The sequence below is a fragment of the Mauremys reevesii genome, linkage group 18 (genome assembly GCF_016161935.1).
Source record: "Mauremys reevesii isolate NIE-2019 linkage group 18, ASM1616193v1, whole genome shotgun sequence".
In the NCBI taxonomy this organism is placed as follows: Eukaryota; Metazoa; Chordata; order Testudines; family Geoemydidae; genus Mauremys; species Mauremys reevesii.
Genome location: NC_052640.1, coordinates 17,048,503 through 17,312,838, shown reverse-complemented (window position 1 = coordinate 17,312,838; position 264,336 = coordinate 17,048,503). Strand labels below are relative to the sequence as shown.

Genomic DNA, 264,336 nt, shown 5'->3' with positions numbered 1-264,336 from the left:
AGCAACTCTGGGAGCTCTCCAGCAATGGCCTGGAGAGTAGAGGTCTGGGACAAGGGCAGAAAGAATCTGGGGACAGCTGGGTTAATAACTCTCCAAATATGAGCTGGAAATAACATTGCAGGTGGGAGAATGGAAAAGGATCCATTTGGAGCCTTTTTTACTCGGAATTTTGGGAGAATGGTTTTATCACGAGGGTTCTGTGGATTAATGAGCAGGCAGAGGAATAAATAAATCATGCCTAGAGGCAAGCTTTAGAATTGGATATGGAGCGAGACTGCTCCTTTTATGGCTGGACCAAGGGGAAACTAAGGCAGGTGCACCTGTCATGGCAAGGTCAGACATGGGAGCGTGCAAGGCAGGGCTGCCCTATTGCAGAGCCCTACCTACAGTCAGTAAAAAAAAAAAATCTCTGAAAATTCCTTTAATCAACCAGTTGATTAAACTAGTTAAATTTTCAAAAATGCTTCAACTGATTTGAACACTTGTCCTTTCTTTTGTGTATTCTAAATGGGTACTTCCTTCATGTATTGACTGAGTCTTATCTCTACAAGGTATTAACGGAATTGGAAAATATGCTTCCTAGAACATAAGTGTGGATGGTTCAAGAAAGTGTGACTGGTTCAAGAAAGCTACCAGTTCTTCAAGGCTTATGAACCATGGGCTTTGTTGTGGTTTTGTTTTGGTGTGGGGTGTTTTTTGATTTGCATTACTAGGGGAGATGCACACCAATGGTGCTAGATACAGATATTTTGAGTGTGAAAGATTTAAAATATCATCCTTTCTGGAAAACTGCCTACATATGAAATAGGCTAAAATATACAGCTGAACCCACTTGTTCCAGTTCCTTAGCATTGTAAATTGTTGCTGGCTACTTGTGATATACAGGAGGTCAGATTAGATGATCGGATGGTCCCTTCTGGCTTTAAACTCCATGACTCTATGTAACCTGTAGTGTCATTGTGCATAGTGCATATTACTGAATACAAAGCTATCGGCCACCCTTCAATTGTTCCAGTTTGTGCATTTTCCTTTGGGTGGAGGAAAGGAAGTGACATTGTGTCCTTGCTGAGGCTAGAGGCCAGGACCTCTTACATAGATGTTTTTTCTCCTTATGTAGCTTTGCCAACTTTGAGAGTACTGTGATAGCTGAATGCTACAACATTAGATCAGGACATAACCTCTTTTGAACTGCACAAGAATGGGTATTATCTACTTGCCTTGAATTCAGCTCGGGTTCACTCTGCGCCTCCAATAATCTCTCATTCTGTCTCACAAAAGGGTGTGGAATTCTTTACATCTGAGTAAAATTCTGTTTGATCTCATAATGGAAAAACTATTTCACTGCTGCATATATAATTTAGAGTAATTCAAACAGCTTCTTTATACTTTTCCTGGATTCAGTCCCCAATGAGAAAAAGTACCTTTGATACATTTTGAGAAACTGGTTTAGAAATGCCATTAATGTTTGAAACTTAGATACTTTCACTGTTTGTACGGATGCAACAGAATTTTATGATAAAAGTTGATAGAATGTATACTAATTTTGGCAAAAGAGAGAGAATCTGAGCTACCTACATTTTACCAAATGATGGAAGGGTCCATTTGGAACAGAATTTGGAGCTAATATAGTACTTTTCATACTCCAGGCACCTCACAGTAATAACACATTAGGTATTGATAATGCAATGACTATATATAGGCAGCTACATCAGCCATTATATGCTCAGCAATGTGCAATAGTACACTTTGGCAATCAGATCAATATCACCAAGGGAACTGGAATGTTATCTATTCTCTTTGAAAAGTGCACCCTAGGATATTTGACTTCCATCTGGACAGCCATTAGGGGGTAGGGAACTCAATCACCTTTTAGTAACTTTTATGAGAATGCAAACTGTTCATCTTAAGAATTGAACCCCTGCATTTGTCACTTGGTGGAAAGCCCTTGTCTTTACACCTTAAAAATATCTCAGCCATGAGGCTAGCCTATGGTAAAATATGACAACATCTCTATTTACAGATGTCTGATTATTCTAAATGGAGCGTCAGTAGTGACTACAGCTTAAGCAGTTAACCCACTTAGAGCCCTTCTCAAAGGCTAATCTTGTCCAAGTGTGTTGTTTACCATTTTTCACCTTCATCTGTTGATTTCCCAGTCTTGCACAGCCTGTGGAACAGCTGAGTAACTGTGTCTGCAACTGGTGAGCAAGACAGCTATAGATTCATTGGCTGAGCAGTGCAATTCTTTGGCTCTGGAGCGTCTCTTGAACAATCTGATAATATTAACTACTACTTCTCTTGTAAAGACTGGCCCATTGAAGGTTATTTGCTCATTCATTTTTGGCAATGTCACTGGTTGGGACTTGGAGGCTGAGCACAGCAAAGGCAGACTTTAGGCTCTGGGATGCTTCTACAGACATAGAAGCAGGTTAGTCTGTGGTTAAGTTAAGTTACAAGCCAGAGTATTCAAAACATTTGACTTAAGTACAGCCTAATAATTATGGGAAATAGGTAATATATGCTTATTAATCTTTTCATGTCACGATTGCATGAAATAATGTGCTGTTGCTGTGGACATTCTGGCTTCGAACGTTAAATCTGAATTTTCCATAGATAAATGTTACTTCTTAACTTCAGTCCTGGGCCAGATGGCATCTAGGTTAGAGTTTTCTAGAGCTCTGCCTTGAAGGGTATGTATAAATAATAATACATAGCATGTATATCACTTGGCCTTAAAACTTGACAATCTTCAGAATGTCCTTTATAAGACAGCGACAAAGAGTCCTGTGGCACCTTATAGACTAACAGAAGTATTGGAGCATAAGCTTTCGTGGGTGAATACCCACTTCATCAGATGCGTGGGTATTCACCCACAAAAGCTTATGCTCCAATACTTCTGTTAGTCTATAAGGTGCCACAGGACTCTGTTGCTTTTTACAGATCCAGACTAACACGGCTACCCCTCTGATACTTTATAAGATAGAAATGAATGATTACCATCTCCATTTTCCACATGGGGAAACTTAGGCAGATAAGTGGCTTTCCCATGATCACTAGGGAATTGATGTCAGAGCCAGGCTTAAACATGAGTTCTTCTTCGAGTGATTGCTCCAATGCATTCCAGTTAGGTGTGCGCGCCGCGCGTGCACGGCATCTCGGAACTTTTTTCCCTAGCAACCCCGGCGGGCCGGCTGTCGCCCCCTGGAGTGGCGCCGCCATGGCGCTAAATATATACCCCAGCCGGCCCGTCCGCTCCTCAGTTCCTTCTTACCGCCCGTGACGGCCAGTTGGAACTGTGGAGTGCTCTCTGTCCTCCACAACCCTAGCTCTCGCTACTTTTCCTTGTACATAGTTCGTTTAGTGTTAGTATAGTTAGTTCAATAGTTAGTTAGTTAGTGATTTAGGTAAGGATAAGGGGGGTAGTTCCTCCCTTTCCTTCCCCGGTGCGGGCTCATGCCCAAGGCACCGGGCTTTAAGCCCTGCGCAGCGTGCCAGAGGCCTATGCCGGTTGGTGATCCCCACGGCTCTTGCCTCCGTTGCCTGGGCGAAGGACACCGCACGGACAAGTGCGCTATCTGCTCGGCTTTCAAGCCGCGGACCCGTAAGGAGCGAGACATTCGCCTCAAACAGCTCCTTATGGAGGCGTCCCTCCAACCCCCGGCACCGCCCGCGCCGGCACCGAGGGCTTCATCGGTGCAGAGGGCACCCGCGGCGCCGAGCAGTTCCGCGAACGCGTCCCCGGTGCCTACGCCGGCGACCAAGAAGACCCGGCGCCGCTCGCTTTCGCCTTCAGACAGTCAGCAGCTGGCGAAAGCAGTGGCAAAAGCCCGCACGGAGGATGCCGCGAGTGGCTGCGCCGCGGCGTAAGGCGTGCCCTGGGCCCTCGACTCCGGCACCGCAAGCGCCGTCGAGTCCGGCATCGCCGCGCTCCCCGGCACCGACCGTGGTGGAGCCAAGGCTGCCGTCAACGCCGGAGACGTTCTCCTCCGCGCGTGAGCTAATCCGGCTCATAGAGGCACCGAGCCTCCAGCCCCCGGCACCGCCGGTGCGGACTGTCACATCAGTGGGGAAACCGGCCAGGATGACACGGCCGCCCTCTCTGGACGAACGGCACGGAAGGCGCTCCCGGTCCCGATCCCGGTCCCGCCGCAGGTCGCCGTCCCGTCGCTCGGGATCTCGACGCCGCTCCTCATCTCGGCACCGAGCACCATCCCGACGCCGTTCCTCATCCCGCCACCGGGCACCATCCCGTCGCCGGTCTGAGTCCCGGTACCGTTCTCAATCTCGGTACCGGTCGTACTCCCGGCACCGGTCCAGATCCAGGTCGCCGTACCGCCGGTACCGCCGGAGATCTCCATCCCGGCACCGCTCGCGGCACCGCGACTCGCGAAGTCCTTCCCGGCACCGCAGATCCCGGTCCCGGTCGAGCTCCCGGCGCCGGTCGAGCTCCCGGCACCGTGGTGGCCGACGGTCGCGATCGCCGTCCAGCCGTCGCTACTCTTATCGACCTTCGGCTCCGTCGGCGGAGGGTCTCCCGTCCTCAGCGGGTCATTCCCTCGGCGCCTCGGCACCGCCTTGGCCATCCCGCCCAGCGTCGGTGGCCTCCGGTGCAGACGATGCCGCCCAGCAGTTGCCGACCCCGCAAGGACTCCATCACGAGCAGTGGGGCTACTGGGTCCCCTGGGCACACCATGAGGCACAGGGCACCCCCTTTCCTTTGCGGGATGGGACCGCCGGGACCAGACTCCCCGAGGCGACAGTTAGCCGACCGCCTCCCTCTCCTCCGCACGAGGCCCCCGCTCCTACGGACCGCCAATCCGCCACTCCGCACGAGAAAGCGGAGGTCCAGCCACCAGCCCCGGTGCCAGAACCAATCGGACAGGGCGTCTCTTCATCGTCCTCGCCGGACGAGGCGGTGGCAGGGGCTGTGGCCAACGAGCCTCCGCCCATTGACCTTCGGGCCTTTCAGGAACTGCTTCGCCGCGTGGCGGCGGCCATGGGCCTTCCCGTGGCGGAGGTCCAAGAGGATGAGGACCCGATCACCAATGTGGTCGGCGCGGACACTCCCGTCCGAGTGGCATTGCCCTTTGTGCGGACAATTCAAAAAAATGCAACTACGCTCTGGCAAACCCCCGCTTCTCTTCAGCCTACAGCACGCGGGGTCGAGCGTAAGTACTTAGCCCCCCCGACTGGCTATGAGTACCTCTACTCCCACCCTACTCCGGACTCCCTGGTCGTTCAATCCGTTAACGACCGTGAGAGACACGGCCAACCTGCCCCAGCGCCCAAATCCAAGGACGCCCGCCGCATGGACCTGCTCGGCCGTAAGGTCTACTCCGCAGGGGGCTTACAAATGCGGATTGCCAACATTATGGTCCTTCTCGCCAGGTACGTCTTTGACATCCTGACGTCCCTGGCGAAATTCACGGAGCTCCTGCCATCAACATCTCGTCAGGAGTTCTCGGCCTTGTTGGAGGAGGGAAAGAGGTCCTCCAGATCCTCTATCACGGCTGCCCTCGACGCCGCGGACTCCGGGGCTCGGACCTTGGCATCGGGCGTGACGATGAGGCGCATCTCCTGGCTGCAATCTTCTACCCTGCCGCCGGAGGTGCAGTATACTCTCCAGGACCTCCCGTTCGACACCCAGGGTCTGTTTTCCGAGAAGACGGATTCTCGGATCCAGACCCTGAAGGACGGTCGCATCGCCATCCGTACGCTCGGAATGCACACGCCGGCGACACAACGCAGACCCTTCCGGCCGCAACCAGCCCACTACCAACAGCGCTATCGGCCGTATTCTAGCCGGCGACCGGCCCAGAACCGCCGTCGCCCGTCGGGCAATCGGCGGAACCAGGGGCAGGCCTCGTCCAAGGCTCCCCAGGGGGCCAAGTCCGCTTTTTGATGGGACGCTCGAGGACGGCCCATCTCTCTCCCTACCGGATCCTTCCCCGTTATTTTACAACCGCCTTTCCCATTTCTTTTCGGCGTGGTCCCATTTGACATCGGACAGCTGGGTGTTGCAAACAGTCCAGTCGGGATACCGCCTTCAATTTGTTTCGCCCCCGCCTTCCCACCCACCCTCCCTGTCCCTCTTCAGGGACCCTCTCACGAGCAAGTCCTCTTGCAAGAGGTCCAGACTCTGTTGAGCGTGGGTGCCATAGAAGCAGTGCCTCAAGACAGGCGAGGCGGGCAGGGGATTCTACTCCCGTTATTTCCTTATCCCCAAAGCGAAAGGCGGGCTACGTCCTATCCTGGACCTTCGCGAGCTGAACAAGTTCCTGCTCAAGCCCAAGTTTCGCATGGTCACCTTGGGGACCATCATTCCCTCCCTGGATCCGGGAGATTGGTTTGCCGCCCTCGACATGAAGGACGCTTACTTCCATGTCGCCATCTATCCTCCTCATCGACGTTACCTCCGATTTGTGCTCGGCAACGCCCACTACCAGTTTGCGGTGTTGCCATTCGGTCTCTCCACCGCACCGAGGGTCTTTACCAAATGCATGGCGGTGGTCGCCGCAGCCCTCCGCCGTCGACAGATCCACGTGTATCCGCATCCTGGACGACTGGCTGGTTCGCGGACAATCTCGACAACTAGTGCTGGGCCAGGTGGCAGAGATCCGGTCCCTCTTCCGGCGGCTCGGCCTCCTCATCAACGTCGAGAAGTCCACTTTCATCCCTTCTCAGCGCGTGGAGTTCATCGGAGCGGTCCTCGACTCCACCATAGCCCGGGCCTGTCTCCCTCGCGCCCGCCATCAAACGATGGTCACCCTCATCATGGACCTAGTCACCTTCCCGACCACGACGGTGCGCTCCTGCCTCCGCCTCCTGGGCCACATGGCGGCTTGCACGTATGTGACCGCGTACGCGCGGCTCCACCTCCGCCTGCCCAGTCCTGGCTGGCGCGGTGTACCGCCACATCGGGACCCGCCGAGATGGTGGTGACGGTCTCCAGAGTGGCCTCGAGTCCTCCGATGGTGGCTCGACCCGAGACCGTGTGTGCCGGGATCCCGTTCCACCCTCCGCGCCCGTCCGCCACGCTCACCACGGACGCCTCGGCACTCGGTTGGGGGGCCCACCTGGGCGATCTCCACACCCAAGGCCTCTGGTCGACCCAGGAGCTCGCCCTGCATATCAATGTCCGCGAGCTGCGTGCGATCCGTCTAGCCTGCCAAACTTTCTGCCCCCATCTGCAAGGCCGATGTGTGACAGTATGCACGGACAATACGACAGCAATGTTCTACGTGAACAAGCAGGGCGGAGCGCGCTCTTCCCCCCTCTGCAGGGAGGCGATGCTTCTGTGGGACTTCTGTGTGACCCACTCCATTCACCTTCAAGCGTCCTTTCTTCCGGGAGTGCAGAACACGCTGGCCGACCGGCTCAGCAGGTCGCTCTCACACGAGTGGTCCCTCCGTCCAGACGTCGCCCACACAATCTTCCGGAGGTGGGGGTTTCCCCAGATAGACCTATTCGCCTCCAGGGAGAACAGGAAGTGCCACCGGTTTTGTTCATTCCAGGGTCGCTCGCCAGGCTCCCTGTCCGACGCCTTTCTCTACCCCTGGACGGATCGCCTCCTCTATGCCTTCCCTCCAGTTCCGCTCGTGCACCGAGTGCTCCTGAAGCTTCGGAGAGACAGAGCCCACGTCATTCTCATAGCGCCGGCCTGGCCGAGGCAGCACTGGTACACCCTGCTGCTCGAGCTCTCCGTTCGGGAACCCATCCCCCTCCCGCTGTGGCCGGACCTCATCACCCAGGACTTCGGCAGACTCCGCCATCCGAACCTGCAGTCCCTCCATCTTACAGCTTGGTACCTGAGTGGTTGACCCACGCAGAGAGGGGCTGCTCCGCGGCAGTTCAGCAGGTCCTCCTGGAAAGCCGCAAGCCTTCCACGCGCTCCACTTACCTCGCGAAGTGGAAGAGGTTCGCGCTTTGGTGCGATCAGCGTTCTCTGAATCCATTCGTCGTTCCGGTACCTACCATCCTCGACTACCTGTGGTACCTTAAGGAGCAAGGTCTTGCAGTCTCCTCATTGAAGGTTCACCTCGCGGCAGTGTCCGCCTTTCGTCCATCGCTGGAAGGTCGGTCCATCTTCTCCAACCAGATGGTTTCCCGCTTCCTTAAAGGCTTGGACCGCTTGTACCCGCCGGTGCGGCGTCCGGCCCCGACCTGGGATTTGAACCTCGTCCTGGCCAAACTGATGGGTCCCCCCTTCGAGCCCTTGGCCACGTGTTCGCTACTCTACCTCTCCTGGAAGACAGCTTTCCTCGTCGCCATCACATCCGCGAGACGAGTTTCGGAGCTTCGAGCGCTAACGGTGGGCCCACCTTACACCGTCTTCCATGCAGACAAGGTACAGCCGCCACATCCGGCCTTCCTCCCTAAGGTGGTATCGCCTTCCACCTCAACCAGGAGATCTTCCTCCCGGTCTTCTTCCCGGCCGCATGCCTCGCCTCGGGAACAACAGCTTCACACCCTGGACGCCCGCAGGGCGCTTGCCTTTACATCGAGCTTAACGGCCTTTCCGGCGTTCGACCCAGTTGTTTGTCGCCGTCGCCGACCGCATGAAGGGCGAGCCGGTCTCCTCCCAGACAATTTCGTCCTGGGTGACTGCATGCATTCGGACCTGTTACGAGCTTGCTCGCGTGCCGCCATGCCGCCTCACCGCCCACTCGACAAGGGCGCACGCCTCATCGGTTGCCTTCCTGGCCAACGTTCCGATCCAGGACATCTGTCGAGCGGCCACCTGGTCTTCAGTCCACACCTTCGCCTCTCACTACGCGTTGGTGCAGCAGTCTAGAGACGATGCAGCCTTCGGCTCTGCGGTATTACACTCCGCCACGTCTCACTCCGACCCCACCGCCTAAGGTAAGGCTTGGGAATCACCTAACTGGAATGCATTGGAGCAATCACTCGAAGAAGAAAAGACGGTTACTCACCTGTAGTAACTGGTGTTCTTCGAGATGTGTTGCTCCAATCCATTCCAGACCCGCCTCCTTCCCCACTGTCGGAGTAGCCGCAAGAAGGAACTGAGGAGCGGACGGCCGGCTGGGGTATATTTAGCGCCATGGCGGCGCCACTCCACATGGGGAAACTGCTAGGCAGATAAGTTCCGATGCTTTCCCATGATCACCTAACTGGAATGGATTGGAGCAACACATCTCGAAGAACACCAGTTACTACAGGTGAGTAACCGTCTTTTTCTTGTTCCCTGTCCTTTTCTTCCAACTCAACCTCTTTCCTTGCAGTGCATTACTAGTTTTCAGAATTATGAAATGTTTAAATAGCAAAAAATGTACACGTTCTTAGGGTCTTCTGCTAGTCATGATATTTTAAGCAATATTCTTTTTATACATTTGACCTGTCTCTTATTATTTGGATTTATATTTGCTCATTTATGCTGTTATTGTCTCTTGGTTCTGAAGTATTTTGTATGGTTTAGTAGACTGGAGAGGATGCGGACTCTAAAGTTCTCCACCATTCTCACTCTGAATATAAACCATATGCCAGAGCCAGCAGGGTTGCAAAAGATACATTCCTGGGTTCAAGGAAGTCTCCTAAATTGTAATCTGAGTCACAGAATAGAAACTCAAGTTCACCTTTAGCTCTTGCTGACAATCCCATCCTTCACTGTGTATTAGCTATTCCTGTGGTATTGGAAAAGCTGATTCATCTGCTTACCCTTGGGATCTTCCCTTAAATAACTCTGCTTTCAAACAAGCCTGGAAAAAATCAGAATCCTTTAGTGCTTGGGTTCTCACAGGTTTCCATAACGAGGATCACCCTTTGTTAAAGACTGGCTTGTGCATTGCTTTCCTTCACTGAGACTGAACAAGCTTGTCTCCCACTCATGACTGAGCAGACCACCTCCTTTTCCACTGGCAATCAAGTAACATCCCTATGACAACTAAAGCAATTGCTTAGACAGTAATAATAAATATATGTTTAGCAACTTTTAATGCAATTCAATGGCTGGACTCAGAAAGAACCAGAACAATGTGACTGGCCAGGACTCTGCTGATCACCAGCAAGTGCTGTGTGGAGCACAGGAGCTTCAGATCACAGTTTGGGAACCAGTGTGCTAGTGGCACTTCACCGTCATCCGGCATAGGAAAATACAGTGATCTGATCTGATCTCCTAACTGGAGAAATATCTCGAACAAGACCCAAGTAAATGTCCTCACTCCCTCCACCCATCTGTCACTCTCTCACTGAGCATTCTTGATATTCAACCAAGATGGAGAAATTAGCTATTTTTCAAAAGAATTACCACCCTTTCGGCAGCATGCCCAGCTTATGTTGATATTCCCTTTTCTGTGCTGTGTTGCATGTAAACATGCTGATTCTATCCATAATATGACTTGCTCCTCAGAATCTGACAACCTTTTGTTCAGGATTTTTGTACTTCCCTCTGATAAACAGGGTTTTCCTGCTCTTAAAGTTTCAAGTGTGCTGTATACATAAGATCTCAATCAGCTAAGTAGTAGTAGTATTTAGTTAGTGATTTTATTCTGGTCTGTACTTCTCTTGGTGTGTGAACATATACAACTGATCGCCTGTCCCCTGGATTCTATTATGGAAGGTGGGCTGTGATCAAAATTGTAATAGAGGTTTGTTGAACATACAACATACATTTAGATTGGAAACAGACATAGCCAGAATCAGAATAGTCCCTTTGAGTCCATTCCCAGAGGGTGGGCAGAAGAATGACTTCAACTGACTGTATGCACAATCTAGCATCTGGTTAAAGAATTCAACTTTGAATTGTTGTTTGCAGTCTCTATTGGGATCAGTTCACCTCATGGTAAGGCCAGCCCTGTCCATGGCAGGAACACCTGTGCCAGAGCACTCACAAACCGTTATTCACTCTCACACATCTTTTCTTTTCTTGAGATAAAGTCTGGAGACAGCTCCTTATTCACGATTTGAGTGGATGGCCTTATCTGTAGAATGGACCACAGATAGATGTGCACAAAACCATTCTGCTTTGTAAACAAAAATTAACTTCTTTCCCTCTCATAAAAATCTCTTATATGCTTAAGACATGCACTGTACTTTCCCCAGCTGAAATGAGTATTTATTGTAGCAATAGCCATTGAATTGTTTCCATTCATTGCAAAAGAATTAACTCTGTCCTTTTTTCTTTAATCTATGGAATCATAGAATATAGGACTGGAAGGGACCTTGATAAGTCATCTAGTCTGGTCCCCTGCACTGAGGCAGGACTAAGTATTATGTAGATCAGCCCTGACAGGTGTTTGTCTAATCTGTTGTTTAAAACCTCCAATGATGGAGATTCCTCTCCCTAGGTAATTTGTTCCAGTGCTAAACTATCCTTACAGTTCGGAAGTTTTTCCTAATGTCTAACCTAAATCTCCCTTGCTGCAATTTAAACCCATTGCTTCTTGTTCTATCCTCGGTGGTTAAAGAGAACAATTTATCACACTCCTCTTTATAACAACCTTTTACATACTTGAAAACTGTTACCATGCCCCCCCTCAGTCTTCTCTTCTCCAGACTAAAGAAACCCATTTTTTTTCAATCTTTCCTGATAGGTCATGTTTTCCAGACCTTTTTTTCATTTTTGTTGCTCATATTATGTGATAGGTAATATTTTCAGAAGCTCTTAGGTGACATAGGGTCAGACTTTCAAAAATATTTAAGCACCTAGAGGGGCAGATAGAGAGCAAACCTTCCTAAATGCACTGGAGGGTAGGGGTGGTGGAGCTGACACCTGGCAGAAGTCCTGGTCAAAGAGATGCATTTACAGCACCCTGTGCATTTACAGCACCTTCTGCATATGGACAGGCTGGGGATTAGATGTAATTCTGGTGGGAGCAAATTCCAGAAGTCAGGACCGGCTATTGAATGTTACCATATATAGACGTTCAATGCTGTGGGGTGTTTTGCAAGACCAAATCCACAACTGTCTAAAAAAAAGCTTACGTCAATTTTAAATACACACACAAAGCCAGACAGTGATATATCACAGTTGTTTTAAACTCAAGACAAAGCCCTGTGTGTGTTTTGTGTACACCCTGCACAGAAGGATGTAGGCCACTGCTCACATATCCCGGTAATTATGCTGACACAGGCTCACACTGGAAAATTAGGCAATGTTTGCTTCAGATCAGCTTGACTGTTATTACAGGGACTGAACCCGGCGTGCCTGATAAAGTCACAACTCTCCGAACATCTGCCTTTTGGGGCTGAGGACATTTCTACATGTACACAACTTAATCTCCTTATAGTCCTGAATTAATCATCTGTTTTTCACTGGCAGGCAAATATGTATTAGTGGTTTTGTGTTTTGATTGGATGAGACAGTCTGCTTAACTAGGCAGTATAATTGGTATGACTAGAAATCTGCTTGTGTTTCTATCTGCTTCAGCTAGCTTTCTCCTCATAGATTTTGACATTGTCTCCAATAATCCAAGGTCTGCAACATTCCACTTCCTTGCTGTTCCTGGATCATCCTTCTTCTTCGCGCCATTGTCATAACAAGGACAGAATTCATGGATATTTGTGAGACCAGAATTTAATAGTGGTCCATTACCTGGATGATGGTAGGTGATAGAGAGTGATGCGCTTTCTGCACTCTGCCCCCATTGGATAAGAAACACTTCACATCCATGCCAGAGTTGAGCACAGCCAGCCCCAAGCACTGGGAGGCCCAATGTTGTCTTTATCACCAGAATTCCCGCCTCGTATGTAGCAATGTGCTCGCACAACTACAAGAGATCTGCGGCTGATGTGCGTCATTAAAATCTTACTGCAAAATTTCAAGCCCATCATTTATATAGTGAGTGTTGTCCTGTCATGCCATAATCAAAGTGAGATCCTACTGTTGTGTCAAAACAACGGCCCCCCATCCTCTGGAAGTGGCATATATCTCTGGTGTGCTCTGTTCCTATTTTCCCATCCCATTAGTCCAAAGGCAGCCCTTTTTTCTCAATCTAAGATGAGAGAGAGATTTCAAAGTTGTGGTGCCCTGAAGCACAGTTGAGACAAAGTGCCCCAGATGGGGTCACCAATGAGAAATTGTCACATGATTTTCACTCCTTCCCTAAGAAGTCATTTTTCTCAGGTGCCCTCTGAGCCTGGCTCTGCCAAACCCCCAGAGTTTGCTACATCCAGGTGCTGAGCACAAGTTAGCTCACTTAGGAACTGGATTTCTTTTCATCTCTCTCCTCCCCCAATCTCTCATGGTGGTAAATCTTCCTCTCGCGCCCCACCCCCCAAAATATAGTGGTTCATTAGGCAAGTCACTTCCATTTAATAACCTGCCTCCTGGGTTTCTCAAATCCAGGCATGATCACACTGATGGTCTTTAAAATCCATGTTCTATCACTTTTCCATGTGGTTGTTCCTCACTCACTGGGGCAAGCCATTACACCTGTGTTCCAGATGTTGCATTGGCTTCCTATTTACTTCAATGTGTAAGATTAGCCAAGGCACTTCTGCTATAACAGCTGTAAGATCTGAACTCTGGAGGAAGGATGGCTTTGATGGAGTATCCTTGACTCTGGCACTTGTTCGCTGTGTCAGCTGGCCAGCCCTGGAACTTGGTGTGATGTAAGACCCTTTTCTGTGATCAGGCTTTTTGCAGCACTCTGGATCAACGAGAGGAGAGGGCATGTTTCTTTAGTTAGTGGTTGCCATTGGGATTCTGGGAATTATCCAACTGTTGGCACTGCAGTATGCTGCAACTAGGTATGTCAAAGCCTCAGGTGATGAGAGTGGAGGGGTTGGGGTTTTATTTTTTACAGTTCTAACAGTAAATACATATTTTAAAGGTCTGTTTATTGATATGGTCCGTAATGTTCAATAGTCCAGAAGTGTAAGTATTAGCTTTGCTAGAGTTGCTTGTTTAGCTAACAATTGATAGGGAAAATGATGTATTGTGCTCTTTGTCAACACTACTAATGTGCTGTCTCTGGGACCCCCATGAGTGGTGTCAGCTGCTTGAGTCCCAGCCAGGGTGAGGATGTAGAATGACCTGCAACTTCTAAACTAAATAACTGAGCTGGGTTAATGCTACAAACATTTCTTCTGCAAATATTTCCTCCTGTTTTCAATGTAGTTGTTTCAAGTCTCACTAGTATCTCTTTTTGTGTGCTCTTACTTTCCACCAATAATCAAGCTTTATTGGCAGGAGCACTGTCCCAAAGTGAATTTCAAAGTGACCTACGTGGAAAGTGAATTTTACATTCATATACATATCAGACCAGTTGCAACTAAACAATACAGATGGAACAGCCACTACCATCAAGAGAGAACTTTTGCAACTCATCCACAAAGTTCTAAAGAAATTGGGAGTTTCCTGGCTGATAGCCCACAAATAGAAAATGAAGCTAAATCTGTTTCATATTATTCCTTAGAAATTATTTGTTCCTCTCTAGTAAACAGAACCAGCACTACCCCAGCACTCTTCCAATGGCCACTAAAAAATAGACTTTGATCTGATACCTCTTACTAGCCAAAATTTACACAGTTGTTAATACCTAACTTTTATGACTATCTTCCTTGTGTTCACCTACATTAATCCTGAAACACTGAGCAAGCAGATGCCCGCTTCTACTTGCTGCAACTATCCAGCTACAGGGTCCACATAAAATATAAACAAATACCTTTCAGTAGAGCAAAACTCTCTACTGCCTTGTCTGGCCTCTGTGAGATCAGGGAACCTATAGCTATCTGAGTATCAGACAGTAACCAACAAACAGTTAAATCCATCCTTCTTAGGCTGGAGATTACAAGGTATATACGATGGGGGAAAAAACCTCAAAATAGTAGTTTCTAATCCTTCCTGAGGCCTTTAATCTTGGGTCTAATCCACCAAAGCTGTCCATACTGTAACATACAATGATTCCTGTGGCTTTCTGAAAGAGTCCACGTACACTACAACATTTACTGTGTCAGAAGATTATAGTATAACACTGGTGAATTCTATCCAGTGTAGAAGTGACCAAAATGTTAGTGCACCAGGATCCAGGGCTTCAACCTAATCCAAGGTTTCAGTGTCGCAGCCGGGTTAGTCTGTATCCACAAAAATAACAGGAGTACTTGTGGCACCTTAGGGACTAACAAATTTATTTGAGCATAAGCTTTCGTAGGCTACAGCCCACTTCATCGGATGCCATCTCACAAGAACACCCAAACTTAATTGTAACCCCCTCTGTGCAGGATTGTGTTGTAACACAATCTCCTAACTTAATGTAGACCAGCTCTTAATTCTATATTTCTAAAGACAAATGAAATGGTAGTTGCTGATCTATTTCAAATGAGATTTACAACAGATGCCCTGAAGACTTATGACCATTAAAGATCTTGTGACTCTTTTCATAAGAGTAGCCTCTCTGTCCTGGCCAAATTCCAACTCAGATAATTATCTCCACCTCCCCAAATTTCTCTGTACAGTTTCAACAGGACGTGGTATTCCTTGACTGCTAAGTTATTTTGCTGTGCTCTATTTGACCTCCAAGAGGACTGCTTTTCAGTGCTGGGGTACATGGCCTGTGTGTATAGATTGCTTATCGGTGTGTTATATATATGTAAAAGTAATGGGATCCCTGAGGTAAGAAGCATTAGATAAATGTTAAACTCCTAGATTAATGATGTTGCAATGTCAAATGTCGTATATAAGCAAGTGAGTCAATGATCTGTTAAATCTTCTCCTGCTATGGACTCTCTGGAGGGCTCCCCATGTCTCTGGATTATTTTTAGACTGGCTCTGGGCTCTGGTTGAAGAGAGACTGTATTATTTCCCAAGCTCCCCTGACTCATGGATGGTCCAAACCCTTAACTTGCTGCATAGCAGGAAGTGAAAGATGACAGCACAATTATAAGTAGCTACCATGCTGTGGGGCTGTATGATTTCAGCACAACAGCACAGAGAGGAAGAAAATCCTGCTGCCTGAACTCCACTGTGAGCCTTGCTGCTGTCAATTATCTCAGTAGCTCCCTATATGTAACTATAATATGCAGGGCAGATCTCAGACTGAGCTACATAATTGTCAGGCAAGAGGCACATTTTGAATAGATACTGGCAAGGTTGGGATTGCTCAGATTTGACCTTCCCTTTCCAGGGCTGCCCGGGAGAGGGGGGGGGAGCAAGTGGAGCAATTGGCCCTGGGCCCCGCAGGGGCCCTGCGAGCCGCTCCAGGTTTTCGGTGGCACTTCGGTGGTGGGCCCTTCACTCGCTCCGGGTCTTCGGCAGCGGGTCCTTCAGTGCAGTGGAAGACTCGGAGCAAGTGAAGGACCCGCTGCTGAAGTGCTGCCGAAGACCCAGCCCTGCCCCAGGCCCCCTGAATCCTCTGGGCAGCCCTGTCCCTTTCTTTCTACTTGTATGTGTTTACAAAATCCATATAATTCCTTATATAGTGAGTATTTCTTCAACTCTCCAAACATATGCTTCAATACAAAGATAAACTAAGGTGAAATGTTCACCAGAAGTTTAGAGTTCTGGACAGATGTTTCGTTCCATCCTAGCCACCTCACAAACTTGTGGTTCTCTGCCCTTCCCCACTGACCTCTTGCTCCTACTTCTGACACCTTGATCTGCCACCACCACCCTCAGCCTGGCTCACCACTGCAGCCAGCCAGCTCTAATCAGCTGTGTGCTGTACTGCAGTCAGTGGCTGAACTCTGATTCACTGCTGCGACTGGGTTTCCTCTGCCGTCTGGATCCCAACAATCCTGTCCTTGTTTCAGTACCCTCTGTTCTCAGATAAAAGCAGTGATAAAAACCCTGCACTTCAGCAACCCTAGCATAACAACTAGTGCATGCATTGGAGGCAGTACATCAATAAGGAAAGCCACTTCTGTTGCAAGGTTCTGAGGGCTCATTACAAACAGAACTGCCACCTTTCCAGTTTTTGAGGGGACCATCTTACAGGCTTGAAGACTTGGTAAAGTGGGCTTGAGGTGAGGGGCTGTTGAGGGCATGTTTCATTGAGGCACTTTTGTAACAATGAGATATGTCAGCTGGGGGTGAGGGGTAATAAAACTGGGACCCAGATGAAATAGACATGATCCAAATTTAGGTGGAGTTTGGAAAGAATGCTGAGCAGCTACTTGAGGCTGACAGGGAGCCAGGCTAATTGTGGCAGTGTAGGCTGAGTTAATCCAGGAGATTTACAGTAGTTCTTTCCAACCAAAATTCAAAGGGTGACCGTCACACCAACCAGTTGTGCATGGGTTGGGGGGTTGGTATCAGTTTGTGCACAGAAACATACACATGGTTGTAACATTACTGACATAACCTGTAACTGTATAGATCATTGTGCAACCACTGTTATATATTTGCAGCAAATATTGTACAAAGGTTGTCATGTAAGGGGTCTATGAAAAGGTTATGATTTGCTGGGTATGATTATGCTATCTGTATGTGTGTATCATTTTTGTAGTCGAAGTTATGCATATTGGCTCTGTACTTGTATCTCAATGTGTTTTGATTCTAAGTAGCCTCAGTGAAGCATTTGGTCAGCTTCTTGAGAAGGGACTATTCTCAGTAAGTGCCCAATCAAGAAACACTTAACTGACAATGGACTTTGGGAGACGTCAGTCCACATCTGAGCTTTCCTGGGAACGTTCTAACTAACACGGAAATAATGGCATCGGCCTGCAAACTGAGTCATGCATGGACATGTGACTTGCCCATGTGACTCCAAGCTCCATCTTGCTGCTGCAATTTTCCACAGTCAGAACGAAGAGGTGTCCTTCCACGGGCAGAAAATATAAAAGGCCCTGAAAGGTCAGTCCTGCTTCTGACTTATGGAGGGACTTTGCTACAAACTGAAGCTCTGAACAAAGGACTGAATGACCCATCCCAGCTGTGGATGTACTCCGGAGACTTGATTTGTGCCTGCAGTTTATTCCATCTCTGCTACAAGCCTGAACCAAGAACTTTGCCATTACTGTATGTAATTGATTCCATTTAACCAATTCTAGCTCTCATCTATGTCTTTTTCCTTTTATGACTAAACCTTTAGATTTTAGATGCTAAAGGATTGGCAACAGTGTGATTTGTGGGGGGTTTGACTTCATGGGAGGCTACAGGCCAGGCAGTGTTAGTTGAGTCATACAAAGGGAGAAGTCTGGTGCCTTGCCTACAGCTGATGTTCCAGTAAACCTTAAGGAACAAACCCTACCTTCCCGCTTCCGCCCCTTGCAGCAGCATTCTTTGCTGGGGGGCAGAGGGAGTATTCCAGGAACTGTGGTGGTAGGGGTACAATCCCACATGCCATGGAGGCTAAAGTCCATAGGTGATCCTTGTGCACTTGTGGCTGTGCAAATACCCTTTGGGGGCAGGACAGGAAGGGGTGAATCCTCTCTACACAGTTGGACCAGTTATAGCCATCACCTCCGTATGCACACCTAGCCAAGCAGAGCTGGGACACGTGGGCCTTAGAGGCTACTCCATCTATGGTGCTGGAGTATAGCTGGAGAGCAAAGCTATTGCTGCTTTTTAGCTAGAGCAGAAGGATTCCACAGTGATTATCAACTTCCAGCCCAGTGACTCAAACCGAGCCCTGGGAATATAGTCTGGAGCTACCCAGAGTGGACTCTCATTTCATTGATGCACGGTGCAGTGGAGTTCAATGGGTGTTATGTACATAAATCTCCTGCGGAGAAAGAGGCTAGGTCCCTAAGGGCTGGCAACTTCTCGTTCATACCTCCTGTGTGTTGCAATGTAACTAAGCCCCCATGCTTCTCCCCCTGGATCTCAGCTAAGGTTAGAATCCGGCAGCAGGACACTTGGTGATCCATGGGGTTCTGGGCTGTAGCAGGTGCGCTGCACAACATCTGCCTGCAGCTACAGCCCCAGCCTTGTTGCAGACAGGGCCAGTTTTCACAGTACACTTGTGAGGAAGATGATAAACACAGAATGTTTTGGTTTTTTAGAATGTTCTTCGCAAGAGATTCCAAGGTCTTGAGCGTAGCGTCTGATTGGGTTTTGGAGAGTTTTTTGGTAGTGGGGTTCCCCCCCCCACACACACACACACTGCAGTGCAAGTAAGTTCATTAGCAGCAGCAGATGTTCTGCAATTCCAGCTGAATTGGCATCATCAGATGTCGATGTATGGAAGCAAAGTGTTCTCTCTGCTCCCTCTGGAGGACTGGGGGCCGTTATGTTAATCACATGATGCAATAGACCGTGTGAGAACAGGACATTTGCAGCCTGGAGTGGATGATAGCGTGTTAGTAAATATTGCAACACCCTCTGGTCCATGTAAATGTTAAATCATCTTTAGAATGAGCTCACATCTTGAACAGATCAGCTGGACTCCTCTGGGCTTTTAGTTTGGCATTTTTGAAAGTTACCGTTTGTCCATTTTTTTTCCCCCTCCTTGTTGCTCTTTTTTATCTACTCCTTCCTCCTTTTATTCACACTGCATCCTATGGCTGGGAAAGCCTTTCCATTTCCAGGGCACCCTCCCATCCCTCTTTGCCTCCTTCAGATCCCCCCCTTTATCATTCAGACTTCCAACACTGAACTCCTAGATGGCGCTCCCCACTCCCACTGTGCCCCCTAAGCCATTTTGTTTGTCTCTGGTTAGCTTTGGGTTATAATTTATTCATAATTGGCACCTTGTGCTCTCATTACTCGCTAGGAGAATGGTGTTCTCTCCCCCTCCCCGCCCCCTCTTTTTGACTAGAGCGGCTAGCCAAAAACTTAAGGTCTAGTAGGTTTGTTCCCATGAGGAGCAGAAATTGGTGATAGATACTATTTTGATGTGTTTTTTGCTTATTTACAAATAATGTACAAAGTCCTGTGTCTCTGAACACAGAAGCAATAAAATTTCATGAAAGAGCTTCTTTTGCTTGTAGCACCAATGGCACTCTTTTCAGCCTGCCCCTTGACACAAAATCCTCTCCCCGGGCTTCTTCCAGTGTCAGACACTGTGCTTTCAGCTGCTCTTTCAGGCTGTCTGTGGCTTGCTGGTCCTCTGCCTTTTTTTCACACACCCACTCTTATCCAAAACAATATTCAGCAAAGTCCCTCTGCCCACATAGCCCACAAAACTCCTGTGCGGGTTCACATTACACTTTTGCCGTAGGCGGGGGCTTACAATTAACGTATCCTTACAGTTCTGTTAATTGCTGGGTGTGAATGTATGCTTCAGTCTCAGTGAGGTTCTGAGCCATGCAGTCACCAGTACCTTTCAGCATACCAATGGAGTTTCTAGGTTTGGGATTTTTAAGAGGGCGCTGACCAGCTGATCCAAAGTATTAAATGAGTGGTCCAAAGGTATAGTGGCTTGGGGGCAGGCCTGGATTTAGGAGACATGGGTTTAATTCCCTGTTCTTCTACAAGCTTCCTTCTGTGACTTAGGGAAATCACTTAACCTGTCTGTGACTCAGTTCCTCATCTGTAAAATGGGGATAATAGCACTGTCCTACCTCCCAGAGGTTTTATGATGATGCATATGCTAAAGATAGTGAGGTACTCAGATACTACAGTATGGAGGCCATATAAATACCTGAGATAGGAATGCCTCTCCTCTTCTGCTATGAGTTAAAGCAGTGCTGAGCTGCTCAGATCTTGAATTTGGAGGATAGTTGAGGATGGAGGTAGGATGAGGTTCCCTCAGTAGCTTTAAGGGAATTAAAACAATAGAGAGAGATAAGAAAAAGGCAACTGCTAGTTAATGGAGAGAATTTCCATGTAGTGAATTTCCCCAAAGTGTGTCTCCCACGTGTAGAACACTGTCGTGTTTCCTCTCTGTCTGTCTTGCTGTTCACACCTGTCGCTTTCTGCCTTGGTGTCTCAGGAAAAAAACAGACACAGAAAACAACAAGAAAAATGAGGAAATAAACTGTACCGAAGTGCTGCTTTGAGGTTTGTTCTTAATAACATAAAACAGGAGGCGACTCCAAACCAGACTGCAGAGCTGGAATCCCACATGAGCTGGGCATCCATTTATGCGGTTGCTATTTCTGAGTCCTGGAACAATGAAGCGCTGGTCTCAAAAGGGAATGAAAAAAGTTCATCAGCAGTTTGTGTTGATTAATCCTGGATACTTTGTTATAAATGGCCAGCAAGAATGCTTTCGGTCCAGGGTAACGATACCACTTCTGTCCTGTGATGCCTCATTTGTCACAGCTCTGGCCGTGCAGCATGACAGAGTTTTAGAGAAGTCACATAAAAGACGGGAAGGATAGTCTGGGGGTTCTAGCTCTGAATTGCATTGGGACTCAGCAGATTTTGGTTCAATTCCTAGCTCTACTGCAGATTCTGTGTGTGACTTCGACTGAAAAAGACCAGGCGGGTGACGTAATATCTTTTATTGGACCAACTTCTGTTGGTGAGAGAGACAAGCTCTCAAGCCACACAGAGCTCTTCCTCAGGTCTGGGAAAGGTACTTGCAGCGCCATAGCAAAATGCAGTTTGCAAGTTGATCGAATAAAAGATATGACCTCACCCACCTTGTCTCTCTAATATCCTGGGACCGACACAGCTACAACTACATTGACTTTGATTAAATCACTTTAGCTAGATCCTTAAAGGAATTTAGGTAGTCAGTCACCTAAATACCCTCAAAGATCCTCCAAAGGCCCATACTTGTGAGTAGGGTGACCAGATGTCCCGATTTTATAGGGACAGTCCCAATTTTTGGGTCTTTTTCTTATATAGGCTCCTGTTACCCCCCCACCCCCACCCCCATCCCGATTTTTCACATTTGCTGTCTGGTCACCCTATTTATGAATAACCTTATGCCTGTGAGCAACTCCATTCAGTCCAATATGAGTGAGGAGGCCTGAGTGCAGGTGCATTCGCTCAAGCAATCATTTATGTAACTGGAGTGGTAGCACCTCTGTCCTTTCAGCTGCACTCCAGCCACTTCTGTTGGAGGAGGAGGAGGAGAAATCTAACCAGCTAAGTAAGCTTCAGGCTGATTCCTTGCAAAACTGTGCTTAAGTGACCTGGGTTAGATTTTAAAACTTGGCAGGTCAAGGAACACACTGGCTTACCCATAACTGCTGCTCAGGAAAGGCTTGAGCTGGGCAAAGTGTTTGCAACTTTATTTGTAATGCTTGTCTTTAAGATTGGAAAATAGAAGCAATTTGACTAAATTACGTCGGATATTCACCCATGTAAGCTCATGCTCCAAAACGTCCGTTAGTCTATAAGGTGCCACAAGACTCTTTGCTGCTTTTACAGATCCAGACTAACACGGCTCCCCCTCTGATACAAGGCCCCATACGAAGACATAAGCAGGTAGGGTTGGAGGACTGAAGGCTGTGTAGCCTGGGAGGCCGCTCCATGGATGGCTCTGTAACTTGGGTGCGAGGAGCCCGTAGATGCAGGCTGAATTACTGCATGCTCTCTCGTAGTTTGTGGGTGCTGGCTTTGCATTTCTTTCCACCCTTGTAGCCACAGTGTACAGAACTAGTAAAGCTCTGAATTTCTGGTGAGAACTAGACTGGTTTATGTGCGGATGTGCCGTGCAATAATATCAGCAATAACAGTTATGCCCCTCGCCTCTGACTAGAATTTTGGGCAGCAAATCTGAGTCTCACCATTCCTTGACTGGCACATGCAGGACCCAGGAAAGTTCCCCACGGCGCTTTGGAGGTGGAACTGCAGGTGATGTACCCCAGGCTGCTATTGTCCCCTTGTGGCCTGGGCAGTGTGTGCATTTGTCCCTGTACAGAACTTACGGTACCTCGAATGTTTGTGTGACTCTCTCCCTCCCTCCCTGCCTTCTCTAAGGCGATCTGCTTATCTGCATCTGGTCTAGCCAAACTACACAGAGGCAGCATAAAGTTCTTCGACAAACAGAGTGTGTGGGGGGGAGAGCGGGGGTGGGGGTGGATGCCCTTTATGTTTCCATTGCTCTACCTGACTCTTTAAATTGGAAGAATTATGAAAGCTCAGCGATGTTCACTGTGTGTGTAAATGGCACTTGGAGGCTGGAAGGGACTTCCCCCTCCACTGCGGTAGGACCAAGTACCCCTAGACCATCCCTGACTAGTATTTGTCCAACCTGTTCTTAAAAACCACCAATGTCAGGGATTCCCCAACCTGCCTTGGTAACCTATTCCAGAGCTTAACTGTCTTTTTATAGCTAGAAAGCGTTTCCTGTTGTCCAACCTCAATCTCCCTTGCTGCAATTTATGCCCATTACTACTTGTCCTCCCTTCAGTGGGCATGGAGAACACTTGATCACCACCCTTTTTATAACAGCCCTTCACATATCTGAAGACTGTTTTCAGGTCCCCCCCCCCACCCCCCAGTCTTCTTTTCTAAAGACTAAACATACCCAGTTTTTTAACCTTTTATCGTTTTTGTTGCTCTCCTCTGGACTCTTTCCACGTTGTTCACATCTTTCATAAACCATGGTGACCAGAACTGGACACAGTGCTCCAGCTCTGGCCTCACTAGTGCCAAGTAGAGTGGGGCAATTGCCTCCTGTGCTTGCTTATGACACTCCAGTGAATACACCCTAAACTATTCGCCTTTTATGAAACTGCATCACCTCTTTGACTCGTTCACTTTGTGAGCCTGTACACTTTTAATTCTAATCCTGTCCTCCAACGTTCTTGCAATATGTTGGTGTCATCTGCAAATTTTATAAGCACATGCTCCACTTCATTATCCAAGTCATTAATTACAATATTGAGTAGTTCCAGGCCCAAGACTGACCCCTGAGAGACCCCACTCTCCCAGTTTGAACCATTGATAACTACTCTCTGTATATGTTTTTTCAACCAGTTTTGCATCCACTTTATAGTAATTTAATCTAGACCACATTTCCCTAATTTGTTTATGAGAATGTCATGTGGGGCTGTGCCAAAAGCCTTAGTAAAATCAAGATATATCACGTCTACTTCTTCTTCTCCCTCCAATCCACTAGGCTAGTAACCCTGTCAAAGAAGGTTTGTGTCTAGTCTGTTTGGGTACATCCAGACTACCCGCCATATCGGCGGGTAGCGATCGATTTATCGGGGATCGATATATCCTGTCTTGTCTAGACACGATATATCGATCCCCGAACACGCTCCCTGTCAAGTCCAGAACTCCACCAGAGCGAACTGCGGTAGCGGAGTCAACGGGGGAGCCGCTGCGGTCGATCCCAGGCCATGAGGATGGGAGGTAAGTCGGAATAAGATACGTCGACTTCAGCTACGGGAATACCGTAGCTGAAGTTGCGTATCTTACATCGACACCTCCCGACCCCGGTGTAGACCAGGCCTTAGACTGAAGTAGGTTCGGTGGTAAATAATCTCCAGCTGGAGACTACGTGTGTAGTGTTGGAGATCTGAATAGCGTGGCATGGCTGATGCTCTCACCGGCAAAGGCAAAGAACTTATAATAGCAGGGATGGTGCGGGTGGGAGACTGTGCTACACTGGTAGGGTTGTCTGAAGGCAGCTTGTCCTGCACCTACCCAGCACTATTAGTAATGATCCCTAACGTACACACAGCCTCCTTCAAAATATTTCCCCCCAGCAATGACACAGTACTGCAGCCACCTAGTGATTTGTCAATTTTTTCACTGTGAACCTTGGGCTTCGCTCTCAGAGGCCCTGAGCACCCATAACTCCAGCTGAAGTCAAGGGGAGCTCTGAATGCTCAGCCCCCCTGAAAACCAGGCCTCATCAGATGCCTGGCCTCTGCTCTTAGGCTGTTTAAAGCTCAGGCTAAGAGCATAGGAGGAAAAAATCTTTCATTCGGTTAATTTAAATAACTAGAAAAGTAGCTGAAGAAATGGGAAGCAAACTCCCCTTGTGACTGGGAAGAGTAAGTGAAGCCTCTGAAAGAACTGCATGTTAATTCCTGGCCTAGCCTGACCTGAAAGAGCTGCTGGAATACTGCTCTCCAGGTCTGACTTCATAAAATCCCTTTGATTTCCCATTTTCTCTCTCTCTCCCTCCTTTTTCTCTCAGGAATCAATCAGAGCCTCCGTGACAGCTCACAACAGAGATAGGAAATTGTGTTTGCTGTGCTCCTGGCCTGTCTCCAGAGAGTGAAATGATGGGTTCACAGAGGTTAATCGGAGTTCTGCCCCTCCACTGGATTCTTACCTCTCTTCCAGGGGACGGAGCCAAGGAGCTGCAACATTTTCCGATTAATCTTTGTCTACTGTAGAGAAGGGAAATGGAGTAACCAGCTTAATAACAAAAGCCTGTCCAAAGGCAGAGCTCAGGGAAAGGTCCCCCCAGGTCCAGGCACTGTCGTTTTAAATGGTGCTGCTAGAACAGGAAAGAAGGAAAGGAGTGGAGGGGTGAGGGAAAGGATGCTGTGGGAAGAAGTGGCTCTTGTCTTGAAGCACCCTAGTGACTCCGGTGCTGTGCACAGAGCACAGTCCTTGGGTTGAGGAGGGAATGATTCCCCCACCCGCGTGCATTTGATTCATTTCTCTTTGAAGCCTTGAGTGAGGCTGCGCTGACGGTTGCGAGTGAATTTGGCCGGCATGTCTGTCAGTGTAATTGTTTGCTGTGGGGCTGCAGCTGTGTTGGTCCAAAGATACAAGAGACAAGGTGGGTGAAGTAATATCCTGTACTGGCCCGACTTCTCTGGGTGGAAGGGACAAGGTTTTGTCGCTGTTGTTAATGAGAGCTGGCCCTTCAACCAAAACTCCAGTCTGTTTCCAGTGTGACTTTTCTACAGGGAAGGGGGCGTGAAGGCCAAAGCAGGCAAAGGCGTCCCCGGGGCAGCTGAAAGGGAGTGACAAGAATGCAGAGATGTCAAGGCTCAACTCTGAGAATCAGATGTTAAATGCAGGGTTTTCTTAAGATAAGCTACTCCCCCACCCCTTCCTTTTTCTTACAGCTTCGGGTTAGCTGCCTGCCTGTCTTAGCTAGGCCTCCAGTACTGTGGTGTCCAAGCCCCTCACAATCTTTGATGTATTTAGCCTCAGAACCCCGCTGTGAGGTTGGGCCGTTCTAGTATCCTCATTGTGCAGATGGGGAGCTGGGGCATGGAGAGATGAAGACTTGCCCAAGAAAGCTGTGACAGAGCAGGGCCTTGAGCCCAGGCCTCAAAGATCCTAGGTTAGTGCCCTAACCACTCTACCTTCCTTCCTCTCGCTAGTTAGTGCAAGGGACACGTAATAGTGCAAAAACTTTGCACTGGAGTGCATATCGTAACCTCCTGGTAGCGTGGTGATGAGTGAGAGAATCTTTATGTATCAATGTCCTTAAGCTCTTCCTAGACTAATGGCAGGCATGGAACCAACTTTGGTTTCTAGTATGTAGCCAGTATTGGTGAAAAATAAGCTTGGCTCTTGTTTGACACGAAATATGCTCATAATTGAATTATTTATCAGAAGTGTGGTGATGGCAGATGTAGGCTGTTGGTTCAAAGGGTTTCAAACTTCCCTCTGGTGCTGTGTGGAGTTTCCAATCTGGCCCCGATGGCCCTGCTGGGTTTCCCAGAGTTGGAGATTCAGCTGGAATTTAATCACTTTACTACACTTCCAATTCTTCTCCGTTTTGTTAACCTGGGGACAGCCTGGAAGGGGTTGTAGAACTCATTAGCTTCTTGTCTGAGTGCTGGAAATGCGCACAGCATTTCAAGTGCCCTGAAATAATAATTGTGTCTACAGTAGGCTAGAAATGCGTGTTCCTTTGGCGACTGCCATTCTTAGTCTGAAATGCTCAGTACTGCCCTCACCTATGTTTAAAAAGCCCTGCACCATGGGAGCAGAAGCATGTATGGTGCAGATGTCTATAGTGCTATGCAGAGTACTGGCATCAGACTTCAGAGCTGAGGATCCTACAATACAATTAACTTCCTGTTCCTTGGTCTCGCTGGAAATGCATCTGTTCAGCCACTGAGGAAATATCCTGGATATCCTCTTTGAAGCTATTATAGCAATACATAGCAGCTGGTTGGGTTTTATTTTATTTTCCTCCCCAAGGCCTCGTTGCACTATAAAGACTTGATTTTAATGGAAGCTGAATGCATGTCAAAGTCGAGATGAGCAAGCAAAGTCAGCCCAGTGCCTAGTGCAGTTCAGACTCTCACGGACAGAGCAAGCAGGCGCTGCACTCCCACTAGTTTTGCTTGACTCCTGTGAATATTCATCCTTTAGAAAAACACATGCAGCTGTATAAATCCTGAGGTCTAGGCTCCTTTTACTGTTTTTATGTCACAGAGGTGCTAAAGCAAACCACAGGCAATCTCTCGCTCTAGAATGTAAAGATGTATTTTAAACCTCCCCCCAGTGAATGTTTTTTAAAGGCAGGCGAATTATGAATCATTCTTTATGTGCCATTATAATTCTGATTAGATGAGAGAGAGATGCCTGTCTCCAAATAACTTTTATCCTCCTCTTAGAATTTTGAGAGGGATAAAAACCTGCACCAGCCCAGGACTCAGTCTTCCAAGTTTCAACCTGTTCTAACTTCTAGAAACTGAGTCCTCCAAAGGCATTCTAAACTCGGAGAAGGTGTTTTTACCTTCTCAAGCCTTCATTACCTTGAGGAGCAATGGACTGAGATGGATGCCATGAGGGTTAGCAAGTGCCACATGCCAAGCCCCACCATGGCAAAGGCATAGATTGCATATCAAATTAAAATGCAATACTGAAACCCTTAAAAGGCAAGCTGAGCGGAGATAGTCATCAGGCTGAGGTCTTGGATATACTCAGTGCCTGCACCCTTGTGGGCTTCAAAAACAGTGGCCTCTCAAAGACAACCCCCCACTGTATAGACAGCCAGGGTGAAAATGGCAGGGTGAGCATAGTGTGATCAGTCACACCACGAAGTGAGTGCATGGGCTGTTCTGATCAAGCTGCAAGGGATGGAAAAGCCCTGCTGAAAACTCACATTGAGGGAAAATGCAGTAATCTAGGGCACGTGGTGATGAGGTGAGGTCATCCTGGGATAAATGAGGGCGCAACTCCTGAAAGATCCACACCCATGAGGTGACCATCTTTGTAACATGCTTTAAAAACAGAGGCTCTCCATGGATTAGACATGCTTGGAAGCAACCCGGGGATCTCTGCTCCTCTGAATGACATTTCCTGTCGAATTCTGGGATGTAAATAGAGTAGAAACACCGCAGATTTTGTGTGTGGAGGCGAGGGGGTGTGTAGATTGAAGTGCATAGACGAAACCTCTGCAGACTTTGCCAACATTCATCATTGCAGACATTCATCTTGTGTCCTTACATGTTGGCTTGCAGGGCTGGCCAGGTCTTGTCACCTCCCCTCCCTGCAGAATTACTTACAGGGGTTCCTACCGTTTAACTTCTTGCATTGAGTTGACTGCTTCACGCTTCTCCTTACAAAGCATCTCTCTTATTACCCTTAAATTCTAGCCTCTTCCCTGCTTTCAGCTCTGATTTCCTCCCCTTTTTGGACTGGGTGGGGCAGTTCCCCTTTTCCTAGATCCTCAAATAGAAGAGATGCATTGGGAGAGACCAAGTTATTTCCTTTGTAGTCGCTTCAGATGAAAGCTAGAGAATGACACGAATACTATAAACTACTGTAGCCTATAATCTTATTAGCATATTTAATACAGCCCCTCGGCTTTGCTTCTGTACATGAAGTGATTCCCTGCAGTGATTCATTCTTCTCTTCATACTTTGGGATATTCTGTAATCTGTCTTTGGCTGGCTAACGCCAATACAAACTCGAGCGGCTTCCAGCAGATTTTCCCTTCTTGCCGAGGTTTCTAAAAGAATGATTTATTCCTGGAAGATCTACTAGATGAGAAGCAAATACATCATTTTCCAGGGCCCTTTTTAAAAAAATGTATATAAAGGTTGCCAGTAATAATAAAGCAGGGATGACTCCCGTCACCTCAACCATCAATTTTACTCTGCTATGCTTTAACAAGTGTCGTCCTGGTCCCTTGCCAATCTCCTGCCAAGCTGTCAATCAGAAATATACCCTAGAATTAGCCAGCTGGCTAGAGCAGCTGAAAGCAGATTCCCTGCTGAATGCCTGAATTTCAGCCAATGGTGTCATAGACAAGCAATGTCCCTAAACAAAGGGTCCTTGTAGCCCAGCCACTGTGGCTTTGTGCATTGGGTTGTTAGGATTAATCTGAAATGGGCCTTTCTCCTCTTTAATGTGTGCGTGTGGCATTTGCTAGGCTCCTCCCGCCGTGTCAGGGAGCACGAGCCGCGTCTGGTGGGGAAGGGCTGTGCCCTTAATTTGTGGTGATCATGGGCAATCGCCCGAGCACAATAATTTTCATAGCAACGATCCCCTTCTGCCTTCATGTAGCAATGGCAGCGGCTTGCAGAAATGGCCCCTGGGGCTATTCCATAGCAAAGCGTTTCCACAGCGCTTGGAAACTGTGCTGCCACCACAGCTTGTAACATAGCTTGGATCGCAGATGATGCTCACGCCATTATCCTTCCATGTTAATGCGTTCCAGCCCCGTAGCTCAGCTGGCAGCTCAGGTCAGTGCAAGTGAACCAGTTTCCAGACATTGTGCTTTGGGACATGGAGTACCCCCGACTGTGTTACATCCAGCAGCTCATTAGGGAGGCATGAAGTCTGGGTGAAGCAGAGAGAGAGCTGGATCCCATAGTCGCTAAAGGCAGGGAGCAAGTCATAACCGATGTGAAGAGCCAGAAGACAGGATGGGGGTGGGGGGGCTTGAATAGTGTCACACCCCATTGCAATGACAAGCGCTCCCAACCTGACCTCTGCTCCCAGCTGCCAACACCATCCTCTGGGATAGCATTAAAGAAAAGTGACCAGATTTGCTATTTAAAATGATAATTGGGCCCCTTAAGGCAGTATCCTTCAGAGAAAGTGCATTCTTTGGACATCACCCTGCAAAGGCAGTCACGGCCATTTCAAGACCATCTCTTGTATTTCAGTCACTATTAGGGAAGGGCGGGGAGAGATAAGCTGCAGTAAGTTGATTGAGGTTCAGGATAGCACAGGGATTTGCCTACGTAGCATACACCACCTCCACTCCTCAAAGCCCCCTGCACATAGGCGTTACAGAATATTGGCCTACACAATTAAAGCCTGATCCAGTGCCCAGTGACATCAATGGGAGCTTTTCCATCGGCTTCAATGGATGCTGGCTCAGGCCCTAAATGAATGGAAAGGCCCTGTGGAAAGTGGCACAGCGGTGCCACTCCAACCAAGTCCTGGCTGAACATAGATGTCTTGCAGCATATCCTGAGGCTCACCAAATTTGTACTGATGAACCATGAGTGACTTCCCTGAAGGAATCAGCAGTGAGAACTGCCCTGTCCCAAATGTCCACCTTTAAGGGAGAGGCTGGTGGTGCACAAAACAGGCACGAAAACTAAGGAGCCATCTTAGATTGTAGGGCCTGGGAACCTCGAGGCTGAGAAGCAAACCTGTGTCTGCCGCTCAGAAAAGGACAAACTTGAAAGGGAAAAGAAAGCTGTTCTCAAGCTTCTGCAAAGGCATCGCTATTGATACGGGGTTAAAGAACCCAGCAACAGACAGGCTGTGTGCCATGTGCATGAGAAAAGCTGACTGTTTTGCTGTTTGCTTGAGAGCGCAATACAGATCTTTGCAGGCTGTGTATGGGGACTGGCCCTTGTCACTCTGAACTCAGGAACTCTTCTACCATGGTGCAGAGCATCTCTGAGCAGAGAGGTGGTGCAGAAATGCCCGCTGTGCTCTCCTTGCAGAAGCAAATCGGCTCAGAGCCCAAGTTTTCCTTTTCTTCTCCAGGCAGAAGCAGCTTGGGCTTCTCACTCCAGCAACTTCTGGGGCTGGATTTTGCTGCGAAGACTCTGGACGTACCATCTTGGTCACTCCTCTCATGTGACTGTGGCTTGGAGAGGGAAAGTCCCCCATGGCAGGACTGGGAAAAGAAGCCAAGGTCTAAGATGACTTGCTGGGGCTATCAATGTTTGTGATGTCGTCAATCCAGTGTAATCCCTCCTTCTGGGGGCACTTCATGGGGGTTCCAACAGAAACGTAAAATAATTCCATTCTTCTGTAAGCAGGGACTGGTTGAAATAAACATCCAACCACCCCACCTCCCAACCCCCATACCTGGCAGCACCATCCACTAGGAACTTGGATATTAGTCTGTGCTGAATGCCTCAAGGTCAGCCACAAGTTGGCAACAGCTAGCAAGGAACAGGGCAAAGGGTGAAGAATAAAAGCGAGTTGGAAAAATGAACTGAACCGAAGGCAGAGAAGGAGCCACACGAAGCAGGGAAAGTTGGACTCCCCATGTACTAAGGTTTTAAATCAATTGCCTCTTTCATACTGTTGTGTGGTGCTGTCTGGATCTTGACTAATGCTCTGTGTCTGCCAACCTCCACTAGGGCCCAATGGCTTCTAAAACCCCTGGTAATTCTTAGTGAATAAGCATGCGATTTGCCTTAATGGGGCAGGGGTGGGGGCATCTGTGCCTTAAAATGTGACCCTCCAGCTCCCTTCACTGCAGAAATGTTCCCTCTTAAACAACCAGAGCCATAAAAGTTAATTAACTTTTTTCTTGAGCCTCTGCATGGCTCTGATTGTCATTCAGGCCTCACTCTCCCTGACAAAGGTGGCCATAAAAGCCCAGAAAAATGCAGATTAAGCTCCACGAATGCAGATGACCAGGAAGCCCAGCAGAGCAGGAGACGACAGGGAGGAGTGCCTGTAAGCCCTTTAGCCAGCATAGGGTTGGTGCCACTAAAAATCCCAGCAGTTAATTGTATCAGACCCACCTCTCCCCTGGTACCCATGTTGTCTGCAATAGTTGCAGCCCTCGGGAATGACAGAGCTCTCTCAGGCAAGCAGTAGCTGGAGGCAGGCACAACCTGTGGTTAGCCCCCAGGCCTAACAGAGACTGCAGGCTGTAGTGCATTCAGGAGAAAACAAAAGGCCTATCTCTTTGCCATAGGGCATGTCTGAGCTGCACTCAGATGTGGGACTGCACCGTGTGTAGCCAGGTCCCAGCTAGCAGCAGTGAAATCACAGCAGCAGCACCCTCTGTATGCACTCAAGCAGCTGGGTCTGTGCTGCTATCCGGGCTCCCAGGCCTGGACTGCGACTGCCCTTGGCGCTAACTCCATCAACGCTCGCTCAGCACAGTTGCCAACGTTCACGCGGTAAATAAGCACCCGACTTTCAGAATAAGCCAGAAATCAAGCTCACCTCATTTCCAAACAAGCCAATCCCTAAGAACCCCAACACTGTGTGACTAAATCCCCGCCCCTCCTGGCGTGCAGTCTGGGACTGTGGTGGGCCCGCTGTGCACCCCGACTCTCTTCTCCCCCCCACCTCCTTGCCCCTGCTTGCCGGGAGCCAATCAAAAAAAAGATGCTACAAGCCAAAAACTAGCCAACAAGCAACTCAAGCCAATTAAGCCAAAACCAAGCCCAATTTCTGCGGTTTTTCCCATGGGTTTGGCATGTCTGTCACTCGGGTATGGCTATGCATGCTGCAGGCACCACTCTCATTGCAATGTAGACATACCCATAGTGTTGCTATAAACCCCATTCTCCTTGTCAGAGACTCCAGGGTGACGTATGCTTGTGAACAATGTTACCAGATCAGAAAGGTAACATTTTCCATTCGCCTTGCACAAGTGAAAATGACTCCAATGGGTGTCAGGCAGTAGAGGATGAGGTGTTAGGTCTGGATTTACACTGGCTCACTAAACTGCTGATACCTGCAGCGATGGGTATGGTAGATTGTGTACAGACAGGAAAATCTGCTTTCCGCTCTGCTGCTAAAGTGCAGGAGAAACCCACCTGGTTGTAGCCTTTACGTGGCTTTCGTCCTTGTTTCCCCTAATGAGTTAGTCAGCATAGCACAGACGACAGCTACTCAGCCTCTGTATGAAGCCCAGCCTGGCTCCCTTATCACTGGGAGCCCAGCTGACCTGTCCCCCCCATCCTGATTTCAGGTAGTGCAAACTACAATGATGAGGATTCTCTGACCCCCTCGCCTCCTAAAACTGGAACGTACCAAGTCTTTCTCAGCTGTGTAATTCATGTTTCCTGCCCCACACCCACCTCTCGGAGGACACATTTGCAACCCCTGTTTGGGCTCAAACTGAGGATATGTCTACACTGCAACATAAGACCATGCACTAGGGAGGGGGCGCTAGGCACTCTGGGATCTGCTTACTTTGACTCAGGTCTGTGCGCTACAGTGTGGATGCCAGAGCCCTAGGTTCAAGCCTGGGTTAGAAAAGGCTTAACCGAGGGTTAAAACAAAGTGTAGACGCTCCAGACCAGGGTTCTCTAACACGGGCCAGCTGCCAAGAACTGCTTGGTCCCAGGTCATTTAAATAAAAACTCCTCCCCAGCCTGACCGCTTTGGAACAATTGCAGTAAGCGTCCAAGGCTGATTGTTTAAAGCAGCTCCACACAGTAATGGCTACATCTCGCAGCTGCACCGCAGTGGCTCTCAACCTATTTACTGTTGTGGGCTGCATCCAATACTACCTGTATAACCCTGAGGGTGTCACGTGGGCCGCAGCTGTGTGCTGATTGGCCTGCAAGTGGCCCAGGGGCTGCAGGTTGAGCACCACTGAGCTAGCGGATATGTCACAACCCGTCCCTTCTGGGGCCTTGCAGATCTCTTCAAACCCCCAACCATGTCCCCTCCAGCAAAACACTAAACCCCCCCCATTGGATTCAAGGAAACATGTCACGAGCCAAACACTTGTACTCAGTAACCTGCCTCCTTCTTACCCCTAATCGGGGCAGCCTCTGCTCCTAAGAGCTCAGCAGTGCTTCCTCTCCTCACAGGACGCAACCCACAAACTTTCTGCCCCTCACTCTAGGAGCCAACTGCAGATCGTTCAAATTCAAGCCCCCCACCCCCATCCCGCCTCCAGTTCTGAACGAGCTGTCTGGGTGTAGCGTCTGTCTAGGACTCCAACCCTCTGCCTCCATGCACAGAGCAACCCATGTCCTTTTTGGTCTTTGTCCCATAACATGCCCCCTCGTTCAATTTCCATTAACATTTATTCCATGACCGCATCTCGTACGAGTTTTCAAATCAACATAATTTCTTCTCCAGCCGCTGTTTGCCGCACAGTGGCCGAACCAGTTTTGGCCTGGAATCCCCAAGAGAAACCCACTGCACCTCAGATACTGCCCTGCTTGCCGCCTCCGAAAGTACAGTGCGGTCCAACCACGTGCATGTTGCATGAAGTATTTCGGGGCTGAATTTTTAACCTATGCCAAGCAAAGTTGCGCTGTGGCCCCCCTGTCCCCAGTACGTAAGCATATGCACACTCCAAAGCTAGCCTCAGCTCAGTAAACTGGAATTTCCACACTGGGACATATAAAAAGAGCGGGCATGCACATTGCAAGTGGCTTTTTCTTTTCTAGCAATGAAGCTGCAGAGACTGTTGGTAAATCAAACTCCAGCCAAGGAAATGTTCTTGCTACCTTAAGAGTATCCTCAGAGTCCTGTCACATTTTGCCATGTGTTTTTCTGACCTAGGTCCTTCCCTCCCACACTTGCTTTACTTCCTTCTAGGGGGCAGCCAGCGTAAGTAGGAGCTGTGGTATTTAAACATGACACAGTTACTTACTGACACACACAGACGGTCTTCTTGTGGGGCTGTCCTGCATGAACGCACCTTGCTTAATGCAGTTGAAGCGGGTAGGGAGCTGGAGAGAGCCAGACGCTGCATGAATCAGCTCAGCGTTCTACTGCCGCCTGCTTCTCTGACAGCCTGTGAAGCCGGGGTTGGGCACAGCTTGTCTAGCATGTGTGACATTGTGCAAATCTCCCATGGAACCTCTGCCCAGCCCCAGCTTACGGGGCAGACTTCACCATTTTAAAACGCATTCGCTTCTTAGTTGATAGCACATGAATATTTACCTAGCTCCCGATCAGCCTATTGTATTACCGTAGTGCCTGGGAATCCTAGCCATGGGCCTGGGCCACAGTGTGCTAGGTGCTGTACAAACATACTGTCCCATTCAGCTAGCCTCTTTTTTTTTTTTTAAACTTGGGGGTTGTGGTGAATAAATTCCACAAAGGTAGATATCAAATGTTAAAAATGCAGAAGAGCTTTTAGTACCTGTTCATATTGCAGCTGTGAGAGTCCCATTGAGTTTGGAAAGAACCACAAAGTTCCAAAGTCTTCCCCACTTCTCAAGTTTCAGGGCAAGGGGGGATTTAAAGTGACCTCATGGCTGTGCCTACAGAGTTTTGCTTCTGGGGGATGGCACGACCGCATGCTGTCCACAGCTACCGTAGCTCCATATGGTTGGTAATGTGGGATATTGTTGAATTAATGCGCTTCAGAGACTTCCTCAATACAGAGTGTGTCAGGGTCTGGTCTCCTTTATAGTGGTGCCACTCTGGAGTAACACGGTTTAAATCAACAATGTTCCCCCAGGTGCATGTGGAATAGGAATCTGGCTCAATATGTTTCCTGTGTGGTGTCTATCAGAGACTGACTAACAGTTTACATTCCAGTCCAAGCTATTTGTGCTCACAGGCTAACGGAGTCGGTTTGGATAAATATACAGACTCGGTAATTTTATTTAGTGTTTCCCTTCCAACCATATCAACTTTGGGTCAGATCCCAGGATCACGCTGCCTCGGCAGGGCTCTCCAGCCAAACCTCTTGCCAACGAACTCCTAGTTCCTTAGGCAGCTCACAGGCCCAGAGACTTAAACAAATGACACAACCATTTGGCCTAGAATTCCCTGCAGAGCTGAACGCTCAACGCCTTCTCCAGAGAAGTGACTTTCCCTACGTCTCACAGAAAAACAGTTTTAAGGCGAAACCCAGATTTGAAATACTGTGAGCAGCAGAGACAATGCACCAGAAATAGCCTGTGCAGTTTCCTCTGTGGATTCTCCCTGTAGGCAGCCGGCACTATATTTGTCTTCACTTGCCATTTCGGCTGCAATCAATTTGCAACTGCCTTTGGCCAGGAACCCATCTATTAAAAGCTTAACTGAGATCTCTGGTTAAAAATGTATTAAATAAAAAGCTGGATGTTCACAAAAAGCTACAGAGACCTCCCCTCCCCCCTGTACCCCCCACAAATAATCCATCTGAAAATTGTTCTCAACCACAGTAGCTGAACTTGGGCTGAGTTGAAGGAACTTTGAGTGCTGTTCAGTGGCAGATAGGGTCCTGGATACAGAGCTAAGATTAAAGCAGCTGTTGTATGGGGTATGCAAGTGACTGTATGCAAGTCATCCTTTTAGGGTGAAACTGACCCTACTGCATTGGGCCAGTACTGTCTCTATGCACCACTTATGCTATCAGCGCAGAGGCGAATGGCCTTGTGCTGGTTCTCTAGAGGGGTGAATTTCACCCCAATGCGCCGCTATTGTGGCTCACTTCATTTAACAGCAACCAGGCTTCTGCTATTGGATAAATCCTGTTTAACAGAGTCCTGGACAAGCAGCATGTGAGCTAGGTCAGACAGCTCCTGAGAAGCTTAGGGGAGAAGCAGCTTGGGTATAGAAGCTCCCAATACAGCTGATCTTAGAGCTAAGAGCTTGTAGTATCCTCCCCAACAAATGTTTAATGAGCTGATGCTGGCAGGCTAATGGATTTTAACCCAAAAGGAGCGATTCTGTTTTGTAGCTGCTGGAATAATGCACAGTGTCTGGCGTTATCTGTTCAGCCATGATTTCTAGTACTGGCATTTGTCAGGTTCTAACCTACCTTGGGGAGCTGGAGTCCTCTGGTGGCAATGGCTTCTTTCTGATCATTTCCATGGCCTGTTTCATGCAAGGATCTGAAAGCACTTCACAAACCCTACCAGAAGGATCCCAGCCGTTTCGGAGGTGAGCTGTGGTGGATAGGGGTGACCTTGCCCATCAGTGGGGTGTGCCACACTGGCTGTTTAATAGCACTGGGAGCAATAGCCCACAGTACTAGGAGAAGGAAGACTTGGGAACCCAATCAATGTTCTGGGCTGGACTTGGGGCTAGTAGAAAAACTAGAAGTTCCATTTTTGCCAAGAATGTCAAAAGGACAATGAGCGGTTTGTTGTTTGAAATTGTTCATAATTCTTTTCTCTCCCTCATTTCTTTCAAAGAAAAAAAATGGAAAGAGCAAACTTTCTTTGTTGGAAAGTGTATGTGTCTGTGTATGTGTGTGTGTTCTGGAGTGTCCATCCCACTCCTACTTAATGTACAAGCTTTCTCTTACCCTTTTCCAGTCCGAGAGAGAGAGAGAGACTTGCCCAAGAAAGCTGTGACAGAGCAGGGCCTTGAGCCCAGGCCTCAAAGATCCTAGGTTAGTGCCTTCCGGTTCCGCTCCCATTGCGCCGCCGAAGAAGGACCTTCTGCTGACGTGCCGCGGAAAACAGTGGCAGGCAATTGAGCAGCTCAATGACTGCTGCTGTCACCTGCGGCATTTCGCTGGAGGGTCCTTTTTCGGTGGCGTGATGGGAGTGGAAACGGAAGCTCCCGTGTGCCCCGTGGGGAGCGCACAAAATGCCGCCCCCCCCCCGAATTCTGCCTAGGGCGCCAGAAACCCTGGCGCTGCTCCTGCCTGGGGGAGAATTCCTTCCTGACCCCAAATATGGCGATCAATCAGTTAGACTCTGAGCATGTGGGCAAGACCCACCAGCCAGACACCTGGAGAAAGAATTCTTTGTCCTAACTCGGTGCCCCATTTCCAGCCATTGGAGGTATTTGCTACTAGCAGTTGCAAATGGGCCGTGTGCCATTGTAGGCAACCTCATCATACGCTCTCCTCCATGCACGTATCACCTCAGTCTTGACACAAGTTAGGTTTTTTGTTCCCGCTAATCCCCAACTTTCCCCGGTGCTCGTGGGTGCTCACGCCCCCTGGTCCTGCCTCAACCCCACCCCCATTCCAACCCCTTTCCCCAAAGACTCCGCCCCCTCCCTGCCCCTATTGGCCCCCTTCCTCAAATCCCCGCGCCGACCCCGCCTCGTCCCCGAGCGTGCCGCCTTCCCCCGTCTCCCCCACACCTCCCAGCACTTGCCGTGCGAATCAGCTGTTTTATGGTGCAAGCGCTGGGAGCCGGGGGGAGAAAGCGGCCACATGGTGTGCCCAGGGGAGGAGGTGGAGGCAGAGGTGAGCTGGGGGGGAGCAATATTTCCCCATGGGTGCTACAGACCTGGAGCACCCACGGCGTCGGCACCTATGCCGTTGGAGACTGGCAGCAGGGGCCGACGGTGATATGTGGTGTTTTGTTTTAATATTGATAGATTCCAGGGCTAGAAGCGACCATTGTGATCATCTAGTCTGACCTCCTGTATAAACACAGGCCAGAGACCTTCCCTATGTAATTCCCAGAGCAGAGCTTTTAGAAAAATGTCCAATCTTGAGCTAAAAATGGTCAGTGATGGAGACTCCCCCATGACCCTCAGTAAAGTGTTCCCATGGCTAATATGGACATTTGCTCCCAGGATGCAACCCGACATCACTAACTTTGTTCGGTGGCCTGTGTGAACTGCTGTCTGATCATGACACAGCTGCCCTGGGCCAGGTCACAGCAGTGATCTAGAGATGAGAGGTTCCCCAGCCGGTCATTGTAGATGGCGCTGCCAGGCAAGGGCCATGGAGGAAAAGGCAGCGCCCACCCCAGGACGGGCAGGGGAGGGGTGACCGTGGGAAAGAGAGCAGCGTGTCGTGTGGGATTTTTTTTTGGTGGGTTGAAGGTTTTTGTTTGTAAACTGCTCCAATAAATAAATAAAAGCAGGGAGAAAAATGTGGCCAAACCAGTAAAGTAGCTACCAGCAAGCCCACCCACACCACTGGCTTTGCCCATCGCGGCTGACCTTCACACAGCAGCCAGCAAGCTCCAGGAGGGAACAAAGTCGCCTGTCAGCACTAGTAGCGTTCCACCAACCCCCAGTGCTGAGACGCTGCTGCTGCTCCCGAGACGGCTCACAAAACTCCCACTCCTCGCCCCAAGCAACAAACCGCCTCGCACGAGCTCGTGGCCGGCTTTGTCCTTTTGCAGCCCCCATGGCCTTCCCTCGGCCTCAAAGCCGAGGAGCTAGCGAAACACACAGCAAACCTGCTTGAGCCCCTGTTGATCCAAGCTGCAAGGCAGGCAGGTGTTTGCCGGCTTTTACAGGAACCAGCTGCAGTGGAACCTTCGAAGAGATGCTGAGAAAGGAACATGTGGCATCTGCAACAAGTTCCCTGCTATGAAAACTGTTCTCCCCTCAGCCAGCCTGGTCTCGCCCGCCCCTTTGGTGTGTCTGGTTTGATTTTTTTTTCTTCCCGGCTCTATCTGTGAAACAGAGTCAGACGGACTCATTCCCGTGCTGCCATGTCTCTATGGGCTGTGCACCGTGGCCTGTAGGTTTGAAGTCAGGGTCCCAGTGCCCACAGGTCAGCCTGGCAGAGTGGGCTGGCTCGGAGGCTGCTCAGGATGTGCCATGGCTCTAGGACAGAAGTTCCCAAAGTGAGGAGCACACACTCCTGGGTGACCAGGTTAGTGGGGGCGTAAGGCCCTGTCTGCCCATCTCGGCCCCTTACGGCTGCAGCTGCCAGCCAGCAGGCCCCATCTGCTGGCATGGGCTCTGCGTCTGCGAGCGGAGAAGCAGAAGGCTGCAGCTTGTGAGTACTGACCCCTCTGTTGGACAGCGCATCCCCCTGGCCCTTCATTGCAGCCCCAGGGCACAGAGCCCCGTCCACATCCCCTGCTGGACAGAGCCTGTGCGGGGCATGTGGATGGAGCCATGCTGAAGGGCTGGGGTCAGGGGCTGTGTCCAGCAGGGGGCCAATACTCCTGGGTGTGCAGCCTTCCACTCCCCTCCTGACCTGCCCACCAGCAAAAGAAGTGTGGGAACCTCTGTTCTAGGCGGAAGAAGTCACATGGACAGAAGAGTCCCTCTCTTCTCCTCCTTCCCCCCATGCTTTCCCCAGAACGTGGGCTGCAGAAGGAGGTTGGCTGGACAGACCACAAGTGCATTCTGGGAGCCTGTCCCCCCAAGCTGGATGCCTTAGTTCAAGGAGCCCTTCCCCAAACCGCCAGTGTTCAGAAAGCCCTTTCCCACAGCGCAGGCTGCCCAAAGACACGTTCCCTGCGCTAGTGAAAAGAGACAGCAGCGAAATGAGGAGGCTGGAGGATGGGAACGTGTCCCAGCACCCATGTGAGATTAGCCCCAGGATGAAGTTTATACCCGAGGAATGCTGGGGGGAAGAGGGACACCGTTGGAGAATTGATCAGCGCGCTCGCATTCGCTTCAGTGGAAAGGGCTTGTCCGTTGATCAGTGACATAGTCTTCAGCCTTGGGGGGTCCTTCTGACACCCAAATGGCAGCAGACATGGGCCTAGTCCAGAGGTGGGCAAACTATGGCCCGCGGGCCACATCTGGCTGGTGGGACTGTCCTGCCTGGCCCCTCCCCTGCTGTCCCCCCTTCCCCTGCAGCTACGCCGCTGCATGGCAGCGCTCTGGGCAGCGGGGCTGCACGCTCATGCCGGGCAGTGCGACAATGTGTCTGGCTCCGGCCGGGAGGCGCGGCGCCAGACATGCTGCTCTGAGTGGCATGGTAAGGGGGTTGGGGAGTTAGATATGGGGGCAGGTGGTCCTGGGGGGCAGTCAGGGAGCAGGGGGCGGTTGGATGGGACAGAAGTTCGTGGGGAGGCAGGGGATGGGGAACAGGGGGGATTGGATGGGGGGGTGGGGTCGGGGGTTAGGGTAAGGGGTCCTGGGAGGGGTGGTCAGGGGACAAGGAGTGTGGGGGGATTGGATGGGTTGGGGGTTTTGAGGGGAGCAGGAAGTGGGAGGGGGTGGATAGAGGGCGGGGGCCAGGCTGTTTGGGGGGCACAGCCTTCCCTACCCAGCCCTCCATACAGTTTTGCATCTCGATGTGGCCCTCGGGCCAAAAAGTTTGCTCTCCCCTGGCCTAGTCCCTGTGGTTGATGCAGTGCAAAAGAACATTGTTGTCCTCCTGGTATCCTCAGGGCTTTTCCATATAACCAGTGGCTTTAGGGGGCTCTGGTGACTTTTTTGCACTCCACACCACCTCAGCTGGTAGGACCTCTTTCTGAGCGAGGTGAGGTTGGCCATGATTTCAGCTATTCTACTCTTTCCTCAACAGCCCATGCAAAGCGTCTTTCATAGCTCTGTGGCTAGCCAGCTCAGGTGCCTAGATAGCCCATGGGTTTCAAAGGAAAGGGCTGTTAAAGGCTTTGATAACCTTAGCTGCAAAGAGAAGATGGAAAGGCAGAATATCCCCTGTCCATTCCCGTGCTGAAGTGGTTGCCCTCTTTAATCTCCACCCCTCGAAGTTGCTCTTCAAGGCCCAGATTTGTAGCAGTGTGACTCTTCCGTTAGCTCAACCCTCCCTCAGCCAGGCCAATACCCTTTTGATCTTCAACTACTGGAGCCAGAAAAGATCATTTCCTCCTTTCTGATATATGCGTCGTCTTTGCTAACTAACTTAGTTCCATGCTGTTCTGGCTTATACAAGCTAGGCTTAGTAATTACCTTCCTCATTCAAGCGGGGGTGAAAACCTGCCCTTCCTGTCAGGAGCAGCCATTGGAAAAGGAGCGTGTGCTCTGTTACCCTGCCAAGGTAGGAAAGGGGAGTTCTGGGTGAGGAGCCATAACGCACAGCAGAGAACAGACAGCACGCACCCCTAGCTAACATATGCACCCTAGTGGCTTAGGGCCCAGCTGAAACCCACAGCCAGCAGCCCATGACCCATTTGGGGTTGGGGTGAGCTGGCCAACCTGGTAGCCAGGCCCCCCTTTTTATGGTGGTTTGGAACTATGCCGACTGCTACCCACAGAGGAAGAGGCACCATAAACCTACACCCTGCACTAATGCACCTACCTATGGGTGACTGAGCCTGTGTTGTATGTAGTGAGAGACCTGTCAGCAGCCATTTTGTGAGGCAGAGCTGGTGCAGCATGTCAAAAGAGAAATACTCACTGTGCTCTCTCACAACCTAAAAAATAAGTCATGCAGGCTGGAAGGATCTGTTTGCTCTTCCGCTGCAGAAAAACACATTGGTGATGCCTCCAGTCACAGGCTCCCTAGGTTCCTAAGCGTAAAGACACTCTGAATGTCTGCTCTGGTTAAGGCACATAATGCCCCTGCACATTTTTCAATTAACTCTCTTTGTGTGGCTAGAGATTGCAGGCAACCAGGGCCTGCTCCAGACCCCAGCGTGCCAAGCGCGCGCTTGGGGCGGCATTTTGCCGGGAGGGCGGCAGGCGGCTCCGGCAGACCTCCCACAGGCATGACTGCGGAGGGTTCACTGGTCCCACAGCTCCGGTGGACCTCCCGCAGAAATGCCTGCGGAGGGTCTGCTGGTCCCGCGGCCACAGGCACGTCTGCAAGAGGTCCCCCAGAGCCGCGGGACCGGCGACCGCCAGAGCACGCCCTGTGGCACGCCGCCCTGCTTGGGGCGGCGGGATTCCTAGAGCCGCCCCTGCAGGCAACACTTACTTAGTTTCCTCCCAGGTAAATTAATATTTGAGGGAGAGATTTTGAAAGGCACAAAGGAAAGTTAGGCACCCAACTCCCATTGACTTTGTCCTTTAAAAACTTCCCCCAAAACCTTAATGGGAAAGTCACTAGCCTCTTACTCAAAACCACAACCGAGCCAAACAACGTCAATCCATGATACGATACCTTCCAAATACGATAATCCAAAGGCTGATGTATGTCCTTGGTTATTCTCAGCCCCAACTCCCATTTAAAGGAACGAACCGGAATAAGGGAGGGTGCTGGCTGAAGCACTATCTCTGCAGAAACTGAAGGACAACTTGGCTAAAACACTGATAAGAATGAGAAGACCTGGAAAAACACAGGTTCAACCGGGCTACTCAAATGGAGGCACCTTCTGGTCTGCCTGTCAGGTAGTGTAGAATAATTGGTTCCGTTTACTGGAAGTTCTGTCCCAAGGGAAGGGTGAATTCTCTGTCTCTTAACGGCTTCATATCTAGACTGGATGCCTTTCTGAAAGACTGCTTCAGTCCCACACAAGTTATTGCGCTCAATACAAGGGGAACTGGAGGAATTCAACTGGCCGGTGACATACAGAAAGTCGGCCTAGATGATGTAATGGTCTCTACTGGTCTTCAAATCTATTGAATATTCTGATGTCTCTTACAACAGTGTAATTCCAGGGACTTCCGTGGAATGACTCTGGATTTCCACTGGGGTAACAAAGGTCACAATGTGTCCCATGGTAGTAAGAGATGGAAAACACCTATTAGATACGGCATCTGTCCCTTTGTCAACGCTGGAGCTAGTCCCCGGCTAGCAGACGGATTACATCCTAAATGAACACTTCACTTGCGCATAGTCCTTGTCACACCTTGCCTCCCAAATGCAGGAAGCTTTGTATAAATAATAGTTAAGCTAATTCTATTTGTTACCCTCTTGTTTTATTTGTCACCAGCTATTCTATTCGGCAGTCACCATCTTGGTAGTTTAATGGGAACTGAAGGTTTTTTGTTACTCAGGTGAATACGCAGCAGATGGCACATGGTATGCTGCCATCAGCTGTTTTCTGTGATGTGCTGTAGCTGTTAGTAATTCATCAGCACGGTCAGATAGGTGGTGTCTTGTTGATACCTGTTTGCTTGAGAGTGGAGGCTTTTATCCTGTCCGCTCTTTCTCCAAGGTGTTAAAATGTTGACACTGTAAGTCCATGACACCCGCTTCAGAGGAGCTCTGGTTAGCAGCTTACGCAGGGGAAAGCCGTGCCATTGACTCCCAGAGTCGTTACTCTAGCCCGGCAGGAGGCGTGTCTGGGACTCAGTTACCATTCTAGGCCCACAGGAGTCTGTGGCACATTGGGGATTTTGTTAGCAGAATTTGATCTTTTTCTGTGCTGGTCTGAACAGCCCCGCCCCCGATGGAACCAGCCCTAAACTCCAGAATCAAATTTGGGAGCCTGTGGGAATCGCTGTTACTGATGGAACCCAGGGCAAGAGCCAGGCAGGGACAGGCGAGAATGGGAAAAGGGGGTGAGTGAGATCCCCCCACCACACACACGTACTTTGGAGGGCACATAGAAGCGCTGGGATATGTCAGTTGCAGAATTTCCCCCGCTTTTCTTCAGGCTGGGCAGCGTGAGTGTTTGGGAGTTTTTTCAACTTTTAAGTGTGGGCTGCCATCCCCCGGGTCGCTCTGGGGCGAGCAAGACCAACGCTCAGTTACCGGCTTTAGGGTCTGACAGTCCCCTGGCAACAGGGGCTGGGATCTGGGAGTGTGTGTTTATATGGGTATAAAGTAGAGGGGGAGACTGTTCCCTTCCCAGCTTTCTATTTCAAGAGGATGAAGTCACCAAGGCAGCAGCGTCTGAGCTCAGCGGAGGGTGAGTCAGAGCTGGGATTGATTAAGAGCCGCATACAGCACTGAACAGGAATCTGAGTCCAAACCAGACGACGACAATAGCTCATATTATGAGGCCTTTAATATGACAACGTGGAGGGGCAGGGAAGCTAATTAACCCTTTGCAGTGAGCCCTGCATTAGGCAGCATGGTAGGGTGACCAGATGTCCCAATTTTATAGGGACAGTCCCGATTTTTGGGTCTTTTTCTTATATAGGCTCCTATTACCTCCCACACCCTGTTCCGATTTGTCACATTTGCTGACTGGTCACCCTACAGCCCGGGGATGGTCAGGGCTGCACTTAGAAGGACATCGAGAGGCGGCAGGGGAGGCCAAGCCAGTCAGATAGTTTTGGAACGAACTGACATTTTAAGAAGACAGCCTGGTCCAGGGGGGGCTGGTAATGGGATAAGGAGTCTTGCATGCCAAGATCATTGGCTCAGATGGGGTCCCTGGTTTCATGAGCAGATTTCCACTAGGGCTCCGCATGGCTGAATAGGAGGTGGTCCAACGTGGTGGCTCATCTTTGGTGGCTTTGTTTTTAAATGAGCCTGGGGATGGGGTGGAGCCAAAGTTGTAACGGCAGCATTGCCTCCACGTGCAGACTAGGGCGTCCTACACCCCGTCGGTGTAGCTGGGACCACTAGGCGGTACCCTGGGCTGGCTGCCACCCCAGCATGGCTCTCTGGGCCACCTGCGGTGAGGATGCTACGGAGCCGACTCACCATGGTAGAGACGCATGGCCCATGCCTGGGCAGCCCATCTACAAACCATATAAACTTCCACTGGCCCTGTCTCAGCTGCCTGCAGCAGCACAGGAAGGCAGCTGCTCGGCCTTGAAGTGCCTGACTTGGCCTCACAGGAGGAATTATATAAGAGGCCAGACTGGCCGGGGAATGTCAAAGGAAAATCGCGCCATGGGGCGGCCTTGTACCTTTAAGGAGCTTTTTCTCTCTCTCTCTGTTCTGTTGTTGTAACAGGCGCCTTGCTGGAGGAGCCGAGCTGAACAGGTGGTTTCCAGCCTGTGGGCAAGCCGGCTGCTGGCATCAGTGTTACAATAAGAGTTAAAAATAAAAGGCCACAATCTGTGGGGATTAATAAGAAGCTAAGAGCGGGGGTGACGCCGATATGTAAGGCAAAGGTGGGGGAGAATATTCAACTCTAGTCCTCCTTCGCTCCCTCCTTCCAGCTCTCCCCTCCACGCCTGGGCTCGTCTGGATCAGAGCGGTTTGGCCAAACTAGCAACCATCACTCATTGCTCTCCTGCAATTAGCCCCGGAGCCCCGTATGAAATGGTGGTGGGGCAAAGGAGCAGGACACAGGCAGCCTTTGTAGCTTTGTTAGGACTGAAATCACTTTTCAGGGGGGCAGGAAATGGTTTTGATCCTTCGGTGCTTTCAAAGTCAGCGCCCACAGCCCCGACCCGTTACAGGTGCTGATTACAGGGGGGCAGACTAGGGAGCTCAGACAAAAAAACTCTGGTGTTTGGAATAGACGCTTTTCAACCAGCATTGCAATATTTTCAGTCTGATTTCTCCTTCTCCTGTTGAGCTGTTCTAGGCTGGATGGTCCCCGCTATCATCCTGTGGGATTAGCAGGTATACGATCCCTGCCCCTAGCCAGGTGTGGGATCCTTCATAGACAAAACCCCAGCTAGGTTAATGCTACAGCAGTTGTGGTGAAAGTAGAATCTGCCTATGAGGGGGTTTTGCCCCTGTCTCCAGTGAAAACCTGACGTCTAGATGGTGGCCTGGGCCCAGTGAGGAAAGCCAGCTCCCAGCAGGGTGGCTCATGCATGGTGGGCCTATTTCCATCCCAGAATTCTTTGCACCAGAGCTCCGCCTGGGAAGAGCTGGTGCAACTATGGCAAAAGATAATACGATGTATGTAGTCAATGGGTGGAGCCATCCATGCCCAGCGGGGTGGCACTGCCTGCTCATTCACAGGGACAACCTGTTGTTTAGAGGATCCCCTCAGGGTGGGATTTCTGCACCAGTAACGAGCTCCAGCGCATACAGAAGGGTGCTACTGTCCTTGTCCATTTGCATAGCCTGGGGTACCATTGTTCATGCAGCCCCTTTTCCCCCCAGTGCAGGCTCAGGGCCCGTCCCAACACGCAGCAAGATTCAGGGGGCCCGGGAGAGCTCTGGGGGTCAGGAGGCCTGGGTTCTCGCCCTGACTCTGCCACAGACTTGCCATGTGATCTTGAGCAAATCACTGGGGTGCAAATGGGGACAGAGATACTTGTTCTAAAGCCCTGAGATCACTGGGTGGACAGTACGAGGTAGGCGCACACTGCTACTTACTATCACTGCAGATGCAGCCAGTGTGGTGGAGCCTGCAAAACAGGTTCCAACCCAATTGCCTGTCTTCACATGCTTCTGCCTTGCAGAAAGTTTCACCTTCCTGGCTTGAACTTTCCATATGCTTTGATTCTGGAGGGTTTGAGCAACAACCCTTCAGCCACTGGGGTGAGACATGGGGACATGCCCTAAGGCTGTGTGTGATGTGGTGCCCATGTACAGATGGGAGGGACTGCGCCGCCAAGTTCCAATGGCTTGTTAACTCCAAAGCCAGGACAAATGCTGGAGCTGCTTAGAGTGCAGGTGGGATAGGGAACTACACTCTGCTAGGCGTAGCTCTGGAGACGGTAAGGGAGGTTGCTACATGTAGAAACCAAGGCTTACAACATGCAGACTTAGTTGCACCTTGACTAGCAATTGTAGCCAGCACTCATTGACTTGTGGCCAACAGGCAGACCTGGGACCTCTTATTTTTATCTTATTTTCTTCCTGTTTAAAAAACAAAATACGGAAATTAAATGCAAAAAACTTAATCACACTATTAAGGTTGCACATAAGTAGGCTTGGCAAAATTTGATTTGTATTGATATTTTATAATGTTGGCAGGTAAGATCAGTGTTTTATTTGTAAGCATTTTTTTTAGATTTGTATCTATTTAAATGTTCAGTTGCAAAAAATAATAGGAGGGAGTTACAATTAATGAAAGTGGCTATTGAGAGTCAAACAGTGAAAGCCTTATAACCATTAAAACACACATTGTCAACAGCACATGTCAAAATATATACCAGCCCTCCCAGCCTCGAGGGAGAAGGAAATGGCAGCTGTAAGTCACCTCAGTGTCACTCTGATTCTGGGTGGTTCCAGGGGCTAAAACAGTCCCTAGTTTAACCGAGTTGCCTATGGCCGGCACTGCTGCTTAGAACCATTTTCAGGGTCTGTTATGGCCCCACCCTTCCCTTGCTGGTGTTCCTCAGGAAAACATCGGCATCTGCCCAAGTGATAACGGCAAACGAACAGCAGCATCACCACTACTCCCCGCACCAGGCATCACCCTCACCCCGGATCATACCACCTAGACCCAGCACATACCCCAACACCCCTCCCTTTGGGGTAGCACGTGGGGCAAGTTCTCCCCCCTGCACAGGTGGGAAGAGAGAGAGAGAGCCAAGAGGCCAAGCCCCCCCTGGATGGACCCAGCACATGGCCCATGCTAACAGCCTTCTCCTGTTGCCAGCTATTAGTTAGTCCTATAGCTCGGTTGATAGGAGTCTTTGCTGAAGGTCAGGCTTCTAACTCTGTTGATGGGTCATGAGTGGCAAGGAGGGAGGCGGATACTGCATGCGAACGTTTTTATATATTTTTTCATTTAAAAAAAATAATTGTAGGCACTTACGTACAGTCTTACGGTAAGAGAGTTATTTAGGACCCAGTCACGCACTGGAAAGTGAAGAATTGCTAGACTGACAGCTGACCACCGCTGTAATTTGGCCCCCTTGTGCCTGTGCATTATGATACAATCTTTAATTCTCTGACTCTCCCATCCTACTTTTCCACAGGCCCCCACCTCACTCCGTGCACTGGCTGGATGCACAGGGAAGCAGGATTAAAGTTCCACAAGCTGCCATATACCTGGCATTTCCTAGTGCTCAGCGCTTGGCTTTGTAACCTAAACTTTTGTATACAAGATTGTATAGTTTGAACTTGAGCAGCGAATGCGATAGACTGTCCTGTGATGTAGTTGCACCGTGAGAAGAGAGCTAACACAGCCCCCCCGCTTCAGTCTTCCTTTGCATTTTCTGACTAGTGAATACTTAACCATGGAACTGCAATACTGCATAGAACAGGCCTTTTTGGCATTTAAAGATAGCGGCTTTCCCTAGTTCAACCCTGAACTTCTCTAGCTGCAACAATTAGCTACAGCTGGATGTCCATGCTGCTGCCACAACCCCAGGAGTGTGGGCCGCTGAAAAGCTGCAGACTTCTTGCTCTGCTCACAGGATGTTGCTTAAACTCCCGTCTGATGAAACACTCAGCTGGAGACAGACTGAACTTTCTAGCCTTTTCCTATGCAGACTGCAGTGGGCTCCCCCCACATCCCCATAAATCAACCCCCCACCTCCATGCACTGGTTGAAAAGTGCCTGCAGCCGCTTCTCGGCCAGCAAGAACAATACAATAGCAGCAGCAAAGGGTAAACCTGGCTGCAAACCTGACCAGAAGCTGAGCTGTGCTTCCTGAAGCACTTCCTCTGTCTGCTTTGACTAAATCCAGTCTGGCCAGGCCAAGGGACAAACAGGGGACTGGACGTACTGGGGTTTTCTTTCTGAACAAGGGGGACCTTCAAGCCTTGGGTGCCACTCACATGCCTAGTCAAAATAAGGCATTTGCCCAGCTATAGCTTGTAGTTCTCATAGCACTTAAATACTAATGCATCAGTGCTGCTTTCAACACCCCTTGCACAGAGGGAACGTATCCTTGTCCCCATCTGACAGCTGGGCCTCAGAAATGAGCCCGAGGCCCCATACTATGTCAACGGCAGAGCCAGAAATGGAGTGTGGCCCTCGTGACTGCCAGCCCAGTGCCTTAACCACAAGCATTGCCTCAATTGCAGTAAGTACCCATTGGGCGAGTTTGCTGTACAGTGGGTGCTCTAGCTCTGGCAGGGCTGTATAAACCTCTACATTTCAGGGGCCCTCACTGACCCGGAGAGCTGCATGGGCAGCTTGCACCTAAGTGATGCACATCTGTGTACAATTCTGCTCTTCGTTTATGGTTGTACCATTTGCTGAGCAAGAATGGCTTGTTAATTTCACCAGCAATACAAGGCTGCAGCTGACCAGCTTTGTTCTCACACTGCAGCTACAGTGGGTAGTTATGACACTAGTGGCTTCGGTACCCCTGTCCCCGGTGCTGCACTTGGATCGTCCCAGATCTACAACAAACTCAAAAAGGTCTCGCTACCTTGGGTTTCCTTTGCTAAAATAAGTGGCTTCCGCCTCCCCAGCCCCATTTCGACTGCAGTCGCACTCCTCTGATGACATGGACTTCAGCGTAGGAGCAAAAAGGAACAGGGCTTGGAGAATTGTTATAAAGAGGGTGATTTACAGGGGCAGAACGATCCAAAATGGTTTGGGTCAAGAGATCCCAACTTCAGAAGCAAGGTATAGCACCATCCAGCCTGTGGGGCTGGCCTGCAGTAACTACAGAGCAGAAGGCGGCCTGTTATCACTGGGGTGGTGTGCAGGGCCCACCTGGTTGTTTAAGGGCTAGTGAGAGCTTTCTTTTGGGAGGGGAGGTCAAAGCTGCTGCAGGTACAAATCTTGGCTTCCAGGCTCCGCTTTGCAGTCGCAGCACAGGGTGGTTAAATCCCCAGACAGTCATGATAAGAAATTAACTTTCTGAAGAAAGAGAAAGGAAGTGAGAAATTCCCCTGGCTTCTGGCCCAACCCCGTAACCCAGTGTTGCCCAGTGAAGGTGGTGGACTCGCTTTCCTGCTGCTGGCAGTAGTTACAGTTTATTCATCTCCCCAAAGGAAAAATGTTGAACCTCAGTGTTTTGTAAATTTTTTTTTTTTAAAACCTGCTTCCTGAAATGAGGTTTCCTGTTAGTGTCTCTTCCATTCCAGACAGCCTGGGGGATTTCCCAGCAAGGGTGTTTCGTAATAGACTTCCCAGCGGTGGGTGACTTCAGCTGGGGCCCACCTGCTTAGGCTGGCTGTGAATAAGGCCTTATCAGCTGGACTTTCAATGGTGCTGCGTGCCTGCTGCTCCCACTGGCTTCACAGGAAGCCGAGGTTGCTCAGCACCCCTGCACATCGGGTGATAGGTATTAACAGTCCTCCCAGCTGATAGCGCCTACCTGGCAGGACCACCGGCTACTCCCATGTGGGCCAAACAGCTGATACATCAAGCGATTCATTTTACTAGTTTCACCTTTTTCTTTCCTGTGTGTGAGCTGTATTTGAACAAATTGTGACTCAGCGTCTCTCAGCCACTGTGTAAGGCAACAAGAGCTGGAAGATACCAGGGGCTGGAAAGGCAATACGGACGCAGCTTTGCGCTCTCCGGTAGCTCGGCCACAGGTTGGAACCTTAGAGCCTGTCTTGATTACAAGTTAAGTAAGGAAGGTAGTGGGGCGTTTAGGCAGCTTTCACCTTCTGACAGATGGAGCTGGACAAATATTTTGGGGGTAGTGGTTTCAGAATGGCGGGTAAAGTGTTTGGTACCAAAAGACCCGATTCAATTGTTGTATTAGTTCCTTCATTTAGGCTGTAGAAGAGAGAGACTTGGATCAAAGATTGAACTTGAGGAAGGTTTTGGATCCAGTTCCAAACTTCCCTGCTCCTGCTCTGAGCTGCACCCAAGCTCTGCTTTGCTGTCCCTGAGTGAGGTGCTTTGGCTCCGGCTTCATACACAGTTCTAGCCTGTAGGCGGTTTCTGTTTATCTCAATCCCATGCTGCTGTTGTGTGGCTGAATGAGCAGGACTGAGAGAGCCCCAGTTTGAAAAACATCATGACAATTCATTTGACACGCATTCACTTAGGAATCTTGGCTGCTCTTAACTTTGCAAGTATTGGGGATAAGAGTGGAGATAAGAAATCTACAGTACAAAGTTTTAGACTCGTCTCAGACATAAAGCAGAGTTGGCTGGACTGAGATGATTCTGCTGCAATTGTCACTTCTAACCTGCACAAGGAAAATGAGACGTAAATGGCTCCTGAGCTGCAGTTTGCTAAACAGCAGGGAACTGAATGATATGTAAATTACATGCAAACTATGACTCCACGGCATACAGTGCTCTGTCCAATAGGATTTTATATCTATAGAAACAGGACTGGTTCAGCTGTGAGGTTTTGGTGTTTTGTTTGGAAGCAGAGGGTAGTTCTGGCCTCCTGTTCAGTTCAACAGACTAGAGATGACGGCCACGGAGTGCAGGGAGAGCAGAGCGCTCTACCTGCAGAATTAGCAAGGGAGGGGGCTGTATCAGTGGCTACAGAATGTTAATAGAACTAGGTAATCAGCAGCAGGTGGCTTAGGCAGCCGAGCGCTGGTGATTCTGGTTTTCACAGGAGCTAGAGCAAAGGTCCCTATATAATGTAGGTGGGTGGGACACACACAGTTTGCTCAGGTTGCAGCTTCAATCAAGGTCTGACAGTGAACCAGCTTCTCTGCCCTTCGGCCTGCAGGTGCCTGAGGGGCCAGCAGCACACAGAGGCAAACAGCCCCCTCTGCTAAACATGCACAGCTCCTCTGGCAGGGCGGGCTGGGGGGCTGGAACAGTTTGTGTAGGGCGGGTGCTGAGAGCTATTCAACCAAACTGTAAACCCTGTATATGATGGACCCCATTACAAGCCAGGGGGTGCAGCAGCACCCATGTACCGTGAATTACCACTGAGCAAGGGCACAGGGCTCTGTCCTATTCCAATGCCATGGGGCTAGTAGATCCTAAACTGAAATGCTGCCACCTTAAACCAAAGGCCGTTCTTTCCTCCAAGTAAATCTGTACAGAACCAAGCCAGCTGCAGCTGCCATAAACCTTTCTAGCTACAGCCGCTACCTTGCTGTCCTTAAGTGTACAATGCTGAAGGCAGAAAAACTGCATTCATTCACACCAGCTCCTCCAAGCCATCTTGCTCCTGCAGCCAGCCCAGGGGAGTGGGCACTGCCTGCTGAGGGGAACCGCGTGTGCAAGTAGAAGCCGCTCTTTCCCCACTGACAAAGGGCAAAAAGCTTAACATGGTCTCCTGGGTGAAGTGACACTGCCTCCTTCCTGCCTCTGCCTCCAGCCAGCCTTCCACGCAAACAGGTGAGTCACTGCAGTGGGAATTGTGCCTCACTTAAAACCCAAATTATGTAGAGAGAGCTTTGGGGGAGTGGATTTTATAGCTGCTGAAGGGCTGCTGACCATTGTTTTTCCAAGAAAATCCACATCAAAGCACAGGGCAGATCATCATTATGTAGGTGCCTGCAACCACTAACCTCAGCGCTGTTACAAGCTCTTGCCTGCGAGTTGTTCCCGGCCACTAACGGTAGAAGAGTGGCATGCAGCGTTCTGACAGGAGTTTCTCACGACCACCGCTCCGCCCTCTCCGGGGAGAGTAGGGTCACAAGTGAAATGAGTTTAGCGTGCTCAGCCCAGTCCCTACCATCCGCAACACCAAAGACACACAGGATTTGCAGGCATGGCAAGCTGGCTCCACTCACAAAGGGACCATCACAGAGACTGAGGGGTGTGTGTGTTGGCGGGGGAGTGGCAGAGCTAATGGGAAGGGGGGCCACCCCAGTAGGTTTGTGTGTGGCATCTCTTAAAGCCATTAGATATAACTGAAGGTGGCATCGCCCATGCCCCTGCCTGCCACCCCAGCTCTGCTACAGGGCGATGCTGCAGGTCAGGCTCGAGGTGCGCTGGCAGGGCCCACAGAACCTAACACGGGCTGAGGCTTTTCACAAGCACTAGAAAGGGGTTTAGAAATGTCCTGGCTGCCTCCCTGCAGGGAGTGGGTTGGGCTGCCTGTCAGATGATTCAAGCAGAGGCTGGCAGGTGCTGCGGGAGGTTTCTTTTCTTAAGGTAATTGTGAGCGCAAAGTGCTTCTCCTGCCCCACGCAGGCAGCCTGGCTCCCAGGCTGTGTCTGGAAGAAGTAGGGAGCCGGAGGCGCAGGCTGGGGGAGGGCCACGCCCCACTAAGGAAAGGGAGAGAAGCAGGTGAAAGCTGCTGCAACAGGACAGGTGGACGTGCCTGGCTAGCCCAGCCACTCCTGTGTGGGCCCGGCTAATCCACTCACATGGCAACTTGGCTTTGCACAAAGCTGCTCTGGGCCACGGGTAAGGTGCTGTGGAGCATCGACTAGACAAAGGAATAGGCGGGGGGAGTGGGGGGTGAGAGAAGAGCCCAACTTTTCACACTTCTGGCCTGACTGAGCTGCCTGTCGGCCCAAGTCAAGGGACTCCACAAAGAACGCAAGGGGAAAGGCTGGCAGGGAGTCGGGAAGGAAGGATGCGGAGAAGAATAAACCCATCACACCTGAAAGACACACGCTTTGACCACCGTAGTTCCGTGTTTGAGAGCATCAGAGAAATAAGCATCCAAAGATACCGAGGTGCTCAGAATTGCTCCTACTGATTTGTGCCACACGGGCTCCGGGGACATCAAAACATTGTTTCTTTGTGGCACATCTTGGGCCCTTCCCCCTCTCTACCACTTGCTAGATTCAGTGATTTCTGGTCTTGATCCGCAGCAAAGGCCACCCCATTGACTTGTGAGTGCGCCGTACCTGCAGGATTGCACCCCCACCAGAGACAGGATATACAGATGCTTAACTCTCTCCTTTGTCAAAGGTTCAGTAGGAACACAGTGTTAGTGCAGTCAGTGCCTAGAGCTGTGTCAGGTGGAAGGGAAGGGACGGCCATTGTGCTCTGAATTGTCTTAGGTTTGTGTGTGTTTAACTCAGACATTTTTACAGCGAATTTCGCACTGGCAAAAGATGTGGGCCTGCCCGTGCTGGAGCGTGACTCCCTCTGTTTAACCACAAAGCAAGGGCCGTCCCGGCAGTGGCAATGCAAGGTTCTTCTCATCCTAACCTCGACCTGGGGTGCATGTGTCACCTGTACGGGAGGGGGGAGAATCGCTTGGTGCCAGGGGCCCAATTCATTATTTGGCCTGATTGCCAAGGGAGCAGCTCAGTGTTCATTTCTCTTAACTGGGATGGTGGCTTTTGTTCAGGGAGATCCTGGAATTCATTTTAGGCCACAGAACAGCTATTGGCTAGGAATGCCACTCGGGCCAGTGTGAATCTGAACCCGCTTTGTTCACACAGCGGTTTGACAGTGCCTTGCAGCAGTTTAGCTTAAGTCAACTGGGAACAGGTTTAAAGCAGAGGAAGCTACTTGCCCACCCAAGTAAGTGGCTTGCACCTATTTACATGTTCTTAGAGCTGGTTTAAGTTACACCAGGGCACCTTTCTCCTACAGATAAGACCTCAGTAATGACTGCACTGGGCTGATTTCAAGCCACACACACAGGTGGAGAGCTCCAACTCCCCAATAATCCCCAGCCCCCCTTAATGTTGTTTGCATGCAATATGACAGAGTGGTCTATGCCTGCCCATCCTATTGCTTCATACCTCTGATTTGTAAGCGGCCTCCTCACTGAACGATTGTTCATTGTATTGGTCAGGTACTTCATTGTGCCACTCGATGGAGGCTATTTCGGCAAGTTGCTCAATGAACTGTTACTACAGTGCTGCTGTGAAATCATACCCGAAGCACAGAACTTTCTCTCTAGGATTGCAAGTGCCACCACAAAGCAGCAGAGAGGTACAGTATTATCTCTCACACTCGCTTAGGCATGTCTTACACCTAGTCTATTTAAATAACCCCACTCATTTCCCTCCTCCTCCCCCCCTCCCCCGTGTATTTAGTACAAAGGTAAAGAACAACAGAGGTGGTCACCGCATAACAGTACCCGGGCCAGTGAAAGCACCCAGAGGGAGAATAGAGAGAACAGACATAATGGGGCTGTACAATCAGAGTAGCAGACAGTCCCCACGTCACAGAGCTTACAGTCTAAACCAGTGGGTCTTAACCTTCACTGCAGCCTGCACCCCTTTGGCTCTCAGAATATGTTCTCGCCCCCTTACCAAAAATCCTTGAAGTAGGTCAGTGCTTTAAACCTAGATATATTTTTTTGTTTGTATATTACAGTAATCACTAAAAAATGGTTCATGTTAATAAATACGTAGTTTGATGAAACAAAAGAGCTGTACTTATGTGCCTGTGCTTAATTTGTGTTTTCGATGATTTACCTTCTAAAAAAATCTGGCATGTCTCGCATCCCCCCAAAGAGCATTGTGCACCCCAGGTTAAAAGCCACTGGTCTAAACAGACAAAGGACATAAATCCTGCAATGTTTTACTCTTATCTAAAACGAAACCCAGCCTTTGCTTTGAACCCAATTTCCAGTCTGAGGATCCGTCCACCATCTCCAATGTTGGTTTACTTGTAGTTGTTACCTGAAGTTCAGGCTCTGTATTTGCTATAATTTGAACTAACAGCACATATCCAGCCAGCCACTGAGCAAACTGCCCGTGTCACTGTGTTGCAAACTGAAGTTTTTTAACTCTAATGCATAAGTGGTGCTTGCTGTGACTGAAGTGTCGTGGGTGAAGACTGCCTGCCAACAGCCAATCTAATTCTCAAACTTTTATCCTTCTATTTTTGCATTTGTGTTGAGGAGTTTAAAAAGACACAGCTACGGTGAACTCTTGCAAAATGTATAAAAATGCCAGCCTGTAATGGAACTGAAAGATACGCAGGGAAACCAGGTATGACAAGATTTGTGAGCTTTGCAACCACATGTATATTACAACGGTTATTAAACAGGAGAGCTCAGCAAAGATTTGCCAGGAAAAAGAGCTAGAAATTTCAGTAATACACAAAGAAAGTCAGTTTCAGGGAAATGCCACAATGTTTCCTGTGCCAAGATTTGGACACAAGTTTATTCTGTTCAAACTTACACACTGCAAACTATTTTAAAACAAAAAAAAAATCCCCATTCTTTTCAAGCTAGTTTGAACTTCCTATAATTTACAGAAAGTCATAATCATATCCGAAAGAGTCCAAAGTCTTTATAGTCAGATCTGCTAAAGTATGGATGAATCATTTCCTTGTACTTTGTAATGCCATAGTCCTAGAAAATATTTGAATAAGAGCAGTCACAACGGCAAGTGTTCAAAAGGAAATAAAAGCTTTTAATGAAAATATTTCACCAAAAGTTCCTAGCTGGAATTCTGTATAAATGCAGAGTTCTTTTAAAACAAGACACTGTTACTAGAAATGCATTATTTACAAATCTGATTGCAAAAGCATGACTCAGCTCCTGAGATGGAGTAAGGAAGGGATTCCTGCTGATTCAAAATGTCGAAGGAGCAGTGGAAAAGAACTGTTCTGTAGGACCAGTACCTCGCTGGGCCACGAGGATGGGAACAAACGGAGGGTGTAGAATATTAGGATGTTAAGAAGGTTAAATGCGATGGGCTGATACAAGTCTCTTCTTCCTAAAATCTTTAGTTTGGAAACACCTTAGTGTGTGTGTGCCCGGCTCCTCTCAGTAATTAATATATGTGGGGCTGATTCTGGAAGGGATTTAAGCAGCTGAGGTGAACAGGTGCGGGATGTGCATGCCCCTGGATATCACAGTATCCTAATGAGGGGTCTCTAGTTGGACACCGTAACCAGGAGGTATCAGATGGACGTGATTTCTGGGACTGTTGAAAGCAGGGCTCTCTCTCGCCTAGGAGAGCAGAACTCAGTCCTGTTACTCTGCGATGACAAGGACAGGTTTAAAAACTAAATCTACGTTGCTGCTTCTTACTAGTCACTTGCCCCAACTGGAGGCTACCCATCAGCACTGGTGATAAGGACGGGCTTCTGAACTGGTCCCATCAGTGCCCCGCTGCCGAAGGGCCAGAAGGGGACACAGGTGTTTCAGTGGCTACCAAGAGAGAGCAATAAATGGGCCAACATGGTGGCTTAACTGCTCTGCAGTGCCAAGTGGAGGCTCTGGATCAGGCTGCCAGTCCTGAACAGCTGCTTCCCAGGCTGTGGCAGGGTTTGGTTAGCTGCAGACACAGCTGGTTCAGGCCCATGGGTTTATGCTGATTGCATTAGCGAGCAGTACGTCTAGGCTCCAGAGGCAGTCCTTGGGCGGAATAAGGGTGGCTGCACAGGGGCTCAAAAGGGAACGGAGGTGGCGAGAGGACAAGAAGTGGCACCCTGGGGTTCCAGCAAAGAGCTGGGGGGGGGAAGAGAAGACTAAAGCAAGGGGTACAGCATCATCACTGATTTCCACCAACTCACTCAGCTGGCAGGGACCTGTCTCATCTGGAAGCGACTCTCTGAAAAAGGAGCTCGCTCACCACGCCTGTTCCTGAGCTCCTGTCCCGACAGGAGATGATTCTGCTTAATCTGCCGAGCAGCGAAGCAGACAAAGAGGCCCTAGATAATCAACAGTCTGAAAGAGTAGTGGGGGTGCCCACTTCACGGCTGTAAAACCCACCCTAACCCAGGGCTTCGAGGAAGATGCAGTTGGAGGAATGTAGCTCGCTAGAGAACAAAGCCGCATTAAGGAGCTTTAACAAAGCAGTGATTTTCTTCCCCACTAGAAGGGTGGGCCAGTGCTTTGCCTCCCCAGGACAGCCTGCCTTTTAGGCCCCTTGGGGTTGGTGGAAGGCTCTTTTTTGCTGTTCTGCTCCAGTGACAGGCTCTCCACTCTGCTACCAGGAACTGAAGTCCCCAAAGCCTGTGCTCCTTTTCTCTTTCTTCACAGCTGCACTGGTTGAAGGCCCCTCATCATCTGCTGTTCGTTTTCTGCAGCCAAAATGAAAACAAATATCAGTGACTGCTAATGTTAGCTGGATTCCTTTCCCTTCCAAGTGTGATTTAGAATGGAGCTAGCCTGTCACATACAAATTAGAGAGACGCTTTGGCTGCAGCACTGAGATGTGGTTTGCCGGGGGTTGAAGATGCAGGGGTTTGGTCCAGCTCATTAAAGAGAGAGGGGCCACTTAAAATGTTGGGAATGGTTCCAGGTTTGGATTTTGAACACTCCCGAAATGTGGAAGGGATGGCGGGGGTTTGAAGCTATGGCTTTGGTTCGGGCCCAGCACATAGGAACACGGGCAAATCGGAAAGCACGAGCCTGTTTGCTCACCTTCCTATGGAGTGCTTAATGCTTTTAAAAGCAAAAGGGTTTTGCAGTTAGCTGGGCACAGTGCAAGAAGTGGGGGGCTGTGTGACATTTCCCACCCCTCCCAGTGCTGCCAAATGCATGATCCAGACCAACAGCAGCCCGTGCTGCTATTCCTGGCATCTCTCGAGCAGAGCCTATGAATCATGCAGAATTTTACTTGATTGCCAAGTCCCATGAGGTGGCCAATAGGGATCAGACGGAAACCACCAAAGGTGTCATTGGAGACCAGTGTCACACATCTTACAGAGAAAACTGCAGGGATGAAAGCCATTGGGAAAAAACCTCAGGGAACCGGTTGGCCCACTCAGCATAGACTATTAATCTTGCAAAATTTCCTACATGTTTCTATAGTAACCACAGCGGAGCAGGAAAGCAATTTTAAGTTCAACCAAATTTCAACACAATTTTAAAACAGAGGTGAACAGCAGCATGTTCTAGCTAAACTTCTAAAAGACCCAAACGATTAACAATGTACATGTGCTGGCTAAACTTACAGGACACATTTTCAACTGAATGGGCACCAAAATCTCCCAACTGCACAGGCATACAGGCCTGTCAGCAGCCGAGGTCTGTACATACAAACACATGCTTTTGTGTACACTACGATGTGAGAGCCACATTTGTGGGAGGATTTGGTAGAAGGCTGTTCAAAACTTGGCAGTACAAATTCTTTTTAATTTTCCAAAATAGTTGAAAAGCTGGGCCAGGGTTTGGCGCTCGCCTCTGGAAAGCTAAACTACCAACAGTACAAGGTGTGTGCAGGGAAATGGTGCTTTAGGAGTTCTGAGTTTCCCCTTCTGCACTTTTACTGAGGAGACTGAATTCAGGTCCTGTCCAGGAAGTGATGGACAGGCTCCTCCACAGAGATGATAAAAGTGTTTGTAACTATACACACACACACGCTGTTAATGATCAGCTGTGGCTTTTACACTGAGCCTTTAAAAGAAATGTTTGCTGTTTTTATCCTTAAAACAATAGGGCCAGACACTGACTGCTGTGATTGGTACACGAATGTTCCTAGCAAGGTCCATCGGCATCAAACAAACAGCTGGTAAGTGACAGTGTCTCCCATACAACACGGAGCCGTAGCGCTAGTGCCAGAGAGGAAAGGGGAGTTCCCCAAGCAAGACAGCACAAACACTGAACAAAGCACAGTTGTGCAAGGGACTTACGCTGCAGCCATATTAATATACTTCCCAATGCCTGGCCGGTAAGTTTTGGGAGCCTGGCTCTCTTTCTTTGGCAGGACAGCCTTAGTCTTGGTTTTGGATGCTTCCTCCTCTTGTCGGGCCTTTTCTCTCTCTGCAGAGATCTGAGAGAAATGAGTATTAGAAGAATATGTTACAAGAGATTAGTTCAAAGAAAAGGCGACTGTGTCCAAGCGCTGTGTAGTGGCAAAGCACTATGCAATACCTCGCTGCCATGACTTACAGTGCATGCTTGGCTAACAGTGCCTCAAGGAATGAATGGTCGATGACCATCACTCCACTGCAAGTGATAGGCAACTGCCATCAGGAAGGCAGAGGTAACACTGGGGGACATGGGGGAACCTTTATAAGTCTGGTGTATTACTCTCCAAACTACTATCCACTCCAACACTAGCATGTTTCTAGCAAACGAGACAGCCTCAGATTGCAGCTGTTCAATCTTTGCTTGTAAACACAGGTGAAATCACCCCAGGGGAAGACAAGAGAGGCACGCGACATGGGACGAGTACCAATTCCCAGAGAAGCAGACGGGGCTACAGATTAAAGTTAAATATTTCTTTGCAAACCTATCAAACAGATGATTTCCTCCTCACCTGAGCATCTGCCTCTTCATACGGATCAACAAAAACAGTTATTGATTTAATTCGTATTTCCTCCTGGAAACAAAAAATTAAAATTAAAAAGGTACCAGAAGCTGCTAATTGGGTTGGTTTCATTTTCCTGAAGGTAACTTTTAAAAATAAGCAATAACAGGCTGCATTGCATTCAGAGGACACACACACTCTCCCTTTGTTTGGTAACCCTTTTGGTTTACGTTTATGTAGTACCTTGGGACGATCTGTTTTTGGATCGCTGTCCACATTCTCCATAGCTGTCAGAGCCTCAAAACCACCAACCACTCTAAAACAGAAGAAAGGACTTAATTTCCAGCTGTACCAATGGAACATTAACCACTCGTTCTGGATGGTGATGCAGCAGGAGTTTCCCCTCAGCTTGAAAAGAGACAAATCCACACTACATGCTCTTAGCAGTCCGAACGGCTGACAGATGTATAGAAACCCAGGCAATGAGTGTCCCAACATGGCCATGTGGGCCAAAGCAAAGGTTTTAAAAACAAGAACATTCTTAAAGGAAGGAGATAAAATCAACACACTGGCAAGTCATTTGAGGTCTGTTAATATTGTGACAAACCCCCTAAAATAGTAGTTGGGAACAAAGGACTTAATACTGGTTTGTCACAAATTATAACCTACCGCAGCAAACTGGTTTTGCTAGAAGCAAGATAATTTCTTCTAGCATTATTAGGCACTTTCACTCTAACAACCACCCCTGAATCTTTATAAATCACGAATAATAAAGGCCCCATCCAGCAAGGGACATAACTACACACTTGGCTTTAAACACTTGAGTATTCCTGTTGAATTCACTGGAACTGCTCATGTGCTAGACGTTAAACATGTGCTTAAGTGTTTTTCTGGATTGGGGCCAAAGTGCAAGAGGTAAAATAATTCAATAGAAGGGTCCGAATTCAGTCATCAGGAGGTTTTGATGGAAGAGGAGGAGTTAGTTGCCCTGTGCACCCAGAAGCCTCCTGCTGAGGAATTTTAGCAGTGTCAAATCACCTGTTCCAATTCTTCACTCAGTGCCGGAAAGGGGACAGACACTGCAAGGATGAAATAAAACTCCAGGTGTAGCGATATTTTCTCAGTACCCAATTTATGGCTGTCTGATTTAAGTGCTGATCTTTCACTATGGTGAAGTACACGACGTGCACACATTTAACAAGTCAGACTTGATGATATCTGATCAGAATAAAAAGACTTCAATTTGTGAAGGCCAAATGCTGGATCAGTATGAATTAAAACGAGGGTCACTGTGAAAATGATGTGACTTTGGATTCTACCATAAAAGTCCTCTAGAATCAGCAATGTTGTTGTTAAAACTGATATTCAGAAGTGTGATAACACAGGACTTGAATACAATGGAGGTAATTCTAAGTCTAAATGGAGGGAGATATCTGCAGTGAGGAATAGCTGGGAGACCTGCAGAGAATTAATCTCAACTCTTTCACTTGGGGGAAATCTGACCAAAAAAAGCACTTAGTACAGACAATAGACCCAAATTAAGTCTGTCTCAAAAGCAAGTAATAAAGTAACAGACCAATATAGGTACAAATACTTTTGCAGAAAGAAAAAGGTGTTTAAGAAAGAAACATTTCACTGTTATTCTAAAATCTGAAAAGCTCTATAAAAAAATGGCATAATGACTCCATTAAAGAGATGCTCTTATGGAGTTATACCCTATAGGCACAAGAACACCTTAGCAATGTACTAGGAGCAGTGTTATAATGAAAACCAGAACGTTTCACACTGATTGGAGTGTTCCCTCCAAATCTAATGCTCTATTGTGTTCCCTTAAATTACAGTTCCTGCATGGAAACACAGCCAGATCAGGCAGGGTCACACTGAAGCTTTTACAATGTCAAGCTGAGCTGGAGAGCAGAGGTTTACCAGGGTCTCTTTTTCAGTCCATATATAAAAATCTGGGGCCCATTTCAGTACTGGTGTTCTCTGCTCGGATAACTGGGCGTACTTGCTAACTTTACAGGTGCAATTTTGGAGGTCACTTTAAATCTCACAAGCTGTTAGAAAATAACATCACACGAGTATTCTTTGTACTGTGCTTAGCTAAGAATCCTTCCTCTGACTTCAGTGGGCATTGGATCAGTATGCCATATGTACAAGGGTTTGTTAATGCTGCCTATAGCTGCTTCACTCAGAACTCTTATGGCTGTTTAGCTTTAAATGTTACAGACTTCCCTTTGTGCTGATGTGTTTTCTCTTCGGAAGGAAAAAGTTAGTCTAGCTACCTCTCCATGTGGACAGAGGGAACATTTTTGGTAACAAGGCATTTGGGGACGGACGGACGGACACACAGACACACACATAAATTTGTCATCCATGTGAAAACAGCAACAATAAATAAGGAACAAAACTGCTTCGGTAAAAAATAATTTACTTGGTTTTGTTCTTTGCTTTGGGCTAATTAAAAAAGTTTCTGAATCAAAAATATGGGAGGGCTTCTGTAAAAAATATCTGATAGGAATTCTGGTTTTCGCAGGGATGGAACTTTTTAAGTAACTGTCACTCAGAAAACTGAACCATGTTATAGATTTAAGGCAGCTTTATGACAATTATTGGGATTTTAAAAAACACTTAAGAATTAAGTCCAAATTCCTGTATAGCTTGCATTAATTCTGTGCTCGGGCAGGCAAAATGAGAGTTCAGTTCACTAACGAAAATCACCATGTAACACAGGCAAAACCACGTCTCCTTATATAATTCTCTTTTTTCCATATCATGGATTCTCGATTAAAACCTCTAACACACCAGGCATTAGCCTAACCCCTTCAGATGAGAATGCCTCAATCAATAAGCAAGTAGTATTAAAAAGTACTTTGGTGTATTACTATTCATTACATATTGGTGACATATTACATGCTATAATTTCCGCGTCCTTGCAGACCTTTGACAGATATTCAGCTCTAACCAGTTCTAACAAGACTGGAAATTATTTGGGACAGCAACAGGCCTTTCTTCATGCTGATATTATCACACTGTTTTTCAAAGAAGTCACTACCTCTTAGGGCAATTAAAATGGTTGAAATACTGTTTGGTGATGAAAGAACTGTATAGCAAGCTGACAGCCTAGTATTTACATTGTTCACACACTTCTTGTAAGGGTTACATGAATAAAATGCAATTGACCAAAACCAACTTTGTTTGTACTATGGGGATTCTGAGGAGCAAATGTTTTTTCCCCTATCTAAGGCCTTGTCTACACACAAACACTGTACCACTTTGGCTATACCAGTGGAGGTAAAGCAGGACAGCCCCCCTAGTGTGGACCCAGTTATATCACTATAAATGTGCTTATAGCACCATAGCTTAGTCCCATATAGAAAGAGAAATAAGTTATACTGGTATAAAGTACCTTTATACTGTTATAACTGCATCCACACTACTATTGGTACAACTATCCAAAAATAATCACATCCCTAACTTACAGTTTAACTGATACAAAAACTGTGGGTAGACCAGGTACAAAGGGACAAACAAGACAGACCCAGCCAGACAGAAAATGACAAAATTATCCAAGCCAAAATAATTTCTAAATATTTGCAGCACAATCTTGCTACAATTATTAATTTTGTTGCTGCTGCACCGCTTCACAAAATCTCTCAGTTTCAATCCTCAAGGGTCTTATCTATATTTTACAGTTAGATCCCAGCTTCACATGGATGTTAAACAAGAAAGAAATATTTATGCAGGCTGGAGAAGTCTCAGGTTGTTTTTTTTAAACTCTAGGTAGCACCCAGGGGAAATCTTCCCAGAGTTCCACAGAGTTTCCAAAACCCTGCACACACTTTTGAGAGTTTATAGCAGAAACCCAATTTTCATCTCCTCCTCCAGGCTGATATCACAGATTCACTTATTATGCTGAAAATTAAACCAAACTCTAAAGATATGTGCTCTGTATTCTTAATTGCCCCTGAAGCAAACTTATGATTTGATACAGGAAGATTTTCTAACCAGTAGTTCCATCCATTATCTTCTAGTGTTTTCATGGTAGTTCAGAAGCAGCCAGATAGCTGAGCACTGGAAATCTCAATGAAATAGTCCCTTACCCCAAGGCTAGACCTCCTACAATATTAATATATTTTGCTGGTATTTATGGATCTTCATCTTTTGACAAGATGAATGAAAAGTGATTAGAAATTTTCTGTTGCCAGTCCTTTTTCAAAGTCTGAGGGCCATTTCTAATGCAACTAGTTTAGACCCCATACATGATCTACTTTTACATATTTATCACGGTGGGGGGGCGGAGGAGGGGGGATGAGAGATTGTACTCCAGAATCCAAATAGCCTCAAGGGTTTTGTTCTTTTTCAGAGATCCATCACCCTGTTGCCCCAAAATTATCCTTATGTAGAACCTATAATATTTTGAAATCTGCTACCATTTTTGTTATTAACTAGTGTTGTTAAAGTCTGACGTGAAATAACAATGTCTACCTGGCCTGGGACAGATTTCCAGACTTCAGACACAAGTAGAGCTCAATACTGCCTACACTTACTAAAGAAGGGTGGTTGTGTAGTAAAGATGCTAGATTGGGATGCAGGAGATCTCGGCTCAGTTCCCTGCCACAGACTTCCTGTTTGACCTCAGGCATGTCACTTACTCTCACTCTGCCTCAGCTCTCTGTCTGTAAAATGGGGGTGACCCATCCTCTCTCACCCCCCCACCCCACCCCGCTCTATCTTGTCTACTTCCATTGTAAACTCTAGGGCAGGGACAGTCTATTACTTTGTGTTTGTACGTTGTCAAGAACAATGAGGCCCTGATTTTGGTTTGGGTCTCTGGCTGTTACCATAATAGCAATAATAAAAATACTCATTACTGTGAGTACTCATAATACTAAGCACTACATTCAGTAGTAAGAATTTACCTGACTGGACCCTTGAACTGTATCCTTTGTCTCATATGATTGTGTAGCTAGAAAACAACATGCAAGAATGTTACCACAGAGGCAGTGGAGGGACCACTAATTAACTAGGTGCTCCAGGACTGATGGTGCTGGTGCAGGAGAGAGATGAAAGCTGAAAGACTAAACAGTGGAGCATAAAGGGAAAAATTGTGAAATGGACAAGGAGGACTGGATCAATGAACCTTCTGAAGCCTCCTTTGGGTTGGGGAACACTGAAAAAAGCTTGCTTTGATCCTAGCAGCAAAAAAGAATCTACATGTTACCATTGGGTCAGGAGAAGAGAGGCCTGACTGCTGAAATCTGAAAGGCCCCAGCAATTATTTGTAGTGTGTAGCAGCTAGAGGCTTAGTCGGGAACCAGGCCCCATTGTGCCGGGTGCTGTACACAGACAGTGCCCGCCAGACCTTGCAGTTTAACAGATCAGGCTCTAGGTTTATAAAAATGTCTTTCTGGGTCAGTCATAGGAGGCGTATGATCCAGGCCTTAGTTTACCATTATCAGTACATTTTTGTTTAAAATGCTCACAAAGACTTTTGCTTCGTCAACCTAGTGCCTATGTTAGGGGGTTTTCCTATTGCTTTTACTATTGCTGACACCGTTTGTTTCATACTGAGTGGCATTCCAGTGCTTTGGCAGAACTTTCATTGGATTTGCATTCAGTAATGAGGACACTAGTCTCTATTTGCTGTTTCTAAAATCATTAGCGAAATTAACAATTTGCAGCTAGTTCCTAGTGACAGTTAATGTGGCTGACCAAGGGAGAGGTGGTGGTGGATGAATTTTTCCTTATGAACCAAGTTGCAGATCCTTAGCTGGTGTAAACTGCCATCTAAGGGAGCTTCCCAGCCTTTTTGCATATGTGGCTATGGAGTTACACTGTTATCTGCTAGGCTACTGGGTTCAGCACTGTGGCTCTTCATTTCTGCAGATATCCATGGACCACTTCTGTGGATAGCAGCATGGATGTGGATACAAATTTTGTATTCGCGCAGGGCTGACAGTAAGAGTGGGTGGGCAGCTGGGAGGAACCACGGCACAGATCCTCCACCTGCCCTGGGAGAGGGGCTTGGAGGGCAGGGACACTGGGCGGGGGGCTGCTTGGGCCCCACACCCAGGGCAGGTGGAGGGTCCCCTGTGGCTCCCCACAGCTGCCCAGCTGGCTCTTACCGTGGCCAGGCTGTGGCAGGGGGGTGGGGGGAGAAGGGCCAGGGGCTGCTAGGGTACCCAGCCCAGGACAGGTGGAGGGTCCACCACAGCTCCCCATAGCTGCCAGTGCATCTCTTCCCGACCCAGCTTCAGCCAGGGAGGGGGGCAGCTCGGAGCTGCAGCCCGGCCATAGTAAGAGCCAGGTGGGCAGCCACGGCAGACCCTCCACCCGCCCTGCGTGGGGGCTGGAGCAGCCCCCGGGCAGCTCCACAGGTCTCCTCCTTCCCCCGTAGCCAGCCCAACATGGAGCCCAACAGGGGAGCCATGGCAAATCCTCCACCTACCTGCGGGGCGGGGGGGAGGCTGAGAGCAGCCCCCAGCAGTGTCCCTGCCCGGCCAAGGGCAGGTGAAGGGTCTGCAACTCCACGCGGGCTCCCTATGCAGTTCTCCCCAATTGGACTCTGGCGTTCCGCAGATAATTTTTGAGGATCGCGGATTGGATGCGAATACACCTTTGTGCATCCACGCAGGGCTCTAGACATCAGCTTTGTGCATCCACGCAGGGCTCTAGACATCAGCTTTGTCCTAGAGGCAAGACTTTGAATTTTTGGGGTGGGGAGAAGGGGGCCATTCAATCCCAGCTTCTTCAAACACTGCCTTGCTAATCAACTAGCTCCCAATGCCTGAAACGTTCAGCTTTTCCCTCTCCCTAGCAGCCCTACGGAGAATGGGGCAGGGTTCCACACTCCACATGTAAGAGGCAGGGAAACGGGCAGAACAGATAGGCAGACTAAGAGACACAATGTGCCTGGTCTCCACCCCCCCCCCATGGATGCGCTGGTAAGGAGGGCACCCCCCAGGCAGAAAGCATTAATGGGTTTGGGAAAAAATGTGCAGGTAATTCTGCATTTTTCTCAGTAAAAGGTATTACAATCCCAAGGGGAGATCTAAAAGCCTGGGTCATGCCATACTGGGTAGAAATGGTGAATTTCACGTGAATCAGAACTCTGCGGGTCTGTCTACACTGCGATAAAAAACCCACCGCACCAAGTTCCAGAGCCTGGGTCAGCTGACCCAAGCTTTCAGGGCTCAGACTGTGGGACTAAAAATAGCAGTGTAGATGTTCAGGCCCAGGCTGGAGCACCTTTCCTCCTTGAGAGAGCTCAGAGCCCGGGGTCAAGCCTGAGCCCAAACGTCTACACTGCAATTTTACAGCCCAGCAGTCCAAACCCAAGTCAGCTGACCCGGGCTAGCCACGGCTGTGCCATGGGTCTTTTATTGCAGTGTAGCCAGACCCCAATGGCTCGACAGCTGGTTGCAGAGGGTTAAATATTCCAACTGAACTTCAAAAGATGATATTTAAAGGGATTTTGCTGACTCTCCCCTTATCTGCCTAACCGAATAAATGAATGCCTGAAAGAAACAAGGATACAGAATAGGCACTGCTTGTGCAATACAGCCTTCATTATATATAGGTTCATTGACTCAAACTTTAAGGCTTGAATGGATTAGATCTTTATTAGTAAATGATGGTAAACATCGATTTCACCGAACACACAAACCCATGAAAAAAATATTTCCTTTGATGATCTAAATTTACAGACAGGCAAAGAAAGAAAAACTGTGCTTAAGAACTTATCTTGATTTACTTTACGTATTTTGATGTGTGATGTTCACAACTGTGTGTTTTAATGGTTATAAAGGTTTAACTCTGAATCTCAATGTCTACTGTCATAAAATAATTATTATTGTCTGACCACTCCATAATTTCCCGCAACTGTGAACATTTAAATCAATAATGGGAAAAAATGCTTAAAAATGAACACTGATATCAGCCAAAATTATAACAATATAAAAATGTGGCTCCCCCCCCCGTTCTACTACACAAATCCTGTGCATAAATTGCATCACTTGCAAAGGAACAAACTCATTGAACCTATATATGGAAAATCTCACAAGAATGCCAGGATAGGTTGCAACCCTCCAACAGAGGGAGATTGGATATTAAATTAATACTCTACTTATTTCACCCACCAGGGTAAAATCTGTTTCAAGAATAAATCCCTGAAACTCTGTACAGGAATCTTTGTACAACAGTTACATTACAATAAAAAAACAAATGCCACAAATTCAGACCAACATCCTGTCTTACCCTTTAATGTCATAAGTACACTATACAAATGCAACTGATCATTCCGCATTCAATATCGGTTATGCTAAATTTAGAAGGTGGCAGAGCAGTGGAAGTGGTGAAGGTGAAAATAGGTTTAATGTTTTCCACCCAGACTGGCCCTTAAAGGTATCTCTTACTTAAATTATAGGGTGTTATTCATGATTTGTCCTGAATTGACCTAGTCAGCTTCTGTGACACCCATGAAAACAGATCTGTTCAAAGGATACCCTATAACAGAAATGAAGGTGCCTTCTAGTCATTGTACAAATTTATATTAGGACAACTGAGATAACTGAAAAATTCTCTCTATATTTCCAACACACACATGAAGATGCTCATTTCTCAGGGTAACTACCTATTTACCTCAGCAAAAAGAAAAAAGTCAACAACAGTTTGTTTTATTTTCCGTGGAGAATGATAAATACTATGTTGCATTTGAGTATAGAAAACAGACAGGAATGTTTAGGTTTGCTTCAGTTACCATAGTATAACATCAGAAATGCACCCGTACCTCCTTCAAGATGGACATTTCTATTTTCTTGAAAACTAGACTGACTCTGGCACTGGACATTTCTACATCTCTGAGAGCTCTAGGTTTTATTTAAAAATCCACCTTTTTTGGGTTGGTTCTAAATGGCATCCTAAATTCAGTCATCTTTGCATGACACTTTGTAGTACCCAACTCAGTCAAAACTTTTGCTGTAACCAAAATTAATCACCATGAGCCAAATCATTACTACATGAACCAAAGTGAAGCACATAGACTGGGGTAGGCAACCTATGGCAAAGGCAGCTGATTTTCAGTGGCACTCACACTGCCCGGGTCCTGGCCAGCAGTCCGGGGGGCTCTGTATTTTAATTTAATTTTAAATGAAGCTTCTTAAACATTTTCAAAACCTTATTTACTTTACATACAACAATAGTTTAGTTATATATTATAGACTTGTAGAAAGAGACCCTCTAAAACATTAAAATGTATTACTGGCACGTGAAACCTTCAATGAGAGTGACTAAATGAAGACTCGGCACAGCACTTCTGAAAGGTTGCCGACCCCTGACATAGACCAAGATTTGCTAATTTACATATGCCAACCTACCAGATAAGCAGATTTCATTTAGCAAGCCTCAAACTACCAGCTTCACTGCTACATTATTTAGTGCTGTCCCTAAAAGAAAACCCCATAAGCTTCAAAAACCCTAAGAACTGGGCTTCCAAATATCACATGCAAGTCCTCTGTTTAAAAACAAAACCAAACCAGCAAGTTAATTTATTTCTCTTTTCTAATATGACTTAGCACCTTCACTGGCATTCACACATCTTTGTGTACTGTATAGTTTTCTCACTTTTGTTTTGCTGAATTATATGAATTAAACCTCATGCAGTGCTGTGGATGGCACAGGTCCAAAATGATACAGTTTGCTGCTCAGAAGACAATGCTGGAATGTGTCTGGAATTTGTAATGAGAAACAAAAACACATACCAGGATGAAACATTTTTATTTGGGGAAAATAATTTTACCCTCAAGTTCATGTTTATAAAAACAAAGTGCACCTATTTTTATATATCTGTGCTGTGCGTGCATGTTAGATAGCTCAGGTGTGTTTGTGTACAGGCGTATATATTAGATGGTTCTCGTGTGGGTGTGTCTGCTGACACTGAGTAGACTTTTGAGGCTGTTAACACGAGTGAGACCGAAACAACTCAACCCATCCAAGGACTTAATCTAGAAGCCCAGACAGTGAAGCCCTGATGGTGCTGTAGCCCCTGACCTATACAAACTGCCAGTGGAGTGACAGATGCTAATTCACTGGACCCACTTCTCTGGTTTCCTCTGCCCCCAGGCCTGCTGCATGCGCACCTGTAGTGCACAATGGTTTGGGCCCCCTACATAGATTCACTACATCCTGCTCCCTTCCTCACTCCTGCAAAAATGTCTCTGTTCCTGGAGCCCTCCCAAGCTGAAATGGGGCAGGATTTGCTGCTTAGAAACTTGGCCGTGAAGAGCTTTGTTCCTTAATGGGCTTTGATTTCAACTATAGATGATGTGATTAGTTACAGAACGGTAACAAACAGGATACATTATTATACAGCAATATACCCTAATGTTTAGATAGAGTGGCACAGTTCAGGGCAACTGCACCTGTACTCCCCCTCTGTGATCCACCAAGGGCACCCACTCGCACTCCCAGCAGTTCCCTCTCTTGGGCAGAGACATGCATCTCTCTCCCTCCAGACTGGGGCAGAGGTGTTTCATGTTGCCCGGTTTCCTGCCTACCCTGAGTCCCCCAGCAAATCAGACTGCCTAAGCAGGCCGGCTTTGCCTTTCTTCTCAGAGACTATACACAGTTTTAAGGTCCCACACAGCTTTGCCTAAGCAAGCACATTCATTCTTAAAGTGAACGTATTCCATAGAAAACATTAAGACAACAAAAGAAACTACACGCATGCTAATAAGCTTACCAGAGATCACCCCAACTCCAGTGTGGTCTCTGGTAGGAATCAACCCTGCAAACCTGATCCGCCCCGGCTCTGCCGATAAAACCCGCCTGGCCCCATGCAGAGCTTCTCCGGACGCCGCTGAGCCCCGAGCAAGATGCAGCCGGCCGAGGAGACTCCACGCCCAGCCATGATCCCCATCCGGGGAGACCCGATGATCAAATACTTCGCTGAGAACCTGGGGGGAGGTGGAGGGATTCCAGGCACAGCTGGGTGATCTCCTGATCTCCACCTACCCCAAATCCGGTGAGTGCCTCCAGCCTGCCCCATAGCCCCTCCGGGCAGGGCCGGGGCAAGGATATTTTGTGCCCTGGGCGAAACTTCCCCCTTGCGCCACCTCCCCTTGAGCATCGTTTATAATAAACTTTCACAAATGAAAAAACAAACAAAAAAAAAAAAACCAACCCCTGATCAGAGGGTTTTGCTGTGGTCACAGGTTCGTAACAGTTGTTTGTTCAGAACAAGCACCATGAAGCTGTGAGCCACTCCTTTATACAGTCTAGATCTTTGATCTGCAGACCACGAATAGGTCATCAGCCAGGCAATGATCCCCTACTCCTTAGGGAGGAGCTTCAAAAGGCTGGGTCTTTGCATAACTAGGGGTGGTAATTTGCATTCTCCTCCCCCAAGTATTTCCTAGGAACTTCACTTAACTTTGTCTGTCACGTTGTTTAAAATAATCCTTTGCAGTTCACAACACTCCCCAAGGCCAACATTGGCCATGTCTCCCCGCAAGAGCAGTGACACATAACCCCACCATAACACATAAACTTTGCATTTATAATGCAATGGACTCCAAATATACTTACACTTAATTCAGTAAGGTCTGTCCAGGGTATCCCAAGACATTGCCATAGCTATCACACAACAGCCTATCGCTCTGAAATAATACAATTACTTCTGATTGCTCCAGCCCAGGATTTTAGCAAACTGCCCTCTGCAGAAGAAAAGATACTATAATACAGCATGGCACTTACACTCAGAGATGGGAAATGTGATTGGGGAAAAAACAGAGGAGCAAGTCTACCAAGGCCCTGATCATATTTCCTTTGTCGGGAGCGCTCAGTGTGCATCCAAACACATGGTCTGACCTTCAGTAAGCAAGGTCAAGGTCTCCGATGCTGTCCTGTCCATGAATTCTGAAATCAAGTATGAGCTTGGGGGGAGGGATAGCTCAGTGGTGGGAGCATTGGCCTGCTAAACCCAGGGTTGTGAGTTCAATCCTTGAGGGGGCCACTTAGGGATCTGGGGCAAAAAACTGGTCCTGCTAGTGAAGGCAGGGAGCTGGACTTGATGACCTTTCAAGGTCCCTTCCAGTTCTAGGAGATTGGTATATCTCCAATTATTACCTTTTATTACCTTTAGCTGAAGAAACCTCCAAACTCAGAGGCAGAACCATCATAACGATTCAAAGGTTGCTGGCTCCTGACTAGCTGCTCACAAAACACTGCAACTTGACCCATGCATAAAAATTATCAGTACAGATTGCACAGTGAGCCTAAGCTGTTCTTCTGGAAGTAACGTCACTGCTGCTCATGCAATTCTGTGAATGCAAGAAGAGGGAGGCATCTTTGCATGCCAGCTAGGGAGAGTTTCTCAAATGCGGCCTGGGCTTTTCTTGCAGCCACAGACTCCTGGGCTGTGATTGGGGAGACAGGGGGTGTTGGCAAAGCAGCAGCTCCTCCTCTGGGGCTGCCTGAAGGGGTTGGTCCCTAGCCCCTTCTGGAGCCACAAACACTATAGGAGCAGGCAACCAGTGTGATTTCCCCACTTCCCCAGGGGTGTTGTGGCTCAGGCTTCAGGCTTCCGCCCTGGGGTGGTGAGCAGAAGGCTCTGGTCATGAGGCGCTGGGCTCTGTCCCCCAGCCGCAGGGTTTTGGGCGCCATCCCTGGACTCACCCCCTGCCATCACCTCGACCCCCGCTGCCTCCTCCAGATCCCCATTGGCCCTGGCCCCCCGCCTCCTTACCCACCTCCTCAGCCAGGGCATAATTTGTCCCCCAACATGCCAGGGCTGAGTAAGTCTGCTGTGAAAAGTGATATTAACAAATATACAAATATCACTTTCCACAGTGGCAGACTTACTAACTAGCAACCTAAAAAAAAAAAAATAAATAAAAAAAATAAAAACATGCAAAGCATCTTATTTTTGTTTCTATTCTGTTTAGGTCCAGTAAAGAGTAGAGATAACTGTACGTTATTGTTATTATTGAGTCTGCAAAAAACCCTATATAAATAAATGACAATGATATGGACATGTATATATGTGCATATTTATTTGTTTTTCCTAAAGTTAATTAAGTATTTTAGGAAAAATTCTCAGAGCAGCCACCAGCAAGAGTTGGCGGCCGCCTGCTGAGGCCACCAAAAATGATGTTGCGAGAACCTCTGAGCTAGGGTAATGATATAAAAAGGGCCTCAGAGGAATGTCCCCAGGCAGTGGGCCTTCCTAAAATGCTTCTCACCCAGAGGAAAACTCCTGCCCAACACTTGGCAGAGATGGTAAATACCAAATGGTTTTCACCAATTTGGGTTTTTCAATTAAATGCTCACCAAGCAGTTAGAAGTCAGCAAAAGCCATTAGCTAATTTTCAAGTTAATTACAGCTTTTTTAATGTCAGGCCGTTCATTGCCAGTTATCACTGGAGAGGGTAATTACTGAATTAATCTAGGCAACTCCACTGCGGCAGGAAATCCACACAGCCCATAATACTCCTTCATTTGAAGGCACTGTCTCCTCGTCACCTCTCTTTATTTGTGCTCCCTTTCCATACCCAGCTTACGTGCTCCTTTAGCTAACAGGCCTTCGTGACATTTATTGTCACTACCGTTGCTGGTGAGTGAGAAACACTGTCACTACAGGATTCCCCAGCAGTCTGACAACCCTAACATTCTCCCTTGACTTCAAAGACGCCACATTGCGCAAAGTCACATGTACCATCCCTTCAGATCCTCACTGCTCTGGGCCAAAGTATTTTACAAAACATCCTCACAGTCTAAAGCAGTGGTGGGCTTCCCGCAGCTCCCACTGGCCAGGAACAGCAAACCATGGCCACTGGGAGCTGTGGAGGGCCGTGCCTGTGGACGGTCAACGTTAGCAAAACGTCTTGTGGCCTGCAATCAGATTACCCCGATTGGCTGCATGCGGCCCGCAGGTTGCTCACCACTAAAGCCTCAAGCTCTTAATACCTGCTACTAGGCACGGCTTTGATTTCCAACCTGTAGTAACGTGAATTAAACCAGTTTCTGAAGAGAAGAGAAAGTAACTTCCCAATGTTACTTTCCTCCTTTGCTAGTAGAATAATGCTTTTTTCCTTTTCCTGTTCTTCTTAGGAGTGCGATAAGCTTACTTAGAAATTCTTACAACAATTACGTATATGAGGCAAAATTCTATCCTTAAGTACATACATGCAACCCTACTGGCAAAACCGGAAGTTGCATGAAGTAGGGAACAGCTGAGTGCAAAATTTGGCTCTCAGCATATAGTGATGTTCTTATATTGTCCAAAAGAAATAACCCTCAAATTCATGTTGAAGCCAGAAATCTAAATAGTACGATCTGATTTAGAATCCACAAAAAAAAGGGACAATTCAGATTTCAGGGACAATACTTGAGTTACAACAGAAGTTAACTTTGCAGCGAAGACAAGCTCTTAGGTACAGGCAGTGCAGTTACTATAGGAATATGTTCACTCACAGCTTTTAATATTAGAACTTGCGTAGGTGAGATAGAATGTTGGCCAGGGCACTGAAGTTATCCACTTTTCTTTCACAAAGTGATATGGGAGCTTTAACTTCTACCTGGAGGAGCCACTAGCAAGGCAAATGGGACACCTTGGCAGAAGGAGGGTAATTCAGAGAGTGCAGCTATTGCAGTGTCAGTATTGGGAACATAAACAGTCAGAAATTACTATTGTGCTAAGTACCAACAATATATGTTTGGCTCTTCAGAACACACAAAATGAAACCAATCCCTGCCTGAAAACTTACAATGGGATACACTGGGAAGCCCAGTGAAAAATAATATCTCATAGATACTAAACAGCTCTACTGTATAACATCTAATCACACTGAGTACTACATACATTTATTTTAAGCAGTTCTTCAAATTGAGTAAAAATCAAGAGTCAATAAAAGAAGTTGCAATGGAAAGAAAAAAAAGAAAAAGCATAGGATTCTAAGGAACTATCAACGAAATAGTCTGATAAAACTGTACGTATCTACCACCACCACGACATGTTCATTATAACAGCTTTACATAATTTAGCACCATCTATTATTAGTGCCTGCTCCTGCAGCGATGGAAACAGCTACGTACTATACCTTCTTTACAGATCTGCATTATATTCCTTGGCCTTTGCAATATTTCGGGGTTGAGTGGAGTAGAACCATGGGAACACCATTCCACTCACAACAGGGAATGGTCCTTGGAGTTCCCCCACATTGATACTCACTGGGTTGATATTTTACCATTGTACCCAGCGGCGGCTCCATGCACCAGCGCTCCAAGCGCATGCCTGGGGTGGCAAGCCGCGGGGGGCGCCCTGCCAGTCCCTGAGAGGGTGGCAGTCAGGCTGCCTTCGGCGACTTGCCTGCGGAAGGTCTGCCGATCCCGCGGATTCAGTGGCAGGTACGCTGAAGCTGCGGGACTGGCGGACCCTCCACAGGCATGCTGCCGAAGGCAGCCTGCTTGTCGTGTGTGGGGCAGCAAAAAAGCTAGAGCCACCCCTGATTGTACCACAACAGTAATTGTTGCACTTAAGGGCAACTGCACCTGTATTCTCCCTTGGAACTCCCTCGAGGGCACTCTCCCTAGGCTCCCAGCTCCTCAGCCATCACCTCTCTTGGGTAGATACCTACGTCTCTCTCCTTCGTGACTGGGGTTTTTCCAGGAAGCACAATTCCCTGCCTTCCAAGACAGTGTGTGTACTTTGGTCTCTTCCTAGAGGTTATGCACAGTGTAATGGCTCAAAATTATAAGTTAGCACACAGCTCTTCATAAACAAGCACATTTATTCTTATGGTGAAAGTATTAAAAAACGTTAAAACAATAAAAGAACCTACACACATGCTAATAAGCTTACCAGAGATCACTCCAGCTCCAACTTTGGGCTCTGGTAAGTGTCAGTCCTTGAAAATCCACAATTGGGTTTTCCCCATAGTTACAAGTTCATAACTGTCGCAGATTCAGAACCAGAATAACCATGCAATCTTTCCTTCATACCACTTCCGTCTTTGACCTTGGCCTCATGTAACAGGTGACAAGCAGACAAAGGTCCACTCCTTTGGGCATAGCTTCGAAAGGCTGGGTTTTTGCATAACCGGAGGTGGGGAATTTGCAGCCAGGAAAAACTCGCCCTACATAGTTCCCAGGAAAACCACTTAACACTTTTTGTTCCCAAAGTCCATTCTTGTCTGGCACATTGTTCTCTAAAGACCTTGAAACCCCAGGTCTCACATCTGTCACATCTCCTCCCTTGAGAGGTTACAAACAATCCCAACCCACAATGATAGATAAATCATTCACTTAATACAATGGATCCCAAAGATACTTAAACTTAATTCTAGAAGGTCTCCCAAGGATGTTACAGGAAATTGCTGTATCTGTCACAGTAATGACACGCGGGTGCAAAATAAAAGGCGCTCAGAAGAGCTGGCCCTATGCAATAGCTCAGTGTTCTATGCCGCCGCACAGGAAGCACCGGGTCATGACTGACCAATTGGCTGGCAGTACCTGAAGTGATGAAGGCAGAGTGTTGAACAGGTAATAATCTCCTGTGTCACAGTGGTGAGTGTGTAAGTATTTTTAAAAAGATAGAGAGCGTGCTGACTGTTCCGTTCTGGACCATTCCTGGAGGCCCATTAACAGAAAAATCTCACAATAATTGGGTTACTGCTGCTGCCGCTGATGATGAAAGAGTGGACGGGGAGAAAAATGATGGCAAAGGGAATGCCTGACTAGTGGTGGTGCTGGAATACCCACTACCTACTCAGGGCCACGAGGAGTGTGCTCTGTCACAAAATAAGTGAAAGGAGAAAAGAGACGTGAACAAAATTAGACATTAAAAGGCTATTTCCAGGTGTCAGACCCAGAGAAATGTGCGGGAAATCAGCTAATGAGCATGGAAAGAAAGAGGAATACTTGTCAATTGAGGACCGCAGAGATGAGGCCAGAATTTTGGATTTTGCTTCAAATCAAAGTCAAAAGTTACCAGACTCATCTCCACGCCTTGAACGTACACAGTACATGCTATATGCATAATGTAGTTCTATTCCTTCTCTTACCTTCCAAAAATTGTGTGCTTCTTGTCCAGGTATGTGCAGGAGCGAAAAGTGATAAAACTGAAGGGAGACACAAACATGACACTCAGAATATGACCCTCAAGATTTAACAGTATTTTAAAAGCTAACTATGTTTAAAAAAATGTACATGGCAACCCACTATGATGACACTTTAACCATCTCCTTTCTGTGGGGAGTACAATGAATGACTCTTATCATATTTTACTTTTTTGCGGACTGTATCTGACAACAGTCAGTTCTTTACCCCTCATTTTTTTATACTTTTATTCCAGTTTCTCACACACTGCCCTATTTACCATTTTAACGAGTAACTTACACAAACGCCTTTGACTACGCTGAATATCCCTTTCTGTGAACGTGTAGATTTTAAGAACGCCAATGTAGGTTAGCAAAGCGTTATGGCTCCTGAATTACATTACATTTATACGGATCAGGATTCTGCATCTGGCAAAGACCTTTAACACAGTGTTCCACTACGTCAGTACCAATTTTCAAAATAGATTTAATTTTCACCGTTTACGATATTTATTTTTTACAGTTAAAGTGAAGGTAGATTGGCCTATTTATAATCCACCTCTCTGATTGGCTCACTAATGCCATGTTCAGGTTGCAAACACAGCAGAAGAATATTTAAATTAAACAGTCTTTCATTGAAATAATAAAACTCAGAAAACTTTTGTTGCTATTATGTTTTGTTTAAAGTTTTGCAAAACTTAAATGTGAGGTCTAAGATATCTTTGCAAAGTAAGCTCAACCACTCAAACATTTCTGAATAGCTTAACATTTCTTTGGAAGCTCCGACCGCAATTGTATATAATGCAGAGGTTCCAACAGCGTGGTCTTGGACACGGATGGTCCCTGGAGAGTTGGCTAGCACATAGTGCTGGCTCTCCTCCTTGTTTCCATCTGTTATATAGCATTATAGACAACTACAAATAAAACATTTTCCTAATAGCACTTTTCCATGTACCCAAGTGCTGTAGTTGCCACAGGGAAATTGTGCGATTGTAAATGGGAGAGGATGCCATCTGCCAGGTAATCTCTCTATTAAGATGTAGTTAACCCCAAGAAAAGGTTTAGAAATCCCTGGGTTAATGCATGAGTCTCTCCAGGGGTGCACATTAAATTTAATCTTCTTTATGCATCCTCTGTATCATCTTATTCTCAGTTGTATAATAATTAGACCAGCAGAAGTCAATCAGATAACCGTATACCAAAAATACCTGAGAGCTTACATGGGCCCTATAAAATATTGAAAGCTAATAATTCATGAGGACAGCCAAAACAAAACAAACAGGAAATTAATCTAATTCCTGAGGATTCCTGAGGTGAAGTCTGAGTTTTACTCAAGTCCTTGTCAGTACCAGGTGCTTATAAAAATGATCTATTGTAACTTTGTACGCTGAACCTACCTACCTACCTACTTTGTTCTACATCAGTGTGACTATCACCTGTATAGGTGAGCCATTCATACAGCTTCTAAGTTAGCAACAGTTCTCAGAAAATTCTAAACCTTGTCTATGAAATCTTATAAAAGCAAAGAGCAGGAGAGTCTCAAGGACTTCATGCTGTAAAAGGAAGTTCATGTAAATTTACAGTAACAAGGAAAAATATAGGCACAGATGAAAGTACATGTTGTGACACAATAGCAGTAAATCACACAGAGTATGAACAGTAGCTCTTCCGAGTTGTTCCAAATTATTTCCTATAATCTGTTTCCTGGGTACTTGAAATATCTTATTTAAAGAAACCGCCACTATACACTAGTTGACTTAGCATCAGTGATCTAGCAATAATGCTCAGCTTCAAGATAGGCTCTAAGGGCTTGATCCTACAAGGTGCTCAGCACTTTGGTCCCAGTGCAGCAAACTACTTAAGCAAGTACTTAACTTTAAGCATGTGAGTAATCTTATTAAAGACAACGGAACTATTACTCATGTACTTAAAGTTAATCACATGCCTAAGTGAAGGTACTATAGTGCTCAGCACCTTGCCGGACTGAGCCATAAGAGAATGTCTTTTAAAAAGTTCCATAGTAGGAACAACTTCTTTTCTCTGAAGAGCCAGAGAAAATGAACAAAAACTACTAATTATATGAAACAGGGAACTCTACTGATGATACCAAAAACACAAGGGAACTACAGATCTTCATGACATGCTTCAAGTAGCTCTGATCTTAGTGTTTAAAATGGGTCTTACACTTTGGTGGTATCAATACAAAGTACTTGGGAGAGCATTTCATTCAGGTGTATCATAAGTAGTTCATAGAATTCCATTTATTTTCTTAACTCTATAAGACAACCCCTTATAGAATAGCAAGCGACCACTTACAATTGTGATTTGTTGCTGTTGGGTCCTGAATTGGCCATGCTAAGAATACCACGTCCAGTGTGGGACAGATTTGGCTTAAACTCATCTTTAAAAGGTTTTCCCCAATAGGACTCTCCTCCTAAAAACAAAAACAAAACAAACAACCCTGATGTTTGCTTTTCATTAGATTCCCATTACCCTTGAAATCGCTCCCAGCACTCATACTTATTTGGTAGTGCTGCCATTGTGCTCAGGTTTATGGGGCTCCTGACTCCTTTGTATACATTTTCATTCCCTTTCCCACTCCCACTCTGACGCCTGAGTGTCCCCATGAAATCAAATTTTGGAATTATCAACACAGCACACTGCCTCCCTACTACTCTCATCAAGTGTGACTGATAAGATTGTTTATTGGCTGCATTATATATTCTGTGCACCAAGAGTTCTCAGGGATTTAATATTTTACTGCTGGCCCATCAAACCACAACCTTCTTTGTGCGATATTAAATCCTGAAAGGTGTTTTTCCTGACAAAAATAAAGGCAACGAGCAGAAAATTACCAGTTTAATTGCACTCTGGATACTCTGTTGCTGCTGTGAGTTTTGGAAATTATTTACTACTGTATTAAATACACTTCTATAGGATCAATAAAGTATATGGCATAGAGCCCAATACTGAACTAAAAACTCAGCAGTTCAACTCCTAACTAAGCAATCTGGCTCAGTGTAAGGGGATATACTTCATCCAAATTGACACAGAAATTTAGACATTCTGGACCAGATCCTTGGCTGCTGTAAACAGATGTAGCTCCACTGAAGTCAAGGGAACTGTGTAGATTTGCATCAGCTGGGGATCTGGCCATCTAAGACTTATTTCTTTTCAATAGCAGCAGATAGAAAAAGGGTCTGCGAGACTGCAGCTCTCTCTGCCGGGCTGTCATTTCTACATTATTTATGACAGATCTGACATTTTCACTTTCATCCCGGATCACTCCTAATACGAAAAAAAATGCTGAGATGAGTCATTTCCATAGTTTTACAGTCAACTCCATAATCTTGTTTGACAAACCGTGAAGAATATTTCACCTTAGCACAGGATTAGAAAGCATGCAAACACAAAAATATCAGAATAGGGAAGCAGGCTGGCTCATCTGCAGAACAGGCTTGAGAACTCTCTGGAGTAACCATATCGCTAGCAAAGCAGCAGTTCACTAACGGATCTGCAATACTCAGTGGCTATTTGCACATGTACACAGGAAAGAAATTTTATGATACAATTGGACAGAAGAGCAGAGAGAGTACCCACTGAGGAGGAGGGAAATAGGCTGCTATCTAAAGCCCAGTAAAGAAAATTGCAAATATGTATCAAGAAAGAGACACTGGGGAAACCTATTCATATTGACTTCACAATATTGTCTAATAATCAAGCATTGCAGGTAGACAGCTGTAAATGCAGATGCATGTGGCTCTAAACAAATGTGAAATCTCAGGAGAAGCTGAACCTCTTAAGGACCCAATTAATCTTGTTCAAAAGACCTGTTAATAAAGTTGAATATTGCCAGCTCTGCAATTTGACAAGAGGAGGCAAAGAGAGACTCTTCTAACACCATGGGGAGTTCCTGTAATCAGAAGTAAAGAGTTACTGATTACATCCTTGATATTTGGCTACTGAATGTTTTAAGGTTAGCTACACCTCAGTGTGAGTTTGTCTGGCAATCTCTCACTGTGTTATATGAGGTAACAGCTTTTCCTCATGCTCAACAGTGGTCAGCCTTGATACATTGAAGAGAATTCCTTTGAGAAACAATTACTCTAGATAGGTTTCAGAGTAGCAGCCATATTAGTCTGTATCCGCAAAAAGAACAGGAATACTTGTGGCACCTTAGAGACTAACATTTATTTCAGCATGAGCTTTTGTGAGCTACAGCTCACTTCTTCGGATGCATAGAATGGAACACACAGACATGAGATATTTATACATACAGAGAACATGAAAAGGTGGAAGTATGCATACCAACAGGAAGAGTCTAATCAATTGAGATGAGCTATCATCAGGAGGAGAAAAAAAAACTTTTGAAGTGATAATTAAGATGACCCATAGAAGGTGTGAGGAGAACTTAACATAGGGAAATAGATTCTATTAGTGTAATGACCCAACCATTCCCAGTCTCTGTTTAGGCCTGAGTTAATTGTATCTAATTTGCATATTAATTCGAGTTCAGCAGTCTCTCTTTGGAGTCTGTTTTTGAAAAGTTTTTTTGTTGCAAAACTGCCACCTTCAAGTCTGTCACTGAGTGATTAGAGAGGTTGACGTGTTCTCCCACTGGTTTTTGAATGTTATGATTCCTGATGTCAGATTTGTGTCCATTAATTCTTTTGCGTAGAGACTGTGCGGTTTGGCCAATGTACATGGCAGAGTAAATCAGATGTAGTCAACTTAATAATTGCAACATATCCTGCTTAGAAGCCAGTACTGTACTTTGCTAGTAATTCTCCTTTTCCATTCCATGCTCTATTTTGGGACGGAGATGTGCAGAAGGAAGGAACGGTGAGAATGGTTTGGCAGCTGAAATATAACGAGGTATAGACAATCCGTAAGTGTGTATAGTGTTTACCTCGTGTTTTTGAAAAATGGGAGTAATCTTTTCTAAAAGGAGTTGTATACTTATATATTGTACTTGCCTGTCATTAAGGATGTCTGAGGCGGGGTGGGGGAACACTATAGAAAGAATGGATACAAGCAGGATACCTCAAGGGGGTACTGTGAGGCTAATTGCTCATGCTCTCCCAGCCAGTCATTCCACAGCAAGGGCTAGTGGCTGCTTATGTGTATGTTGAAGCAGTTGGAATGAGTCAGAAGAAGCTGGAGAGAGGCTGTGTATTAAGCTACAAGCAGACAGTTTTGGCTGGTGGGTCTGTTTGTGTCCCTGGAAGAGACAACTGGGCAGAGGTGCTGGGCCCAAGATTTCCACCAAAGGGGGTTACATTTGTGCCATTCGTTACCATCCCTGCCTCAGAAAACAGTGCTACTGTATTTGTAAATAAACAAATTACATGAAGAAAATAGTCTGTCTCCGGATCATCAGTTTCTGATCCAAACACGAACCAGACCTGCAAGGCCCTGAAAATCCACAACTGCTGGCAAAAGCACAATACACTGTCAGTATGCCCTGGCTACTGCTAGCTTGTTGGGCTAAGGAGATAAGTCTCCCCGCTCATCATAATCGTCCCATCTTTCCTTGATGCTGCTTCTTTGATTGGCCAACTAAACTTGCAGTCCCCAGGTCTGATTCTGTAACACTGTTGTCAAGCTGGCATAACTCACTCCACTGCCTTACAACAGCATCAAACTGGTGTAAACGGAGTCAGGAAGCAAGTCCTCCATTTTTATGCTCCACCCAAATTGGATCCATTTGTACAGAAGTAACAAGTTTTATTTCAATTTCCCTTAGGAAACTACATTTCACTTCAAAGAGTCTCTTTGAAGAAACTCCTAATTAACTGCCAAACACATGTATATTGGCCCACATCTCAAAACAGAGGGGCAGCTGTTGCCTAGACATTTTCAGAAACATGTATCCAAATGGATCCCACTGGGACAGAGCATATAAGCGGAGCGGCCAGTTCCTGACTGTTGCACCATTCTGACGCGGTCGTATGGCATTGGAGTTACACCACTGTCAAGCTGGTGTCACAGAGTGGAGAATAAAGCCTGAGGACTTACTGACCAGAGGAGCAACTCAAAGGAAAGAGGAAAATTGTACATGACAGATTGTTCTCCCTGGCCCAACAAGCACACAGTATGACCAGCATGCTGACAGGAGCAATGAGCCATGATCTTTATGTTTCATGATATTTATTCTCTTAGTATTTCATTCAAGTTCATAAGCACAGGGCTAGAAATCTTATGTACACAATAGCTAATTTCAATTTATTTTAACTATCTGAAAAGCTAATATTTTAGCAAATCGTTTCAATATTCAGTTCGGTGCCTCCCTGCATCTGTCCATGACAGAGCTGTTTCGAAAGCTCATTTTGTCTGCCTAGGAGCTTTGGGCAAGGGCAGAGTTTACACAGCACTAAAACTCTTGAGGCTGGAAATTCTAACCAGAACATATACTCTGAGTGTCTGCGAAGCCTTGCAGTATAGGCCAGTGTGTGGAGGTGGGGATGCCGAGGAGACCTAGGCAGCAATATGTTACAGGAAACAAATTAAAAAGAAACAAAAGCTATTCTGCTTAATTTAAAAACAGCAAGGATGCACTCCATGGCAAACTCTCGTTAACCTCTGGAACCATTCCAAGTGCCTGCCTGAAGCAACGGCAGAGACAGGCAGCTAAAATGATGAAAAATTAAAAAATTCTTACTGAAAACCAGTCTCTCTCTCTCTGAAGACTATTTAAGATCATTTTCAGGTACTCCCATATCAATCCTATGTACGTACATGGATTGGAAGCATGTATCTAATGGTTAGAGGAAATGGACTGAACTGAGATTCTGTTTCTCTGCCTAACTCTGTCATTGGCTCACTGTATGACCTTGGGAAAGTCATTCAAACTCTTTGCACCCATCTATCTAAGGTACTCATATAACCCCCATTACCACTGGGTCTGAGCATCTCACAATCTTTAATACATTTATTCTCTGAGCCCTTGGGAGGTAGGGCAGTGCTATTCCCTCCCACCACACCATTTTACAGTTGGAAATGTAAGGTACAGAGAGGCTAAGTGACTTGACCAGGGTCATGCAGCAAGTCTAGGCTCCGCTCCGGGGCTCCAGCCAGGGTGGGGCACCATGCAGCTCCCAGACGCTGTAGTGTGGTCCCACTCCGGCCAGGGAGCAGGGTCGGGGGCCACACCAGGCATGGCCCCGCTCCGGCTCCTACGCACCTCTGCATAGGAGCTGGAGAAGGGACATGCTGCTGCTTCCGGGAGCCGCTTGAGGTAAGCGCCACTGGGAGTCTCTCCCTATGCCCCAACCCCCTGCCCCAGCCCTGAGCCCCTCTCGCCGTCCAAACCACTCAATTCCAGCCCAAAGCACCCTTCTGCACCCCAAAGGTCACATCCCCAGCCCCACTCCAAAGCCCATACCCCTGCCCAGAGCCCTCCCCTTGTACCCCCCTCCCACACCCTGAACTCATTTCTGGCCCCACCCCAGAGCCCTCACCCCCTCCCACACCCCAACCCCAATTTTGTGAGCATTCATGGCCTGCCGTGCAATTTTTATTCCCAGATGTGGCCCCTGGGCTAAAAAGTTTGCCCACCCCTGCACTAGACCATACTTCCTCTCAGTTTACTCATATGTAAAAAATGATGCTAACAAACACCTGCTCCCCCACAGGGGAACTATGGTGTGTAAGTGTTTGCAAAGAGTCTTGAGAGCCTTATATGAAAAGTGCTACAGAAGCAGTCTCAGGGCAAGCCCACACTACAAAATTAAGTTATGTTGACATACAGCCACTGCGATAATTAAATTGCTTTTGCGAGACCACATTATGCTCCTTGTGTCAGCAGTGCGTGTCCTTACCAGTAGCACTTGTATCGATGCAGAGAGCAGTGCACCACAGGTAGCTATCCCACTGTGCAACTTGCCACAGGGTGTTTTGGGAAAGGTTTGCAATGCCTCCTGGGGGCAAACGAGTTGTGCAGGGGTGACTGGGAACATGATTTCTCCATCTCGTAATTTTATCTGCATCCCATAATATTTCACACCCCTTTTCAAAAGCCCCGCAAACAGAGTTCCGTCTAATTTTTTCCACGCACATGCGGAATGGATTTTGTTATGTGCACCAATATGGAATTGATGTGTGACACATCACCTCCATATTGGTGCACATAACAAAATTCATGTGGCGGGGGTGAGGCCGAGGGGTTCAGAGTGTAGGAGGGGGCTCAGGGCTGGGGCAGAGGGTTGGGGTAGCGGGGGTGAGGACTCCAGCTGGGGGTGCTGGCTCTGGGGTGGGGGCTTGGGGCGCAGGCTGCCCCAGGGCTACAGCAGGGAGAGAGAACTCCCCACAGGTCTCTCTCCACAGGAGCACCTGGGCTGGACGGGAGAGGCGCCGCTCCCGCACCGCAGCAGCTCTGGGGCCGGGGCCGTGGGATAGGCATCTCTCCCCCAGTTGCGACAGGTCCGGGCCGGGGCTAGGTTGGGGCGCCTCTCCTCCAGCCATGGCAAGTCCGGGGCTGGGTTGTGGCCGGGGTGCCTCTCCCCTGGCTGCAGCAGGTCCATGCTGGGGCTGGGTTGGGGCCGGGGGAAGGGCGCCTCTCCACACTGTGGCAGGTCAAGGGAAGAGGCATCTCTCCCCACTGCAGCCCTGAGTGGCACTTAATAGGTTACCGCACAGCTTAGAGGATACTTAGACTGCAAACCGGCGTGGCTGCCATCTGTGTGAGATGCATGGATCCTGCACAGCTCTCCGCTATTGTTATGAATGTGGCAAGCACTGGGTGCCTGATCCTGCAGTATTTGCAGAGCTGCCAGAGGAGCTATGGGAACATGACAATTCCTTAGAGGCTAGATTGCCATGGGACATAGAAAGAAACAATTCAAGGTTGTTGGCGGCATTCACGGAGCAGGTGTAGATGGTGGAGTGCTGGTTCTGGGCCCAACAAACCACTGACTGGCGGGATTGCATTGTCGTGCAGGTTTGGGAGGATGAGCAGGGGGCTGCAGAACTTCAGATGGGCAAGACCACATTCCTCCTGGATGTGTGTGTGTGGTGCTCGCCCCAGCCCTCCAGCACAGTAACACCAAAACGTGAGCTGCACTGACAGTGGAGAAGTGAGTGGTGATAGCTGCGTGGAAACTTGCATGAGCATATGCAGATAGGGCAACTGAACTGACCACTGGCATCGTTTTCCACAGGCAGTAGTGACTGTAGCTGGTATCTCAGTCCTGAGGATAATGGAAGCTGAAAGAGAAGAGCTCCTGAGGGTGCCCAGCTGCAGACCAGGGCTGCATGCTGCTAGTAACTGCTGAGTGGCGTGGGAAAGTGTCCTACCGCAGCTGGAGAAATAAGGTAGCCCCGCCCAGAAAACTTCAGTGGAGGACTGCAGACTACCCAGGAAAGTTTCCTCAAGATCTCTATGGAGGATTCACGGGACATCTCGGTGCACATAAACTTTTCCGCAGGGCCCCTCTGCCTAACTGTATGGGGGAATGCAAAGCAAATAGTAACTCTACCGGTAGTTTCACTACCTCTTAACATAAGTACATGCATCCCTGCAATATCAAAGCAAACTACGTACTTATCAGAGGTTCTTTCCCCTGCATCAGTCTTGCCTGTGCTGGACTGACTAAGGACTGGCTGGACTGTGCAGGAGTCAAAAACAAGTCCTGGCTTGCTGCGCCACTGGATCCACTGTCTGTCCCTCATAGTTCTCCTCCTCGTCACTGTTCGTGGCAGGGGCCTATGACTCAGGCTCCCCCGAAGTATCCACAGGGCTCTTAGGGGTGGTGGTGGGGTCTCCACCGAGGATGGCCTATGGCTCTTTGTAAAAGCAGCATGTCTGCGGCTCCACATCATAGCAACTGTTAGCCTCCCTGGCCTTCTGCTATGCCTGTCGCAGCTCCTTGGCTTTCACGCGGCACCACTGCGGGTGCTTCTTGTAGCCCTTCTCCTTCACGTCCAAAAGATCTGGTTGTAGATATTGATGTTTCTAGGCTGGACCGGAGCTCTGCCTGCACAGCCCCTTCTCCCGCATAGACTCAAGACATCCACCACCTCCTGGAGCATGTCTGCAGTGCGAAGGTGGCCTGGTTAGCTGGGTAGTTGCTGGGTGACCTCTCCACGCTGAGCAAACAGGAAATGGAATTTCAAAATTTGCAGGGCTTTAATGGGGAGGGGCATATACCTGTGTGCCCAGCTGCTGGGCAGCGGAGTTCAAAACGGTAACCAGAATTGTTGCGATAGGGCATTGTGGGACACCTCCTGGAGGCCACTAAAGTTGAGGTAACAGAGTGTCTATATTGACAGTGTGTCGACTTATCTACGTCAGTCTAAGCGCTGTCTCTCTCATGGAGATGGAGCTATTAAGTTGGCGTAGCAGGCAAGTTACATCGGCGGGAGCAACATTTTAGTGTCGATGTTTACAGAGTTAGGTCGATGTAAGCTGCCTTGCATCAACCCAACGCTGTAGTATAGACCAGGCCTCAGAGACAGCTGCACTAAAGTTAATTGGACTCCATGTGGGAGCAGACAGAACTCCACATGGATATGACTACTTGGAGGATCAGGTGTTAAGAGAATGGCAGATGGGGAGCTAATTTACATAACCTGACCCTGACCAGCTCTGTCACTTATAGCCACAAAGCTGGAGATTTTACTGGGGATGGGCTTTTACAATAGGCTGATCTTCCTCTGATGATTGCAGCTATCTTCTGTGAGGTCAAAGCCTTCGGGAGCCACAGATAATTTTTGCACAACTTTATGAAAATCAGCAGATACTGGTAACCCATCTAGAAGGTTGAAACTTTCCCTAAAATTCAAAATTAATGGTAGGTGAGATCCACATGCCCAAGATTTTAATAAAAATCATGCAGTCAAACGGTGAAAAGAAATGGCCTCTTCTATTTTTTAAGATTGAAAAGGGCTTATACAACTGGTTGATAAGATTAAATTTACAAAGCATTTGTATTTTTTTAATAGAAGAGGCAATTTATTTTCACCTTTTCAATTGCATGATTTTTACCTACTCCTGACAGAAAGAAAGAGATGAAACTGTAAACTACACAGCTCAGATGGGTAAATTCAACTGCTTTCATCATTTCAATATTTGTTCAGAGCAGCAGCTGTAGCATTGGTTAGGTATTCAAGACCACGGCCACAACTCGTGACACTGGTGAAAAAGTGAAGAGATGCAAATTGACATCTAGAGAGACAATGCACATGGGGGGGATAAAGACAAAACACACTCCTGTGCAAACTGAAATAGCTCATTCTCTGTTGGACGGGAAGGTTTTGCTTCCTCCCAAAGAAATTATTTTTCAAAATGTACAAATGCTTTGTAAATTAATCTTATGTTGTTGTATAAGCCCTTTGCAACAAACTGAAGAGATGCATCTCAAGTACATGCAATGTTTCAGAAACTATAATGCTCAAAAAAAGAGGTGTGGGCTGGGAATCACTCATGACAGCTGTGATTTTAAAATAAATAAGTCAAGGGAGGGGCACAAAAATTGAAAAGCACTGAAAAAGTAGTGGGAGGGCTCCAATTCATAAAAATGATGGCTTGCTTTCTATAGCTTTCTTCTTGTCACTCAGAAGAACAAGGCACATGGTAATAACATGACACTTGTATAGAGCTTTCCATCCAAGACACTTGACTCTCAAAGCATTTTGCAAAGATTAAATCCTCCCTTCACCCCATGAGGAGAGGTAAAGTTCTGCCTCCTTTCATACACGGGGACAACAAGGCACAGAGGTTAGAACCTGCATTTTTACGAGTGCCCGTTCATTTTGGGTTCTCAACTTAAAATGCTATAGGCCCGATTTTCAGAGATGTTGATGTCAGAGATAAATATATTACTGGGGCTTCATTCTCCCCTATGCCAAGCTCTATGCACTGCAGGACCAGAGGCCACTGCAGAGCTAGTCCCTAGGGGACCTTATGTCAAAGCAGAGCTGAGCTCTATTCTGACCCTGGTCCCTACTTTGGGGGTGGTGATGGCTGGAGCAGGAGTTGGATCTGCTGGCTTTATACCATTGCAGAATTCCCATCTACCAGGTGGATTCTCTGTTGGGCATTTGCAGCCAGCAGCAGGAAGGGGCTGGAGCACAAGAGAATCTAGCGAATTAAATTTCCTGATCAGGTACAAGTAGCACCAGCTGTAATATTCCAGCTCTGCTTTAAGAACGTGTATAGTCTCTTCCCTTTTCCTCCGTCAAAGTGGATGGAATATTAAACCTGTTCTAGTCCATGCACACTTTCTCCTTTTGTATCCAGAACATTGGGAATACACAACAGCTGTTCCATTTGCACAGGAACTGGCAACATTCTAAATACTGAGAGAACTATTCACAACGCCTAACCAGTTTGTTATTATGAACAGCAGGAATAGATAGATCATGAATGTGAAATTCATTTTCAAATAATTAATCATAAGAAAGAATGGCCATGACTCAGCTAATTGTTTTGAATATTGCTTTTCTGGGTGCTTATTTTGTTAAAGAAAAAATATTCTATTGCAGCTTTGGGAAAGGAAATAAAATATTTCCCAACTGTGTTCCTGAAACATTAAGTGCAAGGCTTATGGAAATTAGCTTGGCTTGCTAAACAGGTATTAAACCTTCAAGTAAATGTATATCTAACTATCTTGGCTGCACACAGATGAGCCACTGAGAACCCTTCATTCCATGTTATATTTAATCTTTCTTGCTCCTCAATGCTGAGGTTTCCCGTGAGGTGAACTGTTTCCCAGCACAGATCACTGGCCATTTAAATTTATTACTAAAATCACAGCAGCTTCATTAATGAAGTGTTAACAAGAGACCCAACAGCAACAGAGAGAGACATCAGTGGTAAATTCAAAAACGGTCAGCCTGCCTGCCAGAGGGAACTGGTCTAATCTTAAAGATCTATGAAAATTTACAGAGAGTAACATTGCTATTAGCTTTGCTTATAGATTTCATTTTTTACATTTATGAAACAAATGTTTCTTTAGCTATATAACTATGTATAATTATAACTATGTATAGATTATTTATATTACACATAGGTTTAATGTCTCTTGCACTGAAGAATTTAGAGGGTAGGATTCTAGTTAAAACAGAAATCTCTTCTGAGGTTTTTTTAGTCTGAAGTCCTCGTATTAAGGGCTGTACACAGAAACAGCACAGATTGTTTAAAGAGACAAACTCACAAGGTCTGGAGTTTCCCTATAGTCCAAGATCAAACCCTTTCCATTAGTAATGGAGAAAAAATACTTCCATAATCTCATATGTGATTTATTTTTATAGAACAACTGATATCATGTGAGCCAAGCAAATTACTTTCAAATATACCTTGCAAAGAGCATTAAGTTTCTATGGAAATTGATGTTTTTCCAATCCCTGTTCCTTTTCTAGTGATGAAATCATTAGGAAATATTGTCATTTTAGCTGTAGGAGATGCATCTGTTTTTTATTTTAACCATCAAGAGTCAAAGAAATATCAATATTCGTTATAGATAACAGCTGAAATCCTAAAGGGAGTTAAATTTATAAATATACTCCATTCACCCATAGCTTGACTGTGTTCAAGAACTGCAACCTTGAATGTGCTAAACTGCCTGGGCCTGATTGTACAATCCTTCCTCGTGCTAATGTGCACTTATATCACTGACTCCAACAGAACTACTTTCATGAAGAAGGCTTGCACAAACATATCCTACATGAACATCAATAGTCAGAATTTCAGCAAAGCCCTTCACATGCACAAGTGATCACAGCCCTACCCTGGATTGTCAGTCTACAACAAGGCTGGGCAAACTATGGCCCAGGGGCCACATCCGGCCCTTGAGCTCCTGCCAGGGAGTGGGGTCCAGGACTAGCCTTGTTCCAGCCAGGAAGTGGGGTTGGGGGTTTGCCCTACCCCGTGCCGCTCCCCAGAAGCAGTGGCATGTCCCCCATGTGGCTCTGCATGCTGCCCCCGCCCTAAGCGCCATCCCCGCAGCTCCCATTGGCCAGGAACCACAACAAATGGGAGCTGCAGGGGCGGTGCCTGCGGACAGGGCAGCGCACAGAGCCGCCTGGCTGCACCTCTGCATAGGAGCCAGAGGGGGGACATGCTGCTGCTTCTGGGAGCTGCTTGAGGTAAGCGCTGCCCAGAGCCTGGACCCCGACCCCATCCTGCACTCCAACCCCCTGCACCAACCCTGATCCCCCTCCTGCCCTCTGAACCCCTCAGTCCCAGCCTGGAGCACCCTCCTGCACCCCCAATCCCTCATCCCCAGCCCAGAGCCCTTACCCCCTGCTGGAGCCCTCAACCCCCCCCCCCCATGCACACCAACCCCCTGCCCCAGCCCAGAGCCCCCTCCCACACTCAGAACTCATTTCTGGCCCCACCCCAGAGCCTGCACCCCCATCCAGAGCCCTCACCCTCTCCCACACCCCAGCCCCTGATTTTGTGAGCATTCATGGCCCGCCATACAATTTCCATACCAAGATATTGCCCTTGGGCCAAAAAGTTTGCCCACCCCTGATCTAGATTATAAAGAAGATTCCTGGTCTAGATGCAACGTACAGCAGATTTACCTACACTGACTTTGGTTATGCTGTGGAGAACTATTACGTCCGCTCCTATACACATGTGCATTTTACTAGTTCTGGGAAGCAGGATTTAGTGTAAAGTAAACAATGTCTGGGACTCAAGTGCAGCTGGGCGTGCTAGTAACCTTATTCCCAGGGAACATTGTGCAGTTTCTACTAGACATAAGGGAAAAGTACAGGACAGCACTACTTCTATTCTAATTCCTCTAGGATTAACCAACCATGCATCACACAGCCACAGAGGAAAAAATAAACCACCCAAACGGCTACTGTGATTTGGGGGACAGGGATGGGGAATAAAAGAACGAGTTACTCCAAGTTTCATATCATAAATTATTTTTGGTCAAGGTAAAACTACTATCAGATTTCAGCCTGCTATTTAATGCTGCAAAATAAATGTCTGGGTTCAATATTTCCTTGTTTTAAGGCATTTGATCCACATTGCTTTCATGCTGAAAGATAAATTTAACTGTGATGAAAGCTCAAAGCAGGGGTGTCAAAAATATGCCCCACTGCTCAGATCCAGCTTGCTTGACAGACTAGGTTTTATGCTGCACCTTTTCAAAGCCATTGCCCAGGAGAAGCAGGGGCATCTGTTGTTTTTAAGATGGTCCCACACATCTTCTGTACTATGCAGGTAGTTCCTCTAGACACTGGAGTAACAGGGGGAAAACAGCCCAACAGAAACAGGACAAAGAAACCTGGAGTTTAAGCACAACACGTTCTTTTCTGATGTATTTCATTCAAGAAATTGCATCCAATACATCTTGAGAGATTTGAATAAATGTAACTACTCTGTCACTGCTATTGGTTAATAAATTGGCTGTGCCCTTTTTTTATTTTTATTTTTTTAAAGAATCTAAAAACTAAAATTTACTTAGCTTAAATGACTGAAATCCATCTAATTAGATGAAACAAAAACTCTAGCCATTGCACAGTTCATGACCTACGAACCTCCAAGATTTGCTTAAAAGGTCAGTTGAGGACAGAAACCAAAACCAAATGTTGCCATAGCTAGTGAGTGGTGCCTGAAGGTCAGAAGTGAGAGTCAGAGGAGAACAGGGGTGGTGTTTGAATGCAATCCATGTCAAACCTGGGCCCCAGGACTCAGCTTTCTCTGGGAACCCCTAACATTGCATTAACACTGAATTCAAAAGTTTTAGGTAAGAAACCTGGTTCTTTCAGAAGCAGCAGCCTGGGTAAAGATTTGGTTGGTTTGGGTTTTGTTTTTTTTAAACTTTGTTTTTAAACAATACATCAAGTAAATTACAGAAAAGATGACAATCATCATACACCATGAAAAAAAAGAAATGAATAGACTGCAATAAACATGTTGCCTATTAAATAGCAGAAAGAGTAACTTAGGTCAGCTTTAGTCATTTCAATTATCTAATATTCATGGCTACTTATTCTGTATCTTAGTTCCTGATAAAATACCACACTACGAACCCAGATTTCTAGTGTACAAGATAAAACAAGTTTTTCCATTTCTGTCTGGTAAATTAGTGATCATCCACCATTTCTGGTGGTGGGGAGGGAAAAGCACTGGAGTTATTGTAATCCCCACTAACAAGGAGAGAGAAAGTTTACTGTACAGCATATTTTACAGTCAGGTTCCCAAAGATTAATTGGTCATCAAGTTCCAAAGTAATGCATAACATCCTGTCCCATAACAGATTAGAGGCAAACCACTAAACTCCTCATTCCACTTCTTACAGTGACAAAGTGCAAGTCTCGTCTCGGTTTTCATCCAGCAGATATAAAGCAGAGTTTGCATCCCAAAGAGTATAACTCTTATTGATGAGGGTCAGGTGTGGAGCAGTCGAAAATGGCCACCTCTCATGCCCTACTGTTCAAAAGTCAGGAGATGTAAAGTCCTTCCTTCTTGCCTCTACCATGAAACAGAATTATCAACCAATGTAAATTCTCCTTTGGTATTAATGGCATTTAGAAATCTCTCCCTCTGACCAACAGTAGAGAGGGTGCCTATGACAGAGATGCCTCTATTGTCTTCTCTATGGATTGGATTTTCCATCATGTTCAATTTAAGTGCCTTTGAAATAAAGTCTCTCTCTCTCATGAATTCTTTGAAAATAGAGGGCACGAAATATCAAACATGCTTTTAATAAACTTGTTTATTTCACTGATTTTTCCCTTGGCTAGTCTCTCAGTGGTATTCAGACAGATTTCTGATTTTTACCAGTTAAGTGTCTTGCAACCAAATGCTCAAGAAAAAGTGCTGACAATATTAAACACAATCAGAACAATTTCAGAGATTCATTTGATCAATGGTTCAGAGACTTTCAAAAGGATGAAAACAGTTCAAGTTCTTTGCAGACCCATCTTCAGACAAACTCAAAAGACAGAGGCAAAGTAAGCTAAAATGCTCCAATCTAAGTTTTGGGAGGGAAACAACAAATTTCCACAAAGTAATTTTAAATTTTTGGGGCCCTGATTTAGCAGCGGAGGTCAGCTGGAGTGCATGAGCTAACAGTACAGACGTTTAAAAGACACTAGGGGCCCAACGTTCTCAGCGGAAGGTGTTTGCATTCCGTCCACACTTCAAGCTGGGGAGTAAACCCCAGCTTGAGGAGACAAACCCAAGCTAACTCTTATTGAGCTAGTGCTCTAAAACCAGAGTGCAGCCCTGGCAGTGTGAACAGTGGAAGGAACTCGTCAGCCCGAGTACATGCCTACCATCTCAGACAGGTAAGTGCACTTTGGGTGGCTAGTGCCTCCTGTTACTTTGCCACAACCCTATCTTTGGCATGCTAGCTTGATCACAGCTAGCATGGATATGGCTCCTCGAGAAGGGAATTACACCCCCAGCTCAAAGGGTACACATACCCTTAGCGTGACTCTGATCTGAGACCAAGTTCATTAACCTGTAGGTCAGGTCACAATGACAGGAAGGGAAGGACGGAGGCAGGAGGGATGCTGTTTTGAAGAAATTAATGTCTCCTTTTGCTTTATGCGAACACACACTCACACAGAAGTGCATAACTCGCGACACTTTTGAAATGCAGGAGTACATGTGCAAAGGCTGGCAGTTAGGCACCTAACTCCCACTGATTTTTCATATGGTCAGTACTGGAAAATTTAACCAGCTACTCATACTGACTAAATTCCGCCTTTTTTTATCCCTAGAGGAAGCAGTCTCCTTTGGTCTCAGTGCTGATCAATTGTATTCCTAAAGTCATATGCCTCGTTCATTTTGGGAAGAACTGTAAAGTGGAGTACAATTTAAAGCTTTTTGTGAAATCCCAGTTAATCATGTCCAGTTGCTCCCACTCAAGTTGGGACATTTTATTGTGCAACCTTTGCAATTCACATTTAAAGGCATTAAAATCATATACTTTTTTTTTTTAAATTAAAGTCCACAGTAATCTTCATAGGCTGAACGCTTCCTCTGAACACGAGCTCCAAGTTGACACCACTGTGTTACATACTCTACAAAGCATGGATGAGATTTACAAGTTGAGGCCAATCCTAACAGAGGTCTGAAAAGTCACTTAGAGAAAATGTATGATCCTAAATAAGAACTGAAACAAACTGCTCCTACTTTCTGAGATTTCTCTAATGCAGATATACAGCCTGTTGGCAGGGCTGCCCAGAGGATTCAGGGGGCCTGGGGCAAAGCAATTTTGGGGGCCCCTTCCATAGAAAAAGTTGCAAAACTATAGAATATTATATTCTTGTGGGGGCCCCTGCGTGGCCCGGGGCAAATTGCCCCATCCCCCGGTGGCCCTGCCTGTTGGGAAAGTTTCAGAATTGACAGAATGACTCAAGGAAACCCCCGTGAACACCTACCTTGAACAAACAAGCTCTTGGGACAATGAAACTAGTCTATCATATGGAATTCCTCAAGCTACAATGAGCATGGATTTACACACACGCTTTCACCAGTATTCTCATGGAACACTTCAGTTTTCTCACCAAAGAGATATGGTGCCAACTAAGATGATGTACTTGTTTTTCCTATTTGCAGCCTTTGTGATTTCCCCATCATCTGGTTGCTTTCTGATAAAGGAATAATTGACAAAAGCCAACAGGTTTCCTTAGTAGGGGATTTTTGATAAATTCATTTAATAAAAAGTTCTAAGATACAGATTAATTCTATTTGTAAAATATTATAGGTTCACTCCCGTGAAATGAAATATATAAAAGCTCTGATTTATCGATTAGAACCTTGTCTAGGTTTTTTAAAACAGACAAATGATTACAATGGTCCTTTCTGGCCTTGGAAATCTGCGAGTCTGACGTCCAGTATAACACAGACCACAGAACTTCCTCAAAACAGTTCTGCTGTCCTAGCAATGTTGGCCATCTCTTACCCTTTTATTCCTACTTAAATTCTAGTATTTTAGCACTATTCAAACTGTACTTCTCTTCGAAACAAGAGCTATATCCATGATTCTTACAGAAAAAACAGAATGCAGTAGTACAACAGTGCTACAGGAGACTGTGCCGTGTCAGGATTGTACCCTTCTATGTTGATACCAACAGGTCCTGCCCATAGACCCAAAAGTTCAACTTCAAACTTAACTTTCTAACAAATACTTCTTTAGTCATTCTGTGGTATATGACTTATACCAGGACTCTGAAATCAGAACATTATTTATTCTGAACCTTTAAATGAGGCTTTGGTTTGAAACATAATCCTGGCCTTTTTCAGAGCTACTCAGAGAACAGAATTAAGCCATTTTGTGAGCAGAATAGAGCTGTATTTCATGTTAAATCTGTTATTTTTAAGCAACAACACAGTAGCTAACAAAACAACGGAAGCTCAGGACTGCAGCTGTGTTCAACAACCCAGGCCCTCCGCATACAATGACTCCACATTTGAAAGCAACAGAAAAAACAACCCTGCGGTTTCCCAATTTAATCAATTGCAAATGAGAAGGAGTTTAGAATATTTTGATTATAGCATTTAAACTCGCTGCTCTCAGAGTATCAAAACAGTTATTTTATACTTCTTGTTCATTTACTTTATGATGTGCCGAAATAATGACAGAGAGGGAGGAAGCCTGGAGAGTTTCTGCCCCTCACCCTCTTTTTTTTTTTTTTTTTAATAAATGTCTTTTTCTGCATAACTCAATATACCCATCTCAGAAACAAAGGCAAAATATTCAGCAAGACGATCTCAATCTTGTTTTTTTGAAAGGCTGCATGAACATGCACTGTCAGTAACAGAAAAATAATAGTTGTAACTGTTTGCTCACCCTATGTGCATCAAAAATAGTAAGTATGATCAGAGATGATTAGAGCTTAATGAAGTATAAAAAGATCAAATATAATAATTAGATGACAATAAAAAATACTGACTGAATTAAGCAGACAAAAAGTTGCTTTGTGAAACTAAAACCTGCTGCAGTTGCATCACTCAGCTGTGCAGAAGTTGTTAGGTAATCAAGAACAAATCTTGAAGATTTCCCCCACAGTTGTTTTAATTGTATAATTTTAATGACTATACACACACAAAACAGGGTTGAGAGTCCTGTAGGAGCCTAGCACATCTAACAGCTCTTGTCACATCAAGTATTTCAAATATGTTTTATTTCTGATTGGAACCAAGTTAAGGTCTTTAAAAAATGTAGGCCTGAGGAAAGCGAGTCTTGTTGCTTCTTTATTTGAAAAGTTGATTTCTGCAACGTCTGGATTCTCCTGAACTAGAGCAACTTTTTGAAGAGCTGCTGGCATTGTCAGAGCCACTTGGGTATAAACTGACAGTTTTAGGAGAACAGCTACAGGCTTTATAAACTCAGGCAGGACCCCAGGTCTATAGTAGATTCAGAACCAATTAAAATGAAGTAAATAGAAGAAAACAAGATGAAAAAAATCAGAGAGACTCTTCTTTCTGGTTTGGGATTCCATCCTTCTATCAAACTCTTTCCTAAAATGAAAGGACACACATTACCGATTCCCTGCCCCCGGCTTTATTTGCATTAAATTTTTAATTTTCATTCAAAATTGCAACTCATTCCTAACCTTCAGTGTAACTGCTTTGCCAGCTTTGGACCGCTCTTCTACAGATTGTTAATTGTGCTGCATTTCATAGTTTTATGATTTGCACAAATGGAGCTTAGAATGACATCACCAAGTCCATTTTCATTCCACAACAAGATTTAAACTCCTGCCTATAGAAGTGAAAGGCTACTGGGGCACAGCACTACCCCATTTAAGTACCTCTATAGTCCCCTAGCACTTCTTTCATTTCTCTTTTTTAAAGATGTTCCTAATTATGCCTTTAGGTACCTTTAAACCAATAGTCATCTTCTAATGGCATCAGAACATATTTCACCGGACAGTCCAAGAGTAACAAAACATATAATAAGTAACCGATCTTTTCAATGGGCTTCAGCACTCAAAACACAGAATCTCTAACCACTCTGATCCAGCAGTTGCATAATCCTTCATTAATTTAAGCCCTTTATGCTCATTGGGGTAGAGTCTTGGCCAGTCCAAATATATCTGAATTGATAAATAAATAATACATACTATAGTATTTAACAATTACATAGACATCCCTTTGGATGAATAGATTGTGTGAGCACAGGAATACACTGTGTGTGTACAGGTAAGCAGCACATGTGTAACTTAGCCGTAGAACAGAATGTGGGGGAACTCCTGGGGCCTGCCTGACGAGCAGCTGTGAAGGCTAGATGACATTTGGTAGTGAACAGGCAAAACTGACTTGCACAGGTGTGCCGAGAGCCAGTTTACAGCAGCAGGTAAGCTCATAATGTATCTTATACAGAACAGGATGGTCAATGCCCTGAGGAGCCTTCACTGCAGTAGTAGGAGCAACTCTCATATATGTCTGTTCTAATCTATTTGCATTTCTATGGCGGCTGTCACCATTGTATCTAGATCACAGAGGCTAGGAAAGAAGAACAAGCAGGAAAAAGTAGCAACAAAGAGATCCCTAGAAGTTAGGAACAAAAAGGGAAGAGGCAGAGCCTAATAAGGGGATTAATTCTGGGGGAATGAACAGTATTTGGCCACTTACTAGCCTCAAAGGGTTTCTAACATTTCATTGATATGGAATAAAGAGAGAACCTTCCTTTTGTGCATAATATTTTTTCCTTCTTATAACACCATCTCAGCACACTGAATTGTGAACAAGACTCATGGAAATTCTCTCTCTTAATACAAACCAGCCAGTAACACGTCTTTATACAGCACTTTGTATTTACACACACACTTACCCATTCCTGTTCCGGTAGGATCACCTCCTTGAATCTGCAGAATTAAAAACAAAATACTATAGCCTATAGTATACTACAGTAAAATATGCCTAATATTTAGATACGAGAAATAAAATATTTTCACAAGAGAGAAATTCTGCTCAACTTTTCTTACTTCTAAACGGTGTGTTGGGCAAGCTAGTAAACAGAAAATTATTACAACTAGTTTGGGGCTTCTTTTATCAGTTGGTTGTCATATGCTCCTGGAAAATCATTTAGCAGAGTGACAGGTTTATAACAACAACAGGACTCCTGTGGACAAACAAGGAAAAAATAAATGAACTGTGTCTTGTACAGGTTAATGGAAAAATATCTTTTCCATCGCCTGCTGTGCCCTAAGTTACCCAGTCGATGATGCACTGCATTTAAAGTCTGACAAGTGTTTAGTTTTACAGTCAAAGCTCCAGCAAGAAAAAAAAAAGCTTTCTGCACTTGCTTCCATCTTTCTGGCACAATATTCATTTTATGAGTTGTAAGAAAAATCCCAAAATAAAGCCAATCAACCAAGATATCCATTGTTTATGTAGGACCTATACAAAAACAATATTTTGGATTTTATTGCTCCAAAGTCAGCAGAGGGAGCGTGCAAGTTAGCTGAAATCACCGTGAAAGCACCATTTTAATTTTGATATCAACCTAAGAACACAGTGCTGCGAAATGGAGAAGTCACTTTCTTTTTTTAGGATCACAGGACCCAATCTAAAGGTCACTGAAGTCACTGGAAAGACTCTCATTGACTTCATTGGGCTTCTGAAAGTAGCCCTACCTTATCTACACTACTGGCCGGGGTCGATCTAAGATATGCAACTTCAGCTACATGAATTGCGGAGCTGAAGTCGACGTACTAAGATCTACTTACTGCAGTGTCTTCACTGCGATAAGTCGACAGCTGACACTCTCCCGTCGACTCCGCTTGTGCTTCTCGTTCTGGTGGAGTACCGGAGTCAATGAAAGAGCACTCAGCAGTTGATTTATCGCGTCTATACTAGACACGATAAATCGACCCCCACTGGATCGATCGCTGCCCGTCGATCCGGCGGGTAGCATAGACAAGCCCTGTGTTGCAAAAATTAGTTACAATATTTTGTTCCATTTAAGGGAACGTCTGCAGTGCCCTAGGCCAGTGGTTCTCAACAAAGGGTACGTATACATGTTGGGATACGCAGTGGTCTTCCAGGGGGTATATCAACTCATCTAGATAGTCGCCTAGTTTCACAACAGGCTAAATAAAAAGCCCTAGTGAAATCAGTACAGAATACAATTTCACAGAGACAATGACTTCTTTATACTGCTCTCTACATATTATATATGGAAATGTAAGTACAATATTTATATTGACATTTATTTATTTATAAATATATGGTAAAAATGAGAATAAGCATTTTTTCAGTAATCGTGTGCTGTAAGCAAGTAGTTTTTAAGTGAGATGAAACTTGGGGATATGCAAGACAAATCAGACTCCTGTAAGGGGGACAGTCTGGAAAGGTTGAAAGAAACTGCCCTAAGATGTATGAGCATGAGTAGCATCATTATAATGGCTTGATTTTAAGACCTATGCAAATCAATGCTAGCATCTTTCCATGCATTTTAAGGAGCTGGCATACTAATGAGGTGTCCCAAGGGTGACATTTGAAACAATTATTCATTCAAAACTAAAAATGCAGCAGGTGAACTATTTACTTGGCATGACTAGTAACCAAAATTAATTTTTTGTTTTAATTTTCAAAATTAAATCTCACATTGTAAAACATGTTTTGTTCAGAATATCAGAATGGGTCACTAAACGAGTCTCTTTAACAAACAGGTTCCGAAAACCTTTGCTGTGAGATTAAACCTGACCCGTGCTTACAGAAGTTCACAAACACAGGCTGAGGTTATTCACTTGGGTTTGACCCTACACAATGCTAAGCGCTCTGGGCCCCAATCCAAAGTACTTAAGCACGTGCTTTACTTTAATCATGAGAGCAGTTACACAGAAGTTAATGGGACTACTCACAAGCTTAACTGTAAGCATGTAATTCAGTGATTTGATGGATTGGAGCAGAGTGCTCAGCACCTTATAGGACTGAGTCTTCGGTTGGGAAACCTTCTCTCCCCAAGCCAGCATACCTTACTTCCGCTCCAACAGCTGTCCTCAACCAAAGAGGTAAGAAAGGATGTAGATTTCCATGACTTGTATGGAGAGAGGGCACACCTTGGGGCAGGTTGCCCCGGGAGGTTCGACTTCAATGAACACCCAAACAAACCTTTAAGAGTTAGCTGGTTTTCTCTAACCCCTGTATACCAAACCACAGAGATCAGTCCCAGAAGTCCCATAGAAACTGACTTCCTGATTGTTTCAGCTAGGGCTGTGAACCTCACTAAATGAAGTTCAGATACTTTGGATGTAAAAATATGTATCTTGTAAAGCAAATGTCAGCTGCATGGGATTTAAATGGGCTGAGATATTACCCACTCAGATCAGGGTTTTGAGCTCTATTCACTAATGGCCAGATCCAAAGCTTGCTGAAGACAATGGGAGTCTGGCCAATCAGGCATTTCAATGCACTTGGAATCAGGCTCTGAGTGACAGTACTCTTCATGACAGCTGCTAGGTGATCAAATTTCTACATCTTGCCCTCACTACGCGAGGATAATCCTTGTTTCCAAGATACATTTTTCATGACCATCTCTAGTGTACACCTACTTGCTCCAAGGAAGTAACTAGAATTTTAAATTAACACATCTAATATAGTCAACTCCTATTTCGGGGGAATGAGGGTGACAAAACCTATTGTGCATTCTATAGCATTTGTTCAATACTCACCACAAAATTACGAATTGATCTGTGAAAAATAGTTCCATCATAATAGTTCTTCTTGCATAGCTTGATGAAGTTTTCACACGCTCTGGGTGTCTGAAAAAGATTAGGTATTTAATGAAGCAATGTCTTTAGACAGTAAAATCAATGATTACATTGTTTAAAATGATCGCATTTTGTCTGTGTCTGTTACAAAGGACTAATTAGTCAGGACTCTGATTAAGAGTTCCTACTAGTTTACAGCAACCACGACAAAAATCCAATAGAAGAGCATATTGTATATCAGAGAGAGACACCCTGTACAGCAATATGTGAAACGTAGTTCTCCCAAGTGGCACGGAAAGATGCTGAACATCAGTCTCATTATGTATTGCTTTATTTTTAGAATATTTTCCAGTGAAGTCAATGACAATAAAGGGGACAATGCTGGAGACCAAATTCATCTATTTATCCCTATCAGTCCCAGCAACATACCTCAATCCTGTTCTGATGGGACTACTTCCAGATTTGAAAGAGTGGTTCATTCTTCAAGCTCATTTAGGCCTTGACATCCTTGCTTAACAATTACACAAGGGAACACAATCATGCCACTTAGGATACTGTTGTGCTGTGATAAGAGGCACCTGACCACTAAGAACTGGACTGGCATCACAAAAGTCACTATATTTTATATTAATCAGTACAAAGAAACTGATGACTTATTTTCACAATCTAAAACTAAATCTTAGCCAGTTATGTTAGAGACATTGCATATTTCTCCTTTGCTTTTACAGTGTGAATGAAAGATATTTATCCTCAATCATGGCATTCAAACACCACTTAGTAAAAGACTACAGCACAGATGACCTCTGATATTCCAAATACTTGTCTTTCCTTTATCAGCATAGTTTCTCTTTTCTGCAGTGCCAAGATGGAATCCCTCATAAGTAGAGAAACAGCCTGTCTTAGTTTGGACATGCTTTCCCCCACCCAGTTGTAAATTATGGAAATAATATGAATCCAATTTCATAGAAGAATGTCTTAAACACGCTGAGCTGGAATAGGCTTTAGAGATATTCTTATTGCGCTCTGCGTGTGATAATAAGCCCCCAGCATGAGCGGAAGACTCTGTAAATTAGTAGAGATAAGCTTTCAAGAGTTGGAACCTCTTTCTGAATAAAACTGATGCATTTAGCATTGACATGACACCAGTATGGCTCATCTGTAATGTTGCTCTGAGATCTCCAGCAGTGACAGAGGCAAGACTCAGGGCAAGTCTACACTACAGTGCTACATTGGTGCAGCCACACAGACGCAGCTGCGTCTTTGTAGCACATCTGGTGAAGACGTGCTATGCTAATGGGAGAAAGTTCTCCAGTCAGCATAATTACTCCACCTCGGCGAGAAGCAGAAGCTATGTTGGTAGGAGGGAGGACTTTTTCACACCCTGAGCAACATAAGTTATATCAACTTAGGCTGTAATGTAGGCCTGCCCTCAGTCATGAACATAAAACGTCTAAAACATTATTACAAAAGTAAGGCACGCTCACATTCTACAAAAAAATAAAAATAAATGAACCATATATATATATAAAAACGTTTAAAGATTAAATGATCTCTCTGATCCCTTTCCCAAAGGGAAACTGTGCTACAGTACAGCCTCAGTTATCTAAATCTCAATCACCTGAAACTCCCTGTTACCTGGAAACAGGGTCATGTCCCACATTGTCTATTAATTACACTGAAATTTCCTTTGATTAGCCACACATTCTTTGTCCTTCATGACATGTGGATAACCAAGGCTGTACTATATTTCCTCTTAAATCTACCCAACATAAAATGAAGCAGACAGCTACAGTGGAAGACAAACTAGCTAGACTCAATTCAATCTAATGCTAACTCTGATCTTAGCTTTGCAGTGTAGCTTATTATTAGATTAAACTATCTGTTTTATGACAGAATGATTCTTAATCATATATTTGTGCAACATCCTGAGGGCAGCTTATGTCATACATAACCAATAATTTCAAACAGGAAGGTCTATATATGTTTTGATGTTTATAGTACATCTAAAACCTTTTTTGAAGTTATATACACACTTTAAAATAATATGCTCGTAAAATCTGACAAGGGAAGAATCATTTGTGTGTAACAGAAAATACCATAATAGAGAAAGTGCTGTATTAGAATCAAGAATGGAAAAGCTACGGATCATGAAAAATGCCTGTAAGGACATTACGAGCACAGAGGTTTTTGCATTTTTAAAAAGAATTTTTTCCTTTCTGAATCAGAAATGGAATTGGCAGCTTTTAGCCTAAGGCAGTACTCCTCATGAGAATCAAAAAACTCTTTGGAGAGAGACAGTTAATTAGTTCTCTTGGGGGGAATAAGGCAACCTGTAATTAATTTTTTAAGAAAATGAAATTAGCTGAAAGTTGAAGCCCCAGAGGGAATATGGAATTTAGTGCCAAACTGTTTTAAACCAATAATCAATCCACAGAATGTTGATAATACACTTGCCACATAAATTAGGTATTTACGTTGAAAAACATGCTCTGTAAAATATAGAAGAAAAGTACTTTTTCTGCTAATGAATTTTTTATTCACAGCAGGACCTGTGCTGAATGGGTTTCCAGTTATTATATTGGTTCTCAGAAACTAGGTTTGTGTGTGCAGCTGTTGAAAAGCAGTCTAGCAACTATATAAGAATCATTTACTGCAAGGTTTTCTTTAAATAATTGCTACCAAACTGGTTCCCATGGCACCTCATGCATCATACAACAGACATACACTTCCGCAGGTAAGCAGTATCTTAGCAACATTACTGTTACCATTTATGGTGGGCATTTTTGTACAGGAACCAATGAAAGGTTTTCATTAGCAGACACTAATTTTAATCATGTGGCAGACCATAACAGTTACGTTGTTTCTTCAAAAACTACTGATAATCACAGCTTGAAGCCTGTGGTGATAACTGGGCCACAAACTTACCCTAGTTGTGAGTTTAATTGTAAGGAGTGAGTGAATGTTCATAAAGTGTCACTAATAACTGTCTTATAACAACAAACATTGATGGGAAAAAGTACAAAAAGGAGATGGAAAGCCTGAATCAGTCCAAATAAAAGTCTTACTGATATAACTCAAGGACTGTTTTAAGATCACGTCTGGTATATAAGAAAAACATAGAACCAGAAATCAGTGAACCCAAATTGACGTGTCAGACACTAGGCTTACCTGATGGACAAAAAGAATGAGTGGATGATTTATTCCCTCCATCACTCCATCTTGGAACCCTTAAAGTATTTTTGAGGATGGGGCAAATTGGCTAGTGGAGCAATCATGACTGCCACCCCAGGCCTTCATCATCCTGATCCTTTCCTAACAGACCAGGCCAGAGAGAGGGACCAAAAGACATTGCCACCTCTGCTGGTTCCAGCTGAATCCCACCTGTGATGAAATGGGATCAGACTTTAAACAGCAACAACAGTTCCAGCCCATCTCAACTAACTTCTTCTCTCTTCCCCAACAGGACAGTTATTACCATCTTTGATGCCATATAAGACAATGGTTCTCGACCACGGGTACACATACCTCTGAGGGTACACAGAGGTCTTCCCGAGGGTACATCAGCTCATCTAGATAGTTGCCTAGTTTTACAACAGGCTACATAAAAAGCACTAGCGAAGTCAGTACAAACTAAAATTTCATACACACAATTATTTGTTTATACTGTTCTATATACTATACACTGAAATGTAAGCAAAATATTTATATTTCAATTGATTTTATAATTATATGGTAAAAATGAGAAAGTGAGCAATTTTCCAGTAATAATATACCATGACACTTTTGGATTTTTATGTCTGATTTTGTAAGCAAATTGTTTTTAAGTGAGGTGAAATTTGGGGTATGCAAGACAGGTCAGACTCCTGAAAGGAGTTCAGTAGCCTGGAAAGGTTGAGAGCCAGTGATATAAAAGACTGTCGAAACAAGGGGGATTTCCTTTTAAAATCTTCTCCAACTAAAGGGAAAGGGAAAGGGAACAAGGGATGTTGTTAAAATGAAAGCCTTACTTAATACTTTACATTTCAAATACTTTAACTGTTTTTTTCCTTTCCTTTATCTTTAATAAAATGTTAAAAGGATTTTTAATGTGTTCACTATGGTACTAAGCAGGCAGAGGTCTCTGTATATCAAACCCCGAACCTTATTTAATACTGTTTAATGCTGGACAGTAACTGGGTTATGTTAAAGCCTTTGACCTATATACTGAATCTAAATTAATACAACATGCCTAGAATCAGCAGCCTGGTTTGTCTTGAAGAGCCACTGTACTCGTGAGATCTCAAATTTCCAAGCAAAAACAAAGCACATTTTTTTAGTCTCATCCTTCTCTTAGGGACAAAGGATGGGGATAGGAATGGGTGGGCAGTGTTATGGCTGCAATCATGGCCACTCTTTGAATGTCTATAGGGCTGCTTTTGCTCCCTTATCAAGGACATAAAGTAAATACTTTTTATTTTCATTAGTGAATTTAGTGCTTGTGAAAGATGCCAGACTGACAGTCCTGGAATGCAAATCCCTCTGCTTATTCACAGAACAGGCACAAGCTTCCTACATACTGCTTCCTTCCAGCGTGACAGGATTGGTTAGCTTCAATGCCCATTCAATCCTTGGTCTTTCTGCAAAGACTATCAACAAGAAAGCCAACTGGGATAGTCCTTTTTGTGGGCCTGTCCACTAACAACTAGACTGGAACCATCACATACATTTTTAACTAGGCCATCAAACAGTTCCATAGTTAGTATCTACTACTGGTCATTGCTACACTGACTTAAATTTGCAGTGGTAAGATGAACACCAAAGCTACAGCCCTAAGACCTGATGTGGCTTTCAGAGATATACTTTGCTTCACCTAATCTCTTTGCATGATCAGCTACTGTGCTGGCATTCACAGCATTTGATTTTTCAAGGTACATGCTAATGTATAAAGTGCATTGGAAGATTATTTATTATTGCCAGAGCCTCCACAGTGGACAATGAGTTCTTTAGTATTTCTGTTTGCAGTTGTTCCAAGTAGGCACCATTATCTATTGACAATTCCTCTTTGCCCTTTTTTGTAATAGATGGAAGGTCAGAAATACTTAAAATAATTCCAATTTGTCCATTACAACTTTTGCATTCACTCATCTCCAGAAGCTGGATGTAATATTGCCCTCTCACTGTGTAATTATGCAGATTTGAAAGACAGCAACAAGGGAAAAAAAGTTAAATTTTACATTTTCTCAAGTATTCAGACCAACTGCTTTCTTTAATCAGATACAATGACACTTCTAGAGGACGAATGTAAAACTGATCCAGAGTTTTTCTCCCCAGAAGTGTGGTCATTAAAGATAGCCTAAAAAAGTAGGATTTCCCAGGGCTAACTACTCAGATTGTGTTAGGACCACAAAAATGAGTCAACATGCGTGCTGTCCTTGACCCTAGGGAAGGGTATACTCTTCTTTTCCAAACTCTGACCAGCATCTTTGGCAACTTCCTGCTTACAGTAAAATGAGTCTCATCCCTAGAGACTAACCTCTCTCTGTATATTTTGTAGGTACGTTGTCAGATATCTGCATTTATCAATTGGTTGAAAATTCCTTTCCAAAACAAGCATTGATCTCTTATCAAGAGTCCCATTCCAAAGGATTTGAAGGCTGACTGCCCTAGAAACTGACCCGATTGCTTCCCTTGCTAGCTGGCAGGGAACACGTGTGCCTGATGTGGAAATGGAGATTTCATTTCTTTCAAAACATGTTTAGTCTTAGCTTACCTAAATGTCTGCAAACTAGATGCTGTAGTGGCACATACTGACTGCTGTCATTGCACCACCTACAGGGCATGGATGGATTTCAGAATGAGAAAAACTGGTTGTTCCTAAGAAAGACCATGTAAAAATGGAACAGAGACAAAAGATGGACAGTGACATTACAAGCAAGGGGAAAATACTAGAAAAAAAAGAAACCATTTTTTAAAATCTAAAGTCCTAGTAAAAGAGCTAGCTGAATAATGTAATACCTTATAAATACTGACTGATCACATTTTACATTTCTCATTGCCAAAAGCATAGATGTAAACCAGGCAAAACCCATCTGTCTTATTGTACCCAGAGACTTGAGGGATAAGTAACCAAACCAGGTTATTTTCTCAGTTTACAGCTTTCCTTTCTCATCCACAAAAATGGGTGGCTATCTGTTTAAAAGTCATTCTTATTGGACAGTTAAGTAGCCAATTAGAAATAGATTAGAAACATGCTGTGCCCCTGTTGCCAAGATACAGTAGAAGGGAAAGGAACTGGGGCTTCTAAGTTGTTGCTATGACTGCAAGCAAGAAGGCTTTACTATGTGAAGAGCTAATCATTTCAAAATGTTCCATCCCTTCAGGATCTACATGTGTCTTAAAGAGAAATTCCACACTAAGGAGTCACAAGCCATCATTCACACAACTGTATAATTACTTTTACTGCTAATTCCACCACTCCAGTTATTTGTTTTTGTCTTCTTAAAGCTGTGGCTGTACTGTAGCAGCTGCATTGAACTACACAACCACAAAATGTGCTCATTAATGCTCTGGGTCCAGGCAGTAATAATTTGAAATAATGAGAAGCTGGTTCTGTGAATTAAAATTCTATTATGTACATTACAGCTTTCATCTTATCACTCCAATGCCAGAATCCCTCTACTAAGAAGCATGAACTGGTGAAATACATTTTTCAGACTTCAAACTGAGCTTGCAATTTTTCAGTTTTTTTTTTTTTTAAATGCAAGGCAGATTTTGTTTTGCTTTTGAAGGTTTTATTTAATTAAGGCATTTCTGTCCACGCAGTATTTCTTCAAGGCTATTCTCCTGCATCACTTCGTTCCAAGAAATATAATGGGGTGACTGGGAATCTGAGCTCTTCCTCCCACAGTCCCCACCGCGCTCTGAAGATCAGACATGTTTACTGTAGCTGCTCCTCTGCGTAGCCCTTGAATCTTAATGCTCTCTCTCTGCTGCAGGGAGTACTGTCTCTGACAGGAACTCAGTGGAACTCACTATGGGATGTCCTACAGGACAGGCAGGTTTTTAAATACATCTATTCACCACTAGCACCACAGCCTCTGCTAGCCTTCTCATCCGATTCAGTGCCGTGATAAACAGATGGGCTATGGCGACAGAGAAGAATGACAGATCTATGTTTTGTTTTTTAAATAGGAATGAGGCAGGGCTTCTAGTTCACATAAATTACATGGTGATCTCACCAAAACCTTATCAATCCAATCATGCAGTGGGCAGATGCCTTGAGGTCAATACACTGACTAAAATGATGAGAGAACAGTGACGTTCCAATGAGGTGAGATGACATGTGCAATGGATAAGCATCAGACAGGGCATCCTGAAGTAGAGCATTTCACCAGGCTCACAGTGATGCATGGAGATTCAAACAAACAAAAAGCATCTTAGGTAATGAAACTATATCAGGCAATTACCTAATCTGGCTACTTAAAGCTACAGTAGCTCTTTAAAAACAACAGCAGAAGAACTAAGATTCTCTCATGACACAAAAAACCTGTCATTTTAAAGAGCTATTTAGTACTTGCTGAAAGCATTTTTTTTTAATAAATCAGAATTTCAGTTGACAGCTAAATTTCACTTTTCAAAAACATTCTTCAGAGTGCTACCATTAAGGAATATGATCTAAAATGATGGTAGCAAGCACAGTTTACAGTAGGCATCTGTAGAACATAGCCCAGTTTTGCTTGTCACTTGAGAGTACAACAGCAATTGCCCTGTTTACCTTAGACTGTGTTTAGATAAACTGATCATCTAATTTGCTAACCTAATTTGTCAATTTTACTCACTAGCTCTCCAGAATCAGAGAATCTGTTCCTACTACAGTCAGTGTTTCCTTCTGTTCTAACTTTTATTTGCTGTGTTAAAGAAACAAATGCACAAGTTGTGATCATTAGGGACTTGAATAGCTCTAAGATACTATGCCACTGTGCTGTGTGCTCTGTAAAATGTTACTGATATGGACAGAGACATTTGGTATGGTTTAAATGTCAGCCACAACTTTAACTATTGGAGCAAGCATCAGTAAGTGAAAAGACTTGGCATAACAGCTCTTCAGGCAGTTTCCTGGCGATACTGCAGTCCAATCACTGGCCATTCAGACTCCACCTTAGAAGGGAAGCTACCTTAGCCTTCACTTCCAATTGAAGCCATAAGGCTCTGATAAATAGCCAGTTACCCCAAATCACGTGTCCTCATCAGAGGACTCAAGACCCAAGCAAAGGATGCCTCAAGCAGAACACAACATTGAAGGGGAACAATTTTGTCATGCTTACCATTGCAGGTCTCAGCCCTGTCCTCTGGACTGGGGATCACTGAGTGACCCCTTCTACCTTAGCACACCTGCCCCACAAAACTGAAGCACTGAAAATACACAAACAAACAGTGATCGACCCAACACAAGCCTGCCATGTGCTTTGGGGAAGGCAAAAAATCCTATCTCACAGTACTGGAAGGAACCCCGAAAGGTCATCGAGTCCAGCCCCCTGCCTTCACTAGCAGGACCAAGTACTGATTTTGTCCCAGATCCCTAAGTGGCCCCCTCAAGGATTGAACTCACAACCCTGGGTTTAGCAGGCCAATGCTCAAACCACTGAGCTATCCCTCCCCCAGACTGCACATGCATATCTGCAGGATGGGAAAGTTCTTTTGCAATCCCACCAGGTGACCATTGAGAACCAAAGCACACCAGGAGACCCGAAACAGACATCCAGAGCTCAAACAGACCATCCCACCAGGATGCGTACATGGGGAAAAAGGATTGGGCTGAGTGCCTCCCTCTGCCCCAGCGTAGAATTAAATACCTGCTTTAAAAAAAAAAAAAAAAGAGCAGGACAATGCCTTTGAAGCAATGGGAGATCAGCCCATACAGGGGACAGTTATGGCCACCAGAGATGGGAAGAACCCTTCCACTATTCCTGTCAGCCCCAGATTTAGGAGGAGCAAAACAAAGCAGCACAAACAACATGCAACAGCAACACTATTGTGACACACAGAACAAGTTACAGCAGCTAAATGAACAGTTTGCCATTAATATTTGTTGAGAAGATCATGCTCCTCCTCCAACCCCAATCATGGATACTATATTCATAAACAAAGTTCAAAGCATTTTACACATTAGCTTCCAACTTACTTCAAAAGGAGGAAGAAACCATCTGGGAAATACAGTTTATCAAAGAACTATGGAAAATTACTAGATTCCCCCATCACAAAGAAGGGCTGGTTGATTTATCTGCCAACATAGCATTCTGAGGGACCATTCTACTTCTGAAATCAACACAGCCTACCAACAAATGATTCCTCTAACTGCTTTTACACCTGAGGCTGACAGGAATTTTTTTTTTAAAAAAAGCTTAGAAACTGCAAGCTACAGTTGCTTTTACACTAAGGGTATGTTTTTACTACCCGCCGGATTGGCAGGTAGTGTTTGATGTATCGGGGATCGATTTATCGCATCTCGTCTGGACACGATAAATCGATCCGCTAATTGATGCCCGTACTACACCTCGGCAGGAGGCGTAAGCGGAGTCGACGGGGGAGCCGCGGCATTCGACTTGCTGCAATGAGGACAGCCAGGTAAGTTGAACTAAGATACCTGGACTTCAGCTATGCTCAGATGAAATAAAACACTATACTAAATAAAAACAGAAGAATAAAACTGAAATCCACTGCAGTTCATCTTCATATTTCTTCATATTATCTTTGTTTAGCAACTTTTTACATTTAAAGACCAAAGCTAAGAATTTAACACCTGATTAAACACTAGCAAATCCCGTGCAGTAGCCAAATGCATCTCCACTAAGTAGAATTAATGTTCCAATTAAGCAACATTTATTGGAAATACACTATCCCTAGACTAATTCAGCTCCCTGGCACATGTCCCAGTAAAAGTGACCATCTGATTAAAGTATGTCTCCACAAAGTGGAACATACTGTATCTGAATGAAAAAGACAGGGAGGAAAACAGTGACAAAATAAGAGACAGGAATGCCCTTATGTTGTAAAGAGAACAGTATTGCATCTTTGCATCTCTCCTCATTTAAGGCATTTAAAATCAACAGAAAAGTCAGCTTATCTCCAGAAATTTTTTTAACTGCTTTTCTTCAGTTCAGTAAGTTATACATCAAACAACATCTTTGCCATTCTGGAACCCACGTAAAGTTTCACAGAGATCTTGACAAGCGATCTCAGATGCACACCCAGGAAATTTTGGATTCCAATCCTATTGATGCTCTGTTTCTGTAGCCCATCACAGCATAAGTGATGATTTCAATTGCAATGCAATATTGATTTCCTGCACTTGGATCAATACAAAACATTTCTTGCTTAGTTTTATATGCTGCCAGGCAGAATCTCATCACCATCAATCTTACTGATTAGCAGCTTGCACACTACTTTGGTATATGTGGGTTACTGTATTGTTTTAAGACACAAAAATAACTAAGTAAAAAACTTAACATCTGTCAGAAGAACCCCAACACCAGCTAATCTTATGATCTCAGAGATAAGAGAACAGCAGATGGGCTGTTTCAGCAAGAGGCCTTTACCTTGAAATGTTCAACTCTAGCCCACTGGATTATTTTAAAATGAAATTTCAGTGTTGCGGTATTACCTACAGAGAGATAATAAATATGTATTTTATAGCAACTTTGATCCTGTGTGCTAAGTGGGGCACGCACTGAAGGAGGACACTGTGGATGCCAGACCTAAGTGTAGGGCAGGGACTCTCAACCTTTTTCTTTCTGAGGTCCCCCCAATATGCTATAAAAACTTCATGGCCCACCTATGCCACCACAACTGGTTTTCTGCATATAAAAGCCAGGGTTGGCGTTAGGGATTGCAAGTAGGACAATTGCCTGGGGCCCCACAAAGCTAAGTTGCTCCAGCTTCAACTTCAGCCCCAGGTGGCAGAGCTCAAGGCCCCGGGCTTCAGTTCTGCACAACAGGGTTTTGGCTTTCTGTCCTGGGCTCCAGTGAGTCTAACATTGGCCCTGTTCCATGGACCCCCTGAAACCTGCTCACAGCCTCCCAGGGGGCCCCGACCCCTGGTCTTCAGAAAAGCTGGTCTCTTAGAGTCCCTCACTTGATCTGGACAGGCTCAGGGAGGAAACGCACTTCCTATGGACAGTCCTTGAAGAGAGTTCTGTCCTTGCTTCCATGAGAGTCCACTCTACTCTCATGGGAAGCCCTAGAAGAAGAGTGCTTGGGCTTAGATGTTGCAGGCTCCACTCCAAGGCACATGCTTGAAGGGACACTGCTAGTGAATTGTGGTTCAGGTTCAGGGGCCTCTCTCCAGTCCAGATAAGAGAGTGGCCTCATAGTCTTCTCCACCAGGTGCTTTTGGTGAAGTTCACAGGCTTCAAGCTCTGGGTGGGAAGAAGCAACACATATTGCACTTTGCCGATATGTGCTCCTCACCCAAACAATACAGGCATCGCTGATGTTCATCACTGATAGAAAAGGAGCAAGTGCAGGAGACACAATCCATGAATCCCGGGACTCTGGACATAGCCCCAGAACCAGGGAGGGGCTCCCCAGTTGTGGGGAAAGAAATACTCTATGCTAACTATAAGCTTTAACTACTAAGCTAAGATATATAACTATTTACAAATATTTTCTTCTGCACGTTATGCAACAGAGTGAAGGTGGACACTATTCCAACTCAGGCCAAGCAGCGATAAGAAGGAACTGGAGAGGCGTCAACCCATACCACCCCTTATGCCCTGAGTTGGGAGCACAAGGAAAGCTACTGTGCACGTGTGGCCAACAGACACTGTTTTGAAGAATTTCTGGACTTGGGCGCATGGTTTGCATGAGTACCCCACGTGTGGAATATGCACAGGGACCAGCACTCAAAGAAGAATTAAAGAATATCATGATGCATATGAATTAAGGCAGCACAGGAAACCTTAATTTTGGTAATTCCCAACTTCTGAATGCTTGACTTTGCAATCTTAAATAGTTTTTACCTTGTATTTTAGTGTGTAATATATACATATTTTATGTTCTCAGAGAAGTAATTGGTCTCCTATTTAGCTCACTACTATTTTACTAATACATGCATAGCTTTACTTAGTTACTCTCTGCTGCCAAAAGGCTGCTTAATCTGCACAGATTTAATCAACACAAAGAAATAAAAGAAACAGATGGTCATAGGCCAGTGTTTGCTCAGGCTTGGCTGTGCATAACAGTACACGTTTGCAATATGCATATAAGAAAACACTGACTTGAAAGGGACATGTATGGAAAAATAAAGAAACATGATGGGCACCATATTGGGAATGCTATAAAGGGAACTAGACACAGACTCTTGAGGACTGAGACACAGTAGTTGCTCAAGTGTTCTAGGGAACCATATTGATCAAGATGGGAATGGTTTCACTCAGCATGGATTAGATAGGAATCAGTTTCATAACACATGACAAAATAAATGATTCAACACAGTCTGCTCACTCTGTTTCTGCCCCTAAATGTTGCTGTACTGACATCATCTGCTTTTTGTCTCACTACATAGTGCTATTCAATGTTTAGGAGCAAGAAAGTCACCTTTGTCATTGAACAGGGTGATGGAGAGCCATAGATTAATCATGGCATGACATGCCGCTGTGATGCTCCTCACATCATGGTGATGCATCTCTCACTCATCACCACTATTGTTTGGCAGAAAGGAGGATAAATAGAGCTTGGTGTATTTGTTCCATTCTCATCTCCCACACCTCCAGCCCTACGCACTGCCTGCTAGGCAATGAAATAGAAGATTTATCATATTTTTGGACTCCACAATAGCTGCCTGAAACTTCTGAGTCACTGGCTAAACTATTCTAAAGTTAGAGTGGTCACCAAAAGCAACCTCTAGAGTAAGCCTGAAACATATTTCCCATTATAATCTCCTATTTCACATACTTAGAACTTTCCAAAATACCATTTGGGCTGAAATTTTCCAAGTTTGGTGTCTAAAAAAAAAAAAAAAAAGTTAATGTTTAGGCAAAGTTTGAGTATAATCCCTTCAGCTGCTGGAGTTCTGGAAAAGGGAGACAATCCTGTTTGTGTTTGTTTTTAAAAACAGAGCTAAGGGGGGAGGGAAGGTACTTTTTGAAACTTGGTACAGAAAATATTCAGTGATGTCACACACTGACAATTTTATTATAAGACTTGCTATTTTTGTGAATCTGATAACCCTGGGTCCTGGAATCAGATAAATATAGGGTTGTCTCAGCTTTCATTTTTTAAAACACTGAATTTCTACCCTTTTGGTTGTAGGTTAAAAAAAGTCTGAAAACGTGAACTCTAAAGACTTAGACACCAGCAGGTAAACAAAACCCCAAAGTTATTTTATAAAATCACATGACATTTTGGAATCTGACTCAAAATTTTGAATGCTTGGGGTTGGCAAATCTGTATTGTCTCTATTGAGGATTAGAGCATCCACTTGGTATAAAGGAAGCTGGCAGAACAGACCACTGAATAAGGCATTGGTCTAGGAAACCAACGTTCAGTTCCTGGTTCTGCCATTGACCTGCGGGTGACCTTGAGCAAGTCACGCTCTCCCCTCTGCACCTCTCTTTCCCATCCCTGCTTTGTCTGTCCTGTCTGTTTAGATTATATAAGCTCTTTGGAGCAGAGTCTCTCTCATGTTATGGTCATGGTCCTGCAACGTGCGGAACTCTACACTCGCAGTGGTCCCACTGATGGTACTCCCACAGTGTGTAAAGTTAAGAACGTGAGCAAGTCTTTGCATAACTGGGGCTTATATATTTGCAATGCCTAGCACATGGTGCCAAGCTCTCAGTTAGGGCCTGTAAGGACTACTGTAATACACAAATATTAATTTAAAATTGACATTAAAGCATTTGAAAGTTATGCACTGACGATATAGTGCAGGACATTTCCTTAATGTTCCTGATTCACATGTACACATATATACACTATGAATTCATAACTAGCTACAGGCTAGTTTTTGCCAACTCGTTCATGTGGAGTAGAGCCTTATATTGAGTGCAGACCTATTGATTCCAGTGGGACTATTTGTGATATAAGATATTACTTAACAAAAGGCTGGCAAAATTTGGCCCCCGTTTACTCTTCTCATTGGCTCCAAGAACTCAAGCTCTGGTGGTGAAACTTGAAAGCTCCACAAGCCAAACAGCTGCTTCGCAAGAAGCCTGCAAGCACAGCTGGTGAAGCTGGAGATAAGATATACAGCTATTAGCTTATAAAATTCACACTCTGAACAGCTCTGGAATTTTTCCTTTTGCTTTTCTCTCCTTTTTTCTCTTGAAAAGGAAAAGAAATTTTAGAAAAGCTATTCATACATAGACATTGCACAATTAAAATCACAGTTTGGAAATGCACTGCAATGTTACCTAGTCCATTTTGCACATACATACTATTTATCTGATTAAATGTACAGCATAATATATTACTATTTCCAAACTCTATTTTCTATAAAGACAGGATGTATAACACAGCTGAGTTACCAGTGCTATTGGAACCTTCGCTTTTGTATTTCTTGGTTTTATCATTTCAGCCATGCAACTTCCATGTTTCGTTAGTGTAGCTTATCACATTTAATAAAAGAAACAATACTTTGGACTAATGTGGCATTTTAATGTGATAATCTCAAAGTGCTTTACATAAATGGGCAATAATTATGATGACCATTTTTCAAACAGGTAGTGCTAACGCCCAAAGAAGTTAAGTGTCTTGCCCAAAGCACGCACACAAAGTCAGCAACAGAGTAAAGAATATAAGCAAGATCTCTTGATTCCCCTCCCTTCTTACAGTTGGGATGGTGTGTTCAACTGCAAATAGGAAGGGAGATATCCATAAGATAATTTCTCTATTAGGATGTGGTCCATGCTATGAAAGCGTTTGAGAACCTCTGTTCTACCGTTTGGTTTTTAATTTTACTTTCATTATTTTCTAATTTCTCCATAGACTTGCATTAGCTGACTTCAAAGACCTTGACTATCTCTACTCCCATGTTTCTCTGCAGGGCCACTAATGATGCAAGAGCCATCTCCTCCTCAGCTCATGCCATCAGGAACTGCTTTTCCTTTCACCTCTCACCCTCTTGAGTCTCAGAATCTCTTAGAATTTCTCATTTTAAAAGTTAAAAACCTCACTGAATAGATACTGCTTGCATTGTTTCACTATTCTGACCGCCAACCCTTGTTCTATTCATAATCTAGAGTTACATTACAGGATTAAATCTAGGTGGCATACTGTACCATATCACAGTGCAACTCCAAGTTCAGGTCTCCTTTATTAGTGTGCAGTCGTACATAACCTTTTTTCTTCACATACTGGTATCGCACAACGTCCTCCTCAATGGCAGCTGCCTCAAAGCAAAGGTAAAAATTAGCACTTTTGAAATTTCTTCATTAATCTTTAGAAGTTATCTGCAAACAAATCACTAGATTCTTATTAGATGATATCCTCCCCATAGACTTAGAGATATGGTAATGTAGAAATCATCAGATGGAAATCTCACATTAATCATCCTATGTCATACAATTTTCATTCTAGAAAGCCACAACTTGTCTCGAGCCAACAACGTGGCCTGTATTTTAAGCGTCAGGTAACCCTGAATATTACACACTGTAATTTTCCAGTAATATCTACTAATTATGGGTATTATTTTGAAACCAAATTGCTTCTTGCCAAACTTAGAAACCATGCAGGTAGTCATCAGCCAACCACAAATTGTTGACATATGAGGACCTGAACTGATGGAACCATGTCACTACTGGAAAATCAAACCTAAGGCTTACTCCAAGAGACTTATTTCATTTGTGTCAAAGAAACTCCATTTCTATCAATATTTCTAGATACCCAAAATCTGTCTCCAAAGCATAGAAAAATAAAAGCAGGGATTCAAGCTAAGTAAAGAAAATTACTTTGGTAAATATGCAGTTGGAGTACTGGCTTCAGGCTTTCACTAAGTGTACTTGATAGTCCGAAATCTTTAGTCCCAAGAGTAAGAGCTCTACCTTGCATTTGAAACACTAATTGCCAAGTCACTTAATCAACACTGAAATTAAAACATTCAATTCATTTTTGTTTAAGCTCGAGGACAAAAGGAAAGAATTACTGTTTAAAATGCATCTTTGGCAAGAAATATAACCTTGAATAGCAGTAAGTCAAAAGCTGCTAGACAGCACACAATTTAAGATATAATTTTAACCAATACCAAGAGGTCTTTAAGCCAAAAGACAGTAAACATTTTACATGAGAGGAGATCAAGTTTCATTGCTAACTTGCATACATGTGCATTCCATTTTGTGGTCCATAGGCATATGAAATACCTCATTAATTTTAGCTCAATATCTACATACTTGCCATTCAGAGCTAAAACTAAATTCACAATTGCTACATTATTTTAGAATGAACTCACTGGAAAAAAGTTATCTACCTTTTTGTAACTGTTGTTCTTCAAGAGGTGTTGCTCATGTCCATTCCATTCTAGGTGTGTGCGAGCCCATGTGCACAGTCACCGGAGATTTTTGCCTCAGGGTACCCATAGGGTCAGCTGTGGCACCCTCTTGAGCGCTATGCACTTTGTGAACACTGTTGGGGATTACGGGAGTCCAAAGAGCGGCGCTGTGAACTGGAAATGGCACTGACCCGACACAAAATGGAGGAATCATCTGTGTCCGGAGAAAAATGGAGATATGGAAATGAGTGTCCTTCAAGTCAAGGGGGTGTACCAGTCTCCCGGATCCAGGGATGAGATGATGGAGGCCAGGGAAACCATGCAGAACTTCAACATTTTGAGATGCTTGTTGAGGCATTGCAGGTCCAAGATGGGTCTTCAAGATTAGGAAATAACGGGAGTAGAATCCTTTCCCCCTCATCTCCCATGGGACCTCTACTGCTCCCATTCCAAGGTTGTCTACATCCTGGGCAAGGAGTTGCTCGAGAGACAGGTCCCTGAAGAGGAACAGGGAAGGGGGGTGGGAAAGAGAATCAGCCAAGAACTGCAGAATGTAGCCCGAAGATATGTCAAGCACCCAATGGTTCGAAGTCAGCCGCAACCAGGCCGACCGGAAGGTTGAGAACAGAGTAGGAAGCTGGATCCTGGGATGTGACTGGGGCACCGTCCTCGTGCGCATCCTCAAAATCCCTGTTTCTGGCTTCCTTGGTTCCTGGAATGGTTGAGCTGAGCAGACAAATGGGAAGACAAAGGGTATCATTGTTTAAACCCCTTGCCTCTATCCTTCTTCCTATAGGTGCTTAGCCAGGGATGGAGGTGGTGGAGGACGACGACGGAATGGCTTCCTAGCCTGCTGAAGACTATGAAGGCCCAGGGAGTGGAGGGTGGCACAGGAGTCTTTAAGGCTGTGCAGCCTTGTGTCTGTGAGCTCGGAGAAGAGCCCTACTACTCCTTCAAACAGGAGGTCCTGTAGAGTGGTCTGCATATCCTGGGATAACCCAGAGGACTGTAACCAAGAGCTGCGCCTCATTACCACTGCAGAGGAGACAACCCTGGCCACCAAGTCCGTAGCATCCCAGGGCACCTTTTGCCATTGCTTTGCCTTTCTCCACTGAACAGGCGAACTCCTGGGCTTGGTCCTGTGGAAGAGCCTCCTTGAATTTACTAAGGGAGTCCCACAGATTAAAATGGTACCTGACTAATAGGGCCTGGTGGTCAGACACCTGAAATTGCAGGCTGGCTGTAGAATAAATCTTTCTGCCAAACAAGTTCAGTCTCAGTGTCTGTTTTTCGCCATGCCACTCACCTGTCCCTCTCATTAACAGCGCACACGACCAATGACCCAGCTGGAGGGTGTGTATTTAGCTGTTCAAATCCCTTTGCAGGGACATACTACTACTTTTCCACCTTCTTAGAAGTGGGCGGAATGGCAGAGAGGGTCTGCCACAGTGATTTTTGCGATCATAAGAACCCCTGGTGGACAGGCAGCATGATCTGGGCCGGGGCGGCGGAGGATACGACATTAAAAAGATCATCTGACTCTTTCACCAACTCCTCAATCTCCAGGTTTAAATTGGTAGCCACCCTTTTAAGGAGGGCTTGGTGCTCCTTAAAGTATGGGTGGGACTGCCAATTTGGGAAGGGCCCACCACCACTTCCTCCGGAGATGACGACAACGACAACTGCACCGCAGGGGGGAGGGGCAGGTTCCCCTTCCCTCTCTAGGGATGGCTCCTTAGGCATAGGAGCCTGCTGTGCTGTCCCTGCATTGGATTCCACACCCTGCTCTGACTCCGGTGCCGGAGGTGGTTTGTCTGAGGCAGCCAGGGAGGAATGGTGGGAGTACGGGACCGGTATCATCAGCATGCCCCAAAAATTCCAGAACGGCAATTGAGCAGGCCACTGTCCCTGCTGCCACGCCGCTGCGGCAGATGCCATGCTAGTCTTGTGGGTTAGTGGTGATGCACCCTTTCTTGGCAAGGGGCTGAACTCCTGCTCTGACTCGGACCATTGCCCGCCTTGTGACCAGGGCGGAGCAGTAGAAGCCCAAGTCTGTCGAATGACCCTCATTGGTGACCGGTAAGAAGAGGGCGAGGATCGGTGCCTGCCTGACAAGCGGTACCAGTGAGATGGGGACCGGTGCCACGATGGGGAGCAATCCCACACCAGTGGGGGTTCGACGCCTGAGAGATCGTCTAGGCGATAGCGACCTGCGCCATGACGATCTCTGGTTGGGGCTTGCCGGTACCAAGGGTACGAGGATCAGTGCCTTGACTCTGGTGTCCCGTACCTTGTGGGAGAGAGCGCGGCATCAGGGATCTTCTGGCCAGAGACCGAGGTTGTGGGAATGGGGTCCTTGGCAGTGGTGACGGGGACTTATGCCTGTGGTCCAAGGATGCTCCACTGTCCTATGGGGCGGTCCCAAGGCTGGACTGCCCTGGACGGTGGGGCCTTAGCTGAGTCCAGTGCTTGGTGCAGCGGCAGCTGGCTTACTGGGTCTTTAACCACCGAGGCCGCTTCAAGCAACGAAGGCCCTAGGAGGAGCCAGGGTGCCCTGCTGCTCCCAAGAGTCAGAGGCAGATCCCTGGCTGGGCTAGGGGGTCCGAGCATACCAGTACCCCCATGAAGCTCCAGGGCAGGCATGTGGCCTGACACGTCCTTTGTTCAAAGCCCTCTTCCTCTCTGGTGCTGGGGAGCTGCTTCTTCTTACGCTGCTTCTTAGGCATCGGCAGTGAACTCCGCACCAACACCGATGTGCTAGGAGTGGAGTCCGAATGGGAGGGCTCCGATGCAGGACGAAGCACAGCCTCCATGAGGAGGGCCCTCAAGTGGATATCCCGCTGCTTCTGGGTTCTAGGGCAAAAGTTCTTACAGATCCTGCCTTTGTCCTTTCTATGGGACTCCCCAAAGCACTTTAAACAACTGTCATGGGGGCCACTAATAGGCATCGGCCTGTTGCATGACGACCATGGTTTGAAGCCTGGGGAAAGGGGAATGCCCTGGAGCAGGGAAAAGTCCCAGTTGGGAATCTAACATTTAAACTAATGGCTAACTAAGTACCTAAGAACTATATATACAAAGGAGATAACAATAGCTGTTAAGAACAGCGAACACTCTTGCAATGCAAGACAAGGTGCTCCAACCAACCGTCAGGAGCAGTCAGAAGTAGCTGAGAGGCCAAAGGCCAGCGGTGCCTGATATACCAGCGCATGAGCGCCACACTCAAGAGGGCACCACAACCGACCCTATGGATATCGCTAAGACAAAAATCTCTGACGACTGTGCGTGTGGGCATGCACACACCTAGAATGGAATCGACATGAGCAAGCACTCAAAAAAGAAACCAGGGCTATAGCTGCATGGACAATATTATTATAAGATATCAGATCCCTGGACTGGATAAATTCATGGTGGCTAAGTCCATAAAAGGCTATTAGCTAGGATGGGTAAGAATGGTGTCCCTAGCCTCTGTTCGTCAGAGGATAGAGATGGATGGCAGGAGAGAGATCACTTGATCATTGCCTGTTAGGTTCACTCCCTCTGGGGCACCTGGCATTGGCCACTGTCGGTAGACAGATACTGGGCTAGATGGACCTTTGGTCTGACCCGGTACGGCCATTCTTATGTTCAGATACTGACTAGACAATAATGCATTCTTGCAGTCCTCTCAAAAGTATGTCTACAGGACAGCATACTTTATACCAGTATATCTGATTACAATACACTTTGTTAATGATAGGTATCGACAGTACCTGCTTCATGTGTTGTTTCTGGGGCCATGGCAGTGGATGTGAAGGAAGCACTTACTGTCCCTGTAGAATAGTGAGCCTGTACAAAAGATTAAAAATTCAGAGTTAACACTACAAAAACTGGAGGAAAGAGATGTAGCATTATAACATCTCCAGCACTCTTCCCTCAAATCCATCTAATTAATTTTGATGTACATACACACACAGTCAAATAATAAACTACCTATATAATAGCAGTAGTAATAGTAATAAATACATAAATAAATAAATAAATAAATACGGCTGTATGGAATAATGGAAGCAATTAGTCAGCTATTGTCAAAGCAACTCCAGTTCTATTAATTGTTAAAAGGAGATCAGAAGTTCATCTACACATAGGGTAAATTCCAGGCCTCATGGATAAAACGGATGATTTCTTTTATTGTCTTCAACGGAGTCAATATTTTACCCATATGATCTCCAATGGGTTTAATATCAACACTTTTCCAAGTGCCCTAGTAGAATGAATTAGCTGTCAGTTTTAGCTTCTCATTCCCACCAAGAATTCAGATACACTATGGTGAAGATTGTCATATAATTAACATTTCTTTAAATGTTACCAGAGGAATGTTTCCTAAAGTATCTGCCACATTCCCAATGTCCTTGTAGTATTACAAAGGCTTTGGCTACACTTGCATTTCAAAGCGCTGCCGCGGCAGCGCTTTGAAGCGCTAAGTGTAGTCAAAGCGCCAGCGCTGGGAGAAAACTCTCCCAGCGCTGTCCGTACTCCACCTCCCTGTGGGGAATAACGGACAGCGCTGGGAGCGCGGCTCCCAGCGCTGGGGCTTTGACTACACTGGCGCTTTGTAGCGCCGCAATTTGCAGCGCTGCAGAGGGTGTGTTTTCACACCCTGCTGCAGCGCTGCAAATTTGTAAGTGTAGCCAAGCCCAAAGCTGGGCTCTAAAGATCTTGAAAAAGAAGCTATCCTGTTGGACAATACATATACTGGCTATTTCAATTAACAATCCCCTTCCTCATTCCAGAGGAAGGATGGGGTTTCCAAAATATGTTAGCATGTCAAAGTATTCACCAGAAGCACTGCATGAACTGCCCAAATATTTACCAACGCAATATGCTGTGTATTTTTTCAAATCAGGCAAAACATCTGTACTTAAAAATAAAAAGTTTCAGGCGTAAGTATTCAGTCTTCAACAGTTTCTGAAAAATACAGTTGTAAATTGAAGCTGTCAAAGCAAGGAGATGTGCATTAATATTTTTTAGTCAAGACTTGTTTGGTAAAAAGCAAATGAAGCCACTAACTACTACAGCTTGATTTTACAGTACATCTGTTATGCTGTGTTTCTCATAGGTTTCCTATTTCACATTGACTTTTTCAGTTGTAAAGAGCTAAACTTGTTCATCTCATTTATCAGATGAGCGAGAGTGTGGTTTAGCCCCCATGACTCATAATCCTCTCTCCTGAGACTGCCAACACGAGCACCAGATTTGGTGATGTGGACACATGGTCTCTTAGAATTGGACTGACACCTGTCAACAAATTTCATATAGATCATTAAATAGTCAGCATATGGTTACAACTTTTGGTCATTGCCAGAAGTGAAAGGAGCTATTATCCCATAACCAGTCCCCTGACCCTTTCAGCCCTTTCTAAAAAATGGAAGCTTCTGTACCAAACACATACGGGTCTCCACAACTAAGAGCCAGAGGGAAGGGGGAAGAAGTGGGAAATTAAAAATGTTTTAACCAGGGGTTACAAGTCTTGAGAAGCACATGCCAAACATAGCACAAATCACACAAATAGCCATGCTGATCACAATTCACTAATTCTGCTGTGTTGCCAATATAATCAGCAAACAACAGCATTTAATCTTTCACCTCAGAAGGATGCACCGTCATAAAAAGAGTAGAATGAGGGATTTAAGATAAGCAGTGTCACTCTACATTAAACGCATTTTTAAACAACACTAAAAACTGGTTGCAAAACTAGAAGTGTCCTTTTGTTGTAGGTCTCTTGATTTTGTTTAAAAAGGTACCCTTACAAACAGATTTTTTTTTCCCTGTAATTTAAAGTGGGAATTCTTTTCCTAACGAACAGTTGCTAAAGTAAATAACAAGACCTGGCAGGTTGCTATACTACATGGCACAGCCTACATTCTCCACTCCCAGAAGGGACAGCAGGGTTTAATAATGCTTTGGAAAACATACATCGGCTTTCTTGGTTCCTCTTCTGCAGGTGCACAACTGCTGCAGTTTTAAGCATGTCCGATACTGTTGCGATAAAATTTCATATTGACTTTCAGTTTTAGCTTGTGTAATATTGACCATGATAAAAAGAATCAAGGTTAAATTCTATAATTCCTTACTTAAAATATTACCACTTAATTACTAGAAGCATGCAAATGTCTTCTATATTTCCTATCTAAAGTAGACTTTCCGCTCCAGTTCTTATAAAACGAAAGAAGCACAATGCGATGGTATTTCTCCATCTGTCACCTATAACATTTGCTCTGATGAATTTCTACTTAAGTCTTTCCAGACACTGAGCTCAAGGGACTTATTGCTTCCACATTATCAGGCAAGGATTTTATTATTACAAATTATTTTTATATCCACAGCTGGAGATATGAAAGGAGCACTGCTGGCAAGATTTCTGTAAAACATCTTTGTTAAGTGAATTTAAAGCCTACTAAACATATGGAGGGGCTTTGGGAACACTCAGGGTGGCATTTGAGTGGACACTGTCACATGGCTTCTAATATCTATAGCCTTGTTCACAATTTTCTTTTCTGAAAAAAACGGAATCCCACTCATGGATCTTAAGTGGAGTTAAAAAACACAAATATAAGACCAAATAAGTAACATCATCTAGCTTGTTTATATATTTATACACACATCTGGAGATCTCAAAGCATTTTATTGAGGTAAATAATATCCTCATTTTACGAAGGGGAAAACAGAGGCAGGGAAACGAAGCAACATGCCCAAGATGACCCAGTGAAATCAGTGGCAGTGCGGGGTATAGAATCCAGGTTTCTGTGTGCTCTGCCCAATAGGTTCTACTGCCTCCCACAGAAGCCAGTGGAGCTTTGCCAATTATACCAGCTGCCGATCTGGTCCTTATTACATGTAGACAGTTCACATTCCATCTCATTTCATCTTTTTCTCTAAATACATTTTCTTTTAACTGTATAATTGCCTGAAAAGGAACAAACAAGACAAGCCAAATCTAAGCCTTGCAGCTTCTCATATATCTAGGCTCATAAACAGTCTAAATTGCCTCTGTTTTGTTTTTAAATCATGTGGCACACTCCTGCTAACTGATGTTCATACAAGGGTAATCTAAGCACAGTGACTGTTTAGGGAGAGGATAACACTCAGCAATCTTGGATTCAATATGCAGACGGATTATTTCTTGACAACCACGAACACATAGTAATATGCCCCTGATAAGGGCACCTTTTACATTAGTCCATTAAAAATACTGTGAAGAGGAAATGTTGAAGCTGCTTCTGGTGATTTATATATATGCCAACACCAGGAATGATTCACTTGCATTGCCCTTAAGCTGTGTTCCTTCTGCCAAAGATAAATTAATTCAAAGCAAGAAATTACAAGCTGGAAGGAAAAATCTTTATCACCTAACTCACACCATGGTAATCACATCCTAAATTTAAAGAGCTCTACCTCTTATCGCACCAAATTTCAAAAATATTTTAGGCTCGTTTACAAATATTTTACAAAAACAAATCCATTGACATACACACATCACTGCATTTCTAAAGAATTGCAGTATAATTTAGCTACGCCACTCTCATTGCCTCTGATGTATGGTAAGTTCCCATGCATCAGAAAACAGCCCTGTCTGTTCAGGTGGTGATATGGCTACTATATTGAAAAATGCCTTTTACCATTCTTCAGAAATGTAATCAGTGTCGACCTATAAATCAACTTACTGCATTCAGCTTATCCACTTTTCTCTTTTCTGGGGCCTTCATTGTAGCTGCTAGAATATCATCTCCTTTGAATTCTTTATACAGCTCCAGTAAAGTCTCTCGGGTCTCTAAATTTGTATTTTTCAGATAGTAAGATGGATCCAATTTTGCTTTCTCTTCATCTATAAGACAGTATTAAACCACATTTTCAGTTAAAAAGCAAGTTCTATATCTCAAAATCATTTTGTTCCCCTTCAACTTAACAGGGCCATACATCTCTCTCTCACCAACAGAAGTTGCTCCAATAAAAGATATTACCTCATCCTTCTTGTTTCTCTATAGAAGAAGAAATCTTTTTCATGGAAACTGTCACATATTTTTGCTCTTCTAGAAGTGATTATGATGAATGAGTGAGTAGTAAGACACCATATGAAAAAAGTGATATCCAAGTATGGTGAGACAAATACTTTACTGGCCATGTACTATAAAAGGACTTGACTTTATATCCTTTACCATTGAAAGACTCTTCAGAACAACTGGAAGCTACCTAAACTCTTATAAATCAATTTAAGCCACTTGTACAGAATACTAAAGACAGACACTACTTTTGGATACATAATGCAAAAAAAAAAAAATCTTCCCTTTGTCCCCTCAGGGAATGAAACAGATCTATGGCTCATAATTCCCAAGATACATGCTGTCATAGTACAGAAGTATTTTTTTAAAGTGACATAAGTCACACCTGAGTTCTGCCCTGGCATGCCTAATTTTTGCTGAGTTATGGTTCGGGGTGGGGGTAGGGGGGAGCAGAGCCAAGGCTGGAGCCTCAGGTGTGGGGCCAGAAGTAGGGGCCAGGAGTGGAGCTGGGTGCCGCTCCCTCCCTGTTCCCCCAGGGGGGTTGGCCCGGGCCTCAGCCACCCTCCCCAACCCCAGGGGAGCATGCCCCACAGTTTGGGGACCTCCGGTCTATTTAAGGAGAAACACAGTGGGGACTGTCTCTTACTGTGTGTTTATACAATGTTTAGAACTACAGGTCCCAATCTCAGCCGGGGCCTCTAGGCACCATTGCATAACATTTCATAATCCCACCATCCAGTGTTTTCTTTTAGAAAAATCACTCAACATTCCACAAATTATTCTCCGGGTTTGCATATTAAGATTAGAATTTCTTCAGCCAAGCTTTAGTTCATCCTTACCTGGGTCTGTCACCTTTAAGTTGTTTTTAACATGGAAGAAGTTGGAGACATTAAATTTGTCCAGATTGGTTGGATCCTGGGGGAAAAAAAAAAAAAAAAGTATAAATCTTCCCAATGGAAACGTAACAGCAGGTAATAGTGAGTGTACGTTAATCGAGTAGTAAACGAGGGGCTGAAAAAGCCTGAACTAACCATGATACAGACAAAATTTCAGCTAAACTATATATGGAAAACAGCTACTAACATAGCAATATCTGAAAGGGTAAAAATTCCTGGCTATATTTGTTATATGATTGAAATTTAGTGTTGTGTTCATTAGTAAGTACAGAACCAGTTACTAGCATCGTGTCATTCAATAGCCTGGGTTCAGGTAACTGGTCACAGCTTGCAAACGCTCAGATTCTAATTCTGAACTGGGATTAGATTTCCAGAGAATTGGCCAAATGAGATGTCCAGCACCTAAGGGCCAGATTATTGAAGTTATCTAGACACCTATAGATCCAGATAGGTGCATACTGGAATTTCCAAAAATACCTCGGCATTTATCTGGTTCTTTAGGCAACTAAATGCCTTTAAACAATTTGACCCAAGGAGGATAACACTGCAGACAAATACAATACAATACAATAAAAATGATTCCTTCATTTTTAAATAAGAAATTTAACATTTTAAACAGGAAATATAATTGAACGTCCATATGGTGCAATACGTGTTATTCATTTGCATTCTGAGATTCATTTAAAGTGCACTAGTACATCAGGCCTTCAGAGCCACATGAGTCCTATTGATCATGCAACACATTTTTTCCAGTGTGAGAAAAAATTCACTTTAGTGCAACACTTTTCATACCCAAGATAACAGAGCCTTCTTTTAAAATAGCAGGGAGTCTGATCATAGCAGTACCGTGATTATGTCGGCCAAGTAAACAGCAGCTATTTGCTCTACAAAACATACAGCATCGGATATCAGAAGCCGTCTACTGAGAGCATACAACAGGATTGCTGTTGTTCAGCAAATCCATGACTGGAAACAAGAGGCCACATCTAGAGAGTATTATTAGTGTCCCCCCCCCCCCCCATTTTTGGAAAGTGCGATCTGACCTTTTATTTCCACCAGGACAACTACCACCAAACATTGGAGGAGACTCCCTCCATGTAATGCCTCATTTGAAGAGCAATATATCTAATAGCCCAAAATCTCTTAATACTCAAATCTTCCTGTAGGACTTGAACTCATGACCTAAGAGTACTACCAACTGAGCTGTGAAGGTAGTTCAGTAGAAGTACTAAGCTAGTACATAGTCCATGAAATAAAAGATAAGGGAACTGAAAGAACAAAGATCTTTTATCATGGAATACTCTGGTTCAAAGGTAGCCAAGGTATTAAACGACTGGTTGGGGGGAGGGGAGCGGGAGAGTCACCACTTTCACAAAACATTTTTTAAACAGCTTCCCAAGCACAGAAAAGTGGTAAATGATTAAAAAGACATTAACGTTTAAAACAATTAACTCTAATTTCTGTACTAACAACATTTTAAAAACAAATTATAGTTATTTCTCAGGGGTATATCAGTAAGCCAGTTTAGTGATATCTCTATATATTGCTAAACAAAAAACCTTGAAGCACTAATCTCATTTTCAAGCAATTTAATACTAGTAGGGAGCAAATGCTCACTCTGAGGGACATTAGGAGCTGAATCTGAGGTCCTGACTCAGTCAAAACTCCCACTGACTTCATAGATGTGTTAGGTCACAAGCCTATAATTCGCTGCACTCTGGCAGAAGATGCAGTGAATTGCGGGATTGGGGTCTTCCTCTGGGATTTGATCCTAAAAGTCACCTTGCACCTGTTTTTGCCAGCACATCTTGCTAGGGTCAAGTAGCCAATCCAAGAGAAGGATAGTCGCGCGAGTGGATAGAAAAGGGGACCAGGAGTCATGAGAGCTAGCCTTATTTCTGCCACTTGCTGTAAGACCTGAGGCAAATCCTTTCAGCTCTTTCCCTACCAATAAAAACACACCTTACACACAGAAAGGCTGTGAGCATTAATCAACTTTTGTGGAGCATTTCGAAACCTAAATATTCTCAGACCAAGTATGCTCTATTAGACCGTAAGCTTTTTGGGGCAAGGCCAATTTCTTAACCGATGATTCATATGGTGCAATCCTCACTTACAAGATTATGTTAAATAAGCAACAAATAAGTATCACACTGAAAACTCTATTAAGTGACCCACTCAAAGAACCAGCAAAAAAACTAATGACCTACTAAATGTGAACCTTTAAACTGTGTGCCTATGTAGCTTCCTGTCCAATTTTGTTTGACCTTTAGTTAAAGTGGTTAAGACAGGGGGATGCCTACTGGAGAGGCAGATTTCACACTAGTATCATTCAATAATCCTTAATCTTTCCTCAATCATTATTTCTCCCCTAAGGCTTGGTCCTTGTAAGCTCATCTATAGAGCAAAGAGGTCACAACATCACATCAGGATATCTAATTATTCCAGGAAATTGTATCTTACAGAAAATAAAAAGAGTTGTAAAGTGGTAAAGGTTGTTTGGGGATACAAAATCTAAAATACCTTAATAAAAATACAATAGTCAAACGTTCAAAAATAATATTGCAGAATACTAGGTTAGTGATTAATACACTGACATGAATGTGAATAGTATAATAATTCAAGAAAACATAACAAAATACTCAAGTTGTTACTTTCAATTAGAAAGTTCTCAAGATTCCATCTCTACTAAGTCAATGGTTAATACTGCAAAGCTGTGGCTTCATCTCTCATTAAATGATACAATTATGCCTTTCATTCATCCCTGAAATTGTATGCCTCCACTGGTGAATAAATCTTTAGTTTTATTGCTGGCAGTAAAACCAAAAGACATTTATGAAATCAGCCTGCATGAGTCTGCACCCTAATGACGACCCACTGGCTTGCCTGCTTGCTTCTTCCCCCTCCCTCCCCCAAATCATTTCCCATTATTTTTCAGTTCCACAACAGCAACTAGGATGCAGCCTCACCAAGGTATTTGACGTTGAAAAGCTAGATATTGTTTCTCTTCTTGGAGCTCTTGTGTAAGACAATGTTGCTTTTAATTTCCAGGAATAGGAAATCTGGGCGTATTTCGTAACTATCCTGGTATGCTCCTGCACTTTTGTATATATACTAACTGTTCCACCACAAAAAAAATAAGTATAACATGCCAAAAAAAATCCAGGGGTAATTTCTGATCTCTAAATTGACATCATAGAGGGAAGTGAGGCATAAATGGAAAAAAAAACAAAAAAAAAACCCCAAAACCCCTGGCAAAAGGCCTGTGGGGGTGGCACAACTTTCAATTGCCAACAGAAAATACAGACTGCCTGTTTTCAAGCATTCCTCTAGCTACTCTCAGGCTACAATGTTTACTTACAGAAAGTTATAGGTCTGCCTATAAGCATGCCAAGAAGAGAATAAGACAATTTACCCCTTCCAGGCATCCAAAACTACATTACAATATTAATTAAGGATTTTACAGAAAGTCCCATGTCTGCCACTCCTGGTCAAGCTTAGGGGTTGCTCCTGGAAGAGACTCTCTTTGTAGCAGGGAGATGGGAGGGAGAAAAAGTGGCCTGCAATAAAGATTAATCTGGTAACATACATTGTATTCTCCTTTACAAAGCCTCATGATTAAATTTATTTCTAATTTACATATAACAAAGTCAGTTGCTTACTGGCTTAATCAGTGTGACCGCTGACACTAAGCAACTAAGGAAAAAGCCTTTATAGGCCTCCTCCTACCATCAACATACTTCCCCTGGCTCTTCAAAACCTCATTTAACTACCTCCTCATAGTCAACTCAAGAATCACAGTATGGAATACAGTAAATAGCAAACTGCAACCTCATCTCCTTAGAGATCACAGCTGTTCTGTCTCTCTGCCCTTTGGAGTTCTAAGCACAAATGACACAAATGAAAAACCCCAAGACCTTGTGTGCTATTCTTCATTATACTCGGATAGGCTATTTTATTCAAATAGAAACCTTTAAAGATTTGATTTATACTATTTCCCTTCTATTCCCATTTCTGCAACTCAGGAATTTCACTGTACATTGACTAGGCAAGCCAATTAAGCAGCATACTACAACTGTATTTTTCTTCTGTCACTGAAGAAATGTTCTGTAACTTGAAATCTGTGAGTGGCATCTCAGTCGGATTATCTAGGGCAATAAGTCAATAAACTCCTCCCTCTAAAATTAAGCATTGTGATTCACTAGGAAGAGTTCAATTTAGAACTAGAAGTGTGTTGACTGCAAGAGCACAGCAACAGATAACTTATGTACAGAATACTGCAGGGTTCTACTCAGCAAACCTCTCCCCGAAAACTTCACAAAATAGGTCTGACCAATCCTAACTTGTGCTGCAGATAATGTGGACAAGTTATTTTTTACTAAAGAAAAGGATGCCCAGAACACAAGACAGATATTTTTGATGTGTGCTTATTTAAATCCAAATAAAAACATTAACACACATTCTTTGGACATATCCCTTTCAGGAAGAAACTGTCCAAATATTAATAAAATATTTAACATGCCAGGTTCATCTCATTACACCGATGACTGTTATTGTGCAGAGAATCAGATGAGAGAGGGAGTCAAATCAAGACATGAGTGTTGAGAATACTGAGATGTAGAGATTAAGACACTTGTTTCAAGGCACCATAGTTGTATTAATGGTGTCTCCTTTGTAGAAAATGACTGGAGTCAATAGGGAGTGCCCCTGCTCCAATTAAGGTGAAGGACCAAGAGCTAAAGATTCCTCGATAATTGCTGTACATACCTGCCTCTTTGTACAAACTTGTCTTTTGTTACTAGCTACAAAAATATGGAATTGCTTTTTGTAGCTAGCAATAAAGGGCAATGCTGGGTTAAGAGAAAGAGGCCTAACTTGTTTCTGTTCACTTTTTTGAACTACACAAGGTTAATGAAATTGGAACTTATGGTTCATTAAATAGTTTCAGCATGATATTTTTTTATTTTTAAATCCCATTCTGAATGGAGTATTTAATTTTATCATTTTTAATTAACTTTTTTTCTTTTCTATTTAAACATTCTTCTCAACTGTTGTGACCATAAATACCCTTTGTGTTAATGCAGGAGAGCCTGGAAGGTTAACTAACGATAAAGAAAAACCAAAACATTACTATTCAAGAAATGTTAAAAAAACAAGCAAAAAAACAGTAAATTAAAATTCGGAGGTTCGTTCTGAATTAAACTTTAACAGGTAAGAATTTCACAGTGTTGTCAGCTGTCACAATTTTGCCCCAAGTCACATGATATTTAATGTTTTTCTTAAAGCTCTGGCTCTTGAAGACCTTTCATTAAGTAAGAGTCAGTTTTTTGTTTTGGTTTTTAAAGTTTCTAGCCCTCGTGATTGTGGAATACAAGCTTAAAAACATGACCCAAGTACATCCTAGAGACTCAAAACCAGAAGGCAAAAAACCTCAACTATTTTTAAAAAATATCATGATTTGGGGGGCCTGTCATGATTTTTTAATACTTGGTGCTGGCAATGCTATATATGTCCTTTTAGACAGTGATAGAATCACGGAATTTAGAGATTAAAAAAAACAAACACCATACAGAGGGCCTAATTCAAGACATCGAGTTAATGGGGAGTTTTGCTAATGACTTTAATGGGATGATAAGATCAGTCTCCCAAGAATTCTCACTTGTTACATACACTTTGAAAACTGCCCTTGGGGTGAATGCACCCAGCCTGGTTAGGAACCCTCCTGCACAAGCTGTGAAGTGGCTTCAGAGCTGCTTCATAGAGGTTATTCCAGTATAGTGGCTGGAATAACCTCCATGGGCACTTACACTGCCTTCCACAATGCTGATTAATGGTGAGAGGATTCATCTGGACCCAACCATACCTTACCCCCCTACCACAGGAAGCTCACACAGAGTGGTGTGTGCCTACCACGTCATCCCTGTATCAGCTCCTTCCGATTTTATGCAATGACTGTGCACCCCCTTTCATTGCCAAGGAGCACTCTGTCTCCATAGAAAGTGTTTGCTTTGCCCTTTCGACAAATAGAACAGCAAATGGGAAACAGCTCAAGAGTGCAATATCAATTAGCACACAGCTCAGCTACCTCCAACTTTGTTCATTAGTTATGTTTCATCTCACAAACACCAATGGTGTTCAACAGCTTGTCAGGATGCATGTCTTGTCTACAGCTGATTAGGCCGTACAGCAACACTTAATAAAACACACAGTAATACATACATATTTTATTTTTAAATGGCTGCAAATGTATCTGCCACTGTATGTTTTATGCCCTGATTTTTCTTTTCTAGTCACTTCTCCTGAGAAAACACCATTCCATCTTTTTTGTGGTTCAAAGCACTGGGGATTAAATCCATTCATCTTTCTAATGCTCTGTTATGTACGGGGACTAAGCCCGTTACAGCTCTGGAATCATTTGACTTGCACAACCGCATTTTATAATAATCTTTTTTGGCAGGCCCATGTGACAAGCAGCACCCTCCTGGCCGAGGAGAAATAGACAAGATTGTCAACTCAGCTTCTTCATCACCCACAAGCATTGAATAAAACCCAGAGAGGCAGCACAGTTCCTCTCACAGAACGCCCATCCCCTGCAGGCTTGGACGCCAACAGTAACTTGTATATGGTTTTACAGTGCATAGAAGGAATAATTTTTTATGCATCTCAGCAAACTTTAGGGCTTGGGTGTGCATGGCTCCTGCACAGATGCACAGGGGTGGTGAAGGGCTGAGAGTCCCTGAGCACTAAAGAGCAAACTCCTCTTTGCTTACCACCCCTGAATAGACAATACACCATCCACCTTAAAGGGGGGAGTGGGGTTGTTGTAGCAAGTACATTGCTGCTGCACATTAGGAAGCTCTTACATACACTATGCCTCATATAGCCCCTTCAGGAGGCCCACCCAGCTCAGCACTGTTCACAGCGTGAGTGTAGGCTTATCCTCTCAAGGCAAAAAGTCAGATCCTTTGGGTTTCTGGTCATCTGCTCCTGAGGTAGGAGCCTCTGATTTCCCAGGCCCATATAACACATGCTGGTAGAAACATGTACACTGTTTTCTATATCAGATCTTCACAACTACTCAAAAAGAAAGAGGCAGGATGTTATATTTGGGTTTAACTTATAATTAATATAGAATAATCAGCATGGGTTCATAAAGAATCAATGTTGCAAGCCGAACTTGATTGCTTTGACAGAATCTCAAAAACAATGCCTGAAGGGAATGCAGTACAGGGCATATGTTAGGATTTAGTATCAACTCAAAAAATCTTACTTGAAAAATTAATTCAAATTGCCTTGTGCAGGTGACATACACATTGAAAACTAGCTAAGAGAGTATAAAGCAAAAGTGTAACAGCAATTTATCAAACAAGGGGGTGAGTGAGAAATCTCTTATGGGGTATCAAAAATATCACCAATACCTTAGTTCTTACGTAGCGCTTTTCATCCAAAGATATCAAAGCGATTTACAAAGAGGATCTGTATCATTAGTATCAGTGATCAGTATTAAGTCCTGGAGTATTTAAGATCTTTGTTAGTTATCTGGAAGCATGCTAGTGAAATCTGTAGACAATGTTAAATTGGGAAGAGTTGACTTCCAATCAAGACAGAGAAAATGCAAAGACTTAGAAAGATTAGAAACATGTGCAAAATAACAGAATTCAGTTTGAAAGAAATGCAAACTAATACAGCTGGGGAAAAACAATCTGAACTATAATCTATAGAAGAGATAAACTTGGATGAAGTAGTCCTCAGGTGAGAGAGGACAGCAAATTAGATGCGTGTTTGCAACGATATATGGCAGCCAAGAAAAGGACAATGTAATTTTGGGAGTATAAAGACTGAGGTCAGGTTTATTTAGAGCAAGGACCTATAGTCCCTCTCTCTATGGTTCTGGTGCGACTGTACCTGGAACACTGTACATTTCCGAGCATCACGTTATCAGAAAGATACTAACAAAGTGGAGGGAATTCACAAAAGAGGTACAATGGTGATCTGAGTTACTTACTGATGAGGAGAGAGCGCTCGAGAGAGATGTTTGGCTAAGAGATGACAGAGTACCAAATTTCTGAAGAGAGTGTAAACCCCCAACAGTTAAGGGGAAATAGTTAATTATTTATGGAGAAACAAGAGATCTACATTTGGAAAAGAAACATTTAGGCTGAATATCAGGAGAAGCTTCCCCAGCCTAATACACTTTGCTCTCAAGAATGGTCTCTCAACAGCAGGGGTGAACTTTTAAAATTCTACTGAACAAGCCATTAGGAAATGGATAACATAAGATGAGCATTCCAACTCTAGCTTCTATTATCCTCTGAATTTCGTCAGCTATACTGATAGCTGTTTGCAGCCAATACCATTCTCCTACTGTGATCTCATGAGATATCACAAGCTATCCAGGATCGGGCCAGGTATTTGAATGGAAGACCCACTCCAAAGGAAAGTCTTCATTGGTTTAGGAAGCGGTGCTGAGAGATCTAGTAGGGTACTCCTCCATCTGAATCAGTAACAAACCATTGCCCTAGAACTGCATTATGGCAAATAGTACACTTGCTGCCTTCTGTGATGGTACGTAAAACTCAGGGCCTTGATCACTTACAGAGAGAAAAGAACCCACGACACCTTTTGCAGAAATGGAGACACTAGACCTAGTGTCCTAGCCAAATGCCAGTTTTGGTAGCTGCATTCTGCCTACCTACATTCCCCTGACAATTTTAATCAGAGATGATCTTATTCTTTGCTGCTTCCCCTGAGGGGTGGTGTAATGCTGCTGTGTTATGTTAAACAGTTGCCATGTTCCACACCAGGCCAGTGGTGGCTTAAGCAATTTATGTATATGCAAGTACATAAAGTTCTTTACATAGAGAAGTACACCTCTACCTCGATATAACGTGACCCGATATAACACGAATTCAGATATAACGCAGTAAAGCAGCGCTCCGGAGGGGCGGGGCTACACGATCCAGCAGATCAAAGCAAGTTTGATATAACGCGGTAAGATTTTTTGGCTCCCGAGGACAGCATTATATCAGGGGCAGAGGTGTACAATATAAATATAAGATATGGTTATTAACAATTAGAATTTTGAGTTTGCTTTTTGTTCCAGATCAGAAGTGTACTTTTGTTTTGCCTTTTTTAAATAAAAGTAATCCATGCATGACTGTATAAAGCAGGGATCAGCAACCTTTCAGAAGGGTGTGCCGAGTCTTTATTTATTCACTCTAATTTAAGGTTTCGCGTGTCAGTAATACATTTGAACGTTTTTAGAAGGTTTCTTTCTATAAGTCTATAATATGTAAACTATTGTTGTATGTAAAGAAAATAAGGTTTTTAAAATGTTTAGGAAGCGTCATTTAAAATTAAATTAAAATGCAGAGCCCCCCGGACCGGTGGCCAGGACCCAGGCAGTGCGAGTGCCACTGAAAATCAGCTCGTGTGCCGCCTTCGGCATACATGCCATAGGTTGCCTACCCCCGGTTTAAAGCAATAAATGTATCCAGTCAGTTGAGGTGATGCTCATCAGCAAAGCTGTACAAAAAAGTCTGATCAGTATTTGTACAACTTGTTAGTTGGTAGATGGTAGTTGGGACTAAATAACATTTTTCTGTTATACCTCTAAGTAATTCTATTCTAGAAAGAACAAGTATTAAAAACACCACACCTCCACCTTCTTCAAAAGAGGTAAACACCTTTAAAGACAGGTTAATTTGGGGGTCATTTGCTATTTTAACAAATATATCCTCAGCAGCTGTAGGATACTGCTGTATGTAACAGCAAAGAAAAATGTGGTCATACATCTGGAAAATACCTGATAAACACACAATAATCTAGCTTTCCACTTTAACTCTATTTATATTTCACTACAAAATCAGTTAGAGTAACACATGTGCCCCCATCTGCTTCCTAGGACATTTAGATGAAGCATTTCCAGAGTCTGTTTTCTGTTGATAAACTGAGCTACTAAAAATACAGTTCCATTCAGTTGCTATTTGCAAAGTAAAGAATGCTTTTTATAGAAACCTCTCCTCCATGCCTGATACTTTGCCAGCAAGCACGGTCAGAACTACCAATACAGCTCTCAGCTCTTGCTGTCTCAGACACAAGGACATTCAATTCATGTCGGGAAAGCGAGGAAACCTGTGACAATTAAAGATTTAAATATATAGTTGAAAGTTTTCCAAAGAGACAACGTAGATAAGCCAGAGTTCCAGCTGCAAACTCTTCATGACAAAATTCAGTGATGGTCTTTGGCTAAGAAACAAAGCAAACTAGTGACAGGGCTTGCAAGGGTGAAGTCACTCACTGCCCAGGGTCATCTTGACACAGAGAATTTATAAGGAAGAAAGCCAAAGACCTTGGGCTTTTTTATAAAATGATTTACCAAAAGGAAACAGGTTTCAGAGTGGTAGCCCTGTTAGTCTGTATCAGCAAAAGCAATGAGAAGTCCTTGTGGCACCTTAGAGTTAGTCTCTAAGGCCTGGTCTACACTAGGGGGGGTGCGGTCAAACTAAGGTACGCAAGTTCAGCTACGCTAATAGCGTAGCTGAACTCGAACTACCTTAGTTCGAACTACTCACCCGTCCAGACGCCGCGGGATCGAAGTCCGCAGCTCCCCCGTCGACTCCGCCACCACCGTTCGCAGTGGTGGAGTTCCGGAGTCGACGGGAGCGCGTTCGGAGTTCGATATATCGCGTCTAGATGAGACACGATATATCGAACTCCAAGAAGTCGAACGCTACCCGCTGACCCGGGCGGGTAGTATAGACATAGCCTCAGGTGCCAAAAGGAAACAGTACATGGGAAATAATAATGAATTCACACATTTAAAAATAAAAACATGAGGATCATGACAAAACTCCCTGGAAATTCCTGCCTAAGAATGAAAAGTAACACACGGTATAGTTTCAAAACAGCATACAGGGATTCAGTTGCATGACTTCCATTGACCTGAATGAGAGTTACACAGCCAAGTCTCTGTGCACTGCTTTGATGATTGACCCCTTTGACACACTTCTGTATCCTCCAACACCTATACACAGTAGGTGTCCCTATGCTATTTCCCCAGTGCACCCCATTATGCTGGTATGTTGGAGGACACAAATGCTTCATTTCCTCATTGAATGTGAATCTCCAAGCTTTTCTTGTTTCCTGTCACAGCCTTTAATTCCTTTTCTTTGTTCACTTTTAAAATACCTTTTATATTTTGAGGCTGCAGAACCAAATGTGGTGAGACAGAGACAAATTTAGCCAGTGGTCTGCTGCATGCCTGAGCAGATAAACGTAGTTCATGGTGCATAGTCCAACAGGGAGATGTGAATTTACTGCATAGACTAAAATAGGGCTGGCATGTGCACCGATTTTGTGTTAAAAACCAACTCCTTTAGCCACTGAAAGCTGCTATACATAAACTGACTTTCATCCCAGTGACAATTCCCCCCCCGCCCCCCCCAATAGGAACATTTTGGGATGATGGCCTACACAATTTAGTTTTTAAAATAGAACAAATGTTGAGTGAGAAAAGCAAAACGTGTTTAAAATGATTGCATGCTGGTTTCTCAAAATGTGTTCAGCATTCCACTGACCCAAATTTCTCTTCTGTATTTCAGTGGTTTCGAGATAGATTTGAGGAAATAAAATAGATTACACCACACAATGGTGTAGTAGAAAGCATGAATTTGGGATGAGCGCATTTCTTAAGAGTAGCAATCCACACACATACTATGCAGGTCATCCTAGATGAGTTCATGGGTGGTGTCAAAAGTGCAATTTAACAACATGGCTATTATCTCCACATAGGAGGAGGTGGTGGTGGTGTAAATACGGCTGACTGGTCATTGGTACACAGCCTAATTCATTTAGGTTAATATATAAACTGCTGGAGATTGAGTGAGAAATACAACAACTTCTCAGAAGAGGCAGAAGTAAGATGCAAGTAAGTTCATATAATCCCCCTTGCAGGAACACAAAACTGTCATGCTAGTTTTTGGAAGATTTATGGATCTAAGGGAGCTTAGAAAGGAACATTTAAATACAGTAAATTTAGCTGAGTAGCAGAAAGCTGTTTTTATTAATATATTTAAGATATGAACCTATGGAACATGTTAAAATCCTAACATTTATTTAAATGACTGCAGATTTTAATCACTCTTTCAAAACTGTTTGGTTTTCTATAATGATGCTGCAAATACAATAGTCACTTACTGTCTTCTTACTATAGCAAAACCATTAGCATCTTGGCAGTTAGATTCAAATATCATCCTGTCAGAAGCTTTCAAACTTGAATCTGAGGAAAGTTGTGGGCCTTGCATTCACTGGGCTGAAATGTTTAATTTTGTAGTAGCCTGAACTGTCATAGAGCCAGAAGGATTGGGGGGCGGGGGAGAACAACTGTACACATGCTTTTCAGCACAGCAATACAAGAAGAAACAGCACACTTCTTCCCATGAACAAATAAATTTGAGGAAATTTTTCAGCTTAAATTTGCATTTATCAGCCTACCATTGGTGACAATTCTCTCATTCATAAGAGATATGCACTAATCTGTGACTCCAGTGGCATGATCCACCAATATAAAACAAATTTCTATCTTGCTGTAATGCAAGCTTAACAATCAAATAATTTTAAGGTTTAATATTTAAACTCATTTTATAGTAAATGTCTTTGTAAGTTAAGTGTCTATTACAGCAGATTAGAAAATAGTTTTACAGTCTCTTATTATGGGTTCCAGTACTAGTAAACTCATTAAAAAAACATAACCTTAGTCACACTTCACATTCAGAGAAAATAAAGACCTCGACTTCCTTTGTAAATGTACTAATTCTTTTTGAAGTTTTACATTTTATTTCTACCTAGAACATAGTTACATCTTTCTAGCTTTATAACTTTCTTTTAAAAAACAAAACAAAACCACATTCCCCTCACCCCCAGATTTTACAGGTAACAGACATAAGCAAAGCACATTCAGATGAAGATTTCTGCATTGCTGCCAGTTTTCCTCTAGATGCTGATACATTTTGAAAAACCTACTTTGCTGAGATTTGCATTTTTAAAAATCACCCCTAAAATAAAACAGTATTAATATAATTATTTTTTTCTTTTAAATAGCTGAAAATGTATATGTGGATTATTTTAATTTCTTATGACAACATGGTTCATGTATTATTGGCCATCTGACCAGCTAGTTAGACAAAGAAGTCTCTGGCCATCTATGCCTCCTTCTAGTTAACAAACAATTACAGTAGAGGCTGGCTAACTCCTACTGCAAATCTGATCATTCTTACAATAACCCAATGGTTTCATGCCACTTTTAAGCAAAGATTTAATAGCAAGGTCTCATAACTAACATTTCATTATGATTACACCACAGTACAATACATTTACTTGTAGAGTATAATGTGTTACATAATCACGTACACTTGTCAACACACAAAAACAGTGTATGTTTCTGATGCAGATTCATTGATTTTTTTTACCCAATGTGTACACTTACGCCACAAAATTACTAATCCACAAAATTCAGCAACCCACAATGGGCTTCCCTGCTAAATTAATTAATCATGATCTACTATGCCCTTGTCTACACTACCGCTTAAGTCAATGTAAGTTACATTGCTCAGGGGCGAAACCTCCTCCTGAGCGATGTAATTTACATCAACTTAACCTGGTGTCTACACCACCTTATGTTAGAGGGAGATGCTCTCCCATAGACATATCTTCTTCCTCTCATTGAAGTGGATTAATTACGTAGACAGGAGAGCGCTCTCCTATCTACTTATCGAGGCTTCATCAGACCCGCTAAATCGACACCACTGAGCCGATTGATCGCTGAAGTGCCAAATTAGCACCGTAATGAAGACAAACCCTATATGAAATGAAAAATAATCTGATTAAAGTTTCACTTCAACTCTGGTGAAAATTATATGGAATATCTAAAGCTTGCCATCTGGAGAACAAATGAAAGTGATGCGATTGTTACTCACTACAAAACACTGTTTCTCTAATCAGTTGTCATTTTACATTAGCAATGCAACAGAGAGTGGCCAGACTGCCTAATACTCTCCAACCCACTCCAAAAGAGGGTTTATTAAGAGGCATGAGACATAGAATAGAATAGAAAACAAGAGGAGGTTTACCTGCAGTGTCAGGATGTCCTGCCGAGTAAAGGGTTCATCTGTCAGGAGATCCTTGTAGCTTTTTGTTTTTATGTTCAGCTGCTCAACTGCCTAACAGCCAGGTGGAAAACAAGAAATTAAAATTAGAAATTATCTGCCAGGCAAACGGAAGACATCTCACACCCCTTATAAGTATACAGGATGACGTAAATAAATTAGAGACATTCACCTCCAATAGGTGATCACATTGTTTCACTGGGCTCCTTTACTGATTCTGGAAAACATATGTATTTCTTTCCTAACCATTTGACTCAACAATGTCTAATAAAAAAAAATCTTTTATTTAGGACTCTGTAGCTACATAGTTTGTTGCTACATGTTTTTCAGCCAAATTCCACATAAGAATTGAAAGAAAAGCACAAAAAGAAAATCCTGTCATCTGTTTTCTAGATTACAGTTAAAATGCACAGAACCACATTTTTATGTGTGGAGCAATATTAATCTCTGATTTAACAGGTGCAATGAAAGTGATTTACAAAATGGGCAGCAGTTTACAGTATGGTAGGAATCAACTCCAAAGAAACGCATTGTACTCCTCAACAAATAAAATGATCAAATCAGAATCATCACTACATGAAAGACACAGCTTTACTTACAAGGAAAGAAACAGGAGTGAGTATATAAGTGCCTTCTCCTACCCAGAACCAAAATTGGTAATATTTTTTCTGCTACTTTAAAAGTCTAGAAATGAATGTATGGCTTATATAACCTAGGGATAAATTACACTGGACAGAGTGATGTATAATGTGAGTAAATGCTGTGCAAGTTTCCCCACACATCTGCTCAGCTGAGCGTCTCTTTAACAGGGTATGCAAATTGTAGCAAAATGGGTAGCAGTTTTACTATATGCGCAAGCATCTATTAAGGATTAGGCTGCCAAGTCATTTTTACTTGTAATCGAAATAAAGCTAGTATCCATGTTTCCAGAAGAGAATAGCAAGTATTTTAACCCAGTCTCATCTGTTCACCTAATTGTTCACCTAAATCTGCAGATTTAAAAACGTACAATGCCATTTAGAACTGGGAGAACATATTGGAGTGGTTCTCTTGGGGGTGTGTGGGGGGGGGGAAGGGTTGGTGAATTTAGCCCCTTTTCTTGTTTGCAATTGTACAAACTGTTGTGTTTTTTTTGTTTGTTTTTTGAAATTTCAGTATTTTAAACAGTTGGATGTCTGTTTTGTGTGAACGAATTCCCACCTGTGGACTGTTCACAAATGTTCACTGCATGTATTTCTTACAACAATGGTTCTCAATCAGGGGTACACAGAGGTCTTCCAGAGGGTATATCAACTCATCTAGATATTTGCCTAGTTTTATAACAGGCTACATAAAAAGCCTAGCAAAGTCAATACAAACTAAAATTTAATACAGATAAAATGAAAAAGTAAGGAATTTTCCAGTACTAGTGTACTGTGACACTTTTGCATTTTTATGTCTGATTTTGTAAGCAAGTAGTTTTTAAGTTAGGTGAAAGTTAGGGTACGCAAGACAAATCAAACTCCTGAAAGGGGTACAGTAGTCTGGAAACGTTGAGACCCACTGTATTATAATACTGGATAGTCAAGCTGTGCACATGATCACACAAAGGTTTGAAACTGATTGTATGGCAAGGTCTGTATAAACAAACCTTTGCTCACACAAATGTTCACAAAACGTGAATAAAAAGTTGAGAAATGCAGTTCAAGTGAAGTTCTCAAATGTCCACTAATAAGTTATCTATTTTTTTCCAACTCCAGTTAAAATATTCTTGCTTACTGAAGAAGATTAGAAGCAGGCAATCTGCCCTTTGTGCATGGATATGTACTAGAAAGAACTCTTGTTGGGTTCACAGAAGATTTTTGTTCATTCAACTGAAAAATGTGTGACAGTGAATCAGGAGTTAAACATTCTGGCCTACAAATCTCTCTTGGGCTCAGCTACGTGCAGCTTACTCAAATGACAGGCTTTAAAAGTAATATGCATCTTAAATCATTCAGTCTGTCCATAAGGGGTGAAATCCATCCCTGTGAAAAGGCCAAAGGCCTCTGCTCCAATTCTGACCTATTTTGAAGACTTAAGTTGGACTTCAGTGGTGTATAGGCCTCTTGCTGGTTCCACCCTAATGGAGACAGCGTGGCTTAGGGCTGGGAACTAGGATTACCTGGGTTCTATTCCCCCTGCTGCTCCTAGTTTGCTGCATGACCTTAGGAAAGCCTCTTCACTTCTATGTGCCTCAGCTTCCCTGTCTGTAACACAGGGACAACACCTACCCACCTCTGTAAAGCTCTTTGAGAGCCTTGAACAAAAGATGCTACAAGTGTAAAACATTAACAGTGAAATGCAATGGAGGGCCTACCTCATAAGCAAATACATTTCCAGTCGTCTTGATAGCCACTATATGGGAGTTATTGGTGAAGACAGTGAAGAGCACTGGACAGTGGTATTTACCTGTGGGGGAGGAGAAAAACAAAAAAAACAAATTCTGCATGAGTTTCTTATGGTTGTTTAGACAAATGGAATGGTTGCTTTAGTTGTCTTTGCGAAGAATATTTACATTCTTTTTCATGTTCAGTGTACAATTAGCGGTCTTTTTAATTCATGCTTTGTTTCTCTAGTATTTGTGGGTGGATGAAGTAGAATGACACCTACAAGAATTATAAATCAAGAGAGAAAAATGGGACTTTGAAGTCTACCATCCAGTAGCCACCAACACAGTACATCACATAATGGGGTTGGTGTCTACTCAGTATCACAATATGAATATCGTAATAACCAAGACACTCTTGTTGAGTGTACCTTCTCACTACCCCCACCACCCTGTTTTCAGCATCCTTCTCAGGAACATATCTTGGTTTATATCCAGCAAAGGTGCAGATGAGATGGTGCCCTTTGCAGGTTCTGCTGGTAAGAAAAGGAAACACTTTGTATTCAATCTCAGTAAACAGAATTCCATTAAACTTAAGCACACACTTTTCAATAAAGAACCTGGCTTCAGCTCAAATTGAGCTGTAAATTTTCCTAAGAAGGTCAGCATAAATATTAAACACGTCTTACATAAAGAAAGTGATGAAAGCCAACAGATCAAGAAAATGTATGGATAAACTTAACAGAAAGCAATTAGAAGATGATTATTAATTCTTGATCAGTTTGCTAGATTGGGAATTCGGAAACAGTTTTGGCTCATTTGATTCTTTTCCTACTAATTACAATCTTATAAATCAAAAACAGCAGGGAGAACTGAATAAAGATAGCTCAAAGCACCACCAAGACAGGACAGAGAAGGTCCTACAGATATTCACCCACTAGTCACCAAGAGACAGTGCTCCAATCTCAGACTTGTAAAAGCAAGGATAAGAAATCTGGGGGATTTTTTTATTTATTAATCTACCCAAAACTCAAGGAAAGTTGTCCCCTTTGAGAATGTGTAAGCTTCAGAGGCAAATTTAGAAGGTGTTTTATGGCAGGGGCGTCAGTACTTTGTCCCATTGAGGGACACACAAGCAAGCTACCCAGAGCCTGAGGCCTGCCCCCAAGTTGCCTAAAATAAAGGAAACTACAGCTGCTTTAATCTTTAATACCGAGGAACACTCCATGAAGATAGTGCTCCATCTTGATCTGAATGGAAGGTGCTCAGATAAAGACAGAGCATTACATGGCTTTTCCTGTAATCGCGTCTCACCCCACTTTCTATATGAAAGAGGAGAACCGACACCTGGACATGTGTTAAAATCCCATGAGCCATGTTTTAAGAAATGCCTACTGTTAGGCAGAAATAAAGATCAATTCTCTTCCTTTCATATTGTAGCTAGCACCACCCAATGGGCTCTTCTTAAAAAAAGACTGTTTTGACAGTTCACTGCTACCGTAAGCTTGCCTTTGTTACTATTTGTACTGTATTAGTGCCTGTGCATCCCAGCTGTGGAGCAGGACCCCACTATGCTAGCACTGTACTAACACAGAACAAGAACATGATCCTTGCCTCACAGTGCTTCAGCCTGCTAGCACGGACTCTGGCACTTGCGCACCCATGATACAGCTAGCTACATATATCCCACAGTAGTGGTAAGTGCTTCCCCGTCCCCCCACCTCCATTCCACCAGTCTTGGCTAGCAGCCTGCACTTCAGTATACATTTGCCAGTTCACCCACAACCTCAGGAGAGAAGGGTTAACTGAAAGCGACTAGTCTTTCCCTTGCAGATGGCAAGGGCTCTCTCACCCATGGCAGCTCATGTAGTTCATGTACAATGAGTTGCTCTGACGAGAGAGCATTTCACAGACGCTGAGACTCTTTTCCTTTGAGTGTAACTGGTTCTGAGGAGCAACCCCATCGTATTTATTAGTGTCAGTTCCTGCTACCGTAAACAAAATCTGCATCCTGACCAGCAATGCCAGGAGTGAAATTGCAATCAGTGCACAGCAATAGGGCCCATGCACTAAGCATTGGTTACTGACTCTCCAAGCCACATGTAAACTCTTAGCAATATTCCCCAAAGCCATTACATGGTTAAAGCTGAGAATTTATTCCTCCTCCAAAAGAAGTGGCATTACTTTAGTTACAAATTTACACTCTAAAAAGTGAGGAAATTCTACTATACGGCTCCAACTCCAGCCTTAATGCCCCATAACCTCATGTTGTCCCTTCCGTACGCAGATCAGAGACCTCGCTTTGCTCTTACCACTTTCTCATTCAGAATGAAACACCTCCCATATTACCAGCCTCTCCAGCAACCATCCCCTACCTAAAAGCTTTAGTTGTCAATAGCCACAGCACACAAAATTTTCAAGAGATACTAGTGATTTACCTGAGACACCATATAAAGGGACCTGGTTGTCACGAAGTGCACTCTCTGAAAATCAGGCCCCTCTAGGGTATCTCAGGTTGGGCACCCAAACACTGAAGCACCCAAAATCATCAGTCATTTTTGAAAATCTGGGTACCTCTCTCCAACCTCTCTTTTTGGGGAAAATCAGAGGGTGGAGTCAAACAGGCTCCAGTATCCGACCTATTCCAGCATGCTGGACTTCTTACAGTCAGGCTGGGACATGGCATGGAAACGATTGTGGTGACAGTGATGGAGCACCTCAGATAGCCAGGGACAGAGACACATATACCTACTAGAAGGGGAGCTCTTCTTCATTACTTATTCTAAGGATGAAGAGCCTAACCCTATATCATATGCCTTTCTAGTTATACCCCTACTTCTGATGTATGATGCACATTATTATATACCCTGGACCCCTGAGAATGTTCTAATCTTTGCCTGTACAAGTGAATTCATCTGAAAAAGGTTAAAGAATTACAATATTCATAACAAGGTTTAGAAACAACCTAAGCATGTCTCATGTACATTGCCCATGGAGGAATGCATTCATTTCAAGGATGACTTTTTGAAAGCAATTCTACTGAACTATGGGAGAGCAAAAAATGGTGAGAATGCCTCTAAAAACACACTTTTTTCCCCACACTACTTTTCGGCCTGCAATTCTTGTAATATTTAAATTAAAAATTCACCTTTGGGTTGAGATTAAACATAAAATATTGCAGCCCAAAGGACACTGTTTTGCAAAAAGTTGTAAGTGGAGAAAAATAAGAGTTCATAATGAAATGGCTCCTTTATACTTAAGAGTCTCTATTATGACTCCTTAATAGTCTAAACTTGTCATTTTAGTTGAGCTAGTCCCACTCGAGTTAACGGCAGCTGTATAGCAAAATGCCCAGAATTGTGAGCTGAAAATATAATGGCCAAAACGTGACCTCCATTTTAGGGTGTCCAACTTGAGATCCCCAAACGCTGCCTGATTTTCAGAAAGTACTGAGCTGGAGCTATAGTAAGTTGTGCACCCAAAAATTGCTATTAGTTTTTTAAAACCTTTATCAATTTGCTGATGTTTTACCGATTATGACAATGTTTTAAAGGCATTAAGATTTGTCATTTGAATGCAAAACTCTGAAGAAATCTGTTATCAATCATAGAACTCTTATGACAGACGGTGTGGTCTCGTGGATTTAGCGAAAGACTTAGGAGCTAGAAACTTTTAAATTCTAATCCCATCTCCAACACCTAGAGCCCTTGTTGCCTACATTTTCCCCTCAGTAAAGAGATGATGATCATTGTCTGCTTCACAGAGGTTTCATAAATTAATGGCTGTAAAGTTATCAGAACGTATAACATTCAAAGTATTTTATATAAAACTATAATTTTCTCCCTTATATTATTGGTGGTCCTGGATTGATCCTTACTTTTACATCTTTAAGCCAGCAGAAGCATAACCACAGGCTCTTCTCTAACAGGTTGTTATTCAGAAAATGCCATGAACAGGTTCCTCAGAAAACAATTATCTTGAGTTGCCAAATGAGTTACTGAGCATTTTGCCCCCAATTTTACCAGTGTCTTCAAAATGGAGTTCAAATCATGGAGGATTGATAAGGAGGATCAGTGAAGTCTGCTGAGTCACAACACCCCATGGACTTACAATGAGCTCCATCAACTTCTATACGAGAGTCTCCCTTTCCCACAATGTTAGTATATCTTAGCAAAGGCAGCATCTCCCTTTCCCTTGGTCTTTTAAAAACCAGACACAATTCCACTGAATTGATTGGGAAGCTGGGGAATAACTAGCATGAGAAAATTAACATTTTCCAGGCTAATGTGCTTCTAATTCTGCTGTGACGTAACACTGCAACATTAAAGACGACTTTATTCTTTTATATTCTGTTGCACATTATCTCAGGATAATGAAGTAAGCCAGAGTGAAGGGTTAAGGTACAGGCTCAGTTTCCTGTAGTAAATTGGCTATAGTAGTTGCGGGTATCAGCTAAAGATAACACACCATGTAATTTCACCCTTCCAGAAACTCTAACTCTCATCATGTAGTACCTTACTCGGTAAGCAGTCACAGAACAAAATGGGATTACTTTCAGAAACAGAAACTACTCAATGTAAGGGTGGCAGAAATGGGGCCTTAATGAAGAACATATTGATTCCAACGATCAGTGACAGAGCTCAAAAATAAAATTATGATCCTACATGGAAGGTAACAAGTTACTGTAGTACATGAACCTACAGCTGTAAGAGAATCCTAGTTTGTAAAAGTGTTCAGAAAAAATAAAGACTGCACCAACTCACCTTCATTGTTTTTAGCGAAGTTTAGCTTGACAAGAGATTTGGCATCTAGTTTCTAAGGGATACAATAAAATATGGAAAAATTAATCACTGCTAACACTGACCTCAGAAATAAAATAACACCCTGGCATTAATTAAGCCTGTTATTACACTGATTGCATCATCATCAATAATAAACCACCTGTTATTTTATCACAGTAACTCTGGAAATGAAAGGGGACAGAGCCAACCCCAAAAATCATATTTATGGAATTTGAGAACAGGGAAACACATTACAGTATTGTAGCTTGATACAGTATTGTCATAATACCAATGTAATAAACCTGAGATTAAATAGTTCAACTTATACTTTGCCTCAGCACAAATTAAAAAGGGGGTTAGCATGAAAAGATGAGAGGCAATAACTTGCAGCAAATACATTATATTGAAAGCTATTCTTGATGATTAAAAGTGACAATTCTGAAAGGCATTTCTGCCAGAGTGCGTAAAGGAAGCAAACTATTTTTGCAATTACATTTATTGTCATCGTTTATCTTTTGCTTTAACAGACTATACGTCAGCCCACATACTAACTAGCAAAACATCAGAAGTAATGAAGAATGGTGATGTGAACTCTCAGGAAAAACTTACATTTTTGGTCATTAAGAATTTTTAATACCGCTGATACCGTAGCAAGGGTTCCATGGATTTTATGGCTGAGAATTAGAGTTAAGGGAAAGATTAAGTTGGCCTGCTAGAACTGATTACATTACTTTTACTTTTTTTTAACATCACCTGCCAGGGAGTCCCTCAGGCCCTGATCCTGCAATTTGATCTGTGAAGGCAGCAAAGTCCTACTGAAATCAACAGGACTCTGCATGGGCATAGGGATCCTCCGGCGCAGAGAACCATTTATTTCAATAGGGCAGAAGTGAGTGTTTGATCATCAGACCTTAGTACCCAATCCTGTAGCTGAGTGCCTTCCTCTTTCAGGTGCAGTGCACCCTCAACTACCATTGAATGGCCTGAGGGCACCTCGTAGGATCAGGCCCTTACAACCCTAAGAATTTGGGTAAGAATGGCTATTGGTAATGCAAGTAAAACTAAAACGGCCACCTCCCGAAACTTGCAGAGTGTCAAGCCTACCAATACAATGCATCATGATGGACCACAGGTTTGTAAGCTAAGTCAGGACCTCAGAAATAATAATAAATAATAAATGCCTAGTTTGAGAAACATACAGGCTGTCAGAAAAATTGAGTCACTGCCAGATTTCCTGCTAGGAGCTGCTACAACAAAGGCCTTTTAAAAGACAACTAGTCCTGCTTTCAGACAATCAATTAATCAACAAATAAAGGAGGCAGGGAGCTATATTCCTCCTTGTATCCCTAGACAGGTCTCTACTCGTTACTGTTTGTACATCTTTATAAGCTTTGTGCAGAGACTTGTTGGCTCAATTTTGATGGCGTATAGTGGTTACATAAAAAGTCACATGACCATTCCCCCCCCCCCAAACTCAAGACTTATGTTCCTTGATCAGAAAACTACAAGATATGACAGCTGGCTCATTCTTCTATAACAGCTGGGCTCTTTTTTTTTTATTTAATACTAGGCTGCCTCTCAAATTGTTTTGTCAAGTCACAGCATTAATTAGCTGCCACAAAAAGATAACCATCTGCCTAGTTTCCTAGCAAGACCAACAAGGGAAAAGATGGGAGAGGGAATGAACATGCTAGTTTGTTAGCGTTGTCTCCGGCCCAGTAATTGGAGGATGCAAATCCAATATGGTGGTTCACATGCTGTGGTTCGCAGGCAAGACAGACATCATCTGCAGGAAGGCATAGTAATGGCAATGGCAAAGACTGCACGTCCAATCTAAAGTAGGATTTCTTACTAGGAAAAAAAAATATTGAGGAAATGGAGGGGGCTTTACAGAGCGGACAATGTAAACTGACGTGTTTGGATGGCTTTGTCCTGCCTAGAGATATTACTGCAAAACAGATCCACAAATACATGCTCAACAAAACAGCCCAAATATTAAATCCACGGATGCACTCCTTTTTAGAGACACCACCTCTTGAAATACTGAAAAAATCTCAGTTACAAACAGTTTAAAGAAGACCTAGAACGAGATGCCGTCTCCCTCTGCTCTCAAAAGAGGAGAGCAGGCCATCTGTGAACAAAGCAAGGAGCTGCTGCAGCTCAAAGAGAGACAGTCCTCAGACAGAGACACTAGCCATGATTTAGGATCCAAACTGTTGTACTCAACTGCATTTTCTGCAGTATTTTAGTCTGCTTCCAGCTAGAGTCGATCAGCACTAGCACAAGTTGTAGCACATTATTTTATTAGTCAAGATGTATTATGTCCTTAGAAGCACTATCATGGCCTCAGGCTCCTATCCAGTATCCTAGGAGACAGTACAGTGCCACAGGTCCCATCTTTTGGATGAGAGCGAGTAAACAATTTATTTCTTGATAAAGGTTGCTCATGTTGCAAGGCCTAATGTCAGCATGCAAAAATAATATGGGACAACACCTCACTACTGATTGCATTCCCAGGTAATGGCTCCATTTGTAATATGAAGACAAAAAGATGTGACTGATTGAATGCAGCCAACTGATCAGTTTGTGCTACATTACAAAGAAATCTCAGAATCAGGAAGAGGCTAATTCACACTCATGTTATACATTAACCACACAAAGAGTACATTAAGAGAATACTGTTACAGTAGGCAAGTCAAGCTCTCAAGACAATGCCAAAATTAAGCTTGCTCATTAACTGGTTCTCAGTTCCAGTCTCCTCCCTACAAGATTCCTCATCCGATTTCAGTTCCCCACTCCACCTACTGGCTTCTACTCCTAGTTTCTTTGCCCAATCATTCCCAGTTTCCCTGCAGACCGACTCCCAGTCTTGGTTTCCCCTACCTACTCCCGCCAGACTTCAGTCCCAGTGACTGCCCCTCATACTCCTTGTCCCAGTCTGCTCTAACCACAGGACCAGATCTTGTCTCTTCTACATTCAAATCAGGTAGCTTCCTCCTCCACACTGCCCGGGGCGCAGCAGGGGAGGCACTGGAAGCACAGAAGAGAGTCCCCCTGCTCTCAGTTGAGATGCCAGCACCCGATGCAGCCTACAGCAACCGAGACCAGAAATTTCAGAGGAAGTCTGGCTCAGCTCTGTGCTGGAGCACGTGCAGCACAGACAGAATCTTCAGGAAATTCAGCCCCTAAAATCTACGGAGTCTCTGGCCTGGTCTACACTAAGCGTTTAAACCGGTTTTAGGAGCGTAAAACCGATTTAACGCCACACCCGTCCACACTGAGAGGCCCTTTATATTGATATAAAGGGCTCTTTAAATCGATTTCTGTACTCCTCCCTAACGAGAGGAGTAGCGCTAGTATCGGAATTACCATATCGGATTAGGGTTAGTGTGGCCGCAGATCGACGGTATTGGCCTCCGGGCGGTATCCCACAGTGCACCACTGACCGCTCTGGACAGCAATCTGAACTTGGATGCAGTGGCCAGGTAGACAGGAAAAGCCCCGCGAACTTTTGAATATTTCCTGTTTGCCCAGCGTGGAGCTCCGATCAGCACGTCTGGTGATGCAGTTAAAAATCAAAATAAAGAAAGAGCTCCAGCATGGACCATGCGGATGTGATTGCTGTAAGGGCAGGCAAATCTGTTCTATCAGCGCTCCGTTACAGAAGACGAAATTCAAAATTATTTTAAAAAAATCTCCAGACAGACGCCATAGCAGGGACTCAGCGCACTGCTGCGTGACAAGCGTAACGGAAAGCCAAAGAATCAAATGGACGCTCATGGACTGGAGGACTCAAGCTATCCCACAGTTCCTGTAGTCTCCGAAAAGCATTTGCATTCTTGGCTGAGCTCCATTATCTTCTAGGGTCAAACACAGTGTCCGCGGTGGGTCAGGGCATAGCTCGGCAATTTACGCACCCCCCCACCCACCCCCAGAAGTGAAAGGGAAAACAATCCTCTCTTGACTCTTTTACATGTCACCCTATCTTTACTGAATGCTGCAGATAGACACGATGCTGCAGCACTCAACACCAACATTCTTGCTCCCCCCCACCATGGGTGGCTGATGGTACAATAAGGCTGATATCCATCGTTATCATCAGCCTATTGGCACATGGGGCAGTGCAAAAAGACTAGTAATCATGCTGACTAGCATCAGTTAGGTCGATCAAGGGCGCCTGCTCCTAATTTTTCCTGGTAGATAGTGCAGTATGGCTGGTAACCATCTTCATCATAGCAACAGGGGGCTGAGCTCCATCAGCCCCCACCCTTCATGTGTAAAGAAAAGATTCAATTGCCCCTGGACTAGCAGCGGGATGCTGGGCTCCTCTCCTCCACACTGCTTAATGTCCTGTCTGGACTATCATAGCAGCTGGAGGCTGCCTTCCACTCATTTCTCACTAACAAGTCACTGTGTCTTATTCCTGCATTCTTTATTACTTCATCACACAAGTGGGGGGACAATGCTATGGTAGCCCAGGAAGGCTGGGGGAAGAACGGAATCAACAGGTGGGGTTGTTGCAGGAGCACCCCCTGTGAATAGCATACAGCTCATAATTTCTGCAGGATCTGACACAGAGCAGCTGTGCTCTCTGGTTCTATGATACAGTGGTTCTCTAGTACACTTGCCCATATTCTAGGCAGGACTGATTCTATTTTTAGATACCAAAAAGGAGGGATTGACTCAGGGAGTCATTCCCAATTTTGGCTTTTGTGTCCCTGGCTGATCTCAGCCAGGGGCACTTATGACAGCAGCAAATGGTGCAGTGCAAAAGGACTGGTAACCATGGTCATCTTATTACCAATTTATGGTATGGTAGATGGTACAGTATGGCTGGTAACCATCTCTGCTGTCATGCAAAAGCAAAAGCATGCTGCTGTGTAGCGCTGCTGAATCGCCTCTGTCAGCGGCATCTAGTACACATACGGTGACAGTCACAAAAGGCAAAACAGGCTCCATGGTTGCCAGGCTATGGCATCTGCCAGGGCAATCCAGGGAAAAAAGGCGCGAAATGCTTGTCTGCCATTGCTTTCCCAGAGGAAGGAGTGACTGACGGCATTTACCCAGAACCACCCACGACAATGATTTTTGCCCCATCAGGCACTGGGATCTCAACCCGGAAATTCCAAGGGGCGGGGGAGGCTGCGGGAACTATGGGATAGCTACGGAATAGCTACCCACAGTGCAACGCTCCAGAAATCGACGCTAGCCTCGGACCGTGGACGCAGACCACCGATTTAATGTGTTTAGTGTGGCCGCGCGCACTCGATTAAATACAATCTGTTTTGCTAAACCGGTTTATGTAAATTCGGAATAATCCCGTAGTGTAGACGTACCCTCTATGGAGCACGCTCAAACTGCAATTTTGCAAAGGCTTACAATTTGGCCAAATTTGGGTGGCTTTTCATCGGGAAGGCAAAAGGCACATCCTTGATACAAAGGCCACCCTCTGGCAAATGTCAAGTCCCTGCTCCAAAGCCTAGGGGCAGTGCAGTTGTCCAAAGAAAAAGTCACCAGAATTTTTTTTATTTTATTTTAAACAAACAAAAAAAAACACACTCAGGATCAAAACAACATTTTCTCCTAATTTCTTGGAATCAGTGAGCCCATTTTGGCTGAAGCACTCACAAAATAAAATTCAGCCTGAGGCAAATACCTGGCAGGGAAAATTTCAACCCAAATTATTAAAGTTTGGTAAAGTTATAAACAATTGTAAAAAAGGGTCTTGTAATGGGGTCAGTATTGGGGCTGCTGGCCAGCCCCAGGGGGTCAGGGTCTGGGCTGCTGCCCAACCAGGTCCAGGGTCGAGGCTGCCACCTGGCCCCCCACCCAGGGCTCCACTCCTGACCCCTCTCTGTGGAGGGGTCTCCGGGTGGGAGGCGCTGGGCACAGGGGTCTGTGTGGGGGCACTGTGGTTCTCAACCGGTGGCCCAGGTAACACATTCTGGGCTGCATAAGGCAGCCCATAACGATAAACAGGTTAAGAACCACTGATCTAGCACCAGTGGAAGAACTCTTCCCCTCCACACACACACACACCTCTCACTCTGTCTCAAATAAAGCAATACAAGAGTTCAGACAGGTGCGTCTGAGTATAGAGGAACCAACTGGGATTACCATCTAGGGTCTGTTAATCATTGTTAGCACAGATAGTGTTTCACCTTTCTCAAAACTATAGAAATCAGCTTTTTTTTAAAATGCCTAAAGTGTACATTGTGCTTGGCCGCTCCTTATACCTGTACAAGTGGTATATGATCCCTTAAAATGTGGGGCCAGTGCAATGCAGCAGTATGAGAAATCCAGAACAAAGAAGTGTGCTTGGCATTCCACTGACCAGTCTAGTGGAGTTCAGGCATTTCAGAGGTTATGTCTACACAGCATTTTGGACTGAGCAGGAGCAAGCCTCCCAGCCCAGTTGACAGATTCAGCCTAGCAGGGCTTATGCTAGTGCTCTAAAAATAGCTGAATAGAGAGTGCTTTGAAGTTGCTGCTTGGGCTGGAGCTCGGGCTCTGAATCCTACCCGCATCCTTAGGCTTCAGAACCCAAGCACCAGTTCAAACTACAACTTCAAAGTGCTGCCTACACAGCGATTGATTGTTAGAATGCTAGTGCAAGCCCCACTAGCCTGAGTCTGTCAACCCAGGCTCAGAGGCTCACGCCACAATGCTGTGTAGACATATCTTAAGGGTGCACCTACCCTTCAATAAAAGACCTGCTGCACGGCAGGTGGCCCGGTGGCAGCTGGCCCGGGCTCGCAGGGCTTGGGCTGCAGGGTGAAACTTTGCAGTGTAGATGTTCGGGGTTGGGCTGGAGCCCAAGCCTGAACCCTCCCCGTGAGGGTCTCAGAACTGGGGGGTGCAGCCTGAGCACCTACACTGCAATTCTCAGCCCCACAGCACAAGCCATGCGAGGATGAGTTAATTGCCTCGGGCTCTGAAACTCAGTAGGGGGGGGGTGTCTGTTATTGCAATGTAGATATACCCTAAGAGGTGTGTCACAGAGGCTCAGGTGACAATGGCTTTGCACGCAAGTGTTGCCTGCTGTCTGAGCCATGAAGCAACTTCCTGTTACTCGCAGGAGGTATTTGTACTCACTGTTTAGATTTAGAAGGTGGGGAGAAGACAAGGCTGTAAACAGACATATACAGGAGGGCTGGGGTTATGTTGTGGGCAAAACAGCAGGTTTTTGTTTTCAAAAGTCTATTAACAAATCTTTCCTTTTCCCTCTAAATGTAGCAAAGGCCTAGCTCGTTACACAAAGCAGGCTTTTCAAACCTCAAAGCTTGAAAGCTCTGGATCCTTAAGGCAGGCAAATGGTCCCCACTGCCTAAAATGGGGTTTCTTGCCTGAGAAAGCGTTTGTGGGATCTGGTCCTCTGTTTATAAACTGTGAGCAAGGAAAAGTTATGGAGGGAAGTCCTGCCAGCAAGGCAGTATTTCCAGTGTGTTGGCTTTTTTAAGTTCTGCATGTGTCACACTGAAAAGTATGAAAGAACATTCTATTTGGACCCCATAGCATATTTTCTGAATTTTTAGTTCTCATAATTTTTATTTTATTTGAAAACAGGATAGTCTTTCATAAGGGTTAAATGTGCTCCTGTTATACTTATTCAGCACCAAAAGTCAAAGCCTTCTATTTTCGATAGGACAATTTTTTGCTGTGGAAATGATCATTATGCCACAAGCAGAGAACTTAGACTTCAGATGGAGAAGCTGAAGCAAGAACAGATGAGTTCTCAAAGGGGGAAAAATACTTGTTTTTCATGCATATCTTATCAGTAATAAAGCACACGAGAGAACCAAAGTGCAAAATATAAGGTGGAAAAGCAAAATTGTTTCTAAAACTAATAGTCTTCAAAAATTACTGTCAAGTCTCAAAAAGAACAGGAGTACTTGTGGCACCATAAAGACTAACAAATTTATTGTAGCATGAGCAAGTCTCAGTAACTCTTCAATGAAAATAGAATTCAGGAAAGAAAAAGCAAAGTTTAATAAAAAGGCACAGGTTTGAAATTTTAAATTTATCACCAAATCTCACAACCAAGATTACATTTATGCCATAAACATTTTCCCAGGCAGAAATAAAAGCTAGTATTCTTTTAAAGATACAATTATATATTAGTACTGGAAAGCAGGGTTAAGACACCATGTCAGCTGTTAAACAATGAGGATTGGAAAAACTATCTGAGCTTTCCCCTCAGCAGATTCTCTCCCTTTTTGAGACACGCTTCCAACAAAAAGCAACAGAGTCCTGTGGCACCTTATAGACTAACAAATGTATTGGAGCATAATCTTTCGTGGGTGAATACCCACTTCGTCAGATTCATTGCTTCCAACAAAGCCAGTCAGGCTACTTTTGGCCATGACCTACTTTCTAGCAAGCATTAACAAGCCCCACCACAGAGTTTTCTCTAGTCTGTCAGCTGACACAATCCATTCCTCCCGGGAAGTGGAAGGGCAGCTTTTGGATGAAGCATGCTGATTGTTTAAAATTAAATCACCCTTTGTCACTGATGCATGTGAATCGTGAAGATATGACCTATAATCCCTGCACATCAATTAGTTACACACTCTGAATCCCTTTGGTCCGTGTCAACATGTTCATCATTCCCCTGTTAAAGACTTGTTGCTAATGAGATTTTGACTCTGCTGGGTATATACCAGTCTGAAAAACAATCAAAACAGACTCACTTTGTTCTTCAGCCTCTCATGGATAGTGATGGTGGGGAGCAGCAAGAGTTTTATTTACTAAATGCAGAGCTTTCCAGATTCCTTAACTGAGTTAATGTTAAAAAATGTTAGTCACCTATTAATCTACCTAATAGCCTATGGCAGTAAGGGACAAAAACAGAGAGTGATGCCATCAAGGATAAAAATCTCTGCAAATTCAACTCTGATGGCAAGGTCACTAAGGAGTCAGAAGCATCAGACCCTGAACTGGCCAGCCACAGAAATCCTGTAGCATAATGGACAAGGTGCAGTAGTGAAGAGACTTGGGCACTACTGTAGGCTGAGAATCACCAGAATGGGATACTGGAGATGGGGTGGGAGGAGAGAAACAGGTACAAAAGATAAAAATGGATTTGTGTCTTACGTACCCGTTGCTGAATTTCTGCCTGCATCTTTATACACACTTCAGGTTCTTTTAGAGATCACAAACCTATTGTTCTTAGTTTCCCATCTTTGAACTTCGAGAAGCAACCACACCACTTTTCCAGTCACTGGACATTCAAGAAAAATGCAGATGATGTTTTGCTTGGCTGTTTCAGTTTTAATTGCAGAGCAGCAGGCATACTGAGTACTACTTAACATTTTAAAGTGAATTTAATGCTGGTGAAAGGTGCCACATTGACAGCCTTGGAGACAAAGTCTTTAGTGAGCACACACAACAGATATGCTGTGGGAAACAGAAGTGCACGCCTAACCCCAGTTAAGATTGACCAGTATGCCTCAATGCTGCCTTGTAGGCACCTGGTCTAGAAGTAAGAAGATAATTCAGTCTCCAGACCCATTCAAGCTACAGCTACTCAGCAGAGACTCCTGGTGTGACTGCCAGCTATGACAGTATTTTAATCACATGGACAATTGTCCACTCAGAGCTAGACCAATACCATCAATTCATTTCCACAGGTCAAACAACAGCCTTTAGTTGATAACGACTTTCATTCACTACAAAGTAGTTCCAGATTTGGGCTGGCGGCTCGGAAGTGAAAAGGGGCATCTCTCATTAGCCACTTCCAGGTCATCAAGTCCCAACAGTAAATATTTAATTAAACTGACACTCCACCTTAATCAGAGACCTGCCTTTAGGATTGCAGAGATTTGCTTGACTCGCAGAATCTGGCAACAGCACTGCCATAACAAAGGGAATGTTAATAAAAGATGTATGGAAAGAGAATGAACAGGACAATAGAACCTCAGAGTTACAAACACCTTGGGAATGGAGGTTGTTCGTAACTCTGAAACGTTCATAATTCTCAACAAAATGTTACAGTTCTTCTTTCATAAGTTTACAACTGACATTGACTTCCGACAGCTTTGAAACTTTACTATGCAGAAGAAAAATGCTACTTTTCCTTTATTTTTTTTTTAGTAATTTACATTTAACACAGTAATGTACTGTATTTGCTTTTTTTTTTGGTCTCTGCTGCTGCCTGATTGCATACTTCAGGTTCCAATGAGGTGTGTGGTTGACTGGTCAGTTCGTAACTCTGGTGTTCATAACTATGAGGTTCTACTGTACAATATTAGACCTGCAATTTTAATGCAGTCTGAGATCTTCTATCAACCCAGACACAAAGTATCCACAGCCAAATCTAACAGTTTATGGAAAATACAGAGAAAGAGAAGTACTGAAAAGCCTGAAGTCTCAAATTTTAGTGAAGTCTGGACAAGAGAAGATCCGTAGGGAGCCTCATACTGAATCTCATCTAAGACTACAACGTTTCACGACTTCCAAGTGTCACAAACACAAAAATGCATCTAATGTACCCCATCTTCCACCAAAATAAGAAGTGGAGGGGAAAAAAGACCATCTGTTCAGTCTGTAAAATCTAAATTCAAATACTTATTTGCTCTAGGAGAATAATGGAGTAGGAGTGTGAGTGTGTCCAGAGCCATCTACTGAATACCAAAACTACCTGTCATTCCCCAGATCCAGAGGACCAGGAAGGTACAGCAGCTTAATCAGCACCTTGCTGTGGTTTTTTAAATTAGCCTCCCTGTTCATTGTAAATTTAAATAATAAAGTGTTTTTCAGAGTTTTACCTTTTGGCTGCATCACAAGGAACCAAATATGACTCTTTAAAATAGATACACTCAGGCAAGCTACAGGTGTGCCACCACCTGTAATATGCATACCTAGAGAAAGGAAAAACAACCTACAGGTAACTGATCTATGTCCATTATGAGAAGTGAGAGTGGGGAGGAAAGATGGGGGAGGGGGAGAAAAACTATATATATTTAATAAAAAAAGAAGACAACAATTTTCCAGATAAGGACCTAGCCTACTAAGCCTGGTAACCAAGTGATCTTATCACTGTCACCTTCATTCCCTCTATCCTCCTGCTCCTTATATTAATTTTCTTTATGACCATAACTATTTATGACATGTCAAATGTAGATTGTTCTTTGGGTACGATCCATGTCTGAACATGTTTCTGTGGGTGCTTGGCAAACTTGTGAGCATTAGCCAAATAAAATATTAATAGTTTTACTGTACACAAAAAGGTGATCTTTTGGCACAAATTTAAGAAGAGTAAATAACGGGAAGCTAAAAGGAATGATCAAACCTTTCATCTTAATACCTACAAATCTTTTAAACAATGCCTTCAACTGCAGCAGTGAAGTCCCCAGAAGCCAAGGTAAGGGGCTGACAGGGAATTCAACACATCCATTCAAAGTGTGCAGGTCACATCTTTTTTGTTTATTTAAAGTACAGAGAATGATACATGGAGCAAGATTAACAGGGATTCAGTGCAAAAAAGTTGTTATAGTTTTTAATACCTTTGCTCAACCATGAAAAGTTGCAAATCACTATTTTTAACACTATCACAAATAGTGATAAACTATCTTTCCCAAACGTGAAGAGCAGTTCTGTGTAGCTCAAAAGCCTGTCTCTTTCACCAAAAGAAGTTGGTCCAATAGAAGATATTACTTCTCCATCTTCTCAGCTACAGTTTATTTTGTGTTTGTACAGCACCTAGCGTAATGCTGGTCCCCCAGACACTGACAGTTAAATATTTATTTGTATTGTGGTAATCTTGCAGTACCTTTCCCTTAGGGAATTTTTTTTCCCCCCAGAAATGTTCAATTTGGTATAAATTTTGAAGCAATTTCTATTAGCTCTGTTTTAACACTAAAATCTCAAGGCATTTTGTGGCAGTTCAGTTAAGTCTCTTACTGGTATCTTATATGGCACAAACATCAGATATTCGGGGATCAAGACAACCAGAGGCAGGGTTAATTCATCCAAAATAATTCCTTAACAGTTGAAGATTTCCTTGTACATTATGATCCTTGTTGATGCTTTTCTAGAGCCACATTTCAGCTCAGTTTCCCCTGAAGTTGTGATACATGGCATGCGTTACAAAAGGACTAAGAATAAAGTGGGAGAGCGTGCTTTATGGGGACCGCCTGCTGTTCCAATGAACATAGCAGGGGTCCCGACACTACTCCGAGATGATGTGCATGGACATGCTAGCAAAATTAAAGCTGGACCTTTTGCCACAAAATTCATGTAATTGCATTTAGATTGTTCACTGAGATTTACTAATTTCTGAAGCAAATGAGGCAATAAGAAAAATGTGGTCCAAGCACTACATATTAAATAGTTTATCTTGCTGAAAAGGGCTTCATGTGAAACTTGGCACACAGAATAGCCACAAGTTCCTGCAGGTTCATCCTCAAGATATTTGAGCCAGAGGCCTCTTACCCCCTCCAATTGTAAACACATCTGGAGAGATCTATTCACAGCTCAGTACAGGGAGGGAAAAAAAACAAAAAACTCCCTCCTGAAACACTGCTGAAAACACAGGCCATGGGAAGACAGTCACCAGTGTTATCAGAAGGCATTCTTCCTGGCTTATTCTTATCTACGAAAGTGTCTCCGCTTCTGGAAATACCCAAAGGGCGAGTTACTAAGTGAAATCAGATCGTTTGGCAATCATGTCTCAACAGGCACTGGCAATATCTTTAAGCAGTCCCAGTACATAATTTTGAACCTTTTTTCCTATCCTACACAGAACATATAGCCGAACAGATATGCTTATAATCATTCTCCTTTTCTCCCTTTTACTGAAGTATGTGAAAGCCACAGTGTGGCCACATCATACCTAAACCAAGTCTCTTTAGGGAAGCTTCCACTAACACAGCTTCCTCATGAAAGGTAACTGTTCTCTACTTTGTAATAAGCTATTCTACACGCAGAGAACCTATGTATTTTTCATCACAGTCTTTTATTAGAACTAAAACAGTCCAAGAAATGTCTTTGCTCCAAGTTTCCAAAGACCCTCCTTGGCAAGTTTACCAAAAAAGTAAAAAGGTACACCTGGTGTGACATTTACACCTGCAAAATATTTGAAGACTCAATTGAAAGTTGCACAAGTCACAAACAAAGCCATCCATTTTGGATTCTAGGGCCACAAATGCCCCATCCTCTTCATCAGCATGGATCCTTGAAAAGCATCCTCCAGAGGAGACCTGAATTTCTGATTATCCCTTTGGCTGGGCTCCAGACAGATGAAACCTGAAGCTACTACACTACTGAAAAGCGATCATCCATTTTCAGGTACCCAGGGAGAAAGTATTCCATTGCCAGTGGAAGTTCCTGCTTTCCCACATGCTGTCAGGGGACATGTTTGATCATTTGGATTTCAAGCCCTATGCTTCAGGTCTTGAGCAGAAGAGAGATCCATACTGGGAGGAATGGGCAGCCTACGTGCAAGAGGTTCCACAGGCTCTCCATCTGATAATATTTTCCTTTAATACTGACAGATTGACAATGCTTATTGGACTTCATAGAAAGAGAGTGTTCTGTATGGATATGAGAACAACTTAGGAAAAATCTCCAAGGCCACATGAAAACAGAATTAACAATGCTCCATGCCTTGTTTGGCAGGCCTTAAAAATCCTACAGTATGTCTGAACACGATTACTGTGTTGTAGTAGCGTCCGGAGGTCCAGTCAGGGAATGGAGTACTCCAATGTACTAGACACTACACACAACAAAAAGATTGTCCCTGCCTGCCCTAAAGAGCGCTAAATGCTTGGGCATCTCGCCTTCCTAAACTACTTGTACTCCCACCAAATGTATCACTCTAGCTTCAGTAAAGAGGGATCTCCTTTAACCCCAAATCCTTGTCTAATCGTAGCCATTACACACCCTAAGACCACTCACAAAGACTGAATTGGTTGGATTTCAGCACCTTCCAGGACAACAATTTTTCTTTTACCATGGACTCAAAATTAGTTGTAATAGCTGTTCTAGACTTTCTTCCTAAAGGTAATTAAAGGCTGTTGCTGCCCATTATCTGAACACACATCCGGAGCAATGTAATTAAAATGTAAATTGTAGCAAGTTATTACACCACGCACACAGACTAAGATGAAAAAGAAAAATCATCTTTCATTTAACCAGCAAGGGTACTTGTCATCTTCACAGACTCAGGCAAGACATCCATACCATCCAACCTATTAAAAAAGGTTGAGTGTCCCTTTAATTTTGGTTATTATCCTGGTCTTATTGTCTAACACCGAGTTCAAAGAGATATGAACTTGGCCCATGCAACTCATCTATCATAGCCCATTTCTGAAAGATTCAGTCCAATGTTGATTTGAAAGGCAAATGTGGAATCTAATGTCTAGTGAGTTGTAAAAACTTTGTCACAAATTCACTGAAGATTTGGCAGCCATTCCTTCAATACACCCTCCTCACAGTTTTTACACCATGTGGTTTCTTTTACCATAATACTGTAAAACAAGAAGGCAAGATTCCAGCCCTATGATATGAGTCAATGCCTAAATCATTTATGATCTAATTTCTTGACTTGGTCTTGTCAATTCTTTCCATTTTTTTCCTCTGTCTCAAAATAAACAGATTTTAAAAACACAGATGTTTAAGGAAGTTTCACCTTTGCCCTAACTTTTGCATCTTTTTCCAGCAGGATTTCCCCTATTTCAACAGCCAAAGAGGTTGTTTTTTAAAAGCAGTAAGAATTTTTTTTAAAATATTTTTTTATATAGTGTGCAATGAATATATCCGCAGACAGCGAAGTCAAATTTTTTTCATATCGCTTCCATTAACCTGACAAACCAGCCTCTCACATTTAGTGAGACAGTTAATTTCTCTGGGATGGACTGAATTTTAATTACTTGAGCAAAAAAAAACCGAAATATGTTTCCATAATAGCCAGAACTAAGGCTTTGTCTACTTTTGTCAGTCAGGGGTGTGTGTGAGGGGGGAAACAAAAACAAAAAAACCCACCCGTGACCGACATAAGTTTCACTCACAACAGTGCCAGTGTGGACAGTGCTACATCAGCGGGAGACATGCTACCGCTGCTCGCTGGAGGTGGTTTAATTATGCCGACAGGAGAGGTCTCTCCCGCCAGCACAGAGCAGCTACACAAGAAACCTTACATGTGGCACAGTGGCTCAGCTGTGCCGCTGTAGAGTCTGTAGCGTAGACATAGCCTAACAAGGCACACAGCAATATCCATTAGCATTTGGAAGAACTATTAAGCCCTTGATAAAGGGCAAAGATCTAATCTGTAAAGGGCCTGAGAAGCCAGGGACGGATTAGGATTTTGTGAGGTCCCTGGACCAGAGCAAGTGGGGACACCTCCCCATCCCTTCCACCTGCAGTGTGTCACTCCCCCCCGGCCCACGCTCCTGCAAGGGAAATGGGGTCAGGGCATGGGGGCTTGCCCCGCTCCACCCACCAGGCAGGTGGAGTGAGGCAAACCTCCGTGCCTCGATTCCACTCCCTAGCTGGAGCACCGGGCAGAGTGGGGCAAGCCCCCGCACTTTGACCCCACTTCCTGGCTGGAGCGCCGGGTGGGTGGGCAGGCAGAGCAGGGCAGGCCATTGCGCCCTGATCCTGCTCCCTAGCGTGAGCAGGCGTCATGCAGAGCAGGTCAGAGTGCAGGGGTGCCCATTTTTTCCAGGGCTCCCCGGTTGGCCGGGGCCCCAGGCACAGGCCCCGTTGACCCAGTGCCTAATCCGCCACTGTAGGAAGCAAACATGAATGAGGGTTTTTTAAAATATATAAATGAATTAATTCAGCTGCAACACTCACACTTTTTAATTAGAGGCTAAAAGGTACTTTGAAACCTTCGTGTTAGTTTCCCCAGAAATTCATGCTGCTTTGAAAACAATCGATTATCACCAGGAAATGAACAGAGATGGTTCTGCTGGGAACAATTTTCATCCCATTCAGGCCCACGGTACAAGTTTCAAAGAAATTAAAGTGCTGAATGTAACAAAGCCAAGGGACCCCCCACCAACTCCAAGACTGCACACCACCTGCTCAGCCAGGCATCACATTACTATATGCACGTTGTTCAACATTTCTTTCAAACAATGGATTAAAAAGGTACATTGTCAAGGCTCAGACTTAAAATTGGACCCACCAGCAGCGTTATGATTGAGGAGGCACTAATTGCACTCTCTCTGCAGCCCCATTCTTCTGAGACAGGGCACTGAAGTGTACCACAATCACCTTCTCGATACACTTTTAGGAGAGCAGAGCTGACAGGCCCAGTGGGAGGAAGCATGAGTCTGTCTTCCTAGAGAACCCCTATGCCCAGGATTTTTTGTTTGTTGATGCTGAGTCTCTCAGATTAATATTAGCCACATACTGGAGACGTTTCAATCCCTCACCCCACCTATTTATTTTATGTAAAATATTCTCAAGGGTCAAGAGAGAGAGAGAGTTAAAAACATTAATCCTTTTAAGCTACGCGAGACTTTGGGCAGACAGAACTAAGACGTTTATTTTGAATGAGAAAGGTGATTTTCCTACAAGGCCGGGGGGATTCTCAGCCTTTACCCCTCAGTAACCCCGAGCCAACCACCCTTTTCCCCTCCAGTGACTCGACCTTTGGCTTCCTGCAACTGTTCCTCTTTAGTTGTATGCCCCAGAATCCTTTGTGTTGCTTCACGGAGCTCTTAAGAGGCAGGGCAATAATTGAGGGGCCAGGACTTGTCTAAAGTAGGGAAACAAGGGTGGTATTTCAATTGAGTTAGCTCAATCAAACTAGCTTAACTCGACTAAAACTCCACTTAATGCAGTGGTCCCCAAAGTGGGGTCCGCAGAGGAACATTTGAGGGTTGTAGCCAGACCCCAAGACAGCAGGCTCCAGGCCAGGCCCACTCTGCTCCGGCCCACCCACAGGCTCACAGCCTGGCCGTTGCCATTCCTGGCCCTATCCCCATCCCCAGGCTCCCGGCCCAGCCATGGCTCCAGCCTCAGCCCTCTTACCCCTGTCTGCATCCCCTTGGAGCTGCAGCCCTGCTCTCAACCGTGGCTCCTGGACCGTGTGGAAAGGGGGAGGGGCAGCATGACGTTAAAATTTTGGGGACCACTGACTTCATGCCTACACAGTTTAACATCTTTAGCTGCATTTTAGCAAGTCAAGTTACAGTTTGGCTATAGGCACTCTGATCAGAGTACAACGCAGCCAGCTAACTCGCCTTCAGATGTGCTTGTCTGTATCTTAACAAGTCATCTTTCCTGAAATGTGCCGCCCAGAACTGGGCACAATACTCCAGTTGAGGCCTAATCAGCGCGGAGTAGAACGGAAGAATTACTTCTCGTGTCTTGCTTACAACACTCCTGCTAATACATCCCAGAATGATGTGGGACTGTCTCAAAAGTCTTGCTATAATCAAGATCTATACAGAATGGAGAGAACTAAATAGTGGTGTCCCCTGGGAGTCTGTACTGGGACCAGTCCTGTTCAACATATTCATAAATAATCTGGAAAAAGGGGTAAACTGAGGTGGCAAAATTTGCAGATGATACGAAACTACTCAAGATAGTTAAGTCCAAAGCAGACTGCGAAAAGCTACAAAGGAATCTCATAAAACTCGGTCACTGAGCAATTAAATGGCAGATTAAATTCAATGTTGATAAATGCAAAGTGATGCACATTGGAAAACATAATCCTAACTATACATATAAAATGATGGAGTCTAAATTAGCTGTTACCACTCAAGAGAAAAATCTGGAGTCATTGTGGATTAGTCTCTGAAAACATCCACTCAATGTGCAGCAACAGCATCATCATTAAGAAAAGGATCGATAAGACAGAAAATATCATATTGCCGCTATATAAACCCATGGTACACCCACATCTTGAATACTGCGTGCAGATGTGGTCACTTCATCTCAAAAAAAAGATATATTGGAATTGGAAAAGGTTCAGAAAAAAGCAACAACAATGATTAGGGGTACGGAACAGCTTCCCTATGAGGAGTAATTAATAAAATTGGGACTTTTCAGCTTGGAAAAGAGACGACACAGAGGGCATATGACAGAGGTCTATAAAATCATGATTAGTATGGAGAAAGTAAATAAAGTGTTATTTACTCCTTCTCATAACACAAGAACAAGGGGTCACCTAATATGCAGCAGGCTTAACACAAACAAAAGCAAGTATTTCTTCACACAACACACAGTCAACCTGTAGAACTCTTTGACAGAGGATGTTGTGAAAGCCAAGACTAGAACAGGGTTAAAAAAAGAATTAGATAAATTCATTGAGGACAGGTCCATCAATGGCTATTAGCCAGGATAGGCAGGGATGGTGTCCCTAACCTCTGTTTGCTAGAAGTTGGGAATGGGCAACAGGGGTTGGATCACTTGATGATTATCTGTTCTGTTCATTCCTTCTGGGACACCTGGCATTGGCCACTGTCGGAAGACAGGATAGTGGGCTAGATGGACCTTTGGTCTGACCCAATATGGCTGTTCTTATGTTCACTGCTATCCCTCTCCCCTCCATCTACTAGACCAGTGACACACTCAAAGAAGGAAATTAGGTTGGTTTGGCATGATTTGTTCTTAAATCCACATTGGCTATTACTTAGAACCCTATTATCCTCTAGTCAGTGGTTTTCAACCTGTGGTCTGCAGACCCCTGGGGGTCCACAGACATTGTCTAAAGGATCTGTTAAAGGCTGTCATTACCATAGAACAGCAAGGATCCACAAATTATGTTTAGGATTTCCAATGGGGTCCACACCTCCTTTTGAAATTTTTTAGGGGTCCACAAATATAGGGAGGTTGGAAAACCACTGCTTTAGGTACTTGCAAACTGATTAATAATTTGTTCCAGTTTCTTTCCGGGTGTCAAAGTTAGTCTGACTGGTCTATAATTCCCGGGGTCCTCTTTGTTCCCCTTTTTACTTACAGGTATTATGTTTGCCCTTCTCCAGTCCCCTGGGACGTCACTCAAACTCCATGAGTCCTTAAAGATAATTGCTAATGTTCCAAAATTGCTCCAGTTAAATAAGTACCCTATGGTGCACCTCATCAGGCCCTGATGACTTGAATACTTCTAAGTTATCTAAATATTCTTTAACCTGTTCGCTCTGTTTTGGCAGCTCTCCTTCCCCACAAAGTAGAGGACCTACACTTTCCTTCAACTTTCTCTTGCTCCTAATGCATTTATAGCACCTCTTCTTATGCCTTAATGTCCCTTGTGCCTTAGCCTTTCTGATTTTTGTTTTTACATGCTCATGCTATTCTTTTGTAATCATCCTTCGTTACTATGGATTTCATTTGGATTTTGGCTTCCTCAGACAAAGGGGTGCCTCTATGCAATTTTTGTATTCACGTATCTATATTGGTTTAGAACTGTCATTACCATAGAACAGCAAGGATCCACAAATTATGTTTAGGATTTCCAATGGGGTCCACACCTCCTTTTGAAATTTTGGCTCTCAAAATTGTGGCTCTCAAACTTTTTTACTGGTGACACCTTTCACATAGCAAGCCCCTCAGTGCGACCCCCCCCCCTTATAAATTAAAAACACCTTTTAATATATTTAAACACCTCTATAAATGATGGAGGCTAATAATAATAATAATAATAATTGGAGATATACCAATCCCCTAGAACTGGAAGGGACCTTGAAAGGTCACTGAGTCCAGCCCCTGCCTTCACTAGTAGGACCAATTTTTTTTTGCCCCAGATCCCTAAGTGTCCCTCTCAAGGACTGAACTCACAACCCTGGGTTTAGCAGGCCAATGCGCAAACCACTGAGCTACCCCTCCCCCCAAAGCAGGATTTGGGGTGGAGATTGACAGCTCGCGACCTCCCATGTGATAACCTTGCAACCCTCTGAGGGGTCCCTACCCCCACTTTGAGAATCCCTGGTTTAGAAGCAGACAGATAAAGGAGTAGCAAAAAAACCAAACTGTGCTTAGATCAGCCGCAGGAAACAGATACCAGAGATTAAAATATTTCCATTGTTTAAAAAGAAATTAGATGCTTTACTGTGCCCTAGCAGAACACCTCTTAATTCACTTCTGTGAAGTGTGCTAAGGCTTACAACACCCCCGCATTGGTAAGTATTAGTTTTCCCATAATTAAAGTGGAGATAATGAAGCACAGAGCTCTCAGAAACTTGTGAGATGGGGGAGGCATGTGACTTGCCCAAGGTCACAGAGCAAGTCTTTAGTAGAGATGCAGGAACCCAACGTCCAGGTCACAGTAGCGCACTCTCCTCACAAAAGGCAGATTATTAGTGAACCGGAGTGTAACAGAGACTAATATTGGAAAAGCTCCCCCGTTTTTCTTCTTTGTACTACTTAATTGTGTTTAATTAATTCATCCCATTTTTAAGATATTCCTCAACTCAGAATTGTCTCCCTTGAAACTCCTTTGCCACAATATACACATTTCTAGCTGAATCCAGTTCTATTATCTGTTCATATCTGACAGTCCATCAGACCAGATATAATCTGAACAACTTCATTCCTTAGAAACACGTACATCTGATCCCAGCTGGCTGACTTGTGTGGGCACGCTGGGCAGTGCTGTCATATGCCAGTTACGTAAAACATCCTGTCAAGCACACAACTCTTTGTGAGCCCAAGATGTCAAAGTGCTGATCTCAGTACAAGGAATGAGATTACTACAGCTTTTCTACTTATTCTGTGTTGGATGGAACTTCAGAGACATTGCTTGGGGAAGGAGGCAAGCCAGCCAGAAACACCCAACAGGTTGTGGCTCAGCTGCAGGAGATGCTTAGTCTGGTTTCAAAATTATAACCATAGTAACATCAGTGTTTTAGATCACAACACACCAAGTAAGGAATTATGAGATTACCCTTTTGAGCAGCTCATGGACAATCAAAGAGGAAGTCAGAAAGGTCAATACAGATTTGTTTCTTGGACACTGGCATCCACACTGTACCTCCTGGGGATGTTCAAAAACAAAGAGGAATTAAAGTATGAGGAAGCAGAGGGAGGGGGGTGGGTATAAAGAAAAATGCTTTTTTAAACTATACATAAAAATAACTGTGACCATGGCACATTTGTAAGTTCCTTTAGAAGAGGAAGGAAGTGGGTGGTATGCTGGCCTGGGACTTGGGAGACCCAGGTTCAATTCCCTAATCCCCACATATTCCCTGCATGACTTTGGGAAAGTCACTTAGGGTACTGAGCCAGAGAAAGACTATGTGTAAAATGGGAATAGCAGCCCTGCGCTGTCTTGCTTTACAGGGCTGTGGTGGGGATAAATACAATCAAGACTTTGAGGCGCTCAGATACTACATTGATGGGGATGGGGGGGTGGTGTCATAAGTACCTAAGAGTTTGATAGCTAGATAGAAGTCAGTGCCTATAGTTAACACTACGAAAAGTGGCTGTCCAGCACCTCTAAAATGCCTAGCTAGTAGTAAACCATAACAACTTGAGGGTAAACTATACAAAATTCCAGCACTGTTTTTAATCTTCACTACAGAAAGGGAAAATGATTTATTCAGAGCCATGTCCCCACCTTCTCATTGGACCAGATTTTCTTCCAGCAAATCCACACAAGGTAACTTTGTTGTCTAGATTATGAAACTACTGTCAGTTAACCTTGCCTAAATTTCTTTCCTTAAATAAGCCTGGAGACGCAAATATCAGCATAAATCACCAACTCATCACAGAAAAATTTCTTTCTGCTTTCAGCTCCAAGCAAATAGTATGAGGAACAGAACATGGCAAAACAATGATGGATTAAGAAGATGGCACTAAAATTATGATCTGGCTGCACAAACTCAAGGCTTTAAATCCTCTTCCCACCCGGTCTCTCCCCAGCACAGGTTTCCTCCTCCTCCTACCTCCCAAAACTATCCACCTCCACATAGTATAGGAGATGCCCTTCCAGGAAACCCAAACTCAATGTCTCCCAATTCTCTTCAGTCTCAATCTTCACCCCATTGATCCTAGGCTGGGCTCACCACAGATGCAATGATAAGGAATTACATTTTTCGTTCTTTCTCCTGTCTATGGATTCAGCAATAAGGCAACAAGAGTGTCTTCATTTTTTTCTGCAGCAGTGTATGTAACTTCTTCCTTCAGAGGATACAGCCCTCTAGATGGGGTTTCTCTCTTCCCCACCAACCTTCAGAGGTTGGGTTCTCCAAAGAGAGGAATTACGGGAGGAAGAGGATTACTATTGAGGAGAGGTAGGAGGGCAGTCAGGTTGTCATAGCTGAGCCTCAGAAGTTTGGAAACCTGAGTCATGGCTCACAGACAGACTGAGTGCTCTCAGAGATCACCATGAATATTTTGCACTGGCCTCGCTAGTTCTTTAAAGTACAGTCTCCATCAGCTGAAATTATAACACAGGCCTGTTCCTGAGACAAGAGCCAGCATGTCAGAACACCATGTTCATTATGGCCAGTGATGGCAATGGTCCGCCATGGAACAGGGCTTATTGAATTAACATAGTAAGATGGAACAACCCTGCTACAGGACCACTTCATGTTCTACTGAAAGGGAGGGAAACTGCTCTGGGTCTGGCTTGCACACCACGCGTCAAAAGAAAAGGGGCTTCTCTGAGACTATACTACCATACATAAAAGAGACTACTAGCACGATTACTCCCTCTTTTTGTGTTTGCACAAAGCACTTTTAAACACAATACTCTGCATGGTTTTAAATACAAATAGGTGTTTTAAAGGTAATCTGACTATCTGGGAACAATAGATCTAGCCGGCTTTGAACAAGGTTCCAAAAGCCTTTAGCTGATCCGTGGAGCAGTAAGTGCTTGCAGGCTGGGCAGAGTGGATGAAAAGGCCATCATTCCCCCTTTCCCTCCCTACCAAAAGAAGAGCTTTGATCATTTCCCCAACACACTTAACACCCTTGCAGGTTTGCTACCAGCTGCATAATACTGAAGAGAATATTCGCTCTAAAAGAGCCTGCTCATGTTTAGAGTTTGGAAAGCTGTATCCAACTTAAGCATCTCCTCTCATCTGCCTGCTGGGGAAGTCTGGAATCCAAGAGGACACAGGAGACACTTCAAAAAGCAATCTCTTCCCACAGCACACTCTGAAATCAAAGCAGTCTAGTGACAATTCTGTGTAATTACTGCCACCTTGTGCTCAAAGAAGAAACTGCAATTACTCCAGGGAGCATATTGCAAGGAAAGACTCCTTCACAGACCATAATTAAAAGGAACAGTTATGATCAGTAGGCCTGAAATCTGATCTGTTTTGTTTTGCTCAGATCTGTTTGCAAAGTTTTTAACTATTTGTCTTTTATCCCCCAAAATAAATACTTTAATGTTTTTTAAAATGAGCAGCAAAAGAAAAATCAATGGCAGCAGCATAACACTGACAATAATGCTTCACACTTATCATAGAATCATAGATTATTAGGGTTGGAAGGGACCTCAGGAGGTCATCTAGTCCAACCCCCTGCTCAAAGCAGGACCAATCCCCAAATGGCCCCCTCAAGGATTGAGCTCACAACCCTGGGTTTAGCAGGCCAATGCTCAAACCACTGAGCTATCTTATATGGTGCTTCACGTGTTCAAAGTGCTGTACAAACTAACCATTCATACACAAACCTATGACAACAAACTAGCAAACATTTAGAATGAAGGGAAGAACAACAAAGCAGATTGCAGTTTTAAGATTTAATCTTCCATGGGGTTATTATAAACAGAAAAGATTTGAAATTTACAGACGATATCGTAACACTGTCATTTTAAAAACATCATCTAACAGCATTATGAGCAGCAAAACCTCTGCAGTTATTAGCACAGGTTAAGATCAGTCATTTTTGACTGAAACGAGCCGTTAACCAAAGTTCTGTTCTGCTTCCCTCTTATAAGCAGACCTTCTAATCCAATCAGAGCCTTTTCTGGACCCCTAATTATTGCTCTGACTAATCAGGCTTGAGAGCATCACACAATCTCACTGAAATTTCTAGGTGCAATGCAGGAATAAGACAAGCAGGATTCAAGTTCCAGGGAAACCGAAACATCCCATTGTCAGCCTCCGCCACTACAAATTGTGGGGAATTTTTCAGGCTTGCTTCTCCCTTCCTACCTTCCAAGCATGTACCAGACACAGACTACATTCCACAGGGAAAACAATTAGGACCATGAGAGCATTGTGGATATTAGCATTCAGTCAGAAAGATTTCCCATTTTTTGGTTAAAACAAACATGGCCTGGTAAATCTGTATTTTAGTTTCAACATTTGCCCCTATAAATAGCAATTTAAAAGCCCACAGAACCCATTTATGGAACTAAGAAACACAAGTTTCTCTCTTCACAAATCAAGTAAGAGCTATAAGCAAGTAAAACAACATGTATTTTAATAAAACCATTACTACCTACCTCCCCTGTGATTGGGTTGGTCCCATACTTCTTTATCCAAGGAACAATACTCCTGAAAAGAGAGGAGACAAGACAGGAAGTCGTACACAGACTTAGGAACCCACGTTCACTGTAAAGACCTGTTTTATCATCTCCAACTGGTTATGAAAGCCCAGCTACAGAAGTATTTGAAAGAGGCAAGCAGCACCAAGTGACCTTTTATCATTGACACTGTACTGCAGCTTTGCAAAAGGTTATGAGCACACCAACTCCTCCCATGATAAAGTGATATTTTACATACCCTTCAAAAATGTTATTTGCCCTAGATGAGTGGGCAAAGCTGATGCACACTCCACAGCAGAATTTTCCCCCACAGTATTTATGGATGGCTCATCTCATTACATAAACAAAACAATGTCCCCTTCTGACTTTTAAAAATGAAAGACAAAGGCATTTTTTAATCTGCAGGTCTTGGCTTTTGCTGACTGCTTGCTGCAATTTAACAGTGGTGAGTACATCTCCACAGAAGAAATGAAACCAAATGACCGAATAGTCCCAAAAACCTCTAAGTGAGCTGAGAGAGAAACAAAGGCACTTTTAGTGTTTATATGACTCCTCTTCCCAATGCACATAGTAGGCAAAGTTACCCCCAAGTGCTGCTGCATGATGAATTTTTCATGTATTGTAAATCTCTGAGTCCCTCCACACCTAAGTTCCCCTGCCATGCTATCAAACTGGTAGGAACACAAAAGGCTATGGACCATCATAAAATAGCCGGTGCCAAGAGGCACAGTTAAAAGCACACTGCTCCACCACAGAAACACTGTGCATTTACAGCAACAGCTGTAGCCTTCTACATATAGCTATGATTTTGAGAAACAGAACCATTTGAGAAGCGAGACAGGCTTGGACTAGAAATCTAAGCACCAGAGGGAGAGACAGGAACTCGTGAGTTCTAATTCCAGTTCTGACACAGATTCCAATCATGACCTCGAGCAAGTCACTTAGCCTATACAAAAACCAAAACAAAACAAAATAAAAATGGAAGTGAATGACTTACAGCAAATCAAAGACTGTTCCATCTGGTGTGCAAACTGGATACTCGAATGGTTGCAGAGATAAACTAGGGAAAGGTACACATTTATTTCAGATTTATCAACGTCACCTGGAAAGTCACAATACTAACCTAGCAAATATCATTAGCTTCTCTTTGAGCCCTAAACCCAGGTCTACATGGGTGAACATAAAGTGAGCCTTGCAACTTACATCTGACTATGTGGGACTTACTGATACTGCATCTTCATTTCTTTCATTCTAGCATCTGCGTTTCATCAGCAAGAAGTAAATTCTAAGCACAAAGAACTAAGATGTGAAAGGCCCTTGCAACTTAATCATTGGCTCTAAGTGATGCAGGACAGATCAAGGATATAAAACACAGTGAAGGGGGACAATATGAGCATCAAGTCTAGAATTTTAGAAGTATGAACTTATTTGAACTTTGCATGTTAATTCTTTGCAAATTTTACAGTTTATATATTCCTTCCGAACTTTACAGTTATTACATACAACCTCTCAGACACTGGGCTTCATGGAGTCAAAACAAATTTCAATCCTTGCTGAAATTTTGTTGGTGTCACATTAAGGAACGATAGTTACTTTCCCTGATGTCTGTCTGCTCTACCTACCACTTCAGGAAACATGATCTGGTTAAGGACTCAAGACAAAAAAGATTTTTTTTTTATATCTTACCTGCAGTGATCAAAAGATAAACGTCTAAAATTTGCTTGTGGAATATCTGTTTACAAAAACAAAAAGCAAAATAACTTTCATAAATCCAGAGTATTTGGGGCAGTAAAAGTGTTTCTGATACTTATTATTAATCCTACGTGATCTATATTTGGAAATTACTGTTTTTGATATGTCAAGTAGTAATTTGCTCCTGACAAAGACAAATAGTCTAAATCTTGTGAAACAGTAACAAAAATCAAAACTTCACAAACCAGTGCAGTGCAAACCTCAAGTCTGCGCCACAAGTGAAACCGGAAGAGTTAGAAAAAGGCAAGCTTTTAAAGTAGTTGAGATACTCCTTGGCCCGTTTCCCCCTCTCCCCCAATTTTTGTGGTTTTACAATCACATTATCCTTTTTTTTTTTTTAAACTCTTCCTTCTCTCTTTTTAAAATCCACACTGACAACAATGGAATTTAATCAACTATAAAGGGGAAAAAGTGAAACTGACAATACACAAAGAGCTGTCAAATGTACCATGTACAGTAACTCCTCACTTAAAGTTGTCCCAGTTAAGTTGTTTTGTTGCTGATCAATTAGAGAATATGCTCGTTTAAAGTTGCGCAATGCTCCCTTAAAACGTTGTTTGGCAGTTGCCTGCTTTGTCAACTGCTTGCAGGAAGAGTAGCCCGTTGCAGCTAGCTGGGGAGGAGGCTTGGAACCAGGGTGGACTGGCAGCCCCAAATCAGCTCCCCGCTCCCTTAAGTTCCCTGTGCAGCAGCTGCCCAGCAGGCTATCAATTCCTGGCAGTTCAGCTGTCCCTCCCCCGACTGCCTTGGAACTGCTCCCGGAGCCTCCTGCTTGCTGTGCAGGGGGCGGGGAGAGGGGGACTAATGTCAGGGAGTCCCCCTCTTCCCTAGCCTCCCCCTCCCAGCTTACCCCATCCATAGAGCAGGGATGGGGACAGGACAGGGCTCTGATGGAGAGTCAACTTGCTGATCTATTTAAAAAGGCAGTGTACTGAGAGTGGGGTTAGTGTACTTAAAGGGGAAATGCGCATCTCTCTCTCTCACACACACACGGTGTGTGTCTCTGTCTACCATGCTGTCTTCCCTCCCTCCATTCGTGCTGCCTTGTAGAGTGTGAGGCTACATTAACAACGTGTTAACCCTTGAGGACTCAGCCGAATGCTAGTTCATCATTTAGCAGTAAGGCATTCCCTGGGAAATATCCCACCCTCTAACTTCACCACCTCAGCCAAGCTTCACAATCATCATTGCTGTGTATAGTATTAAATTGTTTGTTTAAAACTTATACTCTGTGTGTGCGTGTGTATAAATTCCCTTGAACCTACCCGCAGCCCCCATTTACATTAATTCTTATGGGGAAATTGGATTCACTTAACATCGTTTCACTTAAAGTCGCATTTTTCAGGAACATAACTACAATGTTAAGTGAGGAGTTACTGTAAATAAGTTTGGGGAGGGCACTCCGAGCATGAAGGGCAGGCTGAAAGAAGGGGTGGAGATGCCTATGGGAAAAAGAAACAAATGAGGTCTATATTGACATCAGAGGCTTTGACGCTCGGAAGGGGTGGGGGAAAGAATGGATGAGACCAGGTAAGAGATGTGATGCACAGCCGTGAAAGCAAAGACAGGGAGTTTAGGTTTGATGGACAATATAATGCAATACTACTAAAGACACTCAAAGGAGAAGCTGGGGATGACATGGTTGAAACGACAGCATTTTGGATTTGTGGACAAGGTTAGCATTAGAGACCTGAAAGGAGATGACAAGTGTAGGTGGAAGATGCTCAGGATGTGGACAAGTGATTTCATTATAGGAGAGAAACAGGTGAGATTTTCATATTCTGTGGAAGAAAAGGTGACAGGGTTTGGCCAAAGCCTGACTGTGAGGGAAGAAAGAGGGTGGAGTCAAATATAACACCCAGGCTACAGGTATCAGGACCCCACTGCGACTACACGGATGGTGGAGTTGCTAACCCCAACTGAGAAGGCAGGAACTGGACTGGGTTTGGGAGGCGCTCCAATGTGGTGATGCTGAGATTGAGATGGCAGTGAACTATCCAGGATGGTACTTCACAACAACAGAGGGAAGTGCAAGACTGAGGAAAAGGATACAAGCCCAGAGTGGAGAAGGATATCTGAAAGTCATTGATGTAGAAATGATAAATAAACTCATGTACAACACACACATGGGGTAACCAGGGGACAGGGCGTAGAGGGAGAAGAAAAGACGGCTAGAATGGCATCTTGAAAGATTCCAGCAAAAGAAGAGGGTAAACGGAGAAAAAGAGGCACTGCATGCATGGTTGGAAAGAGAGAGCAAGATCCAAGAGAGGATACAACCAAGGAAGGCAAGGACGATAGGACATGATGAAGGAGAGAGCAGCCAACAAGATCAAAGGCAGCAGAAAGGAGAAGGGGGTAGCATGGCAAGTAGGCCTTGAGACCTAGCCAAGAGAAGGTCATTCACAACTTCGATGAGAGCAGAATAAGGAAGTAAGGGGAAGGAGACATCAACACTAAAGTGCAAACATACACATAAAATATAGAAACAGTCACAGGAATTAATATAGAAAGAAAACACAGCAACTTTAAACCATTTACCTGATTTCTTTCCTCCATAAAAGTGTGTGTATTCTGCACATGTTATGTACCTAAAAAGTAAAGGGGGGGGAGTGTTAATGCTTAAAACATCGCACTACAACACTAACTATATTTAGCAGAAATTGATGACTTTTCCAACTTAAAAAGTTCTATTAATAAGAGATGTTAAACATTCTTAGTTACCTGACTTTTTCACACCTTCACCCAGTATTAACCAACTCTGATACTAGGTGTCACACCTTGGTCTTCCTAATATCCAGAACAGGGCCTTTGGGCAATACCACAATAATAAGAAAACAATAGTGTGCTGTCACCATATCCTAACAGAGGTAGTGACATTCATGTTATAACAATTTTATTTTATTGTCACCATGGATAGGAAAGCTTAATTCCACAACCACGTCAGGGAACTGTGCTTTAAGCTTGGGAGCTAAAGGACCAAGGCTGACCCACAGCTCCCTAATACAGCAGCTGTTCCATATTTTCCCAGCCAAACTTTTTTTTTTTAATTGTGTAATACAGATATCCCAACCCATGCCCAAGCTGTGAGCTTGCACACAGTACTTGTAAAGCAGACAAGCTCTTAATTCTATCTAGCCGCTTCTGAACCTGGGAGAGTAAAGGCCAGTAATGCAAATTAAGGCCACTCTAATTCTGACTAAATGAGGGTGTTCTGTTGACATGCAGATTTAAGTGGTGTAACTTCAAATTCACACCTTTAGTTAATTCGTAGTAACTTTCCCAGATGTCCTCTAAGGCTGTGCCTACACTACACAGCTTTTAGTGACATAACTATGCCGCTACAGCCGTGCCACTAAAAGGCTTGCAGTGTAGCCACGGTTTGTCCGCAGGAGAGCTCTCTCCTGCAGACAAAAAACTTCCACCCACAACAAGCAGGGGGAGGGTTTCTTTAAACACCTCTGAACAACAAAAGTTTTGTTTTTCGCTTGCCAGTGTCGACAAAGCCTGAGTGTCTTTTAAACCTGAAGATTATTTCACTGAGCCATCGTCATTCATTGGATTGTGCCCAGACCAGGGGTTCTCAAACTGGGAGTCAGGACCCCTCAGGGGGGTCACAAGGTTATTACATGGAGGTTTGTGAGTTGTCAGCCTCCAACCCAAACCCTGCTTTGCCTCCAGCATTTATAATGGTGTTAAACATATAAAAATGATTTTAATTTAAAGGAGATCACACTCCGAGGCTTGCTATGTGAGAGGGGTCGCCGGTACAAAAGTTTGAGAACCCCTGGCCTAGACCCTGGTCCTGCCTGCTCTACCCATGCAGCACCTACGTGGGAGAGGAAGGGGTCGGCGCTGCCGGCCACTGGCTCAGAGGACCCGCCCGCGGCCTATCGGGCTGCCCCAGAGGCAGCTGCGTTCGGGCGGCGCCGCACGCACGGGCTCTCCCGGGCCGAGGGGCGCCGGCTCGGACACCCAGCGCCTGTAACGCAGGGCGGGAAGCGCCGGGGTGCAGCAGCTTGGGCGGGGCGGTTGGGGAAACCAGGCCCGGCCACCTTCCCCGAGCGGCTTCCACGGGGGCGGCCACGGCCGAGGGCCCGCGGGCCGAGCCCCGCCAGGACAGTCCCCCCCCCGGGGCCCCCTCAGACACTCACATCTTATCCTTCTGGTGCTGCCTCTTCCCCATGGCGGCGGCTCCAGCTCTCCCCCGGCACAGGAGACGCGCCCCTACCAACGGGGGGACCCCAAGCTAGGGCGGACCACCTAGCTCCGGCCGGCGGCTCCTCACGGGCCAAGCCGGCTCTCCCGAGCACCACAGCGACTTCCGGTAGATCGGCGCGCGCCGCTAAACTGCCCCCCCGGAGAACCAGGGCGCCTCACGTACCGTTCCGGCCGCTCCTTCTACCCCCTCCCCTGGCTGTTGGGGAGAGTTCCGTGTCCTGGCACCGCGAGTCTGCGGTGCTGGGAGAAGGGGCACCTGGGCTGCGGTGCGCAAGGGACCGGAGCTAGGAGCCAGGCAGTGCAGATACTCACCGCTGAGCATCACCCGCTGTGACCTAGGTCTGAAATCTCTCCTGCAGGCTGGAGAAGCAGCCCCGCTCCGCGAGACAGACAGTAACCGGGGAGAGGAAAGAGCCTGGTGTAGTTTCCAAACCGCTGGGCAATGGAGTGAAGGAAGGGGGGGCGGGGGGGGATGTTTCTAGAAAACACAAACCTCTTCTGTCCAGCTGTCGATCCTATTAATATAGCAACTGTTAAACCAAGTATCAGAGGGGGAGCCGTGTTTGCCTGGATCTGTAAAAGCAGCAAAGAGTCTTGTGGCACCTTATAGACTAACAGACGTTTGGGAGCATGAGCTTTGTCGGATGCATGTTAAACCGTTGCTGTTATGAAAGGTAGAGAGAGCTCCCTACAGTAACTGTAATAACGAACCAAGGACAGCATAACAAACAGGAGAGAACAATGAATGTGTTGGCAGAACGCAAAACCGTGTGTGGAGATTGAAGAGAAAATGCTAAGAGGAGAGAGAATTTACTCTCTCCATGTTTTAAAGCTGAATCTAATTTCCCACCGTAAGCCACACCCACCTCGCGCACCAGCTATACACCACTCCCCCGAAGCTAAAACCACCGTCCGGCATTAAGCTCCGCCTACAGGAGCTTAGTGCTGGATGGCGTTTTCTTTGAAAGTTAGGCAATAAGTAGAAATAGCCAAACTGGGGTCAACTCTACAGCTGGAGGTTGGCCTAGCCTTCCCCTCCCCCCGGGTGTCATACTCTTTAGCAGCTTGTCCTAAAATGAGGTTTGCTTTATGGGTCTTCGGGGTAGGGGATAAGGAGATTAGTGGAACATTAAAACCTGCTTTCACAAACAAAACAACGCTTATGTTGGCCAACAGACACCTCACTCAGATCATAACCCCGTCTCCTGTTTTCTTTGTTTGCCTTCATCGTAGCAAAGCTTTCCCATTGCAGCTCAAACTCTGGTCAGTTTTTCACTATTCCACAATCATTACTTCAAAAGTGAAGGATACTTTTAAAATATGCTAATTATAGAATCCATAACAGCTATTCCAAGCCCAGCCTGACTCAAAGTAATGTAGACTAGAATCCAGTTTTCAGTATTTATCTTCAGAGTCAAGCAGACGCTCCTCCTCTCACTCCCAAAAGTTAGTCTATAAACTGCTTTCCATTTTGATTTTGCAGTTATGTGATTTGCATTTCTAACATGGCTGTCACCCTAGTATGTAGGTGCTGTAGGGTTGTGAACCCTCCTGGTTGCACAGGGAGTCTCCCAGAATTGGGCTCTATCTCCCCGAGGCTACTGAAGCCAACCCCGGGAGATTTTAGACTGCTAAAAGTCTGGCTGAGCAGCGGGGCTAAGGCAGGCTCCCTGCCACTCCTGGAAGCAACTGGCACACCCTTTGGCCCCTCCTGGGGACAGGGGTCTCTGTGCACTGCCTATGCACTGAGCACCAATCCGCAGCTCCCGTTGGCCAGGAACTGCGGCCAATCATGGGAGCTGTGGGGGCAGTGCCTGTGCCTGCAGGCGGGGTAACAGTGCAGAGGCCCCTGGCCCCCTCTCCAGGAGCTGCAGGATGGCACCAGCCGCTTCTAGATGCAGCACAGAGCCCCCCCTGGTCCCACTTACTTTGGGTGCCCTGCTGTACAGCCAACCGGGGCCACCCAAGGTAAGTACCGCCCAGCCAGAGCCCACACCCCAACCCTGAGCCCCGTCCCAAAGCCTGCACTCTGCACCCCAACCCCTGCCCCCAGCCCCCTCCTGCACCCAAACTCCCTCCCAGAGCTTGCACTCTGCACCCCTTCCTGTGGCTCAGCCCCTACCCCAGGCTCAGCCCAGACCCCCCTGCCACACTCCAAACCTCTGCCCCAGCCTGGTGAAAGTGAGTGAAGGTGGGGGAAAGCGAACGCTGGGGAGCGGGGGGAATGGAGTGAGTAGGGCACTGCCTCGGAGAAGGGCAGGGGGCCAGGCAAGGGTTTTGCATTTATGTGATTAGACCAGGGGTAGGCAAGCTGCGGCACACGAGCTGATTTTCAGTGGCACTCACACTGCCTGGGTCCTGGCCACCGGTCTGGGGGGGCTCTGCATATTAATTTCATTTTAAATGAAGCTTCTTAAACATTTAAAAACCCTTATTTACTTTATATACAACAATAGTTTAGTTATATATTATAGAAAGAGACCTTCTAAAAACATTAAAATGTGTTACTGGCACGCAAAACCTTCACTGAGTGTGAATAAATGAAGACTCGTCACACCAGTTCTGAAAGGTTGCCGACCCCTGGATTAGACAGTTAGCAAGCCTAAAGTGCTGACATATATTCCACCAAATCCCACATAACATACTGAAGTTTGTGCTGTGCCTTAGGTCCTCCAGCTGCAGCATGTACTTATAATAGTTGGACAGATTCACTTATAGGGTGAGTTTTCTAAAGAATTTTGTGTCATCTCTTATAGCTGGTTTGTGATACAGGAAATCTCTCTCTCTAATAGTTTTTTACATTCATAGGACTGATTTAAAATGCTAGTTAGTTGTGATCAAGTTACTTCCTTGCATCCAAATCTACATATTCTAAAGGAAATGCAATAAATTAATTACTAAATATGCACTAATGAGGAAAGACTTGAATGCCAGATTAACATCTTTCAATAAAATATTGAGTTTCACAATTCCTCATCATTTTCTTAGTAGCTATTTAATTATTGGGTAAGTATCATGTGGTGAAAGCCTAACTTGTACATGTTAGTCTATATGTACAACCCACTGCAACTCACAACAACATACAATTAAACATACTTACAGGATATTTACCCACCAAAATCCACATCATTGCTATAATACTTTGCCTTCTTGCCAAGATTAAATAGGCATTTAGATACCAACCTGTGTTGCCTTAGAAATACCTAAAATTAGAGGAGAGCATCTCCAATGTATTTCAAAAACATTCATACATTTATTTTATCTGGACACCTGTGAAGAAGATCATGTAAGTATTGTTCTTTTTACCCATGAGGAAATGAGGCCCAGAGGCTAGTGACCTAACTAAAACCTCACAGGAAGTTTGTTGAGGAGCCAGGAACAGATCTCTGGTCTCCTTAATCCAGTTCTGTGGTTTTCCTCTATCTAATCAATCCATTCTTGCATAATTATGGTAGCTTGTTACTGAATTAAATATTAAAGTGTTTGTGCTCTGTAATTTAGTGATTTACCATGAATTGAATGTGTGATCTTTGATTGTTTTCAGACAAGTTTTCTTACATTTTAGTATTAAGAAATGCTCAGAACTTTGTCACAAATTTCCTTATATTACAGCAGTATTGAAAGATAGGAGACTTCTACTTGTTTAAAGGAAACATCATTGTTTCCAGCTCAGCTCCTATAGTCTAGTTCAGAATGAAGTCAATCTGTACTTTTTACAAGTTGGCCGCAGTCATTTGCCAGCCCACTTCTACAGCATATAGATTACTAGTGCTCATATCACCTTTATCACATTTATTGTACTTCTGTAGTTACATTCAGGGTTAAAAACAATTTCTTGATTTCCAAAAAAATCTTTTGAATCTAAAAATGAAAATGTTTGAAATTTTTGTACATAAACAATTTGTAGTTTGAGAATTAAAATTTAACAAAAATGACAGCAAATTTCAGACAATCCCTGATCAGTGGTTGACTAACAATACAAAATTATGATCTAGTAAATTAAAAGGACACAGAGGCACTCTTAAAAATTAGTTTAATTTTTACTCTGCATTATCTGACACCCTCTTAGAACTCTTAACATTGAATTACTTCCTCTAATTTTCTTCTCCCGCGGATCCAATTCAGTTATTTCCTCATTGGTAGCCAGGGTGAGCATAGCTCTCGGGATTGTTTTCAATTAACATATGCTCAGTGTATTGAATACATTAGGTCCTACATAGCTGTGCGGGTATTTTTTCCCCCATTTTCAACCAAATAATGGATTCATAAAAGCTATTTATGTATTGAAGATGATAAACCCCAGAAAACAGGCCTTAAAACATATAAAAACTTGATTAGTTTTGGTCCCAAACTACTTGACAGTCTCTCAAGCTATGTCTCAAGAATTTATAAAGACCGCAGATGCTGGGCTCAGCAGTAAACGTGCCCTACATGGGAGGTTCACCTTCAGTACTGAGTAAGACCTTTAGCATAGACAGGCCTAAGCTAACAGATAAAGTTCTGGATCTTAAACACCTCAAAATTCTAAAGCTGTATAGATCCAGGTTTGGTTTTGACAAACATATAGCCTTTAAATTTCCTGTTTCCAGATTGTTTCATATGCTGCCACAACATTGACCCTGTTCAGATTTTTCCACTTTGAAGACCATTGTCTTGATTCCTACACTAAATTCCCATGAATGAGCATTAGGCACAGACAGAATCACAGAATATCAGGGTTGGAAGGGACCTCAGGAGGTCATCTAGTCCAACCCCCTGCTCAAAGCAGGACCAACCCCAACTAAATCATCTCAGCCAGGGCTTTGTCAAGCCTGACCTTAAAAACCTCTAAGGAAGGAAATTCCACCACCTCCCTAGGTAACCCATTCCAGTGCTTCACCTCTCTCCTAGTGAAATAGTTTTTCCTAATATCCAACCTAGACCCCCGCCACTGCATACCTTAAGGTAGATTAATTTTCTCCTATCTGCTCATGTGTTAGCAGGGGCGGCTCTAGGCACCAGCAAAACAAGCTGGTGCCTAGCGCAAACATCAGGGCGCGCCCCCTGCTGCCGGGCAGGCTGCAGGCGGCAGGCATGCATGCGCGGGCGGGGGCGCTGGCTCTGCGGGCTGGACCTCCCAGGCGCAGGCGCGGCAGGCGCAGCCGCGGCGGAGCGCGCGCGAGCCGCCCGCGCGCTGCCGAGCGGGCCAGCGAGCCCAGCGACCAGCGGTCTCCTGCTGCAGTCATGGAGGTCGCTGCCCCCTGCCTCTGCGCGCGCGCGCCTCGCGCGCGCGCGCTGAGCGCAAAAAAAAAAAAAGCTAGCTGTGTGTTAGCCATTTAATTTTTCGGGTTAGTTCTATTAAGACATTTATTACTTTCTTTACTGATTTCCACACAAATCCAAGTTGTTATTTTGCACAAAAAGCTACTCTCATGGCTGCTGGGCTAATAGCCAGTAGCCACAACTACTAAGGCAAAAGAATGCCTGCAGAGATCAGAGAGATTTCCAAAAGGTGCAAAAACAGACAGAAGGAAATTTCCCATTTCAATGTATTTTTACCTTGTAGTTCTTACATCAGTGACTTTCTATAGAAGATATACAGTTACCTGCATGTTTGTTCGGTATTGATGTTAATCTGCAAACCCACCTTTTTCATTGAAGTTTGTGATTATGATTCCAGGCAAGGAAATTTCCCCAAGTAATCAGCTAGATCTGTGAATGGCAGTTCTCACTAGGCATATAGCGGCCTTCAGAGTTTCCAAAAGTGCACAGTCAAAAAATAAAATTTAAAAAAGATCTGAAAATAAACAAACTATTTGAAGGAGTATGGAACAGTACACACCTCTCCTTCCTCACACACAATAGCTGCAGAGGGAGAAATCAAGACTGAGAATTGGAACTGGTATTTGAGATTGAATCCATGGGAAAATGCAACAAGCATTTTAGAAAAAAACCTGAATGTTAGATCAGATTTGCAGAAAGCCACCCACTTCCTGCTCTTCAGGCCAGAATTATGGCCACTAAATATTAAGAGCTCAGTGACCAATCTTACAAGCACAGTAGCAGTGGTTCAAAAAGTGGTTCCAGAATTGCTTTTAAAGGAAACCTACAAAGGGAAAAATGGTTTTACCCCATTTTGATTGTATATCATGTATAAACCAGGCCTGAAGGATTTTATTCTCCACCCTTCCCCGCTTGATCTTTTTTAAGCATAAAAACGTCAGGAATGTCAAATCTACTATTCCCTGATTTTGCTGGACACCTCCTCCTTTAGAGCAGTGGCTCTCAACCTTTCCAGACTACTGTGCCCCTTTCAGGGCTCTGATCTGTCTTGCATATCCCCAAGTTTCACCTCACTTAAAAACTACTTGCTTACAAAATCAGCACACTATTACTGAAAAATGGCTTACTTTCTCATTTTTACCACATAATTATAATATAAATATTGCACTTACATTTCAGTGTACAGTATATAGAGCAGTATAAACAAGTCATTGTCTGTATGAAATTTTAGTTTGTACTGATTTCACTAGTGCTTTTTATGTAGCCTGTTGTAAAACTAGGCCAATATCTAGACGAGTTGATGTACCCCCTGAAAGACCTCTGTGTGTACATCTGGGGGTACACGTACCCCTAGTTGAGAACCACTGCTTTAGAGGACTCAGAGAAATGGAGCAATAATTTTTTTTACCTCAAATAGATGGTGTTGAATATAAATATTTTCTCCCCTCACCCCCCAAAAAAGGACCAAACCATCAAAATTAAAAATCACTTTCCTCTGATTTAATCAGATTTCACTTGCTTGGAATCTGAGATCATAATCCTACTAGTGCTCCAGTCATCCACAGACTTCCAAGAAAAACGAAGTAGACAAAATCTGAATATTTTGTAATGTAAGAAACCAACAGGAGAGAACTCTTTTGTAAAACACTTTAAGCCTTTCAGATTATCTTTATAAAATAATAAAGAACCCAGAGAACACAAATTTTACTTTTTTCCTCTTCTGTGCAGGTTTATTTATAACTAAAACTTAGATCCTGTTGAGAGAGAACACTCATTAAGAGGCCATTGTGAACACAGACTCAACGCTGAAATATGTCGAGTCCTCCAACCCTTCCGGCAGAGATACTAGCCACTAGGAATGGGGTTTTCATGGAAAGATTCAGAAGTGGGCAAATTGCTAACGGCTCAAAGGGTGGCTTTGTCAAAGTATTGAGAACTAAATTTAAGTCCCAGGAGGGAGTAGGGTGTCTAACATTATGGAAGAGGTTCAATAAACCATTTGTAAATCTTAACATTGCAGGGTGAGTAAATACCAAGAAGCTTTGTGCTGGAGAATGGAATACTGTAATACTAGCTAGTTGAACTTTAATGGAACTCAAAGACAAGTCCTCCTTTCTTTAGAGTTAATAAGTATCCTAACAGCTCAGAGATGGGAGCATCAATAGGAGACAAACTACAATGAGCACAACAGTGGAAAAACCTTTTCCATTCCTGAAGATAAGTCTTTCTGGTAGAATCTTTTCTACTGTTCAGCAGAACCTCCTGGATCTCTGTGTACCAAGACAGTTCTTACTCTGAGAACCATCTAGCTACTAGGCCTTGAGCTGCAGCAGGTTCAGGGTGGGTTAAAGGACATTTCCTGAGTCCGGTGTGAGAAAAGACTAGGCATCAGCAGAAGATCAATGGTTGGTCAGAAGAAGGTAAGGAAACCATCTGTCTCAGCCAGGTTGATCCAATCAAGATGACTGTGGCTTTGTCCTGACTGATTCTGTTTAGGACCCTGAGGATCAGTGGCAGCAACGGAAATGCATCTAGGAGATTCTTCGCCTTGAAGAAGAAAAAAGGCATCCCCAGAGAGAGGTGACCCAAGCCTCCCCTTGAACAGAACTGCTCAGACTTCTGATCAGCCATGGTGGTGAAAAGATCTGTTTTCAGAAATCCCCAGGTAAGAAATATCTAAAGATTTGTCTAGTTCCCACTCGTAATCCTGAGTGAAGTGCCTGCTAAAATTGTTGGCTATGGTGTTTTGGAGACCGGGTAGGTAGACTGCCAAGATCAGGACATCGAGGCCTATGCATGAGTTCCAAAATTTCACGGCCTTAGCAGAGAGGGAAGGGGGTCTCGCTCCTCTTTGCCAATTTATATAGTTCACATTGTCCCTTTTGTTTGTCATTATGCGTGCTGTCACTGAATAACTTTGGATCATGAAAAGGGAAGTTCTGGACATCAGAGGCAAATCATGAGGAGTGAAGTCATGATGCCCTGTGCATTACTATAACTATAACACTGGAATGAGCTGCCATATCAGCCACACATGGAGAAGCTTGCAGCATTGTTCTAGCCAAGAGCTGCTCTTATGCAATGATGGCTTGAAACTGTTCTTTGTGCCCTTGTAGCAGATATTCAATAAATGAGGTAAACTTTGTATAATTAATGTGATTATATTTTGCCAGAATCACCTGATTATTAGCAATTGGAATTGCAGAGTAGCAGAAAAGTAAGGTTCAAGAGTTTGTGCTCCTTGTCATTAGATGTAGTCTTTGAATGGTGTTGTCTATGATGTTCATTCACTGCATCCACGACTAAAGAATTCGATGTGGGGTGGGAAAATAAAAACTCAAGCCCCTAGCTGGGACAATACTTTTCCAATGGGCTTTTAGCCAACAGGGGGTGCAGTAGCAGGAGTCTGCCAGATAGACTTAGCAGATTCTAATAGTGCTTTATTTAGAGAGAGGGCTACCAGGGCTGACGATGGTGCATAGAAGATGTCGAGCCATTTGTGCTGCATCTCCTGCAATTCTTCTAATGAGATCTGAAGGGTGTCTGCTGCCATCTTCATCAGATCTTGAAATTACACCTCTACCTCGATATAACGCTGTCCTCAGGAGCCAAAAAATCTTACTGCGTTATAGGTTAGACCACATTATATTGAACTTGCTTTGATCCACCAGAGTGCGCAGCCCCGCTCCCCCGGAGCACTGCTTTACCGCATTATATCCAAATTTGTGTTATAACAGGTCACGTTATATTGGGGTAAAGGTGTATTTGAAATCATCATGAGATGGCGAAGGGGATGACAACTTCAACTGGGGAAGAAGAAGAAATATTAGAATGTGGAGCAGCCTCCTCGTCAGCTCTCCTTTCTTGGTCCTCAAATGTATCCTCATTGGAGATTGTTTATGAGAAACAGAAGGAGCTGAAGAATGTTCCCTGAGATCTACATGAGCGGTGTGCACTTCAGAAACCAGTTGCTGGTAAATAGCCCAGGGATCCCAGTATGCCCACTAGGGAGGACCATATGGGAATGGTGGGCGCATCCAAGGTTAGTTGTACCAGGTGGATATTTGGCGGTCTTTGATGGTAGAAACCTGGAAGTGTTCCTAAACAGTCCAGGTTCTGGCTAAACAAATGTAGGTAGGCAGTCAGCAGAACCCTGCATAGAAATCTGGGAGTCTGAAGAACTCCCTTTCATAGTCTGGTGGAGTTGGGGGATGGAGGAGTAATCAGCCATCTTTTAGAAGGTGTTGAGTACTGGGGAGGCAAGTGGTCCTGGAGAATGGTGAAATAGTAGGGATAAAATTGGGTGTGGTACCAGAAGAAGTCTTGAACTCAGAGGAGACTCAGCCGCCTCGGAAATAAGCAGGAGTACCTTTGAGAACCTGAACTCTTGCAGTATTGGGTGAGCCAACACAGTGTCCTGGTGAGTCCCAGCCATAGAGGTGTAAGGTACCGAAGGCTGGACTCACTCAAGTGCTTAGAATCGGTAGTATCTTGCCCATATATCCTTGGTACGGGACACAAGGATGCACATGGCGCATGCACAAGACGAACAGGTATTGCCACTGAAATCTTCCGATTGAAGGTGCACATGCACACCTCGGGTAGAGTACCCATAGGGACACTACCTGAAGTTGTAGTAGTTACAAAAACAAGGTTCTAGATCACTACAGTAAAATCAGTGGTAAGATGTACGACTCTGGCACTTGGAGAGAAAAGATCACCCAGATAACATTCGTTCAATATTGATTTCTATACATGTTTAACATGATTCAACCTGTATTACTGTTTAATGCTGCTACAAGAAGACATGAATATCCAGAGCAAGGCCATCTTTTTTTTAATCCAATGCAGTGTTCATTTATTTTTGTACATACAAAAAGAGCCACCCTCTTTGATTCCCCCCACCCCCAAAAATCTCTCCTTTACAAACAGTTAAAAATTAAAAACCAGATGATGACGGGTTAATTTTGGTACAATTATTCAGCAACATAGCTGTCATAATTAGAGTTAAATTTCCTACAAGGCTACTTGTAGGGAAATCCTGATTATTGGCCAAATAAAATTCCATATTACAAGTTAGCAAATTCTAGTACAAAAATAGTCCTTGTGTTAGAACAGCCTCTTATAATTATATTCACAGGTTTGAGTCTATTGGCTGCATAATACCTTAATATTTTATGAAATTTATTTTATATGGCTCATTCATCTCATTCAATATAGTGTTGAGCCTCAATCAATCCTCAGGCAAAAAACCCTGAACAGGGTTAATACGCTGCTCAGTGTACTCTGAAGTACTGTGCTTTTCACAGGACATCCAAAAAAATCCCCAAACTGTTCTCAGCTAGTCTCCTTGACATCACAATGAGATCCAGACCCAAAAGGACCCCCCTGAAGTACAGATCCACAACCTTCTGTAGGAACACAGGCCACAGCTTTGATGTTCAAATTCCACTTGGAAAACAGGTCCAGCTCCTCCACTCATTTTCACATTTGCCTTTGTGAGCTTCTTTAGAAATAAAAGCTTATCACTCATGAAAGATGTGGGGCCATTCTGGTACTGCCCCTTTCAGGAGTGTCCCATTCTGGCCGGGCTCTCTCCTCTTCTGTCTCTGGTTAATGCTGTTCAGCAGTTTCCCTTAGACCAGGCCCTTCAGGGAAATCTGGGGAAATATTATTTGTCTCTCAAGATGTCTAGCTGCTCTTGATATTCTGTGAAAAGCCTCTGGAAACGGAGGTTCTGTCCGATGACAGGAAGCAATTCTTTCAGTAGCTCTCTCTTTCGTAAACCCTGCACAAAAACGTCAAAAATCCTCAAATTTATTTTATATCATTAATGCAGGCATTTGATACAGGATTCACTTAAGATTAGTGTGGTCTCTCTTTATCTTAGAGAGCTGTTTATTTGGTGTCACCTCCTGTTATTTAGATTTCAACAGTAATAATAATAATGACGTCTTTAGGAGTTCATATTAAATGTTCTTGTTGCTGCTTCCATGTGGTGATAGAATGTGGAAGTGTTCTTTGAAGGGCACATGTTTCTTTGGCATATCAGCCCTTTCAAAGGTACATGCCTGGTGAATGGAGAGCACTGAAGGTGCAACCTGTTCCATCTATTAGGTATGTTAGACAGCTTCAGTGGAGATAATGGAATCGTTAAGTGTTTGTATACAGTGCCAGAGAGAATAAAGGAGGTTACTATTTAGGTAATGGAAAGGGTGGATTAAGTATAGAATGGAAGGGGTTCCACAGTGATTAAAGTCTTTGGAGATTGCTTGCTTGCTACTCAATTTGAAATATACTTGAGGCTAAAGGGCTATCAGCCTTCCCAACAGTTAAAAAAAAGTTACACAAAGTAAGCAGACATATCTTCTTCCTTAAGAAACAGTGGTTGGACAAGGCTTGGCTCATACAATTTACTTACTTCCTTGTGAATCAGCACCATGCTGGCACAGCTTTAGAAACAGTATTTAAGTTAAGTGAAAACTCTTTTTAAAAAAACAAACAAACAAAAAAACAAAAACCATGGAACCCCAAAACAATGAAAGCCCTAGCAGTGAACTTTTAAAATAAAAGCTGGAAATTACCTATCAGGTGACACTTTTAAGGGTAGATCAAATTTTGGAGGTGTTCTTTTAAATGTTACCAAAAGAAACTATGAGAGGAAATGTAAAGTCTATTCAGTAATTTAAATTAAAACTGTCTAGTTTATACACTAAAGAAATGTCTCCCCTACTTTATTTAAAAACAAAACCAGCACTTACCACTACTGTTGATTCCCACTGACTTCCAGCTGAGTAATGGACTGGACCCAATAAATCCTTGCATAATTCTCGCAGGCGATATTCAAACCCTGAGAATTACCAGAAATAAAACATTCATAAACATGAAATTATACCCACTACACAATATAAATGACATATAATTTAAGACAGAGTTACAAGTATCTAGACAAGAACAACATAAGGACAAACCAATATGATTTCTGTAAAGGTAAATTATTCCTCCCTAACCAATAAGAATTATTTGAAACATTAAAATAGTAAATAAAGACAGGCTGGTGGATTTATTCTAGAACTTCCAAAAAGTTTTATCTACAGTTCTCCATAAAAAGGCTGTTAAAAGTGATCTACAAAGGAAAAACAATGGAATGACTATCACATTTTTTTATTATAAATACAACCTGAAAGACACCCCTTCTTTCCGAACCTGCCCCGCCCCAAAAAACATCAGCTTGTTTTTTATGTTATACATGTCTTGGCTGCCCTGGTAGACTCCAGTAACTCTTGAAATGATGACACCACAAAAAAGTCAGACTGAAAGTTGAGTAATTGAGAGGAGAATTAAATGTTTAGTAAGACTTTTTAAAACTTTTTTTTTTTTTTTAAACAACACATATTTAATGCCAATACCTAAAAACAGCTTGGAAAAAGGATGTCTTTGATAAAGACTCAACATCCCTGCCTGTTGTATTAAGGTGAGAGTGTTTGCAATAATCATGCTTCCAGATCCTCACTAAAGATCCTTCAGCAAAACTAAAAAAGACCAGACTTGAAATTCTTTATATTTATCAGATAAAAAACCAAGATGAACACCTTTAAAAAACACACACAAAAACTTTTCAAGATAACTTTACATCAGAAAGTAACAAAAAGGCCCAATTAAAAAAAAAAACCTTTTGCAAGTGTACTTAAGGTGATTTGGTAATCACAGGATGAGAGGTAAAGTCTTATAGTAGAGTTTAAAAAATGGTAAGGAATTAGGAATCTATGTAGGAATATATAGTATTAATACAATGATCTACATCTTTCAGCATTTATTAATCTGGAAGTTGGGTGAACAGTGCAGTGGTATAAAACACTGATAGCAAAACTGAATGTTCAGAGTAGGTTTAATGTACTGCATATTTTTCAATTTGCCAGTTAGGTCCTGAATTAGTTTTAACTTCTTCGAAAAATAACTAGGTGTCATTATGGACAGATCAAGAATCAAATATTAAACTTGGTTAAGAAGGGAGTGAGAGAACCACATTTATTTAGAGAAGTGTAATCTAGTGCATTGAATTTGGGACGGAGAGGCAAGAACTCCTGAATTTGATTCTGATTCTGCCAGTAACTCAGTATGTGGTTCTAAGTGAGCCACTTCACCTCTGCCACAGTTCTCCCATATGTAAAATGGTTCTGTGAGTGAAGAGAAGGTCCCATGTAGGAGAAATTAAGATAAGGGGAACCATTTAATTTGGAAAGCAGACAAGTGGAGATATGCTAGAGAGCTGTAAACTCTGAAAGGGACAGAGAAGGCTAGTTAGTTATCCTTATTTAACAATGTAGAAAAAGAAGATAAACAAACTCAAAAATTGGAAATGAACAAAATGGAAAGTTATTCCCCACCCCCTTCTTTGCATAAACAGAAATTAACCTATGTAACTCACGGCTGCAGGCTATTACATTAAATAGATTAGCAGAATTTTTGTTTAAAGTTTAGACATTTACATGAATAAGAGTAGAACTTCTGCAGCTATATTAGCCATGATAAAAGTCACGAAGGGTTAGTAATTCCTCTGCTGCAGGACAAAATGTGATCACCAATTGAGTCAGGAATAAATTTTCCTCATGGTGTATTATTAAAAATTACATGCTTTATGAGGGTATTGCAACATCCAGCAGCAGCTGCTATCGGGGACAGTATATAGATCTTGGGGGATAATTCATCTATTAAGCAATGTGTATTTCTATACTTAAATCCAGAGATGGCACTTCTCCTCCCAATACACTATTTATATTTAACATACAAGCAAAAGAGCCTCCACTATGGACCACCTTCGGAAGCAAATGCGCTGAAGTTTTTTGGTTATTTGAATAACCACAGAGGTGCCAAACAAAAGGACACTGAGAACAGTCACCTACATAATGAGAATACGGGAGTTCTGAAACATCCACCAGAGCTGCAAAGAAATAACATTGCATATCATAGCTCACCTTCATTAACTAGGTACCGTGCATAGATAAGGAGCCAATGGCGGTATTCATGACTGGATTGTAACATAAGTGCCGCTGCTATCTGATTCTCCAGGTAAGCCAGTGTTGTTTCTTGTTGTACTAAATGAGGCATGGAGAACAGTCTTGCAGCTTGCCTTCCTGAACTATAAACCAAACATGGCACAAAGTCAGAGACCAATTAGAAAAAAATTCCCCTAGTGCAAAAGCCATTCTTCTAGTCTTTCACATATCTAGGGTATTTGGTGCTTTCCCAGTTTGCACCTCTACTGCCAAAGGCCACTGCCTATAAATCTTCTGCATCCAACAGATGGAAAGACCCTCGGACCTGTCTACATTGGCACCAGACCCAGACTGACCCACCAGGGCATTAGGTTCAGTGATCCCCAGTCCCTTAGACTTTCCACATGGGGAGCAGTAACCGATAGGAGCTTCCACAGCCTCCTGAAATCATCATTCACTCAACTTGGAAACTGAATTTTACTGTATTGTCATTGGTCACGTCTCCCTGGTCACTCATCCCTGTCCTACTACTGCAGCCTCTCAGGTGCCCAACCCCACTTTCCCTTGTCCACTGGGGTTCTCCACCACCTCCTCATTTACCTCTCTCCTTTCTCCTCCCCACTCCCATATCCCCTTCCTCTTGCCCACTTCAATCCTGAGTGTGCACCCCCCCACCACAGCAAAGCTCAGTTTATATAGTTTCATTTATATTATAAAATGAAATATATAAGAAAATGAACAAAATGGAACTAACACAGTAAGTTCCTATCATCATCCTGATCACTTTGCTTATATGCTGCATCCCTTTCGTCCTCTCTTCATCTGGTTTTTGTCTTTAACATTGTAAGCTCTCCAGGGTAGGGGCTGTCTTCTTGTATGTTTATATAACCCTTTAGAACACTCCTGAACCCTCACCCAGAAGAGTGTGAAAGCCAGGAAACTAAATGAAGGCTAGTTCTATAAATGGTCTTTGTAAAAGGCTGGAAATTTTTTTTTTTTTTTTAAGTTAACTACAATGTTCTAATAAAGTTAGTTTTTGAAGTAGCTAAAACATCTTTACAAACCTTAACTAATTTTTCATCTGGATATTTTCTTTTTTACAAAATAAATCCAAACTATTATTTCCATTCTTTCTATTTTTAAATCCTAATTTTCTTGACTTTTTTTTTTTTTTTTTTTAAAGGAAAGAAGGAAAATAAGTCCCATTACCCTACTTACAGCCCCTCTCATGTGGGCATAAAAAATTAGTAAAATGTAATCAAAGTTGGCTATGAGAGAGTATATAAATTAGAAATTAGGGATGTGAGTAGCAGGTGAAGATGAGCCCCTGAGCTGTCAACGGACACTTCCACTGGCTCTTGCTATTCCCTGGTGGTGTGATCAGAAGTTAAAAATATGCAGCAAATGACTAATTAACCATCCAATCTTCCCTAAAATTCTCAAAGACTCTACAGAATAAGCCAACTAAGGATAACTGAATAAACCAAAGGCAAAGCTTGAAGACCAAGCCACTTTTGAGATGATGGTCCAATAAGTAAGTTATAAAATCACAATGCAAAATGTAAGAAATCCAATTTAGATAAACAAAGCGATATTCTATAAACATAAATGAGAAACACTGCACCAACAGGTAAGGAAGAACTATAAAAGTAGAATTATTAAGCACAGTGTGCCGCCACCTTCTTACTACCCAACTAGTCTCTGAGCTAAACAGATACAAGGTTACAAAAGTGTAAGGCTTAAACAAACTCTCTGCACAAATCTGATTGAGAGATTAGCCCTCCAACCCACTGATACTTCTGAAAATAACTAAGTAATTCAAGCATTCAGTCACAGTGAAACTAGACAGCACAACAGAAATTAACACCGGGCAATTAGACTGTATATGAAGCAGAAACAGACCACTGGGCTGATCAGTGAACACAAATAAAATGCCTAAATGCATACTTTGATGTTCGTCCCTGTATTATGGCTAAGGGTCCTGAACACAGCATGGCTTCTTGGGATGGTAAACTATTCCTGTAGTCTGCACATTGTGCTAAGGAGTCCTGTTTGTCAGAGACAAGATTCCTGGGGGGGTGGAAACAAGAACATATTACAACACAGTGAATGGTGCATCAGGTGGCAGATGACTCAGTTCTAGTCTGCTTTATACTTGATTTGCATTTTGACAATAAAAAATTTATTAAAGCTAATGTTAAAATTATATAATACATAGTTTAAGAAAAGAGTCTCTACATCTGGGTATAGTGCTTAAATAATACAAAAGTACAAAGGTTGGTTCAAAAATCATACAATACATAATCAGCAATAACCCAAATTTAGATGAATAAATTTAACGATACACACTGGTGCAACGCACAAGGCTTTGGGCCAAATCCCGCTCACCTTATTTACACAAACGGTCCCATTGAAGTCAATGGGATTAGTCACATAACCTAAACAGGATTTGGCTTGAGCTCTGAAAAGCATAAGAGAAAATCCACCGGCACATTTTACAGGTTGCATATTGAAAACAACAATTCACATCCACTGTCGGACCAAGGCTGTACGGAACGTAGATAATTACTTTCTCATCATGAAACTAACTTTACCCCAAGACCCTCCACACATCAGACCCTACTCTCAGACTGCTGATCAGCCATTCTGGCAGTTCCCTTACACTGAAGATATGATGCCGCCTTCATACTGACAGGGGAGAGTTGACAGCTACAACTCCCACCTCCTACACCTAATTAAGGCTATCATCTACAGGGGTTTGACAGGCTGAGGAATTTGTTGCTCAAAAGAATGCCACTTGTATGCTTACCAGACAACTAAGATATACAATGGCATAAATACTAATAGTAATCTTGCTTGTTTAATCATGTTTAATTTGAGCTGGTGACTAAGGGACTATTCTTTTATATAAATCTGACAATGTGGCACAAACAGAAAAGTGACAGGAAATTCAGATTCCATCCTCCATTCTTCAATGGTTTAATTGTTGTGGAGAAAAAGACAGCAGGATTTAAGTTCAGGGTCAGCCATAACTGTGAATAATATCAAGGCTGTGACAGACATGGACTAGAGCCAGGCAGTAAAAATGAGATTTTCTCTGGGGTGTTTTCCCTCCAATTTATTTAAAGAAATAATAATCTAAAACACACAAACTACCGTCTAAATATAAGAGAGCGTTCAAGTTTCCTGGCAGCTGTTCTGGACTAATTTTTTCCAAAGACTATTATCTTTTACATTCAGAAATCATGAATGTCTGAATGACCAAACCATTTTAAATCCATGTCAACTTCCAGGCAGTTTACAAGCAACCCTAGGACAACAAATCAGAGTATATATGTAACAGGTGGGGGGGGGGGAAAGGGTAAGGAAATAAATTTCAGTTTAAGCTTTTAATTTACAAGGGTTATTTTAAACAATACTGAATCATAAAAACATGAAAGGGACTGGCCCAGCCATCCACGTACTAGTATGTGGGGAGCAAAGTAGAAGACAAGCCCGGAGTGTGTTTCCGCTTGGGTTAGTTTTCGAGAACAGAATTAAGGGGCAGTAAATCAGAACTGGCATGTTATCACAGCCAACTTTAAAAAGGGTAGGAAAGAATGTGCAACTTACCACGTAGAAAGAGAAGGATTAAAACAATATGCCTTTCCATCAGACAGGCTCATTACTGGTATACCATGCTGAGTCAGCAAAATTTGAGAGACAGATGTATCACTTCCTACAGATTAAATCAGATCTCATGATTTCCTCCGTAGTAATCATTACATAACATTTAAAACTCTACACATTTAAAGTGCTATACAACCATTAATTAATCCTCACAAGAGCCCTACCGAAACAGGTGTGACTAGTGTTACTCCCATTTTACTGGCAGGGAAGCTGAGGCAAAGAGGTGAAGTAACTCACTGAATGCACATAAGCAAGTCAGTAGCAGAGCTGGACTTAGAAGCCAAGGCTCTTAGCACTGAGTTCTGTGTACTATTACATGTGTCCTTTCTTTGCAACTATCATTAAATAATCTTGAGAAATTGCAATATACATAAAGGGTTGGTTAAAAGGGAAATATTTGCAGTATCTCAGGGCAGACTATTCACCCAGTTATTTTTCTGTCATCTTTAAAAATAAACCTTTCAATTTACAGGTATCTCCATGCCAATCTCCTAACAAACTATGCTTGGGAAGGCGTGGATAAACATGCTGTAATGCTCAGATATTCATTATCTCCTGCTTCCAATGTGTTCTGATTCTACAGTCCTACGGAGCATGTTTTGAGTGCAGGACCAAGTGACCAGGGCTTGTGGCTGTCTGTCTGAGAAGACTTCTGCAGTCTGCTGGGTTCATACCACACACACATACAAATACTTCTCAAACTGCCTTTGATTAATACTACTAAGATTAAATCCAGATAGGAGGCCAGTGTGTTTCTTGTAATGCTGATTTTTTTTGCCAGATACTGGCAAGGGCAGAAAACAGATTTGTTAAATTCAGATAATTTCTGATCAATTAAATTTTAAAATATCTGATTATATGCAAGATATGCATTTGGGACTGCAATAGTGTTATGGGATTTATACACCAGATTAGAAAGTATTTCATGATAACTCTACCACACTGCATTTCCACATTTAAAAACAAAACAAATTACAGGATCTTTAATAGTCTGCTATCTCCTTATATTTTTATCTTGATTGTTTCTGAGGTAATGAAACATTATCTGGTGATTTCCATTTAACACCCAACTACGGACAGAAGAAAACCTATTTATTTTTGTTTTACAGGGATACGCAGAATTTTAGCACACTCGTTAACGGCTCAATATATTACAGGAAGACTGAAAGACTAAGCTTGGCAGGTAAATGTGCCCTTTCATTACCTGCTAATATTGTTTGCAGAGACTCGTCTTTAACAACCACTGACTGTTTATGAACATCCCTGAAGGGAGAGAAAAGAGGAGGGAGGAGGGAGATCTATACATTAAAAAGAAATGAATATGTCAATCATATAACAAATCAATTTCTAGAATGTTCCTGATTAAAATTTGTAATTTAATATTTTCTTAATTATTTTGACAACACAATTTTAGCAAGGCAGAAAATAGCAAAGCAGACCTGTATGCACCCCTGCTTCCAAAAAGGATTATAAGAAGAATTATTTGCACTTCTATCGCCCTTTGTTAGAGAATCTCATCATAGTTTGCAAACATTAAGTCTCACAATACATCTGTGAGATGGGTATGAATTATTTGCCCCATTTTACAGATAAGTAAACAAACGCAGAGAGAGGTTAAGTGAACTGTCCAGGGCCACAAAGTGAGCCAACAGCAGAGCTGGGAACTGAACCCACGCCTTCTGACTCCCAGGCCCATACTCTAGCTCAGGGATCAGCAACCTTTGGCACAGGACCCATCAGGGAAATCCGCTGGCTGGCCGGGACAGTTTGTTTACCTCCAGCAGCTGCAGGTTCAGCCAATCACAGCTCCAGCTGGCTGCAGTTTGCCGTTCCAGGCCCCTACAGGACAAGGTATGTGCTGGCCACCGCTTCCTGCACCCCCATTGGCCTGGAATGGTGAACCGCGGCCAGTGGGAGCTGCAATCGGCCGAACCTGTGAACGCTGCAGGTAAACAAACCGTCCCGGCCTGCCAGCAGATTTCCCTGATGGGCCGCGTGCCAAAGGTTGCCGATCCCTGCTCTAGCTGTTAGACAATACTCTTCCAACGTCAATGTCGATTTACTAAAAATGAAGATTTTAATTATTTCTATGTTTCCTTCTTTCCCTTAATTCCACAGACTAAAATCACCCTGTCCTAGAAGGCAGCTTAAACAAATGACCCTTAGTAGGATAAACCATCCACTTTCTAGGGTGAAATTCACCCCTGTGCAGAGTTCCACTTAAGCCTGCAAAAGAGAGCAGGCAGGACTCATGTCTTGCATGGTGGGCCCTCTACACAGGGCTGAATTTAACATCCACAAAAAAGACTCGATCGAAAGCGAACCTGATTTGAACCAGAGCATCAGCAGGCACATGCCAACCCAGCCACTAGAAAAAAGAACATTTATCAGCCCCAATCAAAGTCATTAACTGGAAGCAGTAAGGTAACCACTCAAACTCAGCCATGCTTATTGGCAGTCATGACAGCATAATTTAGTACTCACCACACAGACAGCGTAGCAATAGTGGTGAGAGCCATGACGTAGGAACCTGTGCAATGTAAAGCGGAGATAGGCGAATGCAATATAATAGGTGGGAGAAGGCGACGACCACAAGCTGAAAATACAGATAAAGTCCTCTTCTCACAGGCTACACTCACCACATCACTGAAAATGATCAAAAGGAAACATTTAAATTCAGCTAATTGAAAAAGGCAAGATCTCTTGGGTTATCATTCAACTTGAAGGAGGTCCTACTGATAAATTGTGAGGATTCAGAAAACTTGTCTCCAGAAGGCAGAGGCAAAAAACAGGAAAATGTGGTTTTGAATCCTAAATTCAAGTCTCTTACTTGGTGTTGGATAGCACTTCCATCAGTGAGGAAGGCTTATACTGTAAAGGTAGCGCTTCCTATCTCCTTCATTAAAGAGCATGGGAGATATTGGCCCAAATTTTACATACTTATTATTTCTATCCTGCTCTAGGGTATGCTTCCAACACTGGATAAGGTATGTGAATGATCAGGAGTTTGCAGTTTACTGTTATGGATGACAGGACACGGTATGACGGAGAGCTCTGATAACAGCTGTACACAACTTTGTAACCAACCCTCTTCCTAACAAGCTTGAAACTCAGGCCAGGCTAACCCAACCTTCTGGTGGGCTTGGGCTGAAGTCTGAGTCAACTTGGGCCAATGTGAGTTTCTGCAAAACATTACAGCTCAAAACATAACAGCTTCACAAAACAAACAAACAAACAAACATGTAAAACTTGTCAATTTCAGCTGTGATTTATGAGTTTAATTTGTTTCAATCCAAAACTCAGCATAACTCTTAAGGGTGTGAAACCAGAAAAAGGTTCAGATGAATTCCTGTGAACCAGACTTGTGGGTACCTTTGTCACAGATCGGACCTCAACAAGATCTCACAGTTTAAATTAAACTTCTGATGCAAAAACTAAAGGCTGCTGTTGAGAAGGAGGAGAAACTGCAAGTATCTCCGAGGAAACATGTATCCCACAAAAATATTCTGTTTTAAGTGTTCTTTTAAACCTTCAATCATTGTTGCATTTGCTGTTTAAACTGTTGCTTCTAATCATTCAGTCCACTCTAATAGGGGAATTTAATGGAGGAATGCAATGTTTGACAAAGAAAGTATTTTAATTGGCTAATGGGGACATGGGATGCTATAAAGACTTTGTTTAGGTCAAGACCCTAGGGGCTAATTCACTAGTGAGGCTGCCATCAGGTCTACATACAGTGCATATAATATTTATTCATATCACATAGTTAATAGCAAAGCATTGTGTACAGGTTACAAAAGAAGTAATGAAAAAAACAGTGAACCGCAATGATCAACAAAGCCAATGTCCCCAGTTACTAATGCTACAGGAGGAGGAAAGAGGAACATAAGTGTCCTAGAGCCGGCTAGCAGGAAGAGGAAGAAAGTGCAAAACATCTTCCTAAGACCTATGTAGAATCACACAACTCCATAAAAATAAGGGATCCTGTCATGCACTGTAATAGTGAATTTAATTAAACATTTTGCAAAATATACCATGCACCAGGGGTTAAAATAATAAAGACAAATGGGTAGCAATATTCTCTGAAGCTATCGAACTTTGGTAAATTTTAAATACCTATATATTTTATTCATGTAATCGGAAGTTCTCAAAGGGAACCTTGAATAAGATTTCCACTAACCACTTGTTTAATAGTGTAACAATACAGCCCTAAATACTTTCTCCTGCCAAAGGACTATCACTCCTTTTCTGGAGGCTCCTACTACAAGCAAATTCTCTTACCAGCTTCCAGCTGCAGTAAGAATTCGATTGGTGAGGACAGTCTCCCATTCTTTGCCTTCCCGATTACACTTTAACCTGCTCAGCTTGGAACCTCCCACTGTGGTCATTTCATTCTCCACCTCAATGTACATGGAAGGATCTGAACTTACCTGAGAAAAGAAAAGGAAAATCTTTTTACACAGAGGAAAACTGCTCATGGAACTGTCAAATAATGTAGGTCCAAAATAGGGCCCAATTAAACCTTGGCATCTGATAGAGAAAACACTCTGGAGTTTTTTTGTTTAAAATATCCTCAAATTACACCAAATTACTTCAAAAGGAAGAGATTCCAAAGGCAACTGGTCACTCAAGGCTACTCCCCATCAATAATTTATGTGTATTTTGAGCCCACCAATTGAAAAAAGGGTTTATATTTTCAGTCATCTGTTCTTCCTAAGTCCTGGACACCAAATCTAGTTCAAACAAGGCTGCTGCTGCAACCCTTCAGGATTCCTGCAGTCAAAGCCAGACTTCTATGGTAAAAGCACACAGACAAGGGACTACATAGGTACATGAGTCAATGTTATGTTAGGCCCGCCAGGTGCTGAGCACGTCACTTTACCGCGTGAAAAGACCTCAGAGGAAATGCCCAGTTTACGTAGAGAGCTGTCTATGGTGCATGTGTGAAGAGAAAGCACCAGCCCTGTCTGGAGCTGCTGCCGCCACCACTTCTCTTGTAACACCAAAGCTAAATAAAGGAAGAAGGGAGGGGGTGCCTAAGGGGGGAAAATATGTTTGTCTATGAAGGCAAGTCAGGTGAGAAAAGAAGGAACGAATTGCTGAAATGGATTGCCTCTGCAGGTGAGGTAGGAAGGAAGGAGGCAGAAGCCAGAGGGTGCATGTGACTTACTTAGGTCCCGAAGCCAAGTCAGGTAGGGGAGGGGAAGAGGCAGTTGGGAGGCCTACACTGGCAGGAAGGAGCCAAGTGGGAAAGGCTTAGAAGAAAGCGGGGTGGGTAAAGCTCCTTCTTGGACAAGGCAAAGGAATTCTGCTCCAATCCTTCAGTTTAATATAACTATGCTGAGTGTCTTAAGGGTATTTTTGGCAAAGTAAACAAATCTTGGGGAAAATGCCTTTTAAGTAAACAATGTTGCTGTCACCCACTTACTTGCAATGTAAATGATTTCTGTGGGATTGGGGTTGGCAGTTTAAGTGCTAATGCTGGTGCAGAGATGCAAGTGGCATCCTTCTCAGAGGCCAGTGCAGCTGGGGACTGAAAAACAAAAGTGTCAACAACAGTAACAAACAGAGCAATTAAAAACAAAAAGAAAATCTTATGAACAAATGGAACAGTGCACGGTTATCACTCACAAAAGCACCTCAGTACAAATATACCCTAGTCCAGATTGTGTTGCCAAGAGGGAAACCTCAACAAATGTTTAAACACACATCAGAAAAACCTCATGCAAAAGCTTTTTTTTCTTTTAATACATATTGCATAAATACTATGTCTTCATTCTCTAAACTAGCTGCTAAGAATTTTCAGGAACAATATGTGGTCATTGCGGTCTGCATTAGGCCATCTTTGACACTTTCCATTTGTACTAACGTAATGGAAGCTCCGGTATGTTTCAGGGCAAGGCCAGCCCTTGAATGTTGGTAATGAAAAGGGCTATTGCAATGGAAGGATGGGAAGTACTGTCATAATGTACTAGCTAGGTATGTACTCTACTGCCCTGTACTGAATGGAAGGTCATACCTGCTCAAGTGTTTATAATTATGCCACCCTCTTGAATCATACTGCTGACAGCTGATGGAGTTTCTCATTTAGTTCAAGCAGCAGACATCTGTGTTTTTTGAAGCCAAGGTCCTGCATCTAACTCCAATACTACATACAGACTGTTTAGTTATTGACTGCAGTATTTGTGTGTGCACAGCATACAGATCTGTTACATTATGTGCACCTTCATTTTAAAACCTTAAGAATGAGATAAAAAGCAAGCAAGAGGACTAGCTTCAAAATGTTGAGGAACCTTAGCACTCCTGGTTTCACTTGACCACCTTCTGTCTAATCTAACGCAGGGACAACATTTTGCTTTAGTAAATGCAGAGTAGAAACCATAAATACTAATACTATGCACATTAATTAAATTACTGACATACTGATTACCTGAACAGTTAAAGTCACAGGTACTAGTCTGGTGTCCTTTCGAGGCCTGCCTTTTTTCTTCTTTTCTACTATTTCTGCCTCAAGTTCTAGTTTGCGCTTGGGCAGAGACAGCGGTTTAGTAGCTGGAATCTTCTCTTCACTATCACTGCTGCTCTCCAGGATATCCTTGGGCTTATTCTCTTTAATTAAATTCTGATCCTTCAATCTGCATAAAAAGTAAAAGATTTGTTTCATAATTTACATAAGTTATATTCAAAGCTGCCACCCATCCACCCACTATTAGCTTTCAAGCTAAGCATCAGATGTATTCTTAGGCTTCTTTGGATACATCTGAAAAGGTGCAGAGGGAAAAATTTAAGGTAAGAAAAGGCTACTCAATCCTTTGTGCAAGTGCAAATATGGAACATACAAAATGCAGCTTCTTCAAGTAAATTTTCTGCTTAAAAAACAAATAGTAAACTAGGCTGTGGTGGCTTGCACTAACACAGGGGTGGCCAGCCTGTGGCTCCAGAGCTGCATGCGGCTCTTCAGAAGTTAATATGCGGCTCCTTGTATAGGCACCAACTCCGGGGCTGGAGCTACAGGCGCCAACTTTCCAATGTGCAGGTGGGGGTGGGAGGGTTGCTCACTGCTCAACCCCTGACTCTGCCATAGGCTCTACCCCTACTTCACCTATTCCCCCAAGGCCCCCGCACCTTCCTGCCCCCTTACCTGAGCCTGCCACGCCCTCGCTCCTTCCCCTCTCCCCAGAGCCTCCTGTATGCCGCAGGAGGCATGGGGAAGGAGGGGAGGCGCTGATCAGCAGGGCTGCTGGCAGGTGCAGGGGAGCTGATGGGAGGCTGCTGAGGTATTACTGTGCCTCTTTGGCAATGTACATAGGTAAATTCTGGCTCCTTCTCAGGCGCAGGTTGGCCACCCCTGCACTAACACATTATTCAGCAACTAGATACTTAAAAAAACCAAGAAGTTTTATTTTACCATTTAATGGATACTGCACCACATGAAGAGCAATTATAATATCCAAATCAGATGATGCAACTAGAGTTTTGCTTAAAGAGACTGGTTTCCATTACAGCTGTAATGGAGCGATTCCATTAGGGGCAGGTGGATGGGCAAAGTGGGGGAGGTGGAAGAGAACAAAACTGACACTAGCAAGCTTGCAAATGAAAAGAACACAAGGGCTGTAAATTAACATGTACTGCATGCTTGACATCTCTGAAGCAATGGCTTTCAATGCACATACATACACACACACACACACACACACACACACACACACACTATGATGATCATCAGGAATCACAGTTATTGGTAAGGTTGTAATAAAAACCTTTTTTGCAGCCTCTTCCTACCCTCAGCTTTCCAAGACGTTTACATGGGAAGGATGGGAGGAAGGGCATTTTTCATCTTCTGCTGATCTAAACATGCAAGGAATTTTAAGAGTAGTTCTCCTCTCTTCTCCACAGAGCAGAGAAATGAGTAAAAGATGAGGAGTGATTTATATTCCCAGTTCTACTGCTGTTTGTCCATAATTCTTTGCATTTATGTAGCACATTAGAAACATTAGACATGCTTCACAACACCCCCTCAAGAGTAAATATTGTTACTCCCATTTTACTGGATGGAAAGACGGACTCAGAAAGGTTAAATGACTTTTGCCCAACATCATACAGAACATCAGTATCAGAATCATGATGAGAATTTAGGTCTCCTGACACCCAGCCCTATGCCATGATAATAGATCACAGTGACTCTCAGACAAGTCACCACCTTGCTATCCCTCCAGCTTCCCAAGCTGTGAATTGGGATACTACTATTTACTTCACTCACTCACAGGGGTACCCAACCAATGTCCTTTCTGACTTTGGGAAGTGGGCAGAAAAGACACTGTACCTCACATACATACTTGTGGACCAGTTGGCCATGCAACTGGGTCTCGGCAAATACACCTCTACCTCGATATAACGCTGTCCTTGGGAGCCAAAAAATCTTACCACGTTATAAGGTGAAACCGCATTATATTGAACTTGCTTTGATCCACCGGAGTGCACAGCCCTGCCCCCCCGGAGCACTGCTTTACCGCGTTATATCTGAATTTGTGTTATATCCGGTGGTGTTATATCGGGGTAGCGGTGTACACCCATTAGAGACACAGGAACTGCCCTACCGGATCTGACCCAAGGTCTTGCTGGTTCAGTGTCCTGTCTCTCACAATGGCCAGAACCAGATGCTTCAGAGGAATGTTTAAGAATCCCACAGTATGCAGATGTGGGGTAATCTGCCCTCCATAGTACATGTCATCCTGGTTTCTAGTAGTTAGAGATTGGCTCCAGGCCTAAATCTTGAGGTTTAACAGCTTTTTCAAATTTTTTGTTATTAATCTGAAAACTCTGGATACTCATGATATCAATATAAATGTCGAATCCCTTTTTGAATCTTGCTAAGTTCTTGGCCTCAACAAAATCCTAAAACAATGAGTTCCACAGGCTAATTACGTGTTGTGTGTTTGCTGGTTTTGAATTTGCATTCTTTAATTTTCATTGCTTGTCCCTTGTTCTTGGTGTTAGGAGACAGGCAGAACAAAAGTTCCTGATCTACCTTCTCTAGACCATTCATTATTTTATATACTTTTATCGTGTACCACTTATGCATCTTCTTTCTAAGACAAACAATCCCATTCTTTTCAATCTCTCTTTATATGACAGTTTTTCCAAGCCCAAGATCATTCTTGTTACTTTCCTCCAATCCCCAGTTCTGCAATATCCTCTTTTGAGATAGTGTGACCGGTACTACACACACTATTCCAAATGATGCCACAGCAATTGATTTATATAATTGCATTATAATATTCTCTGTGTAATTGCATTATAGCATCCTCCATGTTATTCACAAGCCCATTCCTTAGGTACCCTAACAACTTGTTTGCTTTTTTGACCACAGTGTCCCATTAAACACGTTTTCAATGACTATGACTGTACCCAGGTCCCTTTCTTAGGTTGCTACAGATAATTTAGAACCCTGTAAGGTGTCAGAGTAGTTTAATTATTTTCCTCCAATGTGCATTACACTTTGTATTTACTGACATTGAATTTCATTTACCACGATGTTGTCCATAAACTTAGCTTGTTTAGATCTCACTGAAGTTCCTCACAATCCCGTCTGGTCCTAAGTATCTGAAAATAACTGTGTCTCACCTGCAAATTGTTCTACCTCATTACTCACCCCCTTTCCAGATAATTAATAAAATATGCTAAACCAGTGATCCTCAAACAGGGATAAATGTACCCTTGGGAGTACGCAGAGATCTTCCAGGGGATACATCAACTCATCTAGATATCTGCCTAGTTTTAAACTGGCTCCATAAAAAGCACTAGCAAAGTCAGGACAAACTAAAATTTCATACAATGACTTGTTTATACTGCTCTGTATACTATACACTGAAATGTAAGTACAATATTTATGTTCTAATAGATTTATTTCATAATTACATGGTGAACAATTGTGAGAGTGAACAACTGTTAAGTATTAGTGTGCTGTGACACATTTGTATTTTTATGTCTCATTTTGTAAGCAAGTAATTTTGAAGTGAGATGAAACTTGGGGCAAATCAGACTCCTGAAAGGGGTACACTAGTCTGGAAAGGTTCAGAGCCCCTGTGCTAAACAACACAGGACCTAGTATGAAACCTTGAGGCACCCACTTCAAACCTTTTTGCTCTGGATTACAATTGACCATTAAATCCTAATCTTTGTTTTCTGTCTCTTAGCCTGTTTTTGATCCCTGACAATACTTTGCCTCTCACTCCATGACTAGTTAGCTTCTTGCATGAAGGAACTTGTCAAAGGCCTATCAGCACTCTAAATAAATTACATCCACTGATTTTCCTTTATCCACTACTTTATTGACACATGCAAAGAATTTTAAGATTAGTGAGATACAATATTCCTTTGCAGAAACCGTGCTGGTTAGACCCTATCATATAATGATCTTCCAGGTGTTTTATTACTCTATTATTTTAATTATTGTTTCAAGCAATTTGCCAGGTACAGATGTAAGGATTAGGTCTATAATTCCTCAGATCAGTTCATGAGCCTTTTTTAAAATACAGGTACAAAATTTTCTACCTTCCAATCCTCCGGAATAGTGGTTTTGTTTTGTTTTTTTTAAGCAAAAGGACAGTTTTAGGGGAGGAAATATGGGACAGGGAAAAAACCGTTGTATTTACTGTAAATGGGGTAACTACGTAGCTCACTGGCAAGACACTGACCTTCTACGCGATTTGTTAAGGGGTCAGGGTGTTATAACATGCACAGACTCACGTCACCAAACTGAAAGGGTTTCCTTTTCTAGACTCTGATCATGTGGCTCCACAGATAAATACTTGAAAAGAAAATGTATCGCCTATACAAGGGTCTCAGCACAAAACTGAAATATGTCTGCAGCTATTGGGATCTACTTTCCATGTAATGTAATTTAGGTTGAGATGGAACTCCCTGTTGCAGGCAGGCTAGATTTTATTGTCTTCCATGAAGACCTCACATGCAATGATTTTATCTTGAAACAAAAGTTTTAACTAAGGAAGATCTGAAGGATTTTCTTGGTCCCATATGCTTGAGGCTGAAAACATAAATATGAGTATCCATGGATAATGTTACCTCAGAAAATCTTTCTTGCTAGTAGCTCTTTTTCATTGCCTTCTTCTATAGAAATCTGAGTTAATCTCCAGAATCCCAGCACTGATGCATCCATACCTCAGAGAATCATATTGTTTTATCACCGTCTGCTCGTGTGCCCTCTCCTGCTCTGTACCATCACTTACCTGTCTATGGCGGTCTGATTCGTATTTATTACAGCAGACGTCCCTGAGGTGGCTTTGGATCGTTCTGTGAATCTCGAGTCAAATGCTTTCATTGGTTCCATCTTAGATGGAGTTGTTAGCACAGAGGAAGATGATACAGGGGGAGCAGCTGAAGCAGAGGTAGCATTTACACTATTCAAGGAGGAAAGAGAAAAACAAAGATTGAAAATATATTTGGAGTCGTGTAGTACTCAAAAATAAATCAGCATTTATCAAAACCTTCTACATGGACTAGATGTTTCATTAAATTGGCCACTCTTGGACGTGTGTGAATTAAAATACACCATATCCTTTCACGTGTCAATATCCTCTACTCTCAAAAATTATTTATAATAGATCTGAGAGTTGAAATCTTAATGCTGCTGCATAAAGTCTTTTCATCTAGCTATATCCAACTGATTCATTCTTTATAATTCTCATTCGTTGATTAAAATACATATTATCTGTAGGCATTTAGTGTCCAAGTACAATAAATTAGTGATTACATATTTGCAGTGAAGCAGCATGAAATGATCTGTAGGTCTCCACTGCAAATTTCTTTTGCTGTTGCAGGCTGAAATTTTTACACCCAAGCCTAGCTGTTGCCTACACTACAGTTCAAACCACATAACCTGGTTCTTGCAAACACTCTTTGAACCACACAACAGGACCTTACATCACAAAAAATCATCTAAATAAGGTTTGCTCACTTTTAAAATACTGAATTTAGACTGAATAAAGAGGTTTTAAGGGGGCTGCAATCTTGTACTAATAGCAGCTCAGTGTTTATAAGAATGATTTAGTGGTTACTCCAATGGATAACAATTAAAATACATCTTACTGCACTGGAGAAGAGCATTACCAGTGCACGCCTAGGGATTTGTTCAGCCCTGTGAGGCTTAATTAAGTAAACTGTAGTGTTTTAAAGCTACTAGGTATATCCCAACTCAAAGCTCAATCCAACAATGGATGCATTTCCTCAAGGAAAACAGAGGCGTTCATGCTAGTTGACTTCTTAGTAAATGCTGCATAGTGGTGTGCATTGGATGTTAACAAGGATAAACTGACTTCACAAAAATATGGATTTGGTATAATTAGTTCCCACCACTGTTAAAAGCGTAACTGAATTGTAACAAAATCCTGAAGTATGCAAGACAATACTAGATTCTCAATTAATATTTTCTAGCAGGGAAACCACTTTAGCAACTGCTCATTTAGAGAATTATGAAGGACAAGTCATCTACGTTAAAAGAAATGAAACCTCTTTCAAACACGGACCCATCTTTATTGACTGCATCATCTGTTGGTTTTATACTGGCTGCCAGTGGTTCTAGAGAAGGCTTGGAAGTGCCGAGGGAATTGGTTGCATTGGAATCTAATGACATCAGTTGCTGATTACTTTGAGAAGACATCATTGAGCCAGCCAGAGATCCAGATATCGGGATACTATTGAAGAATGCGGTTGAAAAATCCCTATACCAAAAAAGATTAAAAGCAAGTACATATGATCTTTTTAAAATTAGTATTTTTTTAAAGTATTTTAATTTAACTTTAATATCACTTGTGTGTGTATAATAGACACATTTAAAAACCCATCCATTTTTTCCCACATATTTTTCTCTCATCTCTACTGCAATGCAGGCCAATGTGGTACTTTGCGATTTACCTCTGCTAATTAATGAGGTAGAAGGAATGCGCATTGCTTAGGAGTTATATTTATTTGTGTACAGCTGAAGAACAAACAAAGGGAGCTCTCCCATTTTGGTGAAAACATGTTTTAAGTTAAAGAGTTTTTATAGAGTTAGTTGACAGATGCAAAACATTAGCTTGCAGAAAACCTGTGTCTTAACACTAACCATTCTAGACTGGCTCTTAGATCTTACTATTAAGAGAACACTGGGATAAATGCAGATTCACAACTGTATGCAGGATATTTCCTGCAAAAGCCAGCTACCGAGTTCAAATCATGATTGGCATGATTACACAGGATGTAGACACATGCTTTAGAAATTGCTTTGGACGACAGAAAGTATAACAAGCTCCTTGGAAAAGGGAGGGTTTTTTTCATTCGTGGCTCTGATCTTGGGATCTTTTTTCCCTCTTCCAAAAACAATAGCTAAAGCTGCTCATTCTGAGGACACGAATCCAGATAATCTAAAACACTGAAGGATTCAATACACAGTATATTCCTAGAAGAGGAAAAAAACATTTTTTGGATGAGACAGGAAACCAAGGATGGGACCACTCAGTCATTCAAGATCCCATAGCACTTGGAATGTGCTGGAACAAGTGTTCGCAAACACACAACAGCCAAATTCCAAGTGGAATTATTACATTCATCTCACCTAAATGTCTGTGTATTTAATTTGAAATGATTTTCACTTCTCTTTCTTTAAACTATTCTGCAGTATTATTTTCACAGAACAGCTGCCACTTTCTACCCTAGAAGTGGCTGCATTTTAATGGTAGGTAAAGTGATCATTATAAAAGCACTCTGAAATTCATTCATCTTAAAAGTTCTTAAATGTAAGATATTATAATATGCAATGGGTTTAAGATGGACCTAAATTTTTTCAGTGTGAACTGGAAGAAGTCGATGAAAAGGTCAAGGGAGATAAGAAAAGTAAAACACTTCAAAGTATACCCAGTGTCCAGCTGAGCTATGCAGAGAGGTGTGATCCGCCTCCGGCCATCTGCAGTCCGTGTTTCAACTTGTTTCTTTAAAAGATTCTGTTGGGGGAAGGGGAGAAAATAACGTTAATATGAATGCTTTCTCCAGTTGACACAAGACTCTGGTTAGGTGCAATGAAATGAAAAATGCTCATCAATAATTATATTCTTTATTGCAGGGAAAATTTCACACACCCCGTGTTTCTGAACCAAAGAGGCCCCAAATATTTGCACACACACTCACTCGATCTGCCTTCCTGTCAGCACAAACAAACTGGATTTTTAGGACCATAAACTCCATGGAGCAAGGATTGTCTTTTAATAAGAGATTGTATAATCTCTAACACAATGGAGCCCAGATCTGTGATTGGTGCTCTTAGGCACCACCATAATACAAACAATAAATCACAGCTAAATACAAGTTAGAACACTTTTCACAAAACCATTACTTCATATCTGACCTCTCAGTCCTCGACCTCAAAGAAAACCTGCACAACTCCTTCAAAAGATGAGCCTGGGAGTTTACATTCATAACTTTGTTAGATACTAAAAAATCATGGACTTAATAAAGACATTGGATTTATGGCTCATTACAACAATCTATAAACCACTAACCCCCATAACTGCCCATTTCACTGTGAATAGTCTCTTACACCATATTAACTCCATATGCTAAACAATCTGCCCCACCTTGTATTTAGCTGTGACACTCTGAGTACCTTTCCCAGACCTGAAGAAAAGCTCTGTGTAAGCTCAAAAGCTTGTCTCTCTCGCCAACAGAAGTTGGTCCAATAAAAGATGTTACCATACGCACCATCTCTCTCTAATTATCAAATTTCTACTGGATACTATAAAATCACCATTCAAAAGGCCTACCTTTCTAATGTCCTCCAAACTCTCACCATTAACCATGCTCGCCACTTTGGGAGCTGCCGTGGCAGTCCCTGCTGCTTCCCGTATTGCTGCATTCTTCTGCTCCATCTGCTGCTGTTGCTGTCTCTGTTGATACTTCAGCATCTCTGGATTCTCAATAATGGTAGTGGACAACTGAGCCTCAGTCATTATCGCTAAGCTTTTACCATAGGTAGACTGATGAATGTTGCTCTAAGGGTGTTAAAAATGTAAAAACAAAACCTGATTACAACTGCTACCAATACATCAGTGATTGTGCTATATAGACATTACACATATCTATTAGTATCAATATAGAAGTGCCTTCAATACTATTTACACATCATTCAAAGATTTTTTTCTCTCGTTATATTTTTTAGATAACATCCAACTCATTAACAAACTTAACCAGGGTGGCAAAACTTCTGTTGCTAGCAGTGATAAGGGGGAAAATCCAGCTGATAGCAAAGCATGCTAAAAAGACTTACATGCAAGCTCATAAGAGTAATTTTAAACCATAATTTTGAAATCAGGAAGTCACTCCTCACTACTTAGGCCAGACAAATGTTTCAAATGTATAATGCAATGTAAGCAAATGGGTATTTGCCAAGACAGTTTCTACTCTGGAAAGGATTCTTAATACCGCAAGTTGTTTCTGAACTTGATGGCTGACTTTACAAAAAAACTCCCTGGTTTTGGAAAGCAGACAAGACCACATTTTTCTATAATATGAAAATCAATCAACTACAAGCTTCTATGAACAGTTTTGAGAATATTATTGTAAAGAAAAAGAATGGATGATCACATTTGTCCTGAAAGCTCATAGTACCTTCTCCTCCTCACTAAGTGGATCTCCAAGTTCATCCTGGGAAAAGTCCAAAAAAGCCACTGATCCGTCCATGGAACACACCAAGATTCCAAGTCCATTTAAGGTCCTGAAAGACAGTAAAGATCTTTGTTTTGAAACCACGAGTTTTAAAAAGTTTTCTTTGCTGCATTTATGCAATCCATAAATGTTTTACTGTAAAAATAAATGGTTAGCATAGGATTTATGACACCAGCAACTACTGAAGTGCAAAGAAGTGGGCAACATGGGATAGTCAAGGGACTATGTTTGATAACCAGTGACTACATACATGCATGTGCTTTTGAACATGGTGCTCACCCACATTAATGATCAGGACTGTGAAAAACCAAGACTAGGGATAAAACTGGAAGAATTTAAAATGTTAAATACTAAAGGCGAACCACAAAGGAAAAATACAAATCCATTTGCTTCAGAAAGTATGTGCTAAATATGCCCACTAATTGGGCTAAGGGCAGCATTCAGCACATAAGCAACTAAAAAGCTTCCCTTTTTAGGCACTGAGAATCACAGTCCTATGGTAATGTGTAGGATTCAATTGAGAATGGGGGCCACTATGTAGGCAAACAGAGCAGTAGACAGTCACTGCACCAAAGATCTTACAATCTACATAGAAAAGACATAGAGAGAGTGTGGAGGAGAAGATATACAAGCTGAAGATGACCAGCCATTTCTGCTCCATTGTGATTCCATCCCTCTGTGGTATCAGCAATAATAGAAGCCAGATGGAGACTGGAACCAACCCAATAGTCTCTAGTTTAGCCCAGAGATTTGTTTTTTGCTTTAGTATACTGCACACAGAGGCCTGGCTACTCTGGTACACAGCATATGCACCATACCAGCATTTTTATGGGGGCCTCAACAACGACTGTAAAATAAGTTTTTTTTTAAAAGCCCTTGTGGCCCTTATAAGGCAACCACCTTCCAAATGTGGCCCATTATTCAGACACTTGGGGTTTTTTGCTAGAAGAGGCCTTGACCACTGATCCAGTAGCTCCTAAATGCAGTTTTCCCCCTAACAGGTAACAGAAACTTACAGATGATGTGTCACAGATGAAATTAAGACAGCAGAGCATTGATGGCAGAAGTCCTGCTGAGTCAGCCCAATTGCAAACAGTTTTTAAAAAACATGTATCATGGCTGCATGAGAGACAAAAAAAGGGTTTCTTTGTCTTTACCATAGGATCTGCAGTGCCACACCCAGTCAAATTGTCTCAGATAGTAGGTAACTTAGATAACCCAAACTCCCAACTGGAAAGTGAGTCAAGTTTCTCCTAGTAAGTTTTCTGCTTGCTGGACAAATAAAAAATTCTTGGATTCAGATGTAAACATTGGGATAGTGTAGATATCCACTGATGATGGAGCTAGTGCCTCTGTCTGAGGGTACAATGCCAGATGAACATCAAGAAGGCACCAGTAAAACCATATTCAAGGATCCATCACTGGACATTGACAATGTCACTTTTTGTTCTGTGTTTGTGCAGCACCTAGCAAACTGGGGCTCCTAGGTGCTTGCACAATAAAATAATAAATATAGACCAGTGTCTTATCTCCCTTTTTGGAAAAGATTTTTGAAAATGTAATGGTGCTCAGATATAAGAGTGATAGGTACAAATTTACAACTCTATTAAAATAGAGAAAGCTCAGAAAGTTCTGGCAGTATGCACAGTTCAGATTTCCTTGTTCCAAGTCAGTCTGATTTTAGACCTGGGTACAAGACTGAAACTGCACTTCTGGGAATGGTTCCATATTACTAAGATTTTAGCCAGACAAATTTGATTTTCTAAACAGGATATAAAACAACAAGCTTTCTGCTGATCACTTACTGTCTCTCTAAATATCCCACAAGAACATTTATCCATACAGTCAAAAATGTTAACTGGATATTGCTTCTAAAACTTTATAACACTGAAAAAGGTGTAACTTGCAGGTGAGGCAGCCTTTTCTTTACATAGGTAATGAAACTACACAAAGCTGCTATACTACAGCAGAAAGAACAGCAAGGCACTCCTTTATGCAATTATACTACTTAGCGCACAAGCCTTAACTCATTAATGTAAGTAAAATACTTTGAAGTCTTTTGATGGAAATCTCTATACAAAATATTATTTAATTTGACAGTAAGATCCATGGGGAAGGCATATAGACAAGTGACCAAACTGTACATATTCTGCTGCCTGAGTAAACGGCTTTTAAGTCTAGTATAGGTATATCAGTATGGGTACACAATTCCCAGTGGTCTCTACACCCTCTATTATGGGAATACTACTTATTACCTACTTTACAGGGTGGTGGGAAACTTAACTAATGTTAGATATCCTCAAATGAAAGGCTCAACAGAACTGCGAGGTGTAAAATACACCTCCACCCCGATATAACGCTGTCCTCGGGAGTCAAAAAAATCTTACCGCGTTATAGGTGAAACCACATAATATCAAACTTGCTTTGATCCACCAGAGTGCGCAGCCCCATCCTGCTGGAGCGCTGCTTTACCATGTTATATCCGAATTCGTGTTATATTGCGTCGCGTTATATCGGGGTAGAGGTGTATATTGCATTAAAAACGATTTTAAAAGAACATTAAGGTTGCAAAGTCAAGCATTCCGAAGTAACTATGATAGAATTAAGGTGGCCTGTCCAACCTTAATTCAGCCCTGTTGTTCATATGCATTATGATAGTCTTCAATTACATGTTCACATACTATTTTTCCCCACAGGACCTCCTGCCTAGATTGGATAGTGCTCACTGAATGGGTAGCTCTTCAATACTCCTTTTTATCCTCATCATTCAGTGTGTGGCCCCATGCTTATTTACTGCTTACTATTCAAACCCTGCTCTGAAGACAAAATTATTATTATTATTAATGTCCTCATTTTTATGGCACTTATCACCATAGCATCTGAGTAGCTCACAATCAGTGAATGTATCTTCAGAATACATCCCTAGGGTATTATTAACATTTTCAATTTTACAGAGGGGGGGCATTATTATAGCACTTTATATGTTCAAAGCACAGTTCCCATTGACTTCAGGTGCAGCTGTAAGTGCTCAAAACTTCTGCAAATCAGGCTCAGTGTGTCTCAATTTGGGCACCCGAAAACTGGGAAACACATACTGGCCATCTGTGAAAGTTTTAGTTTAAGTGACTTGTCCAGCATCACATAAGAACTCTGTGGCAGAGGCAGGGATAGAATCCAGTTGTCCAGGGCTTTAACCATGAGATCAACCTTTCTCTTGCCTCATTCACCACACACCTTCCAACTTCTGCAGTAAATGAGACAAAGATTCTAAAGACAATCACCTCATTCACTGTACAACCCTGATACATGCCCAAAGCAACATCTATCCTATGAACTGAATGTGGCAAGGGTCCTGTGGAAAATATAGCAGGTGATCATGTAATTAAAGACTGCATCATAACACACAAGAAGGCTGAATTAAGGTTGTATTTGCAACTTCAATTCTGGTATCTCTTGACTTTGCTACCTTAACATTCTTTTAATGTAGTTTTTAAAATGTAATTTTCTAGGTTTTAAAAAAACAACTGAAAAAAATCAGAAATTCCATCATGTGGAAACATACTGATCCCCACATTGGTCATCAGCAGGGTTGAACCTCTAGATTCACAGCACAGACCTTGACCGCCTGAGCTAATGAAGTAGTTGATAGCAACAGAATCTTTTATCCTCTGTAGGGGCCAGTCGCTAGAGAAGAATGACACACATTTTGCCAGGGGGTTTCCCAGATACTGCTGAGAGCAGGATTTCTGTATCTCAGCACTCCCAGGTTCTGAGGGGAGTGCCCTCTAATGGTTACAGACCCTGCTGCTCCTGTTCACCACCACCCCCCCAGCCCGGCCCTTTAACATATACCCCTTCTATCTCTGCCCCCAATGTTTCTATCCCCCTCTGCTACTGCCCCCTGCAGCCAGTCCCATTCCCCCCTTCTCCTATAACTGCAGCCTGCTGCCTCCAGTCTATCCCTGTGCCCGTCTGTTCCTCACCCCTTTGCTTTAGGGTCAGGCTACTTCTTCCTTTTCCTTCATGCTGCCTGGGCATCAGCAGGGATAGCTGAAGATAGCTAGTAGCCACCAGGGAGGGAGCCAGAGGCAGGAGGAGAGTTTGTTATGGAGAGAAGAGAGCGAGGGCTGGGGGGGCGGGGAAGGTGTTGAAGTTGGAGAAGGGGGAGGGGGGGGCTGGGTGCAGTGGCAGCCTAGGGACTTGTGATGCTGTCCAGCCGGGGAGGGAGCCTGAGTGAAGGAACCTGGGACAGCCTCTTCCATTCTGCCCCCGCCCCTTTCCTCATCCCTTCAGCTCCCCCCACCACCACACACCTCTTACTGCCTGGTGCAGTGAGGGCTGGGGCCGCTTGTGGCTGCTGCCATCTTGGCCTCTCTCTAACAGACAGCTAGGTGCTGGCTCAAGGCTAACAGGGGAGAACTGCAAGCGTGTCTCCCTAGCTCAGCTGTCACACCACGGCAGCCCACGGTGGACAGGATGAATGATAGCAGGGAGGCAGGGTTGTCAGAATACATAACGGAGCTGCTGAATGCAGGTCATTCCCAAGACATAACATCGGGAGGCAGGGAGAGTGAGAGTGTGGCTAAATAAGGTTTTTTTCCCAGTGCTTTGTCACCATACAGCAAGACATGCTGCAGACAGTCCTGCTCTGTAGTGCTGGTGCTACCACTGGAGTAAGGAGGAGTCAGTGCTCATGCAATGGTCACTGCAGGCTTCTTTGAGTTGCCACTTTCTAACTGCACAAAACCAAACATTCCTGCCCCATGCCCTTCCCCGAGGCCTCACCCCTTCTCTGAGGCCACACCCCTACTCACCTCAGTTCCCCTCCCTCCATTGCTCACTCTCCCCCAACCTCACTCACATTCACTGGCCTGGGGTAGGGAGTTGGGGTGCGGGAGGGGGTGAGGGCTCCAGCTGGGGGTGCAGACTTTGGGGTGGGGCCAGAAATGATGGGTTCAGGGTATGGGAGGCAGCTCCAGGCTGGGGCAGGGTACAGGAGGGGGTGAGGGCTCTGGCTGGGAGTGCGGGCTCTGCGGGGCAGGACGGGGCTCAGGGCTGGGGCAAGGGGTTGGAGTGTGAGCTCCGGCCGGGCGGCACTTACCTCAGGCGTCTCCCGGTTGACAGTGCAGCGGGGCTAAGGCAGGCTCCCTGCCTGCCATGGCTCCGCCCTGCTCCCGGAAGCAGCTGGCATGTCCGGCCCCTCGGTGGAAGGACGTCCAGGCAGCTCTGCAAAGTGCCTGCGCAGCCCCCAAGGCTCCCATTGGCTGCTGTTCCTGGCCAATGGGAGCTGCACAGCTGGCGCTCGGGGCAGGGCCAGCACGCAGAGCCTCCCTGACCCCTGTGCCTAGGGGCCACTGGGACATGTTGCCACTTCTGGGAGCTGCGTGGAGCCTGCCTTAGCCCAACTGCGCTGCTGACCAGAGCCTTCATGGTCTCTTTTCAACTGCACATGCCAGTCGAAAACCCGACACCTGACAACCCTAAGGCTTCTTGCAGCAGGACAGGGAAGAGGGACCTGGGCTGGAAGATAGCTGAAAAGCATGATGTCCCACACAATACAGGACTCTGGACAAAACCCACACTAGACTCCATGCCCTTTGGAAAAAACACAGCTGCTTGGAAGGTTGCTATGTTCTACGCTGTGATTGGCGGGGTGTGTCATAGTACTTTATAATTTCATTATTTTCTGTTTGATACTTGCCTCGTGATTTGAAACTCTCTTAACTTGACCCTTCCGCTACATTCTGCCACAAAGGAACGCATACCTTCTTACATAGCACTGCAACACCTTTGATAGAACTAAATTATTTATTCAAGAATAGAGCAGCTAAGTTTAATTTTCTGAATGAGAAACTACCAGGAAGGTCAGACACATAAGCAAGTGTGGATACTTAAAGAACTTCATGTTAGAGAAAAAGGGAATAATTTTTGGAGATGGGAGCCATTGTGGATTTTTTGGGAGGGGAGAAGAGGGACTGAAATGACATGCTGGAGTCTTCTCGCTTGCATCAGTGTAAATGAATAACTGTATATAAGTTACATATGTGTAAAATCCACCAGGCCCATTAAGTTTTATAAAATAGTAGCAGCTTGCTCAAAAGAGGAAATTCTAACAAGCTGAACTTATTCTACAGATGTCTTTGTACATCATAACACTGTATTATTATTATATTTTATATCCTTTAGTTACAAAGGCACTATTCTTCCCCTACCTGGAGATATACACACACTCCAAACACATAGCAGGGAAATTATTTACATTTGAATTTTTATGTAATACATTTTCATCTGTTCTAGAGACACTAAGGGCCTATTTGGTACATGGAATAACAGAGTTGAGTCAAAACTAATGGAGTTAACAAAGATATTGCTGCAACTTCAAAAACTTCAGGTCATACTGATGTGGTGCTCAAATTATGCTCAAAATGTGACCAGTGCTGCAATGTACTAGAATAAAAACTTCCACTGAACAGATAGGTACAGAAGTAGACAATATTTTGTTTTAGCTTTTGTACAAAAGAGAAAGCCATCTTACCATGAGATGTCCATGATAGACTTGTCAAACAGCTCATGTATGACAACTAAAGGTCGTTTCAGACATGTGAGCTTAAAATGGAAAAATACAGGAGACAGAAATTTAGAAATATTATGCACAACCACATAATCCCATCCTCTTCCAGAATCTAACAGCATTTACCAAATCTTACCTTCTGATCACGGCTACCACTGAAACCTGGGACTAGGAATGCTATCTGTATGCTTGATGATGTAAGATCTGGAGTGTACCTGGAGTTAGTCATTTCTCCACAGAGCACAACCCATTCCCTCAAAAGTTTGTATGACATTCAAACCCCACTTTTTGAAACAAACAGATTGAATCTTCTGACCAATGTAGCCCTCTCTCTGTTGAATTGGTAGGGAGCTCTACAACTGCAAAGTAATTCCAGACCCCGGAGAGAGCTTCTGTTCCAGCCTTAACTGAGAAAAGGAGGTTGCTCACTGGCAACATAAGAGAAAGGCAGGGTAATGTGCTGACTTTCAGACTATCGATGTGTAAGTAAGGAAAGCCAGTCAACAACAAAGGGAAACTACCAATTGTTCCTAAAGAGGAGCAGCCAACCCTGTATTTATGGATCAACTTGATATGACAATAAAGAACTGAATAAGGAAAAGAATTTCCCATAACTTGTTAAAAAACAAAGTAGTACAGTATCTCCAATTCTCAGCCAGTATACTTAGCATCTAAAACACCTGGCTCTAGCTGAAGCTAAAGTAGGAGAAGGTAGTGTGGTTTAGCGGATAATGAGGTTACCTGGGATTCAGTAAAGCTTGGTTCTAATCTCGGATCTACCACAGACCTGCTGTGTGACCCCAAGCAAGTTATTTCACCTCTTTTCTGTTTCCCCTCCCACCATCTATCCGTCTTGTCTATTCAGACTGTAAGATCCTCAGGGCAAGCACTCTCTCTTACTATGTGTCTTTGCTGTGCCTAGCACGAGATCCCAATCTCTGCTGGACCCATTAGGAGCTATAACAGAATATACTTAAGTGGCACTTTGATTAACAACACACCTGTTATTTGGTATTTTTGCCAGAAAGATTTAGTGTTATGCACTTAAGTAATTGATGGATAAATATCACACTTAGGCTGCTTAGCAAGGAAACAGGGAATTGCAGGTAGCAACTGACGTGTTCTGGGATATGTCCCTCACTGTGAAGCCATATACTTCGTTTAAGCTGATTCGCTGCCATATTACAGCTTCCAAACCAGTCAATCTTACATTAAAGTGGAGGAATAACCATTTTTACCTTCAGCCACAATCTGAAAATACAATTTTACTTTAGACTTTACAAATAAAAGCCAAACCAGATGTTTGAAGACTTGGATTTTTTTTTAAAGTTCTTTCTACTCTGCCTCCATTTACTGGCTGACAGCAGAAGCTGGGGACTGAGGCCAGGACAAAGCAGGCAGGGGATCAGTCAATCCGGCAACAGCTAGGCTGTGCTAACTATGTTCCTTGCATTCCGCAGAGCAAGCTCAGGGGAAGCCAGATTCCATGGCAGGGTATGCTGAATATGGGATAGGAGAAAGGAACTGTTTCTCTTACAAGAGGTCTGAGCCTGTGATACAGTGAGTGGCCTTGGGTCAGGTTTGTTAGGACCAGTCAATTCCTTTTCCCAGCCATGAGCCCTGCCTCATTCAGTGTATAGATTGAACAGCGCTCACTGAATGGGTAGCTATTCAATACTCCTTTTTATCCTCCTCATCATTCAGTGTGTGGCCCCATGCTTATTTACTGCTTACTATTCAAACCCTGCTCTGAAGACAAAATTATTATTATTAATTTCCTCATTTTTATGGCACTCATCACCATAGCATCTGAGTGGTTCACAATCATTAGCGGATTTATCTTCAGGATACATCCCTAGGGTGAGCTGGTAGTAATATTTTCAATTTTACAGATGGGCGGCATTATTATAGCACTTTATATGTTCAAAGCACAGTTCCCAGTGACTTCAGGTGCAGCTGTAAGAGCTCAGAACTTCTGCAAATCAGGCTCAGTGGATCTCAATTTGGGGACCAACTCCTCTTCTCTGACAACAGCAGCATATTCTATCACTGACTCTCTTAGTCCCTCATGTACCATCAGGCCCTGAAACTGGATTCCCTAGGCCCTTTGCTTCCCTACGTTAGTTTCATAGAGGGGGAGAGATCATCGATAGAACCCACCACCTAGCTTCATCTGGGACACTGTACTGCCTACCCTGTTCTGGCCCAAACATAAGAGACCTCAGTCCCCAAAACTTGATCTAGAATAAATCACTGCAAACTTAAAAATTACAAAAATCAATGGGAGATTTACCTGATTATACTAGAAATTGTGGCTAAGGATATAATCAACTTTTCATACAATTTTTAAAAACGTTTCAGTGCTTATTTCTAAAACAATTCATGATAATTCCAGTCCAGTGTTTTCCTACAATTCCCTGGTAACAGGCAGATTGGCAAATAAAAACTGTATCTAAATGCAAGATCCTAATTCTGTACACCTGATCTCTGTGCTAAGTCCCCTAGTTGTCCAAGCAATCATGTCAGCCAATGAAAGCAACAAAGGAAACTTACCCAGACAGAGAGGGACCGATCCTTACTGCCGACAGCACAGCAGCAGTAGGGACAGCTTGGCTTGGTGGAGCTCCCATTCTTTTGTTTCTTTTTGAAGATTTTTGGATTGAATTTCTGAAAGGCAGAAAAAAAACCCAATCATATTACAATCAATTAATTATTTTTAGGAGGTTGGGGGGGGGCGGGTTAAGTTAATTTAATGCTGACAATGTCAAGCTAACCTCTCTAGGAAACAAAGTCCCCATCATACGTTCAGCACAGACAAAAGCAATGTAGGTTTCCTCACACTGCCTACCCAATGTGTGTCAGCCTTGAGCTGGAAGGACGCCTTCTATAGATGTCTATTTTTGTCTCCATAGTCAAGTCAGTCTTTGGCATCTCTGATAAGTGCACCAACAGGAATACCAAACTGTACTAGTTTTGTGATGTGAACATCAGCCCATTTGGAACCAGACTGATTTCAAACAAGCCACTGAAGAGGCCTTGGAAGGTAAACTTTTGGCCACTCCTGAAGTAGGCTGGATTTGAACTAGTGACCAGGGGCAGGGGTTCTCACAACAATTTTTTTGGTGATAATTTTTCCTAAAATACTTAATTAATCTTTGCTGTGAAAAGTAATATTTGTTAATATCACTTTTCACAGCAGACTTACTAGCTAGTTGTGAGGCTGTGAAAAGTGATTTTAACAAACATACATATATGAATTTTCACAGCACACTTACTCAACTCTGGTAAGCCAGGGGACAAATTAAGCCCTGGATGGGGAGGTGCGTAGGGAGACAGTGGAGGCCAGGGGCGAAGTGGGGGTGGTGGTAATCCAAGGGTCAGCACCTGCTGCCACATGGCTGGGGTCCAGGGCTGGAGCCCAAAGCCCTTGACTGAAGCCTGCCACCTGCCACCCCAGAGTTGAAGCCCAAAGCTGGAGCTTCACTGCCCCTGGGAAGGTGGGAACTCACTGGCTCCCTGCTCCTCCAGTGTTTGTGGCTCCACAAGGGGTCAGGGTCCAACCCCGTACTGGTGGACCCTGGGGGGAGTCCACTGCTCCCTCCCCCGACTCCTTAAGTCACTGCCCAGGAAGCATTTGAGAAACGCTGGGGGGTGGGGGGGGGGAAAGGAGGCAATTGCTCAGGGGCCCAGATAATTTAAAAGGGCCGGGGGGGGGGGGGGGAGAGGGTAGTCACCACTGCTGCAGCATGGGCAGGAAATTTAAAAAAAAAAGGGGGGGGCAGAAGAAGCCCCGCCGGGCGGATGGGTTGGCAGGCAGGGGAAAGCCACGGGAGGAGAGGAGGGAGCCCTGAGCCCCAGTAGATGCCACACTGGGCAGGGAAGCCCCAGAGCCCCGGCAGAAGCTGCAGGGCGGGCAGGGGGAAACAAGTTCCAAGACAAACAATTCCCACTGATTTCAAAGGAGATTTGGCCCCGAGTAAAAAAATGCAGACATGAGGGAAACAGATTAGTTCTAGCCTCACTACCTTTTCTTTGGGTGGGGGAGGAAGGTGTTAAATATGAAACTAGAAGAGAGGGGATGAGGAAGAGATGGCATTTGTCAGTTCTCTTCTGTTTCTGCTTTCTAGCAATTGTACTAATAAGAATAAATGTTAATATAATTGGCTCTGAGGCTGTAACTGAAGTCAGCAAAGGCTACATGGGGAGTGTAGAAGTTCCACTTCTTTATGTGGGCAGCCCTTTTCAAAGAGCTCCGTTGTGAGCTGCCTACGTTGTGCCCACAGTGAGAAGTAAGAGATGAGAAAGGCATCACCTTACAATTCTGCACATGGAAAGAGAGGAAGGGGGGTACAGGGAAGAAAGCATGTTTGGGGAAAGTAAGTTGTACCAGAAAAAAGGGCTTGTGCAGCTTACTTCCCCTATGGAGCAAGAGGGAGGGGAGGAAGGGACCAAATAGTGATTTAGTCACAATTCAGTACCCAATATGAAGACGAGGAAGCACAACTATGTGCTGCCCCTCACTCAGGGTGGCTTGTAAGGTGGTGTTATTAACTAAGTGACATTATTAATGTCATTGAGGTGCAAGTGTATGAAACCAAGACCTGCAGATCTTCCTCCGGAAAATATAAATAGTGCAAAGACCTAATGGGAAGCAGTTATTTTAAGTTCAAGTGAACAGGAAGAAGCAATTCTCTGTGGGCAGTGACACAGGGACTCACATCTCTATGCTGTGGGGAGTTGTGTTTCCATCTTGGTGCCCCATGTAGCTGGTCAGTGTAGGTGCTCCTTGTGGTGTTAAGCATAGAGGTTGTGAGGGGCCTGGAGCAAAATCTGAAACTGAAGCTTCCCACCCTTCCAAAATGCCCACACCTCTCCCCCTTCCCCACCACCGCCCAGCCCATGGGCCTGTAAACCCACCTCCTTCCAGGAGCTCCTGCCTCCCCAACCCTATTCCTGGCATTACCTCTCCCTGCTGGTGACCCTCATGGTGGAGGGTCCAGGACTCCCCACAGTGGTCTGGGTTCTGTGAGCAGCTCTTACTATGGCCCAGATCTGTGTGTGTTGGGGTGCTAGGGAGCAGGGGCTCTGTGTGGGGTGCTGGGCAGTTGCGGTGGGGCTGTGGACGGGGGGGCCTCTGAGCAGGGGTAGTGGTGTGCAGGGTACTGTGCATTTGTGCTGGGAGAGATTGGGGGGGGGGTTCTCTGGGTGGGGGATGCTGGGCATAGGGAGTCAGAGGCTGTTGGGTGGCGGGGCTGTGTGGCACGGCCCATGAGGGAAGGGGCATACAGGTGGGCCAGTGTCAGTCTGGCAGCTGCTGGTCTGTAAACAGTGCCCTTGCACTGGGTTGGGTGGAGCGGGGCTGGCCTCGCCATGCCATGCCCTGCCCCATTGCCCCCAGCCAGCCTCTTGCTCTGGGTACTGACCTCCTGGTGCCATGCTCCATTGCCCCCATGGGGGGTCCACAAATATGTTTGGTGCCAGGCCCACAAAAGGTTAATGCGCCCCTGGCCGGAAGAGCGCAGCCAGCAGCTCGCTGGGCCTGGCTTGTGTGTGCATGCCCCAGCCACTGCACATGGTCCAGCTCCACGCCCATGTGGCAATGCCACGCCGAGCCATCCCTTTCTAGGGGGCCCACTGACTGTTCTGCTCTGGGGCCCAGAATTGCTGTCAGCGAGCCTGCTTCCAAATCCATGAAATGAAAAACATTGTACAGGTGAAAGTCTACACTTACCTTAAACTGACAGATTTTTAAACATCTATGTATCGATTAATAACTTTTATCATATTTACATCTATCTATATCAGCTGTTTCCCTCTGTTGCACATAAAATATCAAGAGAGCATATTTTCTAAAAGCTATACTTTAAGGAGACCTTACTCTTTAAATTTACTCACCACCACTGTCACTGCCTTGCGGTGCCCTACAAAATCCATGTTGGTTTTCCATCCATCTCTCTCAATGATCTGAGCAGTAGGTCCAGAATTATTCATGGCATGAGCAGAAACCAGATAGTGTCCATCAGGCGACCAGCTGAGACGCAGAACATGTGTTGTCCCTCCACACTGAGAATAAAAACAACAAACTAGGCCTTTAAAGGGGTCTAGATTGATTGATCAAAGGGCACTTATGACAACTTTTGAGGGTTCAGAAAAAGGAAAGTTAGATTTTACACACTGAATAAGTGATTTCTTGTTTCTTTCAGGAGTGTAACACAATTTCAGCAGTAACATTTCAGTACACTAAATTCTCAGAGCTTCATCCCTATCCACATGGTTGGTCCAATCTAAGTTCTGAAGCTGTAACCTAGGAGCTAGAGAGTGAATAAGAGCATCTGGTTATTGTCAGAAAAGATGCAAAACTGGGGAATGACTGATATTGAAAAGAGTCTCTCCAGGACAATTTTTTAAATGGAGAGAACACCTGAAAATATCATTCTTTATAATCTGCAAGAATGCAGAATTCTATAGAATACTGTACACCAAATATTCATCATCCTGGTTAGTGACATGGCTGCAACACATCAGTTAAAAATTATGAGCCCCAAGTTTGCAAACGCACCACCTCACAGACTCTAAATGGCTGAATGCAAATGAATGACTACGAAGAACATTGCTAGCCACATCACTACAAATTTACTGCAAAACATTCTACTCATTAGCACCAGCATCTGCCCCGGAGAGGTTTGATTGCCTTCCTAGCCAAGGTAAGGTAACCAGTCAAACAAAACAGATTTTGGTGCAAGGGGAAGAAAGGGAAGGGGAGGGACAAACCCCCCACACTTACTCTCCTCCATGTTTTTACAGCAGATATGCAAGTCTAGTCAAAGTCACTACATTATATTTGCATCCTGCTCAGAGGCTAATAGACAAACTTACTACATCTGCAATTCATAAAGCTATTAGCACCCGAAAAGATCACTGACTGTGATTAATCTTCAAAAATATTTGATAAAGCTAAGACTACAGTATTTTGCATGTGAACCCTATTCAAATTAAAACTAAAAAGGCAGCAGTGCAATGAAAAACTGGGAAATAGCACCCCCACCTATTGTTTCCTTTATCTCACTTGTCTGGAGACACTTCCCACCCTTCACCCCCTAAAACAACACACCAAGCCACAACACAATGCCCTGGGCAGTCATACTAGAAAACACTTAGTGCTGGTAAGGTGCAAATATTACTCTTCAAAGCTAGGACTTTAACAAATACAAGGACTAGGTTTTGTTTATTTGTTTATCTACTCCTATATGGGCAGAGGGAAGGTATCCTGCCAGAGGGAAGGATACCTGCTGGCAAACAGGGGAGCAGGATTGATGTGCTCCATAGGCAGCTCTATCCAGCTCTTGCAGCTGGAGGGAAGTTGGGCATAATGTGCCTCTTTACAGGGATAAGGGAGGGCAGGAGCAATTATTTAGGTTAAGACAGGCTATTCACAAAGGTTTGTTCATATTGTCTGAACGCAGTTATTTTATGTTCCCAAATAGCTGAAGCCCCCTTTCTGGACAGAAAGTCACAGGAGAAGCAGAGAGCTAACCTGTACACATAGGTGGTACTAGCCCATTGGGGGCCCTAAGCAGGAATATTTTTGTGTGCGCACATGCGCGTACACACACACGCGCGAATAGGGGGCCCTCTTGAGCTGCTCGAGGCCCTAAGCAATTGCTTAGTCTGCTTATGCCTAGCGTCAGCTCCGCTTGTACAGTTGGGAACTCCAAGTGGGATAAGAGCAGGCATGAACCACACAGCAAGCATTTTGGTCCGGTTTAATTAGCTAATATCTGTGCAGGGCTTTGAAGATCAGAAGTATTATGACAGTTTTTTAACACAACAGATACCTCATCAAATGGTTTTGTGATGCTGGTTTCTAACTGCCAGTCCATGGTCCGCCACACCTTCAAGCTTCGGTCATCAGCCTGAGAGGCTATATATTTCCCAACAGGATCCCAGGTCAATCCCTTCACCAAGCCAGAGTGTCCCTTCAGAGTGGCAAGAATTTCTGTGCACAGCAAAAAAATTAAGAGATAACACTTGGATTCTACCATTCCCTTAAAAAGGTCATTTAAATATAGACAAGAAGTCTAGTGGAGATTTCTAAGATCCTTTTGAAGCACCATATTAAAAGCAGCCTGACATTTTTGTTGGATGGTCAAATACCAACGTACCAATCAAGCTCAACCTATGTTCAAATTAAGCTTCCTGTACAAATGAAGCCAGAAACAAAAAGGGTATTCTGATAACATAATGAATGGAAGTCATTGTGCAAGAGAGAAATAGATCCAGACCAGCAGAGACCAGTTTATTACAAAACTTTTGTCAAGCACTGGAAAGAAAACAGAGTTTAATTGGAACCTGCACTTAAAATATGCACTTATTCCTCCCTCTGTTCTCAGTAACCATCACAACAGCTTCAACTTGGGGCATTTGTATACATGATCTATGTCCAGGTTACATATTAAATAATGTTTAAGCCTGACAGGCCCACTAACCTAGGGACAATGGTATCTATACCACTGTGTTGGACAGTGTTCAACTGCCACTCCTGATCTCTTGCCTCTCAGATTGTTTAAGGAGAGTCTGAGAGCACTGTATAACAGCATTTTTAGCTTGGGAGGGTATCACCTCACGTCAACTCTTCTAGCCATTTAAAAGTGAGGCTTTGATGGGTTTCCAAAGATGATAGCTGCTATGTGGAACTGGTACAAAAGCAGAAAATAGGAAAAGAAGGCATTCTTAGAACTTCAGGATTTGAAATATATATATTTATTTTATGTTTTAAAAACAAGCCAAAAGAGAAAATACAAGCAACGGTGCTGTTTATGCAAAATCAGCAGCATGATCTGAACACAACAGCTCTTTATAGTGGTGGTGTGATCTACTTCTCATTTTCAATATCTGTGACAACAGCTGAGCAGATTCCAAGGTATTAGTCACTATAGTAAGGACAGGATGCCTGCTCCAAAATACACCCTACCTGTTCATAGTCAGTGTCTTTCATTGACATAAAAAGCAGTCCGTTTTTGTCACGGATAATTATATTTGTATATACATATCTGAATTAAAAGAGTTCCCACCTGGGAATTTGACAGCATTCCAGATGACAACGGTGTTATCGACACTGCAGGAGGCCAGCCAGGCATCATGAGGAGACCATGCCACATCCATGACATCTATTAAAAAAAAGTCCTCTATCTATGTGACAAATTGCACTAGAACTACAAATTGATAGCCAGATAGATTTAACCAATTAGTGCAGCCCCTGTTTCAGAGATGAACTTGCTATGCGTGTTACATGAACACGATCTGATTTGAGACTCAAAGTGAAGCTATCACCACTATGGTCCATATAAAGCAAATGAACCAAGGGAGAGAAAAGGAAGCCTTCCTTTGACTGAGCCACACTCAGGAGGAGTTGTGCTAAGTCACAAACTAATATTCCCTTATATCACATCAAATTATTTATATTATTTCCATATTTAATATCGGATTACAAGATGGTTAATAAAAACCATAAGCTATTTCACCTGCAGAACCACTTTTCATTGTTCTATTCCCCTCAAGGTATTCTTTAGTCAAATCTTATTTTTTAACTTGTGGACAGATCATTTAAATAAGCACAATCAAGTTATATTATATGTAGCTCTGTTACCATCTAGCAGTTGATAAAATACATTTTTATTTTGCTTTTGACAAAAAGCAATAAATATAGAATCAGATTATAAACTCAGCCATAATAAGATTTCCCATCCTGGTGATTTTCCTTTTATTTAAATTCTCTTTTTCTACTTTCCTCTAATCTTTGTGTCATCTTTAATATGGGACCCAAAGGAAAAGAGAGAGTTAGAAGCAGCTTTACTGCCATCTGAGAAACTGTGCCAGGTTGCAACCCGTGTTGTGTGCTGAGATCCTTCTACATACTGTTAGTGTGTCCCAGCTGAGCTGCCAGCATTTCCACAAGAACACTAAAGGTTGGTAGCCCTAAAACACGTATATCTCCTTCCCCCACATATTTCACTTCAAATCCTTTAGTTAAGACAAAGTTGTATTTTTTATTATTTCAAAATTGGTCACAATATACTGAAGGGGAGGAAAGGTGGTCTTGTGGTTAAGGCACAGGACTAGTTATCAAGACCTCTATTTGACAGCTTGTGCTCATTCTGGTCTAAAATCTTAGGGAAACTAATTACAGACATTCATTACTTGCAGGTTTGTCTGCTTCTACTTCAAAGCTTTTATGCAAATAGGAAGGGTAGTCCAGTGGTTAGGGCACAAGCCCAGGATTTGGAAGATCTGGGATCCAGTCCCTGCGCCACCACAGACTTCCTGTGTGACCCTGGGCAAGTCACATACTCTCTGCCTCAGTTCCCCATCTATTAAAAATGGAAATGATAGCACTTCCCTACCTCACAAGGGTGTTGTGAGGATCAATACATTAAAGATTGGGAGGCACTCGCAGTTATTTGTCTTAATGGGGGGCTGTATAAGGACCTAAGATAGAGAGATACAGAAACACGATGGCCAGGGTGTTTACAGGAACCAGAATCTCCTCTGTCCAAAGGACCTGATTTGCATTTAGTGAAGCAGCAGCAGGAGATACCACAACACAATATTATTCCAATCCAGATGGAAAAAAAGGTCTCACTACCACAGTCCACTGTGAAACACTGATGGAAACCACACAGCTTATCAGGACAATTACAAAATTAACACATGCTTGTCATTTTTTATAACTCATGCCAAAATAACATAATTCCACTATAATAAGATAATAAACAGAAGACACTGTTTAAGATAATACTACTAATAAAAAAGTATTATCCACATTTTACAGCTGAGCATACTGACTTTCCCCAGTTAATTTACGTTATCATCATCACAGAGCAAATCAATGGTAAAGTCAGGAATAGCATCCAGGAATCCTGACACCCAGTCCCCTCTTCTAGCCATTAGACACATTGCCTCCCTTAAATAAAAGCCACCTTTTCTCCCCCCCTTTTAAGGCTCCTGACACTTGATGTTATCTCCTCATAACCAGTTTTAATAGTTAGTGATTAGCTGTGTAGTGAGGAGTTCTATGACCAACTGATTATATTGTGAACAAGAAAAGTATCATGTTAATTAATACAAAATATTTTTTCAACATGCTCTATTCAGATTCATTCTACACCTTTTCACTTACCCCCTGAATGGCTTCTGAGAATTGAAACACATCTCCACTGTTCTACATTAGCAAGTTTACTACTGGAACCAAACACAGTGCTAGGTCCAATGTACCTAGTTAAAACAGGACCAGAAGAGTTATTAAAAGAAACCACCTCAACAAGTTACTCATTAACTGTTTGTTTTAGAATATAGTATAGTGGTACAAGTCTATTTTCTGCTCAGATATTATCACAATGGGGAATGAGACGAAAATAGCAATACTGTTTTATATGAAAGTGAAACGTATAATACCTTTAAAAGCTACATAAATATACTCTATACTACTATACTTCCTGAAGCAAGTTGATAATGCTAATATGTAAAATATCTCTTTGAAGAGTCTAATAATGAAGCTGTCTAAAACCCAGGGAGAAAATGGCTCACCTCCTACACAGAAGAGAGAACACACTTATGGAAACAGACTATTGTTCAAGACACAGGTTGTCAGAACAAACTTCCAATGTATTGATCTGCAACTGTGACTTCCTCCCTGCAAGCTCTTAAAGCAAGGAGTTGGCACTGGAGGAAATTTTGTGAAAATAGACAGATACCTGCTAAAATTAAAATACAAGTTGAAAAGGAAAAACATGCTTACGCAGCTCGTTTCCACACCATGATCAGTTTGTCATCGCCCCCTGAAGCCAAATAAACCCCATTGTTTGACCACCGCACACAGTTCACACAGGCTAGAAAATGGAAGAAAAAAAAAGTTTATAAGATGAAAAGCCAACAAGAAAAAAATGGTTCCATAATGAGAGCAGATTTCATTTTAAACAGAGTTTGGCAGGAGATGCTTGGAATTTGTTAAATATGCTCACTCCACTCAAAGCAGTTACTCTATCTGCGTTAGCTAAATGGATTGGCACTTATCTTTCAGTGCCAGTTCAATAACTTATCTAAGTTTCAACAACAACCTATTCTGTCTAAAAAACATTTAACAAAAATATGGTTTAAAGGGGAAATAGTAGCTGACTAAGGAAATTGTTTGTGATAAATGAAATTGGATTAAATTACAAGTGCAACCTGGAAATGGTACAATTTTCAAGAAAAGCAAGGGGCATCTTATTCAGATGAGCTCATTTCAAACATTTTGTATGCATGGTACACTAGATCTTAAGGCTATAATCAATATATTTTATATGGCATCTCCTCTGTCTTCATTCCTTCTCCTGCCCTTCTCTGTAATCCTACTGGTTTTCAAAAATTTGTTCTACAAGTTATTTTTTGGCCCCACCAAATTAGATGGAAGAGACTCATGTGCAAGGGATTTCCAGATGTATCTGAAGAACTGTCCAAAACATATTCTATAGCTTGATGAGGTTTTCTGCTGAACACTGCAAAACATCACATATTCTTTACTGCTGAACAGAGACTTATATTTTTAAATTACAAACAGATGTACTAACAGGTAATTTGCCAAGGCTTAAAACCTACAGAGAACCCTTCTATGTTACCTAAGTGATTGTCCATCTGACAAAGCATCTTGGGAATATTTTCATTCTTTTCATCTTCCTCTTTGAGGACAGGAGCCATACTCCAAATCACCACCTTCCCAGAATCCTGTCCTAAAGACAAAGAAGAAATCAATATTTTATAGAGAACAAAAATTTGTCTGAACTCATTTTAAATTTCATAGAAAATATTGGCTCTCTGATACTGCAGCAATAGGTGCCCTAGAAATCTTTAACACAAAGATATACTTTTAGAGTTCACATTCATTTGCTGGTACTCAAACTGTGCTTTGCTTTCATTTACCACAAAGCTATTAAGATGATCACATGTAATTATTCAGAAATAGTAAAAGTCATATTGTATATAACAGTAATATTTTGACTGTGATTTGTCATGTACACAAAAATTAAATTTAAGTTCAAGGAAAGGGGGAATTTAAACTATCGTTAGCCAGTATTATATACAATATCAGTTTTATACACAACACCAACATTATACTTAATATGATATATTGTATTAATGTTTTGCATAACTATGAAGTGTATTAATATTAAGCTTTTCTCAAAATCCTGTATAATTATGCAAGGACAAAATGTACAATCCATACTTCCAGCATCCTTTGTAGTTAAGCCAAGCCTCTTCTTGGTACATGCAGGTACTGTCAGGAACAAGATGTACTAAGGTACAGAATGCGAAGGATGGATAGTATGGAAATATATCAGAGTGGCAGTATAAAATGGATACTCTTGTTGATACCTACCCAGCATGCATCCTGTACCCAGGTATAGCTAGTATAAGATGCCTATAAGGTTTGGTGACTTCTGGAAAACTATGTTCAAAACTGATAAGAATTGGTGTGTGAATCTTAGGTAATATCTTGAAAGTCATAACCCTCTGGGATATAAATAAAGCAGAAGTCAGCCCATGATTTTGGAGCAGGTTTGAAGACTCTGTGGAGCTTCTATCCAGACTTATGAGATATTAACCCTTGCCTTTATGTATTGGGCTGATCTATCTTTGATTAATAAACTCTAATTGAGCCAAGATATCTGATGTTTCATTATTCAATACACCTCTACCCCAATATAACACGAATTCAGATATAACGCGGTGAAGCAGCACTCGGGGGGGTGGCTGCACGCTCCACCGGATCAAAGCAAGTTCGATATAACGCGGTTTCACCTATAACGCGGTAAGACTTTTTGGCTCCCGAGGACAGCATTATATTGGGGTAGAGGTGTAGCTGAAATTGAACCCTAACACCACCAAATTCTATTTGTGTATATTAATATACAAAATATTTATGTTGTGTATAAATATATATAATTTTATTAAAATGTTTAATCCCAATTTCCACCAGCTCTCAATATAAAAGGCTAAACTGCATGTTTTATCCCTCTCTAAACAAGAAGATTTTTGGCAAATAATTCTGTGGAATTAAATACCAATATTAATAGCAGCAGACACAATACAACTACTGTTCTCCACTGATGCCCAAGAGAACAAGCATATGGTCATGTCAATAAGCATGAACTTGTCATAAAAGTCTAATTTATTCACTGCAGCATTTTTAAATATGCATATTCAGGTCTTATATCTCCAGGGAATAGATAGTTTTCCTAAATTATGAGTTCAAAATAAATGGATAAAATGAGAAAAATGTGGTGAGGACATGAGATTATTATGGCCCAGATCTCCTTCGTCCATTAGTGTGCAAACATACCTTGTCCTCCAGTTGCAAACTTGGTCCCATCTGGGTGAATATCAACTGAAAATATTGGCTTTCCTGGACACAGAGAAAGAAAAACACACACTGAGATGGACCCATGTTCCTGAGAATACAGTACTGCCAACTGAACCTCAAATGTTCTGGTTAGTCAAGTAGCAATTTTCTTCTTCTAAAAGTTCTAATCAGCATATAACAAATACAGATGACTAGAAAGTATAAAACATCCAACATCATAACAGAAACTACATCTTACCCAGATTAAAAACCTCACCGGAATATAGGATCTCTCATACCAGAACAAATCATATCCTGCCTCTGCAATAGCCTAATGCTTCAAAGGAAGATAACCTCCTCCACAATGCACCCGGCCAATCATGTAAAGCTTGGGAAAGAACTTCTTTCTGATCCCTATCAAACTGATGACCTGAAGCAAGAGATTTGATTTCCCCCTACTTCAGCTTAACAATAAATATTATTGTTCATATGATCTAGTTCAATTTAAATCCTGCTTTAAATATATACAATCCTGTAACACCCAGAGGCTTATCGAGTTATTTATATTGCTTCTATCACCACAACAACAAAGCACTCCATTGGGATACAAATATTAGGAACTAACCAATTCAATCTTAAATACTCCAGTTAAGGTCCCCTAACACCTCTCCTTTCAAAGACAATAATCCTAGTTTTTGTATCCTCTTCCAAGGTCACCCAAATCACTGGCAGAGCTGAGAATAGAATTTGGGAAACAAACAGCCCTGGCTCCCAATCCGCACTGCCCTGCCTGCATCCCTGCTGTAAGCACTAGACTCCCTCCATTCCACCATACTATCAAACAGTTATAATAACCTTTGCAGAGAACATTTTTTAACTTGCAGCCTCCCGTGAGGCCAATGAAGCCAATAAGGATTAGCTGGAGGAAACTGAATAGGAAGTGGACACAGTGGAAATTCAAGCAGCAAAATTCCACAAAAATAAACAAGAGTAACAAAGGATTTATATAGTCAAATAAAACTTCATGCAGCAACTGAAAGATGTCTAAACTTTTTTAAAAATTAAAAATGCTGCCACATGTCAAAATCATCAGCATCCCAGTGGAAAGGAGGGCAATGATGTCATAACCACTCTGTAAATGCTAACCAAGAGTATTAGATTTGGACATTTGAGCAGTTTCCCACATTGGTGGAATAGTTATACTGTATCTTCATGATATGTACAAACATAAAAGGGAAAATTAGAGGGACTTATCCATCTTATCTATCCAAGGTATTTGAGTTATTACCCGTCATCATAGTATTTGAGTGCCTTTCACATAAAAATGATAGCAACAGCAAAGCCCATAGTGGGTTTTGTGAAGTTTCTGATATTCCTGTTGTTGGGGTAAACACGCTGCTTAGGGTAGGGCTGTTTATTTGTGTTTGTTTATGATTATTTGTTTCAGGGTAATTTTAAAACAAATATTTATTTTATTCTTATTGAAATGCTGATGTGATCCCAGTAACGTCCTACAGGCAGCGAGGCTGAAGTACAGTAGGATGGCACCCAACTTGCATTCTTTCCTGATCCAAGTCCCATAAAGCACATAAAACACATGAGCTGTAACTTTAAAAACGGTGGCTCTTCTTCAGAGGGGTGTGCTTGCATCTGTCCTTTACTCTGCCAAACTGCATGTAAGTTTCAGAGATAACCCACATATTTTGGGAAGCACAGGCAGCAAACAAACTTCTGTAAAAAAATTAAACAAAAAACGGATCTTCAAGGCTCTAAGATTAGAGAATTAGGAGACTAAACTATTTTGACCTTGCCCACATGAGAAAGTTGCAAAGGTTTAACTTAAGGTGTTAGTTAAACTGGTGCAAACGACTGAATGCTTATTTCAGTTAAAGGGGTTTGTACCAGCTTAACTAACCAAGTTTAAAAACTGATTAAGCTAAATTGATGTAACTTTCTCAGGTATACAAGTTCCTATTCTATTAAACTAATCATCAGCAACACTTTGCTTGCCTGTCAAACCTCCATCCCCTGCCCCCAACATGCCCCCAAACAAAGGATGGACACCTGATAAGAAAATTAGAGTTACAGCCAAAGCAAACACTGAGAAGTTTCTTTGATTGGCAGTCATGTTGCCTCCTTGTTTAGATAAAATGAATACGTTAGGGCATTCTGATGCATAATTTTAGTATCTACAATTGTGAAATAAGCTGTTCTACCTCTGTCTTTGCTGAAATTACTGGCATTAAAATATTTTATATTGTGCTACATAAGATTACCAGATAAAATTTGTTTCTCCTGAGGAGTATATCTGTGAGAGTATGCATGAGTAGAGAAATGGTTTATCATGAAAAACTATCAACCTGCAGAGTGACCAGTTGCAGGCTACAAAGTCAAACTGCAGCCTGGGGACACGATTGCCCATGAAAGGTAATTTTTTCGAATACAAAGAACAATCATGTGAACTAAGCACTTTTTAAAAACTGAGGAAACAGGATACAATTCTCTCCTTTTCCTTCCCCTGTCACTCTTGCTGCTTCTTAAGCTATCTTAATGTTGCCAATTTCCGCTTTATCCTTAGAAGCAGGATTTCTTAAGCAATAGCAGCCAGTTTCTGTGTTCTAGGTTCAGGTACAGTTTTGCTGCCAAATTCTGTGCAGCTTCATGTGTGATATTTATGCAAATTATTTAATGAGCTATTTTGCATATATGGAGCTAAATGCGTATATCTAAACTGTCTTTAAAAATGGTGTGAATTTCTTTCTGGTGAAAAGCAGCAATGGGTGTATGAAGCCATCAGCTTCTCTACACGGTAACAGCAGGCAACTTCCTCAGTGACCAATAGGAGTAGTTCAGTCTCCACAGCCCTTAGTGCAAAGCATGACAATGAGTCTGATGTGGGAAATGGAATGGAGACCCACCAATCTCATCTCATATAGGAACCAAACATCCATTAGTTGGGAACAACTTTTAATTCGTACTGAGTTAGCTGGCTTCAGACTGGTTATCTACAGGCAAAAGGCTGTGATGCTCGTTAGCAATGTCTAGAGGCATCCAGGCTCCTAATAAGTGCTAACACACTTTCCAGAGTCAGGTTTGATTTATGGAAAGCTGTGTTTATTTAATCAAGTTCTAGTGTTTTGGGAATTTACACAGGCAGATAGGCAAGCAGCAGACACCACCACCATGGACTGCTGTTGCACCAGAACAGAGGCAACCAGCTCACCCCTCACTGGGTGTAGCGGTCAGCAGCCGAAAGGGGGATAGCTGAGGCTGCGTTCTTCACAGCACCCTGTCTGCAGGCCCAGGTGAGGAAGCATGGGATACGGGGGGGAGGGGCAGACAGAGCGGGGCACACAGGGCTGCTGGGGAGTCACATAGACTGGGGGCAGACTGGAGCAGGGGTTGAATGGAAGTAGGGGTGCAGGGACGGACAGGGAGCGGGTGCAGGAACGCATGGGGACAGAGTCGAGGGGTGCAAGGACACATGGGGCAGAGATGTGCCTGACTGATTGGGAGAGGTTAGTGCAGGGGTTGGCAACCTTTCAGAAGTGGTGTGCTGAGTCTTCATTTATTCACTCAGATTTAAGGTTTTGCGTGCCAGTCATACATTTTAATATTTTTAGAAGGTCTCTTTCTATAAGTCTATAATATATAACTAAACTATTGTTGTATGTAAAGTAAATAAGGTTTTTAAAATGTTTAAGAAGCTTCATTTAAAATTCAATTAAAATGCAGAGCCCCCCAGATCGGTGGCCAGGACCCAGGCAGTGTGTGTGCCACTGAAAATCAGGTCGTGTGCCACCTTTGGCACACGTGCCATAAGTTGCCTACCCCTGGGTTAGAGGTCAGCCAGGGTCTCCATGGGGGAGGCTCCCCAACTCCCTAACAATCCCCTTGCCCCTCCCCCCACAAAAGAACCCCATTCCATACTTCTCCCACCCACATCCAACAACCTCCCAGGCTCTTTCTCAGCAATTACTTCCCTCTCCCTCAGCTCCTTGTTACCCCTGACTCCTCCAAGCCTTTGCATTGTTTCTGAGGAGTGCAGGAAATAAGTTTCTGTATTGTAGTTTAAATGAATTATTACTCAAGTTCAGTATTAATATGCCTAGTAAGGAATCTGTTTGTCAAAAAACATTTCCTGAATCTTTTTTGTTGTATGTATTGTTACAGACAAACTTGTTGACAGGTATTTTGAAATAAATAATCAAAATAATTGAAACTGGTGTGATTATATTGTGTTATTTTGACAAAATATGCAGAATTTTGCAGAATTTTGATATTTTTGGTGCAGAACTCCCCCAGGAGTAGTTAATGAGTGTACAGCAGGAAGGATGTTGCAGAAGTCAGGAGTGAATGTGTCACAAATTGCACGCACAGGTATGAAGAGATGCTTGTCAATTGTGCTGGTAGTGGTACCTGCTTCAATCCACTTTATCTGTGTAATCCATTTTTGGAAAGTGGTGAACAGCAAGGACCAAAACATCTGTAGCAGGTGACCTAATGACTGTGGTCTCTTTGACACCAAGATACCTAAAAGCCATGTTGGCACATGCAGAAGCATGCTTGTGTCCGTTTCCTCTTGAGTACTATACCAGTCTTGGGCTTCTTCAACACCTCTACTGGTGATGGACTTTGCTACTTGACCTTTGGAAAAGCATTCAATAAGGAGAAGTGTTTATATTGGGTGTGCTAATACACTCTCAAGTTCATTTTTAACCATTTATTCACAGAGGAATTTTACAAGTGACTATTGGTTAGACACCACATTTAGAAACTTTTTCCATGGAGGCACAGGGCATTCACCAAACGCCTGGTGTTTCTTGCACCCAACCTTAGATCCTATCCCATGCTGTCTTTCTACAGTTTTCACAGAGTTATTCTCGTCATATCTGTGTCAAAGACACGGTTTATAGAATTAGCTTTGTCAAATCCTTTAAGGACCTGCCTCAAGTACTCAGCAGCCAATTCTCTAAAAGTGTGGAATTTGTTTCCAGCTGTTATTTTATGACTCTGATGTATGCTGTGGTTTCTTTGTTGTATGCTCTTAGCTCATGGATTCTTTCAGCTTCAGCTTCCAGCTGATGCCCTAGTTCAGCTTTCTATGTTCTTCTCATTGTTCCATCAGCATTGAAGAGGAACATGGGGCAGGTCCTATTAGATGACTAAAAAAAGTTGCCATTGAAACCTCATTTCTGCATCTTGACAAGGATTTGTGGGAAAAAAGAGACTGGCAGCTGCTGTGAATGTCCTTCCCTCATACACTGCCCCACAGCATAAGGGAAGGTGCACTGAGCTGCCAGCCTAGAGTCCATTGGTTCTAATTCCAGCTCTTCTATGGACTGTTCTCAATATTTGTATGCACTTCATAGCCCTTATTAACCAAGGCCTTAGTCGCCTACTTTAGGGAGTCCGCTATTATTCACCCATTTTACAGGTAAGATAACAGAGGTTGGACAAGGCCACTGCATGCAGAATTAGGAATAAAACCCAGTTCTCTAAGATGACAAACCCAGTTTCATCCATTTTGCCATGCTATCTTTTGGAGGGAAGGGCCCAAATTATGTGCTATTTAACCCATGCTAACATGGTGGGGTTTGTCCCTCTCTAGTCTAGACCACATATAAAGGTTTATAAGTCTTCTGCTGCCTTCATGCTAACGTACATGGTGTTTTAACTCAAGCGGTAGAAGCTCATTATTTTTAAATAAAAAAATTGTAGTTTCTCATACACACACACAAATTTATGACACCTTACCAGGAATGCATCACACACATGAAAAATGCATGAGTGTCACATCATGTCTGGACACAACACTCAATTTTTTGCATGGCAGTCCTAGCAGCCCCTTTAAAGATCCACATAAGCACAACTATGGATTCTGGAGTGGCCTTAGGGACTAAGCAGATCCTATCACAAAGATTTGGTGAGGAATGTTCTTCCTAACATGTACATTTTCTGTACTTCAGTGAACCATGAAAAAGTAAGTGCTCCTCACAGCATAGGCTACCTCAGAGCGTCATAGAGTTGTTTAATCACCTGACACTGTCTTGACCAACTGGACTATGTTTGGTGATTGACGAGTATTAAATATACATAAAAAAGTCAAATATGAATGACATACAGAGTCTGCAGCAGCAAGAATTATACGGCGGCTGCAAAGCCACTTTCATTCAAAATCTCCCTTTTCATTTATTTGAACTGAAACAACAAATACTTGAACTCAGACCAAAGGGTGAATTTTTTGGAACATTTCAGAAGAATTTGTTCAGTTCTTTGAGTTATGCAAGTGAGATGTGGAGGAAATACACTCCTTTTAACTTGGAAAAGCTGTTTCAATTTTTTTTTCTCAAAATAATCCCTTACAAGATGGCTGAATATACTGTAGAGAAATGGTTAAAAAAATATGAGAGGCTGTGAGTACAGAAAAAATTACACACCAGTTATGGGGACAAATAGATACTGAGATGTTTGATTCCCTTTTACATTCAAGACTTAAAGTACATTCACTTGCCAAAAAAAAAAAAAGCACACCTGCCCAATATTTTTTTAATATTACATTTAATAGATATGCCTGATCTGTTAAAAATGTGTAATCAGAAATTTCATTCAATTTAATGAAATCACTAGACACAACATGCCTTTGGTGTTGTAATGATGCTCACTCTTTAATGTGGTAACATTTTGTTAGAGAGATCTGATTACTATGCTCCTGTGTAATGTATCATTAAACAAGAGCTCACTGTTGTAATGATTATTGTTTTGCCATCTTTTTACATGTCAAGGAGTAGTAAACCTCTCAATACTTCCTAAATAAATAGTACCACAAAAAAGGCTGACCGTTAAATATGAACTATGGCTAATCTTCAGTAAGGAGTCATCATTTTGACAAGTTTAAAAAAAAAACATATCAAAGTTATAATCTATTACAGATTTTAATTGGCATAAGCACAGTACGAAATTACTGCTACGATTTTAGTTGGATAGTCATATGCACAAGCACTGTTCAACAAAACAAATGTGCATCTTCAGAACTCCAAAACTAGAGGTTCTGGATCAGCAGTAGCAAGTGCTGTATTTCTGAAGCATATTAGAGAGATTTTCCTTATCGACTCAGCAGCACAGTTCCAGGGCTGTGCATTTTCACAATTGCTTCAGTATGGAATCAGACTGCTACTGTGTTATTCTTTGATTAAACTGGATAAAATCAGTACTAAAACTGCACACTGTGAATGTACATTAATTCCTTTACCATACAGAGATTCCTTTTAGATAATGGCACCTTATCTCTGTTTTGTTGAGTTAGACCCAGTACACTTGGTTCTTCTCTATCCCTTAAAATACGGAACACTTCAACAATCATCAGATTCTCTATCTTCAGTTTTCCAATCATTTCCAGTAAGTACATCTGCGTCCAGTATTATGAAGTTACAGATGTAAAATGATTTAAAAAAGAGAAAAATGTATAAATGTAGTACAGGAAGGAAACTCAGCAAGACAGAGTTGTTACCATCACCATGCTCTATTTCTTTGGTCTGTTAAAGTTACTACTCACTTTAGTGGGCACCATGAAATAAAGATTAAAGGATTTAAGAACTGCTTCACTGTATTTGTGAACAGTTTACAAACCACAGGTACGACATTCATCTTGTCTCATTTTGTCAAAATTAAACAAAAAAGAGCCATTATTAGATTTGTTAGTAACTGCTTTCTTCCTGAATTCTCTCTGAATTACTTTGTTGTATCCTGTTGGAATGAGCCAAAAGGTAAAGTGTTCCTGTTTGCAAGTGGATGAATGCTTTTCCTTTTGCCAGAAACTCAAGTAACTGGTGGGAAATTCAGGACTTCTCCATTAAATAAACAACAAACCAAAACACCAGGGACATATTAACGTGGGGAATATTTAAATTTGACAGACTAAGTTCCAGGATATTTTTTATACAGTTACAATGATCTCTAACTAACAGTTTAAACTATCAAAGTCCCAAAATCACACGGTGTTAAGAGCCAAACTAGGTTTAACTAAAAAAAATATTTCCTAAGGATTTTTCTCAAAGGATAAGGAGTCCAAAACATGACAATACAACTTAGAAACTTCAGGAGTCAAAAGGAGCTTGGAAAATCTTATCATATAGATTTTGGTTTGTCCTGAACTTAAGGGAATTTAAATTACAGCCACCACAGCTAAAGAAAACACACTACATTGTTTGCAAACACATGTCTCTTTTGTTGATAAACTTTAAATGGGCATCATTTTGTTTAGCTTGAGGCACAAATAAGTGAAATTTAAAGTTGTCAACATCCTGTGTGAGTTTCCACCATAATATGGGCGAGTTTCCATTAATTTTATTTCTCTCCAACCCTTTTAATATAGAACATTCAATAAGATGTTCAATATCTATTCAAATATTTACATTCAGTGAGGTGGCTTGAAGAGGTAATAAATTGTATGCCTAAATTGAACAAAAGTAGGGATTGGAGGAGGACGGAGATTATGAGCTCTTCTTTTAGGCATGCTGAGTTTGATCTGACAGCTAGACATCCATGCGGAGATGTTAGAGACAAGCTGAGATTTTAGTTTGGACAGAAGACGACAAGTCTGGAGTAGAGGGGTAGATCTGAGAGTTGTCAGCATAGAGATAGTAGCTGAATTTGTGTTTGTGGATAAGATTACCCAGAGGTAAAATGTAAAGGGAGAAGAGAAAGAAAAAGGGATCAAGGACAGAGCCCTGCAGAACCCTCAGAAGGTTGGGGTGGGAGAGATGAAGAGTATTCTCCAAAGCAGTGCTTCTCACAGCCAGTCCGCCACTTGTTCAGGGAAAGCCCCTGGCGGTCCAGGCCGGTTTGTTTACCTGCTGCGTCCGCAGGTTCGGCCGATCGCAGCTCCCACTGGCCACGGTCTGCCGCTCCAGGCCAATGGGGGCTGCGGGAAGGTCGGCCAGCACATCCCTCGGCCCGCACCGCTTCTCGCAGATCGGCCGAACCTGCGGACGCAGTAGGTAAACAAACCGGCCCAGACCACCAGGGTCTTTCCCTGAACAAGCGGCGGCCCGACTTTGAGAAGTACTGCTCCAAAGGACATGCTGAAGGATCGATTAGAGAGAGGAGGAGGAGGAGATTCCTGGTCTCTTGCTTCCCCAGCAACTGCTGCGGAAGGCGCTCTTCTGATAGTGGGGAGGAAAAGGTAAAAATAGTCACCTAAGGTTTCTGATATATACAGCAGAAACAATTTATGCCTCCTATCCAGCCAACACTAACACACGAGTAGTCCTGTTCAGCTCACTGGGATTACTCACATGCCTCAGTATTTTCAGGATCAGGATCTTAATATTACATTTAGGTTGTAAAAGCTACATTTGTAATACTAACCTAGCAGAACTTTTTAAAAAGGAAATCAAAAGCCAAGTATCTCAAATGATAATGCTTTCACTTTCTTTCTGATCAATGTGACCTTTCATTTAGAGAATATGTTTGCTTGGTAATTAACTGTTTCAAGATGAAAGCAAATATTTTTAATGTACACTCATTAAAAGTTCTCTTTATATTGAGGTTACACTCATGCAGACACTTACCCACATAGTTAATTTTACTACCATTTCCATTTACTTCAATGGACCACTCAGTAGTGAAGGACATAAGTATGTCCAAACTGGGTCAGAGTAATGGTCCATCAAGCCCAGTATCCTGTCTTCTAGCAGTGGACTGTGCCAGATGCTTCAGAGGGAATGAACAGAACAGGGCAATTATGAAGTGATCCATCTTCATTGTCCAGTCCCAGCTTCTGACAGTCAGAGGTTTAGAGATACCCAGAGCATGGGGCTGCATCCCTGACCATCTTGGCTAATAACCATTAACATATCTCATTCTTTTTTTAACCCAATTATACTTTTGGCCTTCACAACTTCCCATGGCAATGAGTTCCACAGGGTGACTTCATTTTGATGCTTCAAACCTACTGACTATTAATTTCACTGAGTGACACCTAGTTCTTGTGTCATATGAAGGGGTAAATACTTCCTTATTCACTTTCTCCACATTACTAATGATTTTGTAGATCTTTATCATATTCTCCCTTAGTCACCTCCTTTCCAAGTTGAACAATCCCAGTCTTCTTAATCTCTACTCATATGAAAGCTATTCCATACCCCTACTAATTTCTGTTTGCCCTTCGCAATACTTTTTCAAGATGGGGTAACCAGAACAGCATGCAGTATTCAAGGTCTGGGTATACAATGGATTTATACAGTGGCAATATGATATTTTCAGTCTAATTATTTATCACTTTGCTAATGGCTCCTAACATTCTGTTAGCTTTTTTGACTGCCACTGCACATTGAGCAAATATTTTCAGAGAACTATCCATGATGACTCAAAGATCGCTTTCTTGAGTGGAGGTAACTAGTTTAGACCCCATCATTTTGTATGTATAGTTGGGGTTATGTTTTCCAATGTGCATTACTTTGCATTTATCATTTGCCATTTGGTTGCTCAGTCACCCACTTTTGTCAGATCCCTTTGAAACTCTTTGCAATCTGCTTTGGACTTAACTACCTTGAGTAATTTTGTATCATCTGAAAACTTCACCACCTCACTGTTTACTCCATTTTCCAAATCATTTCTCAATATGTTGAACCTCCCTGGTCCTCACGGATCTTTGGGGGACCCCACTATTTACCTCACTCCACTGTGAAAACTGACCATTTATTCCTATCCTTTGCTTCCTGTCTTTTAACAAGTTATTGATCTATGAAAGGACCTTCCCTCTTATTCCATGACTGCCTACTTTGCTTAACACCCTTCGGTGATGGACCTTATCAAAGGCTTTCTCAAAGTCCAAGTACACTATGTCCACTGGATCACCACTCTCCACATCTTTCTTGTCCCCCACAAAAGAATTCTAATAGATTGGTGACTCATGATTTCCCTCTACAAAAACTGTGTTGACTCTTCCAAAGTATTTTGTTCATTTATGTGTCCGATAATTTTCATTTTTACTATAGCGTCAACCAATTTGCCTGGTACTGAAGTTAGGGTTACTGGCCTGTAATTGCCAAGATTGCCTCTGGAGCCTTTTTTAAAAATTGGCATTACATTAGCTATCTGCCACTCATCTAATACAGAGGCTGATTTAAGCAGTAGGTTATATACCACAATTATTAGTCCTGAAATTTCATTTTCCTCAATCTGGGATAGTTCCTCAGATGTATCACCTAAAAAGAATGGCTCACATGTGAGAATCTCCCTCACATCGTCTGCAGAGAAGACCCATGGAAAGAATTAATTTAGCTGCTCTGTAATGGCCTTGTCTTCCTGGAGTGCTCCTTTAGCACCTCGATCATCCAGTGGCACTACTGACTGTTTGGTAGACTTCCTGCCTATGATATACTTCAAAAAAATTGCTGTTAGTTTGTCTCTTTTAATAGTTGCTCTTCAAATTCTTTTTTGGTCTGCCTAATTATACTTTTGCACTTGACTTACCAGAGTTTATATTCCTTTCTATTTTCCTCAGTATGATTTTACTTCCAATTTGTAAAATATGTCTTTTTGTCTCTAAACACCTCTTTTACTCTGTTGATTAGCCATGGTGGCTGTTTTATTTTTCTTCCCATTTGGGTTATACATATAATTTGAGCCTCTGTTATGGTGATTTTTTAAAAGTTTCCATGCAGCTTGCAGGCATTTTACTCTTGTGACTGTTCCTTTTAGTTTCTGTTTAAGTGGCCTCCTCATTTTTGTGTAGTTCAATGCTACTGTGGTGGGCTTCTTTGTTATTCTCCCTTTCCCTTGCCACCATAGAATATTAAATTAATCACATTATGGTTGCTATTACCAAATGGTTCAGTTACAGTCACCTCTAGGACCAGATCCCACGCGCCACTTAGGACTAAATCAAAAATTGCCTCTCCGTTTGTTGGTTCCAGGACTAGCTGCTCCAAGAAGCAGTCATTAACGGTGTCTAGAAATTTTATCTCTTCATCCCATCCTGAGGTGACATGTTCCCAGTCAATATGGGTTAGTTGAAATCCCCCATTATTATTGAGTTTTCTGTTTTTATAACCTTTCTAATCTCCCTGGGTCTTTCACAATTACTGTCACCATCCTAGTCAGGTGGTCGGTAGTATATTCCTACTGCTGTACTCGTTTTATTCAAGCATGGAATATCTATCCAAGTTAAGCATGTCTGTAAGTGTCTGCAGGATTGAGGTCAAAATTAATCATAAAACCTACAATCTAACTACAGTTTTATGCTAACTTAGTTAAAAGACCAGAAGAGCTCTGTGTAGCTCAAAAGCGTGTCTCTCTCACCAACAAAAGTTGGCCCCATAAAAGATATTACCTCACCTACTTGGTCTCTCTAATAAACCATACAATAAAACAGCTTTAAGAACTCCAGCACTGTCCAATTTGAACAATACTCAGTTTACTCTAGATATCAGTCACCTGGAAGAAATGAGTTCAAGTTTCTAAAACTTTATATTATGGTGTAAATTGCACTGTCAAAATAAAAGTATATGCAGAACAAATTATGAAAAAGTACCTGTATATGGGCAGAGTTTGAACATGCAAAATTAACTCTTTACATGACCAACACTTGTTCCACTCACTGTCACTGTGATGTAATAATTTAGACACTAAGTTGTTTGTTTGCTACTGATTGTACTCTGATAATACTCTGCACATTTAAAAAAATGTTGGTAAGAAATTACAACATTCCTCTGCAAATGTACATTAATTTATATCTCACTAGGAACACTTTATTCTTGAAGATCAAGATATATCATAGCTCACAAACCGCTATGAGATTGTAATTACAGAAGTGGCAGACAAGACAGTTTAAAAGCAATGACTTCTTAATCTTAGTACAGAATCTGATGCTACTGTTCATGTGCACATACATTCTGAAAAATATATAGTATATGGGGTAATATATCAGGATAATATTATTCCACAACTATGTATTATGGGCTGAATTACAGGAAGTATAATGGGCAAGTGCAGCAGCTTGACACATCTGGAGACATGAATATACAAAACAACTGATTAAAACAAAAATTATTTTGGTGGCCTCAGGTTAGTACCCATTTGTGCAGAACTTCTATAAATTTCAGCACAAGGCCCAGAATGGAATAGAGGTATGTGGAAATCTGCACATCTCTCGCATGCTAATTCAAAGTACGCTTTGTTCAACCTACTACTCTTCACTTTCATAAGCACTAAATTAATGAATATTTGTACTGAATAGTTATAAGCAGCTCAGGCTTCTTACAATGCAGCCACTGAATGACACCATTTCACTATCCAGTGTGAAAGCCAAGAAATCCACAATTTGGTGCCTTTATATTCTTTTCACTATGTCAAAGGTTTCCCTGAATGAAAACTGCAACTATGCTTGTGAAACAAAATAGAGTAAAATCATTCTGTTCTTTACAGCAGTAGTTCTCAACTAAGGGTCCGGGGCCCACTGGAGGGCTATGAGCAGGTTTCGGGGGTCCGCCAAAATAAACCAGAGATCAGGGCTAGATTAGACTTTCTGGGGCCCAGGGCAAAAAGCCCAAGCCCAAGACCCACCAACAGCTGAAAACCGAAGCCAGAGCAACTTAGGGTATGTGTACACTGCCCACGTTACAGCACGGCCACGGCAGCGTTGTGATGTGGTCAGAGTAGTCACACTTTATCACTGGGGGAGAGCTTTCCCGGTGATTAAAAAAAAACCCACCCGGAATGGTAGCTTTATCACCGGGAGCTGCTGTCTAAAACTTTTGTCGCTCAAGGGGCTGTTTTTTCACACCCCTGAATGACTAAAGTTTTAGCGCTGAAAATGGCAGTGTAGGCACAGCCTTAGCTTCATGAGGCCCCCTGGGCAATTGCCCTGCTTGCTACCACTAATGCCGGCCTTGGCTTTTAATCTACTGGATATGTAGAAAAACTGTTGTTGTGGCACAGATGGGCTCTGGAATTTTTTTTAGCATGTTGAGGGGCCTCAGAAAGAAACAGATTCAGAAGCCCTGCTTGACAGGACAGCTCACAGATCTCCTGGCAGACATTTTTGCTACGCAGAGTTGCAAGCCAATGTCTGAATTTTGGAAACCATGTTTCTCTAGCAAACATAGTTTCGTTTTATTTTCATTCCATTTACTTTAGCATACTATCTGCATCTTATTTCTCTCAACCTTCCAAATGTATAAAAATCCACAATGAGCCAAGAAAAGCAGATTTCCAGACACTTTAGTCATGCTAAAGAATGTATCCTTATCTTGTTATTTGGAAACAAACTATACCACATCTCTTCATATCTGTTACAGTGTTGCAGTTGCTAAAACCAGATGTGCTTAGGGATTGTTTACGCTCAGTAACTGCTACATCTCATTCGCTTTAGAGGAAAAGCAAAATCACAAACCCCATGGGCTGTTAAAGTGCAAAACGTTTGTAAATGTTTAACTTTAACTAAGAGTAACAACGTAGCTTCAAATCTGCACCGTGCATTCGTCTTTGCACACACACACCCTCGCGATCAAAGCCTGGCATGCCCCTAAACCACGAAGATCCTATCACGACAGCTTTCCCCACCAAACCAAACTGTCCCTCTTTCCAAGCGCAGCGTCTCGTCCTCCCATGAGAGTCCCCCTCATGGGGGCGGGGAAGGGGCGCACAGGGCAGCGGGGCTGGAGTCAAGGGCGCTGCTTTGGGACACGGGGGGGGGTTGTTACTTTCAGCGGGTTCACGGCGAAGTTCACGCGCGCAGAGCCCTCCCCGGGCCCGGTGCCCCCCCCGCGCACGCACCCACCCACCGGACTCGCCCCTTGGGGCGCCCCGGCACCGGCTCCGCCCCGCCGGACACGGACAACGAGCCCGGGACACCCCGGGCCCCGCACTCACCATTGTGATTGACCCAGGTCGGCTTCAGGAGCTTCATTGTCCCCCGGCCCGGGGCCCCCGCCGGCCCGTGCCCCCGGGACCCCCGGGCTGGCGGGCGGGCTCCGGGCTGCTCCGAGAGGCGGCGGCGGCGCGGCTCAGCAGCAGCCAGCAGCCATGGGCTCTCCTCGCTCCTGCTCTCCGCGCTGCCCGGCCCCTGCCCCGGCCGGAGCCGCCTTAGCGCCGCTCCATCCCCCGGCCACGGCCCCGGCCCTGCCCCAGCCACCTCCTCCCGGCCGCATCCCCCGCTCGGCTCCCAGCGGCTCCCCGGCAACGCCGGAAGTCTGCGCCGGGCAACCGCCTAACCGGCCCGGCGGGAAACAGCCGCCCCGAGCCCGGCTGCCCCCGACCGCCGCCGCTCCCGCGTGGGGCCAGGGGTCGGTCTGGGCGGAGCGACCCGCTGCGGGGAGCTCGGCCCAGAGCCCCCTCCCGGGCAGAGATGGGGCAGGTCCGGGTTGAGGGACCCCCAGCAGCGGAGATGGGGCAGGTCTAGGTTGGGTGGAGTGACACCCCCTCCCCCGAGCAGAGATGGGACAAGTCTGGCTTGAGTGACCCCCCGGCGGAGATGAGGGAAGGTCTGAGTTGAGGTTAACACACACAGACCCAGAGATGGGGGCAGATCTGGGGGTTGAACGATATCCCTCTCCCCCTGCAGAGATGGGACAAGGTGTCGATTGATTGACACAAACATTCCCCAGGCAGAGATGAGGGAAGATCTGGATTGCCTGACCCACCCCTGGGGCAGAGATGGGGTGTGGGGAGGTCCGGGTTGAGCGATCCCCCGGTACAGTTGCGGGAGGATCTGGGTTGAGTGACAATTGCATTATGCTGTAAGTGAAACTGACTAGTCCATTGTTACTGGCAAATTTGAGAGAAATGCAAAAAGCAAACCAACAACATGAACAGGAAAAAGGACATTTAGATAATGTTTCCCCAGCCAGAAGGCCGAGAAGCGAAAATAAAAGGAAAATAACTTTCAGTAACCTGGACTTCAGTCCTGCAAACACTACACTCCTTCAGTTCACTGGGACCACAGGTGTGCAAGTGTTTGCAGGATCAGGGCAATAGGTGAGGTATATGTTGTATTTTTAATTATGTAAAACAGGGTCCCTTTATGGGTCTCTAAATAGGCCGAATTTAGCAGCACTAGGTAAATATCCCTATAATGGGACGTTCGGTACCCAATGTGAAACTTTATGCTACCACATACATCATTATGTAACTGTATCAAGAACATCATAAACTTGCCAGTACAAACTCTTAACTATGTCTAGACACAAGATACATTTTATTACCTTTGTAGTTGATGCTCATATAATTTATTTTGCTATAATGTCATTTTCTCTACAGTTATTTCATAAACAAAAATGTTTGTTAGATGAATAACTACACTTTGCATTTACTGTTCTTTTTTCATAAGCTAGGGCAATTTTACTTTCTTTAGGGAAACTTTGTGATTGTCCATAAATTGTTCATAGTTCTAAGCATCAGAAAATCAGAGACGAAAACACCCAGTAGATCATGTAGTCTGCCCTCCTCTGCTTGCCTCTCTCTTCCCCTACAAATAATGTACAATGCTGTGAAGCTGGAGGACTCTGGTTGTTTACTTTTTCATGAGTGGCCTAAGTACCATATTAATCACACTAACTTTTAACTCTTTTGTAGCATATTCCCATTAATGTGTTACCCTGTTTTTGCATGATAAAAACTTTGGAATTGTGCAAAACTTTAAAACATGTGATAAGACTCTAGATTTATCTCCCTTAAAGTCCTGTGTAAATAGGTATTTATGCTCTATTTATTGGTGACTGTCCAGTGCTAGGTTTCAGAGTAGCAGCCGTGTTAGTCTGTATCCGCAAAAAAAACAGGAGTACTTGTGGCACCTTAAAGACTAACAAATTTATTTAAGCATGAGCTTTCGTGAGCTACAGCTCTGTAGCTCACAAAAGCTCATGCTTAAATAAATTTGTTAGTCTTTAAGGTGCCACAAGTACTCCTGTTTTTTTTGTCCAGTGCTAGGTACTGGTATTGGAATTCAGAGGCGAAATCCTAGCCCCACTGAAGTCAGTGGCAAAACTTCCATTGATTTACATGAAGCCATGATTTAACTCCAGGAATGGGATGTCAGACACAATTTAAACTTATGCTCCAAATTCTGTATTTTCAGTTATCTCCATTTCAGCTAAAGAATCCTGCACAACGAGTTTCAATGAAGTATTTTGAATTCTTCCTTTTTTTATATTTAAAAAGCTGAGAGCATTGTGTGGAGGAGGAAGGAAAGCTGACTTTGAATACTTATACACCATCATCCAAATGGTAGGAACAAAGTGGGTGTGTTGGAAGGTAATATGTCTAGCTACAGGATTAAAGAATTTGTGTGCTAGTCACGTCAAAGGGAGTGGAGGATTATATGTAGCATCCCAGCATTCAATTCTCTAAACACAGATGTATGTGAGTGATTATATATACAGTTAAATTCTTGTGGGGTCAGGCCCTATATTTGGTAACCAGTAGCTCAAATTTGATCCCTTCAGTGGCTTACTTCCAGAAAGCCAGTTTGAAAACTGCTAACTAATTTCAGAAAGGCCTTCAGTGAAGGACTTGTATTATTTGAATATTTTGGAAGAGCAGTTGAAGGAAAACGTTTTTATTTTGATACTTAGGATGAATTAGTGACCCTATTGGCATTACTGTCAATACTCCCATTTACGTGAATGGGGTCAGGATTTCATCTTTGGGAGTCTAATCTATGCATCGTTCATAGTCAGATATTTAATTAAGATTTTTTCCATGCAAATATATTAATCCTCTTGATTTTTTTAAACTCATTCCACCTCCCTCAATCTTTCTGCACTTTTCAGATTGTCATCTGATTCCCCACCCACACCCCCTCGGTACTTGCTACTAGCTTTTGTTTTATTTCAAATATTAATAGCTGTGTTTGGGGACACCCTTGGAGTACAAGGGTAAGACATGCTGTATCATACTCTCAAACAGGGGCAGCTACTGGCTTCAGGGGGTTTAGGGAGCCAAGTATTTGGTGATTACTCCAGAGGCATTGGGTTTAAGAGGCTTTCAGATGCCCAGACTGCACGGACTGGGCTCTAGCGTTCCGTGTGTTTGGGCTGCGGGTGGTTCAGTGACCAGTCACTAGAGGAGCTGAGAGGATTCTAGGTTTTCAGGATCCAGGGGTTCAGCATCAGACTCGCCTGTAGTTTCTCCTCGAGCGCCCCCTTCAGTCCCACGTGAGTCCTGCAGCTGCCCCGTAGCAGCCCTGCTGTCAATGTAAAGCGCCTCTGTCCCCTCCCTAAAGCCACTCGCCCTCCTCGGGCGGTGAGACTCTGCGCCGGCTTCCCACGCTGCTCCGCGCCCAGGGCCGGATTCCTCGCGAGGCGGAACTAGGGGTGGGGGGGAGCAGGTTTACCGCCGGCCGCAGTTGCCGGCGCACCGCACTGGCGGGGAGCTGAGAGGAGCCGCTGCTGCTGCCGCCGCCGAGGTGCCCAGGCCCCGCAAGAACCATGCTGGCGGCAGCAGCCTGCGGGGCGGTGCGCCTGCTCCCCGGAGTGCGGGGCGGAGCGGGGAGCTCCCTGCTCAGGTAGGGCCAGGGACACCCCCGGGCTCCTGCCCTGGGGCTCGCCGGCCGGTCCCCTCCCGCCGGCGCGTGTGGCCCCTGTGACACCACCTCCTGCCCGGCGCGAGCCCCGCTGGCAGCGCCCCCTCGCTGCACGGGGTGTCCTCGCGCCAGGAACGCCGGGCGCGTGCGCGTGCGCCCTCCCTGGTGATACGCGCCCCTGGGTAATGGAAAGGCGTAGTAGCCACTAGGCCCCTGCATGCGATGCTCTGATCCGGGCCCTGCCCTGGTGTAATTTGCCGCCGGTGCCTTCCATACGCGTGGCCCTGGTTGAAATTCCTGGCCTTTCGTTTGTTGCACCGTCTGGATCTGCCTGGCTACCCTCACTGCCAATTGTGGGGGTTTTGCCCTCCTGGAAGCAGCAGGTCCCAGCATGTGATACATGTTCCTGGTCATCGGGATGGAGCTTTTGCAAAAGAGTTGGACACCGGCTTGGATTGAGAGGGAGGGTTGTGGTACCAGCAGACTTAGTCTGTGCTTAAGCAGAAGGGCACGGACAAGTTGGTGACTCAGACTTTGACAGATTGTTTTTCTTTTGTAGCAGACTTCATATCCTCTGTAGACCCTGAGAAACTGCATCACTCTGTTCCTAAATGTGAAGCTGAAAATACTCCCTAGTTTGTAGAATCAGTTATTTTTACTTTTCAAATACACTGTCATTTGAATTTGAGCCATAATTAAGTTGTGATTTTTTTAAAAGTGATTCTCCCCCCTTGTGGTTTCAGACTTTCAAACAGTGCAAAATCTGGACTGTTATTGGCCTGAAAGGGTTAATGTTTGTTATGGTTGAGTTTGTGCCAGGCTCCGCTACTGGCTCAAACTGTTGAGGATGGACTGAAGATTATTCATTATCATGTATGCCTGCAAGTGGAATCACTAATAAAAGGCTGTATACAAAAGCTATATATTAACATAATTTGATTCGTCTCATGCTTTGTATTCCCTTTTTCTTTAGTTCTCAGCTGCCCTGGACCATTCATTTTCGGGGAAACCATTGGCAGACTTCTATGCTGGCATTTCAGGCGTCCCTCCCCATGAGGTAAAATACAACTTATATTGTATTTCATAGAATAGTTTTCAGATGTTCCCATCCTCCTTACAGGAAGTTAGGAAAATTTAAATTATTCAAATGAATATGTTCACATATATATTTCTACATTATGAGGCATAGATATAAAAGAAGGTAGAATTATTAGGCTCTAGTGTAGTGTTTAATTCCCATATATGTAGCTAATGCTCTGCATAAAATTTTAGTTTATAGTTAGTTGTATTTACTCATAATTCCTCAGTTATGAAGGCATGTAACGTAAAAGTGTATGTTTGGAGATATTCTGATTTAAACTGCATTCTGGTTTTTCCTTTTGAACAGTAGTTGAAATGTGGCACTAGCTGCACTAAAAATACTTTAATGTCCTTTTTCTACATTTATAGATGTGTAGTATCAGTTTGCATGCCACCCTTTTCTTAATACAATTTGGTTAAAATGACTCCATAGTTAGTAGCTAAAATACTGTACGACTTCTGTTTCAAGCCAACATCCAAATATAAAACCTGTCTGCCTATACTGTGTGTGTAGTATAAGGAAGCAGCATGGCTTGGTGGATTGAACACTAACCAGGAACACCGGAGTTCTAAGACTGACTGCCATTGACTTATTCTGTAGCATTGTGCAAGTCACTGACCCACTGTCTTGGTTTCCCTATCTGTAAAATGGGCATGATACTTCACAGGAGTGCTGTGAGGACTAATTTGTTAATGTTTGTAAAGTGCTAAGTATTATTCTTCTATGTATAGATTGATATAAGAAAATGTACTATATTACAGTTTATATTGATTTGCTGCAAGAATGCTTCTCAAATTTCCAGTATGTATAGAAAAATATTCCCTATTAGACACACCCTTTTATTCTGGGATGGGTTTAATATAGAAACGAAAAGTATCAAGTATTAAATGTGTATACACAGATACAAATTTTTTAAATTAATTTCCTCCACTAGAGCAGAACCGAGGAAGAAAAAGAAGGTAGATCCAAGAAGAGACCAAGCACAAAAGGACCGTATGAAGAAAAAGATTAAAAAGATGGAAAAAGCTGCCCAGGAAATGATTCCCATTGAGGATTTTGTAACACCATTCAAGTTTTTGGATGCTTCACGGTATAGAGAACTACCAGCTTTTACCTTGGGGTTGATAATGAACTGGAGAGGTGCAAATAATAGTGAACTACCCCCTACAGTAACTCCTCACTTAATGTTGTAGTTATGTTTCTGAAAAATGCAACTTTAAGTGAAACGATGTTAAACGAATCCAATTTTCCCATAAGATTTAATGTAAATGTGGGGGGTTAGGTTCCAAGGACATTTTTGGGGGGCAGACAAAAGGCATTATATACGGTACAATACTGTGGTGGGGAGGTGCCCCTGTCTAACCCCTGGGTCTGGGGGTGCGGGGTCTGGGAGGGAGTTAGGGTGTGGGAGGGTGCTCAGGGTGGGGTGCGGGGTCTGAGAGGGAGTTAGGCTGTGGGAGGAGGCTCAGGGCTGGGGCAGGCAGGAGGTGCAGAGCACTTACCTGGGCAGCTCCTGTTTGGTGCAGGGTGTGTGCAGGTGGCTCTGCGCAGCACGGCACCGCCTCTACGGCTGTGATTCTGGGAGCTGCCCCCCACCCCCGCCAGGCAGGGCCACCCAGAACGCAGGGGCTTTAGGGGCTGCAGGGCCCTCGGCTAAGGGGGCCTGGCCTGCAGCTCTAAAGCCCCTTTTGGAATGCAGCCCTGCGAGCACGGGCCAGAGGACTTTCCCCTTCAAAGCACCGCTTCTCTCTGGCCGGCTTTGAAGGGGAAAGCGCCGCTTCTCTCCGGCCGCTGGCTGCATGGCTGCCCCTGCTCCTCCTGAGTCCTCTGGCCCATGTTCGCAGGGCCGCATTCCGAAAGGGGCTTTAGGGCTGCAGGCCAGGGCCCCAGGGCCCCCTTAGCCCAGAGTCCTGCAGCCCCTAAAGCCCCTGCGTTCTGGGTGGCCCTGCCTGCTGGGGGACGGGCAGCTTCCCTGTTCGCTCCCTCCCTCCCAGAAAGTCCCCAGAAACACCCGGGGACACTGAGTCCCACTCCCTCTGCATGCAACCCATTGGAAAACACGAAAAAAAGGCCAAGAAAACCCCCCACTCCGTCACAGGGACCATTCAAGATAGAGAAGCCCATTAACACCTATGCAGTCATAAAACAAAAAGATGGGGTTAATGCAATGGACAGCCTGTGGGCTGGCTGTATGCAGCCCAGTTAGCACACAACTGTAGCCCAGCTACATGCTTAAAAAAAAAAAAAATTCAAAATTTGCCATTCTGGTCTGAAAGGAGGCAGGTCTGGCTGAGGGGGAGACAGCATCTGGCAGCCAGCTGGAGCACTTCTGCCAGCAGGGGGCTGCTGAGTGCTGCCGGGGACAGGGTGTGGGAGAGTGGGTCTCTGGGCAGGTTTGTGGGGCGGGGGGGAGCACTGGGAACTAGGGATTTGTGAGAGTGCTGCAGCAAGTTTTAGGCGGCCGAGCCCCATGGGGTGCAGGTGCCAGCTGCCTGCTCCTGGCCCCCCTCTGTGGATGGGTCTCTGGGCAGGGGGTGCTGGGCAAAGGGGATTTTGGGTTGGGGAGGGGCGCTGTGGTTCTCAACCTGCATGGGCCCACAATGATAAATAGGTTGAGAACCCCTGGGTTAGTGGGTTACAGATTGTTATAATGGGTCATAAATCATTATTTGTAGTATCTAGCAGAATAATGAATTTAAGCTCCCTTACATTATGTGCTAACTACTTATGCTAAACCATCTGTTCCACCTTGCATTTTTCTGTGACCTGAGAGTTCCTTTCCCAGACCTGAAGAAAAGCTCTGTGTGGCTTGAAAGCTCACCCACCTGGTCTCTCTAATTACCTTGGGCAAGTCTTTAACCTCCTGTTCTCTTACCTTTAAAAAAGGTAACTACCTCAGGTGTATTGAGGAATGTTTGTAAAGGAATCTTGCAAATTGCCACAAAATGCATCAGCTTAGGTACAAAATCTTCTCATCCACTCTCCCTGTGGTGGCAATTGGGATAACATGAATGATATGTTACTTGTTTGGTTAGAAACAAACAGATGAATGGGCAAGTGGAATTTGCTGTTAGATAGTGCTGTAGTATCCTCCAATGAAAGACCCTACATAAAGGCAATCCAGAGTATTGTGTGTTTGGGCCAACTTGCCTTTTTGTATCTCACTGTAGTTTTTGCTCTTCGGGATGCGAGCAGCTTCTGTGTTAAAATGTTATCTTGTTCTTTCATGTTTGCCAGAGTGCGAGAGATCTCCCCACTGTCCTTTGAGGAGAATGAAAGGCGAGCCCTGCTCCTGAAGAAATGGGCCCTGTACAAGCAGAAAGAACATGAGGCAGAGATGGAAACACTGAAGTCTCTTATGGCAGCTCAGCAGGAGGCACTAGAGGAATTGCGTCTCGAATCAGAAGAACTTTACCAAGCAGCAATAAGACGAGATGAGGACCTGTTTCCCTTTGAGAAAGAAGGGCCTAGTTACACACCACAGGTTCCTGGCTATGAGGCTCCTGAAGGGAAATGCATCGACATTACCAAAGTGTACACACAGTGAGATCGGAAGACTCTGCCATGGAGCTGGCAGGAGATACTCAGTGCATTAAAGGATGACACAATGGGATGTGACTAGACTATTTATTTTGTTTTTTCAAACATCCCTATGCAGATGTCTGTCAAAAGAAAAGAAAAACACCACCTGTCCTTGTTCCCTTTCTTTTTATAACTGGCCATCTTGACAATAAAACTTCCAATAAAAACAAAATACTTTAGAACTCCATTGATCTAACCTTCCCTTAGCCAGCTCTCTGCATTTACCAAACAATCGTGACCCTAGGGCCAGAAGTGGGCAATCTCTCTTGTAGCCATTAGATGGTGCTGCGGCATAGCATTTTCCCATTCCCTGGTTTATTCAGAGTTTTGATTATCTGATCTGGCCCTGGTCCCAATTAGACCAGATAAACAGGGTTCTACTGTACTGTATTTTTGTGCCAGAAACTGAAGCACGGTTCCATGTAGAGAACTGTGGCTTTAGTGAACATTATTTTTTCACTTATAGAATATTTTTTCCCCTTTCATTTATTCTTGAGTAACAATTCCTCACTCTGGACAAACCATAGTTCCTGAGAGTATAATTATGCGATGAAGAAAAATTGTTAAAGCAATCATGTCAGTCTACAGTACTGGGAAGATAACTGTCAATTTCTCCTTTAGCTCCAATTCAGGTTTTGTTGAGGTGCCTGTGTACAAATCAAGGGGAAAACAGATATGATATATATCACAACAAAGTAAATATAGCTTTTCATACTGCATGGCTAATGTGATAAGAGATTCCATTTAACTAATTTGCTTAAAGCCATAAGACTTATCTTTGAAAGTCACTGAAGTCTTATTTTTGTGATAACTTTTAATGCTTTCACAAACATATTTAAGAACAAAAACAGCCTGAGAATAATTTTGCAGGGGCAAACAGCTGGTATAGGTCAACTTTATTTTCTGTCTGCTGCCCCATAGCACTCTGTTAAGGATGACAATAGTGCATCTGTACAAACTTTCTTTTTCAAATACCAGCTGCTTGGGCTGTCCTGATGACTCTAATCTCTACTGCCAATGGAGAGGGCTAGCTTGGTTTTTTAATTCCTCATCTGGCTAGTCTGGTCTTGGGCATGTCATAAATGGCAGCATGCTTAGCCCATGTGAAGGAAATGAGGGGTGGGCTCTAATAGCAAGAGCAGCTGGGCTACGTGAATGTGTGCTGCTTCAAAGCAGCAGGCATTGTCCTTGTCTGGATGAATGGGAAAGACAGAGGACTGGAGCAGACAAGAATTAAACTGAGCACCTGAACTATCCTTTTTAAATATTTACATCTCAGTAAGACATTTCTTAAACACCATTAAATGTACTCCAAAATAGGCATTAATGAGGTGAGGCACTGCTGTGAGCAGAAGTATAAGCTGAGAAGTCTTTCTCCTTTAGAGGCTACAGTCTTGTTTCAGCATCACATGGCAGAAAAATAGCATTGGCCTCACATCTTCTGGTATATGAGGGCCAAATATGGTAGGTAGTCTTATTACTTTGGTTTATCTTGACCAAGAGGAAGGTACCAGTCCCTTGGTGGGCTTTTCCTCAGCTGCCACACTGGATCATACTTCTGTTTTTCCAGAATCCGGACTCTTTCACTCTTGCATAGGGATTCCTGCAATGCATGACAATATAATACTCAGCATTCAGTGTGCTGCATTTTCAAAGCACATTATAAACATTAGCTACTCACACAACTCAAGTTACTTCTACCAATGATCTTTTTCAAGATACATATAAAAATTAATTTGCCATACTAAAATGAAAGCAGCTTGGAATGGCAACAAAAGGAAAGGTCATAGCAGAAAATGTTTGCTATTAAAAGTTTAAAAGCATACACAGATAGCAAAAGGCCAAAAGTATGACTATTCCTGTACAAATAATTATCTTCAAAAGATCATTACTTTTTAATGGCAAAAACCCAAACCTTAAGGCCTACATTTTCAAAAGTAGCTATTGGTTTTGAATGCCTCAATTTTGGGGCATTCAGTGTTGATGCTTTCAAAGCGCCTTGTTTTCAGACAGTGCTGGATATCCACCCTCTTAAAATCAGGCCCCTCTACTGTCTCAAGTTGGCAACACAATTGTTATTTTGAAATTTTAGGCTTAATGATTCTGATAAAACTTGAATAATAGTAGCACTAACACCACTATGATCATTTATTTCTGCTTTAATGGCATTCTATTAAGTTAGGGTGTGTTTTTTTTTAATTCTCTTCATTGGCAAGACAGTACAACTGAGGTTTCTAGGAGAGATTTGAATGATGCAAGGAATATAGAGAACTGATGTGAGGTTGTGAGCATAGGCAATAGAAGCATAAAAAAGGCAGGCATTGGAGAAGGAAACGGGAAAAATAAGACCGACATTGTTCATGGAGTGGAAGGGAGAAGGCGGAGAACATGAAAGGTTCCAAAGTCAGAGCCATATACTATGATGAATGAATGATGGATGTTGGCTCTTAAAAGCAATGACAATCATTTTAATTTGAAATAAGATAATGGGGAGTTAGTGGAGGGATCTGAAGAAGGGATGATACAGTCAAAACAACAGGAGAGGAAGATGATTTTAGTGGCAACATTTTGTATGGATTAGCATGGGGAAGAAAGCAAGACATTTTTCCCTCTACAGTTTTGAAGAAAAGGTTGTGGATTGAAAAGGACAGTGGCAGGCAATTTAGGCTCAACATTTTATCATTTTTAAAGGATTTGTAAAATCTTATAATATTGCAGTTGTTAGTCCCCTCTCCCAGAAACAAACCCAAGAGTTAAATGTATTGGAAAATTATCCAACATCTACATAGTGCCTCACAAACATGGAAAAGGCCTGTTCTCATCACTGACATAACTATTCTTCTATATATATTACACCAGCCTTGTGACATTCTTGCCCACTCAGTTGTGGAAGTACTTTATATTGATAAATTAGAAAAAATCTTGTTTTTCTTTACTGTGGTATGGGTGGCTGAGTGGGGGAAGGTTAATGCTGATGACCATGTTGCATGCATGATGCACAATTTATTTTTTATACCATTCTTAATACTGTCTTCAGTTTGGCATTCATCATACCTTAGCATCTGGACTTTTGCTTTTTTCCCACTCTCTGCAATTGCCATAGTCTATTTTCCACTGTTCACAGGAGGGAGCTTCCCCATACGTATAATAGTTATGGAATAAATTACGGATGCCCTTACAGTGTTTCCATTCAGACCAATAATCCTCACATGTTCGTGGAGGCTGGTAAAATAGCAAAAAATACATTAAGAAGACACCTGCAGGAGAAGAATCCTGATATTTGGCCTTAGTAGTAAGGAACAAGATGTTTCTGAGTTTAAAAATGCCCGGTCTATGTTGTCATGGTGGGAAATCAAACCTGTCCCATTCATTTCAGCTGTCTTGATGGGGGTCTTTTCCCCACACGCCATCTCAGTGTATTGTGTTTTGAGATTAAATACTGTGCTGTTGTTACGTCTTTACTCTAACTGGAACCAAGAGTCCGACTGTACAGAGGTTGGGACAAAGCGGCGCTGTCCCGTGAGGGTGTGCCATAGGAACTATTCATTACTAACAATTCAGTGGCAAACAGTTCAAGGTAAGACTCTTTTTTTTAAGGGACAGAATCTGGATACTAATATTCTTCTACCTTATCAGCATCACCCTGAAACATGCAACAGGGCGTGTCCTACTGCTCAGCACCCCTGAGCCAGCAGCCGGAGCGCTGGGCCCTGTTCTTGCACCCGCTGCACACGGCGCCTGCCGTCGCAGGAGGGGGGCTGGCAGCACGCATGGAGCAGGTCAGGCCAGGCGCCCGGGGACGGTACTAGCAGGAGTCCCGTGACCCCGCTGCAGGCCACGCGCCCAGCTAGGCGGGGGATGGCCTGGCCCAGGAGCGGACCCCTCCCCCCGCTGTCATGGCCGCTCGACGGGCCCCAGGCGCTGCGCGCGCTCCCTCGTCCACTCACCCTCCACGCGCCGCGGTCCGCCATGCCGCTACCCGGCACCGTGAGCCCAGCCCCACAGTGAGCTCATCGAACCAATCAGACAAGGGTGTATGACGGACAGCTCACTCCCAGCCAATCGCCAGGGAGCGCGTAAAACTACGTTTTCCGGCCGCGACAGCCGGTGTGGCCAGAAGGCCGAAGCTGAGCCCGTTGTTGCCACGGCTACCTATGCTCCGCCCCTGGCTGGGCAAAGCCAATGAAGAGACAAGAGCGGGTCTGAGCGACACAGCGCTGAGCCACTCAGCATCCTCCTGCCTCCGGCGCGCAACACACGGGAGACTGGGCAAGCTGGGCAGAGGTAGAATGGTGCAAAGTGTGAGCGCGCGCGCTGCGCCAGGGACAGATGCCACGTGCAGCCACATTAAAAATATGAAATAATAGTCATTCATAATTTGCTGCCCCAACGACTGCAGCCCTCAGTCTGAGAACCCTGCGGCTAGACTGGGCAACCATTACCTGGGCGAGCACTTACGTGAGGCGCCCTAGTCAGGCATATGAGTGCTCAATAACCCGAGTAACTGTTGCAGAGTCAGCCCCAGCAGACCAATTCCCGGAGTAACCAGTGCGCGGGGCTGCGCCCGGGGCAGCCGCTGGGATCCCAGGAGCCGCGTCCCAGGGGCTGCAGCCGCAGCTCAGAGGCCGGGCTCCTCCCGCGCTCTCCGACCGCCCCGGCCATGCTAATTTCCATCCCCAGAATGCATTGCGCACCCGCAGCCGCCTCCCGTGGCCACGGGCTGGGTTTGCTCCCAGAGAGCCCGGTTCCGAGGAGCGAACGCGCGGGGTGCTCGGGCCGGTGCGCGGGGCTGTAAACACGCGGGGTTCAGGCCCCGGTAAGTGCAGTCACCGTGAGATAGTGAAGTGTTGCTCTTGCCCCGGCAGCGCTTGTGCGGAGTGTGGGGTATACTCTGGTTTCTCTTCAGATCGTATAAATCTTTCGCCTTTTACTAAAGATTTCCGTGGAGAGGAACATTTATGAGTTTCTACCCAATTTTTTGAGGCTTCACTTCGGTGAAGCTACCCAATGGTGTTAAAAAATAGAAAAATAATTTTATTGTGTGTTTAAAAATGTTTGTTTTGATAAGTTTTTTATGAGTTGTGGAAGAGGTTATTACAAAAAAATTTTTTATTTGATTTTTGTTTGAAACACGTTGTGCTATGTAGACTACATTTAAGATTTAATGTATTATTGAGGTTTTTTCTAAATTGTGTGCATTTTGTGCTCTATATTGCTCTTAGGTTGACCAATTTGCTTTAATATTAATGATTTACCAAGACAATGCTTGTGTAAGTAATAACTTGCAGATCTATTTTAAATGGTGCATTGTTTCATTTCCAAATTAAGGATTTAGGATATTAACTAATTGCTATCCCCTAGGCACAGAATTTAGCTCTGGCTGCATGTTTTCTATTATTTAACAGTGGAAAAGGAGGGTACTCATATTGGCCTAAATCAGGGGTCTCAAACTCCCAGCCTGCAGGCCAGCTGCAGCTCGCAAACCACCCTAATGTGCCCTGTGGGACTCCAGCACTTTTGAGGCTGGGTTTCTCCCTTGGCCCTACCTGTCGCCCCATGGGCACTCCCCAGGGGATTTACAAAGGGCCAGGGCCCCAGCAGTGCAGCGTCCTCCTGCTTGCTCCAGGTGTCTGCCGGACCCTCCCTATGGCCCCAGGGTTGGGCAGGGCTGTGCCTCTGTGCGCTGACCCCACCCTGAGTGCCCCTGCAGCCAATGGGAAGCTGCAGGGGCATTGCCTTGGGGCAGCAACGCACGGAGGCCCCCCAGCCCACCTTGGAGCGCCAGGTAAGTGCCGCAGCCCCCAGCCCCCTCCCAGAGTCTGCACCCACATCCCCTCCACACATATCCCCTCCCATCCCCAAACTCCCTCCCAGAGCCTGCCCCGCTCCTCAATCCTGCACCCCATCCCTCCTCCTGCACCCCCTCCCCAGCCCAGAGCCTGCACCCAGCACCCAAACTCCCTCCGAGACCACAGCCCCTCACCCCTTCTGCACCCAAACTCCCTCCCAGAGCCTGCACCCAATCCCTTACCCCAGACCTACTCCCACAACAAAACTCCCTCACAGAACCTTAGGTAGATGGAGGGTGGAGTTTTTGGGGGGTGGAGTTTTGGGGGGCAGGCTCTGGGCGGCATGAATGACGTTATTGGCCCGCTGGAAGGATTTGAGGACTGGCACTGGCCCTAAGGTAAATGAGTTTGAGACTCCTGGCCTAAATGATGTTATGCAGAAATCACAATTAATTCTTTGACCCCAGATTTTCCTGTAAGAACATCAGAACTGCCATACTGGGTCACACCAATGGTTAATCTAGCCCAGTATCCTGTCTCTGACCATGGCCAGTACCAGAGCTTCAGAGGGCGTGTACAGAACAGGGCAGTTGGAGTGTTCTCCTGTCTTCCCCCTTCCAGTCTCTTTAGTCAGAGGTTTAGGGTTGCCTCAAGCATGGTGTTGTATCCCTGGCCATCTTGGCTAATAGCCTGTACTCTGAACCCAGTTATACTTTTGGCCATCAGAACAAACCATGGCAATGAGTTCCACGGGTCAGTTTAATCAGGTGAGGGCCCCTCTCCCTCTGTTTTGTTTCTTTGTTTTTTTATATTATGGGAAAAGGTAAATAATATTTCTCTGTTCACTTTTTCTACACCTTTCAGCATGTTATAGACTTCTATCAGATCTCTCTTTAGTTGCCTCTTCTCTAAACTGAACAGCACTAATGTTTTTTAGTCTCTCCTCATAGGGAAGCCATTTCCACGCTCTTCATCATCATTGCTCCCCTGCTCTGAATGTTTTCCAGTTCCATTATACCCTTTTTCAGATGGGGCCACCAGAACTGGGCACAGTATTCAAGGTGTGGGTGCATCAACGATTATATAGTGGCATTATGATATTTTCTCTTATTTTTCTATCCCTTTCTTTATAGTTACTAATATTCTGTTAGCCTTTTTGACTGCTGCTGTGCATTGAGCTGAAGTTTTCAGAGAATTATCCATGGTGACTCCAAGATCTCTTTCTTGAGTGGTTAACAGCTAATTCAGAACACATAATTTTATATGTGTAGTTGGAATTATTTTTTCCAGTGTGCATCACTTTGCATTTCTCAACACTGAATTTAATCGGCCAGTTTGTTGCTCACATTTGTGACATGCCCTGCAATGCTTTGCAGTCAGCGTCGGACGGTACTGTCTTGAATAATTTTGTGTTATCTGCAAACTTTTCCTCTTCACTGTTCACTCCCATTTCCAGATCATTTATTAATATGTTGAACAGCACAGGTGCCAGTGCAGGTACAAGCTGTACTTATACTGATTGGTTGATTTTGGATCTTTAACTTTGATTGGTAGCTGGGAAGATGGTAAATTGGACAAAAAAACCTCAACAAACCTCTTCATGTCCTTGTTCATGTCCATGTCCTGACTTCTTTATGAATTTCCTTTTCCTTATTTCCCAGCAGATTGACTATATGCCAGATTTGGGTGCTAGCAGGGGGACCTGACAGGCTCCTTATTTTCTTAATTCTTTCAGATGCATTGAACTTGCTAGGGCACCGTTAGATTCTGGGTGCTGAGGTGTCTCAGCTTTATTTCTGTTTCTTAGCTCTTTGGGGAAATCGGTTATTGATCTGACAATGCATGATCCCTGCACTAGGAGGTGGATAATGAGGCCGTAAACCTTGGAAGATCCCTGACAATCAAATGAAACCTGAAGTCAATAGAAGATCCTGAAAGGCCCTTGGGAAGTTGAGTGCAAGTTGAGGAAGCAT

At 43.8% G+C, this 264,336-nt stretch overlaps 4 protein-coding genes, 1 long non-coding RNA gene and 1 other non-coding gene across 14 annotated transcripts; 3 read left to right on the top strand and 3 right to left on the bottom strand.

Moving 5' to 3' along the window:
• Nucleotides 1-55,946: 55,946 nt before the first annotated feature.
• Nucleotides 55,947-178,944, bottom strand: PPIL2 (peptidylprolyl isomerase like 2). The gene is made up of 20 exons (XM_039504387.1): nucleotides 178,733-178,944; nucleotides 177,120-177,169; nucleotides 174,513-174,558; nucleotides 173,824-173,886; nucleotides 172,785-172,836; nucleotides 148,418-148,469; nucleotides 143,646-143,737; nucleotides 141,272-141,361; nucleotides 127,086-127,161; nucleotides 125,911-126,071; nucleotides 121,960-122,035; nucleotides 117,003-117,109; nucleotides 101,707-101,796; nucleotides 98,862-98,895; nucleotides 79,429-79,546; nucleotides 77,080-77,136; nucleotides 60,263-60,335; nucleotides 60,029-60,091; nucleotides 59,400-59,539; nucleotides 55,947-57,845 (listed from the first exon to the last, which is right to left on the bottom strand). Exons 1-20 carry the CDS (start codon nucleotides 178,762-178,764, stop codon nucleotides 57,752-57,754), a joined length of 1,566 nt encoding a protein of 521 aa, XP_039360321.1. The 5' UTR covers nucleotides 178,765-178,944; the 3' UTR covers nucleotides 55,947-57,751.
• A 56-nt stretch (nucleotides 178,945-179,000) lies between these two features.
• LOC120385879 lies at nucleotides 179,001-200,215 on the top strand. The gene is made up of 4 exons (XR_005589397.1): nucleotides 179,001-179,138; nucleotides 186,558-186,726; nucleotides 197,836-197,909; nucleotides 199,690-200,215. It is a non-coding gene; the product is annotated as an uncharacterized LOC120385879 (long non-coding RNA).
• LOC120385874 (protein HIRA) lies at nucleotides 188,893-248,483 on the bottom strand. 3 transcript variants are annotated; one of them, XM_039504386.1, is made up of 26 exons: nucleotides 238,898-238,907; nucleotides 235,192-235,223; nucleotides 233,386-233,443; nucleotides 231,665-231,775; nucleotides 230,806-230,896; nucleotides 230,188-230,282; nucleotides 228,083-228,178; nucleotides 226,847-227,007; nucleotides 224,907-225,074; nucleotides 221,565-221,678; nucleotides 218,976-219,046; nucleotides 212,384-212,489; nucleotides 211,540-211,767; nucleotides 210,638-210,723; nucleotides 209,272-209,466; nucleotides 207,976-208,146; nucleotides 203,157-203,361; nucleotides 202,155-202,259; nucleotides 201,008-201,156; nucleotides 199,211-199,372; nucleotides 197,931-197,989; nucleotides 196,670-196,775; nucleotides 195,005-195,127; nucleotides 193,037-193,200; nucleotides 190,823-190,911; nucleotides 188,893-189,849 (listed from the first exon to the last, which is right to left on the bottom strand). In XM_039504386.1, the coding sequence occupies exons 1-26, from the start codon at nucleotides 238,905-238,907 to the stop codon at nucleotides 189,733-189,735; spliced, it is 3,072 nt and encodes a 1,023-aa protein (XP_039360320.1). In that variant the 3' UTR covers nucleotides 188,893-189,732. The 3 variants fall into 3 exon arrangements, with proteins under 3 accessions (XP_039360320.1, XP_039360318.1, XP_039360319.1); XM_039504384.1 differs by lacking the exons at nucleotides 235,192-235,223; nucleotides 238,898-238,907 and adding an exon at nucleotides 248,263-248,483 and having other exon boundaries at nucleotides 233,386-233,448; XM_039504385.1 differs by lacking the exons at nucleotides 235,192-235,223; nucleotides 238,898-238,907 and adding an exon at nucleotides 234,674-234,695 and having other exon boundaries at nucleotides 233,386-233,448.
• Nucleotides 248,484-250,566: 2,083 nt separating this feature from the next.
• Nucleotides 250,567-256,761, top strand: MRPL40 (mitochondrial ribosomal protein L40). 6 transcript variants are annotated; one of them, XM_039504392.1, is made up of 4 exons: nucleotides 250,567-250,614; nucleotides 252,885-252,968; nucleotides 253,927-254,082; nucleotides 256,230-256,761. In XM_039504392.1, exons 2-4 carry the CDS (start codon nucleotides 252,937-252,939, stop codon nucleotides 256,537-256,539), a joined length of 498 nt encoding a protein of 165 aa, XP_039360326.1. In that variant the 5' UTR covers nucleotides 250,567-250,614; nucleotides 252,885-252,936; the 3' UTR covers nucleotides 256,540-256,761. The 6 variants fall into 6 exon arrangements, with proteins under 6 accessions (XP_039360326.1, XP_039360322.1, XP_039360327.1 ...); XM_039504388.1 differs by lacking the exon at nucleotides 250,567-250,614 and adding an exon at nucleotides 251,623-251,893; XM_039504393.1 differs by lacking the exon at nucleotides 250,567-250,614 and adding an exon at nucleotides 252,100-252,294.
• C18H22orf39 (chromosome 18 C22orf39 homolog) lies at nucleotides 256,355-260,682 on the bottom strand. Of its 2 annotated transcripts, none has more exons than XM_039504395.1 (4): nucleotides 260,522-260,682; nucleotides 259,629-259,796; nucleotides 258,056-258,177; nucleotides 256,355-257,221 (listed from the first exon to the last, which is right to left on the bottom strand). In XM_039504395.1, exons 1-4 carry the CDS (start codon nucleotides 260,543-260,545, stop codon nucleotides 257,203-257,205), a joined length of 333 nt encoding a protein of 110 aa, XP_039360329.1. In that variant the 5' UTR covers nucleotides 260,546-260,682; the 3' UTR covers nucleotides 256,355-257,202. The 2 variants fall into 2 exon arrangements, with proteins under 2 accessions (XP_039360329.1, XP_039360330.1); XM_039504396.1 differs by lacking the exon at nucleotides 260,522-260,682 and adding an exon at nucleotides 260,203-260,513.
• Nucleotides 260,683-261,460: 778 nt separating this feature from the next.
• LOC120386531 lies at nucleotides 261,461-261,576 on the top strand. Its single transcript, XR_005589767.1, has one exon. It is a non-coding gene; the product is annotated as a U5 spliceosomal RNA (small nuclear RNA).
• The last annotated feature ends 2,760 nt before the right edge of the window (nucleotides 261,577-264,336 follow it).

What these genes read in the sequence shown, in the direction of transcription:
- PPIL2 (XM_039504387.1), bottom strand. Translation starts at nt 178,764, where the DNA reads ATGGGGAAGAGGCAGCACCAGAAGGATAAGAT. An exon ending in CAAAAACAGATCGTCCCAAG is followed by an intron (nt 60,092 to 60,262) that starts GTACTACATAAA and finishes TTTTGTTTCCAG; the next exon opens with GAGGAAATACGAATTAAATC. An exon ending in TATATTAATATGGCTGCAGC is followed by an intron (nt 57,846 to 59,399) that starts GTAAGTCCCTTG and finishes TTTTGGCTGCAG; the next exon opens with AAAACGAACAGCAGATGATG.
- LOC120385874 (XM_039504384.1), bottom strand. Translation starts at nt 248,299, where the DNA reads ATGAAGCTCCTGAAGCCGACCTGGGTCAATCACAATG. An exon ending in TCTATCATGGACATCTCATG is followed by an intron (nt 212,490 to 218,975) that starts GTAAGATGGCTT and finishes ACTGTCTTTCAG; the next exon opens with GACCTTAAATGGACTTGGAA. An exon ending in GATGCAGTCAATAAAGATGG is followed by an intron (nt 208,147 to 209,271) that starts GTCCGTGTTTGA and finishes CTCCTTGAATAG; the next exon opens with TGTAAATGCTACCTCTGCTT.
- MRPL40 (XM_039504388.1), top strand. Translation starts at nt 251,817, where the DNA reads ATGCTGGCGGCAGCAGCCTGCGGGGCGGTGCGCCTGCTCCCCGGAGTG. An exon ending in GCGGGGAGCTCCCTGCTCAG is followed by an intron (nt 251,894 to 252,884) that starts GTAGGGCCAGGG and finishes CTTTTTCTTTAG; the next exon opens with TTCTCAGCTGCCCTGGACCA. An exon ending in AAGTTTTTGGATGCTTCACG is followed by an intron (nt 254,083 to 256,229) that starts GTATAGAGAACT and finishes CATGTTTGCCAG; the next exon opens with AGTGCGAGAGATCTCCCCAC.
- C18H22orf39 (XM_039504395.1), bottom strand. Translation starts at nt 260,545, where the DNA reads ATGGCGGACCGCGGCGCGTGGAGG. An exon ending in CGGACCGCGGCGCGTGGAGG is followed by an intron (nt 259,797 to 260,521) that starts GTGAGTGGACGA and finishes CTATTTTACCAG; the next exon opens with CCTCCACGAACATGTGAGGA. An exon ending in GCAAAAGTCCAGATGCTAAG is followed by an intron (nt 258,178 to 259,628) that starts GTATGATGAATG and finishes CATGCATTGCAG; the next exon opens with GAATCCCTATGCAAGAGTGA.